The 288,358-nt window shown below is 44.2% G+C and overlaps 2 protein-coding genes and 1 non-coding gene across 3 annotated transcripts; 2 read left to right on the plus strand and 1 right to left on the minus strand.

Annotated features, from left to right (window-relative positions):
• Window positions 1–9,704: 9,704 nt before the first annotated feature.
• On the plus strand, window positions 9,705–162,434 carry IFITM10 (interferon induced transmembrane protein 10). The gene is made up of 3 exons (XM_086958935.1): window positions 9,705–9,910; window positions 64,715–65,225; window positions 160,273–162,434. Exons 1-3 carry the CDS (start codon window positions 9,816–9,818, stop codon window positions 160,420–160,422), a joined length of 756 nt encoding a protein of 251 aa, XP_086815061.1. The 5' UTR covers window positions 9,705–9,815; the 3' UTR covers window positions 160,423–162,434.
• Window positions 162,435–197,046: 34,612 nt separating this feature from the next.
• Window positions 197,047–197,154, plus strand: LOC147733181 (U6 spliceosomal RNA). Its single transcript, XR_015308797.1, has one exon. It is a non-coding gene; the product is annotated as a U6 spliceosomal RNA (small nuclear RNA).
• A 38,925-nt stretch (window positions 197,155–236,079) lies between these two features.
• LOC147733182 (uncharacterized) lies at window positions 236,080–237,778 on the minus strand. The gene is made up of 2 exons (XM_086955966.1): window positions 237,661–237,778; window positions 236,080–236,999 (listed from the first exon to the last, which is right to left on the minus strand). Exons 1-2 carry the CDS (start codon window positions 237,776–237,778, stop codon window positions 236,080–236,082), a joined length of 1,038 nt encoding a protein of 345 aa, XP_086812092.1.
• Window positions 237,779–288,358: the final 50,580 nt, after the last annotated feature.

Here is a 288,358-nt window from a genome sequence, read left to right on the forward strand (position 1 = left end):
GCACCACCGGTGCCTGTAACGAACTACGAGAGACATGAGAATGCCCCCCCCCAGACACAACTTCCCGCACTTCGCCCTCCTCAGGGCTATCCTCAACATAATCCAAAATTAACGACTCCTCTAACTGGGGAGGAGCAGGTAACACCACATTACTCTGAACTTTTTCAAATGTTTGTGAACGTCCACGGGCCTTACCAGCCCTCAACTGTGACCGTGGCGGGGAGGCCGACTGTACGCGCCGGTATTGAGGCACAAGAGAAGTCGTGCCTGACCTGCTCTCATGAACAGCGCTGTAATCCCTCGATGAGGCCAGTAAGGTCGCGCTTGACCTACTTACACTGCCTGTGGTGACATCCCTCGTTGGGGTCATCGAGGTCGCGCTGAACCTGCTTGTGTTGGCCACGACGGGATCCCTCGATGGTATGGGACGTGCCGCGCAAGGCTCCACCCTCCCTTCACCTTGGCGTGACTGGGCTGCCTGCCGCCCTACCAAGTACGCTGCTCCAGACCGATCTCTAACCTGTAAAGAAAAAGGCCGGACTGATGTGCCGGGTCACTTACTACATAACACACCAGAAGCCAAAGACACTTCACCCGCCGCTCTACTAAAACCCTGACCACTCTTTTGAAAAACAACTGAACCAACAGGGCCTTTCCCTTTAAGAACAGCGCTCAACCGAGGGCGAGAGGGGGAAGGGGCGCTTTCCTCTTCATCAGTACTACAGTCTAACAAAGCTTGAATAAACTCAGAAGCCGGACCTTGTACCTGAGAACCCTGAACCACCGACCCCCCCAAGGTACCCAAAAACCTATTCCTCCCACCCACTTTCAGACCTGGAAAATTCAACTCACCAGACCTAGCAGGCATACCCCCAAGGCTCCCACTCCTCTGCCGGACCGAGGCGTCCCTGAGCCCCCCCTCCCAAGATGGAAAGACATCCAAATCGCCCCAGGACTGAACCCTGACCCCCGATTGAGGCTCACTCAAAGGTTCCCCCACAGGAAAAGACCCTTCCACACGCCCGGCTCCCGACTCAGGCAAAAAGGAGACCTGGGGAAATGCCAAAACCTCATGACCAATACCCGAGTGCAAAATAGAAGAACCCTCAAAGCACCCCATCTGCGCCCACTCACCCTCTCCCACGAACCACTGCATACAGAAACCACCTCACCCCTAACTGAGACCGAAGGAGAAAACAATAAGGGGCTATCTTGACCCATATCTGCCACAACACCCCCAACCTCCCCAGACAAATCCGCAATCTCATGACCTGCAGGAAATGAAACTCTCTGTATGCGAGTATGCGTATGTAAACTGTCATTCTGTACGTCTACAGGCGCCAAAAAATCAGCCTGCCTGAGACCACTCTGATGAGAAAACCCCTCAGACACAGGATTAACCTGACCGCTTTGTAACGGTCGAGACGCCACTGCCTCGCGCTCCAAAATGGCCTCCGCCCTTCCCCCGCCAATGACTTCACCAACCGTCACCGCGGAGGCCGAGGCAGAGCGGCGCGTGCAACCGCGCTGTCTAGAGGCACGACGACCTCGCAACACTGGAGCCGAAGCAGCTCTGTCACGTATTGCTGTCGCTGACAAATCACCCGGTGCCGTCTGAAACTCACCCACCATCCCAGGTCCACCAACAGCAAGCCCCAACGCACCCGCCGGCTCAGAAGGCCCTGAACCACTCCCCCGGCGTGCCCTCACACCCGGGACCGCTCTCCTAGTTCTAGAGCGCCCCGTTTCACTTTCCGCATCCTGACGCCGACGTTTAGGAGAATAACATGCCGCCACAACCGCCGACACCCCTGCTGACGCCAAACGCTGGGGACGCTGGGGCTCGACCTGCTCTCTATCACCTATAACCAAATCCAAGCGACCCGCCTCGCTAAGCAGACGAATTGCTTCAAGCACTTGATAATCTTCGCCAGCCATCACGAACTTGAATAAACAATCACTACAAATTCAAGACTAAAAAAGCCTACAAAAACTAACCGACAAAAACTAGTTGCAAAACCAACCGGCCACCAGGTCACCTAAGCCTAAAATTGTGCCCGGGAGAAGGAGCCCAACCCATTTATAGGCTGGGCTCCAAAAACAACCAAAAGAAGCCCAAATGGAAACTGCTCGAAAAAGATCCCCACCCAAACCTCCCAAACAGCCCGGGGGAGGAAACCTCCCAGGGGTCGGCTGCCCTCCCCCAAGCCCCCCTTTTCTAAACGCTTCATTTTTTTAAGGAAACGCAATCTATGTTTTCATCTTTTATTTGGTTAGATACAAGTGTCAGATTAGCACTTAGCACTTTATATAGAGGGGTGGGAGAAGGTGGGCTAGCCCTCCCTAACTTGAAAGAATACTATTATGCCTATTTTGTACAACATGCACTTAGATTTCTATTAACACTTGTACCATAGCTGATTTTTTTAAAATAATCTAAGGAATATAATTCTAAAATAAAACAAAATAGTTAATATTTTAAGATTTACTAAATCCCTCAGGAAGGTTCGGTATATAATTCTACATTGTGTTTTTTTAAAAGGTAGGTGCTGTTCTATAAAAGCTACTCTATCTCCTTTAAAAAAACGTGGCGGGGGCGTGGCTTGCAGCCGAAGGGAATGGTCGCACCTTGAAGCGGCTCCTCGGCCCTCGCTGTCACTTCAACGCCTATCCTGTGCTAGTGCCTTCTTTCTGCCCTAGATCTGAAGACATAGGGTCGCTGACCGTTTGGGCTCCCCTGCTTGGCCCCTACTGACCGCCGGGCCCTCTGAACACCGGTGGTCGGTCCCGGCGATCCCCGGCGGCCCAAGATGGCCGCCGCAAACACCATATATTCTGCTGTGGGCGCCGGAGCCGTTCCGAACACCTAGTGGCTTTCGATCCCTCTGGGCGGTCCGGTCCGGTCGAGTCTTGTGGGGTCGATCCCCAGTCGATACCACCTGGTCATACCTTGCTGACCCCCCCCAGGAAACAAGCAGTGTAGCTGACAGCATCCCTCCCTGCCGCCCGCAACTAAAATCATGCGAGTCCCCGGCTTTGAGCCTACTGCCGGGGACCGCCCTACAGCTGCTGGCGACACCAGATCATCCCCTGCTCTACAATGCATCATACGGCCGTAGTGTCCCACCTGGCGATCCACCTCTCCCTGCCTGATCACTTGGCTGGAGCTGCTGGGAGGGTCTTCACGCCTCTCGTGGGCCGTGCTTGGTGAGTGACCCCGCATCACTTTGGGCCCTGGTTTGAGACGCGGTGAGCGGCGCTCGCCCTTCCTCCTCTGTGGCGGGGTGACTAGTTCTGTGCCTGCCCTGATTACTGGAGACTGCTGGAGCTCGGAGAGCTTCCATTGCGAGGTGTTCGGCCCTCCCTGGGTCGTTGGTGCTGCCCAGAGGGTACCTCCTGGTGCGGACTGCGCACCACTGTGAGCCATACACTGGACTCGAAAGTGGCTACAACCTATCTCCAAGCTGGCTTGAGAATTGTCTCTACGACCTCTGCTGTGATTCCCGAGCGCTCCGCGGGAGGGGGTGGCCCTGGAGAGTCCTTCCACCCCTCCGTATTCGGCCTGAACAGAGAAGCTGGGCCCCTTCCCCCCCACCATTGGGCTGCGAGTCAAGGATAGAGCATGCATAACTGTGAGTGGTGCGCCTGCTCCCCCTTTCATTTCCACAAACCATCGCTTGTCCTCGCCTCTCTGGACCCTCTCCGGACATCCCGAGATGTATATTCCAGAAGGTGCGGGGCTACGCTCCCCTCTGCGACTGACGAGGGACCCCCACCAACTTGTACACCCCTTGACTCTGCGACAGTGCGACATACTGTACGGTCTAAACTTCCTGATGGCCTCCGGCAAGGGAAATCGACCCCCCAACCAGAGACAGATCTACAAACTGTCATGGGGCTCTAGAGGAGAGCCTAAAGACACTGCCCCTGATTCTGATTCTAACACGGCGAATCCTCCTCCACCGGCGAAGCCCCCCACCCTAGACGACGTTATGGAGGCGATCGCTGGGGTCCGGTCCTCATTAGAGACCCGTATAGACTCAGTGAACATAGAAGTGATGCTGCTGCGCGCAGATCTTCGTAAAATGGACACTAAAGTAAAAGATATAGAAGTCAAAACCTCAGCGCTGGTTGAAGATACCTCCACTCTACAGCAACAAGTGACTCAACTCCAAAAGCAACAGCAGCAAATGGAGGTGCTCCTTGGTGATTAAGAAGGGCGCGCAAGACGCAACAACCTCCGCATCCTAGGTGTCCCGGAGCGCCTTGAGGAGCCGGCGGCTGATCTCTTTGTGGAGAAATTGGTCTTACAACATCTCCAACCAAAACAACTGTCCAATTATTTCTCCATAGAAAGAGCACACAGGGTTCCAGGGGGCAGACCGAAACTGGGCGCTCCCCCTCGCCCTATCGTTGCCCGTGTGTTTAATTTCCGTGACCGAGATGTCATCCTTCAGATGGCGCGGGCGGGCCACCACTGCGAATCGACAACGCACAGATCATGATCTTCCCGGATTTCACGGTGAAGGTGCAGGCTCGTCGACGCAGTTTCCTAGAGGTGAAGAGAGCGCTCCGTGCTCAGTCCATCAAGTACTCCATGCTGTTTCCCGCGAAACTACGCATTGAATCGGAGGGCAAGACTTGGTTCTTCGAATCCCCTGCTGAGGTGTGGGATTGGCTTGAGGGGTGGCGCAGTCTGCAGCCACTCAAAATCGTCGCAGGAAATCAGTAGATCGCTCTGGCCCAGAAGTGCTACCTGAAAGTCAGGACCTGTTCACGGACACTACTCAGGGTGATCAGTGAAGCTTTCCTTCCTCTGGCCTTACTCCAAAGGTCATCCCGCGAGCAATCTCATATGCTTAAGACCTGTCAATGCAATTGGAACACTCTTGCCCTAGACCGTCTAAGTTTGGGATGCAGGTTATTTATTCCTACTCATCATGCGATTTCTCTGCTGGTTCTTGTGTCAAGACCCGCTCCTCCATTGCTCTAATATGACACTGTGTTGCTAGAGCGACTGTCCACGTTGGCTGGAGCTGCACTGGACCACTTCATCTTGACTCCATAGGCGTGACCTCCTCGATGACTTGTACCTCCAGCTGTTACTCCAGGTCGCCGCCCGGAACTCAACCCTTGACTTTCGTGACCCTCCACCCCTGATTGGACTCAGTTTATTGACTGCTGCTTATCCTGATCTATGTATATCCTTTTTCCTGGTCCTGATAATATTGAGTGTTCTGCTCCTTTTGATGTTTTTCTATATACTGTGAATGATAGTACTGTTGTAGATTGTTCTATGATACGCTAGGCTAGTTCACCTAATATTCCTGCAACGGGGGCGACTCTTGGCTCTCCATGCGGCCTGTTGATGCTTGGGAGGGTGACAAACAATCTGCCTAATTGGAGAGAGGAGTCTTACAGAGCTCGATTACCCTGGTCCAGATGGTTATTGCCTAATATGCACCTTCATCTGTCATAGCTACTAGACACTATCCAGTGCCTGAACTGATACTGATTGGGCCTCCTGCTTAGGGCCGGCCGGGGGCCCACTGAGTGAAGCCCACCCCTTGACTCCACATATCCTTTTCCAGATCCGGCCACTGAGGCCTACTCAGATTGATTTGTTAACTTTTCTACTATGTGAATGTTATTACTGATGCAAGTTGCTTTTAACCGCACTAGACATTACAATCCTGTCAATTTCAAGCGAGGGCACCTAAGGCTCTCCACACACCCCATCAATGTTCGGGGGGGCCACAGGCACTCTGCCTAGTTGGGGAGTGGATAGTTTCAAGTCCGCGGGCAGGGTGGCAGGGAGGGGGGTTGAGAGTAGGGAGGCGGGACGGGGGGAGGGTGTGGGAGGGATGTGGGTAGTTAGGAAGTTTGCCAAGATGTTGATATTGTTTTTGTATTTGTTTTTGTTTACACACTACAGTGGTTTTTTAGACATGGAGCTTACTACACAGCGCTACGTGCCCACACAAACCATCCCGTACTTAACATTAGGATACACCAGGTCTCCCCTGGACTCCGCCATCGACCAATTCAAGTCCGCTATCAGCACTGCGACACACCCTATGCCTCAAAGGCCTATAATCCGTAAATATCTCCCAATCTTTGAGCGGCCATGACTAAGCGGTCTGACTAAGTCTCTCTCCATCATGACATGGAATGTTAATGGCCTAGGAGGTAGAATAAAAAGAGGGATAGTTATGCAATATCTCAAACGTCATGCTCCGGACCTGGTTCTCCTCCAGGAAACACACTTGATGGGTAACACGTGTCAAGCACTACACCGGGGTGGTTACAAATTGCTTGTGCACGCAGGATTTACCTCTGGTTCCAGAGGGACAGGTATCCTTGTTCGCAAAAATGTTGCACTAACATGTGTTAAGACATGGGCTGACCCACTCGGTCGTTCCGTTATGCTAGAGGCCATCTGGGAGGGAAAACCGTTAAATGTTATCACAGTCTATATTCCCCCAATATTAGGTAAGGACGCGTTATTGACCTTGCTGCGACTCATACTGGATCTCCCACACGGACCCCTGCTTATTGGGGGTGACTTCAATATGACATTGAACGATGCCCAAGATCGGCACCCCCAGCGTACATCACACAGACAGGGCTCTGATCTTCTAGATTTCACACAGGCGATGGGACTCGAAGATATATGGCGCTCGTTCCATCCGACCACTTCCTACATCACGCACTATTCTAATGCCCACAATAGTAGCTCTTCCATAGATTACATTTTCTCCCCCACAACTGATATAGAGCTTTTCAGCCACCCTAAAGGGCTCCCAAGGGGAATCTCGGATCACTCCCCACTCATTGTAGAATTTACGCACCATCGCCAGAGATCCGGCGGCCTCATAATTATAACCCCTTGGCTCCTAAAAATCCCCGACATAAAAGACTGCTTACTAGAACACACGGCGTATTACTTCACGGAAAATGTCGGATCCGTGAAGTCGGCCATAACCATATGGGAGGCCTATAAGGCTGTACTCAAAGGGAAGGCATTAGCTCTTAAAACTGGCTATATACACAAACAGAATGAACACCTAATCCAGACCGAGGTGAACCTTGTCCACCAGGAGTCAACCCACAACGCGAACCCCTCGGACGAGACAGCAACTCGCCTCTGAACGAAACAGCTAGAATATAAAGCGCTAGCCTTAGAGAAGGCACCGGCTAAACTGTTGAAGACTCGCCACCAGGTGTATGAACTGGGGGAAAGAGCAGGTAAAATGCTGGCGTGGCTCGAAAAACGCGAGCAAGGCTCTAGATGGATCCCAGAGTTGGCCGGCCCTGGCAACTCACCTATCACAGACCCCAGAGAAATAGCGGAGGTCTTTGCTGCCCATCTGGAGGGAGTATACACAGCCACGGCACACTATAATGCTGGGGAGTCTAGAGTGCTCTTGAATGAAATGAGATTACCCACTCTTTCCGAGGCTGACGCGCAGGACCTAGAAGCAGACCTCACAACAGAAGAGATTGGCAATGCATTGTTTGCCATACAGTCAGGTAAAGGTATGGGCCCCAATGGTGTCCCTATTGAATTTCTGAAGGGCATGGCAGGGGAGATTCTCCCACACCTGAAGGCAATGTTTGAGGAGAGCCGGGATGCCGGATGCCTACCACTAGACCAACGGTTAGCTTCAATAGTTGTTATCCACAAACCTATTAAACCGGCTACTGACTGCGGCTCCTTTAGGCCGATTTCCCTCAACTCCGAGGTGAAACTCCTCGCTACCAGACTCATGACAGTCCTCCTTGCCTTAATCCACGAGGACCAATCGGGATTCCTTCCAGGCCGCAACACTGCGCTCATCTACGTCTCTTCCCCTAAATCCTCTATCAATAGTCTACTGCACGTCATCACTAATTTTGGCAAATATTCGGGCTTTTCCATCAATTGGTCCAAATCAGTCCTATAAGGGCTACACGGCCCACCCCCTCCTCTTCCGAAGGGATACTCGGATCGATGTGGCCCAGGACGGATTCAAGTACCTTGGCATCTTTGTCACCCCAGACCCCAAAATCTTTTATGACCGTAACCTCAAGGGACTGCTACAAAGACTTCATAACGACATATCACACTGGAGATCACTCCCCCTGTCTCTCCTGGGCAGAGCAGCCCTCTTTAAAATGCTTAACTCCCTCGCTTTTTGTATGCCTTGTAGAATTGCCCATTTCCCATTGCCAACTCCTATTTTAACACACTTGAAGGAGACCTCCGCCGCCTCCTCCTCTGGGACGGTGGTTCTCCCCGCATTGCTCTCCCCTCGCTCACGCAGGGGTGGTACAATGGCGGCCGGAATCTGTCCCTTCTGTTAGAGAGTGGATTGAGACGGAGAATGAAGTAAGAGAAAAGGAATTTCTGTATTCCATTTGCTGTGGGGGTAACCTGCATTTGTATGTAACGTTAGGCCCAATTCATGGTTGGTTAGTGGCATGGGCAGGAAGGGTTGGCGGGCATGAGGTCATATATATTGCTGTGCGCAGGGGTATCAGGAAGACCTTGAAGTCGTCTGCCTCCCAGTCTCAGAAAGGCTTAACTATTAAGATGTCGCAGCTTCATTTTGAAGAGTATGTGATCTAAATTGTGCTCAAATCGGTCACCAAGGGATTACTGTAAGCAGGGGATAGTGCAACGCGCTAACAGTCAGACTTTTCTTTGATCCTTGAAACAGATTGGTGTGAAACGATCAGTATGTGAGGTTACATATAAGCCTGAATGAAATTTAGTGTACCTATTTCTGTATTTTATAATAATTCTACCTGTATTAAAATATGGACCTTCGATGTAAAAAGGCATTTAAGAAAAAGAAGGCGGAGATTCAAATTTGGAGATGCACTTTAACTCCATCCCGGAGATCGTAGTACGTTTTCTAGTTCGTCCTGGTCTCCGTCGTGATAGCACTGATCAACCATCAACCATGTGTCTAGAATGTTTCCGAGCGCATGCATCTTTGCTGGGGCTCTTTTCATAGTCTTTGTCTTTTAATCAGACTTTTCCCAGAGGGCTCCATGCTTTTATGTAGTGTAGAAGCAAGCACATCAGTGTAAGACTTTACATGCACGTTCTGCACCGCGGAGCATATTTTGCCATTTGTGCATTGAACCTGCAGAGGCAGGTTTTACTACATGTCCTGTCTCGGGAGAGGGTTATCTCCCTTTGCCTCTCTGCATTCGCCTACTCTGTTGTGCCGCTCTCTCTCCCCCTCCCCTCTCTCCCAGACCATTTCCTCTTCTGCACCCCTCCTCCCCTGGGCAGCCTTGGTACTGGCACTGTTCGGGGGCGAACACGGTCTCCAAGAGGCTGCGCCGTGTCCATGTTCAGAGGTGTCGCTCGCGGGTGCGACCAGTTCCGCCTCCTCTCTCTCCCCTTCCTCTCAACTCTCACTTCTCTCACACTCCCGCTCATATCCACTGTCACTCTCTTTCCCCTTTGGTTGGCTTGCCCCATTCTCACTTGCCTCTGGTCCAGGTCTCTCTCCCGTTTGTCCCTGCTCCTCTAGACTGCATTCTCTATCTCTCATTCATTCATTCACTTCACCCCCCTCTCTCTTTACTCCGCTCTCTCTTTCCTCCACTCTCTCTCGTTCTCTCTCTTTCCTCCTCTCACTCTCTCTCCCCCCTCCCCCTTCTCTCTCTTTCCTCTCTCTCTCTCTCTCTCTCTTTCCTCCCCCTCTCTCTCTCTGGCCCGTCACCCCTGGCTGCTCTGACCGGCCGCCGCCGCAGCACTGCAGCCCTTGCTCCGCGGTCGCTCCCCAGTCTCCGGACCGACCTACCCCGGGCCACAGATGCTCAGACAGGCCCTGGGGGGCTACACCGAGAGGAAATCCACCTCCTTCCCCACCCCCTCCTGCCTTCCATGGACGGGGAAACACGCTGACAGGTAACTGCGGCGGGACGGGGCGAGGGAGGCGGGGTGTTACTAGAGAGCATGTTTTCAACGCCAGGCTGCCCTGGAGGCACGGACTGCTGCCCCTGCCAGCCCCTGGTAGGGCTGGGGCAGGGACAGCCTCTCGCCAGGCTGGCCCGGGGTGAGGCGTGGGGGAATCTGCAGTGCTGCTGCAGCCGCGTCTCTGGGGGCACAGAGAGGTGACATGTATACAACCGAGGCGGCTCCAAGAGGCGAGCAGGCTGCGGAGGACCGGGAAACCAGGGGGCCCTAAGCACTGGTGGGGCGCAGTGTGCCTGAGGGGGTAGCAAGCGTGGGAGTCCCGAGCTGGGATACGGGAGGGGGGCTGTCGAGGAAGGAGGGAGTTGAGAGGAATGGATGGGGGGATGTTGGAGTGAGGGTAGTTGTTGTTGGGAGCAAGACAGCGTGAAGGGGAAGTGCAGAGTGCGGCAGAAAGGGAAAGTGCAGAAGCGGTGAAGGTTGAAGTACAAAGCGAGAAGGATGTGTTTGCAAAGGAGGGGGTGGCGTAGGCCCCGGTGAGATACAGATGTACATGGCTGCAGTCTGTCGTAGTAGTTCTTTTTTTTCAATCAAAATGGAGATCATTCACAAAATATATAAACAGCAGTCTTCTTAATAAATTACATTGACAACAATAATAATAAAAAATATGAGAAATGGCAGTCTGTGTATGTGTCTGTGTATGAAAGGAGATTAGTGTAGAGGAGGGGGAACAGACCTAGAAAAGGGGGCACAGATTAGGAAGGTGGGCACGTACCAAATGAGAGGGGGGGTGCACAGCACGAGATTAGAGGGAGGGGTACGTAAGCGGTGGGGTACAGCATGGCAAAGGGAAGGGTGAACAGAATGAGATGAGAGACGGGACAGCAGGACTGGAGCCGAGAGAGGGGTGCAGGACCGAAGGACTGAATTCCAGGGAATGCCAGTGGCACGGGGGCATTGTAGGGCTGTGCAGAATCACAGACGCACTAGGTCTCAGAATAAAAGTGAAAGACATGCCAAAGAAAACGAAAGTGACGCGGTCACTCCGAAGATGGAGGGCTAAATAGATTGAAAGGGCGAGTTGTTGAGGGAGAGATGGAGGAGATGTCAGGATGGAGGGAAGGCAAAACAAGGACAGGGTGTTATACAAAATGAGTGAGTTACAGAGTGTGAGAGAAAGTAGGCGCAGAGGACGTGAGAAGGTAGGTATGCGGAATGAACGATGACTAGGTGTAGATAATGAAAGAAGGAAGAGGTAAAGAATGAAACATGAGTAAGGTATGGAGGGCGGGAGAAAGAAGATGTTTGAGGTACAGAAAATGAGGGAACATAGGTGCACAGAATGAAATATGCCCGAAGTACAGAGACTGAGAGAAGGAAGGTATACAGAGTGAAAAATGACTCACATGTAGAGAATTAGGGAAGGAAGGGAAGATGCATAGAATGAAAAACGAGTGAGGTTTAGAGGATGGAATAAGGAGGATGTGCGGAATAAAGATGACTGAGATACAGAGAATGAGAGAATATAGGTGTACAGAATGAAAAATGCCTGAGGTGTAGATAAGTGAAGTAAGATATACGGAATGAAAGATGGCTGAGATGTAGAGAATGAGAGAAGGTATGTGTACAGAATGAAAGATGACTAGGGTGCAGATAATGGAGAAGGCAGTTATACAAAAGTAAAGATGCTAGATAAATGAAGAAAAGAGAACGAAAGATGGCTGAGGCGCAGACATTGAGTCAAAGAATGTGTGCAGAGTAGGAGATGGATGGAGGGAAGGAAGATATACAAACTATGAGATGATGGATGAGTGAACAGTAGAGAATGAGGTGTACGAGATGTAAAGAATGAGAGAAGGACATAGTACAGAATAAAAAAGTGTCTAGAATGAGAGTAACTGAAACGTAGAGAAGCTGGGAGGAAGATTTACAGAATGAGAGTTGGGGAAGGTGTGCAGAATAAAAGATTGCTGGGGGTTACAGGAAGAGAGAAAAGGGCATTTAGAAAGTGAGATGCGTAGGCTGTACGGTTGCAGCATGAGAGAAAGGAGGATTCCCGAATGAGAGAGGGGTGAGGTGTATACACTTGTGCATTAAGGGAAAAGTGGGCCATAAAGAAAGTAACGCGGATGAGGTGTACAGAAAGAGCGATGGGTGAGTTGTAGATAATAAGGAATGGTTGGTTATACAAGGAGTGATGGTTTAGGTGCAAATATTGAGAGAAGGGAGGTCTACGGACTGAGAGATAGGTGATGGAAAGAAATTGTAGAGAACGAGTTGTGAAGTAAAGAGTGAGAGTTTGCTGAGGTGAGCAATGATAAAGTGGAGGCGTACAGAAATAAATATTACCAATATGTACAGGATGAAGCAAGGAAAGTTTACCGATTGGGAGAGGAAAGCGGCAGAAAATGTGAGGCAAGGGAGGCATACATATTGAGAGAGGGGTAAAGTGTTCAGAATAACCGAAGGAAAAGGAAGGAGGGTGCACAGGACGAAAGAGGGATAAGGTGTACAGAATGAGACTAGGACGGCTTATAGAACAAGAGATGACTAAGGTGAACAGAATGATGCAGAGAAGGCGTACATAATGAGTGACGGAGAAGGTGTATAGAATGAGACGAGGAAGGAGTACATAATGAGAGATGGATAAGGATTACAGAATGAGACAAGGAAGCTGTACATAATGAGAGATGGTTAAGGTGTACAAAATGAGAAAAGAAAGGTGTACAGAATGAGATATGGATAAGGTGTACAGAATGAGACAAGGAAGGTGTACATAATGAGAGATGATCAACGTCTACAAAGTAAGACAAGGATGGTAAACATAATGAGAGATGGATAAGGTGTACAGAATGAGACGAAGAAGGTGAACATAATGAGAGATGGATAAGGTGTACAGAATGAGACGAGGAAGGTGTGCATAATGAGAGATGGTTAAAGTGTACAGAATGAGAAGAGGAAGGTGTGCATAATGAGAGATGGTTAAGGTGCACAGAATGAGATAGGGAAGGTGTTCATAATGAGAGATGGATAAGGTGTACAGAATGAGATGAGGAGGTTACATAATGAGAGATGGTTAAAGTGTACAGAATGAGAAGAGGAAGGTGTACATAATGAGAGATGGATAAGGTGTACAGAATGAGACGAGGAAGGTAAACATAATGAGAGATGGTTAAGGTGCACAGAATGAGATATGGAAGGTGTTCATAATGAGAGATGGATAAGGTGTACAAAATGAGATGAGGAGGTTACATAATGAGAGATGGTTAAAGTGTACAGAATGAGACAAGGAAGGTGTACATAGTAAGAGATGGTTAAGGTGCACAGAATGCGACGAAGAAGGTGTACATAATGAGAGATGGATAAGGTGTACAGAATGAGACAAGGAAGGTGTACATAGTAAGAGATGGTTAAGGTGTACAGAATGCGACGAAGAAGGTAAACATAATGAGAGATGGTTAAGGTGTACAAAATGCGACGAAGAAGGTGTGCATAATGAGAAATGGTTAAGCTGCACAGAATGAGATGAGGAGGTGTACATAATGAGAGATGGTTAAGGTGTACAGAATGAGACAAGGAAGGTGTGCATAATGAGAGATGGAGAAGGTGTACAGAATGAGACGAGGAAGGTAAACATAATGAGAGATGGTTAAGGTGCACAGAATGAGATAGGGAAGGTGTTCATAATGAGAGATGGATAAGGTGTACAAAATGAGATGAGGAGGTTACATAATGAGAGATGGTTAAAGTGTACAGAATGAGACAAGGAAGGTGTACATAGTAAGAGATGGTTAAGGTGCACAGAATGCGACGAAGAAGGTGTACATAATGAGAGATGGATAAGGTGTACAGAATGAGACAAGGAAGGTGTACATAGTAAGAGATGGTTAAGGTGTACAGAATGCGACGAAGAAGGTGTGCATAATGAGAAATGGTTAAGGTGCACAGAATGAGATGAGGAGGTGTACATAATGAGAGATGGTTAAGTTGTACAGAATGAGACAAGGAAGGTGTGCATAATGAGAGATGGATAAGGTATACCTAATGAGACAAGGAAGGTGAACATAATGATAGAAGATTAAAGTGTACACATAAGGGGACAAGGAAGGTGAACACAATGAGAGATGGTTAAGGTGTACAGAATGCGACGAAGGTGTGCATAATGAGAAATGGTTAAGGTGCACAGAATGAGATGAGGAGGTGTACATAATGAGAGATGGTTAAGGTATTCAGAATGAGACAAGGAATGTGTGCATAATGAGAGATGGATAAGGTGTACAGAATGAGACGAGGAAGGTAAACATAATGAGAGATGGTTAAGGTGCACAGAATGAGATAGGGAAGGTGTTCATAATGAGAGATGGATAAGGTGTACAAAATGAGAAGAGGAAGGTGTACATAATGAGAGATGGATAAGGTGTACAGAATGAGACAAGGAAGGTGTACATAGTAAGACATGGTTAAGGGGTACAGAATGCGACGAAGAAGGTGTGCATAATGAGAAATGGTTAAGGTGCACAGAATGAGATGAGGAGGTGTACATAATGAGAGATGGTTAAGTTGTACAGAATGAGACAAGGAAGGTGTGCATAATGAGAGATGGATAAGGTATACATAATGAGACAAGGAAGGTGAACATAATGATAGAAGATTAAAGTGTACACATAATGGGACAAGGAAGGTGAACATAATGAGAGATGGTTAAGGTGTACAAAATGAGAAAAGAAAGGTGTACAGAATGAGATATGGATAAGGTGTACAGAATGAGACAAGGAAGGTGTACATAATGAGAGATGATCAACGTCTACAAAGTAAGACAAGGATGGTAAACATAATGAGAGATGGATAAGGTGTACAGAATGAGACGAAGAAGGTGAACATAATGAGAGATGGATAAGGTGTACAGAATGAGACGAGGAAGGTGTGCATAATGAGAGATGGTTAAAGTGTACAGAATGAGAAGAGGAAGGTGTGCATAATGAGAGATGGTTAAGGTGCACAGAATGAGATAGGGAAGGTGTTCATAATGAGAGATGGATAAGGTGTACAGAATGAGATGAGGAGGTTACATAATGAGAGATGGTTAAAGTGTACAGAATGAGAAGAGGAAGGTGTACATAATGAGAGATGGATAAGGTGTACAGAATGAGACGAGGAAGGTAAACATAATGAGAGATGGTTAAGGTGCACAGAATGAGATATGGAAGGTGTTCATAATGAGAGATGGATAAGGTGTACAAAATGAGATGAGGAGGTTACATAATGAGAGATGGTTAAAGTGTACAGAATGAGACAAGGAAGGTGTACATAGTAAGAGATGGTTAAGGTGCACAGAATGCGACGAAGAAGGTGTACATAATGAGAGATGGATAAGGTGTACAGAATGAGACAAGGAAGGTGTACATAGTAAGAGATGGTTAAGGTGTACAGAATGCGACGAAGAAGGTAAACATAATGAGAGATGGTTAAGGTGTACAGAATGCGACGAAGAAGGTGTGCATAATGAGAAATGGTTAAGCTGCACAGAATGAGATGAGGAGGTGTACATAATGAGAGATGGTTAAGGTGTACAGAATGAGACAAGGAAGGTGTGCATAATGAGAGATGGAGAAGGTGTACAGAATGAGACGAGGAAGGTAAACATAATGAGAGATGGTTAAGGTGCACAGAATGAGATAGGGAAGGTGTTCATAATGAGAGATGGATAAGGTGTACAAAATGAGATGAGGAGGTTACATAATGAGAGATGGTTAAAGTGTACAGAATGAGACAAGGAAGGTGTACATAGTAAGAGATGGTTAAGGTGCACAGAATGCGACGAAGAAGGTGTACATAATGAGAGATGGATAAGGTGTACAGAATGAGACAAGGAAGGTGTACATAGTAAGAGATGGTTAAGGTGTACAGAATGCGACGAAGAAGGTGTGCATAATGAGAAATGGTTAAGGTGCACAGAATGAGATGAGGAGGTGTACATAATGAGAGATGGTTAAGTTGTACAGAATGAGACAAGGAAGGTGTGCATAATGAGAGATGGATAAGGTATACCTAATGAGACAAGGAAGGTGAACATAATGATAGAAGATTAAAGTGTACACATAATGGGACAAGGAAGGTGAACACAATGAGAGATGGTTAAGGTGTACAGAATGCGACGAAGGTGTGCATAATGAGAAATGGTTAAGGTGCACAGAATGAGATGAGGAGGTGTACATAATGAGAGATGGTTAAGGTATTCAGAATGAGACAAGGAAGGTGTGCATAATGAGAGATGGATAAGGTGTACAGAATGAGACGAGGAAGGTAAACATAATGAGAGATGGTTAAGGTGCACAGAATGAGATAGGGAAGGTGTTCATAATGAGAGATGGATAAGGTGTACAAAATGAGAAGAGGAAGGTGTACATAATGAGAGATGGATAAGGTGTACAGAATGAGACAAGGAAGGTGTACATAGTAAGAGATGGTTAAGGTGTACAGAATGCGACGAAGAAGGTGTGCATAATGAGAAATGGTTAAGGTGCACAGAATGAGATGAGGAGGTGTACATAATGAGAGATGGTTAAGTTGTACAGAATGAGACAAGGAAGGTGTGCATAATGAGAGATGGATAAGGTATACATAATGAGACAAGGAAGGTGAACATAATGATAGAAGATTAAAGTGTACACATAATGGGACAAGGAAGGTGAACATAATGAGAGATGGTTAAGGTGTACAGAATGCGACGAAGAAGGGGTGCATAATGAGAAATGGTTAAGGTGCACAGAATGAGATGAGGAGGTGAACATAATGAGAGATGGTTAAGGTGTACAGAATGAGACTAGGAAGGTGTGCATAATGAGAGATGGATAAGGTGTACAGAATGAGACGAGGAAGGTAAACATAATGAGAGATGGTTAAGGTGCACAGAATGAGATAGGGAAGGTGTTCATAATGAGAGATGGATAAGGTGTACAGAATGAGATGAGGAAGGTGTACATAATGAGAGATGGATAAGGTGTACAGAATGAGACAAGGAAGGTGTACATAGTAAGAGATGGTTAAGGTGTACAGAATGCGACGAAGAAGGTGTGGATAATGAGAAATGGTTAAGGTGCACAGAATGAGACGAGGAGGTGTACATAATGAGAGATGGATAAGGTATACATAATGAGACAAGGAAGGTGAACATAATGATAGAAGATTAATGTGTACACATAATGGGACAAGGAAGGTGAACATAATGAGAGATGGTTAAGGTGTACAGAATGAGACAAGGAAGGTGTACATAATGAGAGATGGTTAAAGTGTACAGAATCAGACGAGGAAGGTTTACATAATGAGAGAAGATTAAAGTGTACAGAGTAAGATAGGGAAGGTGAACATAATGAGAGATGGATAAGGTGTACAGAATGAGACAAGGAAGGTGTACATAATGAGAGATGGATAAGGTGTACAGAATGAGACAAGGAAGGTGTATTAATGAGAGATGGTTAAGGTGTACAGAATGAGACAAGGAAGGTGTGCATAATCAGAGATGATTAAGGTGTACAGAATGAGACGAGGAAGGTGAACATAATGAGAGAAGATTAAAGTGTTCAGAGTAAGATAGGGAAGGTGAACATAATGAGAGATGGATAAGGTGTACAGAATGAGACAAGGAAGGTGTACATAATGAGAGATGGATAAGGTGTACAGAATGAGAGATGGTTAAGGTGTACAGGTTGAGACAAGGAAGCTGTACATGATGAGAGATGGTTAAGGTGTACAGAATGAGACGAGGAAGGTGTACATAATGAGAGATCGATAAGGTGTACAGAACGAGACAAGGCAGGTGTACATAGTAAGAGATGGTTAAGGTGTACAGAATGCGACCAAGAAGGTGTGCATTATGAGAAATGGCTAAGGTGCACAGAATGAGATGAGGAAGGTGTACATAATGAGAGATGGTTAAGATGTACAGAATGAGACGAGGAAGGTGTGAATAATGATAGAAGATTAAAGTGTACAGAGTAAGATAAGGAAAGTGAACATAATGAGAGATGCTTCAGGTGTACAGAATAAGATGAGGAAGGTGTGCATAATGAGAGATGGTTAAGGTGTACAGAATGAGACAAGGAAGGTGTACATAATGAGAGATGGTTAAGGTGTACAGAATGAGATGAGGAAGGTGTACATAGTGAGAGATGGTTAAGGTGCACAGAATGAGATGAGTAAGGTGTGCATAATGAGAGATGGTTAAGGTGTACAGAATGAGACAAGGAAGGTGTACATAATGAGAGATGGTTAAGGTGTACAGAATGAGATGAGGAAGGTGTACATAGCGAGAGATGGTTAAGGTGCACAGAATGAGACGAGGAAGCTGTACATAATAAGAAATGGTTAAGGTGTACAGAATGAGACAAGAAGGTGTGCACAATGAGAGATGGATAAGGTGTACAGAATGAGGCAAGTAAGGTGCAGATAATGAGAGATGGATAAGGTGTACAGAATGAGACAAGGAAGGTGAACATGAGAGAAGATTAAAGTGTACAGAGTAAGATAAGGAAGGTGAACATAATGAGAGATGGTTAAGGTGTACAGCATGAGACAAGGAAGGTGCAGCTAATGAGAGATGGATAAGGTGTACAGAATCAGACAAGGAAGGTGTACATAATGAGAGATGATTGAGGTGTACGAAATCAGACGAGGAAGGTGGGTGTACATAATGAGAGATGGATAAGGTGTATAGAATGAGACAAGGAAGCTGTACATAATGAGAGATGGTAAGGTGTACAAAATGAGACATGAAAGGTGTACAGAATGAAATATGGATAAGGTGTACAGAATGAGACAAGGAAGCTGTACATAATGAGAGATGGTAAGGTGTACAAAATGAGACATGAAAGGTGTACAGAATGAGATATGGATAAGGTGTACAGATCGAGACAAGGAAGCTGTACATAATGAGAGATGGTTAAGGTGTACAGAGTAAGACAAGGAAGGTGAACATAATGAGAGATACTTGAATGAGACAAGGTTGGCATACAGAATGAGAGATGGATAATGTGTGCTGAATGAAACTAGGAAGGCATACAAAATAAGAGGTCAGTGACTTGTACAGCTGAGGGAACGAATGTGCAAAGAGTAAGAGAAAGTGAGACGTACAGCACCAGGAAAGGCAAGTGTACAGAACGAGAGATAGGTGAACTTGACAGCATGATAGATGGAGGGTATACAGAACGACAAAAGAGAAGGAAGATGTTCAGAATGAGAGATGGGGCCATGAACAGCATCCAAGATGGGCAAGGTGTATAGATTGAGAGATTGCATTAGGAATATCGAATGATAGATGGGTGTGTATACATACTGAAAGGTGAGTGAAGTATAAAGAATGAGAAAGCAAGTACACAGAAAGTTTTGTTGTATTGAACGATAAAAGGGAAACATCTATACATAATGAAACACGGACAAGTATGTGTGTCCAGTGAGAGAAGAGGGAGTATATAGAATCAGAGAGATGCTGAACATGGTGTGGTAGGAATGAAGGTGAAAACGCGTAATGTTATGTACAGATTGCGAGAAATGGTTGTGTAAGACAATTAATGTTTTATTCCTGATTTATTGTTTTAATTCTTCTCAAATCCATCCTTGCGAATAATTTTGCAAAGTCTCCTTGTCAAAGCCAGAAAATTAGATGCCTGTTTCTCCCCATGCGTGAGCCAAAATGTTGAAACATATATTAATATATATCACACAGTGGTGGTTGCCACAGTGTAGTTATGGTTCAGCCACAGTTTTCTTTGACAAGGATTTTTTTCATATGCTTATACGTTTTTACTACTTGGATAATTTGCACTAAGGGGTGCCAGTCTACTAATATAGTCAGCTTAGTTTGAGCATGGTCAGTGTAGGATAGTGCATCTTTTTGAAATTGTTAACCCCCATTTTTCTGCTTGATGCCTGATGTGATTTCGAACTGTAAGTGTACTGAGACTCTGCTAACCAGGTTCTCAGTGCCAGATCTCTTTCCCAAAACTGTACCATGATTGGCACAACTTCAGCCACACTTGTAAGTCCCTATTAAAAGGTACCACTGGTACCTAGGGCATGGGTACTAAAGAGGATTCACTGGGGATGCAGCACAAATTGTGCCACCCCAGAGACCCCTCACCAAGGTCATGCAAACTGCCACTGCAGGCTGCGTGTCTTGGTGCAGAGAAAACCAAAGTGTCGAATCAGCACACAGCTCTGTGTACCATGCCCATACACACTGCATGAGTTATAGATAAGACACCCCTACTGCAGGCCTTACTTTCCTAAACCAGGGTAACTATATCCCATGGGTGTCCTATCTGCATGAGCAGATATGACCCTGCAACATCTGACCATCCTTGGATACTTTGAGTGCACATGGATGCCATAAAGAGTACATGGGCTGAATGCTTGACATTACAAGTTTCCTAGCTCCATGATGGCTTCATTGTAGCCTAAAATGTGTGGGACCAAAATCTTGTCTTAATAAATCCTCATTGATGCGAGTGTGGGATTTGTTAATAAATGCCTACAGGAGACCCTTTAGACAGTCCCCTTAAAACTTGCCAAGCACTGGTGGGGTCTCTGACTAGTCATAGCCAACCGGCCACTACCAAACATGTTCCTGACCTCTTGGGGTGAGAGCCTTCACTTTCAGAGGATTGAAACACTGCTTGCTCTGGGTGGAGGTGCTTCACACCTCATCCAGGCCGGAATGGCATTCCACAGTAGGAAGCTTGAAAGGCGTTGCTGCCTTTGAAGTTCAGCCTAGGCTTCATCACATAGTGGGGTAGGCCAGCTCCCCTCTCCTCCTCCACATTAGGCGGGAGGGCAGGTGGAACAAATAGTTAGATGAGGAGGAGTGTCCACACTCAGCCAGCACCACCCCTAAGTTGTGGCAGGTGATGTAAACCCCTTTCCTGAAAATCCACCATCTTGAGATGATGGAGAAAAAACCCATCATGGCTAGGGTAGTGCCTCTTCCCACAGGAAGTGGTCACTTAGAGGGTGTAGGCACCCTAACAGTAGGTAGCCCTTTGGCTACTCTTATCACAAAAGGAAACTGCTGTTGTCTGTTTCTATCCCATACGGATATACAGACTGTCAACAACGGGGGGAAGGAGGTGGAGGTGGGATGAAGGAATGTGTTCACAAAGTCCTAGATAAACCAATCCTTCCTAAAGACTACTTTGTATGATGGAATATCCAAAGATATTGGAGAAGACACCTCATTCACTTATTGTGACATACTTCATCATTGGCGTCTTTCCACACCCAGGTAAGATGATACTACCTGGGCGGACTCAATCAATGGTGTTATGGGAGTTTTTATATAAAATATTAACTGGTCATGAAGGGAACCAGATGGGTGATGTTAAAAATACCTACTTACGGTTATACCCAAACATGCGTTTATTCTTAAAGTACCTGGGGTATAGGATAAAATCGTGTCTAATGGGATTTATTTTTTAATTCAATTGGTTCAATTGTACCCTTTTTATAGTGCCAACATGTTTCAGTCCTCAACGTGAGCCCTCAAGGGCCTGGGGCCTTCTTCAGGACTCGAATATCTACTCATGGGTATCCCTCCTATCTGCTCAGCACGTTTTACATGCTAAAATGAGGCCTACTGCGCTCACCTGTATATCCTGTGTTCCAGTAGTATTTCTAAAAGAAAAGGAGACAAAATAAAGAAAAGAAAGGACTCGTGGAACAGTTCTCCTGAATCAATAAAAAAGGAGCGGGGAGTGGAATACTGCCACCGTGAATTATCTTGTATATTCACTATTTGTTTTCAGTAACTAATTCTATCCAGAATGTGTGAAATCTATCTGTGCAATTTCCTCCGTGTTATTCTTTGGACAGATGATCTCTATAACTATAATTAACAAGCATTTGCAATACAATAGGTCTCGCATTTGCAAAAGTTGAAGCCATTGGCATTTTAAATGACAAACCCTTCATCCATGTGTTGGTTTTCGAAAACAGATAAATAAATGGCATTTTCATTTACAATGCCAAAAGCTTAAACTTTGGCATTGTAAATGACAATGCCTTTTATCTATGTTTTAAAAAAAGAAACCTAAATAAAACGCATTGGCATTTACAATACCAATAGCTCAAAGTCGTAAATACCAAAAATACTCGATCTCTGAACCGCAATTCATACTTCTGCTTTTCAAACTTAAAAACATATGTTGTATTAGAAACATCTTAACCCCTCCCATGCTCGTGACGGAACCGTTCCGTCACGAGCCTCGGTTGGGCTGTAGTGGTGACGGAAGGGTTCTATCACGGCCCGCTCGCCGCGCCTGCACGGCGCGAATTCCGCGCCTGCGCAGACGTTCTGAAGAGCGGGTGGGGCCGTGACGAAACCGTTCCGTCACAAGCACAGCTCACCCGCGGGCCGTGACGGAGGGGTTCCGTCACAAGCACGTGACCGCCGCGCGGCCCGCCTCCCCCTTAGCGCTGCGGCGGAATAGCCGCCGCAGCGATGGGGTTAAACACCTTAAACAAATGTAATGCAAACATTTCCCTTTTGAAAATATGTCGTCCATACATAAATAGTATTTTATAGGATAAGCAATTAATGCACATATATATGTGCACAGTCTGTGAAGCACTAGATATAAAGGGGCTTCCAGTGCAGAGAAAAACACACAGCCCTGTTTCCCCAGTCCGCAACCTCTAACAAGCACTAACAACAGACATAGTAGAAGTATTTTGTGACGTCTGCTGCGGCTTTGAACTGCTCAGTGAAATCTCTCACTGGATTAGGTAGGTCACTAAACAAGTGCTCCTTTAAATGTCCTGTAATTTATGTGTGGATACAGCTGAAGTACACTGTCCCGTTGTACACAACCACTGCCCCTCAAGCTGTGGCAAGTAGAATGTGTGCATTTTTATATAGAACCAACTTTAAATGGGCAAGCATGAAAGATTATGAGTGACACTATCCTATGAGCAAAATCAAGCAATGAGACAACAGTAACATATATAAATAATAGAAATTACACCTATTTGAGCACCAAGAAACTCAAAGATATTAAAACTGGTGTAAGCAAGCACCAGAAATGCAAGGACACTAACCTTGGCTGCTGCCCGGAGGCTGTGCGTCATTGCAGCCAGGCCCCAGTGGATCTTACTGATTATCTTTTCGAGCAATTCCACCATGGCGTTGACCAGCTGTGCACTGATCTTAGAGCATTGGGTGCCAATGGCGGCTGCATCCGGGGGGGGCACCGTTGAAACTCAGCAATGCGGCCAGGCAAAAAAAATACTCTTCTGTCACCGTCGGGCTGGCATGTCTTGAAAGTGCTGTGTTGCGTGGCTCCACTTGTTTGGGAAGTAAGGTTACGCTGCCTATTGCAGTCCACCTGGCCCAATCATGTCAGCCTGCCATGTGGTGCCCAAATAGGTTGGGCACAGAACAGCAGAAATGAAAAAACACATTTAGAACCTCGGGCGCAGGACAGCAGAAATGAAAAACACATTTAGAACCTGGGGAAGAAAGGAGAATGCTGCATGTGGGCAGTAACAGTGCACAGAGGCGGTTCATGGAGGAGTGGGCATGTAGAGAAGCAGCGCCCACCTAGGGAGTCCGGCACAGGGCGGGCATGGTTAAAGCACCAGCGCTTCCAGAAGAAAAAGAAGTGGGGGGGAGACCCCAAAAAAATTATTGTTACTCCAAGCACGGCAAGCGTGAAAGCCAGCCCTGCACTGTGGCATCAGAAAACTAAACAAGGCCATGAGAAGCAAGCTAAAACATACCTCTCAAACACATGTATCACGCTGAAACACCTTTTACAAATGCCTCTCTGCTCCAAGCTCGGTAGACTATCCCCTGCACCCGCTTGTGCACCAATCACTCATTTTACCGATCCCTCATTAACCCCCCCCCCCAAACTAGCCTGCAGCTTCCATCCGTTGGCCCCAGTCCCGTGCTCAACCACTCGGCGTTGAAGCGCAGCTCGTCGGCGTGAGCCCAGGTTGTCTGTAGACGCTCGTGCCACACCAGCGCCGTCAGCAACTTTCGCAGCAGGTCCAGGTGCAAGCGGGCCCCTGCCCCATGCGGCGAGCTACGCGGCCATGGGAAATCAGTAGAGCAGGAAACAGCTGCATGGCGCCCAAAATAGGTGCGTTGGGAGAGCGTAAAAGCGGCCTATTGTCAATGTGTCCAGAGATGCAGAATAGAGGTGAACTATGGCACCGGAAGTTAACTGTGACACTGCGGCTTCTGCCGCCGAGTAGTGGGGGGGGGGTCAGGGGGTGTTATCGGAGTCCGGGGACGCAGCAGTGCTGGAAAGCACACAGCGCTTCTGTTACAAAGAAAGGCGCTCTCGCTCGCGAAAGTGAAAGCATGGTGAAGCGCGAGAAGAGATGCGCGCGTTCACAACGTGTGTCTCCTAAAGCGCGCGGGCACAGCCATTGTCTCCTATGTGTTTGGCAAGCTCGTGCACCTCTCCTGTCCCACTACGCTAGCTACCCAGCGACTTTGAGTCTCGCTACGCGACAGCGCATGCGCTGCATCGGTAGCGAGACCTAAAAATATAAGAGAACATTATTTTATGTAAAACAAAGTGTTGTTGTTAGTGCCATGCTGGTGTATTCATGAATTAGGCACATGTATCTAAAGTCATCACTTAAGCATGTCAATTTGGCTTTTAATACGTACTGTATGGTTAAAGGGTACTGCGTTAGTGGCCTTAAACATTCTGGTGTTTTTAGCATGCACATATATAGTAGCGGTTCCAAATGTGCTTTTTTATTTATTTGGCTTACCTACTGGGGCTTGCTTCTGTGCACCATGGGGGTCAAAAGGGAAGTGGTGCTGTCTTGAAGTCACACACTATAAACAATACAATAGTAGAGCACCATCTTAATTATTGTGGCAAAGTGATGGAGTTTATATTTGCAAAGCCAAATTACTTTTTGTCCATATGCTAGATTTTTCAACATTCGTCGTCCCAGAAATTCGTGAATTTATAATATTCCATTCTAGCAAATGTATTACTAGATCTCACTCATACTGAATCTGTGAAACCTTAGTATATGCAGTAGGTCGGCATCCAGAAGTCGGCACCTCGGATAGCCAGAGGTCGTGATGTTGAAGTATTTGTTTATTTTGTCTGGTGAGACAGAGGTATGCTCTGTGAAGTATGTATGTTTGTATAAGCTTGAACCGTGAGTTGCGTGGAATGTGTGTGGCGCTGGCTAAGACTCGATCCCACTCTTTATCAGTCCAGGGTCTATCTCTGTCCTCTGCCCAATGCATGCGGAAACTTTGCGGCAATTTCAATACATGTACAAGCATGGCCTGTACCAGCCTGTGGACCACATGTGACCCTTCCCCCATGACATGCAAGTACTGCATCAGCTGATGTGTTGGCAGTTCAGTTGTCAGATCCCCCCATGCGAGCGTCAGCGCCCGTATAATAGCTTCTTGGAGGAGGAACTGCCCCGCTGATATACCACTATCTGCTACCAGGGTTGCGAAGGGCATAAGAGTGCCTTCTGCATATAGGTGTCGCATTGTTTCCACCCCAGCCTCACTCCAGGCTGCCACCTTTACGTCTGTCACTGTGCCTCCGGCTCCAGGTATCCCAACAAGTGGCAGTATCGGGGCATAAGGGATCGTGTCTTTGGTGAGCTGCAGGCTTCTCCGGAAGCATCTGTGAGCCAGTCCAATGGAATCTGCTTCTAGCTGGGAATTCTCGCCAGTGGGTGAAACAGACTGTATATTTGGGATTGCGTCCATGGGGGCGACTCGTTGCTGTATCCGGCAGGTCCCTGCCGCTCAACCACCTTGTGGCCCATGGCAACTGGGCAGCTAGGTAATAGAGCTTCAAGTGGGGAATCGCCAGACCCCCCTGCTCAGGCGGCGCATATAGTTTCTGTAGTGCTATTCTGGGCCTTCCCATATTCCAGATCAGTCCGCAAATCAATCCTTCCAACTCTCGAAACACACGCGCCGGGACTTGCACAGGCAAGATCATAAAGTAATATAGCAGTCTCGGTAACACTATCATTTTGACTAAAGTGATACAGCTCATGACATTTAAAGGGAGGGTATTCCAGAACAGCATCTGTGACTTCAGAGACGAGATGGCGCATATCAGGTTACCATCCAGTACATCTGCTGGGGTCCTGTATATGTAGACTCCCAGATATCTGAACGTGGTCGGATACCAGGCGAGCGTGGTGCCGTTAATAATTACGTCCACTTCAGTCATGTTAGTTTGGATAGAGTAGACGCCCGACTTGGTCCAGTTTACTCTAAGGCCCGATACTGTTTCAAGCTCGCGAAACAGCGTGGAGATAGCTGGGGGCACGGCATGCAGATCTTTAACATACAACAGCAGGTCATCCGCATATAAAGATACTACATGGAGTCCATCAGCTGGAGGAATACCCACCTTCGTACCGCCATCTCGGAGCAATGCTTCCAGCGGCTCCATGGTGAGAGAGAAGAGCAGTAGGGACAGTGGGCACCCCTGTCTGGTGCCTCTTCGAACTCGTAGTGCGTCAGAGACGAGTTTACCCATGCGAACACGCACCGTTGGACGTCGATACAACAGTTGCACCAACTGCAAATATCCGTCTCCTAGTTCGTATTTACTCAGGACCGCTGCTAGGTAGGGCCACTCCAGTGAGTCTAAGCCCTTTTCCAGGTCCAGCACCAGACAACCTGAACGTGGCCAGTGTTCCGGTGCATACCTCTGAAGCCTGAACAGTCTGCGTATGTTAAAAGAGGTACTCCTCGTTGGGACAAACCCGTTTTGGTCATGGTGGATTAGGGTCTTTACTAATGGGGCCAGTCACTTAGCCAGGACGAAGGCGAGTATCTAATAATTCGTGTTCAATAAGGCTAGCGGGCGGTGGGAGCCCAGGAGGTCTGGATCTCTACCCGGTTTTAGAAGGGAGGTCAGCAGTGCTTCATTCTGCGAGGGTGTGAGTGTTGAGTCTTCTAATGCTGTAGAGTACACCCGCTGCAGTTCGGGTATCAATATATATGAGTAAGCCTTATAAAATTCTGCCGGTAGTCCATCTGGACCCGGAGACTTGCCGTTTGAAAGGGAACAGATACCGTCCTTTATGTCCTCCGATAGTATGGGGGCGCCTAATTCCGCCTGTTGGCTCCGTGCTAGTTTCGGTAATACTAGTGTGAAGAGAAAATCTCGGTAAGTCTTGTACAGTGCACAATAGTGTTCTAAAAAGGCACTATGAATGTCACGCTGTGCATGCACAGTATCACCTTGTGTGGTCTTGATGGACGTCACAGGCGAGGTGGCTGCTTCTTGTCTGATCAGCCATGACAGCAGCTTGCCGGGTTTGTCCCCTTTATGGTGAGTGCGTGCTGAGTGCGCAGCATAGTTTAAAAGGTGGTGTCGTTCCATCAATCTAGAGTGGTCCTCCCTATCCCGTGCTAGCGATCCAGTATGGCCCCAGATCGCCTCGCACTCCGCTCGGAGCAGTCTGTTTTCAAGGTGCGTGACCTTGCTCTCTAGTTGCCTCCGTACACCTGCTTGTGCGCCGAGGCAGTCACCTCGGACCACCACCTTGTATGCATCCCATTCTATCAGTGGCGTTGTGGCAGTTTTCAAAATATTGAGTGATAGCAGTGGCCAACAAGTTGCGAAAAGGTGCGTCCAGCAGGACATCTGGTTGCAACCACACCAAGTGGGAATTGGTGCCTACGGGCACTCCCAGGACACCTCCAGCACATGTGGAATGTGATCTGAGTGTGTCCTGCCTAAGTAGTAGGCCTCTGAGGCGTGCGGAAGCAGCTCCTCTGAAAGCATATAGCGGGATAGCCGCACATGCAGCCCATGAGCACCCGAGTAATAAGAGTACACTCTGTCAAGGGGTTTAGATGTCTCCAGACGTCCTGCAGGTGCCACTGCATTGCCCAACTAGTCCGTGCCTTCATGGCGTTATATGTGCTCGTGCCTGGGAGGGGTGGAAAGGAGCAGTCCAGAGAAACATCTAACACGCAGTTGTAATCTCATCCCAAAATCATGGGCAGACCACGCCAGAACACCAGGACCCGCGAAAGATCATTAAAAAAACAGCTTGCTCAGTGTTAGGAGCATACAATGATGCTATGACTACCTGCCGGGCATCCAGCGTGCCTTTGACCACAACATATCTGCCCCTCCGTGTCCACCAATGGGTCTGTAACTTTAAACGGCACTCCCAGTCGCACCCATAGAAGCGCACCTCGGGCGAAAGCTGAATACCCCGTAGCGTACAATTGGCCGCGCCAGAAATGCTGTAAACATTGAATTTCCGTTTTAGCTAGATGTGTTTCTTGGAGAAGAGCTACTTGTATGTGATGTCATTTGAGATAAGAGTATATTTGATACCTGCATAATGGTGAATGCAGACCTCTTACATTCCATGTGCCTATTTTAAGTGTAACCAAAGCATCTGTAATCCACTATTAGGGTATGTATTCATGGTGTCCCTGCAGACATATGTTGTGTCAGGAAACTGATGATGGTCAGCTCTTACGGCTCTCCAAATCATGGCATGGTGTGTTACATATTCTAGCATACATTCAGTGATATCTTTAAAAAAAAGGTGAAATCGCAGTACCACAATTTCACTCACCAACTTAATGTCATGAGTGGGTACACAATTGTCAGAGGCAGAGAAAAAATAAGTAAGTAAGGAAATGGACCCGCCCCCACCACCAAGTTCAAATTAGCATCACCCGTCCCATGTGAACATTGGAAGTCCCGCTATTCTCCATCATTCGTGTCCGGGCTGTAGACAGCGTCACCTCCCTCCCCATGCAAACCACAATACCTCAAATCAGAAAGCAAGGGTTGACAGAGTCCCACAACACTTATACTACATTGTCAGCCTTTTGCGGGGTGACATCTGGCTTTCCACTAGAGTCTTGTGAAGGCAGCAGGCCGTATTCATGGTCGTCATCACTTGTCTGTTCACGGTGTCTGGAATTGGAGGCTTCCTCGTCCCTCAGGGAGCCGCTGATCTCCGCCACTGTCTGAAGGGCCTCACGCTGGCCGCTGAGAATCAGGTCCGAGTTTGGCCCTACAGTTGGCGAAGATGGTGTCCGCTCCCTCACTGCCCTTCTTTCTCTTCGATGTCAACAAAAGGGGACCTTCGGCTTCGGGAGTGTCGCCATAGCAGCAGAGTCTCGAGGCCCCACAGCTGTGAAGGTGTCCATCCAATCCTCCGTTTCCTCCGAAGTGGCAAAGAAGTGCGTTTTGTCATTCGCGACAACGCGCAGGCGCGTTGGGAAAAGCAGTGAGTATTTCAGATCATGCTGTCGAAGACACCTCTTCACTGCCTTGAATGAAGACCTTTGTCTCTGCACCTGTATGGTATAGTCCGGGAAGAACATTACTTTATGGTTGTCGATTTGAATATCTTGCAGCTTCCTGGTTTCGCCCAGGATGGAATCCCTGTCTCTGTAGTTGAGGAGTCATATGAGCAGGGGGCATGGATTCGAACCTGTGGGAGGGGGTCTCGTCGCGCACGTTCTATGACAAAGTGGGGCAAGAGGGTTCCTCCAGGCTGCAAATCTCTAAGCCAGTTCTCCATGTGGGTGGCCGGCTCCCTTCCTTCCCAGCGCTCCGGCACACCTACTATGCGTACGTTATTTCGCTGTGTTAATGTTAATGTTAATGTTAAGCTGTATTTATAAAGCGCACTGACACCGGAGGTTTCCTGGCGCTGAGATTGAAATTGGGGTAGGAGAAAGAGCTAATGAGAGTTTGAAAAGAGCCAGGTCTTTAAGCCTTTTCTGAAGCTCAGCAAGGTGTCAGAGGTTTTAATGTGTAGGGGAATGGAGTTCCACAGCTTGGGTGCCAGGAAGCTGAATCTCCGGCCGCCCAATTTTTTTAACTTGATCACTGGGGAGGTGAGAAGATGAAGGTGAGCAGAGCGGAGGTTGCGGGTCGGACGGTGTGGGTTGATGAGGGATTTCAGGAAGGTCGGGCATTTGGTATGCTGTGCTTTGTAGATTAGGCATCCAATTTTGAAGGCAGCCCTTTGTTCAATGGGCAGCCAGTGCAGCTTGGCCAGGAGAGGTCTAGCAGATTGCCATTTGGGGACTTTACAGATGAGTCTGTGACCTTCTTTCGGTGTCTTCAGCCCTCTCTTCCAAGAATTCTACTCGGTTTAACAGGTCCTGCACATGTTTATCTGTTTGGGTTACTTGCGGTTTAACGTCTGCAAGAGTGGTTTCCAATGCAGCAGTACGATCCACCAGTTTACGTTGATCTGCATGTAAGTGAGCGAGATCAATTGCCACCTTGTCAATTTTGGATTCTAGGGAGGTGCACGTCTGGTTAATGGTTTCTTCCATCCGCTCCACCGCAGAGAGCACCGCATCAAGCTAGCTCGCGGTTTGGTCCGTGAGTCCCTGCTTCGCCATCTTGTCTTGTTTTGTCTTGGTAGAAGGTAGAGGGGTTTGTGTTTCTCCCGTGCTAGTCCGTGCGAGGGTGCCACCCGACATTAGTTATGGCTAAGGGTTGTAGACAGCCTTCCCCTGGCCTAAGCATGCGCCATAAGGGGGGTGCCATGGTCACGTCGCACAATTAACCAGGCCATCCCTCCACAGCCTGGAGCAGCAGACACAAAGGAGCAGACAGCAGGAGTCGGGCAGAGGCTGCATCCGATAATCAACCCCACGGTAGCCCAGGCCCCACCACTCGCCCCCCCCCCCCCCGGTTGTCGCAAGGGCGGGCGGCAGCAGCAGGAACAGGTGCCACGCAGCTCGGGTGTTAAGCACAGGCCGCCTCGGTGTTCACGGCCCCGTGGGAGGAGCCAAGCCACATGTTTTTGTTATCCAGATCCCCAGCTCAGCAGCGATGAGCCGGGCAGCCAACACGGTCAGGAGGGGCGACCTGAGGCCAGGTGAGGCGAAATCAGCAGCGGAGTGCTCGGCTTCTATCAGGGCGATATTACTCTGGGCAAAAGTTCCAGCAGATGACTGCAGACGGATAAATTAGCCCGTGTAGGGGAGCCTCTGGCGGAGCTCTACCCGAGCACGTCTGCTTCTATTGTAGTCGTAGCCACACCCCCCTGAGCACTACCCGCTGATGAGACTAACTGCATCACTACCACAAAAAGAGCACTAGTGTTATCTACTTTAACCTCTGTGTATCATTAAGGGATCCACTGGACTCTCTGCTCAGTGTACTTCGTTTTAGTACACTATATAGAGAGCCAGCCTCCACGATATGTCCTTGGGAAAAAAAGGTAAGGAAGAAGGAGAATACGTGTATAATTTCCCATTTTAGCTCCCAATGGAAATTGTGTCGAAAGACAGATCAATAAACTCTATACAGATTCACACCTAACTTGGGATGAAAGTAGAACTGTACTCAGAAAGTGTGCTTTTTCCACTCAGTAGTTTTCCTGATATCCACGTTCAGAAAAGTGCCATCTGGAATTAAAAGGGTAACCACTTTGTATATCTTGTTAGTTGAAAAGCCATTTATTAATTTACTTATAACTTTGGCACTATTTGACAAATATGCCTGCAATTTGGGAGACATTTAGCATGTTCATATTATATTGGTATTTTTTAATGTATGCATATATTTAAGTGGAGGGCCAATATAAAAAATAACAGATGGGATATATTAAATAAGGGTAGAGAGGGGCAAACAGTGCTAATTTGATAATAGGTGTAGCATTGTGTAGTGGAGCTGCAGAACATTTGGCAGAATTTATGAAAGATTCGTTTTCTTAATGGTGTATCGAGTTTTGCACCAAAAAGAGGCCTAGCTAAAGGGAAGGGAGGGGGTTTCATGCAATTTTAATTTCCTTGTAACTGTGGTGCTGTTGGATCAATGTATGGTGTTTTCCCGCCATGGGACCATGAACCTTGTGATCACTTTAGCTAATATTTAAAGACTACACAGATACAAAACAACAGACTATTTTTTGAGTCACCGCATTGGGTGGATACGATTTTTTCCTCATGATATCCTAAACATTGATGTCAAAGTAAAGCCATAATAAATTGTGCGCAATTTGTTTGAAAGAATACCATATTTTTTATTGCTCACAAGGACTTCACCATACTGACGAATCGCAACAAGATCAACACCACTTAGAGGGGACATGGCATAGAAATTCAGTTTGCGGTTCTTCCAGTAGAGCAGTCTCAAATCTGATTTACATGCAATTTGTCTCATTTTGGAATAGCGCAGATAAGCTAAAAGAACGATGTTAAGGAGTGCATGCAGAGTGGTACATATTATATCAAGGACATCAACATATCATATAACGCATATCAATACCTCACACTTGTACATATATATGTGTATTATATTCACTGAAAAAACAAAGGTTACAGGGACGTTATAGCTTGAATCAGATTGCACACACACAAAACCTTGGAAATTCAGCAGTTATAGTTACCTGAGCTAATTATAACTTACTCCCTGTAATGCACTGCCTATGACTTCACATATTCCATCGCTCATAACATGTTCCGTGACATCACTAACGGCATCTCAAATAACATCACTGATGACATCAGCCAGTGATTGTGAGTATTTTATAAAGTTTCTGAGTGTTAAACATATATACTAAACTATTACAAAAGTTAAATTAGTATACTTTGTGTACTACTAATTAGTGATACTATTTCTAACATATAATATGTGAGTGGCTGTGTGACTGTCAGTATCCGTGTGTGAGTGGGTGTCTGAGTGGCTGTTTGGGTGTGTGAGTGGATGTATGGGTGAATAAGTGGGTGTGTATGTAGCTGTATGGGTGAGTGAGTGGCTATGTGAGTGGCTGTATTTGTGAGTGAGTGGGTATGTGAGTGGCTTTATTGGTGAGTGTGTAGGTGTATGAGAGGCTGCATTGGTGAGTGAGTGGCTGTGTGAGTGGCTCTATGGGTGAGTGACTGGGTGTGTATGTGGCTGTATAACTGTGTGAGTAGCTGTACGGGTGAGTGAGTTGGCACAGGAGTAGTTGTATGGATGTGTGAAAGGATATGTAAGTAGTTTAGCAGGTGTGTGGATGGTTGTATGGGTGAGTGAGTGGCCCTTTTGAGAGGCTCTATGGGAGAGTGAGTGGGTGTGTGAGTGTCAACATGGTGAATAAGTATGTGTGCGAGTAGCTGTATGGGTGAGTGAGTGGCTGTCCAAGTGACTATATGGGTGAGTGAGTTGCAGTGTGAGTATCTTTATTGGTGAGTGAGTGGGTGTGTGAGTGGCTCTATGCATGAGTGAGTGGGTGTGTGAGTGTTTGTATGGGTCTGTGAATGGGTATGTGAATGGGTGTGCAGATGTGTGAGGGGTTCTGTGGATGATGTAATCAGTGATGTCATTTGAGCTGTCATCAGTGATATCAATAACCATGTCATGAGTGAAGTAATATGTGAGGTCATAAGTAGTGCATTGCAGAGGCATAAGATATAGTTCGCTCAAGTAACTATAACTGCTGGATTTCTATGGTTTTGTGCGCTTAATTATAACATACTTGTAACCTTTATTTTTTTCTGGGAAGTTCTAAGTTTTTAAAATTCTATTTGCTAACTATAACATCCATGTAACCTTTGTTTTTTTCAGTGAATTTCTAAGGTTTTTTTTAGTGTTGTTTCCTAACTATAAAGTCCCTTAAACCCCTGGTTCTTTTAGTGAATTGCTAAGGAGTTTTTCAATTTAATTTTTTTAACTGTTACTTGTAACCTTAGAGGATGGGTGTTTGAGTGGCTGTATGTGTTGAGTGAGTGTGAGTGGCTATAGGAGTGAGAGAGGGTGTGTAAGTGTCCAAGTGGGTCTATGAATGGGTCTGTGAGCATCTGAGTGGGGCTGAGTGGGTGTGAGACTGTCTGCATGGGTCTGTGAGTGGGTGCATGAGTGTCTGAGTGGATCTGTGAGTGGGTACAAGATTTTCTGACTGGGTCTGTGAGTGGGTGTGTGATTGTGTGAGTGGGCATAGGAGTATCTGAACGAGTCTGTAAGTGAGCATGTGGGTGTCAGAGTAGGTCTGTGACTGTCTGAGTGATTGTGTGAGAATTCGTAAATTTGCAGCAAAGTTACACAGAGGCCGTTTTGAGCATCACGACAGATTCGCGAATCCTCATGCACCCCAAAAAACTTTCTGGGCATTTTTCTTGCCCATCAGGGTTTCCTCACAGACTCCTTTATTGCACCCAGGGGGCCAGGGTACCTCTACACTGTTAGCTCCTTTGGATATACAAATTTGGTTTTCCTTTAATATCTCAAAAATTGCTGAATGGATTTACACCAAACACACAAAAGTACAGTTTCTGGACCAAGAGCTAGATTTCTGCCAAATTAGGTGTAATTCCATTCAGCGGTTCGGGCTGTAGTTGTGTCTACAATTCCTATGTGAAATTGTATGGGGAAAATGCATTTTCAGACCCCCTCCCCTTTGTCTCAGCCCTCACTTCACGAATCACCGCAAAACCTTCAAGTCAGCAGAAGAAGTGAGCAGCAAACTAGTTTTGAAACATTTGGGAAGATATGTTAAACAACGCTAAAGTTATTGGCCAAACAAATGACACTTTTTCTATGGAAACTAGGTCCTAACTATAACTACCTACTGGCAACCAGTATATATAAGTTAGGACCAAAGTTTCCATAGGAAAAGCGTTTTTTGCTTTGCCAATAACTTTGGTGCCATTTGTTTCCCCTTTTGGTTCAGATTTTGTGTTAAACGTTTTGGGGTGATCCATCAAGCATGGGCCTATAAAACAGGGGCAAAACATTTTTCTCATGTTATGTCTATAGGGATTTTTCATTTTTGGAACACAACTACAGCTAGAACCGCTGAACGGAATTACACCAAATTTTTCAAAAAGCTAGATGTTGGTCCAGTAAGCCTGTTTTTGTGATTTGGTGTAAATCTGTTCAGTAGTTTCAGAGATATTTAAGTTTTAAAAATATAGAGGCGAGTCCTTGCAGTGGACTCGTGGATACTACTAAAATTTGATTGGCTAGAAGCACTTCAACCAGGAAGTGTTGGCAGTCATCTTGGGACTTGACTTGAAGCCGAGTTCCACAAAAAAGATTTAAAAAAAGAAAAGGGGCCAGATAGAGACACCCTAAGCCCCTGGCCGTAATACAAGGGTCTTCCAGAGACTCCATCACAGTGAAAAACCATGCTTTAAAAAACAGTGAAACCTTTTTTTTTAGATAATAGAAATGCAGTCTCCTGTGTTTTTCCTTTATTTGACCCCTGGGTGTGTTAGTCCTGGAGGCTTTGGGGACTGGAAAAGGGGGGGGGGCACATGGTGCCTACCTCCCTAGGCTTATAGTAGACCCGGGGACCACTATCTACCCAGGGCTTTAATAGAAATGACCGCAGGGGGGCACTACCTCAAACACACCCCCTCACATACCCATACACCCACTTAAACAGCCACTCACTCATGCATACACCCGCTTACACACCCAGTCACTCACTCATAGAGCCATTTACACAGCAACTCAGTCATCCATACAGCCACTCATTCACACACCCAATCACCCACCCATAGAGCCAATCACACAGTCACTCACGCACCCAAAGAGGCACTCACACAGACACTCACCAACCCATACAGCCATTCACGCAGACACTCAGTCACTCATACAGCCACTCACACACCCATTCACTCACCAATGCAGCCACTCACACAGCCACTCACTCATCCGTAAAGCCACTCACACATTCACTTATTCACCCATGCAGGCCCTCATACACTCATACAGCCATGCAGACAGCCACTCACACACAGATTCAGACAGTCAGATCGCATCAGACAATAGTTTATTTCTACAATGAGATACAGCCATAAAAGCACATTACAAACATAAATGCATTATTAAAAACACATCTGGTGATCATCTCAATCAAGCAAGTTAAAAAACAACAGATAACATAATTAGTCAAAACACATTCAAAGTCTCCCTCAAGCAAAGTGTGTGAATCCTGTCATGGGGTTCAATGCCCCTCAATCATCATATAATCAGATCAAACTAGCAGGACCAGGCTGTAAAAACAACATTTGTTTTTCTCCTGGCAATAGCACCCTTTAAAAAAGAACAAATGGAGATGCAAAGTTTAACCCTTGCAGGTAACGAAAGGCCTTGGCACATCTTCTAATACTGCAAGCTCAGATTAAAGGAATTAAAAACCTTTTGGAGAATACCAAATAGAACTTACAGAAAAAAGTAAAACGATGCAAACTCTGGGGCGAAGACTCATCACAAGGATAGATTAAAACCTTATTAGGGCCGAACTAGCCCAAAGGAAAGCCCAAATTCCATTTAATGATTCTAAATCTGGTAATAGGACTCTGTCCTAGGTGACTTCCACCCAAGACAGATATGACTCCATATTAGGAGAGGTCTGTGGAGGCCCTTACTCCCCCACTGAGGTTTTGGCTAGTACCCCCTCCCCCCCCTCTCTAAGCTGTATTATCCTAGTATGAAAAGTTTTTTTACCCAGCTTGTGTCAGCCTTGACAATAGCAGAGGGACAAGAAAAAAGTTCTGGTCTCCCCAAGATAAACAATTCCTGCTTAACATATTGTAACCAAGGCCTCTGTCACAGGCTAGGCAGTCAGAGATCACCTTCCTATTAAAACCTGCATGCACATTCTCCCAAACAGTGCACCACAACACTAGGGGGGACAGTTTACCATAGTCTTAAACAAACTCAACCCCCAACCTCTGGTGGACAATGTAAGTGGTGCAGGCTGGAGGTTTGCCTAAGAGACTTCACAGGACCATATTCTCCTCCGTCTGAAGGGCGGTTATGTTAGAATATCCCCAGATACCAGCCCCATGGGAGAGAATGGGTAAACAGTTGCTTCTAAAGACATCCAATAGGGGAGCCACTGTTTTTTAATAATGCATGGAGTTAGACAGTCACACAGCCACTCCGATGACATATGATACAAATAGTATCACTCAGTAGTACAGAAACAATAGTAATGTAACTTCAGCAGTAGCTTAGTCTAAGTCTCAAAAATGTTTTCGAAACACTTGCACTCACTGGAGGATGTCATCAGTGATATCATCTGAGATGTCATCAGTGATGTCACTGACCATGTCATGAGTGATGTAATATGTAAGGTCATAAGCAGTGCATTGCACGGGCGTAAGTTATAGTTAGCTCAGGTAATTATAACTGCAGAATTCTATGGTTTTGTATGAGTGCAATCTGAGCGTAACTATAGCGTCTCTGTAACCTTTGTTTTTTCAGTGAATTTTGAAAGTTTTTTAATTCTATTTCCTAACTACAACGTCCCTGTAACCTTTGTTTTTTTTCAGTGAATTTCTAAGTTTTTTTTAATGTTGTCTCCAATCTATAACATCCTTGTAACCTTTGCTTTTTCAAGTGAAAAAAAAAAAAAAAAAAATATATATATATATATATGGTACTGTCTGGTACTGGTGGTACTGTCATATATATATATATATGACAGTACCACCTCCTCCAAACGAAAGAGACGTGACCCAATAAGGAGATTTATATATATATGTATAAAATAAATCACCACTGCTGACACATTTGATGGTGTGATGGCGCTTTATTACAAAGTTTGATCTGTGAGAGGAGAAGAGGTCTGCGCCTGTTTTGTTACTGCGTTGACAGCAGCCAGGATTGCTTTGATTTTCGTCACCGGACTTTGGCTGTTTCCAGGTCCGCGGGACCTGCCCAGATCCAAGAAGCTCAGCGTTTTCTCCAGCCAGCTACCCTTCGGTGTATTGTGACTTGAACTCGGATGAGTTTTTTGCTTTGCCCTCCGCTTTCCAGGGACTTTCCATTTGAGATGGTGTTGGGTTGCTGCACGGCGTGGCGTTCGTGGATTCAGCGAGGTCGGCTGACCTCTGCGAGCCTTGGACGCCGAGTCCGGTAAGACGCCAAATACTAACAACTGTGAACTACTGTTATTGAAAGCGGGTTTTGGGATAATTTTCCTATTATTGAAAAGAACACATTATAGCCATCTAGCAGTGAAGCGGCAGTATTTTATCAAAATCCGACCATTTATGTGCAACTATGATTTCCAGCGATGCGCTGAAAAGTAGAGAAACGGCAGCTGAAGCGCTTTATGAAAATCTACCGGCGGTTAACGATGCCCCGCCTACCACTAATCAGGGAACCTCGGTTAACAGCAATGTGAAAGACTTACTGAGGAATTTGGAGAAATTATTACGCAATGAGTTGTCCAAATGGTGGGAAAAAAAGTCCCTAGAGAAGTACAGTGATGCCAATCGCGTACCAAGGGGTCTCAGGGTTTTAATTGTTCCCGCATATGATAATCCGGACCCTAAAATGCTACAAGAGTGGGCCGATAACAATCTGCAGGCTTCAAAAACATGCTACACATCTTGATCAAGTACGCCCAATCTGACAGAGAGGCTCTACTTGTGGAAATAGAGCGTATCAATGGACTATTAGAAGCTACCGGCGAAACTGACCTCATCAGCAAAACCAGGAAAGAGATTGAAGTCCGTTTGAAAAAATATGAGGAGTCCATCCAAGAACGCAAAATACAAAAATGTGCGCGTGATCAGCGCGACTATGCGACAGGTCGCATTTTCACTTTTGCAAGGAAATATGTTTCCTACAAACGGAACAACAAAAATCAGGGCCAACTATGGGTAAATCGACAACTACCAATATTGATCCTACTGACTCTGATAATGTGTCCCTAACTTCGAATAGTGGGTCAGATGATAACCGGTCAGTCACTTCTGCAGATTCGAGCGACCTAACGGATTTCTCTGTCGTGGATGAGCTGAATTTTGTCAGCGAGGACCGGCGGTACTCCCTGCGCCTCCACAACCCTCAGCAACAGAGCAGAGCAGCAGTCAAAAACGCCTCATCAGGAGCGTAATTCCAAAGCGAGGCGCTGCAAGGGGCAACTCTTGCAGAAACTGGAACAAACCACAATGAGACAACAAAATACTGTGATTAATTTGACAGACCTTGTCCTATCAAAGGCGGAGGAACAACTTCTGTCATTAGGCTTGTCATATTGTCCATTAAACAATTTTTCATACACTCAAGCACGCATAGACGTTTTCAAATTCATCTGAAAAATTTAATTGATGAAATATTTCCAACTGCATCCTATGCCTGCAAACAAAGTATGTGACATTGCACAAGCGGATACAACATTGGTTCCTCTGCAGGTGAGAAATCTTGAAGGCCTGCAATCACTTCTTTCTTTAGCCCATGAGGACAGCACGCAAGAACCTCCTACTGTCAGTCAAGTTGCCGCAGTGAATAAACCAGCATCCAGTCCTTTTTGAAGCAAATCAACTTTCTTACCCCTCATGCCGAAGGACGCAGTAGACGTTTTCAGCGACAGAGTAGACGCTGAATTAAAACAATTGAACAGGGTTACTTTGGGGAAAAAGAAACAACAAAACTACAACAATGAACAATATTTGTCATTAATGAGAAAAATTCAAAGTAATCCATCTGTGATTGTAAAAAATGCCGATAAAGGTGGTAACATGGTTTTATGGGCTAAAACAGATTATCTTATAGAAGCCACAAAACAGTTGGGGGATCCCATGTGTTATACCAAAACCACCAAATTTGCCATGCTAAAAAGTAATCAATCCACCAGAAAAAACATCCACCAATGGCAAAGAAAGGGTTTCATAACCAAGGATGATGCCAAATTTTTGAGCGTTATACATCCCATCACCCCAGTTTTCTACCTTCTTCCCAAAGTGCACAAGCTCATCACTCCTGTCCCTGGTCGTCCTATTATTTCGGCACGGGAAGTATTAATGAAAATGTATCCAAATACATTGATTTTTTTCTTCAACCTCACATGACTTCACTCGCTTCCTATCTTAAGGACACTACAGACTTTTTAGTTAAAATCAAAGATGTGAACTGGTGTTCTAATTTCTATTTTTTGGTGATAGATATTGAATCCCTTTACACGAGCATCAACCACTCCCAGGGTATTGAGGCCGTCAAATATTATTTGGACACACGCAATGCAGTCCTGCGCGATCATAACATCATGTTGGTGGAAATGATCAAGATCTGTTTATCCAATTTGAGAATGAAATTTACCATCAAGAACGTGGAGTTGCCATGGGCTCGTGCTTCTCCCCTAGCTATTCATGTTTACATGTTGGCTGGTGGGAGGAGCACGTGCTGGGCAAAACTCACAGCCAGTGGCTTCCACATCTAGCCCATTACTGGCGTTTCATAGATGATATATGTATCATTTGGAAAGGGTCGCAGGCTCAGGCTCAAATGTTTGTAGACGAGATTAACATCAATACTCGCAATTTAAAATTCACTGCCATGATCACATCAAACTCGGCTGAGTTTCTAGACGTGCAGATTTACATAGAGCAGGGAAGGCTCCATATTAAGTTACACAGGAAGTCAACGGCGGGCAATGCCATTCTTCACGCCCGTAGTGCTCATCCATCCCACACCATAAACAGTATCCCCTTTGGCGAATTCGTTCGCATCAAGAGAATTTGCAGTGATCCAATCACATCTGATCAGTGCCTAGTTGAATCAATTCAGAGGTTTCTTGAGCGCGGTTACAAACAAGAACTTTTGAACCGTGCCCTCTCGAAAGCGTCATCACTTTCGAGGGATGAGCTATTGACCCCAAAAACTTGACTACTTTTGATGTTAGCTCTACTGGTTCTGTTCATCTCATTACCACTTATTGCTCACAAGAACGCAAATTGAGACGGATCATTAATTCAGAATGGCCTATTGTTTTGACTGATGTTATTTTAGGTCCCATCTTACCTAAATTACCTGCAATTACCTTCAGGAGGGTTCCCTCCACGAAGGATGCATTGGATAAGACCCAGGCTGAATTAACACCTAAACGGACTTGGCTGTCCAAAACAGGTTTTTTCAAGTGCACGTCATGCCGCGCATATACGTTTGCGAGAAATGGCACACACTACAAATCTGCATTTAATGACAAACCCATCGCCATTAATGAGTACCTCACATGCCGTAGTGATTTTGTCATTTACCAATTAACCCGTACTTGCAATCTGTCATACATTGGCAGCACTAAGTTGCCAGCCAATCAGCGCATCTTACAGCATATACGAGCCATTGTCAACTCGGACAGCAATTATCCGGTGGCTCGCCACTTCAAAGCTGTCCATGGTAACAAACTGAAAGATCTCCAGTACACGCTTTTGCGGTCGGTCCCTAACCCCGGACGGGGGGGGTGACCGAGAGAAACTTCTCAGACAAAAAGAAACGTATTTCATTTTATTACTTGATTCTAAGGCACCAAATGGATTAAATGCAATTGACGAACTCCATAACTTTCTGTAATTAGAGCTTCTGAGTTCTCATCATGTTGTTTCTGTAGCACCATGTCCTGATATAGGTTACTTCTGAAAAGTCTATGAATGCACATTCTTTGCTGTATATATACATAAGATGAATTAGTAAAATGTTCATAATTTCTGCTCCAACTGTTTCTGTTTATAATAATGTTTTTAATATATATTGGGCCTTATTTATGAAGGCCTTGCGTCAGTTTTGCGCCGCCGGTGCGTCACTTTTTGTGACGCACCAGCGGTGTAAAAAATGCGCCCTGTTGCGCCATATTTAAAAAGTGACGCATCTAGGTAGATGCTTCACTTTTTAAACCCCTGCACCACATTATACCTGCGTCAGGTATAATGTATGCAGAGGGGGCATTCCCCCGCAAAAAGCCTCGTAATAGTGACGTAGTGAAATCTATGAGATTTCACTGCGTCACTTTTAGGACGCTGTTGCGTCAAAATCTTGCGCCTGCCTCACAGCAGGCGTAAGACTGATGCAAGCCCTTTCACATGGGGCTTTCCCCATGTGAAAGGACGCATTGCTGGAGTTGCGTCACTTTTGTGACACACTCCAGCAATGTGTAACTTTTGCGCTTACAGATACGTCAGAAATACTGACGTATCTGTAACTCCTTGCGACATGATGCTTCATACATTAAATATGACGCATCAGGAATGTCGCAAGGAGTGCGCAGTGAAAAGTGACGCATCGCTGTTTTCATGCAGCGATGCGTCACTTTTCATAAATGAGGCCCATTGTTTTTCACCCGTTAGACACGAGCACTTGAGTTAAGTTGGCATATTTCACATCATGTTTCAAACCTTTTTCTCGCATTGTGTTGCAAGAGGAATTTATGCACACTGTGGATTGGTCATTAGTGAAGGGATCTGCAACTTGCATTAGAATGTATCTGGTTTTAGGCACACTATGTGCACGTTTCATTCAATAACATACTTTGCATTGGATTAAGCTCTTATTGAAAAACCTTTGTCTGTCAATTAATTTTGGGCAAAGTTGTTTTTAGGACTCTCAATGACTATGAATTTACCATCATGTATTAGATTTTATCTAACCACACCACAATTTTATAATATGAGCACTATGCTCCCACTGCAAGCATGTGTCTGCCTTGTTTACAGTGTATACACACCGCGATGAATTAATTCATTATCTGATAATATGAGCACTATGCTCTCACTGTTACCATGTGTTTGTTTGGTTTACAATGTATACACATCGCGATGTACAAATTCATTATTTGATTTTATGCCATCATGTCGATTTGTGCTTTTTATCCCTGTTTTTATGGGTGATAGGGCTTTTAAATCACTATATATTGTAACACCTACTTTGGGCGCGCCATGTGACCAAGCTCCGCCTGCGGAGCGAAACGAGTCGAGGAGAGCACTTGCTCTGCACTTGCTAAAATAAATCACCACTGCTGACACATTTGATGGTGTGATGGCGCTTTATTACAAAGTTTGATCTGTGAGAGGAGAAGAGGTCTGCGCCTGTTTTGTTACCGCGTTGACAGCGGCCAGGATTGCTATGATATTATATATATATCTATATATATATATATATATATCGTCACACGCTCCCAAACAATGGTGTCAGGAAAGAAACGGCCAGCACTCCGATGTGGTGATCTTGTTGATTATTTTATTTCCAAACCCCCCAGCCCCCCCGACAGACGCGTTTCGCTCAAGGCTTCGTCAGTGTCGTCAGTGTACAAACAAATTCGCCATTTTAAACAGTCCGCCCTTTCTGGTTCATAGACATAGAAGATGGTACAAAATCAATTTTGTGGCGGCCATCTTGTAGTGTGTTTATACAAGGTTGCTACTACTGTTAAAAAATGGCGACAAATAAAGTGTTCAGTGCAAAAATATAAAACAAAGTTTGACATTTGACCAAAAATTATTATGACTAGCACATATTAAAAAAAATATATATATATATAAAATGGCCAAGGGTACTGGCAAATGACGAAACAATGACCTTCATTAACCTTGTGGTGGATAATGCAATTTCTGCCATGGAGGTGGTAGATTCCACAAATCCAGGGGCACGGGACATCACTGATATCCATAACAAGCTATTTTCCCTCCTCAAACCATGTTTTTTGACTAAGACCAATAAAGGGAGGAAAAACCCGGATGTTGGTAGATGGTACAATTGCCAGTGTAGATCCGCACGATTGGAATTGGGCCAAGCCATTAGAAATAGGGACAATGTTGCAATTAGAGTGGCAAGGAAAGCGTATAAATTAACCATTTCTCGGGCAAAGAGGAAATGGGATGAAGATCATTGGGCTGAGTTAAAAGGGGCTTCTAGTAGCAAGGATTCTAGGCTCTTTTGGAAAATCATCAAGTGGGGTAGAGGAGGTAGCCCCGCAAGACCCGATAACAACGTAGCCGAAGAAGCCTGGGTAGAGTACTTCAGACCCCAATATGCTGAAGTCATGCAACCCGGGGTAGGGGAGGGCATACTGCCAGTCTTTGCAGCTGACAATTTGTTCACCCACAAAGAAGTTGAGAATGCTATTAGCTCGGTAAAATGCGGGAGAGCACCAGGGTTAGACGGGATTCCCCCGGATATTTTCAAACATGATATGAGGAGGTGGGTGAAATATATTTTTCTGTTAGGAAATGCCTTAGCCAAGGGGGGGGTGGTTCCCGAGTTATGGAAAGGAGCAATTATTATCCCCATTTATAAAAAGGAAGATCGTTCACTCCCCGCCAACTACAGGCCCATAAGTTTGATAGCAACCGTGCAAAAAGTAGTGGGGAGAATGGTTACAAATCAACTTATGGACTGGGTGGAGGACAATAACGCTCTCTCGCCATTCCAGGCAGGATTCAGACGAGCGACCAGCACCATCGACCAGGTCTTCCGCTTTACTATACTGCGGTGGAAGACGGTCTTACTTGGTAGGGGCTGCCTGTACGTCGCATTTGTCGACCTACGGGCGGCGTTTGACTTGGTCCCTAGGTTCAAGTTATGGCTGGTCCTGCAAAAACTGGGGATCCCTGCCGAACTGCTCACCTTGATCATGCGTCTGCATGAATCTAACTTTGCAAGAGTACAGTGGGGTGGGAATGGCGAGTCAACTCCGGACTTCCCGGTGGAAAGGGGGGTCCGACAAGGCTGTGCCATGGCACCCTTACTATTCTCATTATTTATTAATGGGATTGTTGAGCGAATGTTGGAAGCTAGCGTAGATGCCCCATCGTTAGCGGACGTCAGGGTCCCGATCCTGATGTTCGCTGACGACACCCTGATCATGTCAAAAACCCCTGTGGGGCTACAACGTGCATTAAATATATTTGATGCTTTCTGCAAAGAGCACGGCCTAGAAGTAAATGTGGGGAAGACGAAACTAATGGCCTTCTCCCCACGCCGTAAAACTTATCCTAAGGTTACCCTGAATAATAGCAAGCTAGAGACTGTCAAAGAGTTTGTATATTTAGGGGTACAGATAGCAGAGGGCCCTGGTTGGTCACACCACTTGGAAAAAACGGCCCTAAAACATCAACAACTATCAGGAGCATTGCGGGGGGAACATCGAAAATCTAAGACGAAACCGATCAAACCTGTTCTTATGGTTTATGACGCCAAGGTCTTAGGCGCGACCTTATACGGTGCAGAGTTATGGGCCTGGGACAATCTCTCGACTTTACAGATATCTGAGAACAAGTTTCTCAGAGGGATTACAGGCCTCCCACAGAGTACCCCCCTATTGCCACTGTTTCTGGAGCTGGGTAGACGTCCCATTAGTGATAGAGCGCGATTGCGCCCTGTCCTCTATTGGAGACGTCTATGGACAACTCCTGAGATTAGGCAATATGCTGAGGATTTCCTTTCGATAATCAAGGAAGATAACTTCCACAAGATAAAGTGGCTAAAAAACTTAAGGTCCATGTTATTTAACCTTGGGTTCTCCAACCTTTGGACCAATCCACTTGGGGAGGTCTTCCCTAGTAAGGAAGCCCTCAAATTACAATATTGGGACTGGGTGGGCAGTAATTTGTTGAGAGGTGTTAGGTCTGACTCTATGGCGGGTCGCTTCCTGGAGACTAAAATCTATCCTATTTTAGAAAATTATTGGGATACTATTACGGTCCCAATGGATAGGAAGCTAGTCTTCCAGGTTAGATCTGGTTCTATTCCCCTAAAAAAACTAACTGCAGGTTGGCAGAGGTCGACCAATACGTTATGCCCAGTATGCGAAATAGCTGAGGAAAGCCTAGGCCACTTTCTATTTGCCTGCAAAGCCTATTCTTCACCTAGGAAGGTATGGCTTACACCTGTATGTAAGAACCTCGGGACACGAGATAGTGCTGTGGCACTGAGAATTTTGTGCACTTCAACTCAAGAGTCGATAGTTATTGGGGTAGCCAAATATTTGGGGTGGGCCTGGGCAATCAGGCGGCGATTTCTGAGAGGGTCCAGTTAATTATGTTTTTAGATTTTTTTTTTATAAAATCCAAATTTATTGTGTCATATATGTAATTTTTTTATATAGGTATTGTATGAGCTTGCACAAATGTTTACACAAATTTGTATTTGTCAAATGATATGTTTTTATTTTGTCATGTTCAATTTTATGCTGTGCTTTTATGAGAATTTATCTCGAATAAAGCTTGTACAAACCCATATATATATATATATATATATATATATATATATATATATATATATATATATATATATATATATATATATATATATATATATATATATATATATATATATATATATATATATATATATATATATATATATATATATATATATATATATATATATATATATATACGTTCCAATGGCACATCACTTCTTACGTCCAATTTGACACCCAAAAATGGAAAATTGCCATGGCTCAATTTTAATCCAGCGTGTTTTATTCAGCACACATTCAGCAAAAATCTGCCCAATGCGTTTTGGAACTACGCCTCCTTGATCATGGGTCAGGTTACGTTTGCTATCCAGCACATAAATACACCATGTGATACATTCAAAATCACAAAATAGGGGGAGGACTCTCCTGTGATGTCTGTTTACGATGGAATACTTTGGCCGTTTTGTAATATTTTAACTACCTCCTGAACGAGAATACTCGTGCATCATTATGTACTGTACTTCACATATAAATTAAACCAAATAAACAATTTCACATTTCAGTACCTCTGAGGTTACTCAATAATGTATCTAATGTGTTCTGATGCAGTTGTATACAATTGATTGGCTCCTGCCCTTGGATGTCATTCGTACATAATTTATAGCCCCCACTGCCACACTCCGTATTTGGGCTCAAATGGCATGTGCCTTCTCAAATTCTTGGTCACATCAGTTAACACAGTTCAATAAAAACATTAAAAAAAAACAAAACTACCTCAATGATGCATACAATTATGCTCAAGTGGGCGAATATCTCAGTCACTCCTAGTGTTCCAACCAAACAACATATGTACCATACCACTTCCTGTCAAAGGGAGAAACCCCACTGGGCTAGATATAATTGGCTTTTTTGCATTTCTACTTCGACCCGTCAGCATCAGGAACTCCGAGAATTCAAAAAGACAAAATGTCAGTGAAAACCTCATAGTATACGAGCTCTCTAAAAACCAGCAAACCTAACAAACTCTAATTTTAGAGAAAAGTGAAGGGAGGGAGGAAGAAAATGACAAACAATTGGAATTAAAATGTCACAACCCTAAATGTCTATCAGTAGCTAGAACACCCACTCCCATGAGGAACACAGAGTAACCGCCGCAATAATTTGTTTTCAGTAACCTGAAAATGGTCAGGAGCAATATACCCCTGATTTCACTGTCATATAAAGCCTTCGAAATACACTCGGCCTGATATATTTTCATCAGAGTGTTACTGCCCAAGTTTGAGGCAAATTGAAGATCAGTGGCAGTGGATCTAGAGAGTTCTGCCAATTGCCACCCATCAAACGTTTCCAGGACTTATTGAAATCAAACAGAACTCTTAAATATGAAAACGCCTTCACCTTCTCTATAGTGTGATTACAAATTCTAAAAAATTGCGATTTGGCTGAGCTAGGGCATACAGCCGTCACATAAGATTTTGAAATGTTAACTGCCAAGTCTATCTTTTCCATAAGCTTAATAAAAAAATTCAAAAGAATTTGCAGTCCCCTTGCGTTCTGTGCCATCAGGACCTCGTCGTATGCATATAAAAGAAATTAAGCGGGTGAGTACCTGACTGGCAGCAATCAGCTTTAGACTCCAACAAAGCCTGCTCCAGGCTATTAATATAAAGGGTAAATAAAAAGGGGCCAAGATGCACCCTTGTGTGACCCCTCTTTCTGTTTTAAAACCAACAGTATGAACAGCTGTCCTAGAATACCTGTCTGAAGCAGTCACATGTGCATGAAGGTCCCACAGTGCAATACACAATATTGAGGACAACACCCAACCCCAGAAGGACCCCTCAGAGTCTATCCTAGTTAACCTTGTTGAATTCTGACTAGGATCCATGAAAGCCCGGTGTAGGGATTCATGCTGGCAACAGTTTAATGATTGACCACTAGGTATAGATTCAGGCACTGCTCAATAGTAGAATTCCCTTTCCTGAAGCCAGACTTCACATCAAAAAGTATATTGTTCTCTTCTTAGTCTTGACAACAGGATCCGCCCCATAAGATTTACAACAGAGTTAATAAGGAAAATCGGACGAAAGAATTGTGGGTTATATTTGTTCCCCTCTTTAAAACCAGGCAGGATTACTGAGGAGGACCAAGAAAGAAGAGATCCTTCTCTAATAGAAGCATTAAGAATCTGAGTTATAGTTAGATCCCAAACCTCTTCCTCTCTAAGAAAAAGATCTGACTGGATACTGTCTGGGCCTGGTACCTTATTCCTTGAATAATGCCTTCCAAGGTAAAGGCAAGCTTGTACCTACCACAAGGAGGCAACACAAGAGCAACTGCCTGATCTATGGGCGCTTGATAATTATATATATCCTTAAAGTGCGACACCCATTGACTAGCTGCAGTGTGGTGACACATTGCGACATCATGTCCCTGGGTAAAGCATGGCTGATTAACTATTTGCCAAAATGTGGAACTATTTTTCCAAGTACTAGCTTGAGCTAAATCCTCGCATGCTTGAGCTCTCAATTCGTCTATGCGTCTCTTCAACTCGAGCTGATAATTAGTATGAGAAATGAAAACTAGTTCTCTACTTCTAGGAATAGTTTTCAGAGCAAATTTTAAAGCCCTCTGGGCCTTAGAACAACCTTGATCAAACCATCTAGGACTAGGGGGAGTAGGGCTGGTAGCCGGGCAAGATAATAGTGCTGTAGTGTTTTTAGAAATGCTCACAAATGACTTTAATATAGATGCATCTGAGGACATGGGGTCTAAACAGATTATGATATCAAAGTCCTGAGCACAAATGGAAAATTGAATTATTGAATATTTCAGGCTTAACCATTGACTTCCTGATGCACCTTGCCTGGTCAGAAGAGGAGTAAGCATCAAGGGACCTCTGTGGACAGGATACAATACGCAGCTGCCGGCACAAGATAATAGGAACCCGGTTATGGTCACTAAAAATACTGAGTGAAATTTTAAAACAAGACATCACTAAAAAAGAGTAGGAAGGAAATGTATATTTGAGGGGCACCCCCTACCAGTAAACACAGGAAGAAGTTGCAGACTTGGTGCATGGATTAATTTATCCTAGATAAAAAATAAATTATTTTCTTCCAGTAAACACAGGAAGAAGTTGCAGACTTGGTGCATGGATTAATTTATCCTAGTTGAAAAATAAATTATTTTCATTTAGAATTTTGTTTAGCTCGGTGCCTTCCTTTTGTGTGTAACATATGTAACCCCTTCTGGAGTCTACATGAAGGCTTTGTCCTACCACTCTCAAGGGGACAGTCGCATAGGTGAGAATTAAAATCCACAGCAATAATTAAGCTTGGGTAACCACCCCTATTATTTGCTATGGTGTCAATAAAGGAACCTAGAAGGGATCTATTGGATGGTTTTGGAGGACCTAAAATAGCTTTATAAAAATTCAATAGGTAGAATGTAGTTAACCCCAACATTGTCAACCTTAATGCCTGTAGTGTGGAAGTACCAAATGATAAAACAGAAACACATGTATTAACTGCCAAGGCCACATCGATGGCTAAGCCCCCTTTGTCCCTACCAGAGACTGAAGCAAGCGCTGGGACAAAATGAACTTTATACCCCTCAAGAAAGGAATGATTTATGGTCTCCCAGGTTTCCTGTAAACCATAGGTACTCACCAAATTTCTCTTGGGGGCCAAATTTACTGTGTGGTTTGTCGCCGAGGGCCGCACTGGTGGGGTGGGGTCAGTGGGTGAGGGGGCGGGGCTAGAGCAACAAAAAAAATGTGACCATGAGATTGAACACAGGTCCCTGCAGTGGACGCCTTCGTCCACCGAGCCACCAGACCCGGCATACACACATCTCTGTCTCTCTTTTTCTCTCTGTCTCCCTCCCTCTCTCTATATCTCTCTCTCTCCCTCTCTCTCCCTCCCTCCCTCTCTCCCTCTCTCACTGTCTCCCTCCCTCCCTCTCTCTCTCTATGTCTCCCTCTCTCTCTCTCTCTCTCTCTGTCTCCCTCTCTCTGTCTCCCCCTCTCTCTCCCTCTGTCTGTCTCTGTCTGTGTCTGTCTGTGTGACTCCCTCCCTCTGTCTCCTCCCTCTGTCGCCCTCCACCCTCTGTCTGTCTCCCGCTGTCTGCCACCCTGTGTCTCTATCCCTCTGTCTCCCTCCCTCTGTCCCCCTCCCTCTGTCTCCCTCTCTCTGTTTCCCTCTCCCTCTGTCTCCCTCCCTCTGTCTCCCTCTGTCTCCCTCCCTCTGTCTCCCTTTCTCTGTCTCCCTCTATCTCTGTCTCCCTCGCCCTCTGTCTCCCTCTGTCTGTCTCTATCTCCCTCCCTCTGTCTCCCTCCCTCTGTCTGTCTTCCTCTGTCTCCCTCTCCCTGTCTCCCTCTCCCTCCCTCTGTCTCCCTCTGATTCCCCCCTCTGTCTCCCTCCGTCTCTGTCTCCCTCTCTCTGTCTCCCTCTCTCTATATCTCCCTCCCTCTGTCACCCTCTGCCCCTCCCTTTCCCGTCCTCCCTCCCTCTCCCTCCATCCGTTTCCCTTCCTCCCTTTCCCTCTGTGTCCCTCCCTCCCCCTCCCTCTGTCACCCTCTGGCTCCTCACCCTGCGTGTGTGTCAGACCGGGCTTGAGACAGCTTCCCAGCAGACACACAGCTGCACCCCAGTACTTCACAGGTCTTTAAAGACCATTCACTTGTTAATGAGGCTTTGTTGTATTTCACCTCTTAGTGCCCCTGCATCTCCACTCTGACTATACGCTGAAATCTCCGGGCCCCCACAGAGCAGAGTCTCTCAGAGTGCAGTGTTTGTAGACACTCTTTAAAAGAAAATTAAAAAATGCAGGTACAATGTCTGCAAAGTCTCCATGCCGCCAAGGAAGGTTTGCCTGGCCGCAGGCGGCTCGTGGGCCGTACTATATGTACCCGTGCTGTAAAGCTTTACATTATTATTATTATTTCGGATTTGTCGAGCGCATAGCTACTCTAGGGCTTCCCAGCACTAAGAGACAGGATGCAAGCGAGGCTGGGCGGAAATTAGAGGTACTGCTGGAACAGCCACGTTTTTATTGACTTCCTAAATTCTAATTTTTTGTTCATGATTCGTGATTCACGTGGTAATATGTTCCAGAGTTTGGGTGATCGGTGGGAGAAGGATCTGCCTCCCCACCTCGCTTTCCTGGCACCTGTTGGTTTTAAGAATCCTTCAGGGCTCGATCTCAGATTTGTATTTAGGACATGTGGGGACAAAAAGTTTCAAATTTTCCTTGGGCCCATGTTGTGTAAAGCTCTGAGTGTTGTAACCAAAGCCTTGAATTTTATTCGGGCCTCCACCGAGAGCCAATGAAGTTCTTTGAGATATTTTTGACTGACTACCGAGCTGGGGCCTTACACAGCAGCCTTGCTGCCGCATTCTGGACCACCTGGAGTCTGTTAATCACGTATTTCAGCTCCCCTAGGAATTGTGAATTTCCGTTCTCCAGCTGTGACCATAGAGTGGACTACAGTCTTTCTGACTTGTATGGGAATCCGATCTAGTATTTTCCAGAGTGTTCTGAGTAGTCTGAAACAGGTGCAGGCTACTTTCTTCACTTGAGTCGTCATTGATAAGTCCTTTTCAAGCCAAAAGCCCAGGTTCTTGATGGATTCTTTTGATGCGGGTGGGCTGCCCAAGCAATTAGTCCAACTTATTGATGGCCTAATTTCCTAATAAGTGCATGGCTGTTCGGGTCACTGAGTTTTGAGGTAAGTCCAGCAATATTCCAGCTTACCAGGTTCAGATAATTGAGTTGACAAACCACCAAGCCAGCCTCCAGAGGGGCGGGAGGACTACTGCCCTGGAGATTATCAGAAATCACAGGACAAACCTGAGGAGCTTGTCAATCTCAAGAATCCAAGGCACCCAAAGGAGCAAACTGGTTCACAGTCTCCAAGGGAGGAATTGCGGAAACATTCAAGGACGATCCATTGCCCTGATTCCCTGCTGAAGCCTGTGGAGCCATACAGACAACATTTGGCTTATAAAAAAACAAGTGAAATTGCTTGAATATATACATGGACTGATTGCAGCTACAACTTGCACAGCTATCAAAGGTTGACTAAAGTTCACCACCATTGAGTCCCCCTCATATATTTTGATGTCTTTGCTGACTCTTCTCACCATATGTATCCTCTTGTGAATATGGAAAACATGTTTTTGAATAAAGGCCAATCCAGTGGGTCACCTTGTTTTTCAACTGGACAAAGGATTCACTCACCCTCTGGGACAATGGGGGGACATTGCCCAGTGCCACAACATAAGGAGTGGCAACCTGATTTTTTTGGCTTGGTACAAGGGACTCTTTTCAAGGAATAATGGGCCATATTATCAAGCAAGGGCGATACATTATCGCCGCTTTTATCGGCAGGAAACTGCTGCTAAAGCGGCGATAATGGGCTTGATAATATGCCCTTGTGAATTCCCATAGAAGCCCAGGATAACACCAGAACCTGGGCTTCTATGGGAATTCACAAGGGCATATTATCAAGCCCATTATCGGCACTTTAGCGGCAGTTTCCTGCCCTTCTTGATAATATGGCCCAATCTTTATGCATGTTCAATGATGAACCTAAGATGTTTTCTCTTTTTTTTTTTCAAACAAATCCTTGAGATCTTGAATTATGGACTTGGTGCAAAGGATTATTTTTGAGAAACTAGCAGACTGAGAGTAAGCGAATTGGATGGTGTAGGGGATGGGTCTGGTGTATGTGAACCATATCAGCCCTGAATTTGTATACAGTGGCTGGGAAGTATTATCCATTCATTTCTTTGGGGCGCTTTTTAGTTTTTTTGTTTTCCTGATTGAATACATTTTTTACACTAAGAATAAAAGCTTCTTTAGTTTTTTTAATCCGATCTTGATGGAGTTAAATAATTTTGTAGTGAGGTCACATGAGTGCAGTTATCATGATAGATAGAAAGTCTTTCTTCATGTTCTGTGCCGGTGGTAGTTTTGGGACTTAATACCGATACGGTGGATAAAGGAACCCTCTTAATTAATTCAGGTTTTTAGATCAGTTCCATTTGCACTCAAATAATTCTAGAAGCGAGGTCATATGAGGGTAGTTATTATAACAGAGGAGAAGTCTTTCTAACTATTCTCTGCCTGTGATAGTTTTGGTTGGAATACTTCCAGGTTAGGCCACATGGTAGATGTTTAGCTGAATACGGTTATGATATATAGGTTTCAACCAAACAGCACCCAAATACATGCAAGCGAGAGTACTGAGGAGGTTTTGCCTATACAGCCTTATTGCGCATAAGGGTACTAATAGGAGATTAAGCCTGTGTGCTGGGTTAAAAAAGGAATTATCTTTTTGCAATGCATGCTCCAAATATTGTCGACGAAATGTGATAACAAGGTAATACTTTGATGCAATTTCTAATAGTATAAGGGCAATATTGTTCTATTGAATATACTATTACCTAGGTAAACATTTCCATTGTAATAAGGGCATTGTTTTTGACCACTTGCAGAGACAATTTATTATTATCTATAGTGTTAATCAATATGCAGTATTTACAAGGAGCAGATTTATTTTTTACAATGATGCACAGTGAAAATTGCATCGGGTTTTTTCAGGAATAATGATGGTAAATGGAACCCTGGTAAAATAATATTCAGAATAATAATTAGAATAAAATATCCAGATAGAGTGAAGACAAAAATCTGCTTAGATGGGCTCAAATAACATCGTTATTGGCAATCTGTGTAAGGTAGATAGAGTTTATCATTAATATATGGTTTTGATTTTCTTATCTTTGTAGATATTGCAATGGGCCAATGACAAATATATTTTAAAGAAAATATCTGACGTGAAAACGTTAGGCTAAATTATTTATATGAACTATCAGGTATGAATTCATATGTTAGTGATTGTTATGTGAAGGTAATTGTTATCCCTATTTTTTAGATCAGTCTTACTTAATGTGATTATGGAGTTGAGAATTTGAGTCTATATTTAGATAGATATGAGATTGTATTTAACAGAATTGTCTGATATTAATTTCATTGATAATCAACTCATGTAGGATTGATCTATAATATTAGGAATATGTTTAATTGTGGAACTGCATTGATATACAGATGGAATAATTGATTATAAAAGTGATTAATTGGTAGAAATCTATCAAATAGGTATAATTCTTTCTATTTTTGATTATAATTTTTATTTTTTCTACTTCAAGTTTATTGTTTGATCAGTTAAAATCATTACAAAGACCCCCCTAGAAAAATAGAATACTTCTGCACATGAGACTAAGATTATCATGCAATGAAAAGGATCAAAATGCATCACTATTTTGTCTTAAAAAAATTACAAGTCTATAAAATCCAATTGTTAAAAATAGTAATTTAACAGTGTTAAAACTCAAAAAATATATATATATTTTTTTTAATATCCAACCCAATTGAAAAAGGTGTGGGGCGATTTTACATGGAATTATATTTGGTCATTCATCAGCTTGCAATAGGAAACTGTTGACGAGTTTCATGAATTTGACTCCTCGGCAAGCTAGGATGTATGAGGAACCCTCCAACCAGCGTATAACTGCTTTCCTGCTCGACCGGATGTTCAGATTGTTAAAAATAGCTTTCAGGTAGTGTCTCCTTTGGTTTAGGATTTCAGGACAGGCACATAGAAAGTGGATTAGGGTTTCTTTTTTAAATCCACATAATCAACAGGATTCTGAATTAAAAGCTGGTTTCCATGGGGGGTATAGGTCCTTGGAGTCGTGCACACCCATTCTAAATTTAAAAAAACATGTTTTTAGGTAAGAGCTGAAATGGGCAGATAAGTAAGCTTGTGTCTTTGAGAACCTGTACGAGTTTATGACTGTCCATCCGTGCCGCCTCTTGGTGAGCGCCGTTTTATCCTCCAGTAGAGATTTCTTTTTGGCCGCGACATTTACTTTTTTATTAAAGGCTCCTCTATCCATTGCATTGTCCCATGCTGGTTCAAGTTCCATCTCAACCAGAGAGGTACTCAGGAAACTCCCCAGGAGGTTGGAGTTTCCTGCTCCCTCTGGGACTTAATTTCGTCCCAGCATAGGCTGTTCAGCGTGCCCGAGTCAGAGGAACGGAGAGTATGGCAACATTTTATAAAGTTACTCATTCCCCTGAATTTCTGATGCTGGAGACCAAATTCCAGTCTAACCTGGGCAGGCGAAGCACATTTCGGCAGATCAAAAACAGCTTTGTGGATTTTTGACTGTAACTCATTCTGTAGGTGCGAGTCTTTGCCACACCAAGGGACCAGGCCGCAGGACAAACTAGGTTGGATTTGGGCAGCCATTACTTTTAGCAAGTGGGAATAGTTCGGGCAGTCCAATTTTTTCCGTAGTAATCTATAGGCGTAAATCAGTGATTGGGCCTTAGCTCTGAGGGCCTGTTTATGTTCTTTGTGAATTGTACCCTGCCCGATTGTTGCGCCCAAATATTTACATGAACTTTTTTCTTCAACGTTAGCCCCGTTGACCATCCATTTGAACTTTAATTTTCTACTGTCAACCAGGCGGGCGATTTTTGTTTTCTCCTTATTTAGCTCCAGCTGTTCCTTGTCCAAGTAGAATACCAGATTGTTTATTGATCTCTGTAACCCCACTGGGGTTTGGCTCAGCAAGACTATGTCGTCCGCGTATTGGAGGATTGCAACCGGCTCATTAGCTAATTTCGGGGGGGGTGAAAGTCTGGTCTTTCTCTGTATGGAGCTATGTCAGATAAATACAGATTAAAAAGGCTGGGGGCTAGAACACAGTCTTGTTTCAGCCCGCTTTGATTGTGAATACTTGCGGTAGTACTCAGTTCGTTTCCCAGCTTGACTCTTGCCCAAGTATCCGTGTACAAGGTGATAGTGGCATTTTTTCTACTTATAATTGTTTCCCTCTTTTTCTATTTTTCCACAACTCATTCCTAATTATATTAAGTTATATTGAATTCTCCCCTTTAATATTTTTGAACCTTTTTCCCTACTTTTTATTCTATGTTTTTAGAACTGATTGGCTCCTCTTCCTCTTGATAGGATCTGCCTTGCATGATATTACATTGAAACTAGTTCATAATATGGATTTCAATTTAGAATGTCAAGGAATTTACCTTGTATGTGTGATTTTAAGTACACTTCTTTGTTGTTCTTTTATTTATTTATTTAATTAAAGAGTTATGTATAGCACTGGCAAGGCCCGAGAGTATCACAACCCTTTACAACATTGTCAAAGGCAGTATCAGTCAACATTATTTACAGTCCATAACTGTGTTGAGAATCAAACCATAGATTGACCTTGAGAGAAACAAACATACATACATATATAGATTGAAGTCGTTAAGCTAAGCTTTAGTACTTAGAGGGTTAAGAATGCTGATTGAGAACAAGATCCTTTAATTATCTCTTAAAGCTCATGAAGGAATGGTTAGTCCTGATATATACTTCGAGGGAGTTACATATTTTGAGAAGATTGCCCGAGAAAGAGCATGGCTGGACTTTTTGTTTATGTTTTTGGAGGTGGGGTGAGAAGCTCAATCTCTGGTCTGACCTGCCTTTTAGAGTTTGGCCTCAAAGTAGGCTGGTTACTGGTGTGAAGGACTTTTATAGTGAGATCAACAGTTTTGAAGCAGCAATGAGCTTCAATCAGGAGTCACTTGACATTTTTCAGGGAGGAGCAGATGTGATCATGTCTTTTGACTGCGGTCACCATCCTAGAAGCTGCATTTAGTGTGGCTCTCAGGAGGGCTAACTGACACTTCACAGTGCCTATGAGAGTAGCATTCCCTTAATCCAGTCTAGACAGAACCAGAGCTTTTGTGGCGGTTTTAAGATCATTCAGTGGAATTAAGGGCTTGACTTTGTTCAGGAGTTTTATGAAGTAGACCATGTTTGCTGCATTCTTTAGGTGTGAGCTGTAGATATTAAAGAGTGTAAGCGAGAAGACTAAGCCTTGGGGGCCTTCCTGGCTGATATCAGAAGTATCTCAAGTTGAGTTTTTTTTTTATTTGTTGGGAGAGATTATGCAGAAATTATGTGACCCATTGCAGAAACAAGCCGTCTTCTCCGAACTGTTAATGGGAGTTCAGAAGAAGTTTGTGGTCAACCGTGTGAAAGGCCACTGATAGGTCTAAGAGTATGATTAGGCAGCATCGTTCTGCTTCCCTATATTTGAATATAAAGCTGTCATATTCAGTATATCTGTTTCCATGCTGCATCCCTTCCTGAACCCCGATTGGTGTAAGTCAAGTAGATTGTTGGTGTCAATGTGTTGGTTGAATTAGGAAAGAACGCTTTTATCCAGAATTCTTTTCAGGAAGAGAAGATTGGAGACAGGTGTGAAGTTGTTGAGGTCATCCAGGTCTGCACCTGTTTTTTTTTAGCAGTGGCATGACTTGACCTAGTTTGAGGTAGTCAGGCATTACCCAGGTGCTCAGGGAGCTATTTATTATCTTAGTCCAGAGATGGGTTAAGGCGTGATTATGACTTTTCACCAGGGAGGCCAGAAGAGGGTCTGCGAATTGGGAGGAGGCCTTGGATTTCACAATCCTCTTAGAGATGTCCACCTCCGTGAGTAAGTTGAACATCTTCCAACTCTTGGGTTTTGTGGGGGACCCTGGGACTTGGTTGCACCCGGTGATCTCAGGGAGAGTATGGGGGTGTGAGTTTCCAGTGGATGTCTGAGTGTGGCAGCCTATGGAGAGCTAGTTCTTATGATTTTATCAATGAAGAATTTAGCAAATTCGTCACAGTGTTCATTGGAGACATTAGGAGTTTTTTTGGGCTGATTGGAGGTTTGTTGTTTGATGACATTGGAAAGCTCTTTGGGGCGTTTTTTTGTTTTATCTGGCATGCTGCCTAAAAAGGTGGCTTTTGATTTTATGTTGTGAATTTTGTATTTCCTGTGTTCTGCTCTGAGCTGGTAAGGATAGGTTATGGTTGGTTTTGTTCTCCAAAGTCTTTCTTCAGGTTTTAGTTCCCTTCTTTCAGTATTGAGGTCTTTGTTGAGCCAGGATCTCGAGGGAGCATCTCTAACCCTTTTTTGTTTCATGGGGTCTACTTGGTCTATGACAGCTGTCACTGTTGAATTATAGTGAGGTGTTAGTTCATCAGTTGAGAGGTTATCTGTTGTGAGAGAGTAGTGGCATGATTCTTTCTTCGAGATCAGCTAGGGGACTCTGACTTACGTTTCTAATCCATTGGAGAGTTTTTTTAGTATGGATTATGGGTGGTTCCACTTTGTTAATGTGGAACAGAATGATGTGGTGATCTGACCAGTCATTTGGGAGGATATTATCAACAGTTGCAGCTTCGTTATGGGCTGTAATGGCATTAAGGGTTGAGCCTCTGTTATGAGTTTGGACTTTGCAGTGCTGGCTAAGGTTTTTGCTGAGTAAACATTTATTTAAGGGTTAGATTAGTGTGCCTTTCTCGTTATTCCAATGCAGGTTGAAGTCACCTAGGATTATGATATTGGCATTGAATAGTAAGCAGTGCGTTATCAGGTCTGATATGGGTTCACTGAAGGAGGGCATGTTGCCTGGTGGGTTGTAAAGGAGGTGATGTTTCCTTACTTTATTGCTTTTCACCATTATGGCACTGCTGGATATTTAAATGTGTTGTTGGTGAAGGTGTCTGTTTCTGCTATAGTGATGTTATTCTTGTGGATGATAGCTATGCTACCACCTTGGAGGCCTTCCCTGTCTTTCTTGATGGAAACATCAGCAGGGACTAGTAGGTCAAGGATGGGTATGAGGATTCATTCAGCCAATTGTTTCTGTGATGAACGCGATATCAATGTTGTGGTTCAGGATGGTTTAAAATAAGTAGATGAAGTTAGTGCACACCTGTACAGGATAAACTCATCAAACAAGCAAATACAAAATTAAACGTGTATGCGTGCCACCCAGACAGGGGTCGCCAACCTCTCAAACACCAAATTATAAAAGTGACTCTTCACTTGAGTTCTGGAAACACAGCGTATAATATACTTCTTCACATAATCAAAGTAGATACATCCTGGGTAAACAGAGAATCTCAATAACATTTAAACACGATAATCTAGAGATAACTCTCTGAAGATATAGCCTTTATTTGGCTCACTATGTTACTACATATAATAATTTCAAACACAGTCGTTGAATGTGATATCAGCAACTACGAAATTGCAGAAACATAACAGTTATGTTGGGGTCAACATGAATATGAAATCTTCATTTGATGATGTGCCCAATGCATTTCAGGATTAAAGCAGCACTTCTTCAGGGTCCACTGTAAAAAATGCAGACAGACATAAGGAACTAGTTGTATGAAAAGCAAACAATTATACAATTATCCAACATACAGGGATAAGCTAGTGAATGATTAGCCATTAATGCGCTTACGCATGGCAATTGAAAAATACGAGAACTAAGCAGTAAGAAAAATAGTAAACCCAAAATATTCCATAAGGAGAAACATAGTTAATTCTAAGATCCATGTCTCCTCGTATGGAGTCCCTCGGGCTCCATACTCAGCCCATTGCTTTTCAATATCTATGTCAGCCACCTGACTACGATAGCAGAGGAAGCGAGGCTGATAATATATTCATATGCGGATGACACCCAGCTTATTTTCTCTCTATCTTCCAAAGAGACTTCGGAGGGATCATCTCTCCAGATGGGGCTAAAAAAGATAGCTGACTGGATGCACACAAATAAATTAAAACTAAGTGGTGGGAAAACGGAACTCCTCATTTTTGGTAGAAGCAAAACTCTCTGTGTGGCCCCCAACACTGGCCTCCTCAAATAGGTGATCTCCCCCTCCCTTCACAATCGGCTCGTAACCTCGGAATAATCATTGACGACCAGCTGTCTATAAAGCAGCAAGTGGTTAAGGTTGCCTCTACCTGTTTTGCTATTTTAAAATGGCTCAGAAAAATTCTCTGGATGCTTCCACCCTCCACTCAAAAAACCGCCATCCAGGCCCTGATCGTGTCCAGATTAGATTACGGAAAAGGGCTATATCTGGGCGCAAGTAAGGAAGCTGCAAGTGGCTCAAAACTGCGGCCAATGAATGACCTCCACTACAGGTACCCTCCGTGAACTTCATTGGTTGAGGATCGACAATCGTGCTAAATTCAAAGCCCTCTGCTACTTGCATAGGATAAATATGGGCTCATCTCCTCACTATCTGGGTACTTTGGTGCATCCTTACCGTCCCTCACGCCTTCTACGATTCTCTAATCATTTAAGCTCGAATGGGAGGCCGCTCTTTTGCTTACCTAGCTCCTTCCCTGTGGAACTCACTTCCGCTTCAATTACGCCACAAAACGAGTTACCACAAATTTCGTAAAGACCTAAAAACATGGCTTATTAATCATTAGAGCGTTGGCCCTTTTTCTTGTAGTTTGTGTCCGTAGGCTCCCGGAAACCTCCGGGTAGCTGTGGGCCATATAAATTAAAATAAATAAATAAATAAATAATAATAATAGAGTACAGACCAAAAAAGTAGACCTCTTGTGTCGTGACTAGAGAAAATAAACAACCAAAACAAAGTCACCCACCGAATGAGAAAACAAGTGGTTGAATAGTACTACACCACTCACATGCAAACAACCTACATGACCCAAGTTTGATAGCTCATAGCTTACAAGGTATGTATAGTTATGTTCCTCAATGGATGGTATTACACCGGTCACTCAATCTACAAAGAAAAGACAAATAAAGTACACTATTCAAAAGCTAAATTCGCCAATTCAACCTCTGTTCTCGATGAGGGTCTAGGTCACTTCCAAATTAACAAGTAGCTAAAAAAAAGGCACAAGATTCAGCGTACAGTTCTATCATGGCAACTCTTTCCTCTAGCTGCGGCTAGTCCGTTGTTTATGTCATTGATGGTACTGCATTTTAAACAGGCTTGCCGCCTTCCTGCTTTTGCTGAGTTTTTGGTTTACATGAGGGGATGCAAGACAGGCTCTTTTCGGATTCTGGTGAGTAGCTGAACCCATTTTAACATTGCTTTTGAAGATCAAGGCATGCTCGACACGCTACGTGTACGCTGAATCTTGTGCCCTTTTTTTAGCTACTAGTTAATTTGGAGGCAACCTAGACATTCATCCAGAATAGAGGTTGGATTGGCGAATTGGCCATTTTGGTTGGAAGTTGGACCCAATCCCGCTAAGGCTTGATACTCCTGCCTTCAGGTAACTTGCTGGGTATTTTAAGAGCCTCTAGTTTGTCACGCTTACATGCACTCAGCTTTGCTTTACATTCGTTTTGTTTTACTATAGGGTCTACATCCTCGCTGCATTATGTCAGTGTCACTCCTTTGTCCACATGAGGTATCAAGGCTCCAGGTGTGCGTTCTCCACACAGGCCCGAGAGGTAGGGGAATTCTATTAGTCAGATACCACGGCATTCTGTACCATTCCTTTTAGCTTTTGAATAGTGAACTTTATTTGTCTTTTCTTTGTAGATTGAGTGACTGGTTTAATACCGTCCATCGAGGAACCTAACTATACATGCCTTGCAAGCTATGAGCTATCAGACTTGGGGTCATGTAGGTTGTTTGCATGTGAGTGGTGCAGAACTATACAACCACTTGTTTTCTCATGCGGTGGGTGACTTTGTTTTGGTTGTTTATTTTCTCTAGTCACGACACACGAGGTGTTCTTTTTTGGTCTGTACACCATGTTTCTCCTTATGGAATCTTTTGGGTTTACTATTTTGTTACTGCTTGGTTCACGTACTTTTTTATTGCCATGCGTAAGCGCATTAATGGCTAATCATTCACTAGCTTATCCCTGTATGTTGGATAATTGTATAATTATTTGCTTTTCATACAACTGGTTCGTTATGTCTGTCTGCATTTTTACAGTGTCCCCTGAAGAAGGGCTGCTTTAATACTGAAATGCATTGGGCACATCATCAAATGAAGATTTCATATTCATGTTGACCGCAACATAACTGTTATGTTTCTACAATTTGTCGTTTTTGTTATCACATTCAACAACTGTGTTTGAAATTATTATATGTACTAGCACGGTGAGCCAAATAAAGGCTATTACTTCAGAGAGTTATCTCTAGATTCTCGCATTCACATCTTATTGAGATTCTCTGTTTACCCATTATTTATCTACTTTGATTATGTGAAGAACTATATTATACGCAATGCATCCAGAATTCAAGTGAAGAGTCACTTGTAAATCTTGTTCAGGATGGCTTCAGCCAGTTCTTTTGAATGCCTGGTTGCTGATCTACAGTCTATGAGCATGCAGTTAGTATTTCTGCTGTTGTTGTGCTTCTGAGAGGGGGTGCCATGGGAAATTTGATGTGGTGTGCTGGTGCCCTGGTTCTAATTTACTTATTTTTGTTTTATATTATTTACAGCTCTAAAGAAGAGGGTTCTCCCCTCAAACACTTGTTTGCTGGCTGTACTTTTGAATTCAAGAAACTAATAAAGATGTCTTTTGAAAAAATATAAAGAAGATGTGAAGAATGTAAATAACAATTTAGAGTCAAGGTTCATCACATACCTCCTTCTGTTGGACTTTTAACTTAAATGTGACCATTGGGGCAGGTTTAAGCGTGACAGTAACTCTAACCCTGTCATTTTGTGGCTCTTTTTAATAGTTTGCTTGAAATATTTCATAGTTTATCCATCTATTTCTTTCTTTTTAAAGTGAGTCTTAGAGTCCAAACCACCCTCTTCTTTTGTTCTATGAACTTCAGTTTTCCGTCCGGATTCACTTTTCTGTTTTAACATACCCCTCTTTCCTAAAGTACTCAGTCGGTCCACTCCTTTCTTAACTTTTACTGTCAACATCCTGAAAAGAACAGGAAGAAAGGCTAGCCTATCAGAATATTGACACCGATCAGCCTTTTTAATTTAATAATGGTCCCCATATTGTATCTTCCCTAGTAGTCTCCTAAATTGAGGGAGATCCAGGGCTTATTTTTCATTTTTCCTTCTGTTTCTTTATAGTCTCTGGTACAGCTTTGCCTTGCAGGAACCCTCAGTCTCAACTTATGTTTTGAAATGCAGTTTACTGGCTAGTGAACTTAGGGGCATATTACCCAGGGCATTATCGCCGCTTTAGCTGGAATTTTTCCCGCTAAAGCGTCGATAATTGTATAGCCCTATTACCTAGCTGTCGCTAACACCAGTTAGCGACAGCTAGTAGGAGATAGCGGGCATTTAGGTGCCCACTTTGCATGTCAGCGATAATTATCGCTAATGACATGCAAAGTGGGCATGCCAAGATGTTAGCGACTGGAAACAGTCGCTAACATCTCTATCTCCTATTACCAACTTTTGGAAATAATCGCGCTGAGCGCGATTATCTCCAAAAGCTAACGCCTGCCCAGAGCTGTTCTTAGCCATGTTATCCAATGGTAGGTGGATAACATGGCTAAGAGCATATTCATGCATTTCGGCCGATTTGTATCGCTTAGGAGATAAACCTTGATAATAGCAAGGCTCCTAAGCGATAAAAATCGGCAGAGCTCAGCGATATTAATATTGCCGCTAAACCAACATAGCGATAATCATCGCTAGTTGTTGGTAGTATGCCCCTAAAACTCATGCACCAGCAGTGCAATGGGCTTGTAAATTAACCCCAATGTGTGCAGTATGTGAGGCGATGTGTACAGAAGGGGAGCGAATGTGTGCAGAACTATAGTGGGTATGGAGCCTTGGAAGGAGACCGAGGGCGTAAAGTGCACTATCCGAGAAGATAGCTGACACAATCTGTTTTGAATGGAGCTTAGTAAGGAAAGAGGGGAGAAACCAGAAGCAGATGGAGATTTTCTTGAAGCTGTTTAAAGCTGTTCAAAGATGGTTTAATCAGGATGTGTGAAGATTACAACATGTCAAATTTGCATCTTTTTTCGTCCTTGCTCTCCTTGTGCCCTGATTTCTTCCATTATTTCTTCTTTGTGCTTTGCTTTTCACTTTTTGTATTTTTGTGCACCTACTTTTCACGGCCTGTCTTCATTTCGATGTTTGAATTTTCTGCATGTTTTTCCCTTTTCACAATTTTGCTCTTCTCTCTTTAACTGCTTTCTTTGTAGTTGCCGTTCTTTCACATTTCTCCTTTGTTCTCGCTTTCACTTCATTCTGTTTACCTGTCTCTCCTTTGTGTCCTGCCCTCATGTTTACAATTCTTGTTTTGTGGCCCTTTTTTTTACTCCTTTTTTTCCATCTTTTGCTTCAACATCTTTTGTTTCACTCTTCATTTACATTTCCTTCTCTTGGAATTTCTTTCTATCATGTTCTCCTCTTTACTATTTTCTCACACTTTGCCTTGCTTCCCCTTACTTTTTTACTTTTTATTTGCCATTTTCTCTTTCACACCCTTCTATTTCCTCTTCCCACTTGCAGTTCTCGTCTTTACTACTCTCTTTCTCTGCACCCTTATTCACACTTTCTCTTTGACTTCCCCTTCTTTGTGCTTCTCTCTTTAAATTTCCCCTCATAGCCCTTCCCTCCTTTACCCCCAACTTTACTCTTCTTTCTCTCTCACATCTTTTTCTTTTCCCTTCTCTTTTTCACTTTTATTTCTCTGCTATGCTCTTCCACTTCCACTTCATCCTCTTTACTCTTCTCTCTATCACTTGATTCACTTTGCCATTCTTTTTTACACCTCTTTTCCACTTATTTATGATATATATATTTATCCCACTTTTGCCCATCACTGCGCCCTTCCATTTTGCCCCTCTCCATTTTCTTTTTTTGTACAGTGTCTCTCATGCATGCACTCTATGTTTCTCCTTCTTTCTTATCTCCATCTTTTTGTTTCTTTTACTATCCTACCACTAAACAAACTCCTTTTCTCATTTTCACTTTTTTCGTATCTCTCAATAATGTTGTCTTTCCACCCCCAGTCTCTTCCTCTTCAGGGGGACCAAGTCATGTGACCCAGGTCCTGCCACCACGGACAGGAAGACCAGACACCCCCGGCCGGTGCTGCCGCCCCGAGACGTGGTTCGGATTGCAGGACCACAGCCCTCTAACCACCCACATCCTCCTGGGTTGTACCTGCTGGAGTCTAGAGCTGTTCTTCCCCCTCCTCCACCTCCATTGCCCTCTCCAGCTCTCCCTGCCCTCCCACTCATGGAGAACAAGGGCTTCAAGGGAGATGCCACCTGGCCCCCAGCTCAATGCAAGCACTCCCTGGACAAAGAGAAAAAGAAGAAAAAACTCACTACACTCACCACTACTTCAACCACAGTGACCACAGGCACATCAGCAGTCAAGACGACTACCCCTGCCACAGTGATTGAGATCTCCCCTGACACAACTGAGGTGAATGACTATTACCTGTGGTCCATCTTCAACTTTGTATACCTCAACTTCTGCTGCCTTGGGTTCATTGCCTTGGCCTACTCCCTTAAGGTGAGTCTGGAAGGTATATGTGGAGTGGGATATTTAGGAGGAAGACAAGGTTATATGACAGTAGAATATTGCATGTCAGGAGATTTGAAGGCACACTTGGAAATAGGGAGACAATTCGGGAAGGAAAATATTGGGAAATAAGGAAGACACTAGCAGATGAGAAACATTGGAGATGGGGTCTCTTACAGTTCGATCGCAAGCTACCAGTCACACTCATGCTATTTCTGAATCGCTCATACAATACTTACCTGTCAGATGGTTTCACAATATACAGTTGCCCAAAGACTAAAGCAGCTTTTTAAAAAACAGTGCACCGGTTTTATGTGGGGCCTGAGAAGCTAAAAATGCAGGACCAAGTAGTCCACTCTTTTCTAAAATAATCTTTGTTTCTTTTCTTTCTATTTTCTTTCATTTCCTTTTTTAGCTACTTCTTTGTTTCCGTCTTTTGCTACATTGTTTCTTTTTCTCACGCCCATCTTTTTATGTTTTGTTTGGTACTTCTTTTTTCTTTTGTGTCCTTTCACTGCTTTCTCTATTTTTGTACTTGTTTCACCCCACTTTCTCTTCTCTCTTTCTAACTTTCTTCTTTCATTTTCAACTTCTCTTCTTTATCATTTTCTTCCTGTCTCTTATTTCCATTTGTTGTTGTCTTAGTTTCACCTTTTTCTTTCCTTTTATCTTTTCTTCTACTTCCTTCCCTTTCTATCCTTTCTCTTTCCTTGTTTTTTTCTTCTCATCTGTCATTCCCTCCTTCTTTCTTTTCTAACCCTCCTTTCCCGTCTTTCTCTTTTTTCACTTTCATTAATTTCTTTGTGGCTCCATTTTCTCTACTGAATTCCTTCTCGACATGTACTCTGCTTGCTCTCCTTTTCTCTTCCCTTCACTCTCTGTTTTATTATAAATTTCTTCAGGATTATCTTTTTCTCTCTTTCCTTCTTTCTATCTTTCTTTCTTACTCGTGCTACTCTAATTCCTTTTTTCCTTTTGTATTCATTTTCTCCTTTATTTCTTGTTTCTCCTTTGTATAACTTGTGTTTCTTAATTTTTCTCTCTTTATTTTCTAATTCTTATAGTAGTAGTAGTAAGCTTTATTTCGATATAAAAACATATCATAAAAGCAGAACATCATAGCATAAAAACAATTTAACAGTAATCAAGACAAAGCAACTTACAATTCATTTAAAAAAAAAAAGCATCTCATCGTTTACACGAAAAAAGCATTAAATAGATAAAAATAAAAGGGAACACTTTATTGGATCGTCAGTTGTTTCGCAGTTCTTATGCGCCAAGCCCAACCTAGGAATTTTGCCAAACAAATGGCAAAAAACGGTCTAGCATCTGAAAGCAGTATTCTTATGGCTTCCAAATGTGAGCGAGTTCCCAGGCTCCTACAAAGAGGCTTCAACCACCTCCGTCTAGGGGCCACATAGGCTCTACACTCAAACAGCAAGTGGGCAACAGATTCAACTTTTAGCTCACAGAATGGGCAATAGGGTACAGTTTGCAGGGGTGATTTCCAGGTAGAGGTAAACTGGCATAAAGGTAATACCCCGACCCTGAATTTAAAATACAATGCTCTGTCGTGTGAACTATGGATCAGATCCAAATATGGTTCCCTATAGGGGATGTCTTTGATTATCAAGAAATTGGCAACAGATTTGGGATGATTTGTTTTGCCTACTCTCTCATTGTCCACCCATGACCAATAGGCCTTCTTCAGTACTTGTTTTGGAGGTGCTGTTTTATTTTCCCACGCAGCTCCTAGGCCCAGCTTGTACAGAAGCCTCTTGACCTCCCTAAGCCAGGTGACCTTATGCCAACCTGGTAGAGCCAATAGATCTTTTAGGGCATCTGCATAGCTGTGGAGTTCGGGGACATTCCAAATTCTGGACCATAGTAAAAGAGGGCGTAGTTTGGCTTGCTCACAGATTGGGCGGGTACCTGCGTCGAGCAAAAGGGGGATTGTGGGAGTGCTGTGGGGTAACCTCATCAGATCTTTATGAAATTTATTTTCTAAGTGGGCCAAAGTGTCCACTCTCTGAGTGCCCCAAAGTTCTGCGCCGTACAGTGCTGCACTCACAACCCTTCCCCTGTAAATATCAAGAAGTGCCCCAATAGGTTTTGTGGAGGAAGCACGCTGTTCTTTGAGCAGAGCACCAACAACCCTCTTATGGGTCAGAAACACTTTTTGGTGATGTGCCTTCCAACTCATACTATCGCTAAGACGTATGCCCAGATAGTCAAATTCTTTGACTCTTTCTAATGTGACAGAGTCTAAAGCGGGGGGTTTAACAGATTTCTTGGGGGGGTTGAGGACAAGAAATTTGGTCTTACCAATGTTTATGGCCAGTCCCTTGGTGTCACAGAAGGCCTTGAAACTGGAAAGTAATGACTGTATACCCGCAGGTGATTTTGAAATCAGAAGGGTGTCGTCCGCAAACAGGAGCGTCGGGATTTTCCTTCCAGCCAGGGATGGTGCATCTGCTGGATGTTGGAGGAGGTGCTCCACCACTCCGTTGACGTAAAGAGAGAACAGAGTGGGGGCAAGCACACACCCCTGGCGGACGCCACTGTCTACTGGGATACGCAGTGTTTTTTCTCCCTGGGCACCCCATCTGATTTGGGCAAAATTACTGTCATGAAATTTTATAAGCAAGGCCAGCAAGTAGGGAGGTAGACCTAACCCATCGAGGACCTTCCACAATAATGCACGTGGGACCAGGTCGAAGGCTGTTTTTAAGTCTATAAAGACTAGGTATAAACTGCCCCCTCCTAGCACCACTACTTTCCAATAAAGCATTAAAAGGCGGAATGTCTGCTCGGCGGTGCCTGTCCCCGTTCTAAAACCCGCTTGGAAATCCGACAAAATCTGATTTTCATCCACCCACTGCAGAATCCTGCCCAATACCACTTTCCCCGCTACCTTTTGCGTCGAGTCCAGCAAACTAATGGGGCGATAATTAGCTGGGTCTTCCCTGCAGCCTTTCTTAAAAATGGGGACGACTTCGGCGCCCCTCCATGAGTCGGGGAAAGACCCCCCCAGCATGACCTCATTAAGAAGCGCAGCAATTAATCTGCTCCAAAATAGGGGATTATTCTTTATCAGATCGCCCGGGATCCCACCGGGGCCTGCCGCTTTATTAGGAACAACACACCTAATTGCCTCTCTACTTCCAAGCTAGTGAATAGGCCATCATTCGGTGGAAAATCTGTGGGGCTGGACAGTGGGGCCAGATCTGATTGTGGTGGCCCTGAAGGAGCCAAATACAGTTTCGAAAAATGGGCAAACCAAACATCGCCAGGGATATTACAAGTCAATTGTTGGTCAATGGGCTTTTCTCTAGATCTTAGCAAGTCCCAGAACCCCTTGGCATCTTTCCTTGTGCTCGCCTCCGTTAATTCTCGCTAAAAGTTGAAATCATATGCCTGCTTGGCCTCAGTCACAGATTTTCAATAAAGTTTCCTTGCGGACCTGGTGTTAGCTTGATCTTTTTTTTTCACTGCAGCAACAAGATCACCCTTAGCAGTTCGACATTTAGATGTAAACCACTTTTCTCTTGCCCTTGGCGCTCCTTTTGAAGCGGTTCTGGAGCTGGGTTTGGGAATGATGAACAGCCCGCTTAGTGCCGTTATAGTATCTGTAAATAGCGATAAGACCATCTTACTAGTGGGATTTGTGGTGTCAAGCCGAGGTTCTACCTCTGATACAATGATTCCGGCTTGTGTCATCCTTGCCTCATCTGCTGAGACTCTAGCCCATTCCAAACGCCTGCCACAGTTTGAGGGAAGAATCTCATGTGAAGCTTTCCATGTGTGATCAAGAGTGTCTTGATTCCCAGTTTGCCAAGGGATAGAGATGGTTAAGGAAAGAGGGTTGTGGTCGCTATCACAGCTCTCTATAACTTCCATGTCGTGATGGTATGGCCACAGGTTATAGTTGAGCATGATAAAGTCAATTCTGGATGTGTGACCCGTCCTATTGTATGTATTTTCTAATTCTTTCTCTCAGTTATTCCACTTTTTCTCATGTGTTTTTTCACTCATACTTTCCTTTCGCTTGTCCTCTTCTTTCTTCTGTTTCATTCTCTGAGTTTCTTTCTCCTTCCTGCTCTAATGCTCTCACGTGACCTCTCTCTCCATTCCTTTCTCTCTCCTATTCACTCCCCTTCCCCACTGTTTTTGTGTACTTTTTTTCTCTCTTTTACTAGTTTTCTTTGTCTTGCCCTTTCTTTCCTGCTTTCTCTCATTTCTTTCTTCCTCTCCTTTATTTCTCTCTCATTGTCTCTTGCTTCTTTCCTTTTTTACTTTCTTGCATGTCATTTTCTTTCTCACTCTGCTTTCTTTAAATCACTTCCTCTCCTTCTTTACTCTTCCATTCTTCATTTCTTTATTTCTATCTTTCTTCTTTTCTTCCTTCCTTCATTTAAAGAATACCAAGGTTCTTAAAACATTCTATTTATAAGTTAATTATTGTCTGACTGCTGCACAGTGTGCCAGTCAGTCACTGCAGAGATATAGTTCCTTGTAGATAGGTATAAAGCCAGTATGCCCTAACTCTCAAAATGAGAGCAGTGTCATCTTTAAACAACTGGATGGAGTTCGCGGTGTTCCACGTAGAGCAAAGAAAACTTCACCACGCTACGCAGAGCTCTGCAAGTGGCGAAGTACGATAGATAAATGCTGTTCGCTGTGATTTTCAGTTCCAGGTGCTTGTCCGGACTGTGAAAACATTGCGAGCGGCACCATGCACAGCTCAAGCAGGTGCGGCTTCCTTCCTGCCGATCAAGTAGAGTTTTACTCGAGCGTCAGCTTCCTCAACACGAATGGACCTTTTCTCAACGCGGAAGGTCGCAAGCATACACGACTACTCGCAATGAGAAATCTTGACTACCCACATTGAGAAATCTTACCGGGAGGTTGATTTTCCACGCTCGCTCGCCAACTTGACGTTGACGAATGCCGGTGAGGGAAAAAACTCTGGAGTGTTGCAAACTCCACGAGTGAAGCAGAGTTCACCGCCCAGGCTTATCTTATCTTATGTATTGCACACCAAGAAGAAACTGAGTCCAACTTAGACTCTTACCTCTCGGTGTGACTCATAATCTATAGACAAAAATGGTCTTTGAGAACCCCACATATTAACATTTGCTATAGAGCTCATGTGGCATTTGTGGAACACAGTGTGCAACACTTGAGGACATAAGCTAAAAAGGGTAGTGGTGAAACACTGGATGTAGTGGATGTTGGCAAATATGCAAGAACATGAGCGTTGATAGATAACAAAGAATATGGAAGGCACTGGGATTTGGAAAATACTGGAGCATTATTGAGAATTTAAAATGTGTATTAAGGAAGGTTAGGGTACAATTGGGGCTGAAAGAAGCTGGAGGTATACAAGACATTTGAGAATGGAAAGTAGTGGTGGGATATGTGAGACCGTCGGTAGAACATGATATCTATAGGAAGATATAGGATGCCATGCAGGATTGAAGAATAGATGTACTTAAAGAGGGCAATGCTTGGTTAAATTATGGAGAGGTAGCCCTTTTCTCAATCTGATTCTAGAGAAACAAGTGAGGAACCTTCCCCCTCAACTACCTTTGTAGGCTTTGGCACAATAAAACCACCACACAGTAATGCCATGAAAAACTGCGTTTCACATTCTTCAATAACTTAAACATGCTTAGGCAAAGATGCTCTTCACACAATAATGCATCTGTTTATGTATGAACCTAAAAATAAAATATGAATAAAAATGAAAATAAAGTGTATAAATCGTTAACAGGTCTATGTACATACACACGCAGAAAGTTTGGGTTCACTCTAATCACATTACAGGAGATGTCAAGGGAATGGCATCTCTGGCCAGGGACTGCATACAATGAATTAGTACTGGACACTGTGCTCCAGAGAAACTTCAGTACATTCTTCTCCTTTAGGAAATATGGTATTTATTCTCTTTGCTCACAGCCAGAAGACGTGGAAGAGATTTTCTGGAGGTGAGCTCCCTCCCACAACCTATTCTTTATAGCAAAGAATCAAAACTGAGATTATCGAATGAGTACCCCATGTTTTGTAGGGTGCCTCAGAAGTCAGACAGTCGGGAAAGCAGCGGATGGGAGGGGAAGGTTTTAATTAATGTGCAACCTGTGAGTCATCAAGGATAGCAAAGCAGCAAGCAAAGACTCATGCGCTCCAAGGCACACATGCGTCCCCTGGGTGGTTTTGGAAGGGATTGGCAGCCGATTATATTGTACTGGATATTGCACATTTACAATGACAGCAACTCAGGGGGAAATTGATTGGTACTTTACATTTTCATTATTAAAATATTTCTTCATCTGTCATACACATTTTAGACACTGCAAACAAATGCAGTTCAGTGACTTTTCGATCCTTATCTTAAGTCGTATACATATTTTTATAGGTATTGACAAGCGCATGATCTGATGTCATTATTTATTATCATCAATAGTCTGCAGTCTTGAAGAGATTGTTCTATCTGACTTGATGGTTCCACTTTCATTTTATTTTCAACTCACTATCACTAACACACTACTGTCCCCTTTATTGTGCATTTACTATGCATGTAGAATAATTTAGGGGCTGATTACGATGGGCTGCCTGCCATCGTATTTGAAACAGGACCGCCCGACAGTCTGTCGTCCCGACATAGGCATATATTTTGTGTGGGTGTGTGTGGGGTGTGTGCTCCTGGCTTAAGCAAACGCCGCAAGACAAACAGGGGACGCTGCACATATCGCGGTACAACGTGGCAGGCACCATATGGTGCCTGCCACATGGTGTAGGGGTTACCCCTTGTCCCATATCTGGGGTGCTGGGAGTAGGGGTCCCGCTATGGCCCCCAAAGTCCCTTCCACCTGCCTTTTCATGGCGGGTCACCCACCATGAAAAGGTGGGCTGGAAAGGCCAATTGTAATCCCTACGTCAATGCATGGTAGGCACCGCCACCATTGTAGGAAATACAATTGCCTCCAACGCACTGGCAGGCTAAAGGGGCCCTTCGGATGGGTGGCAGTCAGATTTCCTGACCACCAATACACCGCCCGCCATCCTAATGTGGCGGGCAGAACTATAGTTTGGGATGGTGGTGAGACCGAAACCAATGGGCGGTCAGTGGCAGTCTCACCGCCATCCTAATTAGGCCCTTAGTGTTGTGTTTAATTACAGATACAAAGTATACAGGTGGTTCTGCCAGAAAAAACAATTACTTAGTACTTGCCAACACTCATCTATAAGAACAAAGTCTAATGAATTAATTCATAGACTTCTAACGGAACACATACCACTAGAGCTACTCATTGGTTCAAATGTAGTATTTACAAATTTGTATATGGCTGTCACATTTTATAAATTCCAAAGAATATATAACATTAAAGTGATTGTAGAGAACAAAGTGACATTGAGCGACAATGTGGTATTGTAAGTGAGATATAAAAGACATACAAATAATAGATATACATTTACAATGCATTGTGGGAGATTGATGCCTCCACGCTCTTCACATATATCCCTGATGTTGGAGTTGCCGTTCAGTGATTTGTTCACAGTCCCACCAATAAAAGACATATGAAGGATTTACACATCGCAAAGCTGTGCTAATTCCTTTTGATTTTATTCACTGATGAAGGCCGATACCGAAATGCATATGCATGAAGAAATCAGGTAATTACCCGGTGAGTGCTCTGCGTTTGGAAGTTGTTGTGTAACAAAGGCTATAGCATCCCCCGCCACTGAAGCACCCGCCAAGTGTTCGCTTGCCAGAGTGGATCGTATGAAGCTGTTTATATTGGCGAGTCTGAACCGCTGCTGTCAGGAACCCGGCAACCAAAAGAGTGTTGACTATACAAGTCCAAGGTGCCCTGCCATTAGAGGGACATGTCTATATATACATATATATATATATATATATATATATATATATATATATATATATATATATATATATATATATATATATATATATATATATATATATATATATATATATATATATATATATATATATATATATATATATACATATATATATATACATATATATATATATATATATATATATATATATATATATATATATATATATATATAAATATATATAACAAGTTTTCAAGGGACAAGAATGATTATGAGCAAGGGCAGGTTTTTACATTCGCACAATTTTGAGAACCTACGCAGACAAAAAGGCATGATAGTAAACAAATCATCGACAGCCATAGAACCCTCTGATCATGCTGGAAGTGATTCTAATTTGCCAACATCAGATGCCAGTTTGGGACACAGTGAAACCGAATCGGAAACAAGCAACCCGGGTTCAGAGCAAGGGCATTTGGGCCAGCTGACCTATGCGGAGGAATTGGAATACATAAGAATGGAGAGGAAACAATCACTGAGGCCACGCAATCCAAACGCCTTAACAAGCAGTGGAGGAATGTCCGAAGGCGCCAAAGAAGGAAATGCCTCAGGCTCAAGAGGACGGAGGCAGTTGAACCAACGCTGGAAGAAAGCCCAGTAATGGATGATAACACTATCATCAATCTTACGGATGTGGTTTTAGATCAAGCGCAAAAACAACTCCTTGCACTGGGACTCTCGTTCTGCCCCGAGAGCAATTTTGATTATTGTAACACACATGTGGATATTTACAAGTTCATTAGGAAAATCAAACTAAGAAAATATTTCAGAATCAAAAATAACATAGAAGCGACGAATACAGAAAAAAATAGTCTGGATGCAACGAAAAAAGCCACCTTACAGGCCAAAGATGTTTCCCTTCTTCATACACTACATCAACTTCGTGACCAGCCATCTGTTGAGATGAATACACAAGAAGTGGCCAAACAGGAAGGGGTAGACGTTGCAAGACCCGGCAAAAGGCCATTCAAGCCTATCTCTACTTTTGTCCCTAATATGCCACGGGACGCAATTGATATCTACCATGAGAGAGTGACAGAACAACTTAAAAAATTGCACAAAAAAACACAAAGACAACGATCAATCTCCAAATACAATACAAGGAAGTATTTCGAGCTCATGACAAAAGTTAAAGGACAATGACGCCATAGTGGTCAATCAATCCGACAAAGGAGGAAATGTCGTTTTATGGGGCAAAAAGGAATACATAGAGGAAGCTTACAGTCATCTTGATGATGCTGCCGGTTATTGCAAAAGTAATCTGATGAATGCAAAAAAAATCCAAAAAGATTACAAAGATGATTTGAATAAATGGAGAAAGGAAGGATTGATTTCCAAAGATGAATATTCTTTCTTAAATAACGACTTCCCTGTGATACCCAATATATAATTTATACCTAAAGTGCACAAAGGGACACTGCCTGTTCCAGGCAGACCAATTGTTTCCTCTATAAAAAGCACTTTTGAAAATACATCAAAGTATATTGACTTTTATATTCAGGACCTTGTGACATCATTGCCATCTTTTATTAAGGATACCACGTATTTTTCAATCTAACTGAGCAATACTGAGTGGTCGGATGAATATCTGTTTTTAACTATGGACATGAGTGCCTTATATACAAGTTTAGTCCATGAAGATGGACTGAAGGCAGTGAGTTATTACTTGGGCAAAAGACTGATGCTACTATGTATGACTAAGTGGTGTTTGTTTAATAACATATTCATGTTCAACAACACTGTTTTTCAACAACTGCGGGGTGTGGCCATGGGGGCATGTTTCTCCCCCAGCTATGCATGCTTGCATGTCGGCTGGTGGGAGGAGCATGTCCTCGGGGTCAGTAACGCCAGTGATTGGTCCGAGCATGTGATAAAGTGGTGGCGATACATTGAGGATATTTTTGTTATTTGGAGGGGTACCAAAGATGAGGCCCAGAAATTTGTCAATAATATCAATGATAATTATCTGAATTTATGGTTCACTGCCCATATTGACACAAATAGTGCAGATGTTTTAGATATCACTGTCCAAGCTACACAAGTTCGAATTGAAACCAGCCTCTTCAGAAAGCCTATATCAGCCAATTCGGTGCTACACACTAATAGTTTTCATCCCCCTTCACACGATTGCTAGCATTGCGTATGGGGAATTTTGCGAACACATAGAGCATGTAGCACTAGAGAAGCCTGTGACTATCACCAAGAATAGGTGAAGAAAAGGTTAGAAGCTAGAGGCTATGCTTCTAATAACCTGGACATAGCAATGAGGAAAGCCAACATGAAGGACAGGACTGCCTTACTTGATCCTAACAGAGATACCAGTAGTTCCATCAATGTGAAACAAAAGACTAGTGTTGAAAGGAATGAGCTTAGACTAATAACTACTTTTAGTAAACAAGCTAAAGCCATAACAACAATAATTAAAAAAGAATGGCCAATAGTCATGACCGACATGACTCTTAAAAATGTGCTCCCTCCTAATCCCACAGTCACTTTCCGAAAAGCATACTCGATGCACAATGATCTGTTCAAGAATAGTGCAGAGACTACCAAATCTATCAATTGGCTGACGCCTAAGAAGGGGTTTACGAGATGCAACTCATGCAGAGCTTGCAAATTTGGTATCAACATCTCCAGTTATAAGACACCCTTTTCTGACTTTGAATATCCACTTAGGGAGCACTATACATGCAGAACTGACCACACTGTTTATATACTCAGGTGTAGTTGCAATTTGTGCTATATAGGAAGAACAAAGTTATCGGTGCACATATGCATACTGCAGCACCTCCGTGCTATCGTTAATTCGGACCCGGCTTACCCAGTCGTAAGACATTTTGAGGCTGTCCATGAGAACAATCTAAAGTGTCTGCAATACTATGTAATTGATGCAGTACCCCTTAATAAGAAAGGTGGGAACCGAGAGAAATTACTGTGTCAATTAGAGTCCAAATACATTGTAGATCTGGATAACAAGTTCCCGTCTGGGTTAAACACAGGGGAGGATCTTCACAATTTCCTGTAAGAAGGGTTGCAACCTTTTATTGTACCTGTATTTAAGTCTCCCTTCAAGGTTCGTTCTCTCCACTTACCCTGTTTTCAGTGCCCCTTGGTGGAGGGGGATCATGCCACATGATGTTTTTGTTTTGTTTCCTAGCTGCTTGTTTATCTATTTGATTGTGGAATACCTTTCATCTAATTACCCTTTTTTATCTTGGGATTATACATGGCATTGAGTTTAGCTGGGGCAGTACTGTTTGTGCACATCAGAAGTTAGTATTGGTACGAGAATATATAGGAGTGCACGCTTTATGACAGTCTGACTCCAGGCGATATGGCTATCTGCTGTCCAACCCACTTTTTGGCTTTGGGTTATTTTTATATTATTCTTTAAGCACAGTGTTGCACATGGATCATTTTTTACACTCTTAGCACGCCTAGCACTTTTCTTTACTTACGTGATGGCTAGTCAGTTTAGTTTTCCATGGGACCATTATTATTGAATCTTGCATATTTTCACATTCATTATGATTGAGACCTGTTATGTCCTTTTTCCCTAGGGATCATTTACAGTAGCGTATTTGCACAGTCATATCCTATTACTATAGTCTGCTCAGGCAGTTACATCGGTTAACCACCGAACATAACATTAGTCGATCATTATAATCCAAATTTGCGTATTTGCACATTGATTATTGGTACGATCTGACAATTGTTTATTACCATATTTCAACTATGCGTATATTGATTACTAATATGACCCGATATGTTTCATTATCTTCTGGGAATGTTTACATCACCGTATTTGCACACAGATATAACATTGCCATAGGTTATTCTGTAATATATATCTGGCTTTTTTAATCTGTGGATAATGTTCAATTAGCGTAAATTGTACAATCTATAGATTATGTTCTAATGGCATAATTTGCACAATCTTGACCGATGGTATCCCTCTGAGTATTGTTTTGCCTCATCCCAGGCCTCAACAGTAATGCCTACATGTTCAGGATATGAGACTGCCTAATGCAAATTTTTCCTTGTGAGGCAATTTATTGCAATGAAATGTATGTGCACTTATGCTTTTATACTCTCGATTCCAGCTGAGTATGTACATTCAGGGTCTTTCTTTGCATAGAGTCATATTATGTGAAGCAACTTGTTTATGTCTATCTATGTGCCGATCACGTGACCCGGAAGTGCTTTGGAGTTTATATTTCCCGGTTTTGTAATATGTCTCCAAGTGAACAAGGACACCGTCTGTGTCCGAAACACGTCTGGAGACTGCAACTTCATTGATTAAAATAAAGCACTCAGCATTGGCAACAGCAACAATTGTGTCCGTGGTCCTGCTTATGCGCGCTCGCACTAGGGCATCGCTAGTTTATATATATATATATATATCAAAGCTCCAGCTTGGTCCCAACAGTTGAGAGACACACTAACCTACTCCCAGATGTACTTGCGCAAGGTCATAGTGAACCGCCCATCCAAGGGCGCGTAATCACACGTACTTAAGAGGCGGGGACCGGACTGTGTTTCATCCTTGTCACCAGCAGTCACTTTGTTCTCTGCAATCACTTTCTTTAAATGTTATGTATTCTTTGGAATTTATAAGATGTGACAGCCATATACAAATTAGTAAATAGTACATTTGAACCAATGAGTAGCTCTATTGGTGTGTGTTCCATTAGAAGTCTATAAATTAATTCATTAGACTTTGTTCTTACAGATGAGTGTTGTCAAGTACTAAGCAATTGGTATGTCCGACAGAACCACCTGTAGACTTTATTAACAATACCCAGGTTCTGAGGGACACAGAGTTTCCCCATTGACCTTAGTGGTGTTTAAATACAGGACAGGGTGATCTCGCTTTCTTCAACTTCCATGTTAGAACTCGCATTGTATTTAATTCACAATTCATGTACTGCATTCATTTTATCGTACTTCTGGGCTATATGTTGGATGTGTCATGACCCAGGTAAGATGTCTCCTGTTGCAGCAGCACACAACTACTGTCTGACTGGCCTCTTAGGCAAATTTGGAGGATGATCCTTACTGTTTTTATGAAACTAACATATTGCAAGGAACTGAACAGCAAGTAGTTGGAGAGGTTTAATACGCTATAGCTCAGCACTCACAGTGGCCGAACCGTAAAGTTTACAAGCAGAGGCTAGATGGAAGGCCTCATTTACATTTTTAGTAGCTGGATGATCTTTTACTTTCTTGACGAAAGGGTGCCACCACTCACAGAAGCCACACTGTGACAACTGAAGCATGATTCACAGACAGATGATTCCTGAAAAGGACCTCTGCAGTGGACCAGATGAAAAGCAAATACATAAATGCACAGAAACCTTCTAGATGCTACTTAATTTTATATACCAGTCCTTTTACACAGACCTTTCTTGTTCATCTTGTCTGCACTGAATTAGAAACAAATGGCTGTGGTTCCTCTTCAGGCTTATATTTGTTTGAGTATTGGTACCTGATTACAGGCTAGCCCTATGGAGTTACACCTTAAAAAGCCAGACAGAAACATGCAATTCGGGAGAAGCTATGGCTACAGAGAAGCAATAGGATGCAGAAACACAAGGACAAGAGTCAGCAGGGTAGATGTCTTTGGCTCAAAGTAGGCGGTGTACCTGCATCACAATGAGCCTTGGCTCTAAAATGACCGGGATGCCCTTGAAAAGAGGACAAGACGCAATCATTCACAACTCCGCCTGACTTGTGTACCCTTGAAAAAGGAAACCCTGGACAGAAAAGGCAGGTCTAAAGATGCCATGGTGGGCTGGGCTATCTCCCTATATATGACTAGTCTAACCTCCACGAGGGTGTTTTAAACAATGTAAATGTGTTTTGATCAACGAAGGCCATCCTTACATACAACATTTTGTGAGAGTCTGCAGCATGTTTTACTCCCATCCGAAAGCAGAGCAAGAAGAGTCAGTCCAAACACCCACCCCACTAGCCCACACAAGCCCATCGTGCTCTGTGAGATCTATGGGCACTTGCTGAAGGGCGTCTCTCTACTTCACTACACCTACCCAAATGCCTCATTGTTTCATCACCACGCAGACGGATGGGGATGAGTAAAATGACTGTCGCTCACCCTTCACAGTGAGAGTTACCCAGGCAGGAACCACTACCAGAGCAAGAACAGTGGTGAAGCCAGTGTTTCATGGGCCCTTGTAAAAATAAGGAAATTGGCCCCTAGCCACTGTTTGAACTGTGAAATACAGCAATGATCATGGTTCAGCTTGCCCTCGCACCCGGGTAGCCACTGCTCCAGTAAGAATGCAATGAGCATTGGCATCCTACATGCAACCATAGATGTTATTTTAATAACATGAGCACTCGCTTGGTAGCACGTACACCCATAAAGCACATCATCCCAATACCAGACACCCAAATAGACTGATCATGTGAAGCATCTGAGCCTCATACATCGCAGAGCAACTGTGAGTGCAAGACTGAAGTCAGCCTCACTTGAAAAGGGAAATAACACTACCACTAATCAACGTATCCCTTCACCCTATAGTGGAAAAATAACTCCATAATAGACAAATGGCCCGCCACCTATAAAATAAAGTGCAAGTATATGTCATAAGCGAATAGCTTCCTAACATACAGTTGGATCTCTTTGTGAGTTGCATGAGCCACTGAAAACAAACAGCCAGAGAGTAAGCCATTGCAGCCCCCTGAAGTTATATTGCTTTCATACCTTCTAAACACATGAGCTTAAAAATGTTGGAAATCCCCATAGAAAATCTTTCTCATGTACCACTTTGCAGATGGCAGGGAAACAGCAAATACGACGTACACCGAACAACGTGTTGCCTTTGCAATGCGGGCAGAACAACTATTGGGTCAGAACCATGCATTCCATTTACAACGCATATCATTAAAACGATATGAGTTGGGTTGATTATAGTACTCTGTGCTGCTTGTTCATTGTTCTATACTAGTGCACTGTGTAGCTGGTCCTGTGGCTGGATGGAAGTGCTGTATGCAGATGGTTCTATTATCCAATGTTTTTACAGAGTGAGGCCGTTTCATGGTTACATGGATGTGCTGTGTGCTCCTTGTTCCATTGCTTGGTCGTAGTGCTGTGTGCATCTAGCCCCATGGCTGGATTGATATGCTATGTGCTGCTGATCCTATAGCTTAGTGCTTGTGTTGTGTGCTGCTGTTCCCATAGTTCGATGGCTATGCTATGTACTACTGGCTCCATTGCTCAGTGGTAGATCAGTACCTTGTCTGCTGGAACGTGCCAGTGTCTGCCCCGCTGTGAGGGTGTTCTGATGGAAGTGTCTCTGCTATTTAGGTCTCACCTAGCATTGCAGCGCATGCTGTGCACGCTCTGCGAGATCTATTGTCGTGGAGGCGATTTTGGGAGTGGAGTGGAAGCGCTGCCCATCCTTTCTATTGGCTGGCGTCATCCTTTATGGAAAAAAAAAAGTTATTAGGATTACGCACACCGCTGATAATCACATTGTATGTTTGTTGCGTGCACTAGAGATATCACTCCCCGACAGAGGTATAGTAATCAATAAGCAGTCCGCGACACCCAATGTGAGTGTCAACTCCCCAGGCACAACCTCTAAAAACGAACAAAGCGTTTTGAACAAAATAATCCAGTGAATTCAGTTCATATAGTGATATCCTTGATCATCACAAATATTTATTCCATGTTATTATTCACATGTTTTCAAGGTTCATTGCATCAAGTTGAATTATTAATCCAGGTATCATTCCAGATACAAAGTGTTCAATTAATCTTTAAACCAAGCATCACCCAATGCATTTCGGACCAAGTCCTTCATCAGGGGCAGTCTGTAAATAATACAAATATGATCCTTGTAAGAAATGCCAAAAATGTCTACTCGATAAATTAATTAGCCAAAAACTCGATATATATGACAAAATGGTAAGGCAGAAAAGTGTAAAAATAGCGTAAACGGGATAGGTGAGGAAATTAAAACCAAGACGGTGCCGTTACGTGAGATAAACAACTAAACGCAAATGATTCTGTGAAAGGGTGAAAACGTGAACGAAACCACAGCAGTAGAAATCCTGTTACCGAAAGGAAACATGCATATAGGAATTTCAGCAAAAACGTACTTATAACCTAGATAGCCACAGTGTAGTTAATGAGATATGGTAAAACGAACGTGCGTCAGCATTGAAAGAAAAACTCACAAAAGATTCAGCGTGGAGAGACCCCATAACATCGTGCGTCCTTCGCTACGAGTGAAAATTAGTCAATATCGCGTGTGCGTTAAGAATCAAGGGGATGTGCGGATAGAAAGAGGACAGAAAACGGTGGCCATATTGAAGTGGTGTATAGCACGCAAATAGAGACACAGTAGTTTAAAATGAAATAATGGAGATACAACCTCACAATTATAATGAAAAAATATGATAGGAAAAATATAACATGTGATACGTTAGAAATGCAACGAAGCAACAAATATACAACAAATATAGAAAGTGAGAGCTGAAAGCTAAATGCTCAATGAAAATTGCAATTCATTTATAAATAACAAGAAAATTCCATCTGGTCATTTAACCCATAAAGTTTAGCAGATTGCAAACATTTTATCCAATGGTCTCTCCACGCTGAATCTTTGGTGAGTTTTTCTTTCAATGCTGACGCACATTCGTTTTACCATATCTCATTAACTACACTGTGGCTATCTAGGTTATAAGTACGTTTGTTGCTGAAATTCCTATATGCATGTTTCCTTTCGGTAACAGGATTTCTACTGCTGTGGTTTCGTTCACGTTTTCACCCTTTCACAGAATCGTTTGTGTTTAGTTGTTTATCTCACGTAACGGCACCGTCTTGGTTTTAATTTCCTCACCTATCCCGTTTGCGCTATTTTTACACTTTTCTGCCTTACCATTTTGTCATATATATATCGAGTTTTTGGCTAATTAATTTATCGAGTAGACATTTTTGGCATTTCTTAATCATATTTGTATTATTTACAGACTTTCCCTGATGAAGGACTTGGTCCGAAATGCATTGGGTGATGCTTCGTTTAAAGATGAATTGAACACTTTGTATCTGGAATGATACCTGGATTAATAATTCAACTTGATGCAATGAACCTTGAAAACATGTGAATAATAACATGGAATAAATATTTGTGATGATCAAGGATATCACTATATGAACTGAATTCACTGGATTATTTTGTTCAAAATGCTTTGTTCGTTTTTAGAGGTTGTGCCTGGAGAGTTGACACTCACATTGGGTGTCATCCTTTATGGTACACACTGGCCTCCGATTGCAAGTGAGGCTTTTTTGCTACTGCCCTGTCTCTTTTAGGCCCCACCCAACCGGACTGGATTGTTTCCTGGCAGCCTGACACGTCAGAGTTGTCCCCTCTCAAAAGTATTTCTTCCATAAGACAACAATCCAGGATTTCAATCAGTGTCTTGGAACTTCTCTTTCTGGGAAAGAAAATGTGTGAGCTGTCTCTCTATGCTCATGTGTTTTCAAGACAAGGCTAAAAGCTGACTTAGTGATGGATTGTATTGGAGACTTCATTAGTTTGTCTTGCAGTTTATCATTCCAAACAAACACTGGGCCATTCGGGATGGACTGTTCCCATGAGAAGCAGGGTCAGTACTGATCTGCATAAGGTGGGCCTTTGTGCAGAGTGGCACAGTGGGGGGAAATGATGGGTTGGAATGCTACTCTGAGCAATTGCCAGTGGTTAGACTTATTGCAAGCATTTGTCCAATCACCTTTTGTGTGGTTAATCATATTATTCTAAATTGTTACAAGCATAATTTTGAGTCCTGTGTAATAGCAGGGCCAGCTCAAGGGCGGTGTAACTGGTGCTACCGCACCGGGTGCTAACTTCAGGTGACACAGTGTTTGCAATTTGGTTTTAAAAGCATCTGCTGCTGTGTTCCTTGCTCCAGCAATTTCCAGGCAACAATACAAATGTCAAGATAACTCCTGTGATTACTGTTCTTCCTGGAGAGAGAGGGAGTTTTGTCTAGACGAGGTTTTTACTGATCATAAAATAGCACAGAGGATTAATATGCCTGCTGCAAAGAGGGTGTACTTCGCAGATCACAAAGTGCATTTAATGTAAATAGGTCATTGGGTTACTCCTTTTCTAAGAAACATCATTTTATTACTTGCAGTTTCAAAGTCAAAATCCAAATATAGAACAGTGAATACTGTCAGCAAAGAACCGCATGCACACTGCAAAGTATAGATTAGAGCATAGATTAATGTTAGAAAAAGGGTTAATTTGGGGAGAAATCGATTCTTATTTTTAAAAAGAACTCCCAACTTCAGTGTTCCATTTTCAAATCTGAGTTTGAGCTTCTCCAGGCCAAGCACTCTTAAACTATGCTGCCTGCCAGCATGGATGACATTTTACTCCTAAAACAAATGTAACATTTACTATATGCTGCTTTACACATGTATGATTGATTGTCTCTGTGTAAGGTGTTGTGATGTAAGTGCTATAACACCCTATACTGGTATGAGTGGTGTTCAATAACTATTTAAATGCATCTGAAAGAGGGTGGTTATGGATCCTTGAGGGCACTGTTAAAAGGTAGTGGTGAGGGAATCCATGGAGGAGGTGGTCACCACCTCCTCCATGGATGGGGGTCGCCAACAAACATTTTTGCATGGGGCGCCACCAGCACTAAAGCCGGCCCTGTGTAATAGTGAATGGATGCTGCGAAATTGCATACATATTTTGCACTATGGCAAACGAGAGGGAAATTCTTAAAGAATAAGACTTAGTTGAAAAAGTAAAGCTTTTTTTGCACTGTTGCTTTTGCAATACGACACAAAATAAACAGATTTTGCCCGAGACATAGTTTGATCTTTCACATGTTAAAGTGCTGAACGATGTATTTGTTCCTTTCCTTGTATAAAAAATATGGAGCGGATACATTGTTTTGGTGGAAAAATCTTCATGTGTTTATGTGTTTGGAGTTACATAAAAGATCAATCAAAATGGCGGACGGAGAGGAGCTCTCCTAGTAAGCTCTTGGTCTGGGGATCAGCATTGCATCGCTTGAAAATCCTGTTTCTGGCCGAATCGTCCACCAATTCTCATGTAGCTGTAACTCCTAATCAAGATCTTTGTTTAAATGGAATTTGGTGCAAGACTTGCCTGTGAGTGCATGATTTGCCCACTGTGTTTGCCGTGACCGCCTCCGGTGACCTGAGGCGGATGAGTGAGCAGCTTGGCATCCTATTGTCCTGGGGCTGTGCAGTTGGGAAGGACTGAGTTGGATTCCAAAGCAGCTTACACCGCTCTGCTTCCCCCATGCTAGTGAGCAGGTGAGAGTCCCTTGTCCTAGGGCTGTGCGGGTTTGTGGAGAAGAACTGACTTTGAGGCAGGCTGTGCTTCGCGACAGCCTCTATACCATTGATAATAGCAGCCGGGGAGGAGCTACGACAGCAAGCAAGATGGCCGCATAGTCTCCCGGCTCCGCTGACCGCCGTCTTTCACTCGAAGATCCTGTCATCTATCATGATTTCCCGCCCCATATCCGTGTATATGAACTAATCTGCAGTCCCATGGAGCGATCCCGAGACTTTTCCGACATTGTGGAGTGGAGTAATGTCGAGGTTTGATTTGAGGCCTAACCCAGTCTGGAAGCCGGGGTCTCGAGGGCTGGGCCAGCCGGGTCCTAGTTGAACAACAGCGGACCGGTGAGGGCGACAGGGTCCGGCCCATGGAACTTTCAACATCTTTTGGATTGCTTTGCTGCCTATCTGCTGCCTGGTCCCGTATCGGAGGTGAGGAGACGAGTGACGCCCGAGGCGGTGTGGCGGGGGTCCCTGACCCGGAGGCCTAGCGCTTGCATCGCCGGTGCCTTTGGGTTGGAGACTTGGCGCGCACTAACGCAAGTTGACGATCTGTCCCTCACGGTTCATTCCTGCTCCGACTAATCTTCCCCCGGGTAGGGGACTCTCCGTGGGGATCACTATGCCTGATGTTATGCGGAACCCGGCAGAGCGGGCTAAGTGCGGCCCGTCATTGCGGCCAGTGCTGGCAGCCCTCGAGGCACTTCAGGTGACTATGGAGGCCCAAGTCTGGAATCTGATGTCGGCAGCGGATGGAATTAGAGGGTCGGGACCGGACCCTGACTCGTTGCCCGGGACCCGGCGGCCAGCTCAACTCCCGACAGACACCCCAGCGGTGCATTCAGACCCGGTGCTTGGAGCTGTACCTGCCCCTACAGAAGTGGAACTGATCGAACATGCTGAGATCGGCGTTTCAACTATATGGTCGGAATCTTTAGTTTCGCAACCGGCGGAACATTTAACTGCTGTTCCCATTTCGAAAACTTTTGGTCGGAACTGTGAACTGTGTTGGATTGTGTTGCACCCCCTTCCCAGCTGGTACATCAAGATGGCGGATGGGACAGTGTCTGGCCTTGGAGTCAGGGAGGGGCATCGTTGGAACTGGCCGTCTACTTTGGGATTTGCCATCCTTTCTCCATCTAACAGACCATATTTCGGCAACTTCTGTGTATATTTTGACAATTTGATGATGGGGCTCTACTTATCGGAGGGAATCAGCAAATTTGATCGAAGGGGCCAAGGCTGAGACTGTTGTTTGGGGTTTCACACTATGGTTTCATCGGTAACGGGATTGCTTTACTTGGTCAAGGGAGACCGGGCGGGGTTTATAGTTTCCTCCGGTGTACTTTTCTATTGTGTTCTGCTCGATTGTGTCAGCTTTGTGGGGGATTCTTTGTTAAGGCGGTGGCGAGAGACCGGGAATGCGTACGATAAAGCCCTCCTCCATTTCTACTTTTAGGGTAGGGGTTTAGTTCTTCTTTCTTTCTCTTTGTTCTTCCTATATTTCGGGTTTCAGTTATTTGGGGCGACAGGCACGCTGCTAGGGGGATAGGCCGTAGTCATCTGCAGGGGTGCAGGGTGGGGGGGTGGGGGAGGGGAATTTTGTTTTTCCTTATTGTTTCTATGGCCTTTTTTCTCTTTCGTATCCTTCCTTTTGCCTTTTCTTTCGCTTTTTCCTTTTTAGGGTCAGCGTAGTGGGTCCACTCTTCTGTCAATTATTGACTTTTTTATCTGTGCCTATACTTTTCACGGTATTTCAGTATCATTGGGCGGGCGCTTACCTGGTGCGAACTGTGATAGTATGCTTGTTTATCCTGAATTGTATGCCTTAGCGCCACTGTCTTAAATGAGATCGATCTAATTGTGGAAATCCTATTTTGTCCGCCCTTTATGCGACTTTGGGATATTGTATGGCACCTGATCCTTCTAATTTTATATTGTAAAATGGAGCCTTTAGAATCCTGTCAATCGCCTGGTATGCTCTATAGCCAGTTTTAATTGAAGTTGTGGTACATTCGCTTCCCGGGCGGCCGAGTCTTGTCCTAACTGACTTGCTGTGATGAAACTGATTAGCAGCCGGCCCTGGTGGTTGTAGGCCCATATTTGTAACTGGTTGAAGTATCAATAAAGGTTTTCCAAAAAAAAAAAAAGATAATTGTGCCGGGTAGTGTAACACCCACCGGTGTCAGCGCTGCACCCATGAGTAGTGTTCGAACGGGCGTTTCCTATCATGGGCTGTTGGTCTAGCCCCTGGGTGGAAGTCAGGTACGGCGGCAGCGGTGCCAGTTGTGCCTTGGTGGAGGTGGGCATGCCCACTCATGGGAGGTTGCCTGAGTGTGCGGGAGCTGTGGTAGTGCTGGCCCGATTGTGACCTGGTATTTGGAGTTTGCTCCCCCAGGAGAACTGGAGAAACCACAGCTGCATCTGTGACCTGGGGATTGGACCGGCTGTCAGCCCTCTCACATGATCAAAGTTTTTGATCACAAGTCAAGTCAAGTCAAGTCAAAAGATTTATATAGCGCGCTACATACCCGGAGGGTCTCAAGGTCGGATTATGATCTACACTGACCCCCTTGTGTCTTGTGGTGTGATCCGTGACTGTGAGCCACCATTTTGAGCTCTGCCTGTCTCCCCCATTTATGCTCCGGGAAGGGGCCTGCTCCACCCCTGGTGTTTGCTATCTTTCCTTCTGGCGATCCCAGCAGCCACAGAGATGCTGCTGTCTGAGGCACTTACCTGGAGCAGCACCGATGTCTTGAAAGCCTGGATTCTTCCATGGTGTTTTCCCAGTGCCATAGTCGCGGCCATTTTCAACAGTTTGGCTTCGGCCAGCTCCATAATGAAGGGAATCAGGGTAAAGGTAAACCCTCACAGAAATTAATAGTAGTAATGGAAAGAGGACTTAACCCACCCTCACAGCAGTTATAGTGGAAACAGTCAAAGGACCTACACTACCCTCACAGAATTAAAAGGGACAAAGGACACTAATTTCAAGCCTCACAGTCCATTCACTGGTATCATAATAGACCCAGCCTCTCCCCAGCTGTGAAGGCTGTAGAATCAATAGCAGAAACTAAAAGAGCACTTAATCCACCCACACAGCAAAAATAGTGGAAACAGACAAAGGACCTACACTACCCAGGGGGAATAAAAAAGGGACAAAGGACACTAATCTCCACCCGCACAGTCTACTCAGTTGTGAAGGCTGAAACAAAAAAAAGATAGGTCTCCTGAAGCGCCCTGAACATTTAGAAAGGACTCAGCAGCACAAGCCATCTGACACAGAAGAAGGACTCTTCCTACACTACTGGAGGTCTGCTGCGTGAACGTACATCTACCCGCAACTTGTACACTTCCTGCTCCAGAGTCTCAGCTTCTTTAATGTGCCTTTACCTTCACCTGGTTTAATACCCCTCGCCCTGTCCTCTACTTTTAATATGTCTTAATTAAGGCTCCCCTGGGATATGCACCATCTCCTCCCACTGCTTCTACACACCGTCGCTACCCTCACAGTGCTCTCCTCCTCCCCACCGCCATCCTCACCTCACCCTCTTTATTTCTTAACTATGTCATTCAATCGAGTAAAAACTGCAGTCAACTGCTTCAAGATCATTTACCCCCTCAATTTGTCCAAAGCATCAGCAAAAAGGCTCAAACATAACACCCTTGAACAATTTCCTGACTCCCTTTTCGTTGACTAATACTATAGCGTTGTTATGGGAAGCTTAAAACTGACCTCATTTTCTTCACCTACAAAATCCCTTCCTGTACCACTCTCTTCAACAACTCTTTCAATGTTACTTTCTCCGGACACTTGTCTCTCTCTTTTCGACTACCTCTTTCTATCCCTGCTCTCCATCCCTGGCACTGCGATCCCCCTAGATTCTCCAAATAACTCCTCCCTCAATTTTCTCTTGCCTCCCCCAACCCACCTTGACACCAATAGGGTGCTCTCCCAGGCGGCACTGGCCTCCCCCTAGTAGACCTATCCCCCTCCTTCACCGCTGATTCCCAATATCCCCCTCTCCAATTGGGATGTTACTCTCAACACAACAGCCACACCAATGGTTAGCACCATCCTGGAATTCCTAAGTAACGCCCCCTTTTTCAATTATTGTTTCCAACAGCCTGACCTCCCAGCTCACTTAGTGCCATTTCCACCTTATGCTCTCCCTTTTCTTCTACCCCACCCATTCTCCCTCTCTCCCTTTATCCTGAATCCTACACAAACCCCTTACATCTCTCTTCAACCCCCATCTCTCCAGTAATGCTGCTCAACCCACTACCCTCTCATGAGAATCTCTTCCTTTCACCTCCCCCTTTTTCTGGCCTAGAAGAACCATACTTTTTCTTCAACTACCCTCCGGTTCAATCTTCCCCACCGTGCTTGTCTCCAGCCTCCATACACTAACTTCTCCAAGCCCACGTGCCCTCTCCAGCCCTTCCTCCTTTCTTATCCCCAAACTTCTGCCCTTCTGTGACTCCCTTCTATCCCCTCATTCCGTCCTCCCACCACAGCCCGCACCCTTCTCTTCCTAAGCTTGAACTCAATACTTCTTCTTTGTTCAGTGTATGCCCAGATAGTTTTCTGTCCACAACTGCTGCACTGACAATCAATACCAATCAACATCACTTGAGTCTCCCTCCACTTTATACTCCTACACCCCAACACTCCTTCTATTCCCCTGCTCTCCTTGCACTCAAGTTTAACTCCCCCAGAACCTATTGAGCCACTCAACATTCCGTGCTCAGCCCTACTCCCTTTAGAAAACAAACTAGGTCATCTAATCTCCTCTATCTCCCAGCTTGAAGCTACTATCTCACCCCTTAGTGCTAAATTATCCAATTCACCCAACAACCCAATCCCCCTGGCGAGCACTCACTTCCCCAAACTCCCGAGGAGTACCCTGCTCCCACGCCCCAAAAAAGCCACACACAATCTGTCCCCTAAAGACATCTCTATTTTATTGACTAGTTACAAGACTTCTAACGCCAACCCTCTCTCCTCTCCAGCCAATTCTATTCTTTACACTATTCCGACCATCTCCCTTGCTCAAACTAAACATCAACCTTGTTTTACCCAGGCACCATCAGTCAGGAAGATTATCCCTATTGCCCTAAAATCCTTAAAACCCCCTTCACCAAAACATACCTATCAAAGTTGTGCTGTTTGCTTTGCAACTGCAGATCTGCAAACAAACACAAGCCGGAAATTTCAGACACCATCAATCTTCACAATCTTGATACACTTCTCCTCACAGAAAATTAGTTCAATGACACATCTCATACCACTTTCAATCTTCTGCTCCCCACCGACTATTCCGTTATCAGAAACAATATAGTAGATAAAGTTGGGGGAGGCGTTGCAGTTATCTTCAGAAACTCCCTTCAAATCAAGGTTTTTCCCAACATCTCATTCCGTACATTTGAATGCTTTTCTCTGGAGTTTGAATAACAACACTGCTCCCCTTTCAGGTTTCATGCCCTTTATCACCCACCTGGTGACAGCTCGGCCTTCACTGAGGAATTCACCAACTTTGCCAGTGGCCAATACTCTCAAAGCGACAGTCAGATTTTTCTTGGAGACTTTAATCTTCATTAGGGCTCTCTGGAAGACTCAGTTGCCAACAGGCTTGCACACTTTTCTCTTAGGAAATAATCTTATCCAGCACAAAACCGACACACTCTAAGGGCTCCATTCTGACCTTATTATATCAAAAGCAGGTATGCTACTGTTATGATCTTCCATTTCTATTATAGAGTGTAGAGCTTTGTAGAGCTCTGTGTTAAGGTGTTCTATGTTCCACTTATGTGTAGATGTTCTCTTCCCTGGCAGTTGCTGTTGGACCTGCCAGGGGAGAGCCACACTTTTCTTACTCAGGATTTACCTCAAGAATAAATCTTCCTACAACTCACAATTTTATTAGTACTGGCGTTTTTATTATCACAACATTTTTGCGACGATTTGGCCAGACAATCAAAGTGGTAGAAAGAATAGGCCTAAAGCGAGTTTTAAGATTAACAATGTTTCTATAGATTTAATGGTTGATTGTGGTTCACTGTATACCATTATTCCTAAACATACTTATGATAAGTTGTGGCCTAATTGTACTCTGTTGCCTAAGGACATAAACCCAGGAGGGTATCAGGGGGAAACGATAAACATTATTGGTTACATGAAATCTGTGATTGAGTTCAAAAACAGATCCGTTGTGGGAAAGGTTTATGTAGCCAGTGACGGTCCAGCTATTTTAGGTTGGGTGCACCAATTTGATCTTTCCATTATTGTGAATCCGAGAGCCCCAACCCAAGTCATGGTTGTGGATGATTTGCCCCTAGATAAAATCTTAGAGGAGAACAAAGATGTATTTAAAGATGAGTTAGGGTGTTTCAAGGGGTATGTACACAAAATAATATTAAAACCCAATGCTGTCCCTATACAGCATAGAGCAAGAAGGACACCTTTAGTGGCTAGAGAAGCTGTTAAGGAGATGCTTCGAGAAATGCTTACTTCTGGGGTGATTGAGCCTGTCGAGAGCTCATCATGGGTTTCTCCAGTGGTGATCACGGAGAAATCGGATGGCAAATTCAGATTTTGCATTGACCTCAGGTCTCTCAACCAGAGTGTAGTTGTTGACACTTTTCCACTCCCAAATATAAACGAGCTTATTTTGGCGTGGAGTGGTGGTAAATTTTTCTCAAAGTTAGATTTGAAGAACGCCTACCACCAGATCAAATTACATGCAGACTCTAAACCTCTTACCGCCTTTATCACCACGGAAGGCGTGTATCAATGTACCAGAATGCCTTTTGGCCTTTGCTCTGCTGCTAGCATCTTTCAAAGAATGATGAATGTACTTTTCAAGGGTGTAAGGAACATTGTCTTTTTTCAAGATGATATTCTTGTATTTGGTAACACAATTGCCCAGCATAATTTTACCCTTCGTGAAGCGTTATCAAAGATTAAGGAGTCAGGGTTGACACTTAGACGTGACAAGTGTAAGTTTTTGGTGGACAAAGTGGACTATTTGGGGTATGAGATTTCTGATGTAGGAGTAAAACCCAAAAGGAATTTGGTTGATGCCATTAGGTTAGCTCCTGTCCCTTCAGACAAGGACAAACTTAGATCCTTCCTAGGATTAGTGGAATATTATTCCAAATTTGTCAAGGACTTTTCCTCAAAGACAACTGCCTTGAGGGATTTGATGAAAAAGGGTGTTAGTTTCTCTTGGGGTACTTCACAGCAGTCCTCTTTTGAAAACATTAAAAAAGACATCTGTGAGGCAGGGATTCTCACACCTTTCGATACCAAACGTCACATAGTACTCACGGTGGATGCGAGTGCAACAGGTCTAGGTGCTGTCTTGGCGCAAATACATAGTGGTCAAGAGAAGACCGTAGAATTTGCATCAAGAAGCTTAACGAGTTCGGAGAAAAATTACTCCGTGATAGAATGAGAAACCTTGGCTGCTGCCTGGGCTTGTGAATATTTCAGGACCTATTTGTGGGGGTCGAAGTTTACCTTGAAATCCGACCATAAACCTCCTGTTAAAGTATTGTTACCTGGTGGAGATGCTAAGTGCTCTGCTAGGTTAGCTAGGTTAGCTTCTCGTCTTCAAGAGTATTGTTACAACATTGAGTACATTCAAGGGTGGAAAAATACACAAGCAGATTGTTTATCAAGACTGTCGTTGGATTGGAAGACAGTTGATGAGGTGGCTGTGTTGAAGAAGCAGAATGAGGGTGCTGTTGCGTTTGTGCAAGATGTCTTGAGTATATGCGAACCTCGAGCTTTAACGAAGAGTGAGTGGATTGATGCTATGTCGGCGGATTGTTCTATGACTGAGCTTAAGAAGATAATACTCACAGGTTGTAAAAGAGAAAGTACGGTTTCTGTTACCAACAGACCTTTTGTTAAGATTTTAGACAAACTTTCTGTATTTGATGATACTGTGATCATGCGAGGTGACTTATTTGCTCCTCCAATCTCTTTGAGGAATAGTTTAATCATGTTAGCTCACCAAGGACATCTAGGCCAAACGAAAACTAAGCAAAGATTGAGAACGAATTGGTGGTGGCCTGGTATGGATGCGGAGGTGAATGCATGGATCACTAAGTGTGAGGTTTGCAAGGAGAGTGATAAACGCTTGAAAGTTGGTGTCCAAGCTTTCTCTGGACACATCTCGGATCCGGGTCAACCATGGCATACCATATGCTTAGATTTCATAGGACCAATGAATAGTTTAAAAGAGAATTTACGTTTTGGTATCGTGGTAGTTGATGTGCATACTAGATGGATGATTGTCTAATTCACTAAAGACATTACCACATCCACCACTATTCGTGCTATGAAATGTATTTGGAGAGAAGAGGGCGTACCGTTAGTTCTTTTAACAGACAATGGTACACAACTGACACCAGATGAAATGCAGAAATTCCTTTCAAATTGTGGTATCAGACACAGCCGTACCTCTCTGTATAACCCACAGGGTAATGGCATTGTTGAGAGGGCCAACCGTGTAATTAAAGGGGCCATACAAATGGCAACTTCTAGTGGGCAAGATGTGGATTCTGTCGTTTCAGAGATGTTGTGGGCACATCGTTCAAGTGTGCATAGTGTCACAGGTAAGACACCATTTGAATTGATGCTTGGAGACTTCCTAATACCAAACTTGTACCAACTTGGATGAGAGACATTATTTCTGGTAAAGATGTCTCTGTTAATTCACCCCCAGTTGTTTCTCAAGATTGCATCATTTGCAAGACTAATTATAGTAGAAGAATTTGTCCAGGAGATCTGGTTAAAATATGTTCTGGCAGGCCCAGTTCTTCTACTAAGTTTCTTGGACCCTTTAAGGTTAAGGTCACTTTGCCGTATGGAGTAATTTTGGATAATGGTGAGAAGTGGAATTATAGGAGGGTTGCCTTGTACTAGAAGAAAAATGGTGTTAATTCTAGTACTAATTCTTCACGTCTTGACATTCCTGTCAGCAACACCTTCTTATCTATGTCAGATGATGATTTTCATCAAAATTCCCAGACTATGAGTTCCTCTCATTTTAGTGTGCAAGGAGGGGGTGATGCTCCTGCTCCTCCTCCTTCTACTCCTTCTGATTCTTCTTGTGCTCGTCAGGGGAGATTGTTTAGGAACTGTCATCCACCGAGTTACTTGAAGGATTATGTTTTTAAATAGAATGTTTACAATGTGTATTTCTTTTTCTCTTATTTTCTTTTGTTTTATTTTGATCCTTTTGTTTTTGGTTTTATATAAGAGAAGAGGATGTGTTATGATCTTCCATTTCTATTATAGAGTGTAGAGCTTTGTAGAGCTCTGTGTTAAGGAGTTCTATGTTCTACTTATGTGTAGATGTTCTCTTCCCTGACAGTTGCTGTTGGACAGGCCAGGGGAGAGCCACACTTTTCTTACTCAGGATTTACCTCAAGAATAAATCTTCCTGCAAATCACAATTTTATTAGTACTGGCGTTTTTATTATCACAACAGCTACCTAATGTTGACCCTATACAAGTAGACTGGTCTGACCACTTCCTTATCTCCTTCTCTTTGCACCTATCTCCCTCTGTCACCCTTGGCCAACCTAAAAGGACTACTACCCGGTTCCGTAACACCAAAAACATTGACCTTGACATTCTGTGCAACTCACTATGTTATCACTTCCAATCTTAGACTCCAACTGTTTTCTACAAGGAGAGGTGGTCCACAAAAGGAATCCAAGTCCACATTAGTTTTCACCGTTATTTGATAATGGTAACACACTCAAGAAAACTCTGGACCTCTTGAGTTTTCAAACAACAAAGTCTTTAGAGGGGATGATGAGTGTGTTAAGCGTTACATCCTAATATCCTTAGGCTCAATCCTTTTTATATGAATAGAATCGAAGGAGTCCGTTCTTTTTAGAAAAATTGCTCTTTATTTATGAAGATAAGAACATAGACAGCCGACACGTGTTTCGCTCCTGTGGTAAGTGCTCCAATGTCCGAGACTAAGCTCTCGCTCGCTTAGAGAGGTAGTGTCCTAATGCCCGAGATTTAGCTCTCGTTTGTTTAGAGATGAACGCACTGCACGAATTACCTGCTGCCATGTCCCGACGCATAAATAGGCATGCGGATCTGGCAACGAAGCCGCGCTATCGATGCATTTCCCCATAACCGCACGCCAGGTTGATTTCTCCATTATGGAGCATGCGGAACCACTCCTCCGGCGAATATACCCCCTGCTTGTGCTCTGAAACAAACTGCGCTGACTCTGCCTGTCCTTGAGATAATCCACCGAGTCCGGTTGCCGCATCCTGAAGGGCTTAAACCCCCCTAGCTTGTAAAAATCTCTTCCCTGATTCATGCTAAATCAATTCTCATTATGTTACAAACAAGACTTTAATTGCAAGTCACTACATTGTTATTTTAAAATTGTTCTTGTTATAAGACAAATATTATCCTAATGACCACAGAAAAAATGGATGTGTATAATATAATATAACAACTGTTTTTAAATTTTGAAAATGCTGAATCAGACTGTCATCTGACTTAGAAACAAGCAAATGCAGATTTCTAATGACTATAATACAAAATGTTTTTTTAACACAACAAATCTTTATTTAAAAATTGAAAATATTGTGTCAACAGATTTACAAACCGGACCAAATGTTGTAACCTACTGTGCATAGAATGAGGAAGCATACAGAACACAAAAGATTGTAAAAAATTGTAAATAGGTATGGAATGGACAATGGTTAATTTTTTTCTTTTTTCACGCCCCCTAATTTGTCTATTCTTTGGCATAACATTCTTACCCTTTCTATGACTAGACTGGTGGTGGCATTTCTCTAGTCTTGATCACTTATATCTCATCTGACTGTAAATTAATTCAAAATCTCAAGAGTCCTGCATTTGTTCAGCACAACAACCCGAGGTGTTGTAACTCTTACTGTCTGACGATTCTTGTCTGCATGCACACACCCTCTTCTTAAAAGGGACCTCTCCTATTCGGTGATCACACGCCAGACTTCACAACAAAGAACTCGCACTCCAAACCACTCCCTTTTCTGCACTTTTTTGCACGGTCTCTGGGGTTTTAGGCGCTCTTCTTTTTTCTTAATGACGAACACTTATGACTTTTTATTGTGATCTATTACAGCCTTGAGAAAGCCCTGGCGCAATTCGCCACAGGGGCGAAACACGTGTCGGCTGTCTACGTTCTTATCTTCATAAATAAAGAGCAATTTTTCTAAAAAGAACGGACTCCTTAGACCCCAACTGTGAAGTCAACGATCTTACCTCCCAATGCCTCTCTAGTCTTTCTGTAGAAATTGACAATTTTGTTCCTCTACGAAGCAAAAATAAAAAAGGCCCACGCCTTCTGCACCATGGTTCAACAAATCCCTCTATAAAGAAAGAAAGAACTTGAGGTACCTGGAGAAACAATGGAGACAATCTCCTTCCACCATTATCCTCTCGTATCTACGTTTAGCAAGATCAAGCTACCGCAAACACATCTTTTGCGAAAAAGCGTTAAATTTCAGAATCCTCCTCGACACAGCCAAGAACAGACCTAAAAAGCTATTTGACCTCATCAAAAGTACCAACATCTCTCCTTCAACCATAAAGTTTGACGACTTCCCCAAGAAAGCAGCAGAATTCGCTCTATTCTTCAATGACAAAATGAAATCGCTTGTGGATCAGGTCACTCACCCCTAGAGGACTGCAAATCTTTAGTCTCATGGCAGAACTTTGACATCATCACTGAAGATGCCCTGCTCAAAAGCATTCTAGAAACAAAACCCTCTAACCCTTTTCTCAACCCCATGCCTTTCGCCATTTCCATTGTCTCCTACACTCACACTCTTTCCTATTGGACCAGTCTGGTAAACTTCTTCCTCAATTAAGGCTCCCTTCCTGTTGCCCTTAAAACAGGACAGGTCTCCCCACTTCTTAAAAACCCTCAGCTGAAGTGAATGACATCAACAACTTCCGCCCTATCTCCCTTTTCTTGCGCAAATCACAGAAAGATGAAAGCAACTTTCCCTACATATCAAGAATATCAACCTTCTCAACAAATTCCAATCTGGTTTCATGCAAGACTGCAGCACTGAGACAGCCCTGCTTCAAGTGGTCGACAATGCCCTGTGTGTACTTGCTTCGGCTGAGTCTTGTCTCTTGATTCTACTTGACCTATCCACAGCCTTTGACACAGTTAATCACAAAACTCTTCTGAACACTTTAAAACAAAGAATAGGGTTTGAAGGTACAGTGCTCAAATGGTTTGATTAATTCCTCTCGGTAGATCTCAAATGATCAAAATAGTAAATCTCTCTACTGCAATTGCGGTAGGACAAAGCGTCCCTCAAGGCTCTATCCTCGTACCCACTTTGTTTGATCTTTACATGGAACCGTTGGGAAATCTCCTAAAAAAAATCTGGGATCCATCATCACCTTTATGCTGTTGACACCCAAATCTACCTTAAGGTGTCTTCCGCACACAAAATCTCAATCCTCAACACCACTCCCACATCTATCAAAAATTGGATGTCAACTCATCAACTTATTGTGAATCCTTCCAAAACTGAATTCCTTCTTCTCTCTACCTCACTTACTCCTCCTCCTGTTCAATCTTGGATGGACAATCTTAAAATACTTAGCAACAAACCTTTTGTTGTTGACAGTGTTAAATACCTTGGTATCATTCTAGACAAAAGGCTCAACCTACACTGTCATATCAATACAATCGCCAAGAATGCACGTTACCAACTTCGCCTTCTCTGAGGGGTTCGGTGTTTCTTTCCTGAGGAAGACCTAAAAACCTTGGTCCAATCACTGGTTCTCTCTAGATTGGACTACTGCAACTCTCTCCTTGCTGGCCTTCCCAAAACCCACCCTTTCCCTCTGAAATCCATCTTCCATTCAGCAGCACATTTTGTATATGGGGCCAAAATAAATGATAACATCACACCCATACTATTTTCACTTTGCTGGCCTCCCATTGAAGCAAGGCCAATTTACAAGGCTGCCTATATCATCCACAAAGCCTTGCACACCCCCACCTCTCTCTATCTGGCGAATAAACTCAAAATCTCAGGTGGCTCTAGACCTTCACATAATGCTGAAAACTTACTGTTCGAGCCCTCAACTTTCAAAAGGGGAAGATTTATGGCAATGCGGCTAGAATCCGGAACTCGCTTCCTCCAAACCTCCGAACCACCACCTCTATCCAGACTTTCAAAACAGATCTTAAATCTCTTCTCTTCCAAATACACTTCCAGGATTAATTCACCCCTTTTCATGACCCTCATGCCCGCTTGGCAGTTATTTGAGCTTAATGTTGTAAAAATATATTCTATACCTGTATTAACCTAATTTTGCCACCTCTTATTTTATTTTTTATTTTTTAATCATCCTGATTGTAGTTGTAACTTGTTAGTGTGTAAATCTCCTCATGTAACGTACTTGGTTCTATCGTAAAGCGCCCTGAAACCTTTGGTTAAAGTCTGCGCTATATAATGATATAAAAAATAAATAAAATGTGCAAGACCAGGCTCCATTTCCTATCTATCAAGCATGTCGCAAAACAATGCAAAAGAGAAATTCCTCTATTTTACTGCAAAGTTCATGTAACCTCAGTATTCTCTCCGTCAAATCAACTAGAACCTAGAAGGAACTGTCGAGTCGCAGGCCTCTGGCAGGAGATGCAAGACTATCCTGGTCAGCGTCATCGTACTCCCGAGCCTCTGGCGGGAACGGTCTGGGAGCCTGACAGGCCTCTTTGCATATTTGACTGTCGTGCCGTCGCGTCACTTCACTCCAGACAACGGTGAGAACAGCCTGGGAGCCAGGTCGGCGTAATGGAACCCCTGTCTCCTGCGCCTCTGGTGGGAATTGTCTGGGAGACTGGCAGGCATCTCCGGACGCCTGAGACTCTTGTGCGTGTGGATTCGAACCGCAGGTGACAATATCGCGCGCTCGTGCCCATTTTTCTTCCACATTCGCTCCCTGGCAGGAGCATTAATGACAAACGTGAGGGATGAACTGTGCTGGGCTCAGCAATTACCAGGAAGCTGAAGACGCGCATAGCGAAAACAGTTCACTGCACACAGCATCTTCAAACGCGACAGTGTATCGTGATAGTTCCCACACACACACAATTTAACATTTGGAGCGTTTTAATGTGAACATTTTGTTATATGTCTCCTGTTGATAAGTTGGTGTACGCTACAGCTTGTATATACCAAGATATCTGCTGCACATAGGACATGTGTCGGTCTTCACGTGGCAGATGTGTGTGTGTGTGGGGGGGGGGGGGGGGTGAGGGGGGGTGCTACATATGTGTCAGGCATGATGCAGATATGTGTACAAAGTTCATAGGTCGCACGCTACTCCACCATTACAGCGTGTGTACCCCAGGAGCATCACAGTAGATGTAGTTCTCAAAGCGGGTGCGCTTATCGAAAGTTCAGAAGTGTGATGCACAGTTGCAGGCCAACTCTGGACACCGGTGTTTCTGGATAATTGTCCGTCATCAGCAGAGTGTAGGATGAGTTTCAGGGGTTGCTGTGCAGGCTGCCAAAGTGTTATCAGGTATGGTACCTCTCCGGGCGCGTAGGGCGTTACCTGAGCTCGTCAGCTCATGGCTCAAGGGAGCCGAATTAAGTACAAAGTTCATAGGTCGCACGCTACTCCACCATTACAGCGTGTGTACCCCAGGAGCATCACGGTAGATGTAGTTCTCAAAGCGGGTGCGCTTATCGAAAGTTCAGAAGTGTGATGCACAGTTGCAGGCCAACTCTGGACACCGGTGTTTCTGGATAATTGTCCGTCATCAGCAGAGTGTAGGATGAGTTTCAGGGGTTGCTGTGCAGGCTGCCAAAGTGTTATCAGGTATGGTACCTCTCCGGGCGCGTAGGGCGTTACCTGAGCTCGTCAGCTCATGGCTCAAGGGAGCCGAATTAAGTACAAAGTTCATAGGTCGCACGCTACTCCACCATTACAGCGTGTGTACCCCAGGAGCATCACGGTAGATGTAGTTCTCAAAGCGGGTGCGCTTATCGAAAGTTCAGAAGTGTGATGCACAGTTGCAGGCCAACTCTGGACACCGGTGTTTCTGGATAATTGTCCGTCATCAGCAGAGTGTAGGATGAGTTTCAGGGGTTGCTGTGCAGGCTGCCAAAGTGTTATCAGGTATGGTACCTCTCCGGGCGCGTAGGGCGTTACCTGAGCTCGTCAGCTCATGGCTCAAGGGAGCCGAATTAAGTACAAAGTTCATAGGTCGCACGCTACTCCACCATTACAGCGTGTGTACCCCAGGAGCATCACGGTAGATGTAGTTCTCAAAGCGGGTGCGCTTATCGAAAGTTCAGAAGTGTGATGCACAGTTGCAGGCCAACTCTGGACACCGGTGTTTCTGGATAATTGTCCGTCATCAGCAGAGTGTAGGATGAGTTTCAGGGGTTGCTGTGCAGGCTGCCAAAGTGTTATCAGGTATGGTACCTCTCCGGGCGCGTAGGGCGTTACCTGAGCTCGTCAGCTCATGGCTCAAGGGAGCCGAATTAAGTACAAAGTTCATAGGTCGCACGCTACTCCACCATTACAGCGTGTGTACCCCAGGAGCATCACGGTAGATGTAGTTCTCAAAGCGGGTGCGCTTATCGAAAGTTCAGAAGTGTGATGCACAGTTGCAGGCCAACTCTGGACACCGGTGTTTCTGGATAATTGTCCGTCATCAGCAGAGTGTAGGATGAGTTTCAGGGGTTGCTGTGCAGGCTGCCAAAGTGTTATCAGGTATGGTACCTCTCCGGGCGCGTAGGGCGTTACCTGAGCTCGTCAGCTCATGGCTCAAGGGAGCCGAATTAAGTACAAAGTTCATAGGTCGCACGCTACTCCACCATTACAGCGTGTGTACCCCAGGAGCATCACGGTAGATGTAGTTCTCAAAGCGGGTGCGCTTATCGAAAGTTCAGAAGTGTGATGCACAGTTGCAGGCCAACTCTGGACACCGGTGTTTCTGGATAATTGTCCGTCATCAGCAGAGTGTAGGATGAGTTTCAGGGGTTGCTGTGCAGGCTGCCAAAGTGTTATCAGGTATGGTACCTCTCCGGGCGCGTAGGGCGTTACCTGAGCTCGTCAGCTCATGGCTCAAGGGAGCCGAATTAAGTACAATATCGCGCGCTCGTGCCCATTTTTCTTCCACATTCGCTCCCTGGCAGGAGCATTAATGACAAACGTGAGGGATGAACTGTGCTGGGCTCAGCAATTACCAGGAAGCTGAAGACGCGCATAGCGAAAACAGTTCACTGCACACAGCATCTTCAAACGCGACAGTGTATCGTGATAGTTCCCACACACACACAATTTAACATTTGGAGCGTTTTAATGTGAACATTTTGTTATATGTCTCCTGTTGATAAGTTGGTGTACGCTACAGCTTGTATATACCAAGATATCTGCTGCACATAGGACATGTGTCGGTCTTCACGTGGCAGATGTGTGTGTGTGTGGGGAGGGTGAGGGGGGGTGCTACATATGTGTCAGGCATGATGCAGATATGTGGTCTAGGGAAAACCACCGACTTTTGTACTTCATTGAAAATTGTGTGATGCTGCACAAATCACGTATTCGCCCTGTGTCTAAAAAATGTAATTATGTGAAATACAATAAAAAATGTATGCAACACGGTTTTGTAATACATGAATATTCATTCCATTCATAAATACTTTATTTCGGCTTTACGTCATAAAAGTTCACTTACAGTATAATGATGTAATTAAATATCTATAACTCCAAATCCTCCCTTGACGTAACCGGCTTTGCTATCCAGCTAGGTTTGCACATTATAAATGCAGAGACATACATCCACGTGCATATGTGTCCTTTACAACCTAGGTTATGGTGTAAATTTGAAGATGCTGTTTCAGTACTATCATGTGTGTGCGCGTCTGATTTTCAGCATGTGTTGTAATAATGTGTTTCCTGCTTTCAATATGTCTGTATGTTGCAGCTGAGATGTAGTGGTTTAAATGTCGATGCTCTGGCCGTGCTGTGGATGGGGGACGGATATTTAGTTGAGATGCACAAGAGACATGTATGGAAGGTGCCCAAGATTGGGAGCAGTTCCAGGACATGGAGGGAGTGCTGCATGTGTGTTGCCATACTGTATGTTTGACTTATATTTCATAACTGAATCCCTTCAAAATTGACTTCTATCTTGCCACAAGCCCTGCAGTTCTGTAAAAACCAAGATACATCTTCAAAAACAGGTCATACTTTTAATAACTCCGTTTTGGAAGGATTCACATTTCACCCTCAATTATTCCATTTTCGAGTGAGATAAACGTAATGTCAAGGTTTGTCCAGCAGAGTGACACCACCATTGTGGCCACATTGTGAACGCAAATGCGAGTTGTATTTGGAGTTGTATATTGAAAGATGCTGCTGTTTTGTTGTTCAAACTTTGTCCTAATTCACTTTTGAGATTAGCCTCTCCTCTAGCATTCCCACTAGACCTGTGAAGGAGAAGCCAGTGGCTTATGAACTTCATTTGTGGCAGGGTATAAAGACAACTCTTTGCTTGAAAACAGGACTTTGAAGGGGAAAAGTCATGATTACATGGCCCACGTTTCCAGACCTTTATAATCTACACTACATGCTGATTTAATTTGATTTTGAAATTTATAGAACACAAAAAAACACAATTTAAAATAGCAGATTAATAATATTTATATGTCCTTTCTAAAAGGGCTGACAGAAGGACACGAAGAATAAGTTGCAGCAGGACGAATGCTTGATCAAAATATGACCCTTAGAAATGAGCAACTGCTGATGGATATGTAGCATGCACCTATCTGGAAGGTATGACAGACCACAAAAGCATTTATAGATTCAGCTCAGAACCTGGAAGAATAAACCAGTGTAGTGATCGCCTGAGATTTGAAACGTCATGTTAGTCAGTGGTGTAGCTGGGAGGGGGATGGGGTCTGACCTGGGAGGTGCTTTTTTGGGGGCGGTGGCACTTCACGTAAGGTGAGCAATTTTTGCAAGCACAAGGTAAGTGTTTTTCTTTTTTTAAATTTTAATTTCCCTCATTGTTGTCTGTCAACTCCCCCACGCCCCCCAACCCCCCCCCCCCCCCCCCCCATGGAGGGAGTGCTGCATGTGTGTTGCCATACTGTATGTTTGACTTATATTTCATAACTGAATCCCTTCAAAATTGACTTCTATCTTGCCACAAGCCCTGCAGTTCTGTAAAAACCAAGATACATCTTCAAAAACAGGTCATACTTTTAATAACTCCGTTTTGGAAGGATTCACATTTCACCCTCAATTATTCCATTTTCGAGTGAGATAAACGTAATGTCAAGGTTTGTCCAGCAGAGTGACACCACCATTGTGGCCACATTGTGAACGCAAATGCGAGTTGTATTTGGAGTTGTATATTGAAAGATGCTGCTGTTTTGTTGTTCAAACTTTGTCCTAATTCACTTTTGAGATTAGCCTCTCCTCTAGCATTCCCACTAGACCTGTGAAGGAGAAGCCAGTGGCTTATGAACTTCATTTGTGGCAGGGTATAAAGACAACTCTTTGCTTGAAAACAGGACTTTGAAGGGGAAAAGTCATGATTACATGGCCCACGTTTCCAGACCTTTATAATCTACACTACATGCTGATTTAATTTGATTTTGAAATTTATAGAACACAAAAAAACACAATTTAAAATAGCAGATTAATAATATTTATATGTCCTTTCTAAAAGGGCTGACAGAAGGACACGAAGAATAAGTTGCAGCAGGACGAATGCTTGATCAAAATATGACCCTTAGAAATGAGCAACTGCTGATGGATATGTAGCATGCACCTATCTGGAAGGTATGACAGACCACAAAAGCATTTATAGATTCAGCTCAGAACCTGGAAGAATAAACCAGTGTAGTGATCGCCTGAGATTTGAAACGTCATGTTAGTCAGTGGTGTAGCTGGGAGGGGGATGGGGTCTGACCTGGGAGGTGCTTTTTTGGGGGCGGTGGCACTTCACGTAAGGTGAGCAATTTTTGCAAGCACAAGGTAAGTGTTTTTCTTTTTTTAAATTTTAATTTCCCTCATTGTTGTCTGTCAACTCCCCCACGCCCCCCAACCCCCCCCCCCCCCCCCCCGCACCCACTTCTCTTACCTGCACCGGCCATCACTGGGCGGCAAACTCAGGGTCCGCCCTAGGAGGCAAAAGCTCTAGCTACGTTACTGATGTTAGCAGATGACAAATGCCACGGGTAAAGTTATACTCTGAACTGCATGGAGCACGTTCAGTGAGTAGTCATGGAGGCTTGTAAAAGTAGGTTTGTGTCGCTCATCTTAGAAATAGTCACAGCTTCAGTAACCATTTGGTGTTAATCTGGAGATATATTTATTTATTTGATTGTTTTTTATGCTTTATATGTAGCACACATAAACTTGTCGGTATGAGAGCATTTTACTTAGAAGTGGCCGACAACACAAGGGTTACATCGACTTGGGAAGTGGAACCTGGAACTGGTTTTTAAAAGGTTTATTGCAGCACTGTATGTAACTGTAAAGTTGTAGCATCTTTGAAGAATAGTCACCTACCCTCAAAATGTTTTTAAGAGATGGGCTATGAGCTGTCTGAAGAACTTGGATGACAATGTTGTAGTTTCGAGCTTGATGGGGCAAAGAGTTTCAAGCTGTGGCAGCTGCACCAGAGAAGGATTGTTTCTTTGCTAGTGGGGTTTTAAATTTAGGCACAACAAGGAAGAATGTGTTTTAACTTTGGAAATGTCCTGCTCCACGTGCTATTTTGAATAGGCCAGATAGCAGGAGAGTTTCATTGATGGCTTTTTTATGCAAGGCAGCAGATCTTGAATTGCATTCTGTCAGGGATGGGAAGCCAGTGTAAAACACGACGTATGGAGGTGACATAGGCACATTTCCTAGCTGAATAAAACAATACAGCAGCTGAGTACACTACAGCTGGAAGAGGAGGAAATCATGAGGGTGAGCCCCATCAAGCATTGAGTGTCCAAAGTGAAGTCTCGTAATAACCAGGAGTGAACACTCATTTTCAGTCTTGAGAAATGAGGTGGAAAAATCTTCTGTAGGGAATATAGATTTGAGTTTGCTGTTTTTATCACCTCATTTATTTGAGAGATGAGAGCAAGTGCTGAATCTAGAGTAAGCCATAGGGAGCTGGCCAAAAGGGTTAACGGGAGCAAATCCTATAACCTTCAATGAGTCTAGCAGTGTGCCATTAAATTTATAACTAGTAGCTGAAGATCTGAGAAGAAATTAATGACCTTATTGAGGGGCAGATTTATGTTAACTGGCGCATCCCCAGGGATGCGCCAGTTAACATGCGCCACAGTGCGCCACAGCTCCGCCAGCCATGGTGCGCCGCATTTATAATGCGGCGCACCATGGTGCAAAAACGGCACAGATGCGTGACGCATCTGTGCTGGAAATGTGGCGCATTGCTGGAGTTGCGTCTCAAGCGCGACGCAGCTCTAGCAAGGCTTGGGGTTGCCCCATTTTAACAATGCTGCGTCAAGACCTACGCCTGCTTCAAGCAGGCACAGGCTTTTGATGCAGCCTTGGCTTAAAAGTGACTGAGTGAAATCTCATAGATTTCACTCAGCCACTTTTGCGAGGCGCACCTGCCCCGGAACGCCCACCCTGCGCCGGAACGCCCACAAGCGGCGCAGGGCTTTACAACGTGACGCATCTGCCTAGATGCGTCACGTTGTAAATCGTTCGTAGGGATGCGCCACGTTTACGCCACCTTGCGTGACGCAACAGCGGCGTAAACGTGGCGCAAGGGCCTCATAAATCTGCCCCTGAGAGTGCAAACACAAAGAGATGATGGACAGAGCACTGAAACTTTTCAGACACTCACCCCCAGTCACAGATCTGGGTTGAATCCATCATCATTCTTTAGCTCACTTTGCCACCTCAGTTCAGACCCATATATATGCCAAACACTCTTGACCCTGTGCCTCATGGGAACAGTCCAGCTTGAACTGCCAAGCCAGGTCTTCCTTGAACCGGAAACAAGCATCCTGGGACCGGTTTCGGGGTATCACCCTTTATCAGCCACGCTAGCTTGAATCCAGTGGCAAAGTGAGCAAGGGACCCGCGTCTGGGCATACCCTGCCAGCTTAGAGGGGCTAAAGTAAACACAAAGAGATGATGGACAGAGCTCTGAAACTTATCAGACACCCACCCCCAGTCACCAGTGGGGCAGAAGGGTTACACCATCAAAAATGTGACGGATATCCCATCCACCGTATTACAAGTGCCATTGTATATAATGCACTTGTAATATGGTGGACGGGATATCCATCACATATGTGATGTAATAACCTGCCACTGAACTCTAAACAATTCTGTTTATTGAGAAGGAGAAAGTTCTTGTGCATCGATGAGTGAAGTAGGGATAGATAGGTTCTAAGTGTTGCAAAGTCATTCATCGTCACGTTTGTTAGGTATTATTGATCTTAAGGACTTCTCGTAGAGCTTGAGCAGTGGCAGTACCAGTATTGAGCCTCGAGGAACACCAGAAAACAAAATGTCCCTTGGTACACATACATCAAAAAAACGTCCTATTAGTGGTATAGTTCGTATCTAGCATTATACACATAAGTATAGTTTGAAGGACCCCACTCCCGATCCCTGGCAAGATCAGACACTGACTAACGGTGAACAGCCATGACAACGCGGGGATTACCCCGCAATGCCATTACAATGCAGGGATTACAATGAAAGTCGTTACAACGACTTTTGCTGTAGGGCGCTGTTGGATAGGGAATAGTTTAATTTTCTATCCAACACCTTCCCTACTGTCAACGTGGGCTGGAGTTGGAATAGAAAATTAAACTATTCCACTATCCAGCGCCCTCCAGCGAAAGTCGTTGTAACAACTTTCGTTGTAATCCCCGCGTTGTAATGGCATGCGGGGTAAAAGCCCGCGATGTAATGCCATACAACCTGACTAACACATTAACATGCAGTGCAAAATTGTTTTTTTATTTTGTATATACAATTCTTATTAAAACACTATTGTTATGACAAGACACATATATCCAAACACAACAATTCAATTTAACATGATTTAAAAACAATAAAGTTCATAATTGAGGAACACCACCAGTCATTTTGGCTGTGATAAAAGGGCGATTGCAAATCATTACCAATTGAGATCTGTTTATCAGGAAAGATTTGAACCAGCTCAAGTCCTTGTTTCAAAAACCCATGCGATGCTTAAGAGTCTGCAATAGTCTTTCATGATGGATAGAGTCAATGACTGTTGATAAGTCTAGTTAAACAATTAAACATGCGTTACCTTTGTCTAGAATGTGGTTAACATGTTATAGGATTTTCAGGGTTTCTGTTTAAATGCTGAAGCTGGCTCTAAAACCAGAATGAAAGTTGGCTAGCATATGTTCCTTTGATTTACCATTATTTAGCTGGTTGGTAGCTGTTTAACAACTGTTTTCTCTATCACTTTCCTGAGCCAAGGCGGGTCGGACACTGGTTAGTAGTTCACTGTTAGGGTGATATTAAGATTGAATTTTTTTTAATATTAAGTGTTATTTTGGTGGTCATCAGACTATTTTGAAACATGCTCGCTCTAACGAACCACTGATCATATGATACCATGTCTAGAAAGATTTGAAAGTTACCTTTGATTATCCAGAATGTGGACAAGTAGTTGTAGATTCTTGTTTTTTTGGTTGGGCAGAACAGGATCCTCCTTTATGATTGGAGAGAAAGAGCTCCATGTGTGCATGGATTCGGGGGTAGGGGCAGTCTTTAGGCTGAATCTCTCATAGTTATTTCGTATAAATTGTATTTTCTCTGTGAACTGTTTTAGAAATTCTTCACATTTCTATTAGCTTGCCAATGAATGTGTGTCTTCAATTTCTGTAGGTGTTTTTGATATGTCAGAACAATGATTGTGTGGCATTTGGAGAGAACATTATTTTTCCTAACTATAGGTGGCTCTTGCTGTGGGTATAGTTTTCTTAACTTGGAAAATAGTTGAGGAGACTTTTATTTTCTTCACTGAGTTTCAATTTTTATAAAGTGGGCTTCTCGCTTGGGCTGCTGATTTAGGGAACGAAGATTCTCTTTGTCTTGTGCGAGGTAATTTCAGTTGCAGAGGAGCCATATGATCCATTTTAGTTGTAAGAATGTTATCATATCCATATATTGTCTTTGTATATTATTAGTAGGATGATGCAATTCGAGTATGGGGCGGATAGGCTCTTGTAGAGTGTCAGGGGAGAGCTTTTCCTCAGGACGAGTGAGTCACTTGGTTTTGGAAAACTTTAAGGTGAGTGGCTTGTCGTAGGTGAGAATGAAATGGTACAGGAAATGATTGGTTTAAGCTATGGCTATTTTAGGAAGGCAGCTTACTCGCTTGTAGGCATCACATTGTGTTTGTAGTGAGAGTGGGGGATGAGACCATATGATTAACATTACGAAATGTAGCTCAGATTTGTATTGGCCATCTAGTTTCTGTTTGTGGCATTTCCCAGGCAGTGTTAAAGTCCCCAAGGAACATATAGTTGAGAGAGAGCATGCACCTGCCTTGTTGTTAGTCTGCCATAAAGAGTTTATGGCCTTGTTGTAAGAAAAGGCGTTGTGAATTACCCATATCAAGGAACAATCACATCCCTTGTGAGGGTGAACTCTCAAAGTCACTAAATTAACCTGAGTTCAACTCTCTGGTAGCTACCATACAGAGCAGGAATCCTTACCATCAGGGGTGCTTCTCTGCTCGCTTTTTGGTTCCTGCAGTGGTTTTCCTTACCAGCTCTAACTCACCCCTGGTGGGACGAGGGTCCCAGGGGCAGCGCTGAGTTGCTGCAACTGCTGTCATCAGTCTCATCTCAAATCCGTCACACTCTGGGGCGGACTTCAAGCCCCAGAGTGCAATGCTGCTCCCTACACCTGCTCCACACCTGCCGCGAGCGAGGGGGAGGCAGGGCCAAAGCGCTCATAGCGCAGGTGCTTCTCTGCTCGCTTTTTGGTTCCTGCTGTAGTTTTCCTTACCAGCTCCACACCTGCCGTGAGTGAGGGGGAGGCTGGGCCAATGCGCTCATAGCGCAGCCTCTCCCACCGCGACGCGGGACGTAGCCCGGATGAAGGCCGGACCAAGGGCAGGTCCGTCAGGGAACGGCAGAGACTGGACTTGGCCATGCCCTCTGATATTTGGACACTGTTAGCTTATGTGGTAAGCTTAAATACTAGCATCAAAAGTGTACTCATAGAGTGGGTCTCATGAACTATTGAGAAGGTCCACCCCCTATTCATAGCGTTGTTTTGTCTGTTGCAGATAAAATATGAGCAAACGCAAGGGTCCTGCTGCTACGCTGAATGCTTTTATCATCAGGGCAGAGTCTTTATTAAATCATGAGATAGAAATTGCAGAAAGGCACTTATCTCTTGATCCCGCCAACCTCCCCACACATAGGGAATCGTGTTCTCCAAAATTGATAACTACCCCGCAACCAACACCTTTAAGACCCACATTAACAGTCCAAAATGAGTCATCCTCATCTAATATTTATATTGCTTCTTCACCCGTGGGGCAAGATGAAACAAACAATATAACTAGTCCGGGAATGGCACCCAGACTGCAGAAACAAAGATTGACAGGGGGGAATAAGGGGGATGATCAACGGGTAATAAAGAAAGTTAATCCCGTTATAAGGAAAACCAAGGCTAAGAAAGTAAGGGGGGGGCAGCTCAAGGCGTAAGATTAAACTGCAACGCAGATGCGCAAATGGTAATTAAAAAAAACAGTTTGTACACAGACCGAGGTCAATTATGATCCAAATGATCTAGAATCAGGGAAAATTACCAGGGACATGGAACAAACTATAAAACTGTCCCTCGAATCAGTGAAGGAGGCTATGCTAATTCAGATTCAGGAGCGTATGAACAAGAAATTTAGGTCCTTGGAAGGGAAAATAGAGCAGTTGAACACTGCTATAGGGCACTTTCAGGACAGTAGCAACTCTAACTGCCCTACTGCTCAGGAGGGAGGGCTTCAACCAACACAACACCATTCACCCACACAATCATTACCACAAGCGGAGGGTCGGGCTCCACCCGACAAAGGCAATGCATGTATTAGGTGTAATGTGTCTAGGGTTATTCCTACGCCAAATCTTAATTCCACAGCAAACAACAGTGTGGATAAAACTGAGGGTGGGTCACGGGCCACTGTTAGGAATCTAGGGAGCCCAGTTGGTAACCAACATGCACAAATAGCCCCTGATAGACCGGGTACCCATTCTGGAAGGGAAGTGACACACAGCCCAAAAGGTACAGATTTATTACCGAATAGCAATGTCTTACAATTACCCTCCCGCCTCATCCCGCTATGTGCTAATTTTAGCTTGAGTTCCTGTTTTAAGAATAGACCAGAAAGAGACGTGGAATAACCCAAGGCACAAAAAAGTTGATGGTTAACAAAATATAAACAATTTAATCCATTAAAAACTGAAGATATCCTTATGGTTCGTACAGTAGGGTGGGTGGGAGAATCTAGAAAGAATATAAATGGTGACTGTGTGGTGATAAATTTTAGACGCCCCCATATGGCTCGGGACATATTAGACCTTAAAGAGGAGACCTCACTTAGGAATACGTGTTTGTGCCCTTCCATTGGGTTATTTCTATAGACCGTCTTCCAGAAATAATGCCAATGATATAGACATTTCTGTTTCACTCTTAAATAGATATGAGGGATTATCATCCCTAGACGATCTAAATTGACAACAAAAGTTTCTTCATAATAGAGTGAACGTTTTGGCAATCCCCAGACGAATGGATCTATGGCTCAGCCATTGGTCATAGAAGTAAATAGAGTAGAAGCACCTCAGAGTGTTCTATTTACGGCTGGTACTAATGAACCTTCTAACCAGGAGGGAGTAGGGACTGCCCAGAGCTCACAAGCCTCTTGCATCGAGGTGCACTTAGACACGCCAGTAGAAAGTTACATGTCTACCTTGCACAATGGAAACATGGGGAAAGGGTCGTCGTCAAGCATAGAGCTGAGCAGGCACTTGCAAGTACGCCTCATCCCCTGCAATATAGCGGGAATATAAAGGAACTTAATTGATATGGCATAGAACAAATGCATAGAGCAGAGTGACATTTCTCTTCTACAGGAGACTTGGTCACTGGAAACACCCCATAGAGTGGGCTTTAAGACGTTTAGCGTGGATGCCAGCCCGTCAGCAAAAGGTAGGCCATCGGGGAGTGCTTTACTACGTCCCCTCTTATTTTGGGTGAGGATTTGGTCAACGCCAGAGTTATTACACTATAAAGAAGTGTTGGAACCTAACTATGTCAGGTCACCTAGGGTAGCCTGGCCTAGGGTAAGACACAATCACTAAAGGCTTATGTGTAAAGGTTGCAAACCACCCAGCAGTAAATCCACGCAATAACACTCAAAAAGGACGCTACACCAATGTTGGAAAAATACGAGCTTGTTTATAAAAATAATATTTGCTCTCTTGTCGTTAGAAATCACAGTTTAGTACATTACAGTTTGTCTTGAAAATGATAATAATACTTTTAAAGTTGCCAAATCAAATCATTACCCAGCATCAACAGTTCATTACATTAGACTCCAAACTTTACTGGCTTTGACTTTTCTGAAGTGCTTATACCTTTACCCCCCCCTCCTCTGTACCTTTAACCACAAAGAGGGTGCACACCCAGTGAGAATTGTAGGAAATACACAAGTTCTATGTCTTCACCAGTAACTTCTATGAGGGTCTTATAATTTTCCTTAGACCAAAGGTACTTTCAACACCACATTGGCAGTTGCTTCTACTCCCAAGGTCTGATTAGGTGGCTTCTTTTCCCTGGACTGGCAATTATTTAGGCCTGCGCCATCAAGCTCCTCCCCACCTCATGAAACACAGTGGAAGGAAAAACAAACAGTGAGCCAGGGCACTTTTTATATGCACTAGAACTAATTTTCCTCAGAAGGGAAAGACCTTTTCTTGGGCCCCACTCCTCTAACTCTTAAGGAGATTAATCCCTGGAAGGGCTCAGTTTTCCCCTTCACCCAATCACTCCTTACTGTCTCGTGGGGGCTGTACTGCCCAAGTCTTCCGGTATCTGGGCTGTCAGACGGCTCTTTAGATGTCCCAGCCGGCAGCTGTCGAGTCCGCTACTTCCCGCCCAGCCAGCTGCTCAACGCGGTGCTGGCGCGGGGAGAAGCGGTAATGCCAATTCCCCTTGTCCAAGGGACGATTGAAGTCTCTTCGCCTACTCAGCCACTCGCTCTCTGGGCTGGCGCAGGCAGGGCGCGCCTCCGCTGACAGGAGCCGCTCTATACCGCGCCCTCGTTTCCGGCCGACTCCTCCTCTCAGAGCCTGTCGGCTCCACCGATCATGCGCAGGGGTGCAGTGTCTCCTCACCGGAGATCGCGCTCTCCTGACGGCGCCTCCCCTTCCGCTCCTCTCACTCCGGGACCGGAGAAAAACACACAGGGCTGCTCCTGCAATGGGTGACTTCCTCGCTTCACCTCTCCACGGTACCGGTGGCCACAGCTTTGATCCTGCGCTGCTCACCACGCGCTGGTTCGGGGGTAGACCGGTTCAGCCTCACCCCGCTTCCGCTCTCTCAGCGCTGGCTCCTCTCCACAACCAGAAATCGGCCACAGCAAGTAAGAGATGAAACTCTGTGGTATTTTGTCACTAGGGAAAAGCCACGGCAACCAGGGGCAGGATTCAGTTGACAAACTGAACAAGGGGGCCACAAAGGTTAACCCTTCTCCTTCTGAGCACTGCTCAGTAAAAGTCTCTCTCAAGTCTCTCTACTGGGCAGAGGACTGCGCTCCGCAGCGCTGCAGTCTCCTTCTCCTTTTCACACCCCTGTATTTCTAGACTAGGGTTTGGTCAGGCGCCCAGGGTCTTCAGCCATCCAAAGCAGCAGGGTCAGGACAAATAACCCAAGGGAGGAAGGGTGGTGAATCAATAGGTCAACCCTCTGACTATCCTACCCCCACCTTCAGCTACAGCCTGTCCTCCAGCTGACTCTCTCTAGTAAGACAAAATGGCTGACCAGCATTGCGCCTTTTATAGGCTGACCCTCAGAGGTCCAGAAGGGACCAGAAGGTTCTGGAATACCCTACTCTATCCTATGGGACAGATTCTAGGTTTGTCAGTTGGGACAGTTGGTAGCCACCATTTTGTGACTCCAACTATATTCCTGTCAGGAAAGGCCTCTAGGCCTGAGGTGAAAAACTGTGAGGGTGAAAGAACACCTATCCCCTTGACCAACACCTTGAAAAAGCTAGTGGACAAAAAACTACGCAAAAAGTCAGACAGGTCTAACACGCGTCCCCCCCAGCTGAAAGTGGGGAGAACTACCCAACCCCTTGGGAGTCCTCATCACTAAGGCGGAAATACTGAGAGAGACCGTCTGCATTGGCGTGGTCAACTCCAGGTCGATGTTCCACCCGGAAGTCCATTCCCTGTAGGGAGATGGACCACCTCAACAGCTTGGGATTCTCCCCCTTCATCTGCATTAGCCAACGAAGGGGGCGGTGGTCAGTCTGAACCAGGAAGTGCGAGCCAAACAGGTATTGCCGCAGCTTCTTCAGAGCCCACACCCCCCAAAAGCTTCCCTCTCAATTGCACTCCACTTCTGTTCCCGGGGAAGCAGTCTCCTGGATAAGAAGACTACAGGCTGATCCAGGCCCTCTTCATTCAGTTGCGATAACACTGACCCAATGCCATGTTCTGATGCATCTGTCTGGACAATGAACTCCTTGGAGAAGTCTGGGGCCCTCAGGACCGGTGCTGCACACATTGCCTGCTTCAGTTTCTCAAAAGCTTGCTGACAAGCGTTCGTCCAAACTACCCGTCGAGGTTGTTTCTTAGAGGTGAGCTCTGTGAGGGGCGCTACAATGGTGCCATACCCCTTCACAAAGTGACGGTAGTAGCCTCTGAGGCCCAGGAAAGCTCGGACCTCAGTCTGTGTCTTGGGGGGTTCCCAGGCCATGATTGCCTCAATATTTGCCTGCAGGGGCTGTACTGTCCCCCTACCCACCAAGTGTCCAAGGTACACAACCGACCCCTGCCCAATCTGGCATTTGCTGGCCTTGTTTGTCAATCCAGCCTGTTTCAGGGCCTGGAGAACTGCTTGCAAATGTTGCAAATGGTCCTCCCAACTGCTACTGAAGACAGCAATGTCATCCAGGTATGCAGCAGAGAAACTCTCCATTCCAGAGAGGACCTGGTTCACCAGCCGCTGAAATGTGGCGGGGGCATTTTTGAGCCCAAAGGGCATCACGCAAAATTGGAAGTGTCCCTCAGGTGTGGAGAAGGCTGACCTTTCCTTTGCTCCATCTGTCAAGGAGATCTGCCAGTACCCTGAAGTGAGGTCAAAGGTACTTAGATATTGGGCAGCTCCTAGCCAGTCAATTAATTCATCCGCCCTAGGGATCGGATGAGCATCAGTCTTTGTAACTGAGTTCAGTCCCCGGTAATCCACACAGAACCTCAGTTCTGGTGTGGTGCCTGGTGGAGCGGCTTTTGGCACTAGCACCACCGGACTGGACCAAGGACTGTTGGAAGGTTCTATAACTCCCAGCTCCAGCATCTTGGCAACCTCTCCATGGATGCTAGCCTTCACCTTGTCAGACAGCCGGTAGGTCTTCGACTTCACTGGTGGGCTGTCCCCTGTGTCCACATCATGGGTACACAGGTGAGTCCTTCCCGGGACAAGGGAGAACAATGTAGAGTACTGCTCCAGTATCTGGCGGCAGTCCTCCCGCTGTTCAGGAGTTAGAGTGGGAGAGAGAATCACTCCCTCCACTGACCCATCTTTCTCTTGAGACGAGAATAAGTCTGGGAGAGGTTCGCTTTCCGCTTCCTCTTCCCCATCAGTCACCATCATTAAAATGACCTCGGGCCTCTCATGGTGGGGTTTGAGTCGGTTGGCATGCAGCACCCGTAGGGGCTGTCGAGGGGTCTTAAGGTCCACCAGGTATGTGGCCTTACCCTTCTTTTCCAACACTTCAAATGGGCCTGTCCAGCGATCCTGGAGGGCACTAAGCTCTCCAGGTTCCATCACCCACACTTTCTGGCCAGGCTCCAATTCCACCTGGTGAGCATTGTGGTCATACCACTCTTTCATGACTGCCTGGCTGGCCTCCAAGTTGTCAGAAGCTTGCTTCCACAACTTTGCCATTTGGCTCCGGAAGGCCAGCATGTAGCTCACCACATCCTGTGAAGGTTTCCTGGGAGACTTTTCCCAGCTATCCTTCACCAGGCTGAGAGGACCGCGTACAGGGTGCCCATACGGAAGTTCAAAGGGGCTGAAGCCCACTCCCTTCTGTGGCACTTCCCTGTAGGAGAATAGCAAACAGGGTAGGAGGACGTCCCATTTCCTCCGGAGGCTCTCGGGCAGACTTCTGATCATGCCCTTCAAGGTCTTGTTGAACCTCTCAACCAGTCCATTCGACTGGGGGTGATAAGGAGTGGTGAACCGGTAGGTCACTCCACACTCCTTCCACATTGCCCGCATGTAAGCTGACATAAAGTTGGTTCCCCTGTCAGACACAACTTCTTTGGGGAAACCCACTCGGGTAAAGATCCCCATTAGGGCTCTAGCCACCACAGGTGCAGTGACTGTCCTCAGAGGAATTGCCTCTGGGTACCGTGTGGCATGATCCACCAGAACCAGGATGAACCTGTGACCAGCTGTTGTTGGTGGATCTAAAGGCCCTACAATGTCGATGCCCACCCTTTCAAAGGGGGTGCTAACGACTGGAAGTGGTTCCAGGGGAGCCTTCAGCTTCACCCCTGTTTTCCCACTGGCCTGGCAGGTTACACATGTCCGACAATAAGTGGTGGACGCCACTTTCATCTGAGGCCAGTAAAAGTGGAGGACAAGCCGAGCAAAGGTCTTGTCCTGTCCTAAGTGTCCTGCCAATGGTATAGCATGAGCCAATTCCAGCAGAAAGGCTCGGTATTGTTGCGGGACTACCAAGGCCCTTGATGAACCAGGTAAGGGTACCTTGGGTTCACTGTAGAGGAGTCCATCCTCCCAATAAATATGGTAGTGTCCCTTAACATCACCTGCTGCCTGGGCTTCGGCCTGTCGCCTCAGTCCCTCAAGGGTAGGGCACTCCCTCTGCCCCTTACAGAATTCCTCTCTGGTAGGTCCTCCCTCCACATGCCACTCAGCAGGGATGGGTAAATCCACCAGAGAGTCTACTTTCCCCTCCACGGACTCCTGGTCCATCACCGCAGAGGGCCGATCTGTCACATGCGGTGTGGAAGCCGAAGCAGGCTCTTCCTGTCTTTGGGTCTGTCCCTTTTTGGCAGCGGGTTGGGCCATTGTTCCAGGCTCCAACCCAGGCGAACTCCCTCTCCGGGCAGTCGCAGACCGTGTGCTCACACAGGCCCAGTCAGGTGTACCCAGCATCGCAGTGTGCGTCCGGTATTCCACCTCTCTCCAAGCGTTGTGCTCCATGTCATTCCCCAGCAGACAATCAACTGGCACGGCAGGGCTTACGGCAACTCGAAGTGAACCTGCAACCCCCTCCCACTCAAAGGGAACCTCAGCCACTGGATAGTGGCCCATTCTGCCGTCAGCCATCGCGGCGGGGTGGAGTACATGGGGAACCACCTGCTCTGGAGACACCAGTTGACTTCTCACCATAGTCATACTGGCTCCTGTATCTCTCAGAGCCTCCCCTCTCTGGCCATTGATGGTGACCCATTGCCCATACTTTGCAGTATTTGGGGGCACCTGGATCTTAGGAACCATCTCCCGTTCTCCCAGGGACACTAAGGTGACACCCGGCCACTCACCCCCCTTATCTAAGGGCAACTCCTTCCCGAGCGCTACACTAGCTACTCCCGGTGGTTTTCCTCCGGTGGGAGGGGGTGGTCTCTTTGGGCATCTGACATCTCCCTTATAATGTCCAACACCACCACACTCAAAACAGTGGAGAACCCTTGGCTGCTGGCTTTGGCCAGGATTAGGGTTTCTGGGCGGGTTTGCCTTAGGGGTGAAACCTGCTCCCTTTCCTTGGAAATTGTTTTGGGGACTGTGAGAGAACTCCCTCTTTTTATCTCCCCCCTCCTTCTTCTGGGGGGCGCCCTGTCCGGCTTTTTGGGAATTCCCTCCAGTCCCCTTTGAGGACACCCGAGTACTTGCCCAGATGTCCGCCTCCTCTGCAAGCTTCCGGGGATTGGTCAGCTTGCTGTCCACCAGGTGTTGGCGCAGCTCGGGAAAACATTTCTCGAGGAGGTGCTCTTTCAAAAATAGATCATACAACCCCTCATAATCCTTCACCTCACTGCCCTTGACCCAGCCCTCTAAGGCCTTTCTTGCGTAATCAAGGAAGTCCACCCAGTTCTGGGTGCTTAACTTGTGGCTCCCCCTGAACTTCTGACGGTACCTTTCTGGGGTAAGCCCAAACTTCCTTACCAATGCTAGCTTCATGGTGGGGTAGTTGGTTTGTTCCTCTGGTTCTAGAGCCAGCAAGGTGTCCCGACCAGCAGGAGGCATGTACTTATACAAACCACCCCCCCCAGTGCTTCTCCTGCACCCCATGGGCTCTTAGGGAGACCTTATAGGAAGCCAACCACTTGGCTATGTCGTCCCCCTGACTAAAGCTAGCTATAAGGTCTTTTGGTAAATAGGGTCTGGACTCCCTGGCTGTCTCTTTTGATTTGCTGCCACCATTCATTACAGGAGAGGACCCCCGTCGCAGGTTCTGGAGTTCTAATTCCTTCAACCTGAACTCATGGGCCATCCTCCGCTCCTCCTTCTCCTGCTCCAGCTTAGCCAACTCCCATTTTAACTGTCTCATTTCCCTCCGGTCAGTGAGCTCGGCTTCAGTCAGGCTTCCCCCGGAGACACTACTGCCCCTCCGGGAGTAGGACACTGGTCCTGGGAGTAGGTTTTCCCCCTCTGAGGGGAATAAGCCTTCTATCTCCACAACCGTGTCCCGGTCTGTCCCTTCATCCTCCTCCTTCCCTTCTTTGCGTGCCTCCACCCAAGCCCTTAGACTGGTTTGGAGTTCCCCCTTCCTGGCACCATGCTTAAAAAATACCCCCATTTGTTGGCAGAAATCTTTCAGCTGAGCCACAGAATAGGTGTCTAGTTTTTCTAATGCAAACTCCATTTTGAAATAGGAAAAACCAGATTATACACTCAAGGAAATTAGAGTTGCAAGGGCAACCTAAAGCCACCACCACCCCACCACCAGGAACCAATTTGGAAAAACAAAAGAAAAAAACGGAGGGCCGCTAGGAGAAAACTCCTGGTGTAGGCTAGTGAATTCCGTTCAATTACTACTGAGTAGCTGCAACCACAGGCAGGATCCCACCGCTAGACACAAACTTGTTGGAACCTAACTATGTCAGGTCACCTAGGGTAGCCTGGCCTAGGGTAAGACACAATCACTAAAGGCTTATGTATAAAGGTTGCAAACCACCCAGCAGTAAATCCACGCAATAACACTCAAAAAGGACGCTACACCAATGTTGGAAAAATACGAGCTTGTTTATAAAAATAATATTTGCTCTCTTGTCGTTAGAAATCACAGTTTAGTACATTACAGTTTGTCTTGAAAATGATAATAATACTTTTAAAGTTGCCAAATCAAATCATTACCCAGCATCAACAGTTCATTACATTAGACTCCAAACTTTGACTTTTCTGAAGTGCTTATACCTTTACCCCCCCTCCTCTGTACCTTTAACCACAAAGAGGGTGCACACCCAGTGAGAAGTGTAGGAAATACACAAGTTCTATGTCTTCACCAGTAACTTCTATGAGGGTCTTATAATTTTCCTTAGACCAAAGGTACTTTCAACACCACATTGGCAGTTGCTTCTACTCCCAAGGTCTGATTAAGTGGTTTCTTTTCCCTGGACTGGCAATTATTTAGGCCTGCGCCATCAAGCTCCTCCCCACCTCATGAAACACAGTGGAAGGAAAAACAAACAGTGAGCCAGGGCACTTTTTATATGCACTAGAACTAATTTTCCTCAGAAGGGAAAGACCTTTTCTTGGGCCCCACTCCTCTAACTCTTAAGGAGATTAATCCCTGGAAGGGCTCAGTTTTCCCCTTCACCCAATCACTCCTTACTGTCTCGTGGGGGCTGTACTGCCCAAGTCTTCCGGTATCTGGGCTGTCAGACGGCTCTTTAGATGTCCCAGCCGGCAGCTGTCGAGTCTGCTACTTCCCGCCCAGCCAGCTGCTCAACTCGGTGCTGGCGCGGGGAGAAGCGGTAATGCCAATTCCCCTTGTCTAAGGGACGATTGAAGTCTCTCCGCCTACTCAGCCACTCGCTCTCTGGGCTGGCGCAGGCAGGGCGCGCCTCCGCTGACAGGAGCCGCTCTATACTGCGCCCTCGTTTCCGGCCGACTCCTCCTCTCAGAGCCTGTCGGCTCCACCGGTCATGCGCAGGGGTGCAGTGTCTCCTCACCGGAGATCGCGCTTTCCTGACGGCGCCTCCCCTTCCGCTCCTCTCACTCCGGGACCGGAGAAAAACACACAGGGCTGCTCCTGCAATGGGTGACTTCCTCGCTTCACCTCTCCACGGTACCGGTGGCCACAGCTTCGATCCTGCGCTGCTCACCACGCGCTGGTTCGGGGGTAGACCGGTTCAGCCTCACCCCGCTTCCGCTCTCTCAGCGCTGGCTCCTCTCCACAACCAGAAATCGGCCACAGCAAGTAAGAGATGAAACTCTGTGGGATTTTGTCACTAGGGGAAAGCCACTGCAACCAGGGGCAGGATTCAGTTGACAAACTGAACAAGGGGGCCACAAAGGTTAACCCTTCTCCTTCTCAGCACTGCTCAGAAAAATTCTCTCTCAAGTCTCTCTACTGGGCAGAGGACTGCACTCCGCAGCGCTGCAGTCTCCTTCTCCTTTTCACACCCCTGTATTTCTAGACTAGGGGTTGGTCAGGCGCCCAGGGTCTTCAGCCATCCAAAGCAGCAGGGTCAGGACAAATAACCCAAGGGAGGAAGGGTGGTGAATCAATAGGTCAACCCTCTGACTATCCTATCCCCACCTTCAGCTACAGCCTGTCCTCCAGCTGACTCTCTCTAGTAAGACAAAATGGCTGACCAGCATTCCGTCTTTTATAGGCTGACCCTCAGAGGTCCAGAAGGGACCAGAAGGTTATGGAATGCCCTACTCTATCCTATGGGACAGATTCTAGGTTTGTCAGTTGGGACAGTTGGTAGCCACCATTTTGTGACTCCAACTATATTCCTGTCAGGAAAGGCCTCTAGGCCTGAGGTGAAAAACTGTGAGGGTGAAAGAACACCTATCCCCTTGACCAACACCTTGAAAAAGCTAGTGGACACAAAAATTAATAAAGGGATGAGGGGCAAAAAGGGGACAAAATAAATAATTGATTGGAGGGACTACGCAAAAAGTCAGACAGGTCTAACAAGAAGGTCTTGAGGAGATCATGAAAAATGACCAAAGTAAGGATATCCCATGGCTTAAACATGAGGTACTGTGGATGAAGAAGATAGGCCTATCCAACTTCTGGGATGAATAATCTCAGTTGACCGTGGCGTGCAGGAAATTGTTAAAGTCATCCTTTTGGGCCCACATTAATAATAATGTGTTAAATAGTTCTAGAATGGGATCTTTAACATCAAGATTCCTTCTCTTTAAAGATGCAGCCCACTTTGAACCATTTCCAGATGAGGTACGACCTCAATTAGCAAAATCCCTGTTTTTGACATTTAGATATGGGGTGCCCAAAACAAATGTTAATAAATCTAGATGGGGCAATAATCACGGTGATAGGAGTCATGATTGGTGTATGTTATGTTCAAAAGAGGCCAAGGAAGATGATTTACATATATTATTTTTCTGTCCTTCATACGATATCCCCAGGAAAAGATGGATTAAACCAGTCTGTAAAAAATTGAATGTTAGACATTGCAGAGAGGCAGAACGTATTTTGAAGACAGATACAGCACAATTGGTTGTCTTCAGTGTAAGCAGATTTTTGTTTATTGTGAACATTATAAGAGCTAAAACTGGACTGAAACTATAATAGCCAAGGTGACATAATAACTATTTTTACAGTACCAATACAGTGCTAAAGCTAAAATGTGAAGTAATAAAAATCCCAAACTAAATTAGAAAAAATAGAGGGACATTTCACAAAGAAAATGACACCAAAATGACAAAATATCCAACAAGGGGGACTGGCTAATTGATTCTTTTCAACATTTTCAGTAGGAATAGTGCCAATTAGCACAAAGGGCCAATGACAGTCAATGGTCATGGCACATCAGGACCTAGGCACAGTTTGAGGTTGACTACAATGGAGGACAGGTCAGCTACACTAGCCAGGATTGTCCTGGTCAAAGATGTTACCTTTGGACATAGCCCTTTAAGTTCCAATTCACCACAGTACTATACTTCTAAAGCTCCCAGGACATCAAGGGGAGGCACCTAGAGACTTACAGGGTGGTAGGTTGAGGCCAACAGTAGGGTGCAATCCAGGTAAAGTTGCCACTGGTTAGCTTGGCAGTTGTAGGAAATACCTCATGTAACTTGTTTTCTCCTTATTCTTGAACAGGAGGTCAGCCTTATGACCGTTGGTGTCCACTTCTTATCCTGGGTGTAAGAGGTAGCGGGTCCAGTCCTTCAGGGTTCATCTCCGGTCACAGAAAGCAACCACATTCCTCTTCTGTTTTTCCTCACTTCCATATAAACGTGCCGAAGTGGGTGCCTGGAGATGCCTCATTTATACCTGACACAAGCTTGTGGGTACAAATGAGTCCTGGACATGCCCTAACCAATGGGATCAAAGTTCCTGGAGCCAATCCTGCCACTTTGGGCATTTTCAAGATAGCGGAAGCCACACTAAATGTGGGCTCTGAGGGATGCAGGTGTGTTTCGGAGTGTACTATGGAAATCTTAGTGCCTTTCCACATCTAACACTAAAACACAGTTTTGGTCAGTCACTGTACCCACAATAAACACAGGGACAGATGTCTGACAGAACAAAAGTAGGGTCTTTCAGCAGCAAGACAGTGGTTACATAAGAATTGTTCTGACACCCTGTTTAACATCCTTTCAAGTGTGCTTCCAGTGTTATGTGTAAAATGAGATACTGAAGAAAGGTAGAACAAAAGTAATGGTTTTCAGCAAACAGACAGTGGGTACAAAAGAATTTTTTTTGAAGTCCTGCTTCTCTTCCTTTCAAGTGTGCCCCAAATGTTATCTGTAGACCCAAAATGCAGGATTTGACATTCAAGCCAGATTTGACACTGTAATGTCACACTTATTCAAAGCTAATTACTGGCTAGCAGAAGTGGGAGAGCAAATGAAAGTTTAGCCTCAAGAAAATTCAGGCAGGGAAAAGGTGTCATAATTTTCCTTTAGGGCCCACTTTATTTACCCCCTTTGTTATCCTAACTGTAGGTTGTAGGCCTCTTATGCTTTTCACACTTTATGAAGTAACACATTTGTTTTTGTGCCACACTATTATGTTTAGAAATAGGCCACACAGGTTTTGTTAATCAGCTCTTCTGCTGGCATTCAATCTGAACATTTCCTACAAGGTCAAACAACATTTTGCCCTGTTTTTATCTGTGGTCGGCCACTAAAACATTCTTACTTATAGACATAATAGAGAGACCCAGCTGTTGTTTTCTAGCATGGTATTTCTTAGCATATAAGTTGAGGCTTGCTATTTGGAAAATAGAGAGGGAAATTTCTAGCAGAGAAATGGTCCAGCGAAGAGCACACCAGCTCTGCACAATCTGAGACGCAGACCATCTAACGGCAAATGCCAGGTATGGAACCCGGCTATAACCCCTGAGATCTCTAATACATTACTGTACTCGTGTAGTGAGGTTAGGCGTAGGCAAATATATCATTCACCAAGATATGGCTTTTCATTGTATACAGTTTAGTGATAATGCTAATTACTAATTACTTTGTTCAGTTGCATATGTTTTCTAATTGCTGTACCTTTGCTTCATGACAGAGCACAATAGTTTCAATAATTATTGTAAACTTTCCTCATGTCTATCATATGTTTATTATGGACATGCATGAGTGAGAGAACGAAAGGTGATGACCGGTTTCTCACCGGTAATATTCATTACTCCGAGACCTGGTCTTCCTGCTCCATTCCTTACACACGAGCAGCTCATCTGCTCCCCAGAAACCTATTACCTAGCTGAGGTCAAATACTTCCCCCAATATGGTGCTGCCTACCGTGCATAAAGGGCTAAATATATCACAAGAACTGCCTGCGAATACCAGAGAAACCTAAAGAAAAGAAAACTCAAAAACAATCACCATAAACAGAAATGAGGGGAGGAGGGACGGGCTCGGGAATCGAACTGGAAGACCAGGACTAATGAATATTACCGGCGAATAATTGGGCATTACCTCCTAGTCCATCTTACCATCCCATTCCTTACACATGAGCCCATACCTAATAGCATGGTGACTGAAACACAACAATCATATGTTTGCAGCAAAACAGACAGGCCAGTTTAATGTAAAAAAAAACCCAGTACAAATCATAAATCATTTACAGCAGAAAAAACATGAACGCTAAAAGCAGCGAATGCTGCCATCCCCAACTGAAGACAGTAGTGGGAAAAAAGTGTGGGGAGCAGCATTAGAAATACCACACAGTGATGCACCTTTAAACATAGCTCAGGATGAGGTAAACCCCCCTAAGTGGACAGCCCTGGGATAGAAGAAGGAAGAGGACAGCGAGCAGCCCCATAAGACAAGAGAACTACACTCTTTACCCACTGAGTCAGAGTCGACAAACAAGGCTTCAGACCCTTCCCAGAAAGACCTTAGGTAACAAACAAAGAATCCACCTGCCTAAAATCATGGGTACAATTCAGGTAGATGCGAAGGGCCCTTAAAGCATCCTGAGAATGGAGAACCTCCTCCTCTGTAGAAGATGGGTTAGTAAAAAGAACAGCAAGGACAATATCCTCCTGACAGTGGAAGTCAGACAAGATCTTGAGCAGATAAAACTAACTAGGACGCAATCTCACCGACCCGTCGATCAGAAGAAATGGCCACCAAAAAAGTACCTTAGCAAAAAAAAATTACGGTCAACAGAAATCAGGGACTCAAATGGAGGAAAAGTCAGATGCTTGAGGCACCAAGGGAAGGCTCCAAGTGGGGACCGGAGAGCGGGAGACAGGTGCCTGAAGCAAAAAATTCATGAAAAGGCAAGTCATGAAGGGAGAGACAGAAGCCACAGCAGAACCACAGAAGGCAAAAATGGCAGCCCATTGTGCATGGAGAGGGGAGACAGCCCTGACAGGATCACAGAAAGGAGACCGACCATTCCCATGACACCAAGAGTCAAATTTCTTCCAATGGCAACCGTAAGGCTTCAGGTTAGAAGGCCTGTGAGACAACTCAATGCCCCTAGCCACCTCAAGAGTACAGCCCTGATCCAACAAGGTCAGCCTCTCAAGTACGATACCCCCAGCCAGAGGTGAAGGAGAGACGACGAGCTGAGAAGAGGAGCAAGCAGTAAAGATGGGACCAATGATTGCACCACTGATTTAAAGTCATCTACAGGAATAAAGGGTTTATTTTTTTTGAGATGGTGGAGTGTGAAGTGAGCGCCTTTGGATGAATTTTTAATGTGGGGAGTAAGACTGAGGCTCTAGTCGACGCTAATGCCGAGGGGTTTGACTGAGTTAGAGATGGAGAGAGAGCAGTTGAAATCTTTAATGTCAGTAATCCAGTGTTGAATAGGGAGATATTTTTTTTTAGGAGAGAATAGAATTATTTCAGTTTTTTTAGGGTTGAGTTTGAGGTGGTTGTGATGAAACCACAATTGAATCTTAGTCAAGGCATCGTTGAGATGTAAAACAACGGCATGGGATTTGATCATATAGTAAAGTTGGGTGTCATCAGCATAGAGGTGGTAACTGATTTTCGCTTGTTTAAGAATAAGGGTGAGAGGTTCCATGAAGAGGTTGAATAGAGTGGGAGAGAGAATAGAGCCCTGGGGGACGCCCAAGGTGACTGGCAGAGATTTAGAAAGGCAATCGCTGACTTTAATTTGTTGGGTTCTATGTTGGAAAAAAGAGGTTAATGACTTGAGAACAGCACCGTCAAAGCCAAAACGGTCTTTGAGATTATTGAGTAAGGCGGCATGGTTAACGGTATCAAAAGCAGCAGAGAGGTCAAGAAGAATGAGAAGGGAGGATTCTCCCTTGTCTAGGGAGCAGTGGATTTCATCAATAATGTTGAGCATGGCTGTGTCAGTACTACAGCCCTTTCGAAAACCTGATTTTAAAGCGACCAAGATGTTGAATGAGTCGATGTGTTTGTCCTACTGGAGCAGGGCACATTTTTCCAGGTCCTTAGATAAGAGAGGAAGGTTAGAAATGGGGCACAGATTATTTAAGAAATTGGGGTCGGCTGTAGCGTTTTTGAAGGTGGGGGTAATTTGGCCTAGTTGGAGGGAAGCAGGGACTCTACTGGTGGCAAGGGAGGAGTTGATGATAGTGGTCTAATATGGGGCAATGATGTGTTTAAGGTCATTTACAAGGTAGGCCGGGACGGGATCTCTGGTATGCAAGGATGTTTTAAGCTTGGTGATGATGTTGAGGACATCCCGTTCTGAAACTGGACAAAAGTTATTCCAGGATGCGTTGTTTTTTAGCTGGGGGTTGGTGTAGTAGGGTTCAGAAGGGGTGACAGCGGGGGGAGTAGGGCAGAATCTGGGGAAGGGGTAAGAGTGGATGGAGACTTAGAGGGAATGTTAAGGAGGAGAGGTTGGTGATGTGGGGGGAGTTAAGACGAAGGATTGATCAATCTTATTGATTTTATCTAAGAAGAAGCTAGCAATTTCTTCACATCTCTCGACCGTAGCCAATAGTTGGGGGGGGGGGGCTGAGGCAGTTTCGTTCCTGACAATGTTAAATAGATCCCTAGGTCGATTTCTTGCCCGGTCAAGTTGTGAACGGAAGAAGGATGCTTTTTCATTAAAGATGTGCTTTTTGTAATTGGCCCTTGCGGCTCTGAGGAGGACAAGATTTGAGGGGGAAGGCTGTTGCCTCCATGTGCGTCCGTCTGCCTGAGAGCGCGCCTCTCATTGTTGAGGTCAGTATTGAACCAGGATTTGGAGGCTTTAATTTTTTGCAGTTTTAATTTGTCTGGGGCAATTTGGTCAAGGACTTCAACAATGGATTTGTTGTAATATTCGGTCAGGTCACTGGCACAGAAGAGAGGAGTAAGCCGTAGATGAGCTTTCATTTTAGTCTCTAGTTCGCCAGGAGAAATAAGGTGAAGATTGCTGGTCAAATTCTTTTTTTTTATGGTATTGGTGGAAGGGGGGGCACAGAGCTGTTGATCGTGAAGGGGATGAGGCGGTGGTCGGACCAGTCAATAGGGATGAGGTGGGAAAGAGAGGTCAGTTCCTTGCTAGTGATAATAGCTTAGAGAATTGCACCTTTGGAGTGTGTTGGAGAATGGCAGAGTTGTTTCAAGTCACTGATATCAAGTAAGTCATGGATGAGATTAACCGAGGGGTCGTCATTTTTGTTCCAGTGGAGGTTAACTTCCCTGAGAAAGAGGTTTGTAGATTTGGAAATCGATGATTTGGTAAGAAGATCGGACAATTCCTCAACAAAGGAAAGAGGGTCACCAGGGGGATGATAGATGTTATGTAGGCGAATAGGGGGTGACCCTGAACTGTAAGTTCAGCACCAAGGTATTCAAAAGTGGTAAGGTCAGAGTGCTGGACAGTTAAGAGTTGAAGTTCTTCTTTATAAATTATGGCGAGGCCCCCTCCAATTTTGTCAAGCCTGTCTTTTCTGAGGATGGAGCACCCAGGGGGAGAGAGCAGATCAAGGACTGATGAGGAGTGGGCATTTAGCCAGGTTTCCGTAAGAAAGGCGATGTCAATGTTTTCACTAAGGATGATTTCAGCGATTTCTGTTGCATGACAGGTTGCCGATCTGCAGTTAACCAGCATGCAGTTGAGGGGTTTAGGGTTGTTTATTTTTGTGGGTAACAGGAGTGGATAGTGGTGAGTTGTTGAGGGGGTCTGTGAGAGACTGTGGAGGGCGGGATCCTACTTGTTCCCAGGAACACAGGGATAGATGAATGAGGTGGAGGGGAGTTTGTAGTCGAGGTGGTGATATTGTAGGCTTTATTGAGGCCAGGGAGGTCAGGGGAGGGAAGAAGGCTCAAGGAGAGGGGTGGGCTAAGTGAACAATAACTGCAAGGCGGTATAGATGGTGAATAGTCAATCGGGGAAATAATCCCTTGGTTATAGCGTGCAGGGTACGTTGAGGGCTTTGTAGTAAGGTTACTAGGAGAGAAGGAGATTGGAGTTATTCGTGAAGCCGTCAGGGGATCGGGGGCAGGGGTACAAGAGGAGGGCGGGGTTGGGAGACTGAGGGAATTGTAATAAAGTCAGGAGGAGGGGGGATGCTAATGAGGCCGGGGGAAAATACATCTGGGAATCGGGGATTTCATTGATGATTAGTGAGTCAGAGAATGGATGGGTTGGGGACGGGGTGTGAGGGGACGAAAAGGCATCTTGCGTTTGGGAGGCTGAGAGTTTGGAGGTAAGTGTAGGTAGTAGGTATTGGGATAAGGAGTTGATGTGGTGTTAAAAAATGGTGAGGTGGTTTTCGGAGGCTTGTATAAGGATATTTCCTGATTTGAAAATAGAGATGTCGATTTTGCCAGGAAATGTGAGGGTAAAAAGTGGTGGAAAGTTTCGGACCATAAGGGATTTTGCAGGAATTCATGATAGGAATGTGGTGGAGAAAGATACTTTTCCATTTAGAGGGGCGTTTGGAGTAGAAGATTTAGTTAGTTTTTATGATGGAGGTTAGGCTAAGGTAGTTGTCAACAAATAAAGTTTCTTGGTGGCATATACGAAGTTTGTGTTTAAGGTTTTTCTTGCCATTTTTGGAAAGGTTTGAGGTAAAGGATGACCAGGTGTTAGGGCCATGCCTAGTGATGAGTGAGTAAAGTGTCATGAGAGTATGGTTGAGGGGAGGCATGATGGATCCACTAAAGTTGTCAGGGGGTGAGGGGAAGATGAGCGGGAGGGAGATGGGGTGGGGCACAGAGGGGATGGGGAAAAGAAGATTTCCATTGTGCATCTACATGAGCATAAGATAAAATGTGTGCTTAGAGATGCTAGCCATAATGCATGTATCCCCTCTGTTAGCTCACTCCTTTCTGTATATAAATAAGAAATGTCTCTAGTGTGCGCCTCGTAACCACGCTCCTTGTAGGGTGCGCCTCGTAGCACCGCTCAGATGCATCACTATGAATGAATGTGCTAGAATGCTGGGAGGTGATGATCTTGTTCTCACCTAGCAAGACAAGGAAGAACACTACCAATACCCAGCATTACACACTCAATACCATACCTTCTACATCAGTGGTGCCCGGCACACTCAATTTCTAACATGAGCACACGTTTGGACATGCAGTTAAAGACAACCTGTCTATTTTTTTAAACACAAACTCACAGAAATGCCACTCCTCCAAACAGTCAGTGTGCCTATCCACTGTTTCAGCTAAGAAGTGGTGCTTTGGAGTGAATTAATTTGCGTAGTCGCTACAGGTTTGTTGGCTTGGCTCTGTTGTTGGTCACTTTGTCCATTCATTCATGCATGCATTCATTTGTTTCTTCATTCATTTATTGACTGTGGAGCAATCACAGCCATCCCAATAAATTGTCGTTGATGCTTCAATTTACAAAATGTAAACTGGTTTTGTTTGGAACATTAGAAGCATCAGCCTTAAGAAACAAACACAGCGATGCTTCCACAAAACCCCACATGGGTCTCTTTCATGTCTGTATACCACCTTCGCATGAAATCTAACACCAAGCAACAAACTAGCAACATTAGTCCTAAACAGAAGCTTGCAGGCAATTACCTAATCAAAGTCAGTTGGGCAACCCGCTGCAAGCCCTCATTTTAAAATAAAAAAGAAAGCACTCGTACCCTCTGTAGTTTTATCATTTTAGAATTAATATCTGTAAAATATTTAGCTAAATAAACAACAATGGTGCATATTTAAAACACAAGCTAACAAAAATCTCACTTCCAATAAAAACAAATGGAAACATATGCTCATCTGCAATCTTTCTCTTTATAATTGCATTAAGGGGCTTTGTGGATTTTCTTTTATTACTTAGGCTACTGCTGGGATATTTATTAACAAACAAACAAATCTACCAAACATTATCATTTGCAACGCCAATAGCTCAAACTTTCGCTAATGCGAGACCTATTGCATTGCAAATGCTTGTTTGGAGGATTGCGCACTGTTGAAACATCCAAACACTTTGAAGAAACTGCAATCCTTATTAGGATTTCTTAATTTTGGCAGAACATACATTCCTGATTATGCAAAACGCATTAAACCACTTTATGAATTGATTCACCCTGATTTTTCCAGTTCACATTGGACAACAGAACATACAGACACACTAAAATCTATACAATCTGACTTGCTTGCAACAAGTCACTTCCATACACGTGTAAATATTATAAGCTTAGTCATCCACGTTTTACCAGGTTCAATTTGATTTACTTATATTACTTTTAACAAATGTGAGACAGTGCCAATAGTATATAAATCACATTTATTTTCCAGTGCAATAAGGCGTTTTGCTTCCACTGACAAAATACTGGCTGCAGTGCAGATGGCAATCTCCTAGAGCGCGGCCTCTTGCAAAAGGGAAATGCATTATTGTCATAACTCCCGTTCCAGCATTAGAGGCCGTTACCAAAACCAGCGTTTGTTCCTATTGTGTCGATGACGATTCGATGCCGAAAAAGAAGATAAATGGCATTATCTTCAGGACAAATATATAAATCATGTTTGCCTTGGAATTATAAACAATTGCCTTTCATGCAAGGCAGATCCTTAGGCGGGGAGGTAATACAGGTCAACAGGAGTGGTTCAATTAGGACCAATGATAGCGTGGATTTCAGGATATCCCGCTTTTGAGTCAATTAGACTGTCCAGATCACGGCTCAAGTTGTGCCTGTTGCAAAATCGCAGGGCGCGGCATCTCTGGCGGGGATCGCTCCCCGCCAGAGATGACACGTCCTGCGAACGTCATCATATGTTCTGAATATGCTTGTGAATGCTATGTACAATGGTCACTCAAACTACAATCAAGTCTGTTCACTGATTATAAGTATACAGACCAATTTGCTCGCTCTTGTCTTGTTCACTGTACGTCACGGGCTGTGCCCCCTTGACATTACTTTCTGAGTGTGCACATCACCAAATAAATTCCTGTCCAGCTGGACAAAGGACATAAATACTATTCCAGTTTGTGTCTATTCTTACCCTGATCCCCCAAACTACTAGGGTCCACTGTTTTTTGTAATAAGTTAAACAACCAAGGTCCCTAGTTTACTACCTTCAGGGTTCCCTTGTTTCCTATAACCTAATGTTTTAGATAGCTTTTCATGCAAAATGCGTTTGCCCCACGTGCAGTGTTGGTGCATGGTTGATTAATTAATACACATTATGAGAAAGATGTATTGTGAACTGAATATGCATTGTCTAAATATGCACTATCCAAAGTCTCTTGAGACGGGAACAGGGAGTGCAGCTTACTAGGAAAAGGAGCTGCAAGGAGAGAACACACATTCCGTTCTTATCTTCAAAGCTAAAGAGGAAACTGCAAAAACACTTGTTAATTCAGCACAATTATGTGCTACTTTAAAAGTAAAAAGAAAACCTTCTCTAAATTAAATGTACATTCTATAGTGAGGTTAAATCTAAACTAAACATCCATGATTAATTAATTAAGCATGGTTTTAAATTAAAGCATTTCAGACTGAAAGCATTTCGACCAGGCCTCATTTCATGTCTTTCATTTTGCATGCACTAAAAGTGCTACTTTCAAAAAGCATTTGACTAGGCCTCATTTCATGTTTCATGTGCCATGTGTTTTCACTTGCACCAAAATGTGCGGGCCATTTTAAATGCAGTCTGTCTGAAACACAAAACAGTGAGGCTTAATCTTGATGAAATCTAGCTCTATCACCAGGAGATGCAAGGCCATATAGCACTATTGAATATCTGATGTGGCCAACCCACTGCAATATGTTGACTCAAAGCAAATCCGCAGCGCCACCCTGGAAGCTACCCCTGCCGACAGGAAATGTCCCAGCACCGCATTGACCGGTCGAAACCACAAAGGGGTCACCGGATAGGGATGATTCTGTAATTTATGGTGCTGACGCGGCAGTGACACCATTTCAAATGTAGCCTATCTGCCATATATAGAGAGGGGCATATATGACCACGTTTTCATTTCCTCCCTTGTCCGCGTCCAGATTTGAACTATATTTCTGTCCCACGCTACTCTCTGCAGATCTGAGAGGAAAACTCCCAGATATTTCAAGCCCTCTGTAGATGCCCTTACTTCCGTGGCCCAAGATACCAAGCCTGCCGTTCCCCCCAGCAACCACAGCGTGGATTTACTGATGTCCATGTACAGTCCCGATGATTCACCAAAAATTTCCATGATGCGGAGGAGTCGTGGACCATCTTCTTTATGTCCGTTAAGAAAAAAAAGACATCATCCGTATATAAGGCTACACGGTCTGAGGCTCCCAAATCCCACCACCTGCACGTCAATCCGTACCCATGCCGCCAACGGCTCCATTGCTGGTGCAAATAGAAATGGTGACAGAGGACATCCCTGTCGAGTGCCTGGGCCTACGGAAAATGTAGGGGATACGGATCCCGCCACCCGCACTGACACTGCGAGGTCCGTGTATATTCGTTATAGATATGCCAAGAATCTCAGGCCTATATTAAGACTATCAAGGAGCGCAAATAGGTATACCCAGCTGAGCGATTCAAACGTCCTATCCATATCCACCAGCAAGTGGGCAGCCGGCACTCCTCTTCCCTGGATGGCAGCTATGGCATTATGCACCCGCTGGATGTTATAAAGCCTGGCCCGCTGAGGCATAAAGCCCGCCTGATCTGGGTGAATCAATGTAGTTATATGGGATTTGAGGCGATTGGCCAATAGTTTAGCCAGAATTTTTGCTTCAACATTTAAACATGAAATGGGGCGATATGAGGCATGTTGGTCCGTAGGCCAACCTGGTTTCATGAATACGACCACTTCCGCATGCCTCCAATCTCGTGGCAGACATCCCCGGTCTCTTGCTTCTTCTATGACTTGATGATAATGTGCCCCCATCTGGGAAAAGTATTTCCCAGGGGAACCCATATGGACCCGCAGCCTTACCCAAATTTAAATCCCCCAAAGCAGTAAATGGAAGTTCCAGATCTGTACACACATCATCAAAAACGGTGCTGGGTGGTATGTCGTCTAGGAAGTGATGGATTGCATCTTTCTGCAGACATTCCCTGGGGGTATAAAGCTCTGCAAAACACTGTGCAAAACTCTCGGCTATGAGGGAGGGGTCACTCAGGACCCGTCTATCAGGACCCTATATACTTGGGAGAACCTGTGGCTGCAAGGACCCCTGGCATAGCCTATGCAGCAATTTACTGGACTTGTCGCCCCATTGGTAGATCTTGCTATGGGACACAAGCCAAGCAAGGCGGGCCTCCTCCATCAGGGTATCGGCATAGGTTTGTCACACCAGCGCTAGCTGTCGGTGTGCCAAGTTCCCTCCCTCTCCCCTACTACTCTGCTCTAGTTCCATTAAGTGGGCCTCCGACCGCAGCAGAGCCTCCCACTGGTTATGACGTGCTGCAGCACAGAAGGAAATGTCAACTCCCCGCAGAGTGGGTTTCATGGCATCCCACAACATTGCGGCCTCGGCCACCGTCCCCACATACGTTTCTAGATATTGTTCAATTGCCTTCCCCATGTACTCCAGATATGTCTCATCCTGGAGATGCCATGTGGAGAGACGCCAACGAAAGGGCGGTTTCTCAGGACCCAACTGCACTGTCAGAACCACTGGAGAATGGTCAGATAAACCCCGTGGGAGCATCTCCGCAGACCTCACCCTCCCGACGGATTGTAAGGGCACAAAAAATTGTCTAGATGGGAGTACGAGTCATGGGAAGTCAAGAAATATGTGTAGCAGAGTTCCGTTCCATGAAACCACCTCCAAACTTCGACCCATCCCAGTCCAGTTGCTAAGGAGCTCAGTTTAGTACTGTGTTGGATGGTGGGGTGTCCCCTGATCTCCATCTGTCCATCACCAGGTCCATTACATCATTCCAATCTCCCCCTATTATTGCCAACCCCTCCGGCATGTCAGCCCATGGAGTTACGAGATGCTCGACCAAAGCCTATTGTAAGGGAGGGGGAGCATACACACTACCCAAAACCACCTGCTCCTCATATATGGTGCCTGTGGATCTGTCCATGTCTTAAATGCTTGTAAGGGACTCTACGATGCACCAAAATCGCGACTCCAAGCGACCCCCTGGTGAAGCCAGAATGAAACACTTGGCCATAACCATAGCGGAGGAGACACAGTGCTTTAGTACCCATTAGGTGCGTTTCCCGAAGCATCAGAAAGTCCGCTCTGTACCGTTTAACCTGTTGGAGTATTGCCCCTCTCTTGACCTTATCCAGAACCCCTCTGACATTCCATCTCACTATTCGGAGATCTATCGATAGGACTCGCCATCTAAGGGTCTCTGAGCCTCGAAGTTTGGGACAGCCTTGAGCCAGTGTGCAAATAAGGACCATATGTAACAAAAATGCAATGCAAATATAAAACAAAATTCCCCCCAACCCCCCATTACCTCAGGACTTTTTGCTTGTGTTGTTACACTGTCTGTTTTATCTATAGTCTGTGAACACTATTTTCTTTGCTGATTTGCCCCTATTGCAGGCACAACCTGCTTTACTGCAAGGGTGCATGCTTTTGCTTTTCTTTTTTGTTGCCCTTCCTCTGCTCTTGTGTGTTATCTTTACTTCCAGCAGAAGGATCCTGGCAGAAACATTAACCTGTGCTTCCTGGTTGATGCTCGTTCTGTACACACTATGGGGCTCATTATGATCGCGGACGGACTTGAGTCCGTCTGCGATCATAGAGGAGGAGAGAAACTCCGCATGGCCTGCGGAGTTCCCTCCTGTCAAAGTAGGATGTGACCGCCACCCTGGCGGTCACATCCTCTATTTTTACCAATGCTGCGGGTGCGGCTTCGAGCTGCACCCGCCGCAATGGTAAAAATGCATACATTTCATTTGTATGCAGAAAGCGGCAGGCACAGTGCGGTGCCTGCCGATTACTGCATACAAATGCAGGGGGGTACCATAGGTACCCCCCATGTGCACCCTCAACCCCCCCTTCACCTAGGGGGCCCGAAACGGGCCCCCGCAGTGAAGTTACACATGCTTTTCCACGGCGAAAAAGCCGCCGTGGAAAGGCATCTGTTTTACACCATCCTAATGTGGCTGGCGGTGTCTGATAGACACCGCCAGCCACGTTACAGCATTTCCGCCGCGGTTGTAAGTCAACCACGGCGGAAAAGCGGCGGACTGAAACCAGGACCCACCAGCCATCCTAATGTGGCGGTGGGTCTTTGGTGGGTACGCAGAGGATTTTCCGCATCCTCCGGGCTGGCGGTGGCTTCCGCCGGCACGGAGGATGCGGAAAATCCTCCATCATAATCAGCCCCTTCATGTGGTTATTTTGTGTTTATTTAAACTTTTACAGGCTTCATGCTAAGTCATTTTATTTTGTTTTTGGTGTTGTCACTCCTCGCCCCTCCCCCTCAGTGTTCACAGTTCCTCCTGGTCGCCCAGACTGTGCAGCATCCAGCTGCTCCTGCTGGATATTTTTTTATTTTTAGTTTATTGACATTTCTACAACTGTAGTTATGTATTTTACATTTTATTGTTAAAGGCACTACCTATGCCGAGAATCAAACTGATTCCCCAGATCCGAAGTCGGCAGCTTGGGCAGATACACCGTAGACTTTCTCCTGCATGTTTACATTTGCTTTTGCTTGGTAAGCTGTGCGCCCATGCACTTTCTGAGTCTCACTCCCTTCTATAGCGGTCTGCATCTAAAAACAAGCATTTGCAATGCAATAGGACTAGCATTTGCATTTGAGCTATTGGCATTATAAATTAAAATGGCTTTTATTTATGTGTTGGTTTTTAAAACATAAATAAAAGGCATTGTCATTTACAATGCCAATAGATTAAACTCTTGCAAATGCGAGACCTATTGCTTTGCAAATGATTGTTTTACATCTCACTTGTGTGTTTGCCTTTAGTAGCAATTAGGGAGAAAGATCACTTTGTTGAGGACATGCCTGATCCCAGCACACCAGCCAGTCTGTGGAAAGCGACAGGGACAGACACACAAGCCATTCTGTCACCTGGCAGATTCTGGCATTCTGCTGGCTGCCTGAAACCACAATGTTTTGAAACATTTGGGTTCAATGGGCTCAGCATCTTCTGCAGATTAAGCCTGCCGGTTGTTGAGCAATGGCAATTCAAAATGTGCTTTATTGGGAAATATGTTCAGCATATTTATAGTTGTCTACATGATACAATGGCTCAAATAGGAACATGGCACTCCTGGGCCCTGATTACTAACGCCCCAGTGAGTTAGGTTTTATTTACCACACCCGATAAAAGGCCATTCCCAGTGGGGTGTTTATTGGATATTTCATAATTTAATGATTGTGCTTATTCTGAGTTTTTGGGATATAACTTGTCGATTTTGGTGCATGCACCAACAAAAAGTGCATGTCACTGTAAATGCTGTATTTTTTTTCCACTGTTAAATTCTGTAAGTTATGACCTCCTGAAATGTAATGCAAGGTATAGACTTTGTGTCACCTGGTAATTACTGGATGCAGTAAATCCCACACAACTTGGAATTCCGCAGAGGTTGAAGCAATTCTTGTCACTTATAACAGGAGCTTAGAAATGGTAAATATATGACAGCCATTGAAAGTTTCAGTTGCCCGAATCGGAAGAATGCAGCACAGACAATGGTTGATATAGAAGTAGCCCAAGATTTTTAGCCATTATCTTCAATTTAGGGGATGGTACCCAAGGCAGCAGTACCAATAGAACACCAATCTTGACATGTGAAATGACAACAGATTCTTACTTGTAGTGCCTTTCTTTTCCGTCAACCAGTCTTGTGTTCAACTCAATGAAGTTGCGCCATTTTTGTCTAGTTCAATTTTCTCGCTTGCCTCCAGTGTTATCTCCTACATAGATTCCTACATGCACATAGATAACACACCAGCAATTATTCCTAAATACGTACTTTGTAGCAGCAAAGCTGATGGTTCGGATTTTGAAGGTCCCCATGTGCATCAACTGCTGAAGGGCCAAGCAACTAGTTCTGACTTTCAATGCTCAATTACCTTCTCTTTTTATACCAAGATAATACAACATGATCAGAAACAGGCAGCAGTTTCCTAACTGACTAAAACCCATCTATGAATACTAATGCTGTAATGGTTGTCATTTAACTTCTATCATCTGTTAAGCAGTTAAAATCCCAGAGATAGTGGTAAGTATGAAGATACATGCATTTGTGGAGTTTCCAATCGGTGCTATATCTAACGAGATAGGGCTACTTTGAGTGAGTAGCAGAGTGTCACCACCTTTACAACCTTAGTTACTGACATTTGAACGAGTCCAGTTGACTATGACGTAAGTGCTATAGTCGCACGACTAGCGTTATCCCACGCTGTGAAAAACGTCCCCAGAGTGCACTCAATTGAAAGGATTCATTAGCATTTCAGATATTTTGATTCAAAGTCAGTCGTGTTTATTTACAAGTTTTTTCTCCAATATATTTTCATTTCATCATTAGTTCCAAAAATTCTGCCCAATGCATTTCGGGCATTAGCCCTTCTTCAGGGGACTTTATATTCTGCAAGTGTAAAGTAACAGTCTTACAAAAGGTGTTCTGGTACCATCTGATTACACAATTCTTACATCATAACAAATAAAAGTCTGATTTTAGATGTGCTGATCTTCGCCTTTTTATGGCAAACCAGGTTTTTGTGTAAGGAAAAAATGCAAAAAAAGGGCCTACGAAGCTTCCCCAAGTGTTCAAGTATCATGCAATGACTCAAATGTGATAATATCGCAGGGTGAAGACGGTAAAATGCAGTATTGGAACCAGCTCAATGAAACGTGCTGAATTGGAACAGTGAAATAGGTGAATAGTGCAAACAAAATAAAGATGCACGGTGCTATATGAGTCTGAAATGGCTTACACATACTGGGTAAAAGTTGCGATTATACCGTGGTCTGAAAAAGTAAAAGTGCTGTGAAAGAACCAGCTCAAGGAATCGTGCTAATCCGAACGGTGAAATGGGTGAAGGTGGAAATGAGACAATTGTGAACGTTGTTGTGCGATTCTGTTATTACTCACATAGACTCCATATGAGTACGCGTATTCTCGTGAAACTGGGGACGTTGAAAAGAAGTTCAAGCATCCAGCGTATGGTGCATTAGAAGTTAACTCGCTGTACAGGAATATATAACAAGCAAGTGTTTAATGACCAAAATGTATCGTGTTTAAGAAGAAAAAGGGCGCTGTGCGTTCAGTTCACAATGAACTTACCCAGAAGACAACAAGACGTTGTCCGCTATTCGTTTGGTAGGTGATGCGTGCTGTTACGGTGTTTGTTTGCCGTTACATTTGAAACAAAGTATTTATACCCAGTAGGGTCTGCCTATTAGGATCATGTGACACGGTCAAAGTGAAAAAATTGAAGAAAAACTTAAGCTGCTTGACGCATAGTCAGGGTGGAAAAAAAAGACAACAACAGTGAATGCGACAGGGACGTCGATTCACCGCCAATTGGAGTACAATGCGAAATAGGACGTGGTTCATGATAAACTCGATAGCAGGAAAAACTGGCAAGGAAAAAAAAAATCAATTGGATACGGTGTGTAAGAAAAGGATAAAAGAAAAAAGCAGATATAGTGCCCCCCTGATCGTACCTCGTATTATTTTCAAAAAGTGTGCAATTAAATAGTTGATGATGTTTTACATACATGTTGAATAATTAATCATGATAGCAAAACGTAAATTCAGGCAGCTACTGTACTTGTCATAAATGTCCTTTGATAACGGAAAAAAGGCAGTAGAAGCACAACCATTTACAATTATCTCCTATAAGGTAAAACAATATGTATCCACTTGATTATCAGTTCATCCATGGATAGCTTGATTTTTATCAAAGCACTGTGTGCTGTAAATCCCTAAGGAGATTTTTTTTATAAATGTCCTAATTTACATGATGGAATGTCATCAGATTTGGGAGTAAATGATTAAAGAAAACACTTAAAGTCAATGCATTCATTGAGCCCCTTCGGGTGTGCAGTATTAAAAAAATTGATCCAATGTATTTCCCTTCTTAGTAGATGTTGGGTATTGTCTCTTCCCGGAAATATGTGTGCTTGCTCCAAGATTAAGAACCGTAGTTGACTGGGATTGTGATTGTGTGTATTGAAATGTGTGGCTATGGTGGATTTGAATTCTTAGGGGCCGATTATGATCGCGGACGGACTTGCGTCCGTCCGCGATCATTGAGGAGGAGGGGACGTCCGCATGGGCTGCGGAGTCCCCTCCTGTGCGATTAGGATGTGACCGCCACCCTGGCGGTCACATCCTCTATTTTTAACATTGCCGCGGGTGCAGCTTCAAGCTGCACCCGCGGCAATGTTAAAAATGCACGCATTGCATTTGCATGCAGAAAGAGGCAGGCACCGCGCGGTGCCTGCCGCTTTCTGCATGCAAATGCAGGGGGGTACCATAGGTACCCCCCATGTGCACCCCCCACCCCCCCTTCACCTAGGGGGCCCGCAACGGGCCCCCTAGGTGAAGATCCGTATGCTTTTCCACGGCGGAAAACCCGCCGCGGAAAAGCACTTTTAAAATCCCATCCTGATATGGCGGACGGTGTCTGAGAGACACCGTCACCATATCAGAGCTTTTCCGCCGCGGTTGTAAGCCAGCCGCGGCGGAAAAGCTGCGAACGGAAACCAGGACCCACCAGCCATCCTAATGTGGCGGTGGGTCCTTGGTCAGTCCGCTGCGGTTTTTCCGCATCCTCGGGGCCGGCGGTGGCTTCCGCCGGCCCCGAGGATGCGGAAAAACCGCAATCCTAATGACCCCCATAGTACGGATGTTGCTTTTGTGTTCAGTTAAACAAATTTTTATTTTTCGTTCAGTCTTGCCCACATAGGCTAATCCACAAGGACATTTTAACATATAGATGAGGTTGCTACTGTCACACGTGGCTGTGACCCTTAATCTTATAGGAGTTCGCTTTGACCGGTGAGGAATTTGGTTGCCTCTGATAATCGCATTGCAATTTCGACAATTGTTGCATGGTAGTGTTCCTTTGTGGATTCTACTTGTTTGGGTTTCTCTTTGGTTGAATATTTCTTTGATGTTTCGTGTATGTGAATATGCGAATCGAGGTGGTTTGGAAAAAATGCCTATTAAAATCTTCCTCCAGTGTCAACAACGACCAGTGTTTGGTTATAACTTTCTTTATGGAGTGGCTTTTGGTAGAAAAATTTGAAACAAATACCATCCTTTCTTCGCCCTGGGGCTTGATTTCTTGTAAAAGTAGCTTCTTACGGTCCAAATTTTGTAATTTAATTACTGCCTCTTCTAAAATGTTATTGGGGTATCCCCTCTCTTGAAATTTCTTAATTGTGGTTGTCATGCTGTCCGTGAAAGAATCCTGTGAGGAAGAAATTCTCTTTAGGCGCAGTAGTTGTGAAAAAGGTAGATGTTTTTTCATTGATGGTTGATGGAAACTGAGATAGTGTAGCAAGTTATTTGTATCAGTGGGTTTGGTGTACATAGGCGTTCTTCAGTCTTATGTATTTGAACATCCAAGAAATGTATTTTCTCTTTGTGTATATTGTGTGTAAAACTGATTCTGCCATTCACTTTATTTAGGTTTTCAATTGCCAATACTAGGGATGATTCAGATCTTTTCCATAGGATGAAAATATCGTCAATGTACCGTTTATACATGATTGTTTTTTCAATCAATTCCGATTGGTTCAAAATGTTATCCAGTTCAAATCTGTACATGAAGATGTTCACATATGCAGGAGCTGCACAATTCCCCATAGATGTACCTTAGGCTTGAATAAAGTAGTCGTTTTGCCATTTGAAGTATCTGTGATACAGTGTGAAATGAAGAAGTTCCATCAAAAAGATTTTCAGGTCCTCTTCTTTGTTGGTCAACATCAAAAATGATTCCACAGCTTCTAGTCCCAAATCGTGTGGGATTGATGTATATAATGCCTTCACATCTATGGCACATAATATCATATCTTTTGCTTAATGAGGTTTGAATTTTTCCAGAATGTTTAACCTCTTTGATGCTCATGACGGAATGGTTCCGTCATGAGCATTAGTGCCCCTGTGCTCATGACGGAACCATTCCGTCATGAGGACAGAGGCATGAAATCCCTCTACTGCAGACAGCAGAGGGATTTCCTTCTCTCCCCCTCAGGAGCTGGGGAAGAGCTTCCCCAGCTCTCGAGGCCCCCTCCCTGGTTTCTATGCCATGACGAACAGTGCGCACGTCGCACTGTCATCATTGCACAGAAACCGAAACTGAAATGAGCCTTTAGGCTCATTTTAGTTTCACTTTCTATGTGCTCAGGGGGTTATCTCAGCCCCCCGGGCACTTAGAAAGACGGGAGAGGTATCATTGGAAAGGGGAGAATCTCCCCTTTCCAATGGCACCAATATCCAGTGGATCCTTGCTTTGGGATTGCCTCAGGAGGGCGATCCACAAGCAGGGATCCACCCACTAGACACCAGGGAGGGGGGAGCGGCCCCTTGGGAAAGGGCTTTTGCTCCCCCCAAAATTGTTTTGGTGTAATTTAGTCTTTTCCCCCCCCCCTGGGAGGCAGATGGGGACAGTAGCCCCCAATCTTCCCCCGGGGGGGGGGGGGGGGCAAAAAGCTCACTATATGCCAGGGATTTGTTTTTTTTAATTGTTATTTTGTGGTGGGGGCTGCCCTATATCGTCATGCCCATGCCCCCACCCACCCCACCCCATAAAAAACAGCTTTTCTGCCCCCCCTGGGATGCATATTGGGCATTAGCCCCCAATCTGCCCCACCTGGGGGTGAGGGGGGAAAGCCCAGTAGACACCAGGGATTTTTCTGGGCAAATTTTAATTAGCGTGGGGGCATTGGCATGCCCATTTTGGGCAGCCCCCACCCTAATTAAAATGTGCCTAAAAAACTCCCAGGTGTCTAGTGGACTTTCTTTCAGGTGGGGGCATTAGCCCACAATCTGCCCCACCGGGGGGGAGGGGGGGGGCAAAAAGCCCACTAGACAGCAGGGATTTTTTGGGGCAAATATGCATTAGGGTGGGGGGTTCCTAAAACGGGCATGCCCATGCCCCCACCACACCCGCGCAAAAATAACAGCCTTCCAGCCCCCCCTGTAGGGCAGATGGGGCAGTAGCCCCCAATCTGCCCCCCAGGGGGGCAAAAAGGCCACTAGACGCCAGGGATTTTTTTGGGAAACCTTTAATTAGGGTGGGGGCATTGGCATGCCCATTTTGGGCAGCCCCCACCCTAATTAAAATTTGCCTAAAAAACTCCCTGGTGTCTAGTGGACTTTCTGCCCCCCTGGGGACAGATGGGGGCATTAGCCCACAATCTGCCTCGCCGGGGGGTGGGGGGGGTTAAAAAGCCCAATAGACAGCAGGGATTTTTTGGGGCAAATTTTAATTAGGGTGGGGGCATTGGCATGCCCATTTTTGGCAGCCCCCACCCTAATTAAATTTGCCCCAAAAACTCCCTGGTGACTAGTAGACTTTCTGCTCCCCCTGGGGGTCATATGGAGGCATTAGCCCCCAATCTTCTCCACTGGGGGGGTGGGGGGTGGAAAGCCCACTAGACACCAGGGATTTATTTGGGGCAAATTTGAATTAGGGTGGGGGCTCCCAAAACAGGAATGCCATGCCCCACCCCCTCCTCTGCAAAAATAAAAGCCTTCCTGCCCACCTGGGGGGCAGATGGGGCAGTATCCCCCAAGCTGCACCCCTGGTGGGGCAAAAAGGCCACAAGATCACAGGGATTTTTGGATTTAGTGGACTTTCTGCCCCCCTGGGGGGCAGATGGGGCATTAGACCCCAATCTGCCCCGCCGGGGGGGGGGGGGGCTTAAAGCCCACTAGACTCGAGGGATTTTTTGGGGCAAATAGGATGGGGGCATTGGCATACCCATTTTGGGCAGCCACCACCCTAATTAGCCCCCAATCTGCCCCACTGGGGGGGCAAAAAACCCACTAGACGCCAGGGATTTATTTGGGGAAAATTTGAGTTAGGGTGGGGGCTCCCATAACGGGCATGCCCATGCCCCCACCCCCTTCTCTGCAAAAATAAAAGCCTTCCTTCCCCCCTGGGGGGCAGATGGGGCAGTAGCCTCCATCTGCCCCCCTGGTGGGGCAAAAAGGCCACAAGATCCCAGGGATTTTTTTTGGCAAATTTTAATTAGGGTGGGGGCATTGGCTTGCCTGTTTTGGGCAGCCCCACCCTACTTAAAATTTGCCTAAAAAACTCCCTGGCATCTAGTGGACTTTCTGCCCCAAAGCGGCATTAGCCCCCAATCTGCCCCACCGCAGGGGGTAAAAATCCCACTAGACGCAAGGAATTTTTTGGGGGCAAATTTTAATTAGGGTGGGGGCATTGGCATTCCCATTTTCGGCAACCTCCACCCTAATTAAAATTTGCCCCAAAAACTCCCTGGCGTCTAGTGGACTTTCAGCCCCGTTGGGGGGCAGATGGGGGCATTAGCCCCCAATGTGTCCCGCCGGGGGGGCCAAAAGCTCACTAGACGCAGGGTTTTTTTGGGAAAAATTTGAATTAGAGTTGGGGTGCCCAAAACGTGCATGCCCATGCCTCCAACCCCTCCCCCACAAAAATTACAGCCTTCCTACTCCCCCTGGGGGGCATATGGGCAGTAGCCCCCAATATGCCCCCCCCCCCGGTGGGTGGCTAAAGACCCACTAGACGCCAGGAATTTTTTGGGGCAAATTTTAATTAGGATAGGGGCTGCCCAAAACAGGCATTCCAGCACCCCCACTCTCACCTGCAACAATTACAGCCTTTATGCCCCTTTGGGGGGAAGATGGGGGCAGTTGCTCCCAATCTGCCCCCTGGGGGGCAAAAAGCCCACTAGATGCCAATGATTATGGTGTCTTTTTTATGTGTGGGGGTGGGGGCTGCACAGAATGGGCATAACAATGCCCCACCCCCAAACAAATAGCCACAGTGTTTCTGACCCCCATGGGGGCATATCAGGGCAACCCCACCCCACTACTCAGCCTACATTCCCCGAAGCCTTCCGATAAAAACGGTGCCTCACTCGTGTGGGAGGCCAAAGTACCCGCAACAGGCAGGGGCACAAAACGTATTGAGGCAACATCAAAATTGCCTATCACCATTCAACCTGGTTTTGCAAGCGGGGGTCACCTGGGTTTTTGGCCCTGTTCTTGGCGGCCATTTAGGGAAACCTACCAAACCCACACATTACTGAAAACTAGACACCCGAGGGTATGACTTGCGTGGATCCCCCAATGTTTCCTTATCCAGAATACCTGCAAACCTCAATTTTAGCTGAAAAAATCACTTATTTCAGACATTTTTGTGAGGGAAAGTGTGGTCTCACCAGGCTCACACAAATTTCCTACCACCCAGCGTTCCCCCACGTCTCCCGATAAAAATGGTACCTTACTTGTGTGGGAGGCCCAAGTACCCGCGACAGGCAAAGGCCCAAAACGTAGTGAGGCGACATCAAAATTGCCTATCTCACAACCACCTGGTTTTGCAAGGGGGGTCACCTGAGTTTTTGGCCCCTCGCTCGGCGGCCATCTAGGGAAACCCATCAAACCCACACATTTCTGAAAACTAGACACTCGGGGCTACCAAGGAGGTATGGCATCACTGGGCTCACACAAATTTCCTACCACCCAGCGTTACCCCAGGTATCCTGATAAGAATGGTGCCTCACTTCTGTGGGAGGCCCAAGTACCCGCGACAGCCAAGGGCCCAACATTTTTTTGATAGGCAATGTTAATGTTGCCTCACTACATTTTGGGCCCTTGCCTGTTGCAGGTACTTGGGCCGCTGAGCAAAGGGCCAAAAACCCAAGTGATCCCCTTTGCAAAACCAGGTGGTATGGAGATAGGCAAATTTGATGTTGCCTCACTACGTTTTGGGCCCTTGACTGTCGCAGGTACTTTGGCCTCCCAAACAAGTGAGGCACCATTTTAATCGGGAGACCTGGGGGAACGCTGGGTGGTAGGAAATTTGTGTGAGCCCGATGATGCCACACTTTCCAACACAAAAATGTGTGAGAAAAGTGATTTTATCAGCAGAAATTGAGCTTTGTAAGGGACTTTGTGTAAGGAAACGCTGGGGGATCCACGCAAGCCATATCTCCCTGAAAGCCCCCGGGTGTCTAGTTTCCAGAAATGTGTTGTGTGGTAGATTTCCCTAGGTGCCAGGAGAACTAGGGTTCAAAAACGACAGCTAGGCACTTTGCCAAACAAGGGTCATTTTTAACTGCAAATTTGAGGTGTGACCACGTTCCGTTTTGTGCTGTTTCCTGTCGCAGGCACTCGGCCGACCCACACAAGTGAGGTACCATTTTTCTCATAAGACTTTGGGGAACGCGGGGTGTGTGGAAATTTGTAGATCCACGCAGATTCCAGAACTTTCCACCACAGAAATGTGGGGGAAATGTGGTTTTTTTGTCAATTTTTTAGGTTTGCACATGATTCTGGGTAATAGAATCTGGTGGGAGGAACTCAAGTAACCCCATCCTGGATTCCCCTGGGTGTCTCCTTTTAAAAAAATGTATAGGTTTGCTAGGTTTCCCTAGGTGCCGGCAGAGCTAGAGTTAAAAAATGACAGCTATGCCCTTTGCCAAACAAGGGTCATTTTTCACAGCAAATTTGAGGTATGACCATGTTGCGTTTTGTGCCTTTTCCTGTCGCAGGCACTAGGCCGACCCACACAAGTGAGGTACCATTTTTCTTGTAATACTTTGGGGAAGGCGGGGTGGGTGGCAATTCGTAGATCCATGCACATTCCAGAACTTTCCACCACAGAAATGTGGGGAAAATGTAATTCTTTTGTAATTTTTTTAGGTTTGCAAGGGATTCTTGGTAACAGAACCTGGTGGGAGGCACTCAAGTCACCCCATTCTGGATTCCCCTGGGTGTCTCCTTTTCAAAAATGTATAGGGTTTGCTAAGTTTCCCTAGGCGCCGGCAGAGCTAGGGTTAAAAAACGATAGCTAGGCACTTTGCCAAACAAGGGTAATTTTTCAATGCGAATTTGAGGTGTGAACGCATTGCGTTTTGTGCCGTTTCCTATCGCAGGCACCAGGCCGACCCATACAAATGAGGTTCCTTTTTTCTCGTAATACTTTGGGGAACGCGGGGTGGGTGGAATTTTGTGGATCCACGCAGATTCCAGCACTTTCCACCACAGAAATATGGGGAAAATTTGTTTTTTTGTCAATGGTTTAGGTTTGCAAGGGATTCTGGGTAACAGAACCTGGTGGGAGGCAGTCAAATCACCCCATCCTGGATTGCCCTGTGTGTCTACGTTTCAAAAATGTATAGGTTTGCTAGGTTTCCCTTGGTGCCGGCAGAGCTAGGGTCAAAAAACGACAGCTGGGCAGATTGCCAAAAAAAGAGTAATTTTTCACTGCTAATTGAACAATTAGCAGTGACCACATTACGTTTTGCGCCGTTTCCTGTCGCAGGCACTAGGCTGACCCACACAAGTGAGGTGCCATTTTTCTCGTAAGATTTAGGGGATCGTGAGGCGGGTGGAAAATTGAAGAACCACGCAAATTCCAGAACTTTCCACCACAGAAATCTGCGGAAAATGTTTTTTTTGTACATTTTGTAGGTTTGCAAGGGATTCTGGGTAACAGAACATGGTGGGAGGCAGTCAAATCACCCCATCCTGTATTCCCTTGTGTGTCTACAAAAATGTATAGGTTTGCTAGGTATCCTAGGTGCCAGCAGAGCTAGGGTCAAAAAACGACAGCTAGGCAGATTGCCAAAAAAAGAGTCATTTTTCTCGTATGACTTTGGGGAACGCAGGGTAAGTGGAAATTTGTATATCCACGCAGATTCTACATCTTTTCACCACAGAAATGTGGGGAATATGTGTTTTTTTGGTCAAATTTTTAGGTTTGCTACTGATTCTGGGTAACAGAACATGGTGGGAGGCAGTGACGTCACCCCATTCTGGATTCCTCTGGGTGTCTAGTTTTCAAAATGTTATAGGTTTGCTAGGTTTCCATAGGTGCAAGCAGAGATAGGGTTAAAAAATGACAGCTAGGCACTTTGCCAAAAAAGGGTCATTTTTCACTGCGAATCTGAGGTATGACCACGTTGCGTTTTGCGCCGTTTCCTGTCGCAGGCACTAGGCTGACCCACACAAGTGAGGTATAATTTTTCTTGTAATACCTCGGGGAAAGTGGGGTGGGTAGAAATTTGTAGGTCCACGCAGATTCCAGAACTTTCCATCACAGAAATTTGTAGAAAATTAGTTTTTTTGTCAATTTTGTAGGTTTGCAAGGCATTCTGGGTAACAAAACCTAGTGGGAGGCAGTCAAGTCACCCCATCCTGAATTCCCCTGGGTGTCTACTTTTCAAAAATGTATAGGTTTGCTAAGTTTCCTAGGTACCAACAGAGCTATGGTTCAAAAACGACAGCTAGGCACTTTGCCAAAAAAGGGTCATTTTTCACTTCGAAATTGAGGTGTGAACACGTTGAGTTTTGCGCTGTTTTCTGTCGCAGGCACTAGGCCAACCCACAAAAGTCAGGTACCATTTTTCTCGTACGACTTTGGGGAACGTGGGCTTAGTGGAACTTTGTAGATCCACGCAGATTCCAGATCTTTTCACCACAGAAATATGGTGAAAATGTGTTTTTTTGTCAATTTTGTTAGGTTTGCAAGGGATTCTGGGTAACAGAACATGGTGGGAGGCAGTGAATTCACCCCATGCTGGATTCCCCTGGGTGTCTAGTTGTCAAAATCGTATAGGTTTGGTAGGTTTCCATAGGTGAAGGCAGAGCTAGGGTTAAAAAACGACAGCTAGGCACTTTGCCAAAAAAAGGGTCATTTTTCACTGTGAATCTGAGGTGTGACCACTTTGTGTTTTGTGCCGTTTCCTGTCGCAGGCATTAGGTCGACCCACACAAGTGAGGTATCATTTTTCTCGTAATACTTTGGGGAAAGCAGGTGGGTAGAAATCCGTAGATCCACACAGATTCCAGAACTTTCCACCACAGAAATATGGGGAAAATGTTTTTTTTGTAAATTTTGTAGGTTTGCAAGGGATTCTGGGTAACAGAACCTGGTGGGAGGCAGTCAAGTCACTCCATCCTGGATTCCCCTGGGTGTCTACTTTTCAAAAATGTATAGGTTTGCTAGGCTTCCTTAGGTGCCAACAGAGCTATGGTTCAATAACGAAAGATAGGCACTTTTCCAAAAAAGGGACATTTTTCTTTTTTTTTTTTTTTTTATATTTAAAATTTTTTATTTTCTTCAAAAATCACGGTTACATTTACAACACGCATTATTCAATTAAACGTTCGCAAATACTGACATATTTCATTTCCCACTACAAAAAAAAAGAAGAAAAGGTAAACATCCAAATTCAAATAAACAATACTAACAATAATCTCTAGCTTTCCGAATCCTTCCAGCTACTATCTTATACTTTATAAGCCTTCCTATCCTCCTCCCCTCCCTACCTTATCGGTCTATTTTTCCAATTCTCAATTGGGTCCCAAATCCTCTTGCCCAGAGATCTTCCTTTTTTCCCTTTCCTGTCATATATTGCTTTCTCCATATTATATGTAGCCAATAGTCTAGCAATCCACATTTGAAACGTTGGTGGTGCTTTATCAAGCCATAATGTTGCAACACATATACGAAATACCGCGGCTACCATAAACATAAACTCAATAGGAATAACATCTTCCCCTGTCACCACCCCCAGCAACAATAATTCATCTGTCAGCTTGACTTTATAGCCTAATGAAACATCAATAAATTTTTCAATATCATTTTTCAAAGAGTACAATTGCGGGCATTTTGAGAATACATGAATTATATCTGCATCCTTAGCATCACACCTAGAACACGTAGTTCCTGTTGTACCTCCCCATTGTGCAATCCTTGCCGGAGTATAATACAGTGAGTACAAAGTTTTGTAGTGCTGTGACTGTAAGGTTGTAGAGCATAAAGTGGTTCGGCCCAAATCAAGCGATAATTGAAAGCCCTCTGGTTTTAAGCCAATTTTTCCCTCCCACTTCCTCACATATTTATCCCTATCATCACTTTTATACTTTCCCAATTCTGCATAAAGACAACGAATTGTGCAATGATCACTGTTCTCTATATAATCCATTATACAGCATGAACCAAAACCCAAAGATCCACCTTGTTTATTTGCAAGGTAGCTTCTAACCTGAAGATATTTAAAGAAACTATTATTCCCTACCCTAAAAATGTTTTGTATCTCATGAAACTGCATAATTCCGCCCTGTTGATCCAATAAATCCCCAATTCTCTTGATCCCTTTATCCTCCCACCCCTTCATTACTGTATCTCCAAATATCTCCCCCGGGAGGGATCTGTTATTATACAGCCGTGTGTACCTGTTGTATCTTCCTATCCCTATTTTCTTTGATATCGTCCTCCAGATATTATATGCAGCTTTGAGAGTTTTAAATCTTGTGTGCTTGAAATATGTGAAATCAACTGTATTCAAGAATCCATTTATTGCCCCATCCCCTAACAACACCGTGTAAACATTAAAAAACCCTTGTGCCCTACCTCCTTGTTCGGAGTTACCACCACCAATTAATCCCTGAAAGTACTGCAAAGCTACCGCCCAATAATAAAATCTAAAATCAGGCGCCCCCCACCCACCTCTTTCTCTTGATACTGTAAGATGTCTATATGCTCTTCTGGTTTTGCCCTGTGCCCAAATAAATGCGTTCACCGTAGCTTCTATCTTATTGAACCAACTATGATCAAAATATAGCGGGATTGCCCTAAATAGATATAAAAATTTGGGGAATGTTATCATTTTGATTACATTTATTCTACCCATCAATGTCAAATGTAATCTATGCATTCTTTCTGTGTTCTCTTTGACTTTACTTAATAATGGTCTAATGTTAAGGTCTACCAACGCATCCAGATCTGCCGTCACTTTTATTCCTAAGTACGTTGCTTCCTTCACAACCCTACTATCCTGGAATATCATCTGGTTATTCTGTACTATCTGGGTCTTCCCTTTATTGATTTTATATCCTGAAAGTTCTCCAAAATTTGATGCTTCTCTTTCTATCTCTGGAATTGCTATATCTGGCTTGTTGGTGATGACAGCCACATCATCTGCGTACGCAAATACCTTATATCTATTCTCATGCAGAACAATTGGGGGTATCCTATTATTTTCTTCCAGTCTCCGTAAAATGGGGTCTATATATAGGGCAAATAGTAATGGTGATGCTGGGCAGCCCTGACGCGTCCCTCGTTGTATCTGTACAGTCTCAGTATACCCTTTATTTATTCTTATTCTGGCAGTAGGGTTGGAGTAGACAGCCTGTATTGCTCTGATGTACCCTCTACCCACTCCATATTGCTCCATTACCTCCCATAAATAGTCCCAAGAGACCCTGTCGAAGGCCTTCTCTGCATCCAGAAATATAGCCGCGACCGGATCTCCTGCAACCTCCATAGCGTCCAGAATCGTGATCATTTGCCTTGTGTGCTGTGTTGTGCCCTTCCCTGGAATAAAACCATGTTGCGAAGTGCTAACTAAGTGCTCTATAACTTTACTTAACCTAAGTGCAAGTGATTTTGTGTATATTTTGGCATCCGCATTCATAAGTGTTATAGGACGATATGACCCAGGTTCTAGAGGTGGTTTATCTTTCTTTAAAATAACAATGATATCAGCCCCTGCCCATGAGTGTGGTATTGACTCTCCCCTCTGTGCTTGAATAAAAATCTCGTGCATATCTTTCCCTAATACATCCCAAAATATTTTATAAAATTCTGCCGGGATCTGGTCTGGGCCAGTAGCTTTCCCAAAGGGTAGACTTTTCACAGCGTCCTGGATCTCCTGTACTGTAAAACTCATGTCCAATTTCTCCTTCTCATCCCCTTCCAGTACTGGGTGCATTATCCTGTTCAAGTATTCTACGATCTCAGGTTTTGTTCTAATTATATCCTGCTCATAAAGTTTCGTATAGAATCTCTTAAACACGTCCTGTATATCTGTTACTTTATTTACCACTACTCCTACCTCATTTTTAATTTCCTTAATCTCTCCTGCCGCTGCCTTCTGCCTAGTTCTAATAGCAAGGAGATGCCCAATTCTCTCGTTGTACTCATATCCCTCCTCTCTTTTGGCTAAATACCTAGCCGCAGCCCTCCTTGCTACACTTTCACCTGCCTCTGCCTTTTTCAACTCTATATTTAGCAATAAATCTTCCAACGGTTCCTGCATGTTGATTGCTGATATCAGAGAGTCTTCTAGGTCTTTTAATTCCCTTATCCTTGTTTCCATTTCCTCTCTCTCTTTTTTAGTTCGTTGCAACGTAAAGCAAAGAGTTTCCCCCCTAATACCTGCTTTAAAAGCATCCCAGACCATAGCAGGGGTTGCTGTCCCTCTATTAGTTTCCCAAAATTGTTTAATCCAAGCTGCCATTCTTTTCACATATCCCTCATCTTTCAGAAGTCCTCTCTCAAAAGTCCAGTTATAGCTCTTCCTCTCCTCTGCCATCTTATTTGGTAACGTCAGTACCAGCGGGTTATGATCTGATAACATCCTAGGCAGTCTTTCTAATTGGCTACCATCTACTAATGTGCTAGAAATCAGAAAATAATCTAATCTGACAACCAGACGATGAGGTGCTGAGTAGTATGTACTACCCGTACCTGGTGGGTGGCTCTGTGCCCATAGATCGATCAACGCATTATGTCTCATAAAATCACATACAGCCTTACACACCTTTTTCTTCCTCCCCCCGTACGCCCCACCACCCGACATACCCGACCTACCCAAACCGTTCAACCCATTTATATTCAAATCCCCACAACAAATAATTGGCTCTGGCCAAAGAGACAATTCGTGATCCAAATATTCAATAACCTCAGGGTCATCTTCTGTAGACCCATATATCGACACTAGTGTACAGCATCCTGCACTAGTTTCACCCTCAACTATAACCCATCTCCCGTTCTGATCTTCTTTTTTTCTTTTTATTTTACAGACCCCTTTCTTAGCTAATATAGCTACTCCCTTAGTTTTGGTATCTTGTCTGGTAAAAGCTAACACCTCAAAACCCATTTACTCCAGTAAAAATTTATTATTTCCTTCAATATGTGTCTCTTGGAGACATATAATATCTAATTTTAGCATTCTTAGCATTGCTGCTACTCTCTGCCTTTTCCCTCCATTATTGAGGCCACATATATTTATAGAGGCGATCCTCAAAGCCATCGACATATCTTATATTTTTCCATCACTTGACACCACTTTTTATTCTCATGAGCTTTAGCCTGCAGTACTCTTTCCTCAAATGTATTGTATTCCTTTGTTTCCTTCTTGCGTGTTGTATTTAACCATATGTCAACCTCTTCCTGCCCCCCCTCACCCCCCCCAGCTCTCCCCCCTCCCCCTGACTCCCTCCCCCCCTTTTACGGGCAAATAGGTCAATCCTGACCTATGTGTGGCCTCTTCAGCTGTAGGATCGCCTCTCTCTCCTGCCCTTCCCTGTTACCCCTACATGTTACCTGTAGTGTAATAGTATCATGTTCTATGATGTTTTCCGTATATTTCTCTCTTTGTTATTTCTTTCCCCCCCTCTGCTCCGTGAGCTCAGCCAAGTATTCTCCTGCTTTAATCTCTGACGTGAATACCCTAATCTGCCCTTTATTAACAACCTTTAGCCTTGCTGGGTAGAGTAAATATGCCTCTGCGCCTACATTTTGCAAGGGGGAAATCAGCTGTCGTAGCCTCCATCTTCTTTCGACTGTCACATGACAGAAGTCAGGTCTGGCAAAGAATGTAACATTATCAAAAGTCTTCTTGGCATCTGGTCTTGCTCTGTCCATGATCTCCTGTCTTGCAAGAAAGTTTCCTACGAACACAAGCATTGCTCTTGGCAATGCACTCTGCTGGGCTCTGTGATTTTTCTTCAATATTAGTGGGAATCTATGCGCTCTTTGGATTTCCGATTCCCACTGCCACTGGGAGTCCGGAAAAGCTCCTTTCAATAGTTTGATGACATAGCCCCTGGGGTCTTGCCCCTCCAAACCTTCCTCAATTCCAAGTAGCCTTATGTTATTCCGTCTTTGCCGGTTTTCAAAATCTTCTATCTTCCATTGGAGATCTTCAATTTTCTTCCCTTGTTCATTTTTAAAGTCCTGCCAGTCTGTCATCTCGTCCTCCATTCTACCTGTCCTCTGTTCCACTTCTGACACCCTCTCTTCCACCACCTCATACTTCCTGTTCAGTTTCCTAATTGATGCCTGTATTTTCTTTGTATCCCTCCTTGCCCTCCGACTTTCCACCCTGGCCTCTACCTGTATTTGTTTTAGGGTACTGAACATCATTTCCATAGTTATGTTCTGGGGTGTACTACCAACCCCAATTCCGTCCCCAGACTCTTGGTATATCCCAGAGGTCGCTGAATAGTCCCAGGACAGTTTTTTGTTTTTATTGCTTTCTCCGCTTCTTCTTCTTACTCCTGACTTCTTTTTTCTTTGGCTATTTTTATCCCTTGAGTGTCCAGAGTTGTCTGAATCTAAGCCGGATGTAGTGACCTCAGTAGTGCTGCCCCCCTCCTGCTCACTCAAGTCTGTTGAGTCTGACCCTTCATTAACAGAGTAAAACTCTGGGGACCCCCCTCTAGCACCTCTGCACTTAGCCTGCTGCTGTGAGTCCAGACTCGTAGAACTGCCCCAATTAGCTTTGCCATTGCTTTTCAGTTCCGCGTTTAATCCAGCCTCAACTGAAAGTAAGGCATCCATCATCTGAATATTGTTCCTCTTTTCAAGCGCCCCCAGCTCCCCATTCACATCGCCACACTCTCCACTGCTCACCGTAATCACCGCTGCTTCTTTTCCTTCCATGCCGGCAGTTCCCGCTTGATGCGTGTGAGACTGTGAGGGCTTCGCTGGTTGCCCAGCAACCGTTCCGCTAGCGTCCTCGAGGACGTCTCTCGCTTCCGCGTTCGGAGTGTGGAGCTCAGCGCTGGTTGCTTCGTTCTCTGTTTGCTGTTGCTGTTGGCCTGTTTTGGCAGAGAAGGATTCCGTCAAGGTAGGCTGCCTCATACCCGCCGCGTCTTTGGAGGGGAGGGGGAGTGGGTTTATTCTGTGCGCTCTATGTTTCTCCTTCTCCCTAGCAATCGCCGCTTTAGCTGACGGCGTCTCCTTCTGTTGAGTTAGAATCTCCGTATCCATCTCGCCATCCGCCGCTTGTCCCTTCTTTCCAGCGAGCTCATTCTTCCTTTGTTGAGCTTTAGATATCACGATCCCTGGAGCCGGCGTCTGCTTTTTGCCTGGGGCAGCCGTTTTCGGTATAGCGCCCGTGGCTGAAGCTACTGGCGCTCCCTTGCTCGGCCCGTTCTGCTTCTCCTTGTTACGATTGGACATCTTTAGACTTTGCTGCAGGACTCCGTTGATCCACTTTTTCCACTTTTGTGTGATTGCCACAGCTAACAATGCGAGGCGGCTTTTCCCTCTACCTCCATCAGACTTGTACTGTGTCAACCAGCCTTCCAGCAAGAACATTTTCTTCACTCTTCATCTTCTTCGCTCTGTCCACATGATACTATGTGGCAGGAGAGAGAGCAGAGTGCGACTGCTCCCTACAGCGTTGTGGCGGCCATCTTGCCCCAACGACCAAAAGGGACATTTTTCACTGTGAAATTGAGGTGTGACCACATTGCGTTTCACGCCATTTCCAGTCCCAGGCACTAGGCCGACCTACACAAGTGAGGTACCATTTTTCTCATAAGACTTTGAAGAATGCGGGATGGGTAGAAATATGTAGATCCATAGAGATTCCAGAACTTTCCATCACAGAAATATGGGGAATTTTGTTTTTTTGTCAATTATTTAGGTTTGCAAGGGATTCTGGGTAGCTGAACCTGGTGGGAAGCAGCCAAGTCACCCCATCCTAGTTTCCCTGGGTGTCTAGTTTAAAAACATGTATAGGTTTGCTAGGTTTCTATAGGTGCCAGCAGAGCTAGGGTTAAAAAACGACAGCTAGGCACTTTGCAAAAAAAGGGTAATTTTTCACTGTGAAATTGGGGTGTGACTAAGTTTTGTTTTGCGCCGTTTCCTGTCGCAAGCACTAGGTTGACCCACACAAGTGAGGTACAGTTTTTCTTGTAAGACTTAGGGAAACGCGGGTTGGGTAGAAATTTGTGGATCCACGCAGATTTCAGACCTTTCCACCACAGAGATGTGAGGAAAATGTCTTTTTTTTACAGTTTTTTAGGTTTGCAAGGAATTCTGGGTAGTAGAACCTGGTGGGAGGCAGTCAAGTCACCCCATCCTGGATTCCCCTGGATGTCTAGTTTTAAAACATTTATAGGTTTGCTAGGTTTTCCTAGGTGCCGGCAGCCCTAGGGTTAAAAAACTACAGCTACATACTTCGCAAAAAAAGGGAAAAATTTTCATTGTGAAAAGGTGGTGTGTTCACGTTGGGTTTTGAGCCCTTTCCGGTCATGGACACTATGCCTACCCACACAAGTGAGGTACCATTTTTATCAGGGGACTTAGGGTAATTCAGATTTGTAAAGCAACTATCAGCTATTGGTTTTTGATGCATTTCTGCCTTCCAAATGAAAGACACTGCGTAAAAAAGAAGTTGTTTTGAAAAATGACCAATAATTCTCAGGCTAGTATGAGTATTCCCAATTTCTAAAATGTGCAAATATGTACTGTTTCTAAACTCTAAAATGTGTTCCCATTTCAGAAATACATAGGTGTCTTTCTTACCGATTTTTCCTTGTATACATTTTTACACAATAATTGCCATATACCCGGTACATAACAAAAAGCCATTGCAAATTGATAATCAATTTTTGACTCTGGGTTTGTCTGCTTCTTAGTGAACCTACAACTCCTATATATCTCCACAACCAGGAAGGTCCAGCAGATGTAACGATATATTGCTTTCAAAGAACTATCATAATTACTAGAAGTTACAGGTGAATACGTTGACACAAAATGCTGTTTTTTTCAACTACTTTTCAATTTTCCCAATATTTAACTGTTACTTTTCATAAAGCAACTTGATGGATCTACACAAATGACCCCTTTCTGAATTCATAATTGTGTCTACTTTTCTAAAATGTATAGCTTTCCAGGATCCAATATTGCTTTCACACTCATTTTTACCATTAACTGGAAGGAGGTTGAAAGCACAAAAAAATAACAAAAATAGGTTATGACCCAGAAAAATGCCAAAACTGTGTAAAACATGTTGGTGTTCTGACAAAAGTCTGTCATTCCCTAAAAGCTGGGAAAAATGTGATTTCAGCCCCACAAAGCCTTTTTTGATAACTTTGCAGGGAAAAACCCAGACGCTTTCATTTGTAGACCGTTTTACCCATTTTTCCCACCCAAAAAAATTTGATGTATTGTGGCTAATTTCTGGGACCCCTCAAAGGTAATCATAGATTGAACGATGGGATGTAAATATCTGACCAGATATTTATAAGACCGGTTCATGTATTGATTTGATCGTAGAAACAATCGGTTTGCAAGGTGGTTTGGTGTGATGCTTGTGGATTTTTGGAATCGTATATATATGTGGTACCGTTGGGATGTTTTTAATGAGAAATTCTTTTTTGTTGTTTTCAAATGTTCCTCTTGCTATGGCACTTTCTATGATGGTCTTCAAGGTTCTTATGAAATCTGTTGTATGGTCAATAAAGACTTTGCTGTAGATGTTGGTGTCGTTTACATGCTCATTGACAGTTTCCAAATAGAATTTAGTATCCATGATTAGTGCCATAGTCTAATTTTATATTAGCATTTTTTGACCGGGTCTACTGTGCTGTACATGTCCACTGTCTTCACATCAGAATTACTTCTCTGATGTGTTACTAAAAAGGATCCAGACGGAAGCTTTGTCTTCATTCTTGTTTGTGATACTGGACTCTAAACCTTCCTGAGAAGCCTCCATTCTCCCACAGTTACTAACATCTTTCTGTGTGTACTGGCCTCCTTGACATCTTTCATTGTCCTACAGTTCTAGCCGAGCTGTGCAGATGATATCAAATGTTTGTTGCATCATTAATGGTGACACTGCATGAATTTCTGTCTATGGTGTCCAAACAGATGGAGCCACATGGACTGGATTTAAATGCAAGCCGGACAGACGTGGTTGGGCATGGAAATGGAGATTATGCCTGGGTACCAGGACAGCAGTTAAAATTCATGAGTCACTTTCTGCACACACACTACGATCTCAGCTTTCCTCTGGGCAACAAGGCTCAATGCTCTTGCTAAATTGTGCTTTTCCCACCTTAAAGTATTAAGAACGATTTTTTAGATTTCTATTCTTGCAGCACACAACAGCATCTAATTGCACATATACTGGGGCACAATTTGGTAATCTGGCATGCTGAATGTCTTCATAAAACTCATCCAACACATTTCTTATGTTGGTGTCCACTTATTAATAAGAGCTGGCAGGCAATAGCATGTATGTCCAATTGGCTCTCCTTTCAGAGGTGGTTTCACTACAAAAGCTTAAACATGTTATCATTAAAATCACTTGGTCCCATATTTGTCACATTCATACTTAGGCTTGATATTTCCACCCCCTATCTACAGACTCCTGCTGATAAACTCCTGGTTAACCCTCATTAACCAGATCACCCATTCTGAGTCAAGGGCACCCTGTGCGTGAAGCTTCCTCCTTCCCGTCCATATATCTTATTTCTAATCACCTTACTTTCCATGGGCAGGATAAGAATTGACTACTCATTAAAAAAATCATAGCTTTGGAGACTGACACGTTGGAAGCAGTACCAGTGGTCAGAATCTATGCATGGGTGTCTCAAGCTGTAACATATCTTAATATAGAAATCAAGCTCCGTAGACACTGTGGTTGCCCAGCTTCAGTTTACTAGTAGTAGGCCTGTCTCTTCTGAAGGTATAGACACAGAGTGTGAAAGGGATAAAGCCATGGATTTATTGTCCCACGTGATTCTCAATTCAGTCTCACACCCCAATGTCTCCTATGTCAGGCAGCAACCCACTTAGCATAAAGACATAGACCAAACACACTAAAACAATGCAATCAGCAGCAAAGAGAAACATACAGGCAGCAGGGCGCCAGTGGGGGAAACATCAATTCCAAGAAGATGGGATATGAGTTTGTGGTTATTATTATGTTGCAGGTATAGAGCTCAAACCCAATTTGGGGACCGCTGTTTGTGGCCTTCGCAGGATTCTGACATCCCTGTTTATCTTTGTTCTACTTAGTTTGATGACACTCAATATCTTCCTTCGTAAAAAAAAGATCTTTATTTATTTTACATCATTTGTAGCACATAGTGCAATGTGAATGCAATAAATTGTCGGGGTTCCTTCATATTATTACATGCTGTGATACAAGATCATGTGCAATGTTGTGTATTAGTTACAGCAGTCTAAAATGTTGCAACAGTGAGGTTTGTATCCTCTACTATACATTACATACTGATGATGCTTAGTGTAGTATTAAATCTACAAAACCAAAAAGAAAGAAAAACTTGGTAAAGCACAGATATAATGCCAGGATATGACTATGTAAGTAGGGTACCCAACTTCAAGGTATAAAGTCAATGAATCCTTTTACTACTTAATAGTATAAGTACACACAATATGCTATTACCACATATTGGCAAGTTCTCTAGTATTGGCTGTATTTAGATATTAGGTCCATAGCAAATCAAAGTTAATTCAATCAATATAATTTCTTAATCAGTTATTATCTTGTAGAAAAGTCAATCTCACATTTGAAAGTCTTGTGTAGATGTTTTATTGGTTATTCCAAGTTAAAAAGCTTCAAATCCCATCATAATTTCACAAATCAATGTCTACTCAGATTTCATCATAAAAACAGCCAATACAGCTCCACCATGTATCCAACCTCCAAGGCGTGGGACCTCATTGGTGTTACGACCCTAGGCAATATCTGGGAGTAAGATCAGATTGTCATTCCAGAGCTTTCAGTCACAATACGCCCTCTCCAGTACCAAATGTCATCAATACCTATGAGTCAGACATGCACTCACAGTTAATAGGGAAGACCTTCGTACACTCCCTGAGTAGAGCCCGCTGGAATCACAATTGCATATGGGTGCACTGGAAGGGTGGTGGTATCCTATTTTTATCGGTCCATGATAAACAACGCCTCTGATCCACTGGCCCCCCTATGGAGGAAATGGGAGGCCTGGTTGGGTCATCTGGATAATGCTGACTGGCGGTTCGCCTGTATGGTCCCCAGGCCCAGAAATAGCAGCATCCTCCGATTATTTCTTATTCAGTTGTATTACCTACATTGCACATAAATTCCACCATTGAAACTGTGTCAGGCCAGAAATTACATTCCAACACTTGCTTTTACAGCCCTTTCCTGAAAGCAGTTTTTCCCTTATGACTTAGCTGTGCCCTTTGATTACGGAATATTGGAAGAAAATAGCACAGTCCTTATCGTACTGGTACTGGGTTAGACACTCATGTTGAAGCAAAAAGAGCCCCCCCCCACCCCTCCCCCCCGGTGGTGGAGTGGAGGATGGGGATGGACTGGAGTGCGGCGCCTGAGGACCCCATGTACATGGCTTGGGGATGTCATGCCCTTGCAAATTTGACCATATATGGGGGTTGTGGTTGGATCCTTATGGACTGAGGGTGACTGAATAGTGGTCCTTTTTATGACATCTTGTATATTGTCATGTTGGGTGGGGTTTGTCGGTGAGGCAGGTTCTGTCTTCCCATTTTACATTGTGTTGGATATTACTAAAATTGGTTATAAAAAAACAGCCAACAAACTTTGGTGAAGAATCAGGGCCACCTTTTGTAAATCAGCAATTATCTCCTTTCAAAGCCCACAAGAATATAAATGGAATGTGAATTTACTGATTCACTACAGAGTATCAATGTGAATATCCCATTATTTCTTACTCACCAAACTTTGTGGCCAATCCCATGATAACGATACTTCCTGTTTGGCAACAGCACAGCACGTTCCTAAACTACAAATGTCAATACTATAGTTCGTGCCAGTTTTCAAATTTACACTGAGATGCTAAATGGAGTAGGAGGTAGTTTATTGTGCTGGGCACTTAAACTCTGCTACCTTTCTTTCATTTTAAATTACCACGGCCTATACAAAATGCTCTGACTTGACTCTGCAGAAGGCTTGATAGCATAGTATAAGGGATACAATGACGCTGATATGACATCCTAGTGACAGAAAGTCCTGCGACAACGTGATCCTTGTGGTGCAGGGTACAATGCCTGTCTATCTGTCCAAACACATTGAGCAATCCTACATAAGTAAATGTGCTCGAGGGCAGGGGGATTTATTGTTATTCTATTTTCACTTATAAGTGCCAGTAAAATAAGCTCACACTGCCTTGTTTTCTGATGCCTTTATTTCCCACCTGGAATAGAGCTATAGCATCTGCCTCAGCCCAGTCTGCTTCTACAAGGAGCGGAAGCAGACTGAATAGGTCACTTTTCTTTGTATCGGAACGATTGCTTGAGGATGGCGTTGGCAAAATTACTGTTTATCTCCTCTCCAACCAGCTGGTGGAGCACGGTTGAGATAACATCATTTCCTCAGACCAGAACCTCCTGGTGTAGGTCTACCAGCTCTTCAAAATCGGAATCAATTCAGATCCCAATCCTCCTACTCAAAAGGATCCCGGGCATTTATTCCTTGCGGCTGTCAACACTTGCTTCCCTACCCCCAGTCCTGATGAAGACCCGCCTCTGACGCATATTAAGCTGTGCTTTCGCCCAGGGTCGAAACTTCGACGTTGCAGTCATACGAGTCCATGCAGCTTCCCTGACTCCATTACAAAGTCACACTTGAGTCATGGATTCATGCTTGTAGGAATGGACAGTTCAACATAACTGTTTTTTGGATTCTCGTATATGTTACCCATTTATATTGTATATGTATAGCACTTTTTCACCTATCACCACAATTCACCTTTCCTGCACTTCAATCGCTTCTTTGCCATGTATTGTATTGCCTTATTGCCAGCCATATTTATTTATATGTATACATAATATTCATACAATACAATCGTCATGTTTCACCAAAAAGTTTGTACTTGTGATGTGTTCCATTTATCCCAATTTAGTTCTTGAAAAGTGTTTGTTGAGCCATTTTCTACATTTTTTACATTAAGTTTGTAATGTTTGCTACTGAAAATTAAAAAGTCAGGATGTATTACATACATTGAACAAACGGATTGTCACTCTCCCGACCTAAACACTTCTTTATATATCATACATACCCAGGTTTTGAGGGACACAGGGTTACCCCATTATTGCTAATGGTCAGTCCATTTCAAGGCTGATCAGAGTCATTGCTTAACCGTGGGTGGACTACACATTTCTTAGTCATTCTTGATTCTCTGTGTTTTATGCAGGTACGAGACAAGAAGCTGCTTAACGATCGGAACGGTGCCATTGAGGATGCCAAGACTGCTCGTCTCTTCAACATCACCAGCTCTGCCCTGGCCACCCTCTGCATCATTATCATCTTCATCTACCTGCGATATCCTCCTGCGGAGTACTAGTATACCAGTAGCATGCTGGTAGACAAGGGCCAGCAGGTCCAAAGAGAGACACATACACAGTGAAGTGTGTCAGCACACAACAGCTGTCTTCCAATTCCAGTGCCAGGAAACTAGAAGAGCAGTCTTGATTCCACTTGAGGATACATCAAAATTACTCTGAAATGCTGGGAAGTTAACTCCAAGAGTCTGCCCTTCTGTATCCAGGTTGCAGTGGGTGCTCTGCTAAACACCCTGATTACAGAAAAAGGATGCAACAGCCCCTGATTATATTGGGATATTGAAAAGGGACAGTGCCTTGGAGTTGGAATGACCCAGCACATAGTGGAGACAGATCTTCATTCCTGTTTTGTCTTCATAGGTTGTATTTACAGAGGACTTTTTCTTGTTATTGTTACCCTGCTTATTATGTGTTCAAGTGGTATTCCTCATGTCTCCTACGCTTCCCAGCCTGGTGTCATTTGGATGGAAGTGCCTCTGCCACCAGTCCTAACCGGTTTCCTACCTCGCTGCAGCTCCTGTGGGTTATACCCTTAAGTAGCCATCACTCCATCCTCCTCATACATCTCCTAGTCTGTGCGCATAGAAGCCAATGGTTTCTCCTCAGCTGCTAAATGTTTGTACAAGAACATCACCAGGTGATGTTTTTTTAATGGATGCAGTGCCTTGCATTGCATTGTGGTTTCGAGGAAAGAACCACTTGGGCAAAGTTTCAAAGTAAAATTAGTAACACAAGTATGATGAGCTTAGTTAAGGGGTTGCCACCAAACTAAGTGAAAGCAGGAACAATGAAATACAAAATTGTAAGGACCTGGGTATGGTTTTAGAGGAAGGGGTTCTCTCTCTATTTGTGGCAGATTGCTCTCTTCCACCACAGCAATGTAGGGTTCTCCAACACAGTGGTTATAAGTGATATAAATGGATACACTTTGGTTGGGTAATCTTCGCTAACATTCTGCAATTTTCTGCCAAAAGAGGAAGATGGAAGCATTTACAAAAGAGTGCACTGACCAGAATCAATCTTAATTTTATTAATGATTATGGTAGCTGTACCCCTGGCAATATTAAAAATAACAAGTGATGTCTGTAGAGGTCTCTATGTACTCCAACGTCATCTGGTAGGTTATAAGTTAGATCCACATGTTTCAGCCTTAATGAAACATGTGGACCAAAAATAAAAGAAGATCCCTTATGATGCTGTTGAGGTCTAAAATTTTGAAATTCTAACAGCAGCCTATTTTGTGGTCCATCATTCACAATCATTCTTTAAATGCATGCCACTTAGAACTCATCTACAATGCTGTGGTATTTCACCAGTGTATTCTAGTCAATATCTGTGGACGAGAGATTATATTCACATTAGTAATTCCGCCTAGGTAATGCCAGTCTCCATTCACTCAGGTGTGTATAGATGAGCACTGCAAGCCAAATCTATTTGGTGAGAAAAAACGTGAAAGCCCACTCATGCACTAGGTCAAAAGTAATGTACTATTTACATGGGTAAATATTTGTAATTTTAGACTCAACATGTGCTGGTTAAAAACCCCAGTAACTAATGGTGGACATGCAACACACTGCAGCCTGTATTAGAGAATCATCCTTTTAAGTCTCTTCGTCTCTATTTGGGACCCATAGGAGTAGGCGGTGTGGTTCGACCTTGTAGTCACACACTGTGAGAACAAAAACGTAAACTGGCCCAAAACCAATGAGCACACACTCAGAATCAATCTCCCACTCTGTTCGACCTAATTCATCGAAGGTTCCGAACCGGCATTCGTGCCATGAGATCCCTGTCTCCCCTGCATCTTAATCAGTGACTACCGGAGCTCATCTTTTCAACGCTATTAAATAGCTCACGTGACCCCAGCTGCGTTATCAGCAAGGTGACTTGGGCCGCCGAGTGTGCCATTCACTTGGCGGAATGGTGGTTTGTGTCTCATTGTGTAACCTAACCTTGTCATTGTGTTGAGTGGATGTCAATGTTGGTATTGCATGGATAGGCATAAAATAAAGCCTATCTCCATCCATGTCAATGTTGGTATTACATGTATAGGCATAAAGTAAAGCCTATCTCCATCAGTTTATAATGGGTCAAAGTGGTCATGCATGTTATGTGATGGCAGTGCATGCACCTCTCAATTGTATTTTCCAGCCTCATCATTATGTTGAGAAATTGTCAATACTAATATTACATGAATAGACATGTAATAATGCCTGTCTCCATCTGTATGTATGTGATATATTGTTACAGCACTTTTGTAAAACCTATAAGGATCCAATTACATAATAAGCTGACCCTCGGATCATATAAGGGGTTTTCTTTTTCTTGACAAATTGATATTATGACCTGCCGGTGCTGAAAGTTTAATCTGAAATATGTCTAATTCTAGGTGTATATTATTGAATGCAGCCCAAGGGATGTCATCATTCATTCCCAGAATATGAGTATGAAGACAATGGATGCAGTGCAGTTCATTTTCATATAGGATTGTTTCCGGTTTTCGTTTATAGTCATCCAGTTGTCCTATAACAACCCATTCAGATCCACTGAGGTGTGGCCTTTAGTGATATAATGATTGTCCACTTTTGCTGTAGTTTTCTTACATTTAATGTGGCTCCCGTGCTCCCCAATTCAGACTTTGATCTTCCAACATGCCATCCTATGTAGTGTAAACCACAAGGATATGTGATCATTAGAATCACAATTGTCGAGTTGCCATTCATATGTGTTCATAGTATCTCAGGGTTGTTTTGACCTAGATCCAATGATTTTACCTGTTTGGTTAATCCACATATGCTACAATGGCCACATTGATAGTGGACAGTTACCTTTGGGAGGTTCCTAGGGATGGAGTTATATTCTGCCTTTTGTTTGTCTCTTGTGTGGACCAAAGTGTCCACTAGGCTCATAGCTCTCTTGTACGAGAATACCAGTTTCTCAAAATGTAAGGAGCCCGTGTACAGGAGGTGCCAATTTCTTTGAACAATTTTCTGAACTTGTTATATGTGGTGACAGAGCTTAAAGTGTCCTTTTTCTCATCTCTCCTATTTAAAAAAGTGCTTCCCCGTTATGATTCCTCACTCTCTTCTGCCGTTTCTGGATGATTTTTTCTAGGTAGCCTCCGTGTCTCAGTTTATTCTCAAGGTCCTCAGCTTGGTTTTTGAAATCCCCTAATTGTCTGAAACTCCTGCGCAGTCTTAGAAACAGTCCATAGGGGAGATTCTCTCTGAGTGTTTTTGGGTGAAAGCTATCCTATAAGTTATTCTTATCTGAGGGTTTGTGAAATGTGTCAGATTGCAAACACCCTGACTCAGGGGAAATCTATACATCTTAAAAGGTAACTTCCTCTTTACTTGTTGTGTAGATAAATTTCAAAATCTCATCCTGGTAATTTAGTCACAGAAAAAAGAGAGGACAGATTCTTTATTACTAACTCCTATTACAAAAATATTATTATATATCTTCTCCAGGTTTTGATCTTCTCATGATATGGGTTAGAAGGACTCACATTAAATGTAATTTCAATATTATGCTCACACAGGCCCACTGTACTGAGGGCAAAGGTACTCCCCGTTGATGTCCCATGGAAAAAAAGTGTCCCATCAAACTCAAACTTTTTTATTGTGAGGACTAATCATGCACACTCCATAATTAAGTGGTGTGGTGTTCTGTGAGTTTGGGTCTACTTGAAGAGTATGTCTTCTAGTATTCATAGTGTTTCCTCTTGCGGTAAGCTAGTATAAAGACTCTCTTTATCCAGACCCACTAATGGGTTATGCTCTGTGTTAAAAAGGCATCACTAAATTGCGATAGAGGTTCTAAAATTGAGCCAATTTCAGAAGCTATGGGAAAGGCTAGTGGAGGTAGTCTAGGTTTGTGAATTTTGGAAAGGGTGTAAAAGTATGGGGCCATGGTTCCCTATTCCTAAGAATTCTCTCCCCTTTTGGGGAATCCAACCTCCCACTTCAACTTCCTCTGCCATGTCATTGATTGTTCAGTATTCACATGTAATTCCTCTCATCTCCTAGGAGATGTAGACTCCCATCAGTAGTTGTGTGTAGTTTTTCATTACATCAGTGTATTTTCTTAGCTCCCTCAGTGCTATGCACTCTGCTGGTGACATCTTGTGAAATGCTCTGATGTGGTTTGGATCAATGGAGTCTATCTCTTTAACAACTGCCTGTTGAAAGGCAAGAATCTCTGCAGGGATGGCTGGGGTCAGTGCAAAAATTAGACTTCTTTTTTAATCCTGTATCCCCGTTTTCTGATGTCTTTCTTGTCCATACAATGACCTTAGTTGTATTTTCCTGAAGAATACAGCTAATTCAGTGTGCAGCTTGAACTTATCCAGGGGATGTTGATATGAACCCAAGTTCTTTATTAAGTACTGCCACTTGGTTTCTTTGTTCATTAGTTAGATTAATCATAAAATTGTGTTTGTACTTGTCCCTGGTTCAGTCTTCATAGTTGTGTTCCTGTTGTACATTTTCTGCTGGCCCTTCTCCTTCGGAACCTGTTTTCTTTTTTTTCTTTCATCTTCTTAGTGGACCTAAAAAAGGGGGTCTGCGGGCTAGTGTAAAACTTGGTGGTATGAACTTGTTGTAGGAGCATGGCCACCCAAAATGTTGTGGAGTGTGTAAAGGTGTTGGCTGTAAGTACTGTAAGTACGGTTGTGGGAAATTGTTTTAGTCCTGCCACGTTGTTTTCCAACTCATTCCTATCTGTCTACCCTTCCATCTGCCTTGCTGTTTTTCCCACTGCTCCAATTATTAGAGTCTTCTGAGTTTCCCTCTGTTGACTGCGAGTCTGACCTTTCTCCCTTTTGAGTCAAATGGGGGTGTATAGTTCCCTGCAGTGTTTGGGTACACATTTCCATTTTATGTCCATTTGGAGTTTATGAATTTTTGATTGGGTGGGAAATTCTTTCAACTCAATCATTTCCTAGTTAATCTCTTTTAATTTTTCCTATTATGGTGTGATTTTTATTGCTGTTTTAGATGGTTTTTCCTTGTCTGTATCTTAATTATCATGGCTTCTGAGAGTGTTTTTGCTGCTTTCATAATTAAGAACAGCCAATCCTTTAAGCAATGCCAGGCTATCAGTGACCGGTCCTTTCTGAAGGTTGGATCATCCGAAACCATTCAGAGGGCATTAGTTACCAGTAATCCTGTAGCGCAGCATTAACCTGCAGGCATTCAGTCATAATTACCCTGTGTAGTATTATCTTTATTTGGGTTTTTTTTCATTTCTGCCAGTGCATCCCAGTACTCTGACTGTACTATAGTTTGTGCTATGTTTAAGTCATTTAACAGAGGAGGAGCGGAAAGTACAGAATCAACCTCCTTGTATCTATAGGTTAGACCAAAATTGTCGGCCATTATGGGGTCCAATTTGTGCATTTGTTTTCTTTAGTTCTGTGGGGACCTCGTGTATAAGAAGTTGTCTCAAGGTCTTCTATTAATAAGCATTATTAGATGTTATAATGGGATCCTGTTGTAATATTCAATTGACCCCAAATACTCCTGCAACTCTGCATTGCCATAAACAGTTTCTATCAAAAGATGGAGGCAGAAGCATTGAGAAAGGGCATACACTCAGTTTCCAATTACAATATATCAAAAGAACAAGGGAAGTGAATGCACTTCGTCAACCATTAGTTGCTGGGGTTTTTAACTCACACATGGGGAACCGAAAATTATGGCTATTTACCCCTATACATAATACATTGCTTTTGACCCAGTTCATGAGTATGCTTTCACAGCTTTCTAATCAGATAGGTTTGGTTTGCAGTGCTCACGATACACATCTGAATAAATTGAGACAGATGTTACCAGGGTAGAATGACTGATATGAATAGTATCTTGTCCAAAGGTATCAACTAGAATACACAAGGGAAATACCTCAGGAGGATTGGTAAATGAGCTCTGAAGGGCATGTATCTAAGAATGAATGAATGTGAATGATGGTCACAAAATACCTTTTCAAACATAGAGAGCTCGACAGCATCATAGGGGATCTACCTTTATTTTTGGTGCTGAAGAAAGCCTCTGACATTTTGACACCATAAAGGCTGAACCATTTAGACCTAACTTATGAGCTAATGGATGATGTTGGAGTACATAGATAACTTTACAGACATCCCCGGCTGTTTTTAATCTTACCAGGGGTACAGCTACCATAATCATAAAGAAAATTAAGATTGATTCTGGTCACTGTACACCTACATAATTTTAACACACGGGCCCCAAAAAGAGTCCCCACAAAAGAGCTCCCTCAAATGTTTGGAGATTGAGCCCACCCAGATGCATATATGCATCTGGGAGCGGACCCAGTGATAAAGCATGCCACTAATAAAACCAACCATGGGAGACAGCCCTTTTAATAGAAAGATGAGTTTCTTCCCGGCTTACATAATTGTATAGGTACCGCAAGGGATAGTGCATTCAATCCCCTTTCTTCTCATGGTGTATAACCATTCTCCCAGTGCCATGTCAGATACCCACATATCTAGCTTCCATAATAAGCACAGACGTATTTTCAAGAGTTATAGGTTCACCAAAATTACTGTTACCTAAAAGTCTACCACCCATCAATGGCAGTCTTTCCTTGATGTTAATCCCCACAAATAATGGTAAGTCTGCCACTGTTGATTGGTATTCGAGGTTGGCTCATTATAACTTCTTTTCAAATTACCTAGGCACATTTGTAGAATTGATGGCGGAGTCAGGTGTCTCATCACAGAAGGCAGAATTTCCTTAATCACATTAGGATGAAAATACTGCTGGATATAGAGAAATGTGTCTTTTATTAGATATACCCTTATTTAAAAGTTGTACTACAATATTAAAGTGACATTGAAGTGGTATGAGTGGTGGGTAAGCACAATTACTCAAGAGTGACGCTACTCTGAATGTATAAAAGGAGAACAGAATTTCTCGTGCTAGAATAATGACAAAATCATTCTGACTTGATATTTGGTCATTTATAGTCAAATTATCAGAGAGGAAGGTTTCTATGAAATAGGTTGAATAGTAAAGTCTCCATTTTAAAGGTTACATCATGGAAGGCTGGATTACACTTGTCTGTGGTTAATTTCTAAATCTTTATTCAAGATTCTTAAGAGAATACCGTTTTTTTCAGCATGGCACACATTTTGTTCTTACCCAAGCCCAGACTTTTCACCCCATTATAACACTGTGACTTCAATTGAAATTTATTTAGGCAGGATAAGTGTATAAAATGATTACAACTACCCAAACGTCATGAACTTCTTGCTCTACAGACGAGGCTTTTCTCATCACCAAGATCTAGAGAACCCCAGGCAAAATGGATTATTTAAGGTAGATGGGGACATTTTCTAAATACAAAGACCATGCTTAAATATATTTCCATGCTGTATCTAAACACTGTGATGTTGAGTTTTGGAACTCATACCATTTTAATCCAGACTTCAAATCAGGGTTTTAAGTGTTAAATGGTTGTTGTACCTTGCAGTTCAACCTTTTAATTGTCAGATTAGTTATACTGTAAATTTCTGTGAAAGCAAAATTAAGCATCTCAATTTTATATGCATCTTCTATATTGTCATTAGGATGAAAAATATTTCCTCAGATTTCAACCAAGCCACGCTGGCTTCTTCCACTGTCATGGAGTATTTCCCAGTGGTGCCGGTAGGAAGGTTGTAATTGTATTATGGACGTAGGGATACAATGTGCAGACTCTTCCATTCCTTCTAACAACACCAAAAGAATGTAATGGTTTGAAAATCCAAAGACACGCCCTATCTCCCATTGAACCTAGCCAGTCATGAGACCAACCACTGCGACAACCAGAGGCCTGCTGGGTAGAGATCTGTAATTCAAGAGGAAAACGTCAATTCTCAAATGAAGTGTTTATTTCTGTACACTTTTGCTTCCCTATATTTCAACTGATGGAATCAATCTTCCTACTGGGAAGAACAAACGCAAAACTATTGAGAATAAACAAAGTGGGAAGAGTTAGAAATTGAGTGAATTCAGGATTATTGTATATTGATTATTGTATATTTACTGTGCCAATAGTAAGACATTTGTTTATGGAGACTCTTGAAAAATCCTTATTTTAAGGCATCTCGCGGAGGGCAACTTAATATGCAAGTTCAAGGCCTAAACCCATTACCCAAAACGGGAAAATGGAAACGGACTAAACCCACTAAGGCTCAGACCTGTGAATATTGAAGGTGGAGGCACAGCCTGTTCTGTTCAAAATCCATTAAACTCTTCTCACACTGGCACCTACAATGATTCTAGCTGCCCATTGCACTGAATGAGCATCAGTCTTGAAGTGTGGCACATGTTTAAGCTATCCAGCTGGACCCAATCGATGGTTGGCTGCTGCATACCGTAAAAAGACATTGTAAACCTTCCTGATGTTTGATATCCCATCTAGATACAACAATAGTTCTTTGGACCAAACTGGAGGTGAAAAAGATGTTCAAATGCTTTGTTCTCTTGGCCACCTGCAATGGAGCCCCTTCCTTTGAAAGAATCAAATAAAGTTCCAGGGTTACTAACTTGGAGAATATGCTAAATGATAAAGAGGCCATCATCTAAGACGGGACGTTCAAAGTCAGTGAATCATTTCCTAATAACCTATAACATATTTAATAACAAAGTCCACATTTCAAAGAGAGGAATATTTCAGTGTGGAGCGTCCCATTAACAATGCTTCAACAAGGAACATCGTATGGGTTGTGTTCTACAAACCTGTCACTCATTAGGTACAGACCAGTAAAAATGGCTGAATTCAATTTGTTGTGATTCTCTAAGAGTGAAAGTCCCCAGAAAAAGAAAAAAGAAAAACTGATATCTTAAAGTGAAACCTCAAACAAGTCCAAATTCCACTTGCTGCACTAGCCAGACATGTAGACTAGGCTTCAGTAATTTCTATGGGTCTTTGTGACCAAGAATAGCTAATCCACTCAGCAAATTCTTAGAAAAGGCCAGTGAACTGCTAGGACCCCATGAATTTGAACCATGCATTCAGCGTGAAACCTGAAGTAGTCTGACCATGCAAACCCAACACCTATGAGTCAGGGAATGCTAGCATGTCAGGAGACAGTGAATCAGAAAACTGTCATAGATCCAGTCATACTGGTGGCAAAAACACTGAAGATACTTGTTTACGCACCACTTTCTAATTATACTGACTGGAGGGAAGAGCATAGTTTACCTCAGCTCTAATCTTGCAGCGGTGTGTACTAGCCTTAGTCTCGAGATCCGGCTTATAGTTTAGACAATCTAAAGTTGAGTGGTTGGTCTAATCTCAAACAGGCCTGCGAAGGAGGGGGTCAGAATGCCTGAACTTTTTTGCCCCACTTCTTTTTGCTTATGCAACCTATAACTGTCTTTATAAAGCATATGCTGTTGCTTTTTGTGTCGAAGTCCAATACTAATGCTTGCGATTTTTGTAGATAGAGCGAACCGAAGTTCCCTTCGAACAAAAAGATGAAACTAAAATGACAACTAAATCCTGTTAAAAACGTGCTGGAATCAGGGCCCAGTCCTGCAGTGCAAGCACTGCACAACCTGCTACCAAGAATGCAGTTAAACGTTTTAGACCTGTGGGGAGATGAGCGGGAGGATTAATGCAAGAAGCAGTTGCACCCACATTTCTCAGCAGCACTTGCAGGAATTGCTGGGGCACGAATAATCCATAAAGATCCTTGTGAAATACCACCGCCTTTCCTGACACCTTCATTGACCACAATCTCTGGTTGTGTTCCTAAAATATAGCCCATGATTGGCAGCGAGTCCTAAATATAGCCCATAATTGGCAGCGAGTCCTAAATATAGCCCATGATTGGCAGCAAGTCCTAAAATAGGTTCCTGGTAACATGGGCATGACACCTCCTCCCAGCCCTGTGAAGACATGTTTGCCAGTCAACCTTCTAAATGTGGATCGATTATTCCTGAGCTCGTTAATATTTTTCGTGAATGAGTGCTATTTCACGAGAAAATACCAATCAATATTATCTCCTTTTTGTGACCTGCCAAGATGATCTCCTTGTTTCTCTCCATTGCTATGTATGCACAGTAGGACTGAGCTGCGTCTCTCTAAGATTATATTGGCATCTCCAAGGAACCCCCTTACTAGACCCCTCCCGGCATAAGCGGGTACCTGGTTCAATGATGTCCTCCATCAGCTCACACATTTCTGTCACTGAAGCTAGAACAAACAAGAAGCTTGTTTTGAACCATGTGTAGGAATCTGGGTATGACTTTTTAAACCAATTTAATAAAAAATAAGAAAGTTCTATGAGGAATTCAGGAGAGAGACCTTCGCTTACTGAGCATATCATTTGCCTTCCTGACATGAGCATCTAACAAACTTTTGTTATGATGTGGATGCTAATTTCTCAATCCAAGGTACTTGCACATCAGATAGGAAAAAACTGCTCAGACTGGAATCCATGACCTCTCTGCTCCTCTTGTCATATTTTTATAGAGTACCCCTTATTTTCCATAACTCTATCCTGAAATGTGCCTCCTGATAGGAATGAGAACTAACAGAATGATGTGGAAACCCAGCATTCTCAGAATTAATTCCAGAAGAATGCTCTGAAGAGATATCCTTATGCTTTCCACCAAGTGGTCAAAAAGGGATACTGCATGGCTAATGGTAGATATGGGACTGCATTTGATCATTGGAGGGGCAAACTTTCAGCAGTTTGATCCTCTACTGAATGGGCTGAGTGTCGAACTTGGGGCATGTTGTGGGTGTGAAGAGATTGAGGCCCCAAATCACAAAGGTAAAGTGAGACCTGAAGTCTAAGTTTAGACCTAATGTTTAAGGGTGCATTGATGATCTTTTGCCATAGGGCAGCGCTGCAAGCCTCCCTGCTGCCCTGCCCTATGGCAAAAGAAAAGGGCAGGGCTGAGCCTTATCTGTCAGATACGGAGCATTTCTGGCCTCTTTCCCTGCACTGCTGCTCAATTGGTTGCCATGCCTCAACCAGGCGCCCTTGCACCATAGTGCAAGGGTGTCTGCGTTGTAGGGATGATGTTTTTGTGCAGGACGGGACAGCTTCCTGCACAATAACAATCAATAGAGGTGATTTCTTCTTCCTATAGAAAAAGGAAAAACAAGGAGAAATAATGTTATTTCTCATTGTTGTGCCTCTACTCAACTTGTTGTAAATCTGGGAATGTGTCAAATACCATGGGCGACACTCACCGTAACGCCCTATCGTAGTATGAGGCAGCGTCTTGCGCTGCGTTGCCTCACTCCATATCTACTAGGCCATGAAAAGCCATGTAGGGTGACTTTATGTAGACTTGTAGATATGGCTAAGCTCTGTGCTCCACCGGAACATCACAAAAAGTTAGACTTCAGGTCTAAACTTAGACTTTAGGACTAAAGTAAGACTTAAGGTCTAAACTTAGACTTCAGGTGTAAAGGTAGGCTTCACGTCTAAGTTTACCTTTGTGAATCAGGCCATGTATATGGGTCTTTCCAAATTGACAAGCATAGTACAGCCCAGTAGAGGTAATGGCATTCTGCTAGAAGGGTTTAAGCCCTGCCTGAGTGAATGAGGCTCATGTGCCCAGCATTTGGCATGGAAAGGTGAGGCGTGCTGAAGGTGTGCACAACAGGAAGGTAGTAGATTCCTGCTCATCCTAGGGGGCCTGGGTAAACATGTGCTGCTTATACTACAGGGAGTGCGGAGGCAAAAGGCTCTGTGCTTCTCCCTCTACCAAGGAGAACCAAAGCCAGCGAAAAAGAAGAATGGTGGTTACCAACAATGGGCACCAGGCAACAAATCCAGACATGATAGGATCCTAATAGCTGCATTATGCAATGGCGCCAAAGATGTCTTATGGCACGTAGACCTAGGGCCTCATTATGATGTACCAACTGACTAGTTGTTGGAATCAGTTCCGACCGACTCTGGTTTGGCAAGTCCAACTGACCGATTATGGTGTTTGCGAACACCGTTTGGTCGGACTCCCATTAACTTCAATGGGAGCCTGTGTTCCGACCGACAACACAGGCTCCCATTGAAAAATGGGGTGGTTGCAGAAAACCTTGCACCCTGTCAGAAGCACCCACACTGTGCATGGTTATAAAGAGGGGTCCCATGGGTACACCCATAGGCCCCAACCGGAAGTCCTCCCGGTGACGGGAGAGTCTGCTACGGGCCCCCAAAGTCAATTTCCGACAGCCATTTTGTGTTGAGCAGACCGATTCGGAAAGGCTGTCCAAACCTGGCATCGTAATTTGCCGATTGAAAACGCGATCCATAAACCTGTACGATTCGGCTCTGACTGACTTGGAGTCTCTGAATGCCAGTCGGAACCGAGTCAGAAATAGCAAACGGTTACCTTCCATCGTAATCGGTCAGTCGAAAATTTTTCTGAGGCGGTCGGAAACATGGGTTCCGACACAGGTTAGGAAAATCCGAATGCCATTGGGAGCCTTTACTGACATTGTAATGAGGCCGCTAGTGCTAAATATTTTTTTCATTTTGGAGCCAAACACGTGTAAAGGGAGTAAACTTTATCAATTAAACATCAAAGGAAAATGAGCCTCTAGCCTAATTACCAAAACCTAAGGCTTTCGAAGTTCAGACAGACACAGAAAATGGCACCTGCCAAACTCCATGCTAGGGGTAAAAAAGAAGATTACTGTAATGGTCTTGGTTGTGACATCAGTTTGTCGCATGGTTGTCAATGTTCCTTCAGTGTTGTTGGTTGTTTGTTGGATTTTTAAGCGTTTCTATTTCTTTGCTGCTGGTGATTGGCAGAAATTATAGAGACTTCACTTTAGAAGACTCTATGGAGTGCCTTAAAATTTACACCATGCCTAGACAATATCCAGTCGACTGTCACTATGAAACCAAACACACAAGTGACTGCATCTGTCAGCAAGTTGCCATACATTGGATATTTTGGTTAAATCTGTTTATTGTCGAGTCGCCAAACACCAGCTTTGGCCACTAGTTGTATCCTCCTTGGCAATGCCTCAAACAGGTTTGAAATGGGCAACCTCCTCAACTGCTTCCTAGTCGCTGTTTTCACCCTACAAACATGACTGAACTGCCCAAGCCTCCTTCATTTGGAGTTGGTTGGAACATCATGACGTATGTTTAAAATAGAAGCGACTTGTGCACAAGAGTGTTCGCCGCCTCCCCTGAACGGATGTATGACGTTACAACGCATACTTTTACCACGCATACCTTTACAACACGGTATTTACAACGAATACCGTTACAACTCATAGCGCTTAGAGGTGATGGATAGTGGTAAGTATAATTTTCTATTCCAACTCCAGTCCCCGTGGACACTAGGGAAGGTGTTGGATAGATAATTAAACTTATTCCCTATCCTAGAGCGCCCCCCAGCGCAATGCGTTGTAATGGTATGAGTGGTAATGCCTGCGTTGTAATGGTAGTGCGTTGTAAAAACTTCGTTGTAAACGTTGCATACCCCCCTGAACCAACCCGGGCTCTAGCATCTCATTTTATTCGAACTTTACACCCTAGGAAAGGGAGCCTGTAGGCTATTCCATCACTGTTGAAGGACATATGTGACATGTTTTTATTTGCTGCTAATAGGTTACCCTGTGCATTTTGCTGTTGTTCCCACTCCTTACTGCATGTGACCGACTATCCTTGAGAGCAAGATGAGGTGCCACAAGTTCAAGCCCAAAGCAAAAAACATAAACTGTGCATATGAGAATCCGGTGTCACTGTTCTAGTCCACAAACCCTCCAGTGCAAACGCAGCCTGACCCCGAATCACAAGAATGATCTTCTAGGCCCAAAGCAAGAGCTTTGTAGATAGATATGTCTGCGCTCTCAGAGGATACAAGCCTGAGAAGTCCAAGCACTGTGACTCTAGCTCATCGTCCACCTACCAGTTATTCCAATCTGACTGGCGGACATTTTGTAGGCCATTTCTCAAACCGTCCATCTTGAGCCGACAAAACATGAAGAAGATGCGGTCACCAGGAAGGGGTTGTTGACCAGGTGAGGTCATGGTTACAAGCTACATCAAGCCACTAATGGTAATCAAGAGGACCAGGCGAGCAGTCAGTTGCAAGAGTTTAAAGGAGAGGCAAAGCATGGAAAAAGAAGAGAATACATTAATGCCTTTGTGCTTTGGACTATGTTAATGAAAATATTTAAACAGAAAAGCAAAACTGAAGAACTGATAAGGAAACGAACTAAACAAAAAAAACATTTTAAGCCAGTAAATGTGTTTTTAATCGTGGGTTTCAAATGTTTTACTTCCTCTGGAATGTTCTACCATTGATTCGCAATGACTGCCATTAAAAACAGAACGTACTGTGAGCTGCGTGTTCTGTGTTCTTTAAGCTGTGGAAAGGTAAGACGGTAAACATACGTTTGATGGGAAATTGTCTGAAGTAGGTCTTAACACCCTGAAAAGCGCTGAGGGCTGTCCGTCTTGACACCCTGAGCACGCTCAGCCATGTTATGTACACACTGTATGCAAGCCTGCAGGAGGAGACAGTTCCTCAGAAATGACACAGCTCTGCTATGACGCATTACATGAAAACACAACTATATTATTATTATTATTATTATTATTATTGTTGTTGTTAATGTTATTATTAAATTAAGTAGTAGTTGTAAAAGTAATACTTTAAAGTACTATTTCATTGGCTCTATAGGAAGCGTAAGTCTCATGCGAGAACATTATGGGTCATGAGCCTCTCTTAAAGGAAGTAGGGCCTGTTGGGAAGAGGTATGGTCTGTAGGGAGACTTGTGGTCTGTAGAAAGGATGTAATTTGTAGGAGGGACACAATCTAATAGAGGCCGAGGGATCTCCAGAAGGAAGTAGTGATGGGGAGGTGGTGTAAACTGCCGGAGGCAATTGGACATTGGAAGCTACAGGGTGTGGAAGAGGAATAGTGAATAAGATGGAGTCTGGAGGGAAGTGGAAGTAGGTCTGGTGTGCACAAGTCAGTGTCGGCCTTACGCATGTAAGTAACACTAGTGATGAAAAGGCACGGGTATTACAGATGCTCTGGTGCAGGAGATTAGGGTGCTCGTAGGGCGTTATCAATGATTAAGATATCAGGGACACACAGACCGAGGCCAGGGGGTGTGAGAGTCCTGGTGATATCAGAGATGGACAGACTTATCTGATGGAAGTAGGGGTGCAGGGGATGCTGCAGATCTCCCAAAATGAACATGCTGTAGTGTAGTTCCTATATCCCTAATAGGCTCTGCGCATTGGAATAACATACACTATAGATTTGACATAGGACTGAGGTCAGTATGTCTTTATTGAGTATATTAAACTTAATTGTGTGTGTGCCAGCTAATTTAGAGGTCACTAGAAACTTTCTCGAATAAACAAGAAGGGATTAGTCTCTGACAACCGCATAAACATGACAACTTTGTTTCCCTTAGAGTCAGAACAATATCTTCAGAGTCGTGGAAACAATAGATAACTAGTTCACTCAGCCAATCGTGCATGCTTCGTTTCTACAGAGTTGTATAGAAATAGAGAGACAGGCGTTTCAATAAAAAAGGGTTTATTGAACAGTCTTATTTCTCATGCAAGAGATATGAACTGCTACAATTGTTAGACAGAATTCGAAGTATAATGCGTACAGCTTGAACAGTAATATAAAATAATACTGTAGTAGCATTGTCTGTTGCTATGACATATATAAAAATACATACATAAATAACACAGGCTAAAATACTCAACTGGTGCTCTAAAATACGCCTACCCCAGTGTACCTAACCTAAGTCTAGTACGATGGAAGAAGTAGGTGCCGCCTTAGCATCAGTTTAGTTTTGCCAAGAATTGCCAAAGGTTTCTCTAGGTTATCATCATCATCATCATCATCATCATCTTTATTTCGGCATCATGTGCCATAAAAGGTACAGATAACATTGAATATAAAACAGTAAGTATTAAGATATATACTAGCATAAAAACATGTAAAAACGTTGTACAAATACAAGGACCCGCCTTTTGACATTTTCAAAATATCTAACTCAGGGTTTTCCATTATAACAATTTTTCATAAATCCCCGTTTAAAAGATGTCTCCTCTTGTGCCAGACGGACCCCAGATATTTGGCTAAAGCAAAGACAATATGACCAGATAGATCCGTCTTTAAAACCCTGTATGCTTGCAGGCACTGGGAGAAGCCCAAGTTTTTACATAATGGGACAATCCATTTTCTCCGCGACTGCACATAGGTATTACAGAAAAACAGTATGTGCAAATCCGTTTCTTGTTCAGATTTGCAATGAGACGGGGATGGGTCGGCCCATTTACTAGTAAGGGCGCGTAGCGGTAGACTGCCATACCTCCATTGGAGATACAGTTTCCTGATTAATGTTGGACTATGGTGTCTAAGGCAGTTTCGAACCTATAAGTGTCCTTGATTATTAAAAATGATGACGTTAGGGTGCCGGGGGAAGTTCCTTGCATACGGGTAGCAAATTTACTTTCCTGATACTGGATAATAAGCTGCCTCCGTGTAACCATGGAACTAGATGTAAGCGGGGCAGACCATAGGGTGGGAATCCCTAGTTTCCTTAATTCTTTCTTAATAAAATGTAGCCATGGAATTTTCCTGATGTTTGGGAGAGTAAGGATTTCTTGCAGTTCTAACCTATAATTATCTAACTCAGGGACTGACCAGATCCTGCACCAAAATAACAGGGGCCGCAGGCCCATGTCTTCGTCCAGAGGTCTCAGGGCCAGGTCAAGTCTAATAGGCTGCAAGGGTGTGCAAGAGGGAAGTGATAGGAGCTGTCTCATAAAATTATTCTCGGTTACTACCAAATCATGGTTGCACGTGTGGCCCCAGAGTTCACTTCCATACATAGCCGCTCCCCTGGCTTGTGCTCTGTAAATCTCTAGGGCAGGACCCACCGGCTTAAAAGTAGATTTATTCTTGGCGATTATTTAGTAATTCCGCCTGCTATTTGGGCCACCTTTAATTGCGCTTTCTCCCGTTGGTGTACCCATGACATTTTTTCATTTAGGGTGATCCCTAGGTAGTCAAAGGTCCGGACCCTCTCTAGTATATTAGATTCAATGGAAGGATTAGAGTGAGCTCGAGATAGAGGGTTGAAGAACATATATTTGGTCTTCAAAGCATGGATCTCAAGGCCATGATCTTTACAAAATGCCTCGAAGCCATTGAGAACTCGCTGAATCCCCATTGGGGACTTGGAGAGCAGCAGGGTGTAATCCGCAAACATAATTGTGGGCACCCTGCTGCCTCCAAGTTTGGGAGCATCAGTATTCTCAACCCCATTCAAATGCGCTATTACCCCGTTGACAAAAAGGCAGAACAGAGTCGGTGCGAGCACACAGCTCTGCCTAACCGCCCTGTCAACTGGGAATTTGTTGGACAATGTCCCTTCCCTGCCACATCTTACCTGGGCGTAGTTATCAGTGTGTAATCTGATAATCATAGTTAATAGGTGTTGTGGGACCCCCATCCCAGAGAGCACGGTCCAGAGTTTCCTACGCGGTAGCAGATCGAAGGCCGCTCTTAGGTCAACGAATACAGTGTAGAGGCTGCCACCCTCCAGCTGTACCGTTTTCCAAAATATCATGGAAAGTCGAAAGACTTGGTCTACAGTGGACACTTTATTCCTGAAACCCGCCTGGTATGGGCTCAGCACTGAGTGATCTTCGGTCCATTCTAATAAACGGTCCAAGATCAACCTAGCAAAAATCTTTTAGGGGATGTCTATTAAACTAATAGGCCTGTAGTTGGCTGGGAGCAGAGAAGAGCCCTTCTTGAAGATGGGCACAATCTCTGACTCCAGCCAAGTAGCAGGCACCGTCATCCCCTCCAGGATTGCATTAAATAGAACCTGTAGATATGGAGCCCAGATCATGGGTTCACTTTTAAATAGGTCACAAGGGAGTTTGTCCAACCCAGGGGCTTTTTCAGTGGCAAGTCTAGCGATAGCTGCGCCTACTTCTGCCAGACTAATTTTGTCCGTGTCCAGAAGTGGCGTAGGGGTCGAGCCCGTCATCGAATCAACTTGAGCCTGATTGGGGTCCATGTCAGCCTCAGTGTATAGAGATCTAAAATGATCCTCCCACACACTGGGTGCAATATTGGCCTCCACTGCCGGAGTAGGGTCAGCCGAGCCATTTTTGACAATCTGCCAAAATTTCCTGGCGTCTTGGAGCTTGAGCGCATCAGTCATGTCTGCCCAATTACCATAGTCCCATTCAGTCTTGGCATTGGCAATGAGGCATTTATACTCCCTTCTCTTAGTTCTTACCAAGGAGATGTTATGCTGCTGCTTCATCGCCGCTAGTAGATCAGTTTTAGCCTTTCTACAGGCGGCATTGAACAATGGGGCACAAGACCCCCTCCGTTTGCCTTTTTGTTGCCTCTGCACCCGGTTCAGAACATCAGCTAAAGTGGTGCACATCTCGAGATGGAGTACACCAAGTTCTCTGTGAGTCTCCTCAGGCGAGAGAGGGTGGTATATAAGGTTATCAACTTTTTGCAAGACAGGAACAACCTTTGCGTATAGCCTCTGGATGCCCTGGGGATTTCCTCCAATTTTGGACCAGCGAACTCTACGCCGGTTTGTAGATAGAATCAATCTCGGGTCTGCACAGTCACTGACACCCTGTTTTTGGGTAGTGACGCCCGGGGTTAAGATTTTTAAGATCAGCGCATTGTGGTCGCTGTCGGCTCGAGGTATTACATTAAAATCCACAATTCTGTCCCATTCGGAGATTTCCACGAATATATAATCCAGTCTGGAGTTATGCCCCAGTTTGTTGAAAGTTGGTTTAGGTGGAATATCACCGCTCACCCGACCATTGCAGGCCCTCAGAGAATTCGCTAGGGTTAAGCAAGTAATTTGCATTGCCAATGGCGACCAGGACTTCACAGATGGGCCCGCCAATTTCGGGATTCCCCATTTTCGTCTTCCTCGTTGGATGTACCTTCTAAGAATGATGGGAGGGGCTCAAATTGGCAATTAAAGTCTCCCCCAACCACATACGGGATGCCCTTGTGGAGAGTGCTCAAGAACAGCGCTAGTTCCTCGATAGTACTAGAAACTTTTGTTATGCCCACTGGTCTTGAATAGACATTTATCATTGCCAATTTAGTTAGATCAGACCATTCCAAGAGTACGCATTGGACATCTAAGGAGTTAGTTGGTAAAACCCTTGCTTTACAGCCCAGGTGAGATGCCACCCAAATAAGTAGTCCTCCTGACGGGTGACCCTTCCCCTTCCAATTCGCCCCAGTTGCGAATGTGTCAAATCCTGCGTGCCGGTGGCCCTCTCTTGCCCATGTCTCTTGAAAGAGGCACACATCATGTAAATCTATGAATGCCCCCCAGTCAGGGGAGTCCAGTTTATTAACCAAACCAGCCAAGTTCCATGAGAGGAGGGAAATGGAGCCCCTATCGCAATAGTCTGCATTAGGGCGGTTAATCGTCCCATTTACATCTGAATCACCCAAGCCGGACATAGGCTGCAGAGTATTCTGGTTGCATGGGGTGAGACTTCTCTTATTAGTATGGGGGCAAAATTCCTTGCTCAACCTGGGAATGATAGGCTCACAGTGCTCTTCTGCTGCCTCCCTGATGGCTTCATAATCCACCCCCCCCCCACTGAAGGGTTACTAGAATTTGGCTGTCAGTCCACCATCTCTAGGCAACTATACCTGTTGGCGGTCCGGAGGCCGTCCCAATTGCCCCTGTATCCTTGTTCCCTGAAGCCCTGTACACCCCAAGCACCCCAGTTTTCATTCCTAAAGGGACACTCTACTGTGTGCTAGTTACTGTCATTATTCCAGTTGCGTGTTAGTCCGCTCCTGGGGGGATAGAAGAAAGAGAGGCGTCGTATTGCGATCCCCTCAAATCTATCCTGAATATTCCAGGTGCATATATAGTCAACAGTATGGGGATCCGCAAAATTAACCAAAATGCAATCACCCTGTACCGTTTTTCTTTCATATCCCACCCATGCTACCCTGCGCACTGTCAGGATCTTGCTAGTAAGGTTTGGGGGTAGGGGCCTGTTTGTATTTAGCCAATATTGGACTTTATTTTTTAGAGACCAAATAGGTTCTTCCTCTGCTTCACTCAGTTCAGGGACCCCCGTCATGACCACCACGTAGGGGCTTGCCTCAGGAGGCAAGTTCACCGGTCGTCTCCTATGTGGGCCGCCGCCATTGCTGATCTTATTTGGCTGCATTGTGTGGTCCCTGGGAAGAGTGGGCCCCTCTTTCAACGGGGTGACACAGGTTCTTGTTATAGGTACAGTTAGCTTTGTGGTGAGGGAATCAGACTTAGATTTTGTGTTAGTCACAGTTGCTAGTGGTTTTTTGGTAACAGGGGCAGTGGATTTGACTGGGTTTGTACTTAAATTAGTTTCCCCTACATTATTAGTCCCCCTTGGATTTACTTTTTTTTGGGCATCGCTCAGGTCAGCTATCTGTTCTTCAATACGAGCCAATCTTATCTCGATAGGGGTGAGGTAAAGTTTAAAAAGTTCAGCAATCCTGGGTAGGAGTGAAATGTTTACCTCATCATCCCTAACGCTGATCCTGACTGTGTTCGCACTAGAGGTTGCTTCGTTTATAGGGGCGATACCAGGGGGATCGGTAACTATAGACAAGTTTTGGGCAGAGGCCAAAGGGGCCCTCCTCAGTTGTTTGCCCCTATCCCTTACATTTTTAGGGTTAGGTTTTTTGGGAATGGCTCCCTCCCTCCTGGCCTTCAGCTGAGTGTTACTCAGGTCGGTAGGGGGGGTAATATCAACTAGGTCTGGGGTTTTGTTCAGATCCACACTTAATTGTGGATCTAATGAAAGGTGGGAAACTGATAGGTCTACAGTAGCAGGCAGGCTCTGTCTATGGGTGTGAATATCTGCGTTAGTTGTTGTAAGGGTTTCTAAGGTAGCCCGAGCCTTGGATTGTTCGGGAGTTTTGGCTGTAGTAAACTGACCCATAGAGGATCTTTTTGCAAGCACTAGGTCTTGGGATACTCTTCTTTCCAGAAAAGTAATTTCCTGGTCTATAAAGGAATTAGCCCTTAGAAGGAAATGATCTAATGTGCCTGATTGTGGCAAACCCCCCGCAGCGGTTTTACTTCTGGACCCTCTCGTGCACATAATTATTAGGATAGATAACTAACCCACAAGACTCAGCGAAATGAATGTTCCTTAGTGCAACAAATATGTATGAAAGTCATGTAGAACAAACACCTACATGTGGGTCCAGTAGCAAGTCAAGAGTTAGGGGGGTGGCCCAGCCCGGCCTTACACAGGCTATAACGGGCTACAACGGGCCCAACCTTGGCCCGGGCTTAGCCCCGTGCGCGTCCCACGTGCGCGTTGCTAATACTCCTTTTAAGGGAGGAGACACAGGAGGGGGCGGGAAGAGGACCAGCTGCGGCCGGTCAGCGCCGCTAAGCAGGCTGGTCCTCGCAGTCCCGCCTCAGTCCGTATCTGGGGAAGGTGGTAGCAGGCAAGTCCACAGGGGCCCAGGCAGAAGTACAGGACAAGGTTCCTTGGCCAGCGAGCGACTCCCGCGAAGCGGGGGCCGTGAGAAGTGGCAGAGTGGGCAGAACAGCCAAACAAACGGTGTAGGACAGCAAAAGTCCGAATCAGCAGCAGCCCTCCGTCCAGCAACCAGGAAAGCGAAGACACCCACCAAATTCACTCCCAATAAGGTCTTTATGTGCAGGAGGGGGCGGGAAGAGGACCAGCTGTGGCTGGTCAGCACCGCTAAGCAGGCTGGTCCTCGCAGTCCCGCCTCAGTCCGTATCTGGGGAAGTTGATAGCAGGCAAGGCCACAGGGGCCCAGGCAGAAGTACAGGATAAAGTTCCTTGGCCAACGAGCGGCACCCGGGAAGTGGGGGTTGCGAGAAGTGGTGCAGTGGGCAGAAAAGCCAAACAAACGGTGTAGGACAGCAAAAGTCCGACTCAGCAGCAGCACTCCGTCCAGCAACCAGGAAAGCGAAGGCACCCCTAATCTAATCAGCTCCATACCTTAGAACGTCTAGTCAGTGCGTCAGCTTGGGAGTTGGCTTCCTTTGGTACTTGCTGTGGTGAGCTGCGCCGTGCAAGTAGGTAGTCGAACATCTCCGAACCACACCGTGCTTTGCCGGACCAAGTGAAGATATATTTATACCTTGAAGGTGTTTATGAATGCCAGTATTGACGTAAAAGTAAGGCATATGAATGTCATGAATGAACCCCTAAGGAATAGATGTTCATGCATAATAAATGAGTTCTTGGAGAAATCAATATCCAAGCAAAGGGAAGTCCCTAACGGCTTAAGAGCCTGGTTTTCCAAGAACTCGTTGTGACGTAGATGAACGGATGGAAGTAGCCATGCCTGTATTTGTGTAGCATGGACTATGCCTAAATAAGGACTTGATTTCTAAGCCTATATAAGGGCAATGTGAATTATACCTATATAAGGGCATGAATCGGAAAATGCATACGGAATCTAAATCGATACACAATGCAAAAGATTAAAGAGCAACAAAGATGCCTTTAAATGTAGTTTTTATCATGCCACATTTCCTAGAAGACAGAGGCCATAGGTAAAGCTGTCTTCTGAAAAAGTTCTGCTTATTCTTTTAACACATAGCTGAAGTGTTTACTTTTCTTTCTCTAACTGCAAACTTAGAGCATTTTGTAAAGCGAACTATCTGAAAACCTTCATGGGACACTGAGAGTGTGAAAGGAAAGCTTGTAGGATCAGGGGCGAAACAACGTCCTACAGCCCCTGCAGGGCAGGGGGACCCCCAACCCCGCAGTGGCTCCCAATCCCTTCAGAGCAGCCTCATCAGTAGATGCGGTGTCTAAGTCTTCATGAGGGTGGAGGACCACTGCCCCCACCTGCTGTGAGCTATGTGCAGCAAATACGGCAAAAAATGGCAAATGAATTGTCATCTTCGTTTTTTTACAGTTGTGCACCACAGCTGCAGCCTGCCACCGAGCCGAGAGAAATGCGGAGCATTGGCCAGTCATTTCCAAGTGCACATGTCAATGTGACCAGCTGTCTTGTGATGGCCAGCCTGCCATGTGCACTTTGAAGCCAACCCACTCCATCTAATCCTGGCGCTTCTCTCATGCTGGTTAAGAGCATGAGAGCAGTGTCTGAATTGGGTAGGGGAGTCAGCTCTTTGACTAGTGCCACAGACTGCAGAAGAACACCAAGGAGGACGAGCAGCCCACAGGTAAGTACCATTTAATTTATTTTGATTTATTTCAAATGTTCTTGTAATCTGTAACAGTGAAGTGACTTAATTTTTGTTTATTATAATGCATGATGCTTGTTGTTTTATTTTGTGTTTTTGGAGGGTTTGTTTTATTTTTGGCTTTTGGAAGGAGGGATTGTTTTATTTTTGGCTTTATGGGAAGCGGTGGGGCACTTTGCTCGCCCCACCACTTTCAACGGTTACCAACCACCCCTACCCAAGGACAGTAAATATTTGTGAGATCCCACTCCACATTCTGCAGTAGGGGGCATCATTTTAAGCTACACCACTGTATAGGATGTTGGTTATTGTTTTTATAACACACAATAGTTGAATATCTGTAATCAACAACAATTTCAAAACAGTTATGAAAGCACATATGAAACAATTTTTTGCAATTCTAAAGTGTGGTGGAAAAAAGAAGATTTTAATAGGATCAAATAAATTCAAGACACTTTATGGGTGATTTGCAAATGTTAAATATTTAAAGAAACCCGATTTCTAGCAACACTATGTACAGGTACAGGAGATGAGAGAGTGCTGGTTATACCAATGATACTGAAAGAATGAGAACGTCCTATTAATTTTATCTGAGAGATACACCGGCACCAGGAGTGTGTTAATATCAGAGATATCAATAGGGCACAAATACAAGGGATGCGAGAATCCCAGTGATGATACTAGGGATGCACAGGTATGTGGAAAGAGGGGGTACACCTGAATGAGTTTCCTAAATCAGGGCGAAAGAACAATGTTTGCAAATAGACATTTAGGAACGATTAAAAAGGTGGACCTGTACTATACAATAACAATATGTGTCCAGAAAGGTTATTATTCCAAAATATATTATTTTATTGAAAATGATCCGATATATACATTTTTAATATTATTTATATTTTATATAACATTGTTGCTCATAAATAGACAGACAATAAAGTGCATACAAAATACAATATGTAGACTTCAGACAAATATGTGACAAATGACAGATTTGATACAAAAGTTATACCAACAAAGTGGTTATGGATAACATGCTCGAAATCAAAATAAGATTAACCATTTCAAAATTTTGAACAAATATCCGAAAGAAACAAAAGTGGCTAACATAATTAGAATCTACGCGCGTTTCGGCGGGTCGCCTTCTTCAGGTAGCCATGAGTCTAAAGAAAAAGAAATGTAAAATACGATAGCACATATATATATAACAATCTGGGCACATATTGGAGATCATACTACAGTATGCTGTCTAATACTAGATCAGATACATTACATAAGTTAAACAAATAAAAACATGTCACAGTAAAGGTAGGTAGAAAGAGAATGAAAGATACTCAAAGTCCCCATGTCAATATAAAGTTGTGAATTGATTAAGATATAGCAAGAGAAGATTCATCATATAAAAGAAAGCAGAAAGATACCGAACCCGGTGCAAGAAATCACCTCAATTTAATGAGGATACTAAAGCAAATAATTGCAGTTGGTTTCCATTACCTTATGTGAATGGTCCAAATTAAAGAAAGAGAGGAAATGGAATTTCTTAAGACTTGTGGTCCAACAATTTAATCTGGGCCTACTAACAATAAAAATGAAATGTAGAGAATCAACCACAGTATCGTTCCCATAGTTTAAACAGTTATATCAAAAAGTTCTGATTATATCAGTGATGTGCAGATGTAGGGGATCGGAGACCTGATCATATTGTGGGCAAGGGGGATCCCGCAATTTTGCCACTCCAAAACTTGACCTCAACAGAACGCCCATAATTTCATGAATCAGAGACAGTGTTTATTCTCAATTTCATGAGGCAATAGTCCCTGTGTTAAGGCACCTCCCAGCACATCAAAAATATCAGAAATATAGTCAAATTAGTAACAGGGCCCACTCAATGACTGAGTTCTAGATCAGTGGAATTTTAAGTTCCAAGAGGGCGGGAAAATCAAGACAGAAATAGACAGCATCTGTAGTTGCATTCAGTCAACCTCAAAAAAGTTCTGGCTCTCCCCCAAAACCAATGGTTTATGTACACTATTTTTGCATATGAAATCATCAACACTGCAGACTCATTGTGGTATGTGTGACATTCTCAATACATCAGAGTTTCATTAAGTTTCGTAATGCCTTAGCGCCTAAACTATCCCACTAAATAAGCATTGATTCTATCCACTCTATGCTAACGTCATCCGGAGATGGTGAAACAAACTACTTACATAAAAAACAGCAACCTATTATAAATGAATAGGGTAAAGTGAGATAGTGGAAGTGCCTTGAAGTAAAGTTACATCTTTGTGACTGGGCCGGGGAAAATCATCAAGAACAGCATGAACAATGACAAATGGAAATAAACAAAGGTGTCTGGATGCTGCAGAAATAACAAACATTATAATGTGCAGGGGCGAGTCAAGAAAGACATCCATTTGAGCAGGATGGCTGCTAGGCCAACATTTAGGCCTAGTTAACATGAGTAAGGAAACACACTCCTGCCCAGCATTGGAAATTCTTTTTTTAAAGACAACAGTACTATATCAGTGTGTCCTTGTGTAATTGAGTGGAAAACCACATTTTACACATTGTTAATAATGCACAAAAACATAAATGCACAAATTCTTCAACAACTATCCCCTGTATTCTGTAATCACTAAAAACTAGTGCCTAATTTGTTAAGACCAATGAGTGCTAGTGCCCAAAGCTCTGCTCTTCAGCCTGTGGCAAGCCCTAATAAAGGTTGGCGTTCCCAATACCAATGCTGCCTAGTGTTCTATTCACCTCATACATCTCTAAACAACTACAAATTCCATGTGCCTTTATCTTACTCTTTTATGACGTTTTTTCTGTCTTTCTCTTCCTCCGTCTTTCCACTCTTGCTCTGAATAAATGATGAGAAAAAGTAAGCACCTGTCCCAAAAATGAGTGCAGTGGCCCCCACGGCCAATCCCAAGATCAAATGAGGCACTGATAAAAACCAACCACTAATCTGATTAGTCAGCAGTTATAACACAGAATGCATGAATTTCTGGTTATTTTGGGTCAATTCAGCCATCAATTTCAGCAGATTGTAAACACAGTCTCTGGCACTTTCCGTTGCGAATATTATGGCAAGGCTTTGAACATGCATAATATTGGCCTCCGTGCCTTGCCGTAAAATTCAGATTTTCCACAGTTCAGTGGGTAGAAAATCAATTTTATTAAAGACACGGAGGCTGATATTATCCCTCCCTGTTTATTTCCCACCCTTTAATATTGCTTTTTGACTTTTTTCAGGTGGCAACAACAAGAAATTATTTACAATGGAGACTACTTTCTTTATTTGAAGTTTATTGCTGTTTTTCACTTTAACATGGATTGATCTTTGGACTGTTTCGCAGCTTCAAGAAGGAATATGGCTGCCTGTGACAAGATTTTGTTATGTTGAGAATGTTAAACTTTAGTTCTAAATTCTTTACATTGTTTGGTGTTGCTGCTGTGAGCTGGCAATTAAAGAAATATGCATAATATCAGCCTCTGTGTCTTTAATAAAATTATGATTTTCTACCCACTGAACTGTGGAAAATCTGAATTTCTGGTTATTTTGGGTCAATTCGGCCATCAATTTCAGCAGGTTGTAAACACAGTCTCTGGCACTTTCCATTTGCAGTTTTTTTTTCCTTTTCCTCTTTGTTGACCCTCTTTTATCAGTACACCCATATTTCAGAAATACATTCTCAGAAAAGGTGAACAAGAGTAACAGGACAATTACACAAATGAATACAATTACTACAGAGGTCAAAAACAACCTAAACATACCCCCTCCCAAATTATCAAACCATTCACCAAACTTGCAAAGCCACTTTCCTATCTCACTACTCCAGTAACCTACTGATTTCCCCAAGCCACGCTCCTCTAAAGCTCGGGCTTCACAAGCAGTATTAGGCATAGTTAACATATATACATTAATAAATCTACTGTTATTGAGTATTAAGGTGCAGCACTCCCTAACCTTCAAAACCCTGCAAACACTGTCTTCCTTGGTGATAAGGATATCTAGAGCAACGTTGTTTTGCATTCACATCGTCCACATTGCAATTACTTCAGAATTAATCTGTGTTAAGGTATTGGCAGTATTTGAAACATGCGAGTCCACAAGCATACACAACCATTTAATCTTCACATGATTCATAGACACACATATAGAGCGAATCATAGCTCTTAATATATCTAATGTTATCTGCCCAAAACCACGTTTAACTCTCTTCAAACCAACAACATCATTCATTCCACTTACCTATGATTTCCTTTCTAGGAAAGCTAAATAAAAGGAACCACCCAATTGTGAGACAGGTTGACATATGCAGTCTTACCACAAACTAAATAAATCCCACTCAAAATTGGTTTCATCACCAACTAGGAAATCACCCCTAATAACATAAGTTCTTTCACACTCATGCTCACCCACACATTGAATCAGTATAACTCCTGTATTTTTATCACACACCATACACAATTCACCCTTTCTCACATACACCATTCTCAATCTGTGATGCATGCCTTAATTTGCTTTGCTATCATCTTCTCATCTCGACAATCTTTTACTATTTTCACTGTACTCTCATTATATTCCTTAAAAAATTCACACTCCTCTTTACTTAAACCACACACATATGTTTGTTTAGTTTTATTAGTATTATAGTTAATGTGTGCAACCCTATTCAGAAATTTACTATATTTTAACCTATCTTCAGCATCTTCTGAAATGAGAAGGTTTCCCAACCAAACATTGAAATCTGACGGATAAGGTGATACAATTCATGTCTATTAAATATACTAACAAACACATTAAACGATAATGAATAGGAAATCGAAAACTGTAAGTAGGTCTTTCCTTCAACTGCAGCAGAAGGGAGAAATGTACACACAAAACAAACCTTGAGCCTCATAAAGTCCATGTATTCACCCCAGGTTTTAACATAGATATTGTCATAAAATCTAAGCACAAAAGATGGGAGAGGCATTGGATCCCAGGCAAATTATCATAGGGTTTAAGTCCCACACAAGAAGAAGACTGCGATGACAGAAATAGTAGTTCTTTCACAATGATGCTGTTTTAGGTTATTTTTATACAATATATTAAAACACAGCAGCCAACGAGTTTCACCCACACCGGCTTCTTCAGGGCAAAATTATTGGACCACACAGTTCAAAGAAGGAGTTGGGAGATTCCTCCCGGAGTTGTCCCAGGTCAATCCACCATGAACTTAAAATGTCATTAATGACACAAAAAAAACCTGTAAAAGTATTCAATCCTTGAGATATTCAGTCCATGAAATTTTGCCAGGCTGCTGGGACTTCTGTGGGCCTGGTTGGTCTCATTCTTTCCTCGTTCAAACTTCTGCTTTAACACGCTGATTTTAGTGTCTACTTTAACGGAGTAAGGTAACTCTGACCCGGACTTTAATCTGTTTACCGGTGAGTTCGGCATGGCTTCTCGTGGGGTCATAGGGGCTAAAGACAAGACTGTAGCTGTTCTTAATACTGCCGCCTCCGCTGGTTCTACCCTGGTCGTCATAGAGCCCACTCCCAAAACCAAAAAAGAGACTGTGGGTTCTAGAAAGCTTCTAAGTAAAGCCAACCTCGTGGGGCCCCAAAAGATGGGACTAGCTCACAGCCCTCAGTTGCTAAAATCTTTCTCTCTGCTGGGACAGGCTCGGGAAATGGGGGGAAGTCTGCACCAGTCCTCCATACAGAAAGTAGCCCGATAACCCCGGTTTTAACTGTCCAGACTGGGGCCCGAGACCCACAGACTGCTTCTTCTTCACTTACAGCTAAAACTGGCAAAATGGAAAAAATGCAGCCAGATTCAAGCCAGAGGGCTGTTCTAATGGAAAATATTACCCCTGAAATGAACAGTGAAACCATAATTTCTCCCTCTTAGCCTGACACTGAGTTGTCCCTCACTGGAAGTGCGATCCAGGATCAAAATATTTGGGGCCCTGTGCCCACCAATCTAGATGATCTTAAAGATTTAAATTCACAATGGCACATAAATCCTGGCTCCCCTGATCCTTCGGGAGAGCATTTCTTCTCGGTTTCAGATGACTCAAACTCTCCTGCAGAAGCAAGCTCTGTATCCACCAGCGATAGTGACATATCTGAATCTAACTGCCGCACTGCTTCAAAAGGGGGGAAGGACACAGTCCGTAAACAGAAATTCCAGGCGTCAAAGAGTAAAGGAAAGAGACCTGAGAAAAAGGACCACCTTAAGTGGGACTACTCCAGGACCCAGCTCTCATTCTCCCAGACAGATGATTCCATGAAATTGAACTGTGCTTCACAAGCTGCGCTCGAGCAGCATGAAGAACCAACCTTAGCCGCTATCCTGGCATCCATTAAACAATTCCAGGAGGAAGCTCGAAACGATAACCATCAGGCAAACAGTGCAAATACAAAGCTGCAAGGGAGCATTCGAAAGCTTAATAGGACCTGCACGGATGTCTGTGAGAGAATGATGATGGTTGAAGCCCGAACCGAAAGTCTCAAAACAGACACTGTACTGCTTAAAAGTCAATGCACCCCCCAAAATGATCGACTCTTGGATGTGTTATGGAAGCTGGAAGCTCAGGAAAATAGGCAACGTAGGAACAATCTCCGCCTCCTTGGTATCCCTGAAGGGGTTGAGGTAGAAGATCCCTGGCGCTATATCATCAAGCTCCTAAAGGGTGCATTTCCTGATCAGACTGAGTGATGCAGGGAGCATGAAATCCAATGAGCTCACCATTACCCCCTTACCTTGAAAAAGCAATCAGGCATCTCTGCTGACTCAGGAAGACCACGAGCGTTCCTGTTTTTTTTGGTGAATTTTCTTTTGAGACAGCTAATCTTTTATCAAGCTAGGCAATATTCGCAGAAATCATTTGACGGGGTCTCCTTCTTTGCCAAACCAGATTTCTGTCACTCCACTGTGGACAGACAGTGGCAACTCCGTCAGTTAATTACCCCCTTCCAGCAGCTGAGGGCTCAGGTTTTCCTTATGAACCCCGCCAAATGGAAGGTTATCTTCAACGGGGCTTCACGGGGCTTCACGATTCTTCATGTCTGAGATCAAAGCACAAGAATACTTGTCGGAACTTAAACCAAAAAAGTATAATTGTCATTGTGACTGGGTCAGTTGAGCCTCTATAGCACATTTAGCCTAATATAAGTATTTATATGCTCTATGTTCCCTTTTCCTTTCTCTTTTATTGATGTTTTTTTTTTTTCTGCATGCTTCTTCTCTTTTCTCTCTTTTTTCTCTCAGTTGTTTCCCATGGCGGGGCTGTGGTGGCAGGTTGTTATGTCAGGGCTCATCATTCAGGTAGTTCCTGATTGCTCACGCGTGGGGGGGGGGGGGGGGGTTGGGTTGTCAGGAGTGGGTTGGGGTTGGGCGAGTTTTTTACGAAAGGAAGGACCATTCCATAGGAATTGATATCTCTTCACTAACTGACCTATGCTCCAATGGTGTGACCTGTGTCGCCCAAAGATTCATTCTCTGGGGGGTGTCGATATTTTCGATATTTTTTTTATTTTCCCAATTCATAGGAATCTCCTATCTATGGTTTAATGTTTTTTGCATTTCAATGAACACCACAAACCTTAAAATTCTTTCCATGAACATCTGTGTGCTTAACGATACCCGAAAAAGGCAAAAATTAGCCCAAAGTTTACGATTATCTTGGGCTAATCTAGTATGTCTCCAAGAGACACACATGGAAGGGTCACAACAATACCTTTTAAATAGCTTAGGATGCAAGGTTATTGGGGGAACTACACAAGGCACCTGCACCAGGGGTGTAGCTATTCTTGCCCGGTATAACCATCTTCCTCAAATCATTAGAACTAAAGCAGATACTCAAGGGAGATGGATGCTCACTGAATGCTGCATTACTCCAACTTTCCTGTTCACTCTATGCTCCATCTATGGGAGTGTTCTAGATGGCCCTACAGTACTTAATCAAATTTCCGCTGAATTGGCTCACTGGCCTTTGCCCATCATCCTGTGTGGGGATCTCAATATTAATGTTCCGGCGAACTGGGGTAACAACCTGCAATTCCATCAGACCTCTCGCAAACCTAAAGTGCTTTTGGCTTTCAAGAATCTCCTGCACACCCATGGGCTGGTTGATATTTGATCCCATATTTATCCTACCATACCTGGTTACACATTTTTCTCCGCTCCCCATAAATCTTTTGCACGGTTAGATTTTGTTTCTGGTTTCTTCATTAATAATCCATTGTAGCGAAATTGAACTACTCCCCTGTATTCTTTCTGATCATAATCCCCTAAGCTTTAACATCCGGGGGCTGATTACATGCAAGGAAACTACTTCCTGGAGCTTTGAAAGGGCACTCCTACAGGACGAAGGCTATCAGTCCCACATGAAACGGTGGCTAAAATCTTTTCTTGATACCAATCTTGGTACTGCCCCCACTTTGATACTTTGGGACACTTTAAAAGCCTGTGTCCGTGGAGAAGCTCTACAATACTCACTTAAGAAAAACAAACTAGAGAAAGCTAAGCTGATGGATTTACAAGCAAAACTAGCTAAAACGGAGGAAAACCTTCAGGCAATGGGGAGATCGACCTTGCACAATTGTCGGTCGCGAGGGCTGAAACCTGCTCATTACTGGCCGATAAAGCTGCTTCAAAATGGGCGGCGGCTCGCAAGAAAACATATGAATTTAGCGAAACAATTGGCCACCAATTAGCTATAAGAATAGGCTACAGGTTTCTGCTAGCAAAATTCAGAGAATCAAAACACCCACAGGAATTATCACCAGTGACCCTGCAGAAATTCGCGCAACGTTCCTTAAATTCTTCCAAGACCTGTATTCTGAGGATGAGCAACAAGACCTAAGCTTACCTAGACTCTATCTCCGTAGCGACTTTGAGCAAGAAGATTGTGAGCTAGTGAAACTCGCGCCATCCTGGGATGAGATAACAAAAGCACTGAACAGTCTGCTAGATGGGAAAGTTGCTGGGCCAGACTGTATCCCAGTGGAATTTTATAAGGTCTTCCTTCCACAATTCCAAATAATTCTAAATGAAGTTGTGATTCAAATCTTTCAGGGTATCTCTCCCCCCGAGTCCTGGTCTAACGCGAAGATTATAGTGTTCCCCAAAAAAGATAAACCCCCAATAGAGATGGGTTCATATCGGCCGATCACCCTAATTAATGGTGATTCTAAAACATACTCTAAAATTCTTGCCTCGCAGCTTTCAACTAGAATTGAAGGGCTAGTATCCAGCTAGCAACATGGGTTCATTCCTGCGAAGGGTACCACCGAACATATTTGCAGGCTTATTACTCTGCTTGACGCCTCACAGGTTTCGGTGGACCCTATGGCAGCAATCTTTTTAGATGCTGAAAAAGCATTTGATCGGGTCTCCTGGAACTATCTGTGGGGCATCATGCAGAGAATTAATTTTGGGCCCAAAGCCATCCAAGCAATAAAGGCTCTATAAACCCCCCCTACGGCTAGGGTTTCCATCAACGGGGGATTGACGGAAATGATTAACATTAAGCAGGGAACCCATCAAGGTTGTCCCTGCTCCCCATTGCTTTTTGCCATCTACATCGATCCTCTCATTAAAAAACTGGAAATTAACCGGGCTATACCATCTGTGGGTAGATCGGCTTAGAAACCAAAATCATGGTCTATGCCGACGATCTGCCCTTGGTCACATCGGATCCAAGAAAGACTATCCCTGTAATTGAATCTGAGGCTCATCTATTTGGCTCTTTATCAGTTTATAAATTAAACAAGGGAAAACTCAAATAATAATCAATAGCAAGATCAGCTGGGTCGACGAAAGGGTAGTGACTAAAGCCAAATATCTAGGCATTAATATCTTAGCCAATACTGACCTCAGAGTACATCACAACACCGACCCCTTTATCACTGACTCAAGGAAAGCCCTTAATCGCCTTAATAACTTACACCTTTCCATTGTTGGGCGCTGTAATTTACTAAAAATTATCTTCCCGAAAATATTATATATTTTTAGGACTATACCCTTAGAATTTAACAAACTGACCCTCGCAAAGGTCGAAAGACTGTTTTCCCAATTTGTATGGGCATATTCTCAGCCCAGAAGGGCATTTAAATTTCTGTCCCTTCCTCGGGATAAAGGGGGTTGGGCCCTTCCTAATTTAAAACTTTAATATTGGGCCAGAGTACTGCAATCTTGCCCTATATTACTACAAGATATCCCCCCCTCGCCCACTGTAGGCTTGCGCTCACCTTTTGAACTTCTGCTAGGACCAGATGCCTGGATTTGCCTGTGTTGGTATCTAGAATTGGGGTATTACAAAAGGATGGAATTTAAGTCTCTCTTGGGGGCATTTAAGGTCTTCTCAGCCATACGTAAATTTCTTGGCATAGGTAGATTACATTTTTATACCCCTATTAGAAATAACACTAACCTCCTGGATATTTTTAGCTCATTCTATTTTCAAAATTGGTTAGACAAAGGTGTATCTAAACTAGGAGACCTATGTTCAGCCGGTAACATCTTGTTGTTTGAAGATCTTCAGCTATTTTATAAGCTAGACAAGAGGGATTCTTTGAAAAACTATGCTGTGAATTCTTTCTTCACACGAAAGATCGGGGGTCCAATGGGTTTCACTAAATGTAATCTGATGGAGAAGCTTTATGGGGACTCGATACCACGTATCGGAATTATGTATAACATATTTAACACCTTGATGCCCAATGATTTGCTTTTAACATCTTCTAAGTGGCAATAGAAATTGGACATCACGGAAAATGCTTTTTTCTTGCTTTCGAGTCCGCACAAAGCAATCTGCTATCCTCTAACCTTCAGGCACAATTTTATAAGACTTGTTTTTTCTTATACTATACCCCTAGTAAGATCGCAAAATGGGGCTCAAGCAAAGGAACCTATTGTCCTCGGTGCTCCGAGTTCAAAGCTGATTCAATCCACATGTTTGCCACTTGTATCAAACTAGAACCTTTATTAAATAGAATTCAACACTTTCTGAGACAGGTGCTATATTTTGATCTGGTCCTGGCTCCTCCTACGATAATGTTGGGTATAGCGGATTCGGTTGATCGAAGAAAGGGAAGAGCATTAATCTTCATCGCTATGGCTGTTCTTAGGCTTTGTATAGCTACCTCCTGGCTGGATCCAGACCCTCCAGTCTTTGCACACTGGTTAGCTCGTTTCTACTGAATTTACACGTTAGAGAAGGCAATATATCCGAAAAAGGGACGCAGAGCTAAGAAAAGGGGACTAATAATTTGGGGTCCACTTTCTCACTGGCTAACTAATCAAGGCTAGCCCTGGGATATCCCACATTCTAAACTACTGCTCTTTACCTAAATCTATAATTCACTTTTTTACCATGATTCTGTTGCACTGGTCACCTTTTTTCGTATGTATGTTTGCTGATGAAAATGAGTATTCCCTTTTTTTTCTCTAAAGATTATACGCTTTTGGTCAATACTGCCTATAAAGATTTCTCGGATTTTGTTGTACTGTTCTAAGATAATGTAGGATTACTTTATTGTCTTGTTGTCCTAGCAACGGCCTTCTATGTTTATAGTCTTCCTGGTGGGAGGGGGAGGGGGTGCTGCTACTTTCTGTTTCTTTTTTTCCTTCTGCAAATTGAAAAAATTTATAAATAAATAAATAAATAAAATAAGAAGCCCGTGTGGGTGACACGCGTTGGCCGCTGTGTTTCAATATATTGAATAAAAAGAACCTAAAACAGCATCATTGTGAAATAACTTCTATTTCTGTCACTGCAGTCTTCTTTTTGTGTGGGACTTAAACCCTATGATATTTTGCCTGGAATCCAATGCCTCTCCCATCTTTTGTGCTTATGTATTGAATTTGAAACCAATTGTGGGTGGCTGGTTTCCGGAGGTGGGCATTGACTATTTGCATATTATTTGCAACTGTGTTAGGACCCTAAAAACATCGGTAGTAGATGCAGCAAGATACACCCTGCCACCAATCATTATGCAGTAGATTGTCATAAAATCCACAACCTAAATTTTCCCTAAATGTGACTGTATGAGATCTAACAAGATTATGTACTGTAGTTAATTCAACTTCTGTGTACACACATCCCACCGGAGAAAGGAGGCACAACAATAAACCAACTAAAACTAATAGTGTCATTATCAAGGAGATTTACAATATGCCTTTTCTATCAAGATCACTAACAAAAATGAAGATGAACCTCCGAAATCAGTAATTCATTGTTCAAAACAATAATATCACTTTTGACTTTTCTTTTTTAAAACTATTAACCAAAAAACAATATGGTCATTTGAAGCCTTTTTATCAGTTCATTTGTTCAGTACAGTTCATAGACTTTATATTCTCAAACTCTTCTCTTCATCTGGATACTTTTTGCTAACTTTCAAACTAAGTTTACTACTGCCTGCCACTTTTCACTCAAAGTTCAAGGTGGCTCTTCTTCTTCTATCTCATTCTCAAAAATGAATTAACAGTAGTTTATTGGACTGTAATGCTCTATGTTTGACTCTTCTTCTCCATCTTCTTCAGACACAGATACTAAATACGCCCATTCAGGCGAAGTATACTTTCTATTTGCAATTCTCATTCTCGCTGGTCTTTTAGAACTAGTGACTCACTTTCGCTGTTCTTTGAGTCAATTTCAACTACTCCAGGTTCTTCTTTACTTGACTTCTGCCAGTGCTTTCTTTTGCAAGCTCTCTTTACTGTTCATGGTATTTCCACTCTTGCATCCTCACTTGTGACTACTGCTGAATCTTCTCCACTCACTGATGGACTTGTCTTTGATCAGCATCAGCAACTCGACTCACTGCGATCTGTTTTTTCCCTGTAGGAGTTTTTGAGACTAACATTTTCAATTTGAGTTTCCACTGGTCAGATCAGAGACAATTTCTTCTTGCTGTTACATGTGACTTTGCAACAGCTCTTCACTCTGACTCTTGCATTGAAACTAGTTATTGCCACAGGTGTCTTCACCAGGATCTTTACCTTCATTAGCAGTTTCACCAATTTCACCTGTTTCAGAATTTTCTTTAAACCCTTCTGGATCCTTGCTGCAAACTTGTGCTTGACACTGTGAATCAGTGGTTGTTGTCACCAAATCTTCCTCAACTCCCTTCACTCTTCTCATATGAGTGGCGTGGAACTACTGCTGGATTCCAGCACACGTTAAAGACATATTAGTCATAAGCACAACTTGAAAGGGTCCCCAAGAGCATTCTTCTATACAACTTTTACGGATGTGATTTGTTATAAGAATCCAATCTCCTGGGATCATTGCTGTTGCCATATTCACCTGATTAGAAACAGATTCCACCACATCAGCCAGTCCTTTGCAGTAATCTAGAACAATGTCATCAGTTATCGGAAGTGCTCGCTTCGGCAGCACATATACTAAAAATTGGAACGATACAGAGAAGATTAGCATGGCCCCTGCGCAAGGATGACACGCAAATTCGTGAAGTTATTGGAATACGTGTAGCTGAAGTAATTTAGGATAATCTAATTTCTCTGCCAATTAACACTTCCTGGGGTTAGAGACCAGTCTTTTTATTCAGGGTAATTCTAATGCTCATCAAGACAACAACAAGAAGGGCAACAATCCACTTCAACTAGTGGATGCACACCCTTTAGCCAGCTTGTTTTTAATGGTCCCATTAATTCTCTCGACTATGCCAGATGAATAAGGGTGATATCTACAATGGATCTTTTAGGCAATTTGGAGATCTGTGAAAATCAATTAAAACATATGTTTTTAAAATTGGAGTTATGATCCATCTCAATAGAGATTGGTAGTCAAAATGGGGTATTAATTCCCTGTACAAAAGATTGGCAACTGTCAGGCGTCTGATCTCTGAGTGAAGTAGGCCTCAGCCCATTCAGAGGATAAGCAGTCAGAGGATAAGCAGACAATCACAAGAATGTACGTAAGACTGTTGTAAACTGGCATTGCTAGGAGGTCTGCCAGAAGCCTTGAAAATGGACCCTCTTAGTTGCCAATATGGTTCATAAGAACTGTGGTTCTCTTATGCTGATTATTTCTCTAATAGGTGTGGTACCTCTGACACAAATCTTCTCTGACATTTCTGAATTAGAAATTTGACCAATACTTATTGATGGTTTGTGTCATAGCTTATCTCCCTGCATGTGACTGATGATGCAAACACCTACCCATGCAATTCAACATTGAATCAGGTAATGTATATTTGTACTCTGAAGTGATCCAAACATCATGATAGTTCTTTTTGTAACTTAACATTTCTTCATCCTCTTTCATCATCATCCGGATTGTCTTCCTATTGATCACTTAATTCACTCAAGGAAGTTTGTATTGCATTCATCAAGAACCATTTTCTACATTGTCAACAAAATTCCCTCTTGATTCATTTTGTTCTGTCTCCTGAATTCAAATGTGTTTAGTTGTTGTCTCAGTACCTGGTCTGCATATTTATTTCCAAGTGTGACCATATCTTTTCCAGCCTTCTGGGCAATACACTTGACCACTGTGACTTCTTTTGGCTGCTGAATTTCTTCCAGTTGATGTCATAAAACCCCTTAGTGACTTCATTCGTCCAAGTCATGGGCCACTCCAAAACCTGTCTGTATAGATTGTCACGTTCACATCTTCTTCAAGATAATCTGCTCTTGTCAGTGCCATCAACTCTGACATTTATGCTCAAGTTCCATTTGCAGATATGATGCGTCAAGAATTTCAGAAATGCAACATACTGCATAGGTAGCTTTCTGTGCTCTACAATTGACCATCAAACAGGAACAATCTACAAACAAAATCAGATCAGCCATTTCAAGGTGAATTTCTTTTGTGTTTGATCTTAGCTTGGTACATAACTCTTTGACATTATTTCAGTCACCGTCCGGTTCATCATCACTCCGGTCTTTGTCTTCATTGCTGCCTGGAACCGGAAGCAGTGTTGCAGGATTAAAAAAACAATACCTTTTGATTTAAATGTTCCCCAACTGCCAATATAATTTGTTCATATCTGGTCAGATGACCATTTATCAAGTGCTGAGTAAGTACAGGTCAGCAAAATCTCAACAAAATGCAGAACAAATACAATATATGTATGTCCCATCACAATTCCCTCACTTTGCTCAATTTCAATGCAGGCGGGTGCCACTGCTTTAACCCTTTGGATGCGTGGGACGGCTCCCGGCTGTCCGACGCAATGGGTGGCGTGTGCGTTGTACAGCCGGGAGCCGTCCAAATTGCACATGCATGAAATTTTCCCGCAGATTTCATGCATGTGCAATTTGGACGTGCATCCAAGGGGTTAAGACAATGAGGAAGACCTACGACTACTGGATCTAACATAGCTGATAGGTAGGCAATTGGCTCATATCCCCTTCTTTTTTTTGAGTAAGAATAGAAAGAGCATACTCTCCTCTTTCATGACAAAAAGGTAAAGCTCCACACTGTAGTCAGACATTCCAAGGACAGATGCATTACATGTTTCCCTCAAAAGCTGGAAGGCCTCTAAGAATTCGGCAGCAAATTGTAATGGGTCTCTGACTATAGGTAGGTCAATCTTACTAAAGGCTTTCCAATCAAGGAAAGGTTTGGAATCCAATGGACTAAAGATTCTGCTGGTGCCCTGGACTGTAAGACATTTTGTTTCTCATGTTTTGCTGCAACACTGAAGCCATGGTCATAGTCATATGAAATGGCCATCGATTTGCACATTCTGCAAAGAGGTTGGTTGGGCTATTGACTGTGTATGTACCTGATTCACAGTTTGCTGCTTCTGGGGAACAAAATCATTCTGAATTTGATCTGGATTCAGTCTACACTTTCTCGTTTCCTATGGCTGATTTTACAGCAGAAATGACAAGCAGTGGTTTTCTTCAATACATCAATATTTGCATTCACCCCAGAATTATTTACAGCTCCTCTTCAAGACAGTGCATTGGCACCATCACAGTTCCTAGTCTCACAACTTGCATCAGATGCTCTCAATTCATTCCAGCATTTTCAGATGACACAAAACCCGAATGTCTGACAAAATATCGAAATCAAAAATATCGAAATACAAAAATATCGGAACAAAAATATCGAAGTCAAGAATATAGGAATCCTATCCCTAACAAGGTAAGTACAAAAATATCAAAAATAAAATATAGAATGACAAAAATATCGTTTTTTGTAAAATATTGTTTTTTTATATAATAAAAATGTAATATTAACAAAATAATACTTATAAATGTAATAAACATATTTAAAAATGTACTATAATATTTAAAATTAATACATAATGTAATACAAATTAATATTAATAAATATATAATACATAATATATTTTTCATTAATAATAACTCTAAATTAATTATTGTCATAACTTAAAAACAAATAAAAATGTAATAAATTACTAATACATTTATTTGCATAAAAAATTCACATAAATAACAATTAATAACAACATAATACTAATAAAAAAGCTAAATACATTTTAGATAGCGTATGAGTAAAAATTACTATTCCCACTCCAGAGAGTGCGACAGTAGGGAAAGTGTTGGATAGCGTAGCAGTAACAATTACTATTCCCACTCCAGAGAGTGCAACAGTAGGGAAAGTGTTGGATAGCGTAGGGTTAAAAATTACTATTCCAACTCCAGAGAGTGCAACAGTAGGGAAAGTGTTGGATAGCGTAGCGGTAACTATTACTATTCCTACTCCAGAGAGTGCAACAGTAGGGAAAGTTTTGGATAGTGTAGGGGTAAAAATTACTATTCCCACTCCAGAGAGTGCAACAGTAGGGAAAGTGTTGGATAGCGTCAGGGTAACAATTACTGTTCGAACTCCAGAGAGTGCAACAGTAGGGAAAGTGTTGGATAGCGTAGGATTAAAAATTACTATTCCAACTCCAGAGAGTACAACAGTAGGAAAAGTGTTGGATAGCGTAGGGTTAAAAATTACTATTCCAACTCCAGAGAGTGCAACAGTAGGGAAAGTGTTGGATAGCGTAGGGGTAACAATTACTATTCCAACTCCAGAGAGTGCAACAGTAGGGAAAGTGTTGGATAGCGTAGGGGTAAAAATTACTATTTCCACTCCAGAGAGTGCAACAGTAGGGAAAGTGTTGGATAGCGTAGGGGTAACAATTACTATTCCAACTCCAGAGAGTGCAACAGTAGGGAAAGTGTTGGATAGCGTAGGATTAAAAATTACTATTCTAACTCCAGAGAGTGCAACAGTAGGGAAAGTGTTGGATAGCGTAGGGGTAACAATTACCCTTCCAACTCCAGAGAGTGCAACAGTAGGGAAAGTGTTGGATAGCGTAGGGGTAACAAATACTATTCCCACTCCAGAGAGTGCAACAGTAGGGAAAGTGTTGGATAGCGTAGGGGTAACAATTACTATTCCAACTCCAGAGAGTGCAACAGTAGGGAAAGTGTTGGATAGCGTAGGGGTAAAAATTACTATTCCCACTCCAGAGAGTGCAACAGTAGGGAAAGTGTTGGATAGCGTAGGGGTAACAATTACTATTCCAACTCCAGAGAGTGCAACAGTAGGGAAAGTGTTGGATAGCGTAGGGGTTTAAATTACATACTTATAAATTACATCTATCAATTAATTAATTATTTAAAATTAATTACCAATTAATTCAATTTATTTAACAATTAATAAAAATAAATGTATGCTTCCTACTAATTAATAATTAATTCTACATAATGGAATTACTTCCCACCCTATTCCCCTATAAACCCATAACCCGCTACAGAACATATTTATCAATTAATTAAAAATAATTACCAAAATAATTAAATATAATTACCAATTAATTTTAATTAATGTATGATTCCTACTAATTAATAATTATTTAAACATTATTACATTATTTCCAACCCTATTCCCCTATAAACCCATAACCCGCTACAGAACATATTTATCAATTAATCAATTAATTAAAATTATTTACAAATAATTCTCAATTAATTAATTAATAATTCCTACGAATTAATAATTAATTTAACATAATTAAATTACTTCCCACCCCATTCCCCTATAAACCCATAACCCGCTACAGAACATATTTATCAATTAATCAATTAATTAAAATTAATTAAAAATTAATTCTCAATTAATTAATTAATCATTCCTACTAATTAATAATTAATTTAACATAATTAAATTACTTCCCACCCCATTCCCCTATAAACCCATAACCCGCTACAGAACATATTTATCAATTAATCAATTCATTAAAATAAAATTAAAAAATAATTCTCAATTAATTAATTAATAATTCCTACTAATTAATAATTAATTTAACATAATTAAATTACTTCCCACCCTATTCCCCTATAAACCCACAACCCGCTACAGTACTAAAAGACAATATTTAATTAAATTACATTAAAAATAAATAATAAAACATAATAAATACTATATAATATACACAAAATTTATTTAAAAATCGATATTAGTAACATCGAAATTATTTATTTCGATATTATTAACATCGATATTTAAAACTTCGATATTACTAATATCATACTAATATCGATATTAAGACTGTCGATATTACTTACCTTCTATATTATGTCCCATCGATATTTAAACTTCGATATAATTGTATATCGAAATTTAAAACTCAATATTTTGTCTGTGTACCACAAAATCCACATTAGGACCTAGGACCTAGTTCTTGTAATTTCTCTGTAACTGCTTCGTCTTTGCAATCATCAGCTTCTCTTTGCTATTTTTCAGCTTTGCATCAGATCAGCCACTACTGTAATTGACATACTTCAGGATCCCATCAATTCCCTTAGTCTGCCAGCACATGACTCTCTGCTGAATATGAGAAATGAGTTTAGGATGTAAACACATGACAAAAGCAGATGCAAAAGCACTAGCATTATCTTTCTCTGGATCTTCAACTCCACTATGTTTCTTAAAAATTTGCGTAAGCCTCTCATATTAAGCATGCACTGACTCTTTTGTTTCTCGTGGAGATGTCAAAATATTCGCATAGTTAATCTCTTTCTCCAGCACCTTCTTTTTCAAATGCTCCATCACTGCTTGGTAGCAGTGGTGTCACAGTAGCCCTGACAGCCCCCGCAGTGAGGGGGGAGAAGGGGCAAGCTCCAGGGTACTCCTCCGGCACTTTTGCATGGTTTGCGGCCCAATGGCCTGAGACCCCTGACTGGGTCCAGGTGGGGGGCCTCCCTGTACTTTGTAAGGGGGCCCTCTCAGGTTCTGTTATATCATTTTTTTGTACGTGTTTGCAACCACCTCAGAACGAGCATTATTAAGCACAACTCTTTTTTTTTTTAAACATATTTTATTGAAGGTTTTCCATCGCACAGCAATATTACATTATTCAACATCTTCAGCGATGAAACATATCTTCATTAATATCCCAACACAGTCAAGAATATACCCCCCTCCCTCCCCAAAATAGTGGGCATGTGAAGTCAAGTGAGCGCATCTTGTGTTGTGCTGCTGTTAGTGAGGAGTGCTCATCGTATTGGGGACTCTAGGTGCTAATCCTGCATTCCAAGTGCTCTAGCTTTCCTCATCCGTCTGTTGGCCTATCGGGAGGTCATATCTCTCCTGTAACGTTTGAAAAGAAAGCAACTCTCCCTCTTCATATTGGTCCCCACCATCTGGATTCCTGAATGCTCCCAGTCTTCGAGGGCAGACCAGTCACTCCCATGGGGAAGGGCAGTCAGCATCCCCAGCAGGATCTCTGGAGCATATGGGTGGAGGACTCCCGCCCTGCGCTGGCTACGATTCCAACATGCCCTCTGTTAGAATTGCCTGTCTCTAGTTGGCAGAGGTATACACTTCTGACAAATCGGGACCCACCTCATCTAGTCAGGGCAAGGGGATCACACACTCAGATAACCTCTGCTCACCCCGTTGGTAGCTTGGCAAAGCAGACAGGCTTATCTCAGAGGCAGTGCGTTAAGCATTTATGACCATATACAGTAATGAAGTGAATACACTACAAATGGACATGACACAGTAGTATTATACAAATAAGGATGTTTATATAAGGCTTAGCACAAGACCAAATAACGACAAAAATATACCACAATCCTAAAAAATACTCTTGGAAGGAAAAAATAATAGTTCAAGTGTAATTTCTTCTTAGCACAAAGTCTTTAGTAACAAAAGCAACTCTTCTTCTTTAAATCACAGTTCTTGGCAACATTGTAACCCCCACAGGAGTCACAGGACGTCAAGGAAAAGTTAATCCAAAGGTTCGGCGTCGACCGCGAGGAGCGCTACGTCGAGCCCGGAGTCGAAACAGACCCCTACAACACAGTACCTTGGAAAACGAAGAAAAGATGATCTACGGCGTCGAGGTGTCCCGGCGTCGAGTCTTCGGCGTCGATCGAGCCTCGGAGTCGGGGCGATCTGCAGCGGCGTCGACAGATGTCAGGCAGGAGCAGCGCTCACGAGGCGAAGCAGGATACGGCATCGTCGTCGATGTCGCTGTTGCAAGAGTGAGCAGAGCTCACGGCGTCGAGAGGGCTCGATGTTGAGGCGTTGGTAGCGGCTTCGCTACTAGCGCCGATCAGGCCCGGCGGCCGGCGTCGAAGATGTGGGACACGGGAGCTGCACTCACGATGTCGAGCTAGATTCGTCGGCGTCCGACAGTAAACCAAATAAGTCAAACATGGAATCCAATCAATTTTATTTTAACTTTGGGGGCACTTGCACTGTGGCACTGATCAGCAGAATTTTGCCCAAAGCAATATTCCAGCAAAAACATCGTAAACAGAGGAGGCAAACAGAAAAAATGGAGGAGAGACTCAGGCCAATGATGTCAGGTCTAACACGTGTCCCCTCCAGCTGAAATGTGGAGAGAACTACCCTTGACCTAGGGAGTCCTCATCACTAAGGCGGAAAAATCTGGACAGACCATCAGCATTGGCGTGATCTGTACCAGGGCGGTGTTCCACCATGAAGTCCATCCCCTGTAGGGAAATGGACCACCTCAACAGCTTTGGATTCTCACCCCTCATCTGCATCAACCATCTGAGGGGCCTGTGGTCTGTCTGAACCCGGAAGTGAGTCCCAAACAGGTAGGGTCTTAGCTTCTTCAGCGCCCAGACCACAGCAAATGCTTCTCGCTCTATCGCACTCCACCTCTGTTCCCTGGGAAGTAACCTCCTACTGATGAAGGCTACAGGTAAGTCTCTGCCCTCTTCATTCACCTGAGCTAGTACAGCCCCCACGCCCTGCTCTGAAGCGTCCGTCTGGACAACAAATTCTTTAGAAAAGTCGGGGGCCTGGAGTATGGGTGCTGTGCACATTGCAGTTTTCAGGGTGTCAAAGGCCGTCTGACAGGCGTCAGTCCAGATCACAAGTCTTGGCTGCTTCCTGGAAGTCAGCGAAGTCAAGGGGTGCACAATGTTGCCATAATCCTTGACAAACCTCCTGTAGTAACTCGTGAGACCTAAGAAGGCTCTCACCTGAGTTTGGGTTTTGGGTGGTGCCCAAGCCAGGATGGTATCAATCTTGGGTTGCAGGGGGGCCACCTTGCCGCTCCCTACTTGGTGCCCCAAGTACACCACTGAACCCTGCCCAATATGGCACTTACTGGCTTTGATTGTGAGGCCTGCTCTGCGCAGGGCCAACAACACTTCCTGGAGGTGGCGCAAGTGTTGCTCCCAGCTGGCGCTGAACACTGCTATTTCGTCCAGGTAGGCGGCGCTGAAATCCTCCAGTCCAGCCAATACCTGGTTGACCACCCTCTGGAAGGTGGCAGGGGCATTCTTCATCCCAAAGGGCATAACCCGGAACTGGTAGTGCCCATCTGGTGTGGAGAATGCTGACCTCTCTTTTGCTCCATCAGTCAAGGCGATATGCCAGTACCCAGACGTTAGATCAAACGTACTAAGGTACCGGGCAGCCCCTAACCGATCTATGAGCTCATCAGCTCTGGGGATGGGGTGCGCGTCCAGTGGCGTCACTAGGGGGGTGCGGGGGGTGCGGACCGCACCGGGTGACACCATCACGGGGGTGACACCAATCTGGTTAGGCTGTTTAACACATGTGCAGCCTCGCCTCCGCTCTGCTTTATAATCGGGAGGAACTTCGACTTCAGCTGTTCAATAAATATGGACTTTACTACTGAATGTATGTTCGTTTGTGTTCTTGCGTCGATGCTCCTGTACGCATGGTTATAATCATAATAACTATGCTTTATATAAACCACACACACCGCACTCGGACTTCCAAGGGATGTAATTACCAACTGGCCACCGGTACTTTTATAATATTGACAATTGGCCTATAACTCCGCCCAACTCGCACTTCTCCCCGGCTGGGGGTGGGGAGGGGGGGCTCTGCTGGAGACTGACCCCTAGCCCCCTCTCGCTGGCGGTCACACTTCCGTGTGAAGTGAGCGCTCTCTCGGAAAGGGGAAGGAAAAGTGCTGGTTCACACCGACGGTGCGTCTCACACCCTGCAATGCCCTGCTTAACTTGCAGTTGGGGGCTGTGTTTGATTCCTAGGCCGTCTGCGTTCACAATGTCATGAATGTGTCCTTGTGTAAGAAGGATGAAAGGCTGAGAGTCAGCCCTGCCAGGACTCCACAATGTGACTCGCAAATTACACAGTCGAGTCTCCTTACTGGTTCCTCTGACGAGGTTCTGTACCTGGCTGGGAAACAAATATCCCCGGAACCGGTCTTGACTTGTCTCAGCAAGAAAAGCTGCAACACGTGCTCGCTTAAAAAGTATCATTTTGTCGACACCTACTTCCGCGCTGAAGCACGGAAGCACGGAAGAGGAAGAGTGCTGAGGGAAAGGCTGCCTCCTGCTGAGTTAAGGGCGGGCTTCGAGGCCGGCTCTTCCGGTGGGGTGATAGCACCTTTCTGGGTCCCTTTAGCCAGAGGAGCTCCCAGCAGGGCCCGCAGATGTACGGGCGAGGAAGCAGAGGTCTAAGCGTGTGAGGGAGCAGTCTATCGGGGACTACATTGGATGTTTAATGCGCTTCATACAGCGCTAGGGACCGTGCACAGGCGAGCCTCGTGTTTTGGTGCTGCCAGTGCATAGAGGAGCACTGCAGCAAGACGGATCCTGGAGTTTGCTGCCCCATGTCGGATACGATCCTCCCTAAGGGTCTCCTGAAGATGTCCCTCAGGCTGCCCTGGAACTGGGATTTCCACCTCAAGACTGACGCCGCGAAGATGTGTAAGTTGTAACGTTTCGTGATCTGGTTGAGCTCATTTGTAAATGGCATTCATGGACTGGCAAATGGCCACAGACTACATGCTACACAGGTTTAGACTGAGGTCAGTTCGCAAGTGGGTGGTTTTGTAGCTCTGTGGACCGGTGCGCCTGCTGCAAGGTTCTTTGTGAAAGCTCAGAGTGAGAGTTGAAATCCCACCAGTGCTGGCTCAGCCTTTCATCATAGTAACAGACTACTATTTCCAATGGCACATTGTCGTTGTTTGCAAGGGATTAGTAAGGGTTCCAAAGCAAGCCAAAGGAATAGGGCACCCATCCCCTGGCTTGGTATAATAAAATATGTAATTGGGGTGTAGTGTGCTCCCCAGTCCCCTGATCCCCGGTGTCACTACACCTGATGCACTATCAGTAGCTACGGACTGACAGTTTGGATTGCAATAGCCTAGTGATGTATTGTCCCAAAGAAGAAAGTGCGCCCATCTGGATCTAGACCATGCAACCCTTAGCCTCCATCCCTTGTGTGTGTCTTTCTGCCCCTAGTCAGGGGTGTAGATTCCATTGATGCGGCAGGTGCAGTGACACCGGAGTCCAGAGGAGCCAACTGAACCCCAACTATCGCTGTATTTCACAGTTCAGTCAGCGGCCAGAGGGCCAATCGTCTTTCTTGCCTTAGGGCCCAGGCCACACTGGCTTCCACTGTCACTCGTCTGTGCTGCCCTGTCTTGACAACATAGGTTTCCAAAGGTTTGTGTATGTAGTACGATATGATAAAGGATGCGCTGTATTCAGACATAGTTTAGCTCAGAGAAAAACAATGCAATGGAGAGTCAACATGACTTTATTTCCAATTCTAGGGAAGACCTTGAAGTCTGTATCAAAGGGTTTCCTACAGGCCAGTGTCGAAAATGAGATAATAATATAGGTGCAACAGGAAAACTGGTGTACAAAGGCTACGTACCCATTTGCTTTGTCAGTCTCGAGGTACTGTAATAGGAGCTTTCTCAACATTTTAACGTGGCAGTTAGTTTCGCCCAGAGTGTGCCATGTTGTCAAACCAGACTGTGTCATCATATTGTCTAGTGTGTTGCTGCCGTGTTGTTCAGTGCAGTGTCTTTCAGTCTAGTCTCGTCCCTGCATGTGTAGTGTGGTGCTGTTTTTCTTGAGTAGTGCCACATAACATTGGGTGCAGTCTAGTGTTATGGTTTAGTGAGGGTTCTTGAGGCCTACTGTGGGTCCGTATTACTTAGTTTTGTACCGCACTGTTTAGTCTGGTGCCATATTTACCAGTGTTGCGCCATCGGGGTATCCAGAGTGGTGCCATTTTGTCTAGTGTGGCATCATGTTGCTAAGCTGGTGTCATATCATCCATTGCTGGGCCATTGCGTTTTTTGTGGTGACGTTTTGTCTATTGTGGTGTCCTTCTCCCTAGTGTGATGCTGTGCTGTTCATTGTGATGCCATGTTAACCAAAGTTGTGCCATGTTGTTTAATATGGTGCCATCACGTTTTCCACTGTGGCGTCATACTTTCTAGTGTAATGTCCATGTTGTGGTGTGCGTTGTGCCTCCATGTTTTAATTTGGTCAAAGCAATGCTATAATGTGGATCTCTGGTGTTGACCTTGGTGGTATGCTGCCATGTTGTCTAGTGTTGTGTTGTGCTGTTGTCCCGTTATTTACCAACTGTGTCCACTGGCGGACTCGTAGCGGAGGAGGTCCATGCGTTAAGTCATGAGGGGGTGACACCATGAGTTACCCGCACCGGGTGACACCAACCCTAGTGACGCCACTGTGCGCGTCAGTCTTGGTGACTGAATTGAGTCCTCGGTAATCCACACAGAACCGAAGTTCTGGTGAAGCACCAGGCGCTGCAGCCTTCGGGACCAAGACCACTGGGCTGGCCCAAGGACTGCTAGAGGACTCAACCACCCCTAAGGCAAACATTTTGGAGACCTCCTCCTTGATGTATGCTCTGACCTTATCAGTCACCCTGTAGGCCTTGTGCTTCACAGGAGTGCTGTCCCCGGTGTCTACATCATGGACACACCATTGAGTGACACCAGGAATCAGGGAGAACAGATCAGGGAATTGTCCCAACAGTTGGCGACAATCTTGCTGCTGCTCAGGGGTCAGTGTGTCAGAGAGGACATCACCATCCACTGACCCATCTTGCTCTTTTGCATACAGGAGGTCAGGAAGAGGCTCACTCTCCTCCTCCAGACCAGCATCTGTAGCTAGGAGCATGCCCACTTCGGACCTTTCTAAGTTGGGCTTCAAACGGTTGGCATGCAGGACCCTCAAGGGGTTCATGGGAGACTTCAAGTCCACCAAGTAGATGACATCGCTCTTTTTCTCCACAACCTCAAATGGTCCAGTCCACCTGTCCTTGAGCGCACAAGGTTCCACAGGGGACATGACCCAAACTTTCTGACCAGGTTGAAGCTCCACCAGAGTGGCATTCCGTTCGTACCACTGCTTCATTTCTTCCTGGCTGGCCTCCAGATTTGCCTGAGAAGATCTCTGAAGCGCCTAGTCTGGTTCCTAAAGGCCAGCATGTAACTGTATACATCCTGGGGAGGTTTCTTGGGAGATTGCTCCCAGCCTTCTTTGACCAGACTCAAAGGTCCTCTTACCGGGTGTCCATACAAAAGCTCAAGGGGGCTGAACCCTAGAGACTTCTGTGGCACCTCACAGTAAGCAAACAGCAGGCATGGCAAGAGGACGTCCCATTTACGCCTCATTGGTTCTTCCAGACCCATAATCATGCCTTTAAGGGTTCAGTTGAATCTCTCAACAAACCCATTACCTTGATGGTGGTAAGGAGTGGTGAACTTGTAGGTTACCCCACACTCCTTCCACAGAGACTTCATATAATTAGAAATGAAGTTGGTGCCCCGGTCTGACACCACCTCTCTGGGGAACCCCATGCGGGGAAAAACACCCATCAGTGCCCGTCCCACCACGGGGGCCGTCACTGTTCTGAGAGGGATGGCTTCCGGGTACCGTGTGGCATGGTCCACCAAGACCAGGATGAACCTGTTGCCCAGGGCTGTCTTGGGGTCCAGGGGCCCAACAATGTCAATCCCCACCCGGTCAAAGGGGGTACTGACGACAGGAAAATGTTGGAGGGGAGCCTTCTGCTTCCTCCCGCTTTTCCCACTCGCCTGGCAAGTTTGACAGGTTTTGCAATGGATATCTGTATCCCTTCTCATCTGAGGCCAATAAAAATGGGTGACAAGCCTGTCATAGGTCTTGTCCTGCCCCAGATGTCCAGCTAACTAAACGTCATGAGCCAAACCCAGTAGGAAGGCTCTGAAGCGCTGGGGTACCACCAGCACACGGGCTGACCCAGGTTCAGCAGCCTTAGGCTCGCTATACAGGAGATCGTTCTCCCAGTAGACCAAATGTGATCCTGACTGATCAGTTGTTGTTTGGGCTGAGGCCTGCTGCCTCATACCCACAAGAGAAGGGCACACTTTCTGTTCTGCACAAAATTCTTCCCTGGAGGGACCACCATCCTCCTGCCAGTGGGTCAGCTCGGGCAGGTCTCCCAGTTCAGCAACTTGTTCCCCTGTAGGTTCCAGGGAATCCCCCTCGAGGTCTGCCTCCTCCTGGACCGTGGGAACTATGGGGGACGGTTTCCCGCGCCCCCTGTCTCTTCTCTTTACAGCTGGGTCCTGGGCCATACTTTCAGACTCCGGGACCCCATCAACACCCTTACTTGCTGTCATCGATCGAGTGGTTGCACACACCCACTCTGGCACATCCAACATTTTCAAATGCGCCTCTATCTCCACCTGAGCCCAAGGGGAGTCCTCCAAATCATTGCCCAGGAGACAATCAACAGGCATGGCGGGCCTTACAGCAACTTGAAGAGTACCTGAAACTCCCCCCCATTCAAAGGGAACCTGAGCTACCTCACACTCTCTCTGGGAGTTGTCAGCAGCTATAACAGGGTAGAATGAATGAGGGACCACCTGCTCTCTGGACACCAAGTGACACTTGACAGCTGTCACACTCGCTCCAGTGTCTCTGAGGGCTTCCACCCTATGGCCATTAATGGTCACCCACTGCCTATATTTCTTAGTGTTACTAAGCAGCGGGGGTGGAGGGACCATTTCCATGTCTCCTAAAGAGACCAGGGACATCTCTGCGGGACCCCTCCCACCAGGGGCAACCATCTCCTTCCCTCCCAGGGCTACACTCGTCATCTGACGGGGGTGCACGTGGTGGTGCATTAGAGTTCTTCATGGGACACTGGGGATCATAATAACGGTGTCCCACCTGCTTACAAACGTAGCAGGTCATTGGGCCCGTATGAACAGGTTTACCTGTCGGGGCCTCTGGCTTTTTAATGGGGGGAGGCTGGGAACCCTTCCCTTGGTTCCCTTGGGGATTACTTTGGGGCCCTTTCAGAAACTCCCTCTGTTTACCCCTGTCCCCCCCACTCTTCTGCTGGGGACCCTGCCCACCTTTGGCTGAGTCTCCCACTGGACCCTTTTGGACCCTGGCACTGACCCAGCGGTCCGCCTCCTCAGCAAGTTTTCTAGGGCTAGATATCTTGCTATCAATAAGGTGCTGGCGCAGCTCTGGAAAACAGTTATTAGACAAGTGCTCCCAAGCAAACAAATCATAAAGAGCATCATAACTTTCCACTTTGCTGCCCTTTACCCAACCATCCATGGCGCTGCAAAAAAATGACACATATTCAACCCACGAGGTACCAGGCAATTTCTTACATTCTCTAAAGGCTTGTCTGTACTTTTCTGGGGTTAGGCCATACCTTAACATTAAAGCATCTTTCATATGAGTATAAGACATCCTATCCTCAACAGGCATGTCCAACAGCGTATCTCTCCGCTCATTCACAAAGTGACCCCACAACCCCGCTCCCCAATCCTTCTCAGGGACCCGGTGGGCCAACAATGCTAACTCATACGCTTTAAACCATTGGCCAATATCTTCATTCTTATGAAAATCTTTGATAACATCTTTGGGAAAATAAAACCTACTTTCTGCAGGCACAGATAGGATGCTGCCACCAGAGGGATTCAATTCTAAACTCTTTGTTTTAAGCTCCATCTCCCTCACCATTTTCTCACGTTCAAAAGCTAACTTTTCTCTTTCAATCTCCAACCTTTTGATCTCCATATCTTCATCTCTCCTGCTTCTTGCATTTTCTAACTCCAACTGCTCTTCTATCTTAAGTTTTGCCATTTCTATGTTGTATGCTCGTTCCTTCGCCCTTTCTTCAAGAGAAAGACCTTTAGAGGAAACACTGCTACCGGGAGAGGACTCGGGCTCATTCACTGGCACCTCCTCTTCCCCTTCCCCTGGCGGTACCACCACCGGATCAGAGGGATCCCTGGCCTCCAACCAGGCCTCCAATGCTTTGAAAAAGTCTTCCTTATTTTTGAGGCCTGTTGTAGGCACTTTAAACTGCTTGCAAAAGTGTTTCAGTTGACTTAACTTGTAGTCTTTTATCTTTGCTCTATCAAATCCCTCCACAACAACAAGGGCAGTGACTCCGGCATCACTCATGATCAAAACTGGCAGTGTTCAAAAATCAAGCTCCAGGAAAGCGGAGAACAAAGATAGAATATCCTACCAAAAGTAGATTGTGGCTGCGCTATGGTCTGCTTTCACTATGTAGCGCACACTAATCACTGCACATGGGTCATAAATGCAAAGTTCAAATCCTCACCGCTGACCCACCAATGTTAGAATTGGCTGTCTCTAGTTGGCAGAGGTATATACTTCTGACAAATAGGGACCCACCTCCTCTAGTCAGGGCAAGGGGATCACACACTCAGATAACCCCTGCTCACCCCCTTGGTAGCTTGGCAAAGCAGACAGGCTTATCTCAGAGGCAGTGCGTTAAGCATTTATGACCATATACAGTAATAAAGTGAATACACTACAAATGGACACGACACAGTAGTATTATAAAAATAAGGATGTTTATATAAGGCTTAGCACAAGACCAAATAACGACAAAAATATACCACAATCCTAAAAAATACTCTTGGAAGGAAAAAATAATAGTTCAAGTGTAATTTCTTCTTAGCACAAAGTCTTTAGTAACAAAAGCAACTCTTCTTCTTTAAATCACAGTTCTTGGCAACAATGTAACCCCCACAGGAGTCACACGATGTTGAGACAAAGTTAATGCAAAGGTTCGGCGTCGACTGCGAGGAGCATACGTCGAGCCCGGAGTCGAAACACACCCACAACACAGTACCTTGGAAAACGAAGAAAAGATAATCTACGGCGTCGAGGTGTCCCGGCGTCGAGTCTTCGGCGTCAATCGGGCCTCGGAGTCGGGGCGATCTGCAGCGGCGTCGACAGATGTCAGGCAGGAGCAGTGCTCACGAGGCGAAGCAGGATACGGCGTCGTCGTTGATGTCGATGTTGCAAGAGTGAGCAGCGCTCACTGTGTCGAGAGGGCTCGGTGTCGAGGCGTCGGTAGCGGCTTCGCTAGTAGCGTCGATCGGGCCCGGCGGCCGGCGTCGAAGATGCGGGACACGGGAGCTGCACACACGATGTCGAGCTGGATTCGTTGGCGTCCGTCGGCGTCGGGATTGCTGGATTTCTTCAGAGGTGCTGGACTTTCAGGTTCCAGCAACAAGCACTTTCAGCAAATGGTGAAGTCCTTTAGCCCTGTGACTTCAACAGGAGGCTGGCACTCTTCTAGCCCTTGGAGATTTCCGTGGAAAAGTTTGAGAGTACACACTCAGTTCCTCTCTCCTGGTTCCTTGGCAAAAATAAAGAAGTGACTGCAGGATTCCCCCCAGCAAACAGCACTCTGGCAGAAGAGGTAGGCAAGTCCTTGGATCAGCAGGCTTCTTGTCCTTGGTTCAGGGTTCCTTGTCAGAATTGATCTAAATTCTTTGGTTCAGGGGTCCTTCTCTTGTACCCCTTTTCTGCTTTGATCCCTTGGTCCATGCAGGGGAATTCCCCTCATCCTGGGTTTGTTGTGGGTGTAGCCAGGCCGAGGCACCTGGCCTATTCACGGTGCAGGGCAGGGTCCTCAGCCGCCCAGCAGGAGGTGGAGCCAGGATTGTCCCTGGCAGGCACAGAGCCATCAGTCGCCCGGCAGGAGATGAAGCCAGCATTGTGTCAGGCAGGGCAGGCTATCAGGAGCTACTCTTCCCCTACTCTCAATGCAAATGCCTCACTCACCCCACACTGACTCATTCAGACCTCTGGAGCCACCCAGCTCCTGTCACACACACACCAAACCAGCAGAGACCGGTAAATAGTCAGAAAAGAAAATAGCCACTTTCTAAAAGTGCTATCTTCAAACCCAGAGTCCAAATACCATTCACCCAAACGGATGCGTTATTAAACTCTGAGTTCAGGGATACCAAACTCGATATTGTACCATGCTCCCCGAGCCTGCTAGGATTATAGCGCTTAATAACCCTGGCTGCCCATTCGAACTTATGGAGAGCAGGTAACCTTACAATAGTGAAAAACGAATATGGCTGTAATTCACTAGGACATGCCACACACATCAGGGCTTGTCCTACCTTATGCTTACAATGCACCCTGCCCTTGGGCCTACCATAGGGGTGACTAACATGAAGTTAAGGGAAGGTTTGGGGACTTGCAAGTAGGTGTACTTGCGCAGCCTGCGTGACAGTACCAGACTGCACGTAGGTCTAGCAATGGCAGACCTTTAGACACATTTTACCAGGCTGCTTCTGTGGGTGGCACAATACGTGCTGCAAGCCCACTAGCAGCATTTGTATTTACAAGCCCTGGCACTCCTGGTGCACTATAGTAGGGACTGACAGTAAACCAAATAAGCCAAACATGGAATCCAATCAATATTTATTTAACATAGGGAGCACTTGCACTGTGGCACTGATCAGCAGTGGCACAGTGCCCAAAGCAATATTCCAGCAAAAACATCGTAAACAGAGGAGGCAAACAGAAAAAATGGAGGAGAGACTCAGGCCAATGATGTCAGGTCTAACACCCTCAAAGTACTCTCCTTCATGGACAAGTCCCTGGACAGGAGCGCCTGTTTCAGGACTATGTATGAGAGGACATTCCTTTTCATCCCCGTGCCTTTCATATGGTCAGGCCCCCGAAACTCCATTGCAATCGCCTGCGTGAGGACCTGTAGCTGTGCAGCGAAATAATAACGTTCAAAGTCCGGGACTGCCAGCCCCCCTTCCAGTTTCGGATGCATCAGTTTATAAATTGCTATCCGCTTCCTACCGGTTCCCCACAGGAATCCTATAGTCATCGTTCTCAGTTCCTTAAACATCGCTGGCGGACCCAAATGGGGAGCGTCCCCAAAATAATAAAGGAGCCTCGGCAATGCCACCATTTTAAGTAAGGCTATCCTCCCCAGTACTGATAGCGGGAGCGTGGACCAGAATGCCATGTTCCCTTTTAAGGCCCTCACGCAACGCCCTATGTTCCCCTCCAGTATGTACGTGGCGTCGTGATAAATCCGGACACCAAGATAAGTGAGGCATCTCGGTTCCCACTTTATTTCTTGAGGAAGGGTTGGAGCTTCCACACCCGGTCTTACCGGCCACAGGTTTGTCTTGCTCCAGTTTACCTTAAGCCCTGAAAAATGTCCAAACCTAGTCAGCAGAGTGATCGCTCCTCGCAGCGCCCCCGTGTCTTCTAGATATAGAAGCAGATCATCTGCATATAACGAGATTCGATGTGGTACCGCATCTCGCCACAGCCCCTCAAAGAACCCTCCGAGTCTCGCCTGAACTGCTAGGGGTTCTATGGCCAGGGCAAACAGCAGTGGAGAGAGGGAGCATCCCTGGCGTGTTCCTCTCAGGACCGGATACTGGTCAGATATCAATGTCCCCAGGCTCACCCTTGCCACCGCCGAAGAATACAAAACCCCGACCCAGGACCCAAACCGCTCACCCAGGCAAAATCGTTCTAACACTTTATATAAATATTTCCATTCCAAGTTATCAAAAGCTTTTTCTATGTCCACTGATAGCACTGCTGGCGCTTCAAGAGCACGGTGGTCAGTGCCCATTATCCTTATAAGCCTCCGTATATTTGAGGAGGTGTTTCTAGTGGGAATGAATCCAGCTTGGTCTGGATGTACTAGAGTAGTCATGTGCGGCAAGAGTCTAGTGGCCAATATTCTACTCAGAATCTTATGGTCCGTAGTCAGCATGGACAATGGCCTATAAGAGGTGACATCCTCTTCGTCTCTACCCGGCTTCAAAAGGGGTATAATCAATGCCTCGCGCATGGAGGACGGCAGCTGACCTAACTCCCTATCTTCTTTGTATACCACCAGGAGACGAGGAGCGAGCAGATCTATATAGTGTACATAGAATTCCACCGGTAATCCGTCTACCCCCGGCGTCTTGTTCCGCGCCATGTGCTTGATTGCACGGCGGCTCTCCTCAAATGTAATCTCTTGTCCCAACAACTTAGCCTGTTGGTCCTCCAATTGTGGGAGTTGGAATTCCTCCAGATAAGCATCTATTGCCTCTTCCCCCTCATCCAAGCTACTCTTATATAGCCACTCGTAGTATCCCAAGAACCTTGTCAATATCTCACGCTGAATGTACACTGCAGTTCCCGTTTCGGTTTCCAGGGCCAGTATTGGGCTACCTCTCGGTGTCGGATCAGCCAGCATAGCCAGCAACGCTCCGGCCTTATCCCCTTCTGCATGTACCCTGGTTGTATACTTCTTATAATCGAAGCTGCGCAATCGTGCCACCTCTGCCGCTGCCTGTTCCTTTGCCTCTAGCATTTGGGCGTGCAATGCTGGCTGTTCTGGACGTTGTTGCTCCAGTGCCCTCAATTTCTCTTCAGCTTTATCTACGTCCTGTAGTAACACTTTCCTCATGCCTGCGTAATTACTGATGCATAACCCCCGAACCACCACCTTGAAGGCGTCCCATTCCGTTGCCCTAGAAGATGCTGTTCCCTCATTTTCCGCAAAACAGTGTTATATGCCTTCCTTTATCACCGCCTGGTATGCCAGGTCCTCTAGTGTTTCCGGGCGTAAGCGCCATGTGGGGATGGACGACCTAGCCATCTCCCAGTTTAGGGACACCAATAATGGGTTGTGATCTGATATGGTCCTGGCCAGATACTCCGACCGTCCCACCATTAAGGCCAGCATTCGCGAGCACAGAATCGCATCTATTCGAACATGGAGCTCATGCAGGGCTGAGAAGAAGGAATAGTCTCTATCCTTCGGGTGTTGATTACGCCATACATCCACCAAACCCCATCTATCCTGCCAGTTCAATCTGCTCTGCGTGAGCCGGCGTACCGGTGATTCTGCCAGCGGAGGGTGAGATCTATCTAGTTCAACATGCGTGAGTGAGTTGAAGTCCCCCCCACCAATATCGGGCCAGTGATATAATAATGTGCTAGGGCTCCTGATACGTGCTCGAAGAAGTGCGCCTGATCTGTGAAGCACAACTCTACCTGATTCTTCAGTCAGCCAAGCAACAGCAGCCTTACACTGAGGCAACAAGTCACTAGGAACAGCAACAACAAAACATCTAAATCAGTCCAAAGCATTTTCAAAATTGCCATCAATCTATGAATTTCCTTGTACCACTTCACAGGTTCCTCTTGCAATTTTGGAAATTTGTCATAAAAGCATAAAGATTACCTCTCATCCAAGACACATGCACATATTTCCATCTATGTCTCAGGGGAAATACCAAGACTGCCTATACCCTTGAATCACTAAGAAACCCTTTGTTTTTTATTTCCTGTCTCTGAAGCTTTCTTTGTAGCAGTAACCTTCTTCCTCTACCTTTCTCTGTATTTTTCAAATCTCTCCAGTCTTTTATCTTTTCAAATAGATCCTTAACATGAGCTTGTAAAGTTATTAATCCTAACTCCTTTATTTCACCATTGGTTTGATTAATTGTATACTTTCTCTGTGCATGTCTTACTTTAATAATGCTAACTTCACCCTCATCAACCAATTCCTCAAACTTATGTGCTTTGTACACAAAACCTCTCTGCTTCTCTGATCAAGTACCTCATTTCGTCCACATTGTATGTCAATAATCTGTTTGTGTCAATTGTTCCCTGTAAAATTTCTCCAAACTCAATCTTTAAAAGCCCAAAATGAATATCTCTCTCTTTAGGAGACTCATTAGGAACAGCAGCAGGCATGTCACTTGATGAACTGGTGAGACAACAATAGTAACAGCTGTATCTCTGTCAGTACTCGGCAAAACTGCCAATGCATTCTAAGGTGGGACACTCACTGAAACACCTGTAACTGCCTGTAACAGCAAGCTCAGTCAGTGCCTTTGCACTTGTACCCTCTCCCACTGCACTTATATTGGGTATCATAGAACTCTGCCTCTGCCTCTGTCTCCGGATTCCATCAGTGCATGGATAAGGTCTGGAAAATCAAAAGATCATTAAAAAAGTTATCCTCCTCATTTGAATCTCTTTCTTGGCTTTGATTTTGTGTGTCTTGCTCATTGTCTTTCTTATTGTCTGTCGCTTTTTGAGCTATTGCAGGAAAAAAATCTCACCCTCTCCATCATGTTCTCCCTCTAATGATCCCACTTGCCTTCACAGCATTGTCTAAATGAACTCTTCACACGCTTTTTAATTTTCTTTCGATCCTTCTCTGTAGCCATCCGACCCCATTTTTTCAATGCCTCAAACTGTGAAGGTCTAGGTAACAGTTTTCTCTCATTCAAAGTCTCCCTCAAGAAATCTAACTTCCTAATGTTGAAAGTGCCCTTCAAAGGAAACTGCAAGTCACTAGAGTTGTATTCATGCGAGTTGCAAATCTAGGTTGTTAGAACCGGAGGTCTCTGGTTGGCACAGGTATGCACTTGTGACAAGCAATGACCCTCAGCTGTACGTCAGGGCAAGGGAACTACTCCTTTGAATAGGTAGTGTGGCACGAGCAGACAAGGCTAATCCTCAGGGCGATAGTAAGTTAAGCATTCATGACCACACACAGTAAACCCACTGACCCACCACAAATGGACACCAGTAGTATGGTTGTATCAAAAATACGTATACTTTATATAAAAGATAGAGTTGAGCAGGATTATCACAAGACCAGAATAACGTTTTAGTAAATTGAGGTCGCCAGATTACAATAGGCAAACTTAGTCTTTCAGTGTTCGTTGTTTGGCAAGGTACGATGATAGGGAAATAAGAACGTTGCGGACCCTGGATCCGATATGAACTCGAGACGGAGTTCAAGTGTACCTTGCTGGTGGAAGTCCGAGGCTTTTCAGGCGCGGCTACTTGTGAGGGCGGACCCCAAACAAGGCCGACGGTTCTCCAGAGGATCTGTCCGGCTCAATCCCCCTCGAGGAGCGAGGTGAAGGAGCTAGACTGTGGAGGTTTGCGGCGATCCGGGATCGGCGCAGCTCACGGGGCGAGGCGCCGTTCAGGCCTGCGGGGCGTACTACTTCTTAGCACGCTGGGTCTGACTCGTGGATCTGTGAGGGGCGTCGAGTTCTCGGGCAGATGGGTGCAGCACCAGGCTTCAGGTACCACTGTACGGGGAGGCCTTTCTTGAGGTGCGGCACGAGCCTTGGTATGCAGGAGCGCAAAGCGAGACAGTCGGGTATGTTACGACGTATGGACCATCCGAGGCTATGAGATGCTCTCTGTGCAGATTCCGGCTAGAGAAGATGAGAGGTGCGAAGCTCGCTCCGTAAGCGGCGAGGTGACAGGAGAGCAGGCGGCCCGGCACTGAAGTGGAGAGCGGCTCAGGACTGAGCGGGACTCTCTACGGCAGGGCGACCAAGCTCCGAGCTGTCACGACCTGGGAGAGGGCGACGGCACCCGAGTCACAACTCTGGTGAGGGAATAAGAACTGAGGCCCAACAGCAAACGGGCACAAGCAGATAGAACCCAATGGTCCTGGGGTTCCATTTAGGGGGCAAGCTCTCGATCAAGCCCTTGGAGATCGTTTCAGGCACAAGTCTACAAAATCCTATCTGGTCCTTTCCTCTCCGTTCTCAGCAAGGCACCACTGCAGGCCAGTCTTACAGGATACAGACTGGTTTCCGTCCTTCAGCTTCTCTTGGTCCTTCTAGTCAGGCAGAGGTTTGTCGTGGTCAAAACTGGATCTGATTTGTAAGGAGCTGAGCTCCTATATTTATACTACATTTCTTTTGTCTTTGCAGGCCAGGGGGCCTGAGCCTGGTTCAACCCGGTTCTGAAGTACTTTATTGACAGGACGCTGCCGTCTTCTTTCAGGGAGCAGGGCAGAGACATCAGACGCTCCGCAGGAGGTGGAGCCAGCATTGTGGTGGTGGAGCACAACCCTATTCAGAGTCAAGGACTACTCCGCCCACCCATCCTGGTGTAAGCATCTCATTCACCACCTTGAGCACCCGACTATCCCCCGGGAATCTCCCAGCCCTGTCACTCACACAAACCCAGACAGCAGATACGCATCCGGGCAGAGGCGGGCTGAACAGTTAGGCGAGCAAAGGCTAACTTTCTAAAAGTAGCATTTGCAAACACAGGATATTAAAATAAACCTTACTGAACGCCAGATCGCCATTTTTTCGCCGAACGAACGAGACGGGTGAAGGCTGCAGTCTCCACCCGTTGTGGACCTGCGGGATTCGGGACCCAAGGAAAAGGAAAAGAAAAGAAAAAGATTCCTTTTCAGGGAAAGGTACAGCGGAGCAGGTGTAGCGGAGCGGAGCGGGCCTGCTTCGATCCGCCTGCCAGCCCGACCATAAGGTCTGTCAGGCTGCATAGCGATCCGCGAACAGGAGCAGGGGTAGGACGGGGCATCGCGGCTGCAGGCGGGTTGAAGGCAGGTATGAGCGCTGTTCTAAGCGCTGAGAAAACAACACCGCCACCGCCTCCGCCACTGCTACCGCCTCCTCCTCCCCCACTGCCCTCACGAGTCTCCAGCAAGGCATAAGGGACAAGGTGCCACAGGCGGGCACGAGCGCTACCCCAAGCGCCGAGATACCAAACCCAGCCCCCGTCACTGAAGCGCTGTAGGAAGGTGTGAGCGCTGAGTTCCAAGCGCTGCGACAACAACACCTCCACAGCGGAGGGGGGAGCCTGCTATGTTTGGCCTTTGAGCGGCTCGGTCTCCAACAAGCTGAGCCAGAAGCTTAAAGCAGAGAAGCTGTGAAGCTGAAGAAGGGTCCCGGGGGGAGCGCGAGAGAGAGAACTGGTGCTGGCGCCGGTGGACAAGCCGGAGGGCAAGAGGACTCGTGCACTGATTATTGCGCATGTGCAGAGAGTTGATGTTTGGACGTCGGTTGTAGATCGCGGTCTGGTCGCGGTCCGTGGTGAAACTTGAGGAATTGTGGCCACAGCTGCTTGCACCCCCGGAGCCACTCACCCGCTTGAGAGACGTTGACCAGTGGCCTGGGGTGGAGCCAGAGGAGGAGGGAGCCAGAGACCACACCGACCGTGACCGCGAGTAGGTGTGATTGCAGGGTGGGAGAGCTGACGTGGGTGTTAGCGCTGTACTGAGCTGGGGTAATAATCCAACACGGTCCCCACGCTGTCGCTGACACACCACTGTGACGTGCTAGCGCCGTACTGAGCTAGGATAACAATCCAACACGGTCCCCTCGCTGTCGCTAACACACCACTGCGGCGCGCCCACCAGAGGTACCCAGACGGCGAGCGCCTGTAGTTCCTGTAGCCCACCCACACAGGAAGAGGGTGATTAAGTGACAATAAAGTAGAAACGGTCTAAGTCCTCCAACCAGGGCACAATGAGGTCCGGGAGAACGCGACACCCGGTGGAAAATAAGAAGACCATGAAAAAGTTAAAGAAGTTAAACGTAGGGGATACACCTTCGGGGGCACAAGCCGACCAAAGAGAGAGGTTGGTCTCAGTACCCACCCCGGAAACAACGTCAAAAATCTCAAACAAGTCAGGGCTCTTAAAATTCTTCTACTTAAAGGATCCAATTGCAGCAATCTACACGTCATCAGTTGAAGCAAGCAATTTACCAAATCCAATTTTGCTAATTAGTGCTCTACCTTCCTGGGATAACAACAAGTCAAATATGAGCGACCCCTGTACATTATCCAAGGGCTTCTCTCCTAAGGGAAGCAAACTGACAATTGCCGCACAAGTACACCATTCAAATGCCCACGCAGGGGAAAGTTATCCCTCAGAAACTCATAAGCACACTATGGCGGTAGACACCACAAAGGTCCATAGTAGGACATCAACTGACATTATAATCCCAAATGAGGTGGTGGAAGTAAAAAATCCTAAAGGTCCAATAAGACCCCAGGACAGCCCAACATCATCCGACGTGGTGGAAGTAAAAGATCCTAATAGTTCGAAGAGTTTTAAGGAGGGCCCAAAAGGCCAGGCAAATCTACACGCAGAATCCACGTTCGAAACTGATCCATGGCAAAAACCATTGTTTTTATCAAATGACACAGAACTGGAAGAACTAACGGAAAGGATCTCAATGTACCTATAAACCCAAGGCAAAGCATTACAATCTGAGCCAAGTCCGAAAAATTTACATCCGAGTCTAGGTCCGGCGATGTCCACCCCACGAGGGCCAGTAGAAAAAAGAAACTTCCAAGACTGCACCATAAACAACAGTATCAACAAGTCAATAAATGATCCTTACATAAATCCTTCTGCTCCATTCACCATCTCGTCAGGCAGTCTGATGGACACTGATTCGAAAGTGGCAATTGTGTCTCAAGAAGATCAATCGCCCATTTGGACTCAGTCACTACTAAACTCTCTAGATCAAGCTATAAAAACTTTGAACTTTCAATCAAATAAAATGGAGGTGCAGATAGACCTTATCACTTTGGTGGCAGGCCACATTGCGGGCTTAAACTAAAAAATGGATGCACTTACCTCCCTATTAAGAAGTCAAGGGAAACTAGTAGCCCAACCAGAGTTTAATAAAAATTATCCTTGCTGCGGTTGTGGTTCAATAATTGAAAAACTAGCAAGTTTGCCAGTAATTCTGACAGATATTCTGCGGGAAGTAAGACAACCGCACAACACAGCTGAAAAGATCACAAAATTCTCCCCAGAAAAACTACATTTCCGCAGCAGGTCAATTTCAAAGGAGCATTCAACTAGTAATCATCTGAAGGTCTCAGACCACATCTCAAGGGAAGTGGGGATAGAAAGATCAGCACAAGAACAGGAACCAATATCGTCTTCCCAAATTATAAGTGAAGAGGAAAAAATTGCCGTCAAAGAGGACAAAATAGTAACAAAGAGACAAAAGAAAAAGGCCAGGAAAGCTAGACTAAAGTATAAACAGCAACAATCCTTAGATCCAGGGAAGCTGTTTTCAATTTTCAACGTAAACTCTGCCCAGGTCTTAAATTCCGATTGTCCCGCCACGCCTCAAGACGGCAAGACAGGCTCAACCCAGATGTCAGTGAATCAAGAGTCCCAACTTCCACCGAGGGTGGACAACCCCAGGCAGAGCTCACCCACAACATCTGTTAACCATCACAGCAAAACGAATTTGGTTTTAGCTGAAGCTCCTAGTGGCCCAACGGAAAATCCGTCAGTACTGAAAAACATCTGGATTCATACGGAAGGAACCGCAGAAAATGGAACACCTGAGCAAATAAGGCCCAGAAAAAACACGGGCAACCATACAGGGGGACATGGTCAGTCTAACCCAGCCAACAATAAGAGTCCGCAGCCTACTGGAAAACAGCCTAGTTGTCAGAAATCTGGACCCATTTTAAAAAATAACTCCGGAGAATCAAATGGATCACAGCCAAAAACCGTACCTACCCGCATGTGTGTTACCATTACGGAAAAACACCGCACCTGTGCCTTAACTCAAACTCGGCATAATTTTCCTTCAAAGGTTTATCAAAACCCAGGTACAAATCAAAGCACAACCAACCTGACGTCGTCAGCAATTACGGACCAGGGGCAAGAGTCCTCCGTATTATCTCCGAAACCCAATGGATTTATAAATCCCCAACAGTCTAAAGTCGATAAAAAAATCCTTTTCCATTCTGAAATAACACCCCACAAATTAACATTCATTCCGGAATACTCATCAAAGGGGCTTCAGGACTTCCTAAACCGGGGCAATCTGCTAAGATTATTCCAGGAAATAGAGGAGTTAAAAGAGATAACTTCTCAGGACCTCCTGTCCGTTGAATTCAAAAGAATCCCCCAGCACATAGAATCTGAAGTCACCGTCACAACGTGGGCTTCAAAAGCCATTGCTGACAAAATACTCTCCACAAGAGATCACTTCGAATCTTGGGGAATTTCGCTTTTAAGAAACACAATCCCAAAATATCCTTTTCCGTTACAAAAAATCACCAATAAAGAAACAAAGGATATCGGGGATAAACGCCTTCCGTTTTCCTGCCTATTAGGAGCCCGTGCTACCTCTCCAGCCGATGCAAGCGTAGCTGAAGAGGTAAATCTGACAGACCACAAACACCCAAACAGGCAGCCCGGTTGGGACACAACAGATTGGTCCTGGGTCCCACGGTTCCTGTGTAAAAAGAGTCCCTAATACGGAGAAAAATTCTTCCCGGTCTCCACGTAGGAGGGTGGAAGCGCAGAGTGCCAAAACCACTTCAACAAAAGTCTCGGTATGCACATGGAATGTACATGGTTTCCACGAAATGGAGCTGGACCATGATACCCAAATCTTTTTTTCCAACCAAGACATAATCCTGTTTCAGGAGACATGGAAACCAGCTCCAAGTGTAATACCAGGCTTTAAGACCCACTACATCCCTGCAGAAAGACACTCAAAGTTTGGACAGTTCGGGGTGGTTTATCAACTTATATCACTCAAAAATGTGATTGGTCTTCAGAAGCATTGGATGTAGGACTAAATTGGGTACAAGTGATCAGAATCACAGAATCTACGTCAGCCGGGCACAAAAATTGACAAATTATAATCTTTAATGTTTATATCCATCCTGACCGTAAGCTACAACAAGGTAAACAAATGTGCCTGATGTCGCTGATTAAAACGATGCAAAAAACCTATAAAGGATGTCCTCTATTAATCTCAGGGGACTTTAACTGTGATCTCAATGGAAAATTGAGGGCAAAAGAAGTCAAGCGACCGCCCAAAGGAGGCATTGGGTTAGCCTTTGACCCAAAAGCTCTGGGTCTGACAGTTCTAAACGGCAACATGACGGGGGACAGGCCGGCTGGCGTCACGGTCCTGAGTGGTAGGGTCCACTCAACAATAGACTATACAATAGTAAGTGACAAATTAATCCCAGTCATTGAGACCTTTAAAATCGTCCAACGATCAGAAAGCGACCATTTCCCCCAAATAAACTATCTAAACACTGCACCAAACTCGGCACCGAAATTAGTAGGTCTGCTTCACCAAGCCACTAAATTCAACTTAAAGAAACTAAAATGGAGAGGAGAAATGTTGGAAAGAATTCATTGTGCCGCAACGGCTCGAAAATCCGAGTTAGGGATGCAAAAAAAGGAGGACCTTGTAAAAAATTGGGAGCTACTGGTCCTGGACCTTCTTCACAAATTTCCTGCAACTTCAGGTGTACGGAGTAAGTCCACCGCTAAAAAGGAGCCCTGGTTTACCAACGAACTGAGAACAAAGAAAAGGAGGGTAGCAAATGTTGTCCGTCACCTCGCGTGGAATAAAAAGCTGGGGTTACCAACAAACAAAGGGGTTCTGACAGAAGCCAGAAGTTCCTACAGGAAGGCTTTATACATTGCAAAATCTGCCCATAAGGAGAAGTTATGGAATAGACTGTTAAGTGCCGGAAAACATCCCAACAGTCGTGAATTTTGGGGCATCATCAATGACCTAAATAAAGGACAAAAACTCTTTCAAGAAGCGGGAGTAGGAGCCGACACTTGGTCTCAACATGTGCAATCCCTTTACTGCACAAGAACAGTTGGTCTTCAAAATAATACGCAGGTAACAAACGCAGCAGAGAATGGCCAGTTGGAAATCTACAACCCAGGCACGGAAGGACCGGTGATAAAGGATTGCGTGAAAGAGGAATTGACAGTCCCAGAATTGACAACTACAGCGGAACTGTGTAAAATCATTATTAGGCTAAAGGTTGAAGGAGCACCAGGTCCGAATGGACTGCCCAATGCCATTTTTAAACATGATCCGGAATTTTGGGCAGAAATGCTGACACCATTGTTTAACCAAATCTATCGTGACACACAGGTTCCTGCATCATGGAAGGGGAACGTGATTCACCCAATCTTTAAACAAGGCGACCATGGTAACCCAACAAATTACCGACTAATATCATTGATAGATGTGGAAGCCAAGCTCTATGCCTCTTGTATCCTCCTCAAGCTGCAAGATTAGATAGAAGAATCTCAGAGAATCCCCTGGTTCCAGACGGGATTTAGGAGGGACATGGGGACAATCACCAACTTAACTTGCCTGTCAGTTTTAATGGACAGCATAACAGTAAAGGGCGCACGATTATATGCTTGTTTTGTCGACATCAAATCTGCATTCGACAGAGTAAATCGAGAGCGCCTATGGGAAAAATTGCAGCTTTGGGGGTTGCCTTTAAAATAATACAGGCAATAAATGCTTTGCACGAAGATACATGGGCAAAGGTTAAATTGGGAGACGGAGCGTATACAACGAGGAATATACCAACATTCCAGGGCCTAAAACAAGGTTGTGTTCTAGCGCCCACCCTTTTTAATCTATTCCTTTCTGATCTCCCAACAGTGTTGGACACAGATGAGGTGCATCCACCCTCATTGGCAAACCGGCGAATTCCCTGTCTGCAATACGCAGATGACATTGTCCTGCTGAGCAAAACTCCAGTGGGTCTACAAAGAGCTTTAAACATCTTAGCAGAGTACCTAAGACAAGAAGGATTGGACTTAAACAAAGAAAAAACAAAAGTAGTACGTTTAGTGGACCAAAAAAAACTTCGTTACACATGGTCATTTAACGGGACAAAGGTGAACGAACAAGGCTCGTATAAATACCTTGGAGTAACAATATCCCAGGGAGCAAAACTAACAGAGCACAAAACCGCAATTCGAGCAAAAGCACAAAAACTAATCTTTGCTTACCGATTGCTAAAAGTAAAAATTAATTGCCCGAATCACAGTCACCTCCTGAAGGTCATGTCAGCGCAAATATTACCATCATTATCTTACGGTCTCGTCACCTGGTGTGGCAAGGAAGCAGACCTGCTAAACGAGCTCCAAACAAAAATTTACAAAGCAGTTTTTAACCTCCCTAATAGTGCTTCAGCACCGCAAGTAAGGCAGGAATTCGGTCTGCAAAACCAGAAATATAGGAGCATGAGCGGCTTCATAAAACTGTGTCACAAATTAAGATCTGCAGATCCGGATTCGATGGATTGGTTAAACTGGGAAGCCATAAAAAATCAAGGAGCAACTGGAACCCCTTGCCCTTGGGGAAAATACCTGAAAACCTGCGTGAAAGAGCTGGGGCTGTAAGGAATTTGGGAATCTGTGACGGACAAAGCAACAATAAGTAGACTAGCCAATAAGGCAGCAAGGTCGAAATCTTTTCAAGAGGACAAAGCGTTACTGCTCAAGCGGCGACATGGTTGGACCATAATCAACTCCTTCAAAGCCGGACGACCGCTCGCATATTTAACCTCTCATTTTAATGTGCACATAAAAAGAGCCTTTATGGCCTGCAGGATGGGTATGCACAGTTCGAAAGACTTAGCACCTTCTTGGAAAGGGAAACACCAGACTGAGAGCTGTAGACTTTGTGGCTACAAAACGGAAACATTAGCCCATTTTTTGTGCGTTTGTCCGGCTCTCCTGGTACAACGTCGAAGATTATTGAAACAGATCTGTAACGAGTTAAAAATTCGTACCTGTAGGCAAGCTGTAACTTGCTGGCTAGGAGGGAGTTCAATCATTTTAGCATGCCGGGGAACAAAATTCCCGGCAGAAGTGAATAAATGCTTGAGTTTTGTGGAACAAGGACATGATGAAATAAGCGGTGTAATAACTCTGCCCTGATCCCTAAGACCGGTAAACCCTGCACTAACATGAACCAAACATTCTGACCTCTTAATGCCGGTGGGAGTTTACCTGAGGAATCTTGTTTTAAAATTGTGTTATATCATTTAACAATGGAAGAGTTCAATCTTCTTTTTAGTAGCAATTACTTTTTTGTATTATAATATTGACATGTGGAAATTGTAATGATTTTAATTAATTATGCAATAAACATTTTGACCTTGACCTTACTAAAGGAAGTATTTTATTATTCTGAGTTCAGGCATACTAAACTCGACTTGCTACCGTGTTCCCTGAGACTGCCGTGACTATAGCATGTAATAGCTCCGACAGCTCATCTGGCCTAAGAGAACCGGTAGCCCTTCAATAGTGAAGAACGAGAGTGGCTGTAATTCACTACTAGGACATGCCACACTCTAGGCTTGTCCTACCTTACGCTTACAATGCACCCTGCCCGTAGGCCTACCATATGGGTGACTGATATGAAGGTGAGGGAAGGTTCTGGGACTGGCAAGTGTGGGCACTTGCAAAGTCAGCGTGTGACAGTACGGGACTGTACGCGGGGTCAGCAATGGCGGACCCGAGACATGTTTTACGAGGCCGCTTCTGTGGGTGGCGCAACCAGCGCTGCAGGCCCACTAGCGGCATTTGTATCTACCAGCCCCGGCACGCCTCGTGCACTTTACTGGGGACTGACAGTAAACCAAATAATCCAATCGTGGAAATCAATTACACATACACTTTACATTGGGAGCACTTGCACTGTGGCACGGATCGGCCGTGGCGCAGTGCTCTGAGCATCGAACACCAGCAAAAACATCTGAGGCACATCAGCAAAAAGTGGAAGGGAGACTCACGCCAAGGTGCCAGGTCTAACACAGGTACACTATAGAACTCAATGTTCATCATCATTTCATATGCAGGCGAACCCTGTGTTTTGTCTCCCCATAGCAGGTATGCTAGGAGTTTTAGGATTTTTCAACATGGCACCCAATATTCTCTATCAAAAACACAAGAGAGGGGGGGACTGGGAGCTAGTGGAAAAAGGTCCAGTACCCATGCTACCAAGGTCAGACGTGTCAAACGCTGGAAGTTAACTGTTCCTAATAAAGTAGCTTGCTCATATGGCCGCCTAAAGTGTAAGTGAAAGGAGACCTGACTCCTTTATGGCTTAATGGTTGGATATGAAGAGAGGGGGGGGGGGGAATTCCTCCTGATTAGAGAAGTGCCCTCACACACCCATAAGAGGGTCATGCTTCATCATTGGGCATGGCTCCTCGTGGGGGTGGCGCTGCTGATCCCCACGGGCCATGCGAGAGAGCTGTTTGGCAGAGATCTTTTCAGAGGAATGTTGCAGTGGTGAGTGTGGGTGTGTGGGGAATAGCGCGAGTGAGTTAAAAATATCGTACTGGCACCCTAAGAGAATTTTGTTCTGGGGTCCGTGCAATATGGTTAAAATAACCTGGTTGTCAGAGTTGGGAGTATTTTCCTCTGTGATTCTCAGTGCAGGTGGTGATAATAAACAAACAGTTTGTTAAATGGTGAAAATGGTCCTTTCAAGTTGACATGGTTCAAGCCTATTGTGTTCCCTAATGGATCCAATGGTGATTCTTCAGGACACTGCAAATATTAAAGAGAGAGAAAAAGTGATACAGGGGTTCAAGACAGCGACACTCAATACACCCTCTAATTATACCTAGATTTGAGTGTGTGATCAGGGCGGGTCTGCACCTATACAAAATCGACCACCTTAGTATCAGTATCCAACCTGATAAAAGGAGAAATCAGCAAAATGTATAGGTCTGAATTAGTGTTGTTAATCCTGTAACAATAGGTCTAAATGCTGCAGATGCAAAGATAAAACATGCCTGAACAAACATGACATACACACCGGAATCTGGATTTAAGGTGACAGACACACTGCTCATCTGTGCGCATACATAATGTAATGGCAGTGAGTGGGTCAAACACACCAGAGGACACGAGGTGCGGACATGCCTGTAAAACCAGGGCTTACAAGCCGTGGTCCGGCGGTAAAGGTATAAATACACTGCTCATCTGAGCGCTTTCGTGACATAAAGGCAGTAGGTCAGAAAACACACAACACATAAATATATATGCCCTACCCCAAAACATTGTTCAGGGAATCCTCAACAGTGGGGGAAGCAGTTTGAGAGGTTACCTAGAGATGACATATTGGGAATGTTATGCTAGCTGCGGATGCTCCTAAAAACAGAGTATAAACTCACATGGTGCAGACAACAGATGGAAAATACTCACATTGACCTCATCGAATGACAGAACTGGTTCCTGCCCTCAGCTGCTCACTCGCCGGTGGGAAGGCGGTCGGTGGCACTCATTTTAAAAACGTGCGGCCGGTCCCCTAGTTATCTCCTCACTGTGGAGTGACGTTGGGGCATAGAGCAGTGCTCGTATTTCGCGAGTGGTATTTTTGGGTGCCATGTTGGAAGTAGGGTGGGAGTGGGAGAGAACTACATGTGTATGGTGCATGTCTCTCAGGGAATGTTCGTTTTTCACAAGAGCTTTCTTTTGAGCACCATGTTGGAAGTAGGGTGCGAGGGAGAGAGTACTGCCTGTGTGTGGTGCATGTCTCTCAGAAGAGGCACTTATTCAGAGGCAATTTTGGGAATTGAGAGACAAAGAAACATCATACCAGGGCCACCAAGCCAGATGTGAGTACTGCCTAAGTCAAAACACATTGGGCAGAACAAGGTAACTAGCCTGTGCTAGGGTGGAAGGGGCCATAGTATTACACTGCTCTGGGTGTCAGAAGCTGGAAAGGACTTGATCAGACTGTACATCACCGTGGGTCATACTATGAATGACCAGACTCAGTGGCTTCACAGTGTAAGTGGTGTATGTGGGGATAACCCTCATAAAGAGAGAGAGAAAGGTCTGGGTGGTAGACTGGTAGAAAAATTGATGATGAGTTTGGGGACAGTCCCTTATAATCTGTCAAAAATCCATCTAGAGTGGGAGATAGTGGACAGAAATAAAAAAGAAGTCAGTATAGTCACTTTGTTAATAGTGGTAACGGACCGTGTCACTGCCATGGATACGAAGTATCCTATAGGGTGGTATAATAGTGGTGCTGACAGATAAGACAGTCATTTAGTTAATGAATTCTGCCTAGGGAATGTCATCATTAAGTCCCCAAGTATTGGACTGTAAACAGAATACCAAGCGTTGTTGCTGAGTGAATAGGGTTCTCACAGGCCAGTTTGTGTGTATGTGTCTCCTTGCAAAACACACTGCCTTTATACAGACAACTTCAACAACAATATCTTAAGATCTTGGATTTCGCCTAATCCGATAACCAAACCTACCAACATTAAAACCCAAACATCTTTGATGCAAATCACAAGTAAGAATAGTATATCAAAATCCCAGTGATCATTGAACCCAAAATTAACATCGCCAGACCAAAAACTTCACATGTACCATAACAATCCACCAAAAATCAAAACACTTCAATAACACAGCAAAACACTCTCAATCACCAGAATCATTCCACCCTATTCGTATTTACAATCTGCTTCAAAGAGGAGCAACCCTGCGAGTCAGGATCCCCAAAAAATCCATGAGGAATATACACCTCAGAAAAACCCAGTGGCACTAGGGTCAGCGCAAAAAGGGAAATTTCATAAGCAGAAGAAGGTGCACTTTAACATGCAACCATCCTCTGCTACCACCAATGTGTGGACATGGGAAACCCCGCAATTTTGACACCCCAAAAGATGACATCATCAGAAAGTCCACCATTCGACGGACTCGAGATGGTGTTAATCCACAGTTTCATGAGGCAGTATGTCCTCGCGGTAAGGCACCTCCCAGCACATCAAAAATATCAGAAATTCACTCAAGTAAAAGGGCCCACTTAATAACTGAGTTCTAGATCAGCTAAATAGTTAAAATATTTCATTACAAATATCCAAAAAGGTGTTACAGAAAAATTGCTTGGAATGCTCTCTGTAAATAGTGCTTTACAGAGAAAAGCAAAATCACAAATATTCTATGTTCCAAATGGGCAGTAAAATCAAGAGAGAAATGGACAGCATCCCTAGCAGCATTCAGGAAAGCTCAGGAGAGTTATGGTTGGCTCATCCACAAAACTGAGGATTTATATAGGCTGATTTTATATATGAAACCATCAAAACTCAAGAACAATTGTGGTATGATAAAATGTATTACATTCTCAGCAAATCAGAGCACAATCTTATTAAGTGTCATATTCTAATCATGAAGATTTTTAAAGCTCATGGCTACCCAAAGGGCCCCCCATCATTAAGCCAACAATGGGAGATATCTGAAAGTGCCAAATTAGTTGAAAAGGATTGTTTTTAGCAGTTTCCTAAACTTAGGTTCAGACTCTGTTTTCCAGGTATGTTGTGGAAGCGAGTTCCAGAGCCTTGGGGGCTAGGAATGCAAAGGAACTTCCTTCATTCCTGGTTATTTAAATCCTAGGTAATGTAAACTGTGGCTGGCTAGTAGAGCGTAGTGTTCTTGCAGTGTTATAAGGTGTTCGGAGTCTCAGGATTAACAGCAGCCCTTCTTATACCTTGCTCAATGAGCTAAGCAGAGGGATTTGAAATATATTCTTTTATTTACTTGTAGCCAATGCAGGCTTACAGGTGGCTGGACAGCAGACTGATGTTTGGGGATTTTACATAGTATACGAGCAGCAGCATTTTGGATAACCTGTAGTCTTCTTTATGACAGCTTTGGGACTTCCCAAATATAGGGAGTTCCCATTATCCAGGCGTGAGATGGCTAATCCTAGCACCATTGTTCTGCATGATGGTTCAGGTATCCTTCTCAGAAGCTTCCTCAATGTTCTGAGTATGCCAAAACACATTGCTGCTAGCTTTTGTCTTGCATCGTCCAGCCAGATGCCCAAGCTATTCACCTCTGCTTTTAGGGTGGGTTGGCTGCCCAGACAGACTGTCCAGTTTATCTCCATCCACCTTGCGGGATTGCCTTCGCGCCTAAGGACTATCCCACACTATGAACAATGATTCTATCCTCTCTATTCTATTGTCATCCAGAGATGGTGGAACAAACTAGATACATGAAAAAGAGCAAGCTGATTATGAATGAATAGGGTACAGTGAGCAAGCGGAGAACCTTATTGTAAAGTTACAGTTTTGTGAAGATTAATTAAGAACAGCATGAACAATCATGAATGGAAATAAACAAACATGATTCTGCTTGTCCGTGTGCTGCTAAAATTAACTGTGTAATGTGCAGGTGGAAGACAGGCGAGACATTCATTTGGAGCAAGATAGCTGCTGGGCCCAAAAGAAGGTCCACTTAAAAAGAGTCAGGAAAAAGCATTTCTTCACATTATTGGAAATTCATGTTAAAGACAACATTACTATATCAGTGTGAACATGCGTATCTGAGTGTAAAACTACATTCTGCACATTGATAAAATTGTACAAAGAAATCTTCTATAACTTCAGGGATGAACAGGTACAGGTGTAAAGAAATTTCCAATAATGGTATCAGAATGACACTGGCTCGGGAGGCTAATGGCTCCTAGTGTGGTATCTGTGATGATCAGATGCAAGGAATGTGTGAGTCACAAGGATGACACTCAATGGATACAGGGGATGTGAGAGTCCTGCTTTTATCAGTGATGCACATTTACAGCGATAAGTCATGGTAACATTAGCGATGCACATTTACAGGGGGTGAGAGCGTTCTGGTATTATCAGTGATGGAGGAAATAATGCCTAGATGCATCAAACAAAATTGCATTCGCAAACGGTGCGAATCGCAAAATTCGGCCGTTTGCGAATGCAATTTATGCTTTTGGAATGCATCATTCATTGAATATTTTCGCATTTTTGGGAATCGCAATATTAATTGCGATTTCTTTAAAAAATCGCAAAAATTTTGATTCTGTGGGAAATTGCAAAAAAAATCGCAATTTGGTATTCTTAAATTTAGAAGAAGTTCAACCTGGTGCTAATTTAACTAACTACTTGCACTGCAGCTGTCAATCATCTGTGCTGCATATAAGGACCTCATAGACCTTGAGTTAGCCTTTCAGGATGGTTGCACTTTACTTTTTGGCTCGCAGGCAGAGGCTGAGAGTAGCTGCAGGATGGAGGAGAAGGCTCATAGAGGAGAGAATCTTTAGAGTGTGCATAACCTTACTGGGCCAGACGGAAGCAGAGATATTTACTAAGTATAGGCTGAATGGCACTTTAATATTAGATTTAATTCAGGAATTGGACCCAATTTTCCAGAGGCAAACACGCAGGACACAAGCCATACCAACCCATGTGCAGGTATTGTGTTCATTGCACCTCCTTGCTTCTGGGTCATTTCAGGGGTTAGTAGCCATTGCTGGTGGTGTCTCCCAGAGTTCACTTTCCAGATTTTTTAATGCCTTTCTAAATGCCATGTTACAAAGAATAAGGTATCATATAAAATTTCCTAGCACACAACAGGATTTAATGAAGACCAAACTGGATTTCTACAACATGGCTCAATTTCCTCATGTATTTGGCTGTGTAGATGGCACACATGTCCCCATTTGCCCACCCTCAGAAAATGAGTATATTTTTCGCAACAGAAAATGCTTCCATTCCCTTAATATTCAAGCAGTCTGTAATTCAAAAACCATTATTACAGACCTAGTTGCAAGTTACCCAGGAAGTGCCCATGACTCCTAAATTTTTAGACATAGTGCCATTCATGCTAGACTGCTTGCTGGTGAATTTGGAGATGGATACCTGCTAGGTAAATGTCTCATTCTACTAATCAAACTTTTCCTTTATCTTCACACATTTGTTTCTTTAAACTTTCAATTTACATTGTTTTCTATTGCAGGAGATAGTGCCTATGCAGTAAGGTCTTATATATTAACACCATACCTAAATCCAAGTACAAGGAAAGAGCAGCACTACAACCAGGCTCACATATCAACCAGGAATGTGATAGAGCGGACCTTTGGTGTGATGAAATCACGCTTTAGAATCTATACTACTATTATAAAGAGAGAACTTGCACCTTTTAGCAAGGTAAACTCGGGAACCACAGCGCCAATCCACACACCCAATATATTGTTGTAATCCTCAGGGTGTGTAGATGGACATAGGCTGTATAAAATTTTAAAAAAACGTAAATTAAAAAATGTAAGTTTCAAAACAAAGTAGTCCCCTAAAACAAGCGCCAGCCGCGACGTAGCGCTAATCGTGACCTACACCTGCGTGATGACGACAGGCGGGGAGGAGCGGTGACGAGCGGCGACGTGCGGCGAGGAGTGACGTGCGGCGAAGAGTGGCGCGGCGGCTCAGGTAAGGCGAGGCGTGAGCCGGTCCGGGCAATGTCGGTGCGGTTGGGGGCCCGGGAGTGGGGGCTAAGTCCAGTTGAGGTAAGGCAGAGGCGGGAGGCGGGCAGGAGGCGGGCGGGAGGCAGGCAGGCGGGCAGCGGTATACGCAATGCCGGGGCGGGCGGCGGGGGGCGGGGGCGGGGGACGGGCGGCCCGGCCGGGACTGAGCAAATGCTGAAAATGCAGCCCCCAGCCCCCTTCTGCCCCGTGGAACGCCGGGGCAGGCTGGGTATACTTGGCCTGTCATGTTTCCAAAGTTGATCAAATTACTGATTGAATGTCACTGCAATCAATAGAAGTGACAGGTGTTGGTCTCGGCGCAACTAACCATGCAGCCCCCAGCCCCCTTCTGCCCCCGGGCAACGCCGGGGTGGGCTGGGTATACGCAATGTCGGGGCGGGCGGCCCGGCCGGGACTAAGCAAATGCTGAAAATGCAGCCCCCAGCCCCCTTCTGCCCCCGGGCAACGCCGGGGCGGGCTGCTAGTACTTCATAAAACTGGTGGAGCATTGCAATACCAACCAGACATTTGCTGTAAAATAGTAGCAGCATGTGCAATGCTACACAATCTAGCAACTGAGAGAGGCATAGAACTTGATGAGGAAGATGTTTTACCTCCAAATGTCAATCAGCCTCCTCAATCACAAGCAAAAGCACATGGACCAGAGGCAGCAGAGGGGAGAAGGAGAAGGGCAGAGATCACACAGCATTACTTCTAAATGAGGTAAGAAACACTCTGAAAATGTATTGTTGTTGCAAGCAATGTACATTTTAATTCAAAATGAAACTGAAATGCATTTCCTTCATGGACTTTCACTGTATCCCAAACTTAATTGTGGTTTTTAAATCAGACATGTACAAATGATAAGTATTGAACCGTAAACAACTTTGACCTCATGAATACCACTCAAGAGGCATCACAGACAATGTCATTTCTTATGGCCACGCACTCCTAATGCCTTCCCTGTACTTTTCCCACTGTGCATGGTGATATTACTGGCATCATTCTGCTTCCTATTACTTCGCCGTGTGCCACTTAAGCAGTGCTCAGATGTGCCACTCACAGCACTGCCGGTACCACTCTCCCCCATTGGTATTTGCTTTTCTGGGGATGCCTTAGACTGTGAAATTCCTGATGGCTCAAATGTAGTCCCCACTCCCTTTTGAATATGTTCAAATGTTTTCATCAGAAGTACCTGGGTTGAAAGGGTCTGCTTGCAGAGGCCACGTGTACAATTTGAAAGGCGAGTCATTTCCCTGTTATGAGCCTGAATGTTGGTCAGTAGTCGTACCTGCCTGTTTCCACTTATATTTTGCTGTTTTTGCATCATTGTGCGCATGGTCTCCAAAGAATTGGCAATGCGGTCAAGCTTCAATGCAGATGTTTCATGGCCTGTCTTCATTACATTGATCATTTTATTCATACTGGTACCTAATGTACCCATTTGTTTGCTGATATGTCCTAGTTTTCCTTTAATAATCCTAATGTCTTTGCCTTGCAGGCGCTGTACCTTTAGTATTTTGTCCTCAACAAGATTGCCAGTGATGGGACCCTCTCCAACATGATCACTTTCTCTCACAGTACCTCGGCGCAAAGAAAACTGCTGAAGTCTCCTTCGCCTACTCATCCTTGGATTTGTGACTGTAGGAGTGCTTTGGGGTTGCCTTTCTGGTACATTGACATTCTGCTCAGTTTCAGAATCTGTCTGGAGCAGTTGTCGCACTCTCTGTCTTTCCCCTGGTTGTGAATTGGCTGCTGAAGTACTGGGAGCATTTTCCAACTGTGTTTCTTGAACTTCTTGGTTGTGGAAATCCCTTAAATCCTGCTCAATTATGTCTTGCAGTGCCTCTATGGTTTAAAAAATGCAAACATGATGTTAATTGAAGTTTGCACTTTCCTTTCATCGTGTAATAAAATGTAAAAATGTTGTCAGTGAAATGATTCTAGTCTCATTCATGATATTTCTTTATAACAATGAATTAAAAAAGAGAAAATGTACTGTTTTTGTGCATGATGGATTCCTAAAAACTACAACTCCCATAATGCACTGCTTTCATTTAACTAACGTTACTTGGCTGTTGCTGGTGACACACACAGATCATTTAATACACAACATATTTACAATGTTGAAAATCCATCAACAGTCATTAAATTAATGGGCTCCATTCAGATATTGAAAAGCACATACAATTCACTTACCTTCAGAAGGAATTGGAATCTCTGATGTATCAATGTTTATTACTCTGACTACAGCCTCATTCTAACAGTGTGCCTTCCACCATGTCTTCCAGGGGAGTGTTGGGTCTATCCCTAGGTGTTCCACCTCCAGTAAGCTTTGCTGATTTCATCCTCTTTGCTAGCTTCTCTTTTGCACGGCTGCGCAGGTCATACCATCTTTTTTGAAGATTGTTTATATCGCGATGTGCCACTCCTACTGCATTCACCTTTGATTGTATGCCAATCCATAGGTTCCTTTTAACAGCCTAAGGGACCTTCAGAGACAGCTTACCAAAAAGCTGCTCCTGTCTTGTAGTCACCTCCTCAATGAGGATTTCCAACTCTTGATCAGAAAACTTAATTTTCCTTTTCCTGGCTGGCCCCTCTTCAACAGGATTCTCATTTTCCATTTTTCAAACAAAATGTGAGGCACAGACTGCAGCAGCAACCTCCAGGGAAAGCTCACTCAGCAAACTGCCAAACCACACCTTCAAACAAGGGAGCAGATGCGCCTGATTGCTGTACTGGCTTTCAGGCAGTTGAATCAATGAGATTCATCATGTGTGTAAATTCGCAATTTGCGATATCGCAAATTGCGAATTCGCAATTAAGAATTCGCAATTTTAATGCGATTCGGTAAAAATTGCGATTTTTACCGAATCGCAATAAAATTGCGAAATTAATGATGCATTGCCATTTGCGATTCCTTATTTGCGACTCCTTATTTTTCGCAAATAAGGAATCGCAAATTAAAACGTTGATGCATCTACCCAAAAGACTCCTAATGAGGGTATCAGTATTGTATTAGTGCAGGAGGTTAAGGGGTTTCTGGTGTGATATTAGTGATGAAAAGATACACGGAATGTGAGAGTCCCAGTGATGATATCAGTGATACACAGGTACAGGGAAGTGGGAGTCCTGGAGATATCAGTGATGGACATATACATGCAATGAGAGAGAGTCCTGATGATATCAGTATTGGACAGTCACAGGGTATGTGAGAATCCTGGTGAAATCAGTAATGCACGGGTACATGGAATCTGAGAGGCCTGAATATATTGTATTGTATTGTATTTTGCATTTATAGAGCGTTACTACCCCTAACGAGGTGTTGAAGCGCTTTTTTGGCGAGTAGCACGCTACTCCGGAACCCATAAAGGATTAGTGTTGAATTATTATAGTGAAATATGAAAGTAATTTGAGTGGTGGATAGGTTAGTCAGTTATTTATATTCAGAAGGATAGTGGAGGAATAGATGCGGGAAAAAGGTTTGCATTTATATAGCGCTTGTTACCCCTGATGGGGTGTTGAAGCGCCTTTTTGGCGAGTAGTATGCTACTCGGGAACCAATAAAGGATTAGTGGTGAATTAGTATAGTTAAATATAAAAGTAATTTGAGTGGTGGCTAGAGAGTCCTGATGATATCAGTATTGGACAGTTACAGGGGATGTGAGAGTCCAGGTGAAATCAGTAATGCAAGGGTACATGGAATCTGAGAGGCCTGGATATGTTGTATTGTATTGTATTTTGCATTTATATAGCGCTTACTACCCCTGACGAGGCGTCAAAACGCTTTTTGGGCAAGTAGCACGCTACTCCGGAACCCATAAAGGATTAGTGTTGAATTAGTATAGTGGAATATGAAAGTAATTTGAGTGCTGGATAGGTAAGTCAGTAATTTGGATTGAGAAAGGTAGCGGAGGAATAGAAGAGGGAAAAAGGTTTGCATTTATACAGTGCTTGGTACCCCTGATTAGGTGCTGAAGCGCTTTTTCGGCATGTAGCACGTTACTCTGGAACCCTTAAAGGATTTGTGGTAAATTAGTATAGTAAAATATGAAATTTGAGAAGTGGACATGTTAGTCTGTTAATTTGATTGAAAAGAATAGTGGAGGGATAGAAGAGTAAAGGAATTAGATGTTATTATTATTTTTCTTTTTGAGGGCATAGCAGTAGGAGGAGGCTTGGGATGAATAAAAAGGGATGTGGAGTGGAGAGTTTAGAAAGGCTTGTTTTGGGGATTTTTACAGTTAAAGAGTTGTTAGATGATGTAAGAAGGGGTAGAGTAGGGGAGAGTCTAGAAAGGGTTATTTTGGGGATCGTAGTAGTGATATAGGGTTTGGGATGAATGAGAGAGGGGTTGTAGAGGATATATTGATAGAGGTATAGGGTGAGAATAGGGTAGTGCATTGGAAAGAGTAGTAGACAGAGGTTTGAGATGAGTCACAGAGTTGAGGTAGAAGATCTATTGAGAGAGGTATAGGGTGAGAAATAGGGTAGTACACTGGATATGCTGAATTAGAAGAAAGTAATAAATATATAGATCGATAAGTACATGGAAAGTATATAGATGCATAAAGAAAGTAAGTATATGTAGATTACAGATATTGATTGAGGTATAGGGTGAGAAATAGGGTAGTGCATGGAATATGCTTATTTAGCGGAAAAGGAATAAATATATAGATCTCAGTACATGGATGTTATATAGATGGATGAAGGAAGTAAGTAGATGTAGGTTAAAGATGCATTAGATGAACTCTGGTTTTCAAGTGTTGTTGCACTTAAAAATGTTTGTTTGTATTTAAACATAATGATTCTACATATTTATACAAAGCAATAAACACATATAGGTACATATCTATAGTACAAATAAATGGTTAGATACAGAGGGATATGCTGTATATTTTTGTTTGCATATGGTGCTTATGTGGGGAAGAGCCAATTCTTGAGTAGTTTTCTGAAGATAATGTGGTCGTCGGTGAATCTTAAGTTGGGGGGTAAAGAGTTCCATAGTTTGGCTGCTTGAACAGAGAAGGATGTGCCAGCCATGTCTTTTTCTTGTATCTTGGGATTTTGAGGCGAGGTGCCACTTTAGAGTGGAGGTTCTTTTGTTGAATGTGTTCGGTGATTTTATTCCTGATGAAGAGCAGTCCCATTCCATGTATTGCTTTGTGGGTGATACAAGGGAGTTTGAAAGGGGATCTTCTGGCAACCGGTAACCAATGCAGGGCTTTCAAGGCAAGGGAGATGTGGTCTCGCGGTTTTATATGCAAGATTAGTCTGGCAGCCGAGTTCTGAATCCGTTGTAGTCTTTTCATTGTCGTTAAAGCTGATCCGTGGTAGAGGCTATTGGCGTAATCAAATTTGGACAGAATAAGGGAGATGGTAGCTTGGACCTTGTGTGTAAATCGCAAATGGGGGAAGATTCATTGTAGAGTTTTTATAGTAACAGAGCTTGATCTTGCTAGTTTGTCCGCTTGGGCATTCATTGATAGCTTTGAGTCCATGGTCCTTCCAAGGTTTTTTACTTCCTTCAATACTTTAGGCGGTGATCCAAGTTCATCAGGCCAGGTGGTAAGTGAGTCATAATGTTTCCAATCCCACACACAAGTATTTTTGTTTTGGAAGCATTCAATTTGAGATGGTTCCAAGTCATCCATTGATCCATAGCTCTAAGACAACTGAAAATCGGCGAGTTTCCAATGTCTTTGGGGCATTCCCTTTGAAGGAGTATTTGTGTTTCATCTGAATAGGTATAGCACGTGAGGTGAAATTTGATTGATCAGTACTGATAATGACTTCATGTAGATGTTTAAAAGCATGGGCGAGATGATAAAGCCTAGAGGGACCCCTGATTTTGTAGAGTACGGTTTGGGTGAGAAAGGTGGGGTATGGATGACATTAGTTCTGTTACCAAGGTAGGATGCGATCCAGTCTAGAGCAGTCCCCTCTATGCTGGTTTTGTGGAGTCTTTGTATCAGAGTGTCATGGTCAAGGGTGTCAAAGGCAACAAAATGACTAAGCACACATAAGAGAAAATCAAGTTCATGTGAATAGCCAGTTGAAGGATACAAGAGATCTCATACGGATGGAAGGAAAAAAGTCTTGCGGTAATTTGAAATCAAAGTTCAATCAGGTAGATTCTTTTTATTCCATTTCAACAGTGAGGGCACGTAGAACAAGCTAGCCGACACTTGTTTCATCGCACAATGGAGTAATGCTCCGCGACTTCTTCAGGGCAAAAGGCCGGTGATAAATCCAACCCGGTCGGGCTTAATGTAGGGCAGATACGGTAATCAGGAACCAGTGTATAGAAAGTTGAACACAATACGTGGCTTATGTTTAAAATTGTGATCAATGATTTTCTCTTATGTGTGCTTAGGCATTTTGTTGTTGTTTGCTTGGTGTGGATTTATCCATACTTAATCAAGGGGTTATAGGGCTTATCCCCTTGCCTAGCTAGCACCATATTGCATCTCTATGTTTCTGACATTATAGTCAATAGCATTTATTTGCTGAGCGCCGAACCATCCCTGATCAAAAAACCCTTCCTAGGTGTACTAAAGGGTGTCAAAGGCAGCTGAGTGGTCTAAGAGTGGTAGCGCAGAAACCCTGTTGCGGTCAACTGTGTTGTTCAGGTCATCCTAGGTGGCAAGGATGGCAGATTCTGTGCCTCTTCCCTGATGGAATCCTGTTTGGAAGTCTGAAAGTATGGCATTCTCTTCAATGAATTGTGACATCTGGGCGAACGCTGCTCTTTCTATCAGTTTACCTAGGAAAGATCCATTTGCAAAGGGTCTGAAGTTGTCAGGGCTTAGCGGGTCCAAGTTTGTTTTCTTCAGTAAAGGGCGTATGTATGACATTTTGAGTTCCTATGGTAATATTCTGGTAGTTAAGGAATTGTTGATGATTCTTCTTACTGGAGTGGCAGAAGAGTTTGTTAGAAGAATTGTCTTGAAGGTTTGCTGTGGACATGGGTCAGAAGGGCTGCCAGCAGGCTTGCTTGCTTTGACCAGGTCCATAAATTCATTGTGTGAAATGTGTTGGAAGGAACGGAGAGGCCGGGTTACAGCATTCTTGGATAGTTCTTTTGTAAAAGGGTTAGTGCTGGTGCTTTCTCTCTGTTTTAAATACGAGTCCAACGTGTTTGCTTTGTCCTGTAATGATTTGCCAGTTTGTCTGTGAAATCTTGTGTGATGGGATGAGTTTCTCCTAGGCAATTTGGTTTACGAAATTCATTGGGTATTTTAAAGAATTCTTTATGTGCACATTTAGCATTTCATTTTGAATTCTCTCTGAACAGTACAGTTTCTTTGCTTTTTTGATAGCTGACTTGTATAATCTGTTAATATCAGCGATAAACGGTTGCATAAAATGAGGGCCTGAATATATCAGTGATGAACAGGTATAGGTGATGAGAGGGTCTTTGTGAACACTGGCGGTGCGTCCATTAGGGGCGCTGGGGCGTTGCAAGCAAGCAATTATTTAGTTTATCATATTTAATAAGTTATAACTACTCGCGCAGTCGGCCCTGGCAGTCTCCCTCTCGTGCTGATGTACTCCGGTGATGGTGATGTACTCCGGGACACGTACCAGGCAATTGGCCAATGAAGGGGGTGGGGGCGGGGCTGCAGGAGCAAGGGTTGAGTGACAGGCAGCAGCACGCACTAAGCACAGCTGCATTAGTACGCATGCTTGATATTGGGCTGGTCATTTTTATGACCAGCCCGAACATGTGCACTACAGCCACCTACTACCATCCTGACCTGTACTGCAGGACCAGAGAGGCCGAGGGTTGCTTGATACAGCAGCCCCCGATCTCCTAATGGGCGGGCCGTCTCCCTGCTCTAGCCAATCCGGGCGCTGCTAATGCAGCATCTGGATTGGCTGAGACACCGGGCAGCTTGAGCCCGAGGGCAGGCATTAAAACATTGGGTGCCGCGCGTGGGTGGTGGCACTGCCGCACTGTGATTGGCCATTTCGGTGGTGGGTCTACGTTCTTCACCAGGTGATGAGCAGCAATTTCAAGTTCGAAGTGGTGGATAGTAACTTCGCCTGACGGAGTGGAACTACCAGCCGCAGGTAGGTGTGGAGCCGGACCGGCTCAAGTTGCTGGGCAGCGCTTCAAGGAGGGTCACTCATTGGATGGTGCGTGCTTTATAAATCGTAACTATCAAGCGTGAGGCATGTGGCTGGCCAATTTGGTGGAAATTACTCTGATTAAACCGCTTCTGTCAAGGCAGTGGAGCGTTATTAGATGTGAGGGCTTTGGCGAGGCTGTTCTTCATGGACTGGTGTGTGTGAAGCCTCCAGGAGTCGCCTGACCCCCTCACATGCCATACTGCAACCCACGCCCCCTACATGCCAAGATGACCCGGGCGTCAAAAGGGGAGGCGTGAGGGAGGGCATGTTTACTGCCGCGCACCAACGCATCTCCCAGCCATAATTGGAAAACAGGGCAAGGGTTCCTGGCACGGGGAGTGTACGGAAAAAAAAAGGAAACATTCACATCGGCAGACACATGTAGGGACCTCGGTGCGAACCAAGGACTCTATTCGACCGCCCAATAGAGTCTGGAAATTCATATTTGCACCCATTTTCTACCTCAATAATTAAGCATTATTTGCTTACATTGCTGATACTTTTACTAATGTTACGTTCTTAGCAGAGTAAACGTAAAATTGAGTTTATAGCTGTCCGACGCTTGTTTTCCAGCCTCAGAGAGCACAGACAATTGGCCAAGAGGAACAGACATTTTCATGTAGTGAGTAAAACCTTATTTTATCATGCCTTGATGCAGTGTCTTACTTACTCTTGAATATTTTATTTCAATCAGGCGATTCGAGTAATAAGGCAACATGTGCAGGGGTAACTTAACTTTACCAGTCCTCCATTCTCGCTTGTCCCACTCTCTTGCAAGTCATCATTTGTAGGAAATTAAAGGAAACACAATAATGAAAAGAGCGCGCAGCCTCACAAGTGGGATTTGTAAACTGAATAACCCTATAAATGGAATCATTAAGATGATATCTCCGGTATGGGGTCGCGCTTTATGGAGCAAAAAGGCCTGGGTGAGCTTGTGTAAAATGAACTGCATCACTATGTAACAATGATACCATCTCAATTTGTTAGCTAAGCTGCTTAAAACCAAGAGTTTGATTTTTTTTTTTAACCCTTTTGCTGCGGCGGCTATTCCGCCGCAGTGTTAAGGGGCGGGGGGGCCGCGCGGCACTCCCACGCTGGTGACAGAACCGCTCCGTCACGCCCCTCGGGTAAGCTGTGCTTGTGACGGAACGGTTCTATCACGGCCCTGCCCGCTCAATAAAACGCGCCGCGCAGGCACGGCGAGCGGGCCGTGATGGAACCGTTCCGTCACCAGCACAGCCCACCCGAGGGGCGTGACGGAATGGTTCCGTCACCAGCGTGGGAGGGGTTAAAGCAAAATAGAGACGTAGGACGTGATGTGTGAGAGAAAATAATGAAGAGGGAGCTGCATGCATTTAGTTAAATAATTAATGTACAACACTCGTGGCAAAACACTGCAGAAATTTCGAGTTATTTTTATTCCGCAATAAATTCATTAAACGCTTCAAAAAAAAAAAAAGCCAGAGGGAAGGTTTCTGTGCTTTTCCGAGAGCTAGAGCTGCGGTTGCTGGCCAATGATATTCAACTCTCTTTCAGACGTCTGGAGTTAAAGTCTCTATCCGAGGATCTCTTTTTTGTTACATAAAACCTCTTGAAGGTTTGAATCGGTTTTCTTTTGCTCCCCTTATTAGTTGATCTATGACAGCAAGTCCTGTCATTTACTTTTCGTCCACGAGGTACAAATATTGACAGCTTATTACTTTCAGAAATGTTTATATTTAAGCCTTATTGTCTTTGTTAAGGTAGTTCAGTGAGTTACAGTTCCTGTTGCTACGGTCATTCTTTGGCCGGCAGAACTGTAAGAATTAGGCTCACTCGCCTCATGACATCCAAGAAAGGCATTTTCGCCCAACTACTTTAAAATGTCACCAGCCACCACTGCTTGTGAAATCAGTAATACATGGGTACAGGTGACCTGAGTCCTGGTGAAATCCCCGATGGAGAGATTCAGGGTATGTGAAAGTCCTGGTGATGTCTTTTATCCACAGGTTCGGGGGATCAGAGAGATCTGGAGATGTCAATGGACCGATGCAGGGGATGAGTTGAGTCTGATGGATAGTTACAAGGGAGGAGAGGTATCCTAGTTATTTCGGTGATGCAGGAGGCCCAGGGGATCTGAGAGGCTCATCAGCACAACACATTAAGGCACAATTAATGTAGTTTCTGTATGTATTTATGTTTACATTTCTGTGGTTTTGAACCACTTGAAATGCCAAGACTTCAGAGCATAGGCCTAGAGTTCCGAACATTATTAACAGGTTTACATATGTCATTAGCAAACTAGGTACAGAGGTCTTATGGTGTCAGGAAGAGTCGTGCGTGGGTTAACCAAAGGTATTCTTAGTTGTTGGTTGCGTTTTTGCCTTCAACCCGTCCTCATGCAACACTTCGGCAGATTAACTAAATCACTCACTCACCATTAGCGCCATGAAACCTCTGGGTGCACGTGCGCTTAACAAATTCAGAATAACATAACATAACATAACTTACTAGAGATTCGGTTCGCTTGAGAATGTAAAGCTGTGTCTAGAATTGTGGCCACTAGAGGTCGCCGCCGTTTAAGGATTGGAAGAACTCGAGTACTTCACTATATTTTGAAACCGGAGGAATTAATGATTTAGCTTTAAATACTGGGCCTTATTTATGAAGGCCTTGCGCCACCGGTGCGTCACTTTTAAAATGAGAAAAAGTGACGCACCGGTGGCGCAAGGCCTTCATAAATGAGGCCCACTGTTTTAGGTCTTGTCTAGACAGTGCAACGGCTATCTCCTCAAAACATTGTGAAGGATGTAACGGTTAGGACCCTCGGCCCTCATGCTGAAACAGTAGTCATACAGACACATAGAGTTGGGGAGAGGTTGTGGCATTCCAGCCAGACCTGCTGACTTCTGGAGCTGGAGAACCAGGTTCAAGTCTAGGGGTCGGCTCAACATCCTATGATTCTGGGCAAATCACTTCAGTTCAGTTCAAAGACTTTATTCGGTATCTATAAACCAACTATAAAAGTGTACATACATCAAAACTGATTACATTGCGTATAAAAAGCAGAACAGATAACAAATGATGTGCAACATGGGGCCAAAATTGATCAAAACTGAAAACGTGCATATATTAAAACTGATTGTATTACACCTGGAAAATATCAAGTGATAAAAAAAGAAGCAAATGATGCTTGGTCTGCAACATGGGACCATAGTTAATCACATTTAAAACGTGTAAAATATATTGAAAAGGACAGCTCAATTTCTTAGCAATTGTCTGGGGGTTGTCACTATATCGATACAACTATACTTTTGCATGCTTTGAAGGCATTTATAATAAAAAAGTGCCACATTAAGGCAAACCCTGGCATCGTTAAGTTCAGACAAGTATTTTACTGCAGCAAGGTGCGAACCACTGCTATACGCAAGCAAAAGTGTTTTTAAATAATAGTTCCTAAAAGTCCTTTTAAATGGAAGTTAATAATGTTACGTGTTCAAGACTGTTGTGGAATGAAAGCTGGGATCCCATATCATTTATGGGTTACCCAGATAGTGACCTGCTGTAACAACGTTCTCTTTCCCCCCACTCAAAGGAGTATGGATAGCTCGTTGTGGCCTTCCATTCCAACTGTGTAGCTTAATGGCTACATCAGCTGACTTTTAAGCTGGGGAACCAGGTTCAAGTCTGGTGGGAGGCTCAACGTCCTGTGATTCTGGGTAAATCACGTAATCTCCCCGCGCCTACCACAAAAGTAATGTGTCCTTGTGTAATGTAACTGGTGCTCATGTAAAGCACTCCAATACCTTTGGGTTGAGTGTGTGCTATTTAAATCTGCAACAACAAAATGAATGTGTCATTGTGTAATGTAACTGGTGCTCATGTAGAGCACTCCAATACCTTTGGGTCGAGTGCACGCTATTTAAATCTGCAACAACCAAAAAATTGAGTAACTGTCTGTAACTGACCCAGCGCACATGCGCCCAGCCCCTTTTATTAGCATAGTCACCTGACCGGTGACATCATTGATTGATGGCTATGGGTGAGTGTTGAAACCAGCCCTCAAGGGGTGGCTGGTGGAAACACATATTGTACCAAGACTAGAATATGGCCAGCCGGTCACTACATCCCTCCCAAACTTTATTGAAAACGGGATAGCAAGCCCAACCTGTGAGAGAGAACAAAACGAAATGCCACTGAGTCTATTCAGGTTGCTTGCAGAACAGGATGAGTGGACAGGTGCAGCTGGGAGTACCAAGCATCACGGCTCCATCCGTAGTTGAACCAGACTACTCTGGGCATGAATGGCAGTGTGGATGAAGTCCAGATTTCTCACTCGCCAGTCTAAGTTGTCACAGTCCACCGGGGCACTGTGGGTCCTTTCCCACTTGGTCTTAATGTGTGGAAGTCTATTTACAAAGATCGCTGTGAGGGTGCATTTGGACCAATGGTGAAGTCTGATACTGATATGTCTTCAAACGGATAGTGTCAGAAATGGGGGTCTCTAGTTGGCAAGGGTTTGCACCTTTGTCCAAATAGGGGCCCTTCCTTCTAGTCTGGATAAGGGGGATACAGTCCTAAAATAACTCCTGTTCACCCGCTGGGTCGCTTGGCATGAACAGTCAAGCTTATCTCAGAGGCACTGTGTAAAGCATTTGAACATAACCAACAGTAACAAAGTGAAAACACTCAAAAGGACACCACACCAGTTTAGAACAATATCCAAATATTTATATATTCAGAACAAGACCAAAATGATAAGTATCCAACATACAGTACTTAATAATATGTACTTCAGAAGAATAACCTTAAAAATGCTGTTCCTTGAAGGCGGTAGCTCTGTCCTGTGATACAACAGTGCTGAAAACAACAGAAGCCAACAGCTCCGTCTGACCGCATCGGCCGTGGTGTCGGCAGATTCGAAAACATTCCCTTTTCATTGCGGCAGGTCATGTTGGTGCGAGCCGGTCATGGCAACCGTCGCATTGCGATGTGAAGCGTAGTGGTGCAGTGCCCTCAAAGTGCGGTGCATGCTATGGCTTGGTGGCGGTCGTCCAGCAGCTTCGGTGGGACCAGGACTGCGGTGCGGAGTGAGACAGTGCTCGTTGCAATGCTGACAGGTCACAGGCAGAGGGGCAGTACTCCTCCTGGCAACTCTTCCAGCTCTTCTTCTTGGCAGGTTCCTTAATTCAAGTGAGTTCTCTGAGGTCTTTTATCTCCCTGAGACTTCCAAAAGGAAGCAAGCTCTACTTTGGGCCCTTGGAGGAAACTCTACCAGCTGGATAGTGAAAGTACAATCCAGTCCTTTCTCTGCCCAAGAGAGAAACAGCAAGCAGCAGCCCAGTACAGCAGAGCTAGAGGCCGCAATAGTCTACGCTGCGACACCAGTATCTCTCATTTTCCCCGGGATGGATGGCGGCTGCTACAGCAGCCTCCACAAGTCGAACTATGGTGGGCATGCACTGGACCCCCAGTGCTTTGAGGGTCCTGTAGGCTCATTTACCTGTCGGCACTATCCCTAACAGTACTATTTTACCGGGCAGCCTCCCACACTTCAGTAACTCAAGGCAATACCTTCCACTTCTTTCATAGAATGGCTCACAGCTCTATGTCCTGCGGTCTTCCCCCGCACCCAGTTGGCTTCCTCACAACTGTGGGCACCCACCTCGTGGGCAGTGCTGGTCAACTCCATCCATGGCAGGTTCTTCCCTGCCGAGCCGGTGACTACTGCGGCTGCAGTGTAGTGTAGTTCCCATATTCCCAATAGGCTCTGCGCATTGGAATAACATAAATGACAGTGTAGACGTAGGACTGAGGTCGACTAGGTCTCTATTGAATATGTTAGACTTAAATATGAAATGCCAGCTAGCTCAGAGGTCACTACAAACTTTCTCGAGTAAACAAGAAGGTGCTAACTTTCCTGAATAGACAAGATGGGATTCGTTTCTGACAACCGCATAAACATGACAACTTTGCTCCCCCAGAATAAGGAGTATATCTCCAGAGTCGCGGAAACAATAGATAGCTATTTCACTCAGTTAATCGTGCATGCTTAGTTTCACCAGGAGTGCAGAGAAATAGAGAGACGGGCGTTTTCAATAAAAAGGTTATTTATTGAGCAGTCTTCTTTCTCGTGCAAGAGAAGTGAATTGCCACAATTTCAATACTTGTCATAAAGTAAAGTGTGCACAGTAAAAGAAGTATAATGAAATAATACTGTAAAAGCATTTATATGGTTTCTAAGCCATAAGATACTTAAAATGGATAACATACATACAATGATAAAATAATGACTAAACATACTCAATTGGTGTTTCTAAGATACGCCTACTCCAGTGTACCTAACCTAAGCCTAGTACAGGGAAGGAGTAGATGAGTTACAGTTTTTGCCACAAATCTGAATCAAGAATTCTCTAAGGGTCTAATCAGCTCCGTACCTTGGTTATAGAATGAAGGAGGTCTTGTATCTCTTTCTCAGGACTCGATCTCCCAGCAACCCTCAAGGGTGACAGGGAAACACTGGAGCTGGATTTCTCGGCAGGAGAAAAGACAGCGTCTCTCTCAGTGCGGCAGCAGGGAGGGTCGGCTTCCTTCGGCACTCGCATCAGCAGGGCGTCGGGCAAGTAGATAGCCGATCTGCTCCAAACCACCGTGTGCTGCTTAAGGCAGATGCTTGTATATTTATACCTGGAAGCTGCCAAGTTTGACGTAAGGTTGGACATAAGACGTCACTAAGAACTCACAGTTCTTTGAGGACTCCAGGAGTTCTAGGACAAATCAATACAGAAGCAGGGGCAATTCCCGGGCTGCTGGAGGCTTGGCTTGTTTAAGAACGAGTTGTGCTTTCTAGGAGTCTATGGGAGTAACCTTGCCGTATTTGGATTGCATTGGCTATGTCTTAATATGGGTATGATTCTTATGCCTATATAAGGGTATGATTTGATATAAACACATATGGGCATGAAATCGGGAATATTTACTAGAGTCCTAGAATCATCTACAACACCCACTCCACGTATAATGTCCATCATTACTAAATACTAAGCAATGTTTAAGCATATCTAAGTATGTGTTTTCCATCCCATCCCAAAATACATAAAATGCATTTGAAATGGTATGAAGTTGAAGTTGAAGTTGAAGTGATTTATAAAGCGCTCTGACACCAAGCGGTTTCTTGGCGAAAAATGAGTATTATACTGTACGTTTTTTGTAAGCAGTGGTGTCATTCAGATAATGCATATATTGTGCATTTTAAAATGTTGACTGAATGAATCACAAAATTTACATTCATGAAATGGCTCTTAATACAGAAGAGAAGGTCGAGACCATTTCATCACATAGTTATACAAGACTGTACATGTGCAAGAGACTAAGTAAAAATATTGTCTCTAGAGTTTCTAAAAATAGAAATCTAGTTCTCTAAGAATAGTTCTACTTTAAGCAGAGTGTCATATGCCAAAGGTAAATATTTTGGGAACTGGAAAAAAATCAATTTTGCTCTCTGGGGAAAATAAAATAGTTCCACATTTTTTTAGGTTTTGTTTACCAAAACTGAAGGCCGAATTCAGATTTCAGGGAACACCGTGTGCTTGCTTTTTCAACAGTTATTCTCGTTGTTAGGGGAGAACATCAATTCAGATAGGCTGGCAAAAAATTTGTCTACAACAGTAGGTGAAAGTTGGGCCATTTCTGAATAAGTGGAAATAGTGCATATGTGAGATGCATTACCGTCAGCGTTATCTGGATCAGCAATGTTCACAGAAGGTTGTACCTGTGTGCCGCTTTCATCTCGTACCTCACCGCCACCTAATCGTAATGGTGAGGTCTCAACGAATGCCATCATCAGAATGGGTAGCCGCTGGGGACAACACTTTGCATGATCCATTACCGAACCAAGCAAAGTATCGATATCCATAGGTACTGCTGATGGAAGTGTGAGACAGACGTCTAACACGCATTCTTCTCCGCATAGCATGCATCGTAGAACAGGTAAGATACAATCTTGCCAGATTTGTCTGAATGAAAGAAACCAGGTAGTATTCAGATCTCTTAGCCGAGCCAAGCCGAGGACTTTAGTACTCTGCTCTCGGTATTCCATTGCTAGGATCGTGTCTTCCATTGTAGCCTGAGTTTTTTCTGTGATTTGACTTGCCATATCAGAGCAGAAGGAACAAAAATAAGATTCCTGCTACGAGTCCCAAGATGAGAGGCAGGCCGCCGAACACAGAGTGCACGAAATTCGGGAAGATGCTCAGGACTGCTTCAAAGGGTGCTAACAATCCCGAAAATTTTGTCTTAAATACATGTGCGTTGCCACTGGTATCAGACATGTTTAAGATTTGGCTTAACATTTCTACAAAATGTACGGGGCAATTTGTCGATAATAATGTATGTATCTCTGCTGCTGTCCTTGCAACTTGCATATCATACGTTTCTCTAGACGAGGTTAAAGGCACAGTTGTTTGTAAAAGAATAGACTTCATTCTGCTTAAAGTATCAATTCGAACAGAGAAGATATTCAAAGAAGGCTATTGCCGCCTCCATGTCTAGCTTGTTGTTTGGATACAATACTTGCAACAATAAGTGACCCTGGAAGTAACGCTCACGAGATAGGTCGTTCCTGGCACCATGCCACACAGCTGTGGTTACTTATTAGAACGTAGCTGCCGTTGGAAAGCTGTCTGAAAAAAGGCTCTATCTGTGTAGCAGGAGTGCCGTGCAGGTGGCATGAAAGGTTATTTGATGAACCTTTGCAGGCTCCGTGTAAGTTAATTAATTGACACAGAAGTGTACCGCTTAGTCAATTTTTACAGTTGTTACCACTAAGGAATACCTCTTTCTTGCCCCCACTCCAACATCTATGTGTGTAAGGTAAATTCCAGGTTGACTTGATGTACCCTTTACCCAACCTTTCATACAGGCCTGCTGGTATATACTTTTGGCAATATTGAAACGTTAAAAGTCGTTATCGGAATTGTAATGGTGCCATGTATTATCCATTCAATGACAGGCTTTTCGGAGACTGTCAATGGTAATCTTTCTAGTTTTTCGATGCTCAGCACTGTATAGTCTGCCCCTTTTTGTGCCAAAGAGATTTGTTTATCAGTAAGGTTAAAGATAGATAATAATGACGTTGTGTTTATCAGACGCCATGGCACGTAGCTTGAACGCAGATTTTGTAACGTCCAGCCTAACTGTACAATAGAGCGTAATTGGGACTGGCCATGTTGTAACATTAGCATATCCTGTTCTATTATATCAACAGCAGATGATACAATGCTGTCCAGTGAATAAATTCTGGAGGACAGAGTCGTTAACCCATTATCCACTACAGACAGTGATTTTTCCAAATTAATACGATCAATTTCTCGTATTTTTTCTGCAGTCTCAATTTGCATTACTTTCCAAGCTTCATTGTAAGCTGCGTATATACCGGCGTATATGAAACGTTTTTGACGCTGTTTGCGAGGTCCCAGTAAGAAATCTCGCAAATCTGCACCTTCTTTAAGTAAAGTCAAGTGTTGCTTAATTTCAGGTAGTGTGGATTTCTGTAGCCATTCGAGGCATAGTTTTCCTACACTATAGGTTGTTATTATCCCTGGATGTTGTCTCTGGGAATATCTTGGGTCTGGCCTATTCTGTTTGAACCCCTGTGTTTTGTTCAGGAATCTATCTTGACAGTTATTAGTGTCTGTGGGCCAGATCATTTATCAAAAGACAGGGAGGTCTCCTTTTGAATCCAATAGGGGACAAGGAGCAATGAAAAATAGAAATATAGCTTGCCAAAAAATTGGAAAAACACATCCACTAAATAATGCAGAAGGAAGTACTCACAACCCATTTGATGCCATAACCACGTGTATAATAAATCACAACAATAGAAGAAATGAGATAAAAAAACAATTAAAATGGTATATAGAAAATTGTACAATTTATTCAAAAGATAATACATTCATAAAACAATTTTTAAAAACATTTTTTAATAAGAATTTTTTAGTGCCATTTAGAACAGTTAAAAATGTGTCGATCCACATGAAGAACAGTTAAAAAGGTTTTTAACAAAGTTGTCGACGCAGCGTTTCGGTTTCATGATAGGACCTTCATCAGGACAAGGTTCTAATTTAGAAAGAAACATACAATTAGGTATAATCACTATCATTATCTTTTTAACAAAGTAGATCAGTAACATTGATAAGAAATACAAATGAAACAGTCACTGAATCTCTATGGCACAATTATATCCTCTTTTAATTTATTAAACATGTGGTATATGGGGTTTGGGTATAAGAAAGAAGGAGAATAGGGTACTCTAGCTGGGGATTACTATTCTTACAAGGGGTTCTTACAAAAGCCACATCTTTATTCAATTGAGTGTACCTTATCGGGGTAGAAGGTTATACCCAGTCCTTAATACTCAATTAAAGGAATCATATTGACTCTTATGGGTCACCTTCTTATGGACTGGTGCAGTGTCAATGGATAGTTGAACACATCTAAATAGTGCACAGTTCTAGATTTAGAGCTAAGTAGGATGTTAGCAATAGGGAATGTTCTCAAGAATTCTTTACTTACTTTACACCTATTATATAAACTATATTTACCTTGAAATATCTGTATCTTGTGGTTATTTCAAAATCACCACCACTTTGGTCGATCATGGACCAGACACCTTCCTTTGGGGTAGAACACTATTTATTTCATGAATAGTGCACAATTCTAAATTACAAAAAAAGGGGGCTAGGGGTGATATTAGTGATTGCATTATTGTCTAAGTTAGCTACCTCAATCTGTACCACTTAGTCAAACTCTATTTACCTTCTCAATTCGGAATATTCTTTAAGAGTCAAGGGAGCCACCAATTTTTTGTGGATAGTTAAAAAATGTCCTGATGGAGACAACAAAAGAGAAAGGAGGTGCTCTTAAAAATTAGATATCCAATACTTTTCTTAATTCGTGGCTCTAAAAAGAAACAGAATCCCCACTTACCCACTAATATGGGAAAAGGCTAAAATCACAGCACATGACTGGATGCATTGATACTTGTGCCGTTCGTTGAGCGCTCTGGTTAATTAGCGTGACCTTCTTCAAATTCGTCAAGAACTGATTTTATCATTTATCACGCTCTAAAAAAGAAGTTTACTCCATCAACCTCAATGCTATTAAAACATTCTTATTAAAATATCTATATCTCCTTATTTATTTAAAGAACGCTATCTGGTATTTCCCATAGGTAGATTTATTCTGTTCGTTGTCCCGCCCCTAACTAACGAAGCACACTGTTTCTAGTAGACATACCTTCTAACTTACTCCTCAACACAGATAATTTTGGCTTCTGGTATATTTTTCCCTTTAAAGATGCAGTGTTTCACTCTACTATATTTGTGTTCGGGATTATAATAGTCTTAATCTGAAGAGAGGTCCCTGTGTCTTTAACGAGATGTGCACCTCTTGTGTTAAAGTATCGCATCCCCTATTGGGCTTTTAAAAATAGCTTCTCACATTGCATATACTCTATCTCTCTCTGCTACATTCCCGTTTACGTGGATAGCTGCCTCCGTCTAAATTACCATACAGCCCCTCTCACCTTTTTTTAGTGTGTCGGCCTCCCTGCTCCTCTTGTGTCTCTTTGTTTTTGAAATATATTAAGAGCGATAAATCGGGGTGTTTTTATATCTAAAGCCGCCCTCAACTATGGCTAATTAGCTCTGATTGCCACGTCATATCCTGTGCGTTCCCTAGAGATTGGAACTACACGGGTAATTTTTTCAAAAAGGCCTCTAATCCGGATTTGTCGTAGGAAATACTGCCTATATATTTTAAAGGGATCTAGTTGCTACCTACTTTATAGACGTAGTATATTAGCGCTATATTTATCCAGTGTTATAGTTAGTTCCAACCTAACTCCCCTGTCATGTCACGTAATATTTCTCTAATCTCGGACTACCGGAGTAGTTTTGTTACCAAAATCTCACGAGATCTCGAGATATGTCACTCCCATAGGAATTTGTTACCTCTGAATACATACATTGTGTATTTACAGTTGTGGATGTCTATATCCCCTTCACCTACATGTGCGGAACCCCCGTCAATCATAACTAATATCGCACTTTAGTTCGCACCAACATAACTCACCTATCATGTCGCGTGATAATGCTCTAATCTCGGACTACCGGAGTAGTTTTGTTGTCAAAATCTCACGAGAGCTCCGGATCTATCGCTCCCATTGGAATTTGTTACCTCTGTGTGTTTACAATTGTGGAGGTAAATGTGGGCCAGATCAACCATTTGTTCCAATTAGGAAGTGTTCTGTTATGTTTTAAAATATGGGATACGTCTATCTCCACTTCTGTAGTGTTATTACTATCAGGTATGGGTTTTGGTATAGACGGTTTGTTTAAGTCTTATATCCTGGCTAGGCCAAGACAAGTCGTTTGTTGAATGGTGTCATTCAGGAACATTATTTGTTCTGGGATCATGCAGGCTCTGAACAATGATTCTAAACCTTGTACCTGCCAATCTTTTGTACCCCAGACGGGTTTTGTCTCAATGTTGTTTTTCCAAAATTCAAAACCAAATGTAGACATTTTTTCATAACATTTTTCAGAATAAATCAGTTTAGTATTTGTCAACATGTTTTTTATTCCTGTCTTATTCATAATTTTAAAATAAAAGGTTTCTGGATTAGTGATATTAAACCCTGAAAAGTATGGGAATTTCTGATAAAATGTTTTTGAGCTGCCTTTTGATGAACCTTGTAAATAATCATGTTCTGTATATTTTGCTGACATTTCTAAATCTGACATCATATTGTTAATATTTTCAAAGTCCCAAACATCTGAGAAAGTACTAGGTGATACAAAGTCACTTAAAGAAATCTTGAACTGATGTGGATATTTCAAGAGTTCAACCGGGCCACAGATTTCGTAATCAGTATTGTCCCATGCTATACCACCTGGTATAGGAATGGCTGTGATGTTCACTGATGATAGTTCTCTTTTCTCAATGTGAGAGGATCTGTGAGGTTTTAGAACCAAGTTGATGTTCTGACTTGCTGTGTCCATTGTACTGTATTTTCCATCAATCATTCTTCCCAAGCTTAGAACCAAAATGAGCCAGAGCAGGAGGAAAAGTACACCTAACACAATCCACAATTCAATCCACTGTGAAATCAGATATGTTTCCCCAAGTTGATGAAAGAGTTCTGTAATTTTGTCTTTGAAAGTTTTGTTTGCTGGCTTGTCTGCATGTTCACTTGGATCATCAGAAGAGTCCTCAAAATTGATGAAGTAGCCAGATGCAGTTCTGTCAATTGTTTGAATGGCATCAGGATTGTTATTAATCTTTGTACTTGCTTCTTCCTTTGTTATGTTAGTATAGTCAGAGGCTACATCGATGTTTCTTGACGAACTGTTGCAATTTGGGTTTCAAGAGGCACAAGTTCCATGGCTTTGTTGCATAGTCCTTTTTTATTCACTGCAGGTGTATCAAATGTGATTAGTCTCTCAGTTTGAACCTCTTGGATTGTAGCAAGGTTTGGTCTTCTGCTACTTCTTGGGAGTCCACTGGGCCTACTACTTATTATTGGCCACATGGTTGTGGTTTTACCAGGTCGATTGATACAAATCTGTTCTCCTTTTTACCAGCAAGGGGCGGTAGTACGACTGATCTTGTTCCACTGATAGCTAAGACAGGTACTGCTTTTTTGTAAGAAGGCCCAAATTCCTTCTTTACCGCGATTTTCTCTCTGACCAGATCCCCAATCTTTGGAATCCAGAGAGGTTTTGCTGGGACAGGTGTTTTTTCTTCAGTATCCGTTGGCTTTAGCTTTGTGTTACTTAGACTTCTTCTTGTTTCATTCAAGTCCTGTAAAACAGCCAAACGATCTTTGATATCAAAAGCTTTTTGTTCCACCACTGAAATCTGACAATCGAGATCTTCGATTATCATTCTTGTACCAAACAAAAGTTCATACGGAGTGATTCCACCCAGAGAATTTCTTGGCAGATTATTAAGACTACGTTGGACACTTATTAGATGTTTGACCCACCCATCACCCGAACCTAATACCCTCGCTGTTATAGATTGCTTTATGTCACGGTTTTTTCTCTCCACTACTGCATTTCCCTCAGAATGGACTAGAGTACCGCAATGCAATGCCCAAGCTGGTCATGGCCTCCTTTTAAGCTCGAGAGCTAAATGCAGGACCCTGGTCAGAATGTAGCATGCCAATTGCGTATGTGCCGATAAAGAATCGCAAATCTTTTATAACAGTTCTGGCGTCAGCCAAGCGCTGGGGCCACATCCAAATGAATCTCGTCTTAATATTTATGGGATCGCATTTGTCCGGTCGGATGCCTGCATGTAGTTAGTCTAATGCTGTCTAATAGAGGTGTCTGGGCTGGTCTTACTTTGCTAGAATCAGATATGTGGTCTGGTTCATAACTGCGATCTCTATTGCAGCCCTGACAATCCATTGCAAAGTTATAAACTTGCACGCTCATTCCCGGCCACCAGTATCTTGATTGCAATTGTATTAGAGATTTCAGGATCTCTTGGTGCCTCAGACCCATTCCCATGTGTGCTTCTTGAATCAAGTAAGCCCCCCGGTTCATGTTTGGAATTACTCTATCCCCCACTCCAGGGATTTGAGCAAAAGGAACGGAGTTCGCATCAATTATGTATGTATTTCTGAGTGGATAATTTAGAGGTAACGTCACATAATTGCCTTCCATTAAGGCTTTTACTGCTAGTAGCATTTCTCCATCTATTTGTTTTTTAGAACGCTTTTTTGTAGCTACGGAAGCCGGTTGACCAGCTGCCGCTGTTGCTTTATTAGCCAATGAATTCCCTACAACGTGAACACCATCACGTTGAAGACTCTGCGTATGTATCACGTGAGTCTTTTGTAGTTCTTTCTGTAAAAGAACTACCTGTTCCCATCGTTTTTTATGTTTTATTGTGCCACCTGTCTCATCTTGGCAACCGTTTTCAATCCAGGTCTGCATGGAATTATTGTAAGATTCGACGCAGTAATGCGAATCGCACACTATTAGTGTGGGGAATTCGCGATCTGCATTTTCAAGCGCCATTTTAAAAGCCTGTAGTTCAGCTTGCTGAGCTGTACAATTTCTGAGCAATTCAGTTTTAGTGATTAACGGTCTAAATGTTCCTATGTGCCAGCGACCTTTTACAATCGCACATGCCGCATTGTAAACTTTTTTATCCACAACGTAGTGTTGTGCAAATCTGTCTGGGTAGATTACACAGAAGTACTGTTCCAGAGGTAGAATTTCAGTTGGCAGAGGACATTCGTATTCGTATTGGAGAAATTCTTGCGTTTTTAGGTTAGGATCAAATTCGTATACTACGTCTGATGCAGCAAGAGAATTAACCCATTGTATCCATCTCGGATGTGAGGCTTTAGCATTCAGAATGCTTGCTCTTGTTACTGCTTCTAAGGCAGGTATCGGTGTACCGATTATTATGCGTTTACCTTGTGCCAGGGCTCTTTCTTTTGCTACAGCAGTTTATACCGCAGTTAGAATCATTTCAGTGGAACTGAATTTCATTTCAACTTGTGTGTACAAGTGTGATTTGTAAGCTATTGGTACAGTTTCTCCCTCATTTGAGGTTAGGTATGTAAATCTGCATCTTCCTAGGATGACTCGGATTAAAAGGTTGCGTTCGTTCGCGCGTGTTTTTAGTTTTGTTTTAGTTAGCATGTCTGTTTGTAATGATCGTAAAATTTTTGTGTGTTTCTGAGTCCAATTAATTGCTTTGAAATCAGGTTTTATCAGTTCGTAGAGCAGTTTAACCCTCTCTGCATAGTTTAGAATGTAAGTTCTATCAAAATTCAGGAAACCTAGAATTAATTGTAAGTTTTTCAGCGTTTTTGGGGCTTGGAGTACTGCACACCTCTCTAAGAAGTTGTCTGCTAGGCTTTTGCCTTCACTTGATAACTCATATCCTAAAAATAGGACAGTGAGGTGGGCAATTTGTGACTTTTTAAAGTTAAATTTGTACCCTTCAGATGCGAACCCAAGTATTATGGTGTTCAATCTTTTCAAGTGTGTCTCCAGGTAATCTTCTGTTAGATAGATATCGTCGACATAGGATAATGCCTCATCATCATACATTTGTAGTAACTCTGTTACTCTGGCTGAAAATAATCCTGGGCTATTTTTGAATCCCTGTGGGAGACGACAAAATGCTTTTGGGCCCCCATACTGGAGAAAGCGGTCAAATACCTGCTTTCGGGTGCTATGTTTTGACAGAAGAAACAATTTGAAATATCTAATGTCGTCTTGTATTTTTTGCGCATGATATTATTCATTAGTGCTGCACTGTGTGAGTTTTGTACTGCAAATGTTTTGCAACAAGAGTTTAAGTGTCTGTAGTCCATTACTAGACAATATGAATTGTCTGGTTTGGAGACAGGAAACAAAGGATTGTTCATTTGTGAGGTGCATGTTTCAATCACCCCCTGGTACTCAAGTTGATCTAAGATCTCCCTGACTTGTTTTTTAGCTTCTTGCTTAACAGGATACTGCCTTTGTGCAGTAGGCTGATTTTTTTAACTGGATTTTATGGTGAGGAGTATCCTCATCCCATCCTACATGATTTTTATATAATGCAGGGGCTTGGGCCACTGCCCATTTTCTAGCAGATGTGTATTTTTCATGAATTGGAATGTGATTTGAGAAGGCAGGCATAATCATTTCTTCGCCATGTGGGTACTCCCTGACAAACTCTGGTGGCCAGTCCTTTTCTGCTAGAAGGATATCATAACCTTTAGATAGGTTCTCCCAGAAGAGACCTCTTATTTTCCTAGTTTTGTCCCCCTCTATACGTAATGTTATTTCATATAATTTATGGGGCACGCTAACTCTGGTATCTGCAGTTTCCACTTGAATGTATTCATTTGTGTCCACTGTCTCCAGAAGATTCATCCGGATCTTGTGAGCTATGGTCACTTCTGCTGCGCTGTCTAGCATTGTCTGGGCCCATTTTCCGTTCTTGAGTTGTGTCCTCTGAATCCTCGGCATGTTTTACTTTAATACTGGCTACCTTCTTTTTGGGAAACTGTAATTTTTTACCTTGATGAGCAGGTTCTTTGTCTTTGAACTTGACGCGCTCTTTTTTATGTTCTGACCGTCCTCTTCTTTCCGATTTCTGTGAGGAAGTCTGAAAAGATCGAGAGGGACGTGTATCAATATCTTGATATCTGTCAGTTTTTTTCAAATTATCCCTATTTCTAAGGTTATATTTTTTCAGAGGGCTCCCGTTGTGGGGACCTACCCCCCCTGTCTGGAGATCTATCTCTCCGTTGGGGAGACCTTCCTCTGGTCTGAAACTGTTTTACTCTGGGAGTGGTTTGCTTATTACCCTCCCACTTCTTCTTTTGAGTTATTAAATTATTTTTAATGAAAGTTTTTTCTGGATTTTCTGTTAGTTGTGGTTTTAGTGGTTTCCCACCCAAACTGTCTCTACCTAATTCTTCATAGGAGTTTTCAATTATTCTGGCAAGTTCAAAAGGTTGTTCTGTTATATCTGTTTCTTTTAATTTTTGGCGGCAGGTTGTACCGTCAATTGTCAATTGAACTAATTGCCTATATGCTTTTGTTAATTGTTTTAGTTGAACTAAAAGTTCTATGTCTGACATTTCTTCAATGTCAGGATGTGGTGTATAGCTGGCTAGAACCGGCCATGTGGCTCTTGGTCTACCTAGTGAATCGAGCCTGGTAGTGTGATTTTGATGTTTTAGGGTGCCATTAAACCAGAGCTGATGCTCCTGGTAAGTTAGTAGAATTTCAACGTCCTGGAAAGGAACGTATTCCGCTGGAGGTGCCCCTGCTTTGTAGTAGTGGAACTCGTGTGTCACAGCATTTGCTGCTGGAAAATTTATCCAGGAATAGAATACCTCTGTCTGCCGATATTCATGTGCCTCTACCACAAATATGACTGTACCACCTCTCGTTGATACTCCATTTTCTATACATTTTATAGTTATGGTTTTCCTTACATTTACCGGGATGTTTTTCGCATCCAGGTAATTTTCATTAAACCCTGTAACGTCAAAACCTGGTTGAGTCGCATCTACTGCAGCTCCACTGGTTTCGTTGTTGTCGCCGTTAGTTGACATTGTTTAATGAAAGTTTGAAGAGCAAGTTTCAAGGAAACAAAGATTAGATGCACAATATTTTGGAACACTTTATCCTTCAATGTTGAATAAACCAAAAACTAATACATAGGATTCTCGTCCTACTGAGTTCTGGCGGATATTGACCTTTTTACCCACTCCAGATGTCTATTGGAGTTTTTACGGAAAAAGGGGTCTGTGTGAAAAGCACAACTGAGTTACTCTATTATCTAGAGTTAAATTATCGCCTTACCAAACGTTGGGCGCCTTGTAGTGTAGTTCCTATATTCCCAATAGGCTCTGCGCATTGGAATGACATAAACGACAGTGTAGACGTAGGACTGAGGTCGACTAGATCTCTATTGAATATGTTAGACTTAATTATGAAATGCCAGCTAGCTCAGAGGTCAGAAGAAACTTTCTTGAGTAAACAAGAAGGTGCTAACTTTCCTGAATAGACAAGAAGGGATTAGTTTCTGACAACCGCATAAACATGACAACTTTGCTCCCCAGAATAAGGAGTCGCGGAAACAATAGATAGCTATTTCACTCAGTTAAACGTGCATGCTTAGTTTCACCAGAAGTGCAGAGAAATAGAGAGACGGGCGTTTTCAATAGAAAGGTTATTTATTGAGCAGTCTTCTTTTTCATGCAAGAGAAGTGAATTGCCACAATTGCAATACTTGTCATAAAGTAAAGTGCGTACAGTAAAAGGAGTATAATGAAATAATACTGTAAAAGCATTTATATGGTTTCTAAGCCATAAGATACTTAAAATGGATAAAATCCATACAATTATAAAATAATGACTAAACGTACTCAACTGCTGTTTCTAAGATACGCATACCCCAGTGTACCTAACCTAAGCCTAGTACAGGGAAGGAGTAGAAGAGTTACAGTTTTTGCCAAGAATCTGAATCAAGAATTCTCTAAGGGTCTAATCAGATCCTTACCTTGGTTATAGAATGAAGGAGGTCTTGTATCTCTTTCTCCGGATTCAATCTCCCAGCAACCCGCAAGGGTGACAGGAAACACTGGAGCTGGATTTCTCAGCAGGAGAAAAGACAGTGTCTCTCTCAGTGCGTCAGCAGGGAGGGTCAGCTTCCTTCGGCACTCGCATCAGCAGGGCGTCGGTCAAGTAGATAGCCGATCTGCTCCAAACCACCATGTGTTGCTTAAGGCAGATGCTGGTATATTTATACCTGGAAGGTGCCGAGTTTGACGTAAGGTTGGACAGAAGACGTCACTAAGAACTCACAGTTTTTTCAGGACTCCAGGAGTTCTAGGAAAAATCAATACAGAAGCAGGGGGAATTACCGGGCTGCTGGAGGCTTGGTTTGTTTAAGAATGCGTTGTGCTTTCTAGGAGTCTATGGGAGTAGCCTTCCCGTATTTGGACTGCATTGGCTATGTCTTAATATAGGTATGATTCTTATGCCTATATAAGGGTATGATTTGATATAACCACATATGGGCATGAAATCGGGAATATTTACTAGAGTCCTAGATTCATCTACAACAAGGTTCTTCCCTGCCGAGCCAGTGACTACTGCGGCTGAAAGGGTGTCAGCATCGTGGGCGGCTTCTAAGGCCTCACTGGGAAATACCAGCGCCTGCACTGGGCTGTCATCTCTTCACCTTGCTTTAGTTATTTACAAGCCGGCAATAGGTGCAAGGGTGTGTCATGGACTCCATCCACGCTTTCCCCCACAAGACACTAATGCACACACACACAGGCCGGGTCCCGCTCATAGCCAATGTAAGGGTTAGAGCCCTAGGCCCTCATGGTGAAACAATAATCACACACAGACAAATAGAGTTACTGTCTGAAACTGGCCTAGGACCCGTGCACCCAGCCCCTCTTTTTTTAGCAGGGTCATCTGACCGGTGGCACCTGTAATGGATGGATGTGGGGTAATTGTTGAAGCCAGCCCTCAAGGAGTGGCTGGTGGAAATAGATATTTTACAAAGACTAGAAAGTGACCTGCCAGTCCCTACAGGGGAGAATTACTAAGATGGTATGCCCTGTTTGCATCACAAAAGTGATGCAAATTGGAGCAAAATATTTTTTCCAATTTACTTTCCAGCGCTAAACTTGTTTAGCACAAACAATTATGTGAAAGTAATGCAAAGCAGCGCATAGTGCTGCTTTGCATTACTTAGCCCCAGAGAGCATACCATGGGTGGTGCATGGATGTTCTCATGCATTCACCCAAGGTTAGGTTTCTGAGGCTAATCCCTTTTTACTAAATAAAGTAGACAGGGTGTAACGTCAGAAAACTGTGCCCTTTTGAAGTAGGTGCCAGGAAGAAAAAATGCTTTAATTTTGCCTTCCCTTTCCGACTTTGTATGTGTGCTGCACTTTACAGCACACATACATAGAGGGAAAAGGGTTAAAGTTAGCCTAAGCATAGCATTTTCTACTGGAAGGGTACTCTTCCAGTACAAAACCTATGCTAGACTCAAGGAGAGAGCCTTGCACTATGGCGCAAAGGTGTCTCTCTGGCGCACAGCAGCTGATTTCAGCAGCGGCTCTAGTGCAAGGAGAGGAGAGAATATATTTCCGTAATTATGGTAGTCTCCTCCTCTCTCCTTTTCATACAGCGCAGAGCTGCATAAATAAGTGTTAAATCTGGCCCTTTCTTTACTCTAAGAAGGCTGGGAGGCCGCCCATTACCTCCTCGCCAGTCTTCCTCACCACAATACTTACATATTGAGCTTCGGCTCCCCCACGGAACCCTACAAGCAAAATTAGAGCTCCAGCCTTCCCCATTCCTCCCTAATATGGCCGACCTCCTTTACCACTGACCTTACATTTAAAAGGAGGCTGGACCCACCTGATTTCCTGTTTTCGGAGACACCAATGATCAAAGCGTTGAAGTCCTCTACTGTCTGGGTCAGGTTGGTGGAGGAGCCGGGCTGGGAAAGGATGATGGCGTTGGTCCATTGGTGCTAAGTGACCTTAGTCCTGCTGCAGAAAGGGTTGATGTGGGAGATAGGAGTAGTATGGGGTGGTGCAGAGTGATCCAGTGATAGTAGAGTGTACGATGGAATGATTGGACTAGGTGAGTTGTGTATGTATCTAATTCTGGATATTAAGATAGGGTTCAGTGTGTGTCCTGCCCTGTCTGTGGGGTCTGAGACAAGCTGCGTGAGGCCGATGAGGTCATTGGAGTCGGTGTCTGTTGGGTCATCAAGGTAAAAGTTGAGGTCTCCCAAAAAGACAGAGTGGCAGATTCGATGTGAAGAACCAGGCCATATGGGCCTGGCGGCACAGGGCACGCCTTAAATGTCCGAGTTCACCTGCCTTGTTGGACAGAGACACGAGACACTCTGTTAGGCGTGGAAAACCAGGTTTATTAGCTGCAGCTAAGCACAGTTGTCCCAGAAGTACAGGTTCTTAGGAGACTGCCACTTTATTCCGTGGTGCACAATCTTTTATAGCACACATATTTACAACGTATACTCCCAATACATAAAAGGCTAGCCAATAGGAAAAGTTGGAAAACAAGCTATCAAGTGTCCCAAATACGCCCTTCTTTCAGACCCTGTGTGTCACTCCTCCCCACAAGTTAATCAGTGCTAGTGCCTACAATCCAATTTGCAGGTGGCAGGATGTATTTGTGTGCCTCAAAGGATAGTTGTGTAACAAGAGAATACAAGGAGAGAATAGCGAAAGCCAGTCGGATAAGATAAAGTAAGGAAAGAATAGGGAGAGCCAAACAGTCAGTCGAGACAGGGATCAATCAACCTAGACATGGATTAGTGGACTCGGCCAGACCCTGATATCGGTTTCGTAAACAAGGGCAGGGGGTTACTTTTTAACAGAAGAGACACGTAGCAGCTGGAAAAGGCAAAAACACAAAATGGCGACTGGACACAAAATGGCGGCCCAATACAGGACGAAGTCGAAAACCGAAGAACCTCAGATGGCGGGTGGGGTGATGAACTTAATGATGGCATTGCTGAGACCGGTTCGCTGTCCTGGGGATTGTATGAAAGGGTGCCTCTGATGGTGGTTTTGCAATTGGCTTGGAACTGGAAATGGCATATGTTGGACCCGGCCCTTTTGGCAGGTTCACCCCGAGACTTTTTGCTTTCCCTAGCCTGTTTCTGGAACCTGGTGGTGGTGATTTTAGGCCTCTGCGCACATTTTCACTGTGGTACAGTGTGAAGTGTGGGGAGTGCAGGGTCGAGTTTGGTATGTGCAAACTCGTGAGATTGAATGCTGCGCAATGGTATATGCGGCATGATTGTGTGTTCTAGAAGTTGGCAATTTGTGTAATTTGTGTCTGGCGTGTGATTGGCTGAGGCTGGCTGGTGAGCCTGGCTCCAAGAGTCTGGGAGGGTCTGCCCCGGTGGTGAATGGAGTGTTTAGCATGCTGATGTGAGGGGAGGAGTGAGCCTGGGCCTGCTTGTGGATTGACCGTCTGGTTTGAGGGTCCTGAATGAGGCTGGGTTTTCCCCACACAATGCTGGCTCCACCCCCTGGGGTGCGTCTGATGTCCCTAGCCTGGCCAGTGAAAGGAATTCCCTATAACCAGTTCTAGCTGGTTCTCGCACTGCCTGCACCCTGCTAGACAAAGGATTTCTCTGTATAAAAAGGGGCTGTGTCCCCTTCCAAAATCTTCTTGTTTCTGACTTGAATCCTGCCAGGGGCATGCTGCTGCTTGGGCTCAGGGGAAGGCTTGCCTCCCTGAGCCCTGCCCAGCCCCTGGATATCTGATGGACTTAGAGGCTGATGGATCTTCCTTACTGGGAGCTGTGTTGCTCCATCGTTATACTGCCAGGCCTGCTGGGACCCCTTTGGTATGGGAGTCCTTGCCTTTGGGGCTTGAAGGACTCTGCCTCCCCCTTAGCGCCTGGGAGCGCTTTAATGTCCATAGCGCTTAGGAGCGCTGCTTCCTTGCTCATAGCACTTAGGGGCGCTTCATTCTGCCGTAGCGCTGGAGAGCGCTGTATTTTATTACTAGCGCCTGAGAAGCACTTTATTTATCTTTACCGCCGGTGCCCACCCGGCATTGCCCGCTGAAATTGTCCCCGTTGCCGCCCGGCCGCAACCAGGAAGTCAGGCAGGCCGGGGGCGGGACTGAGGGACACCCCGTGTAATCATTCCCCGGGCCGCGCTCTGATTGGCTGCCGGCCCAGGACAGGAAAGAGGAAGCGTGGCCTGCTGCGGGGCTCCCGTGTGCTGAGGGAGCCCCGGGAGAAGAAGAGGAGACCGCGCTAGGATTTGCTGACGACGACGGGCTTACCCGAAGCGCCGCGCTGCCATTGGCGGGCTTCAGGAGGCTCGCCCGGTAATGCCGCAAGTGGATTGGGGCCGCGTCCGGTGACCCGTGACGCCAGAGGAGGGCCGCTGCCGCACAAGGAAGCCGGTGAGTGTGAGAGGGGGGCCATCGGGGCACATTGCCGGTGCCCGCTCCCCCCTCCAGTTTGTGGAGGCCGTTGAGGCCCCGGGGCAGTTGGTTCTTTGTGAGTCCCCAGGGGAGGGACTCCACCAGGGCTCCGGGGACATATTGTGGTCATTTTTAGCCCACGAAGGGCTCCGGGGGCATTTTATAATTTTGAGTCCCCCGAGTGGGACTCCAACGGAGTTGAGTGACCTTCCTGTCGAGCCTGTGGGCTCCGAAACGACCTGGGCATTGCTTAAGAGCCCGAGAGAGGTCGAGGGGGCATTTCTTTGTTTAGAGCCACGGGAGGCTCTGGGGGCATTCTTTGGTGTAGAGCCCCGAGGCTCCCTGCCCACATTATTGTTTTGCGAGCCCAGAGAGGGCTTTTAAGGGGCAAAGTTATTGACAGAGCCTGTGTGGCTCCAACGTTCTGCGCAGTGTTGTGTCAGAGCCTGTGGGGCTCCAACAGAGGGTGCAGATTTATTCTAGGGGCTAGTGACAGCCCCTGTCGCAGTTTTGTTTCCCAGATGCCCAGCAATTAGTGGGCAGCTGCACCGTTTAGGCGCTTGGTATTGTCCTCGGGTGCCCAGCAAGTAGTGGGCACCTGCAATGTTTAGGTTGTGCGCCGTTGGTGCACCCCTGACTGGCGCTGCATTGGCAGCGCCCTGACATTCTGGACACAGGGCTCTTTAGTCCCTTTATTAGATGGGGGCTGGTATGTGATTTTATTTAGGCGCAATGTGATTATCTACGTGATGGTAATTGCCTAATGTGAGTTTGGCGCAATGTGATATGGTGCTAGGAAATTTAATGCATTTAATATGATTACGCACCTTGATCTTACACCTCTGAATGTTTTTAGGCATCATGTGTTTTTGTGCTATTGAGTTATGTTTTGGCACCTCTGAATGTTTTTATGCATCATGTGTCTTCTTTGATTTTACACCTCTGAATGTGTTGGTTTATGCATCATGTGTTTTTCTTCCCTGCACCTCTGAATGTGTTTTTGATGCATCATGTGCCTTGTTATGACACCGCTGAATGTGTGTTTTATGCATCATGTGTTTTTCCTTCCCTACACCTCTGAATGTTGTGATGCATCATGTGTAATGTGTTCTTGTTTATACCCCTAACTGTATTGTGATACTTAGGTGGTTATTCTTTCTAGTACAGGTGGTCCTAGTGAGGTCCTGGTTCCCTGCGTGACATTCTCCTAAGGTGGTTAGGGTTGCGTAGGTGGTACTTACCTGTTACCAGTAGTTACTGGTTGTGATTTATAACTGTTATTTTGTGCTATACTTATTCTAAGTTCTAGAAGTGCTATTTCTAAAAGTGTTGATTCTGACAGTGGCCCATGTGGCCCTGTCCTGTAAATAATCCCTTGTGAATATTGCCCATGCCAGTTGGCACAATGTACATATGTGACTTCTATCTGATGTGTTTTGACAATACAGAAGTTATTTTTATATAATCGTGTGTGGAGTTCCTTTTGTGGTGTGCCTAGGATGTTGTTGCTGTTGTGTGCTGGCGCAAATGCTTTACACATTGCCTCCGGGATAGGCCTGTCTGCTCGTGCCAAGCTACCAAGGGGGTGAGCAGGGGTTATCTTGGCGTGTGACTCCATTGCCCTGACTAGAATGGTGGTTCCTGCCTAGCTTTGGCATCAGACTTAGCCAACCAGAAATAGCCAGTTCTAACAGCATGGTTTTATCTTCTGAGGTCGTACACATGATTGCTTCCTTCTGTACGATATCTCCTCCATGGCTGTTGGTGCACTCTCAGTCTTTCATTTTGTAGCGGCTGGGAGTTGCTAGGGCAATGTCTGGGGCTGACGTGGGGGTGAGCTAGGTCTCTGTGATGAAGGTTCCATCGGGGACAAGGGTGAAAATGTTGTCCAAGACTTCAGTGGTGTGTTTGCACAGCGATCTTGTGTTGATCAGGAGGCATCTGGTTGATCCAGGGGGTCTGGGTTGATCCAAGGGGTGTCGTGGCAACAAGGAGCGAGGTGATGCAAGGCAGCAGTTGTTGTTGCATCTGGGGTCTAGAGCGTGGAGATCAGTGGTGGAGTACCTGTGTGAGTCTGGAGGGCCAGGGTTCCTGGCAATGGGCACAGTCCAGGTGTGGACAGGCACAGAAGGGCTTCCCTTTGGCGTGCTGGCGGCACGGCCGGGCTACGCCTCACTGTGGACTCAATTAAATAGCTCCTGGGAGGGTCGCTGGGGAGGCGGGAAGCTGGGGAGCGGGAAAACCTTGTGGGGGAAAACCGGAGAGGGCGCAAAGCAAGGGGCACTGGAGACCTGTATACTGTTGCAAGCAGGCAGGAGGGATGTGCTGGTGAGAAAGAGTTGACTCAGAGTCATGAATATTTCACCGTGCTGCTTGAGTGATGGCAACACAAAATGGCGATGGGACACAAAATGGCCGCCGAATACAGAACAAAGTCGAAAACCGAAGAACCTCAGACCCTCCTTTTGCCATTACCTCAGGCAAAACACAAAGGACTCAAGTTAGTCTGAGTCGAAGTCAATGGCCATGAGGTCGTCGAGCTGTTGCTGCAGCATCATTTTAATGTTCTCTGTTTTCTGTGATACAGGCCTTGGGACACACATGGTGGCACAAAGACCGCAGATGGCAGGGCCACACTGTAAACAAAGACAACAAGAGAAAATGATGGCCAAAACCATTCCAAGGAAGGTTAATACCTTCCATCCTCATGTGAACAGTAGTCCCCAAAACCATCCCATCACAGACCAATCTCCTGTGTCCTGGTGAATCGACTCAGAAATTACGTGCAATTTAGAGATGGCTTGGTATACCGTAGGGGCATTATCAGGAATATAAATGCAGCAACTAGACCCGATCAATTTACAGACTCCTCCACGATCTGCAAGAATAATATCTAGAACCATCTGATTCTGCAAAGTCATAAGGTGGTCCGCCTGAAGTTTGGCTGTTAGATTACTCAAAGCTCCAGAAGTCACATTTATGGTAGCTTCAACAACACGAACTAACTGTCTAATGTTTCTGCTATTGGCCATTGGGCTCCAGAAAGGAAGGAACCCTTTGAAAAAGTCCCCTCCCTCTTGTCCTGCTGTGTCTTTGCAATCGATAACCCCTCTGCCATATCTATTTCTGTGATGACCTGAAGGAGCAGTGTATGTCGGAGGGAGAAGAAAAGCTACATAACACGTTCCTGAAAAATAGGTGGGGAGCCACGTGTAGGCTCTGTCGTGGCAAACAAAGTATGTGCCCTGAGATGGCACTAACGGTGAGGAAATCTGGGATGAATAGATGTATGTATGGGAACAAACACTCTTTTCCTGTTGGTTTTTAATATTTTGACCATTTATCTGTAAACACAAATTGCCTCAATGAGGTATGGTCCAAATTGGTGGGGATCTCCTCCGTCTAGCCTTATCTGTGAGACTAGTAACGTAACGAGTCACGTTCCAACCATCTTACGCTCGTTTCTCATCAACTGGGATTTTACCACTTTCGGCAACTCTAGCCATAGCCACTATTCCCTTTATCAAAGAACTATGACTAAAATCTGCTCCACCACCATATGGACCAACAAGAGGATGTCGAAGTTGATTTTGGTATGCATTGGAAAACATGGCCAAATAGGCCCAAGCAGAGCCTTCGTAAGAAAACGGAAGGACTAAATATGGCATCATTTTCTCTGTGTTATGGGGCATGAGTCCACAAAAGCAACAGTCGGTAGTATTGACTGCCAGTTGATGCTGATGCAACAGCTGGATGAATGAATTGTTAAAGTATTCTGTTCTCCTAATTTGCTCGTGCTCTGGGAGTATATGGAACTGATGCGGGGAGGCAGTAGTGGAAATAGGCAAAGAAACAAAAGTAGGAACAGATGCTTGCTGCATAGTGTGAACAACCCAACCCACACAAGCCAATAAAATACATGAACATATTAAAATGCACAAGGTTACGCCACATGGACTAAACAACAGTTTCTTATATTTACTTTTCATTTCTTGCTTTTTATCATTCTTTTCCAATTTAATATCCATCCTCTAAAGCGTTGCTCACGGTAATCTTCCTAGATCACTTAGTTGTGACTGTTAGCCGTCCTATGACACTGCAAGTCCTGCAGACCTATTGCCACTACTCAGGTCACAGTCTAAGACTCCTACCGTGACCCTGCAACTTGATGGATAGTGAAAGAAATGTCTCTCAAAAGTGCAACCAAAAAAAGGAAGAGAAAAAAAAGTTTAATTGTTCTTAATCAGTCTAGGTCTCAGGTTGTACCGGGTCTTGTCAGGTACCGTTTGCTCTCGAAACAAAGTCTCTGAGTTTGTTGTGTTCAATCGCAGATGTGATGATACAGCTTCTTGCAACACGTCGTCGTCTTCTTTTTCAGAACTCGTCTGATCCAGACGTGCACTACTGAAAGGTACCAACCGAGGGACCCTTTCGCCCTCACTATCACCTACACCCTTGCGGACCCACTGGTCAAAAGGCAAAGGCAAAGGTACCCTTTTGCAGTGCACGCCATGGATCCAGTTCTTCTTTCCGACGACCTTTACTGCTGTATGTGTCACCAGAAGAACTTACCGAGGCGGCCCCCAACGGGGTTCCAGATTCTTTTTTCGCTGCAAATTCTTCAGGCAGGCTCAGTCTCCGGGTTGGATGGAGTGACCTGGGTCTGCGGAGGCCTCCGGCAAAGCATTTTGAACCTGTTGGTGAAGAACTCGCAACTTAGTGGTGAGGTCATGTAAGTAGTCAATCAACATAGGATACGGAATTTCGGAGTTCTTTTTAGGTCGGGAACTCCCCAGACATTAGCTGGGTGCCCAAAAAACAACCTCGTATGGGCTGAGTCCTAAGCAAGAGTGTACAGCTGTCCTCGTAGATAGGAGTGACAAAAGTAAAGCATCGGGCCAAGCAAGACCCGTGCTGGCCTGAATTTTTGCCAGTTTGAGCTTGAGAGTTCCATTATAGCCAGGGCCGGGCTGGGAACTGAAAGCAGCCTTGGCAAATTTTGCTAGACCAGTCCCTATCCGGTGCATAGCGAGCGCGTGTAGCTCGTGCGCGCAATGTGCGAGCCTGACCGCCACTAGGGGGATTTGGGGGGTTCTTCCCCCAAGAAAATTTTGGAAAACGACAGACCAAAATGGTGAATTTTACAGCACATTTTTCATTACATATTCAAATTGTATCAACTTTCAAAGCACAGTAAATAGTAGATGACAACCTTAAAGAACATCAGGTTAGCCACCCAGTCCTATGTACCCATAGACATTCTTTCAGAGAGCACCAAAAATAGACACAAACAGTGAATCAGAGAGAACAAAGTAAAGTGAGACTAACATTTTCTGGTTTCTCTGATAGAAATAGGTACCCCCAGTCACAAAGACTATATACATGGGCAATCACATGCATGGCCACCTTGTTATGGCATAGTTATTCTAGAAGCAAGGATAAGTACATATGTTCAGCTGCTTTGAAGTGACAGGTCATGACTGCATGTTTGGGAGCATGTCTGGCTGCTAAAGGTTTTCATATCAAAATGGTGAACACTGCATGCAGTCTCATGGAGTGCACCATGTTAGTAAACATTCTCTGTTTGCTTTCACTCCTGCAGTGTGTGCATTGTCTAGTGGCACGACCTCCCAGGAAGACCCACATACATACACTTCACATTTGGGGACAGTGGCTGTCGTAAACGTTTCATGTAACCGTGTGTAACAATAAAAAAACACTGCTTGTAGGTTCATGTGCTGCAATATTTTAAGTGTAATGGAGGGAGAGAATATAGGTGAAGGGTAACAAGTTTACCGAGGCCTATATTATAGTACCTATATGGAATATAACACTCCATAATTTCCGACTCTGGTCTGCAAGGATGGCTGCACTGTACCAAAGACACGATTCAAACCTGGATCACCAGGTTCTAAAGTCAGCAGCTCTAGGCACTCAGTCACATTTCTTACAAAGTAGGAAAAATGAGTTTATTATAGTGGTACTTGTTTAATTGACTCATGAAGACTAAATGGCTGGAGTCGAACAATGCAGATTAGATCCTGTTATTTGTAGGTGTCGTATAAACTATTCAGAAATTGCATTACACAGTGAGATATATTCCTAGTTTACTTGTCAAGGCATAAATAGATGTGAAAAACAGGAGTTAACATGAGCAATGCCTAATAGACTGACAGTTTTCAGCAGATGCCTGAACCAGCAGACCAAATGGAATTAAGTAATTTCTGCGTCACCTGTTTTTTTGAAAAATCCTAACACTGTGTCTTGTGAAAGAACAGAGACAGTGAGGTTTTGTGTTAGGGTTGGTTCATAATTGCTTTCTGTATATTATTATGGTAACCTAGTGTTAATATAAGCATCATCCTACAGATCTGAAAGCTATAACCCTCCTGAGTAGCACAATGGCTAATTGTGGTTGAAGTACTTAATAGGATGTATACATTTAAAAGTTTTAAGAGAGAACATATAAAAATGTACTTTTTAGACTTTAAGGTAGTACATTTTACATTTCATAAAATAAGTTCATTAACTTACTGACTTGTTGCACCAGCTCAAACAAGCTGCTGAGATTGTATGCACTGCACTTAGCTGGATTAAGGAATGACAATAATAGGATTTAAAAAGGTAATTACTTGCTCTTATAAAAAATATTATTAAAAAATGACAGTGAGGTTGCGAACATAACTGCATTGTGGCTTGTTCATTAACCCACATTGATGTTAGAGATATATAGAAGCTAAAAGACAAGTTAAATGCATTAAATCAGAGGGATCACTGACATAATATAGAATGACAAAATATAGACTTACCAAAATATAGTCACCAAAATATAGAATGCCATAATATCGAATTCCTATCTACAAACAGGTAAGTACAAAAATATCAAATCCAAAATATAGTCTGTAAAAAATATGGTCAGTCAAAATATCGAATTTTTTTAAATGTCTTAAAAGTAATTTAAAATTATTGAAATAATAAATATAATTAACTAAAACATACTTAAAAATACTCAAATAACCTTAAAATTAAGATATAATTAATTTAAGTTATTAATAAAAAATGTACAATATTTTACCGTAGGATAGCAGGAGGGTAACATTTAATATTACCACTCCAGTGAGTGCAACAGTAGGGAAAGCGTTGGATAGCGTAGGGGTAAAAAATAATATTCCCACTCCAGTGAGTGCAACAGTAGGGAAAGCGTTGGATAGCGTACGGGTAAAAAATACTATTCCCACTCCAGAGTGCAACATTGGGGAAAGCGTTGGATAGCGTAGGGGTAAAAATTACTATTCCCACTCCAGAGAGTGCAACAGTAGGGAAAGCGTTGGATAGCGTAGGGGTAAAAAATACTATTCCCACTCCAGTGAGTGCAACAGTAGGGAAAGCGTTGGATAGCGTAAGGGTAAAAATTACTATTCCGACTCCAGAGAGTGCAACAGTAGGGAAAGCGTTGGATAGCGGGAGGGTAAAAATACTATTCCCACTCCAGTGAGTGTAACAGTAGGGAAAGCGTTGGATAGCGTAGGGGTGAAAAACTACTATTACCACTCCAGAGAGTGCAACAGTAGGGAAAGCGTTGGATAGCGTAGGGGTAAAAATTACTATTCCCACTCCAGAGAGTGCAGCAGTAGGGAAAGTGTTGGATAGCATAAGGGTAAAAATTACTATTCCCAATCCAGAGAGTGCAACAGTAGGGAAAGCGTTGGATAGCGTAGGGGTAAGAATTACTATTCCCACTCCAGAGAGTGCAACAGTAGGGAAAGCGTTGGATATTGGAAGGGTAAAAATTACTATTCCCACTCCAGAGAGTGCAACAGTAGGGAAAGCTTTGGATAGCGGGAGGGTGAAAATTACTATTCCCACTCCAGTGAGTTTAACAGTAGGCAAAGTAATGATTTGATATATTATTAAAAATAAATTAAATATCAATACCAATAAAACATTAATTGAAATTAATAACCAAATACAACTACATATTAGTTATTAAAAATTAATAACCTATTCATAATTATTTAACAACGAATTAATTTTCAATAACAAAAACTAATTAATAATGAAAATTAATACCAATTAAACATTAATAGTAAATTAATTATCAATACGCAAAAAGTATTTTTAATATGTAATTAATTACAATTACATTACTTCCCACCCTATTCCCTTATAAACCCACATCCCACTACAGAAAATACATTAATACAATTATCATAATTATCAAATATTTAATCAATACGAAATAATTATCAATTAATAAAAATTAATTGCCAATTAATAGAAATTAATTACCAATTAAAAATTAATTAACAATAAATTTAAAATCAATACCAATAAATGAAAACAATTATTTACTTAATTACAATTAAATTACTTCCCACCCTATTCCCCTATAAACCCACAACCCGCTACAGAAAATACATTTAGAAAATTAACATAATTAACAAATAATCAATTAATACAAATTAATTAGCAATTAATAAAAATTAATTACCAAATAAAAAATAACAATAAATTCAAAATGAATACCAATAAATAAATAAAAATATTTAATTAATTACAATTAAATTACTTCCCACCCTATTCCCCTATAAACCCACAACCCGCTACAGAATTAAATTGTGCAAAAATTAAATAACATAATATTCATTACTTAAAATACATTAAACATACATTACAAAAATTAATATACACTTTTCACACATATACTAACATACAAAACACTTTAAAAAAATTGATATTATTACAAAATCGATATATTTAATGCCTATATTGTTTACTTCGATATTTTGACTTCTATATTTTGAAAATCGATATTACTTACCTTAAATTCGATATTTTTAACCACTATATTGTGTCCATTCGATATTTTGTCCATTCTATATTTTTACTTCGATATTATGTCCATTCTATATTTTGGAATCAATATTATGACTGTTTACCAAATCAGAGCACTTATATTAATACACCAATTGGAACTGTTTTCTGCCAGTGGTGAAATGGTAGAAGACCGATAAACAGACATATGTGACAAAGTGCTAATTTACAGTGGCCAAATAAATGTTCACTATCAAACGACACTTCCAGTTTACCAACTCCAGTTTCCCCACAGGTGGTGAAAGGGTCGAGAGGCCAAGTAGTAGCGAGTTGTGCTGGAAAGTGGTGAGGCGTAAATGTTCACGATGAGTGGCTGGTGGCAAGACCAACCTTCATTAGGGGGGCTGCGGGGTGGGGGAGGGCAGTTCGAGTCTCCTCTGGAGAAAGTTTTGAAAACAAGAGTGGGCAAATGGTGCATTTTCAAGAAAATTTCAGAAAGCAACAAGTTTAATAAAGAGCTATATAAAACTTGGAATATGTAAAGCATACGTCTTTAGATATATTGTGGATAAAGTACTTAACACATAACATGCAACACATTCGCTGCCATTCATTCCTGTCCAACAAAAGTAACATTTAAAAATATTTTTTAGAAGATATTCTATAACTTCTTGCAAGTAAAAGCCACTTCAGTTCTGCATCTTATATTATTAATGTGTAAATTATAGTATAAGAAACAGATAACAACTGCAAACTCCCTGAGATGGTCACAAAACTAGCATCAAAGGCAAGGCGGGAGCCTCGTGGATTTTCCTTTCTGAAAGTTTACACTATATACACTACAGCCAGAGGCCATTCATGCTTCTTTGAATTGTCAATCTGCTCTGCTTGATTCCAGGCCCTGAGTTCATGCCCTCAGAAGTTACTTCAATGTATTGCTTGCATTTGGGAGGGGCTGAAAAGGCTGCTTTCCTTAAATCCATTTGTCAGGCCATAAACACTAGGCTCAGGATGGACATGGGCTGTAACCTACTTTTTACATTTGTGGAATCCATAGAGTTAGATATCTAAGTCGAAAACTTTTCTTGTGAACAATTCCATCTTCTATGTACATATTGCCCTTCCATCATGTTGCACATTGAAAAGCCATGAAAAAACCCCTTCATGATGCTCCTGCAACATGCTTCCATTGTAAGAAACCAACACATTGGCGCTGTATTCTGTTAAGTACTGGGTGCTCTTTCACTATGACCAATGTAAAAACCTCCTGGATGATGCTGCTGCTGACCACTGCTCTTACAAAAAATCGTATGTACATTACTCTTTCATTATACCAATGCATAAAAAGCCTGTACAAAATAACCCTGTAAATTACCTTTAGAAATTACCTTGGCAGCTGTGTGTAAAGTCCTCTTTTTCTTTGAGAAGCACCCTGGCTGCACGCCCTCCTGCCTGTGAACGGTGTGCAATGCACATGACAATAATTACCAGGTACCAGAACTGCATTGGTGACAGCTACAGAGAGAGGCTGTGCACACCTCACACATTACATGCAAGGCACATAAGGGAGATATGTGGCCTAGTTCTGGTGAAAGTTACCACAGACGAACAAGGAGACCTCTATGCTAATCATGGCTCCCTTGCTTGATCAAGATATGTTATTCTCTGCAACTAGTTTTATCTCCATGTCGCTCAACGCTCCTAGCAGTCACAATTAAAAGATTGGAAGCAGGATAAACACAACTCTTGTGTGTAAATAAACATATCTCAAAATGATTCACTTTTGCCATAACACATACCATTACATTCAGATTTTGACATAGCTATTTGCTCGCATTACAGACAGATGCTCGGGTGAAGATGAATGTTACACTGTTTGGCACATACAAAAATACAATAAAAAGCCATAGTGGAGCTGCGCCAGACACGTGGGATAGGCCATGCTGCATCTGTCTAAACGGGATAGCAATTGACCACTTAATTTGAAAACTAAACGAGACACAAATAGATTTGTGCGCAAACAGACACAGCTCCAATCAAACCCGTTTTTAAATAAATAAATCATCCTTTTGGTCCGGCTCTAATTTAGAAATCTCAGCAGTGCAGGGTCATGATGAAACCATTCTTCCTATATTCGAAGTAAGGGTTTCCAGAACTTTAGCAAAAACCTTGCTGTGTTATCCCTGCTTATTATTTCCCTGGCTCCAGTTTTAGAGACACTGCGTCCCACTTGTAATTGCATTCTGTCGCATGTTTTTGCAGCATCTCATCGTGCTCACCAGTGTCAGTTTTGTGACCTGCTTGCTGGCACCAGCATTTCTTACGGCCCACTTGCTTCAAATACTGTCTGTTGTGGTCTTGCAATGTTCACAGTGCTAGCTCCTTGCACTGCCCAAAAGTGTGATCGACGTGCATGAGCGCTCACCAGTGTGTCCTCTGCTGCTGCCCTATTCCAGTTCATCATGCTGTGCGCCAGTGTAAGCGTATTGTGCAGCTCACATTTCCACGCTTGTGTGTGATACTGCATCCGACGCAAACACATTAGCTCGCCCAACAGTAACAGCTTCAGGATTCACTTGCTTCTGACGTGGCCCATAGGTTGCCCCTCTGTGCCACTGCCTTGCTGTGGATGTTCATGACGTTTTTCACCAGTGTCCTCATCCTGCCCATGAACCGCTAACATTGTACTATGCTCACACCATTTAGCATCACAGGTTCTCAGGAAGGGGACTACAGAACCCGTGCCCAGTCAATTCATGACCTCTTCGCTGAGACTGCAACATCACTGGCTGGTAGCACATTGTGATGATAGTTGCCATGGTGAAATAACAGTGTGCAGGATTACCACATATCAATATATTTAGCAAAAAATGTGGTGGGGCCACTGGTGAGATAGCTGGGGGCAGAGGCGCCACTGATGTAGTTGGGTGGAATTAACAAGGGCGGGAAGGGAGGGGTTGCGTGCCTGCTTTTTAAACCCAGTCTATGTTCCCCTTGGTGTGTGAGACTATGGGCCTCCATACCCGCTAACGTTCATAGTCGTAGAGGCCTTAGGGGATAGGAAGAGCTTCGGTTACAGGGGCTGAGGCCCCTTCCGGCAGATTTGATCGAGTGTTGCAGTTGGACCGGGGCACCTTCACTACGCCCAACTATGCTCTGCTATGGAAGGCCAGGCAGTGTCCAGTCAGGATTCAGAGTCGGGTGGACGGATTAATTAATTGGATTTCATTTGTTTAGTTCTCCCATCGCAGGCCCGCCCGCTTCACACCTCCCATTATTTTGGAAATGTGGAAACTGAAAGCGAAGAGCTTTTATTAATAAAAAGGGGTAAACAGTTCTACAATTTAGCATGACTACACTCACCTGCAGACAGGAGGCCGGGGGCTAATTAGAAACAATTAAATGTTGTGCCTCGCTCTTTTTCGGTCCTTGACTCGTGACTCATGTCTGCCTCATTGACCCCTCGCACGCGCATTTAGTGCGAGCCCGGCCTTCAAATCCAGACCCCACCCTAGTAAGGGGTGAACTAGGCAACGCGCAGACGCAGGGGCCAGGCGGAGGAGGAGACATCTGAGCGCTTCCTGCGCCATGGATCTGCGTGAACAGCACCAGGTGGCGCATTTATTTAATTAATTTTACATGGAATACTGCCAGCGTTATGCACACACAGGCACAGCAGCACATTTAGCATTAATTATGCAGCAGATAGAATTAGCTGCTACTCGCGGACTGTCATTGTGTCACCAGGGCCAGGGACAGGTCCAAATTAATTCCAAACCGGCCCGGCGGCCCCCTGGCACAAAACCAGCCCCTCTGACAGAAAACCGGCCCCCGCCCCATCCAGCCTACCGGGGGATTGCCCAGTGCCCGGACTTGCCAGTCTGGCCCTGATTATAGCGCACTACCAAGCCTGCTGACTGAGGGTGGTTTGCCGCATGGAATTTCTGCCTAATACCAAGACCCGTACACACCTTCTGCATAATTTGTCCTACAAATTTATTTCCATTGTCACTCCAGACAATTCGCGGCAAACCAAACCTCGGGAAGAATTCCTTCAAGAGGACTTTGGCAGTGGACAAAGCAGTATTATCCTTTAGGGGGTAGGCCTCTATCCATCTGGAAAAGGCACACACCACCACCAGAACATACTTAACATTGTTGCAACGTTCCATATGAATGTAATCGATTTGTAACACCTCAAAAGGATGCGTAGGGGGAGCAAAATGACCTGCCGGAGTTGGGGTTCCCTTTCCTGGATTATGCATCAAACAAACGATACAATGTTTCACCACATTTTCCGCACATTTAGGGATTCCTTCATTCTGCCATACTGGAGCCAGAAGTTTGCATATCCCTTTTGCACTGATGTGGGCTGGACCATGCGCCATAGTAACTACAGGCAGTACATAGGCGTCTGGTAACAGCCAATGCTTGTGTTCTGACAATTCCGTCCAACACCCTGTTGCGTCCAACATTCCCGTACTTTCTCTCCACTTACTCAATTCCTTCTCTGTAGCCTCTTCTTGAATCATTCACACACTTTCTATTGTGTCCTCACACATTCCTCCTTCTCTGGCCCATCTTGCAGGCCTGCAACATACATGCAACTTGTAGCATCTCTCGCTGTTTCTTTCGCTACCTCGTCTGCAAAAGCATTCCCGCGACCCACATCATCAGTGATCCTTTTATGTGCACTACACTTTACAATTGCTATCTGGGTAGGCAAAGCAAGTGATTCGAGAAGGTCAGTTACCAACTGACCATGCTGTATCTTAGTCCCATGTAAGGTAAAGAATCCTCTTTCCCTCCAAAGGCAGCCAAAACTGTGGGCCACCCCAAATGCATATTGGCTATCGGTAAACACATTCACTCTCTTTCCTTTAGCCAATACACAAGCTCTAGTCAGAGCTATCCATTCAGCTGCTTGGGCTGAATTCTGCCTAATGCGTGCTGTCTCTACAACTGTATGCAAAGTGGTAACAGCATAGGCAGCAGTCGTTTCACCATTGGGAAGCTTGAAACAAGACCCATCCACCCATAGGATCCCATCCGGGTGCACGAGTGGTGGATCTTTTAAGTCTATTCTGCCTTTCGTTTCCTCCTCTGTACGGAGAAAACAATCATGTTGTTCTTGGGTGTCTTTCTCTTCTGGAATGGGTAACAGTGTTGCTGGATTCAAAGTATTACATCGCTTGATGTGTATATGACTAGCCAAGAGCGTCAGCTCGTACCCAGACAAGCGGGCACTCGTGAGATGCTGTGTTTTCGTTCTGTTCAAAAGAGTATCCACTGCATGTGGTACCATAACAACGAGAGTGTTATCCAGTACCAATCCAGCAGATTGACGAATGGAGATCGCTGCTGCTGATGTAGCTTTGAGACAACTAGGCAATGCCTTGGCTACTGGATCCAATGTAGCCGAAAAAGAGGCACATGGCCGCTGTTTGTCTCCAAATTGTTGCGTTAAAACTGACAACGCACAACCTTCTCTTTCATGAACGTAGAGTGTGAAAGGCTTACTGTAATCCGGAGTACCTAACACAGGGGCAGAACACAAGGCAGTACGTAAGTTAGAAAAACTCTTCTGACATTCGTCAGTCCAAGGAAGAGGTTGGGGTGTGTCTTTCAGAGTAAGTGCCAGCAGAGGTTTAGCCAACAAAGAAAAATTTGGAATCCACTGTCTACAATAAGAGGTAATGCCCAGAAAGGCACGCACCTCTCTTTGTGTGGATGGTACAGACATTTGTGCGATTGCTTGAATACATTCTGGGGTCAATCGCCTTCCCTCCTTCGACAAGAGACGACCTAAGTAGGTAACCTCTTGGTGACAATATTGTAGTTTAGAGGGTGACACCTTGTGATGCAGGTCAGACAAATGACGCAACAGCGAAACAGTCACATTCTTACAAACATCCTCTGAATCAGCAGCAACCAACAAATCATCCACATACTGAATAAGAGTAGCACCTGGGGGCAAAGTGAAGGCATCAAGCTGAGATTTCAAAGCCTGACTATAAATGGAGGGACTCTCACAATAGCCTTGGGATGCACGTTTGAATCGGAAACTTCGGACTCCGAGAGAGAAGCCAAAAATATCCCTACTCTCCACAGCAATAGGAATGCTGAAGAAAGCATTTTTTAGGTCAATAACTGAGAACCAGGCAGCTGAAGCAGGTATCATTGTGAGCAAGGCAGTGATATCTGGGACGACAGGAAACTGGGGCACAACAATCTTGTTAACCTCCCGGAGATCAATCACAAGACGATATACAGGAGGCTGAGAAGAATCAGTGCGTTTAAGAACAGGTAGAACAGGACTGTTGCAAACATTTCCTCTTGTTTCTTCAACCACACCCTTCTGAACTAAATCATAGATAATAGCCAACAGAGCTCTTTCACCATCGTTGGAAATGTTATACTGAGGAATGCGTGGCAATTTAACATTAGGCTTGACAGTAACCACGTAAGGTGGAATTTGGTGCAGACCAACATCATTCAGACCTGTAGCCCAAAGCGTAGCAGGAAGGGAATGCAATTCGGGTGGGAGTTGGTCTTTAGACAAATACATAGGAGAAACTAATTTCTCACCTAAAGTAAGGTGTACACCAGAGGGGGAACAATACAATGTTGCATGAAGACATTTCAATAAGTCTAAACCCAATAAATTTTCGCTGCTTAACCAGTCGTTAAAATGAGCGGGGTCTCCAAATCATAAGGACCAATGGAGATAGGCAAAGGGCAAGAAACTGGGTTACGAACTGGGGCGCCTGAGAATCCTACAGAAATGTTTGTTAAGCCAGACAAAGGTGCCCCAGGGAGTTTGGAGTGAATGATAGAACTTCTCATTGCACCAGTATCCAAAAGAAATGGCTCTGAAACACTTAATGCAACAACTTCAACATAAGGCCCATTCTGATCCACTGGAACTGACACGACTCCCTTGCTTTGTCCATGGCTGTCCTAGCTAGTGTGAAAATCCTAATTCTCACTTTCAACACAATAGTCGTCATTGTAATATTGTGCAGACTGAGTATTCTGCTGGTCAAAATAATTCATAGAATTCTGAGGGGGAAAGGAACGCTGTCCCTGGGACAACGCACCTCGCCCTCTACCTCTGGGTGCTGATTGAAAACCACCACGGCCTCGCGGTCCTGGCAATCCACCATTACGCTGCAATAAAACCAGACAGCTATTCTTAAAATGACCTTCCTCTTTACAATAAGCACATTGATTAGGACCTAGCAAAGGTCGCGGAACAAAGGGTTCAGGTTTCTGTAACAACCTCTGAAACTGGGGAGGCTGTTGAAATTGGCGCTGAGCAGAACAAGGGGGATAAGCCTGTTGCAAAAGAACCTTCATTTTTAATTCTTTAGTCTTTTTCTCAAGTTTATCCTTTTCCTCCTTATCCCTATTCTCGTAATACTGAGCAGTGGTTAATATCTGGGCAGATGAAGAAACAGCCCACAAACTTTTGGAGTCTTTCAATTTATGCGATAATTCTAGAAGTAAATGAAATACAAATGTATCCACGAATAACTGCTGTCCACCCTCAGTACCCATATCTTGAACCACTGTGGTCGATGAACGTCTCCTCGAAACGGGTAAAGAAATCGGAGACACTCTCATCTTTTTTAGCAGTGAATGAATGAATGAATAACTTTATTGTGTGGTTACTTAAAACCATTACATTAAGACCAAAGTATAAAATTACCAATGTTAAAACCAAAAATGTTTCTACAGACAAGCATTCATAAAAAGTTCTCAGAGTTCAAACGGGCACACGCAGACGGGGACCTGGAAGGGCCACCCAGTGTCCCGCAACAAAGTCTCTATTCCTGTGCGCCCTTGGCTACCATCAGCTCGGACCGGGTCTGTTGTATAAACTTTCCGAACGAGGCCATCTGTTTTACTATGCACAAGCTGTACAGATGATGGATTGCCTCCTTAGCTGTGCGTGACCCAGCGTTCCTAAGGATGGGCCTGAGGTAGAGGGTGCGGGGTACACGTAGGGCAGGGCAGCAGAATAGTAAGTGGGCCAATGACTCACGTTTGTATTTACAGAGTCTGCATTCCCGGACTCCCGTGCCAGCATTTCCCGGATGATATAGTTCTTTGAGCGGGAGGGGGTGCAGTCTGTAGGATAGAATCTTATGGAGGGCTGGGAGGCCCACGGCCTGCGTAAGATGGTTTCGAGGGTTATACGCGGTGTGCGGCAAGCAAAGAGACTCGTGAAAGGCTCTTTTTGCGAGAGACTCAAGGTCCAACTCCCGAGAGCGGGCGCGCACTTGCTTTTTTATCGCGTGTTTGATGGTCATGTAGTTGACAAGGTCAGGATCCCACGAGTCGATCGCAAGGTTAAGTTGGGTCATTGCTGATTCAATGATGGTTGACCAGGGGTTCCCGGGTTCCATGAAGATATGTTTCAAGACGGCCTTCAGTGTGTTATCGCGTGCCGCTGTTGTAAGATAGTAATATTTGCTTAGGGCTGCCATCTCTTCCAGATTTTGTTGGTTGAGTAAAAATTCCAGGCGAATTAGAGTGTTTCTTGTACATTTTGGTAAATGGTACAGTCTCTTGTATACCCCGCAATAAATTTTTTCCAACTCCTTGTTCAGTTTGCCTGGGTACGCCTGTTGTGCGTAATTAAGGGCCGGCATTAACTTGGCCTTGAGGACTCTTTGAATGGCAGTTGATGATGGACTATGTAAAGAGGCTTGTAGTTTACATAGGGCGAAGGTGATGCTCTTCCCTTTACCCTGAATTTTCTTAAGGTGGGTGCCACACAGCCCCGATTCGTGGAAGGAGACCCCCAGGTACGTGCATTTCTGTGTGCTGTTCAAGGTCAAATGGCCGAGGCTCCAATTTGCTCTTTTTTTCTGGGGTAGTGCCCAAAGATTACTATTTATGACTTGGTCGGGTTTGCTACCAGCCTGTTTTTGTTGTTGTATGTTGCCAGGGCGGTAAGTGCCTTTTGAAGCCCTATTTTTGTGTGATCCAGGATTACCAGGTCATCCGCGTATTGCATAAAATGAATCTTGGTTGCCCCGATCTTTGGCGTTGCTAAGGTGGCCCCCGACAGGGCTATCTCCATGTCTGCTGTGTATAAGTTAAACAGCAGGGGTGCCAACACGCACCCTTGTTTTAAGCCACGGTTTGTGTCAATCTTGTTGGTTGCAGAGTCACTTGAAAGTTTAATTCTTACCCAGGTGTTTTGATACAAGGATTGTATCACTCTTAGCAAAGAGGGGTCGATGTTCCAATTGACCAGCTTTCTCCATAGGATGGTACGATCTACTCCATCGAACGCAGCTGAGTAATCGATGAAGCAGGTGAATAATGGGAGACTTTTGCACCGCCGCGTTCGATTTGCTAGGTAAGAAAGTGCGGTTATGTTGTCTACAGTCGAGGACCCTGGTCTGAAGCCGGTTTGACAGAATGGCAGGAGATTTTCTTCGCTTGCCCAGTCTGTGAGGTCCTTCAGGATGGTACTGGCGTAGGCTTTGCCCTCGATGTCCAAGAGGGCGATCATGCGATAGTTTGTTGGATCCGATTTAGTCCCTTTCTTGTGGATTGGGTGCAAGAGCGAGCCTCGCCATGAGTCAGGCACGTCCCCCATTACCCAACAGTCAGTGTATAGGTAGGTCAGGTTTTCAGACCAGAATTCAATGTTTGATTTGAACAGGTGGCCTGGAAGGCCGTTGGGGCCCGGTGCACCATTTGGTCAGATTTTTTTAAATATTTTGGACACTAGAGATTTTCCGGGAGGGGACGTTGTATCAATGATTAAAGCCGGATTCTCTCTTAATGAGGGCATATCGTGTGGCTGAGTGATTGATCGTTCTTCGTTGTAGAGCGCTTTTACGTGAGAGACCCAGACTGATGCCTCGAGGGAGTTTTCTCTGTGGTTTGTACCTCGACCAAGGTGACTTATGTAACTCCAGAACTGTTGTGATTTTCCGGGGCTCAGCAAATCAAAGATTTTCAGCCATTGAGCCTCGCAGTGGTTACGCTTTGCAGCCCACACTTTTTTGGAGTGGCTCTTTGCGGCCTCCTGCAGTTTTATTTGGTTTGTGATTGTGCGGTTTTTACTGAGGGCTTTTCGTTTTTTGTTTAAGTCCTTTGTGCTTGTTTTAAATTCTGCGTTAAATCCAAAGGTCGTCGGAGGATGCCATTGAGTTGTAATTTGTTTGTCCCCGCGTCCCCGGAGTTTTGCTGCTAAGGTAACGGTGATTCCGTCCCATATTGCTATTGCATCCTTGCTGTGTTTGCGCAGAGGCCAACCTGCCCACGAGTTGGCCCAGTTGTTAAAAGTTGCGGTGGCTACTTGTCCCCATTTAATTCTTCTAGGCAGCTTTATTAATTCTTGGCCGTCCATTGCCCCGATGCATACGGGCCTATATCGTGAATTCACTAATAAGTTCATAGTGATTGTTAGGGCTGCATGATCGCTGTCATTGCATTGGTGAACAATGAAGTTTGTCATTTGGGCTTGCAGTTTATCGCTTAAGATGATATAGTCGATCGTCGTTTGATTGTTGTACGTGGGACCGATCAAGGCTCCCGGGGTGTTCTTTAAGAGCACTGTGTGCGCCGTCGTCAGTTTGTAAGATTTTTTTCAGTACTTTGGCGACCCCGCGCTGTTGGTTTTGCTCAATAAAGACCCCTATGTTGTGGGTGTTAAAGTCACCGAGGATAATGCATTCTAATGATGAGTGGCATAGCAGTAGGGTTTCTAGTTGATTTGCAAGTGTGAGTGAGTTAGCTGTGTTCTCCTGCAAGTTATGGTAAATGTTGATTAGTAGTATTGGAACGGTGCCGTTGGTGGAATGGGGGAATTTCAGAATGCCCGCCTGAAGGGTGTCTGGTTGGTTGTGAAATTCCGTGAATTCTATGTTCAACGAGTGTTTGATGTAGACACAAGTCCCCCCTGAGGGCCTTCCAAATATGTTGTTCTTTTTTGCTGCTTTGCCATATTCTGCATATCCTCTTAGCGACAACGGTTGGGTCAGCCAAGTTTCCTGTATGCATCTGATGTCTGCTTCCTCCAGGAATTTCACCGCGGCTTGATTTAGTAGCAGCTTTTTGAGGCCTGAGACGTTCCACGTTAATATTTTTAAGCTCTCGGTGATTCTCTTTTTGTTTGAAGATTTTACTCGCTCAGTGGGGGTGTGTTGATAAGATCGAGCTAAATTTGCAGGGCAGAGTGTATTAGGAGCTGGAATTTAGTGCTGATGACAGCCAGGACCAATCTTTGCTTGCGTGACCCCTGGTTGTGCACAATCGATTTCCTTGGCTGGGGTTAGTTGTGATCTTGATTGGGGTTCCAATGATTGAACTAGTGTTTATGCTGCCTGCACTACCCTGGAGAACGGACGCAACTTTTGGCCGATAGTTGGAAGAAGTATTTATGCGTGTGATGCCAGCCACGCCCTGTTCCTGGATGTCCAGTTTAGAGTGTGACATCAAGGTTTTTAAAATTGAAGGATATTTTTGTGCCGGCTTTGCCTTTATCTTTATGCCCCAGCTTTCCAATAGAGAATGTTGGCTCCTCTGTGCCTCCGCCAGGTCTGGGCTAGTGAAAGTTAGTTCCGTTGTTTCGTTTTTTTCTTCCGCATCCGGGTGCAGGAAAGAGATGGTTTCAATGTCTGTGGTTTTTATGCCTTCCAGTCCCGGGATGTTTGCGCAGAGTGTTAAAAGATTGCTGCGGTTGAGGATGTCCCATTTTCCTTGCGAGGTATATTCTGGGTGTAGCAGTATTTTCCGATCTTTCGCACTTGCTTGATTTGCAGAGCTTGCACTAGCCTCGTTGAGCCAAATTTTTCCCTGAGTCCCGATTGGAGGTGGCAATGTCGAACCAGGCTGGAAAGAGTTTGTCTGCTGTTTTGGCCCAGTTGTAGATTGAGGCGCCTCAGTGGGCGTTAAACTGGATGGGCTGTTCTTCCATAGCCTGTTCGTGGCGTGCTCCAGTTTGAGGCATGTTAACCCGAGGGGTGCGCTCTGGAGGTCTCCAATGGTGTCAATGGGAGTTTTTAAGTTATCAGAGTCTAATGCTCCGCTCGATATGAACTTAGTTTGCGCAGAAGGCTCAGAGCTTGTTTGGCGGGAATCCTGCTCGTGTGGCATGGCTTTATTTACTTCATAGTGGCTGTGTACCTGCGATTCATGTGCCTGTGTTTGTGTTATCAGAGCTGTGGCGAGTTGAGGGGCCCAAGGGGGGCTGGCAAGCTTGGATCCGGTGCTGAAGTGACTATATGTGGATTTCCAGTAGTTGGTTCGATTACTTCTGCAGTGTGCACGGTGGCTGCCAGGTTAGGTGTTTCAGCTGTTATGGTGTTACCGGAAGGCTGCTTATTGGGCCGTAACCAATTGTGAATAACACTGGTGGCATATGCATTGTTTTTCTTCTCCTTATTGAGTTTTTTTAGTTTTTTCTTGTTTTTCCTTGACAGATTTTGTGACTCTGGGCTGGGCGGTTTGAGAGTTTGTTGGGAGACTTGGTTTTCAGCCTTACTCAGAGTAGTTCTTGTTCCGCAAGCGGTGGGCGTTATGGCCGTGGCCATGGAATCAGGCTTTTCCGAACTGCTTGGGCAGAGGATTGCTGGAACATTATCCATGGAGTGTGCCTGGGCGGGCCCCTGTGTGCTTAAAGGCGTGCTCTTCTGGCAGTTTTTTTTATTTGCTTCACCCTTGAGGTCCTCTATTAATGTGGTCATGATGTTAGGAAGTTTTTCTAAG

Source organism: Lissotriton vulgaris, chromosome 2_1 (assembly GCF_964263255.1).
Source record: "Lissotriton vulgaris chromosome 2_1, aLisVul1.2, whole genome shotgun sequence".
Classification (NCBI taxonomy): domain Eukaryota; kingdom Metazoa; phylum Chordata; class Amphibia; order Caudata; family Salamandridae; genus Lissotriton; species Lissotriton vulgaris.

Excerpts from the sequence above, each read along its gene's own strand:
- LOC147733182 (XM_086955966.1), bottom strand. The coding sequence starts at position 237,778 with ATGGAAAATGAGAATCCTGTTGAAGAGGGGCCAGCCAGGAAAAGGAAA. Across the intron at positions 237,000-237,660 it reads AAGACAGGAGCAGCTTTTTG|AGGCACTGCAAGACATAATT; the intron begins GTAAGCTGTCTC and ends TTTAAACCATAG.
- IFITM10 (XM_086958935.1), top strand. The coding sequence starts at position 9,816 with ATGCTCAGACAGGCCCTGGGGGGCTACACCGAGAGGAAATCCACCTCC. Across the intron at positions 9,911-64,714 it reads ACGGGGAAACACGCTGACAG|TCTCTTCCTCTTCAGGGGGA; the intron begins GTAACTGCGGCG and ends TTCCACCCCCAG. Across the intron at positions 65,226-160,272 it reads CCTTGGCCTACTCCCTTAAG|GTACGAGACAAGAAGCTGCT; the intron begins GTGAGTCTGGAA and ends TGTTTTATGCAG.